Source organism: Sturnus vulgaris, chromosome 11, assembly GCF_052056855.1.
Source record: "Sturnus vulgaris isolate bStuVul1 chromosome 11, bStuVul1.hap1, whole genome shotgun sequence".
In the NCBI taxonomy this organism is placed as follows: domain Eukaryota; kingdom Metazoa; phylum Chordata; class Aves; order Passeriformes; family Sturnidae; genus Sturnus; species Sturnus vulgaris.
In genome coordinates, this window is record NC_142253.1 from 11,159,611 (window position 1) to 11,447,968 (window position 288,358).

At 40.6% G+C, this 288,358-nt stretch overlaps 4 protein-coding genes across 6 annotated transcripts; 3 read left to right on the forward strand and 1 right to left on the reverse strand.

Moving 5' to 3' along the window:
• Positions 1-4,491: 4,491 nt before the first annotated feature.
• Positions 4,492-33,672, forward strand: KBTBD12 (kelch repeat and BTB domain containing 12). The gene is made up of 5 exons (XM_014871835.2): positions 4,492-5,561; positions 6,500-6,770; positions 9,938-10,088; positions 20,356-20,553; positions 33,299-33,672. The coding sequence occupies exons 1-5, from the start codon at positions 4,492-4,494 to the stop codon at positions 33,466-33,468; spliced, it is 1,860 nt and encodes a 619-aa protein (XP_014727321.2). The 3' UTR covers positions 33,469-33,672.
• Positions 33,673-49,294: 15,622 nt separating this feature from the next.
• On the forward strand, positions 49,295-60,873 carry SEC61A1 (SEC61 translocon subunit alpha 1). Its single transcript, XM_014871859.2, has 12 exons — positions 49,295-49,381; positions 50,225-50,292; positions 50,954-51,019; positions 51,108-51,186; positions 51,972-52,103; positions 53,443-53,552; positions 53,754-53,907; positions 54,729-54,889; positions 55,533-55,730; positions 56,041-56,232; positions 57,690-57,766; positions 58,548-60,873. The coding sequence occupies exons 1-12, from the start codon at positions 49,375-49,377 to the stop codon at positions 58,732-58,734; spliced, it is 1,431 nt and encodes a 476-aa protein (XP_014727345.1). The 5' UTR covers positions 49,295-49,374; the 3' UTR covers positions 58,735-60,873.
• Positions 60,874-78,409: 17,536 nt separating this feature from the next.
• On the reverse strand, positions 78,410-95,085 carry RUVBL1 (RuvB like AAA ATPase 1). The gene is made up of 11 exons (XM_014871823.2): positions 94,832-95,085; positions 94,039-94,125; positions 93,285-93,417; positions 89,257-89,408; positions 87,894-87,983; positions 86,917-87,066; positions 85,544-85,607; positions 84,233-84,431; positions 82,397-82,499; positions 79,296-79,387; positions 78,410-78,998 (listed from the first exon to the last, which is right to left on the reverse strand). The coding sequence occupies exons 1-11, from the start codon at positions 94,970-94,972 to the stop codon at positions 78,839-78,841; spliced, it is 1,371 nt and encodes a 456-aa protein (XP_014727309.2). The 5' UTR covers positions 94,973-95,085; the 3' UTR covers positions 78,410-78,838.
• A 5,796-nt stretch (positions 95,086-100,881) lies between these two features.
• On the forward strand, positions 100,882-222,473 carry EEFSEC (eukaryotic elongation factor, selenocysteine-tRNA specific). 3 transcript variants are annotated; one of them, XM_088171451.1, is made up of 7 exons: positions 100,882-100,998; positions 134,115-134,322; positions 136,606-136,702; positions 138,285-138,449; positions 166,298-166,939; positions 181,635-181,791; positions 221,465-222,473. In XM_088171451.1, exons 2-7 carry the CDS (start codon positions 134,135-134,137, stop codon positions 221,647-221,649), a joined length of 1,434 nt encoding a protein of 477 aa, XP_088027577.1. In that variant the 5' UTR covers positions 100,882-100,998; positions 134,115-134,134; the 3' UTR covers positions 221,650-222,473. The 3 variants fall into 3 exon arrangements, with proteins under 3 accessions (XP_088027577.1, XP_088027575.1, XP_088027576.1); XM_088171449.1 differs by lacking the exon at positions 100,882-100,998 and adding an exon at positions 101,285-101,588; XM_088171450.1 differs by lacking the exon at positions 100,882-100,998 and adding an exon at positions 115,992-116,022.
• The last annotated feature ends 65,885 nt before the right edge of the window (positions 222,474-288,358 follow it).

The following is a 288,358-nucleotide window of genomic DNA, read 5'->3' on the forward strand; positions in this document are numbered from 1 at the left end:
GTACCCTGGCTGCTGGTAGCTACAGTGATACTTGAAACACGTCCAGGCACTAAATGTACAATTATTACAGAGAATCGCCTTTTAGTGACACTACCTGTATGCCCACATGAACATACAGTTCCTAAAAAGAATTGGTTGTTCTCCCACTTATTGTTCTCCCTCAAGTCTGTATATTTTATCTGGAGAGAGTGGATGAAATTAATTCAAGAAATCATGTCTGAGTCAAAGCAAGAATGTAAGTATTCCCTGAAACTGTGAGTGACCTTTCCAGCACAGATCTCCAGCCACATATTAAAGATGCTTCCCAGTCTGACCACCAATAACTATCATTTGAATCTGCTTTTTCAACCAGTTGGGCACCTAACTGATGTTGATTTAGGCTGTGGATTTTATCACAATTTGTCAAATATGACCATATCAGTAGTCTTAAGACAAAGTATCTAATTTATCCCCGATTATCCCTGAAATAAATGAAGAAAATTAGATTGGATTGACACAATTTGTTCCTGATAAATAGGTGCCATAACTGCTTTTATCACCTTGTTACCCTCTAAATCCTTACAATTCAATCACATAATAATTTCTTCTGGCATCTTTCCAGGTGTCAGAATTAAGAGAATGATTCCTATTATCCTATAGCTATAGGAACATCTATAATTCATTGGAAGCTTCTTTTATATATCATATTATACCTTTTCCTTGTATTAAGATTAGCATTATTAGTTGCCCTTTTTGAGCACTGTGGGATATTTTGCATGGCTTAAAATCTTGATCTTAAATGCCAGCACAGCCTTCATAATTGAACTCTGAGATTTTAACATTATTATCATCTGGGTGCTGATTTCTGCCTCACTGTGGCTGTCAGCCAAATGTCATAATGCATACAATTAACAGATTTGCTTCTCAGCTTACTGATAACAAAGGAAGCACAAATAATTCATAGGCAGAGGCACTGTTTCTTTGATGTGATTGAACTCTGATCCTTTCAGCACCTGAAGGGAGGCTGGCTGAAGGCAGGGCAGCCTCATTAAGGCAAAGAAAAAGAAAAAAAAAAGCAGAAGGGGAAGAGGAGGATGCAGGAGGTGCCCCCCACGCTGGGTGCTGTGACCTCTGCTGGGCCAGGTCCTGCAGCTCTCACCCTCCCACCATGACATGGAAACAGGAGATTCCTCGGGAAAAGACAAAAAAAAATCTATGTCCCAGACAAAAAATACAGACAAAATAATGTCTCTTATTACAGGGTAGCTTTTTTTTTTTTTCCCCAGAGGTTGGGGGAAATTCCTGATGAGCTATTTCCATCTGTTTTACAGTCCCTTTGCGTTAGGGTGGTTCAAAGAGCCTGCAGTGTAACTGAGAATTGAGGACAGCATTTATTTATAGTTTGATAGCTCATAAAAGCTGGAGAGCTGAGCTCACAGCAGTGTGCTTATTTATGTTTTAAACTGCTCATGCACACTACTGCCTTGCAAAGTGTGTGCTGGAGCTCCTGCATACCATTATATATGGCTCTTCATAAGGTTCATGGCACAAAGACAAAAAAGAAAAGGTGGAATTAGACTAAATGGTTGATATAAAAATTAAAGTAGCAGAGAGAACTGGAGAAAAATTAATAGCCCAGCATTCAAATAAAGTAACATCCAATGGAGGTTTGCCCCTGAATTCCTTTCTCACAGTAGAAGAAAAAAGTATCCCAAAATTCTGAGTGAGGCATTAAATGTGATTTCAGCTCCTGGTGACATTAGAAAGGATTTGAACCTCGTACTGGAAGTTTTATAATGACAACCCAGCCTCTGACACAATCTCAGAGCAGTGTCTTGCTGCAAATTATATTTGTATCACACTTATCCTCTCTTTTCCTATCAATGCACCATCCTTCTCCCTGTGTAACCCAGAGGGAAAGCAAAGCATCACTGTTTCATTATTTCCCTTTAATAGTCTTTCCAGTGATATAAAGGAGAATATTAATATCCTTCCAATGACCTCACCTAAACGCTGCTAAAAGCCAGGAGGGAAGCGACAAGTTTGCAGCTAAAGCACAGAGGATGAATTTCTGAAGTTAATGAAAGGATTTCACCCCTGGGTTTTAATCCTGTTTTCTTTTTAACCTTTCAGCTTCAGTTTCCTCAGCTGTAGAATGGAGAAAGTAGACTCACATGCAAATCAACAGCACAATTTTGTTGAGTACAGTTCAGTCAGGAGCTGGAAATGAAATCATAGCTCAGTTCTACAGAGAGCTTCCTCCTGATCTGTACAAAGTCTGAGGGAAATGATGGTGATTAATTATCTCACTTGTTCTTTACATTAAAAATACACATTTTGACCATTATGGAAAAGCTGGGGGATGCATGAAGTTCTGACATCATAAAAGAGAAAGGAGAGAAGTTGATAATTTTGGAGGAAAAGTCCTGATTAGTCAGATTGTGAAACAGGATTGGGGTTTGTTGGTGCTTACTAACACTTTCACAGAGCTGCAGATGAACAACCTGGTTCAAGACACTACAGCTCATCTTAAAGATTCTGTGCTTATGGTCTTTGAGATGGTAAGCACAATTTCTGGTATATAGGGATGTTCCTTTATCAAAACGCAGTGAAGATCAAATATTACAAAGTGATTAAACAGCACAAGGGAAAACAATAAACTAATTATCATATAGGATAAAAAAAATGAGCATTTCCTATCACATGAAAGCTTCTACTGTCTGTGAAGACTGCTCCAGAGGCAGTCGATACAGGATCAAGACCCACATTTTCTCAAATGCAGTATTAAATTTCAAAAGCAGGAGAAAAAAAAAATCTAGATTTTGAAATATCATCTCTGTCTTTTTTGTACTAAACTTACTGTTTTGATTGAATTTTAGAAGTATCATAAGAAGAGCTCAGAGCTTGGCCCATATCCAGATGTTAATGTTTAGTCTTCCATATCCATTTTTAAAATCTGGTAATACCCAGTTTCATTTCTTAGATTTGTTGTTTCTGGTTCTATATTTGGAATATGGAAAGAACTGATCAAATCAAGGAAATGCCAATCTTTAAGTATGCTTGGCTTTTAAATTTGCACTCAAAATGAGGAATCTACCTAACTGGTAGAATGATGACTAGCTCCAAAAGCAACTGAACAGCTAAAAGAGTAGGTTTGAGTTTGGTGATACAGCTGTAGTTTTCCTTTCCACCTGGGAAATACTGTAATATTTTTAAAGATCTATCTATCTAAATCTGTAGAAAAATCTGGACTGTTTGTAAAAATACCTTCAGAGGAATTTCAAAGAATTTAATATACTCATTTTTTTATGTTGATACATGTTTCTGTAATGAAACTAAGACTTCTCTTGGTACTGCCAGGATTTGAGAAAACCAATTCAATCTGTGATACAAGCCCTTGATCCTGCAAATATTTAAGCTGCTGAGGAATGTTACTCATTTCAACAGTCTCATTAAGCACTTTGTAGCATGTTTACAATGTGTTTCGAACATGGCTCTACCACAGACTTAGGACTTGTTCATGTACTGGTGATTCATGACATGAGTCCTTAATGCATTTCTAAAACAGAACTGTCTCATTACCATATTACAGCCAAAAACTGTGATAAGGACTGGTATCCCTCAAGTGATGGTAAATGTCATTCTCCCACTGAAATTCTACACCTGTACCTCACATTCTGCAGAAAGACAGAAATTCACTAAAGGATCTGCCTTCAAAAAAAAACCCCAACAACAAAACACCAAACCAAAAACCAAAGAGAAATGAGACCACAAATTTCCGGTTTTTCCCCATAAACAAAATTGGAGGGAGTATGTTAATAATTGCAATTTAATTTAAAATATCCCTTGAGCTTACAGTGAGTGGAACCTAAACTGTGACTCTGCAGCACATACACGTCCTGCTGAAAAGAAAGAGGACAGGCTGAAGGCTGGCCTCTATTTCCTGATCCTTTACTTATTCCAAAGGGAACTGGTAGCACCTCTGTAGAAACCAGTGACCTTTGCTTTGGTGTGAGAGAGAGAAGAATATGGCCAGTTGGACCAAGTTGCTTCCTGCCACTTCACTACCAGTCTTTGGGGGTAAAAGCTGCCTCTACCCACAACACTGTGTTGACTCTCTCAGCTCAGTTTTTGTAGGCTCAGTATCAGGATGAGGGAAAAGAGGGAGAAGGCAGTTGAGAAAGGCTGCTTTGAAGGGAAGCCTGTAACTAAATAATCACAGAACCTGGGGGTAGGTATTGAATACTGAAGGTCATTTGAAGTGTTGATTTTTCTTACATTTTGTCTTGGAGGCCTTGAACCTGAGACCACAGCATAATTTTGAACTATTTTTATACATTACTGATTCATATCACAGCATACAGATGATTAACTTTAGGTAATTACAGCAATAGTCATTTGCCCAATAGTTTGTTCTTACTGGACAATATTATGCTTCTATCTCTAGAAACATTCCCAATGAAGACCTTGAGTTCTGAGGATATTTGAAGAGAGGAAGTTTGGAGATCAACCATGGATCACAAGACCGAGGAGAGGAGAAAGCAGCGCCACAGCTTGACTTTACTGGAGCAAGTAAAGAGAATGAAAGAATCCGCAGAGATAATCGATGTGGTGCTGGTTGCAGAAGGAGAGGAATTCCCCTGCCATAAGGTGGTGCTGGCTGCCTTCAGTGCCTATTTCAGAGCCATGTTCACGTGTGGCTTGGCAGAGTGTGCTCAGAGGGAAGTGGTGCTGCACGACATCCCTGCCGAGAGCGTGGCCGTGCTCCTGCACTACATGTACAGCTCAGAGCTGCCCCTCAGCAGCCACAACGTGCAGAGCGTGGCCCTCACTGCCTACTTCATGCAGATGGAAGAGGTCTGCACCATGTGCCAGAAGTACATGATGGACCACATGGATGCTTCCAACTGCGTGGGCATCTACTACTTTGCAACCCACATTGGGGCAGAGGATTTATGTGACCAAGCGAGGAAATACCTGTATCAGCATTTTGCTGAGGTGAGCTTGCAGGAAGAAATACTAGAGATTGAATTCCAGCAGCTGATGACTCTCATCAAATCGGATGATCTGAATATCTCCAGGGAGGAGAGCATTCTGGACCTCGTCATTAGATGGGTCAAGCACAGCAGAGAGTCACGTTCAGGATACCTTGTCGAGCTCCTCAAGCAAGTGAGACTGGTGCTTATCAGCCCCTCTTTCCTTGTGGAAGCCCGGAAAAGGAACACGATGATCCTGTGCAATTCAGAATGCAGTGACATGTTCGAGGAAGCACTGAAAACCATCCGGCTGTCCAGCCAGCCTTCCCTCAGCCTGCGGTACGGCATGGAGACTACGGATCTCCTGCTCTGCCTCGGCAACAACTCCCTGGGCATCAGGTCCAGGCACGGCAGCTATGCAGATGCCAGCTTTTGTTATGCTCCTGCAACACGAAAGACTTACTTCATTTCCTCCCCGAAGTATGGAGAGGGCTTAGGATGTGTTTGCACTGGTGTTGTCACTGAGAAAAATGATATCATTGTGGCAGGCGAGGCAAGCGCTGTCAAAATGTCTAGACAAAGGACCAGGAACATTGAAATTTATAGGTGTGTACCCTCTGTCAGAAATCCCCTAATTATTTAAAAATTTTAAGTCTAAATAATGTCCCTGAGGACAAAAAAGAAAAAAAAATTACACAAAACATTTTTTCATTTTCTACTTGATATTTTTCCTTAGAGATTTTGACTACTTTAATCAATTTGTCACAACTTATTTTCATAGCTCTGAGTTATATACATGCAACCAAATCTTGATGCCTCTTCTCCTAAAAGAATGAGGAGTTACTCTTGTGGTATCTCTGAGTAAACGAACTCAATTAGATCAATGCATGTAGATGTTATATTCTCCTTACCCTAATCTCAGTATTTTCCTTGGATACATATTTTCTAGGTCATTAGCAGGGGGAAATGAGCCAAGTGAACGATCCAATGAGCCCAGTATCACAGAGAAAACATGCTTCTCTGTTGATATTGATGATAGTGCTTCACAGATTAATGATTGATAGCTCAAAAACCTCATTCTGTTTTTACTCTTATCTTTTAAAGATTCACACATTTTAAAGAAAACCAGACATTTCCTGGATTAAAGATAAAATTTTAAAATGGTGACAGCATTTTCAAAGGCAAATGTCTAAATTTGAGGAAATAAATTCATAGTGAGGCAGGTGAAGGTCTTTTGCAGCAGTGTTGAGTTCTCACTGCTCCTGCTAATTTCATCAGAAACTGTGATTAAGCAGCACATGCAGAAACAAGTGACTTCTTACCTTAATTAGGGTCAAATACCTTTGAAAGGATAGCTAGGATTCCTCATACTAAAAATGCTTGATCTTGCAAACACTGGGCTCGATTTCACAGCTTCTCTGTGAAGGAGAGAGCTCCTCTTATTGCACTGAGTAAACCCTGACAATTAAAGGGGCTAACATTCCCAAACAGGCTGATGGGACCTGGGTGAACCAGGGCATTTACAACTCTGGATTTCCCTACAGATACCACCAGCGAGGAAACCACTTTTGGCACAGCCTGTGCACCACTCAGCTCCGCGAGCTCTACGCGCTGGGCACTGCCCACAACGACCTCTACGTGATAGGAGGGCAAATGAAAGTGAAAAACCAGTACCTGGTCACAAACTGTGTGGAGAAGTATTCCATGGAGCAGGGCACCTGGAGAAGCACAGCACCTCTGCCAGTACCACTGGCGTGCCACGGGGTGGTGACAGTGAAGGACAAGCTGTACGTGCTGGGTGGATGGACACCACAGGTGGAGAATTGTGCCCATTTGCTTCCTTTGCTTTGTGCACTAACAGGAGCTGCTGTGTAAATTTACAGTGCTTCTTGCTTGGGAAAATACAGCAGTGATAATAGAGGAATAAGTTGCTTACATTCCTCTGATTAAAAATATTCTGTAGGAAAAGCAAACAGGGTAAAGAAGAATCATATCCATCTATGCCATCCTCACTGTAAATACCAGCTGCAGGAAGGGCTGTCTTTATTCACAAAGATATGGACAGTGGGCAAGAGTTTAAAATACATCTCCTTTGTCATTATAGGTTCCATCCTTTCTATTCCTTATTTACCATCCTCTTATTTTTTCTAGATATAATAAATAATGGCATTTGATCATACAAGGACCCTTAACTGTGCCCTGTCTTCAAAAAGCGTATACACAGGCACATTTCAGGGACAGATTTATATATGACATTTAAAGTTCACCTTGATTTCTCAGAAAGCTTTCTTGGTTAACTGAAGTTAATTTATTTGATTTTCATTACATTACATTTTAAATGAAAAGTCAAAGCATTCTCTGGGAAACAGAGTCCTTTAACCAATCAATTTATTTATTTCTGTTGTATTGTTTGGCCATGTAAAGTTTTTACAGGGATTTTCAGCATGGCCACAGATACACGTTCAGTAGTACAGAGATTATGCAGAGCTATGCTACAAGGAAGATGGATGTCAAGGGCAGTGCTCACACACTCCTGTTGCTCTCAGTGCAAAATATCTTTTAAGAGTCTAGCCTATTTTTATTTATTGCTTGGTGAATTTTAAATTGGAGTGCTCAGGAAAAAGCCCCACATTCACTTGACAATGAAGTGGAGCATCTGTAATCCTCACTGCAATATGTTCAGACTGTCATCACAACTCAATGGTTTCTGTCCCCTTGAAATAAATTACTGTTTAAAGTATTTAAAAGTGAGATGCATTCAGCTAACAAGACCTCCACCTCTTTGAATATTTGGAGTGTGTGAGTCCCCAAGGAGGCAACAGAAAGATCAGAGAGTATTTCAGATAGAGAAACAACTGTGCGAGGATATCTCGTATGTAAAGAACAAAAATACGAAAACACTTGATGTAGAAACCATCTGTCTGTAAAAAAACCTGAACTGAAAGATATGTCATATAACAAAGATAGGTGTTGAAGTCAGACAACCAGCTTTGTTAAGCTTTTTTTTCCAGAACAGATTGTGAGAGGGAAAAGTGGCTAAGAAGCACAAGTCAGGAATATTGAGCCAACAATAATTTTTTTAAAACCCACCTAAAGTGGATATCTGCCTACAAGTACTATCAGTAACAATGCATGGGTGTCTGAGTTTATATAGAAATAGGTTTGAGATGAGCAGATTAACAGCAATTGATCAAAACCCACAGCTTTGTAAGATTATGGTGTACCTGCACAGACTGGAATAAATTAGCTAAAGCACTCAAAAAAGTGCTTTAAGACCAGCACTACAGAGTGCTGAATTCTTCTGGTACCATCTATCTTCCCCCTGTCAGATGCAGTGATTGTATATGTGGGGTTACCACAGCTGCACTGGGAAAGCAAATGAGCTGGCCAAGGCAGGGGCTGTCCGTGTGCTGGAGCAGCACTGAATGTTCTGTCAATCCTGAACAAACACTAACAACAGAGTGCCCTAAATGCATGTGTCCATTACAGGACAGAGATAAATACCCTTCCCACCCAGGCTTTGTAATTGAAATAAGACAAGACAAAGTCAAGCCGGGACATAAAATGACAGCTTAGGAGGGCAAGGACTCGCCCACGGCAGCGCTGCTCTGCTCGGCATTGGTCTGGCCCCTGATGCCAGAGCAGTTAAAACCCAAAGTGACTCCAGCCTCGGTAACTGGGGGATGCTAAAATGGAAAAAAGTGTTTGGCGAGGCTGAGAGGAAGATTTCAGACCCCTGAGACACAGAGAAGGGCTGCTGGAAGTCATGTTTTCTGTACACAGAGAGAACAGGGTGCACTCCAAGGAGAACGTTACCACAAAAATGAGGTTGGATGTGAATTTACAGCATGTCAAGTGGTGTCTTCTCCTAAGTACATGTTTAGTCTGTGCTGAAAATACACAGCTTTCAAATACCCCTCTTTCAGTGAATAAATTAGTGCTTCACACTTACCACGGAGAAAGAACATGCCCCGGGCACTTACAGGGAATAACCAAGGGGCTTTATATTTACTCTTTAGTTTGCCTCCTACTATCTTGTCCATGACATTAGTGTTGGAAAGGTCTTTTGGGAAAGAAAAATATCAAGAAAACAAGGACACATGTAACACCATCACAAGCAAGCAAAGTATTTCTCTCCTTCTCACTCTCTCTATGTGAAAACTTTCATCCCAAAATATTTCAGAATCCTCCCTCCACATCCCACTGCTAACATTCAAGGGTGTTGTACCCAGAAAACAGCATCTGAATTCCCTGCATTGTATAAGACAGGCAGAGAAGGGGGAAGATTAGAGAGAACAAGAGGAGTAGGAGTGAGTATAAAAAGTGTTATGGCAGCAAAGATATAGTGAGGGGGTTAGGAGCTTATTATGAAAACTATTGAAGTTACAGCTGTTGAACAACAACATTACTGTGGTTAGGCTGACTAAATAAATGTGCAAATGTTTATTAGGATAAGGCATATAATTATATATATATACACATACAAATACACACATACATACATGTATGTAGGTATGTATGTGTGTATATATAGGACTGAGAAAGGTCAGCAAAAAACCTGACTAAGACTCATGGTACAGTCTGAGTAATAGTAGAAAGAGATTTCAACATTTAGCAGTAAAAAAAAGACAGACTGGTTTTCCCCCATTATTACTAGGACTGTACAGCAGCCCTGTGGAAGGGGGTATGTTCTTCCAGAGCTGGGAACCTTAACCCTAACCCTGACTGCATTGTTAGTACCCAAATCCTTGGCTCTACTGCTGCAGGATATAGACACCCACTTATTCCTCTGCCTTCTACAGCAGACTCCCAGCCACCAGCCATGGGTGCTGTTAAACCCTGGGGAGTACAATCCCCTGCAGCTGTAATCGATGTGTTTATGCTATTTATCTGCCGGGCTGTCTGCTGTGATTAATTGCCTGCAGGCACGTGTGGAGGGCTCCAAATGTTGTATTATTATCTGGCTGTCATATTTCATACAGATGGATCTGCCTGACGAGGAGCCGGATCGATTGAGTAACAGAACGTTTCGGTACGACCCGGGCCAAGACAAATGGACAGAGAGAGCTCCAATGAAGTTCTCCAAGTACCGCTTCAGCACTGCCGTAGTCAACGGAGAGATTTATGTCTTGGGTAAGGGGAAACTGATTTTTAACAGATTGCACCACGACTTTTTCTTCTTTTCCCGCAATTTGCCTTCGTGAAGTGAAATATCTCAGCCTTTGTTACGTACTGTAGGGCAAAGTACCTCGTACTAAATGGAGAGTATTTTTCTAAAGTTGTTTGTTCCCCACATTATTTCTGCCTTCTGTAATTTATGTAGATTAAATTATGTGAATGTGTAGTGTTCTGGATTCGAGTAACAAAGATACTTCACATTTTAAGATACTTTTCTTTGGTGTATCAGTGTGTGGCATAAATAATAATGACTTTTAAAAGGTGAGCAGAGAAGCCTTGAAGCACCATTTCACAGGTGAGCAGTGAAATGCTAAGGAATACATGCAGCATCATGAAGGAAAGGCATAAGGATAAAGAAAATTTGATTTCCTAAAACCAACATCATGAGTGCCTCCTGATAAAACTCCGTGAATTCTTCTCTTCCATGTACCTCAACACAGTACATTTAAAAAAAATTTTAAATATTTACTTTTGTCAATTTTGCATTGAATCCTGTCAGGTTTTTTGTTTCAAAACAGTACTTTGACCAAAAGTTTTACAATTTGTGCAAATGAGTTCAATGATCTCCTACCTTGCCCCAAAATCTTTTGCCCCAAAATCTTATTGTAGATAGATATATGACTGGAAAATTTTTTGAGAAGTGGGGAAAAAAGTTCATCCAGTCAATCTACAGGTGGGCTGTGAGTGATTCATGCCCTTCCATGCACCTGTGCTGTCATGGGCAGCTTTAGACATGAAGAAAGCAGCAATTCTATCAGGACCTCAGGACATTTCAAACACCTCTGCTTCAAACTACTCCTGCTTACAAGCTTATCAAAGTGAACACAAAAATACAGTCTTATCAGCTTATTACACCTCCTGTCTCAGGGTGTTCTGGCTTTGTCTGGGTGGTTACATACCAGGGATAAAGCAGAGTTTATTCCTGGCTCATAATACAGAAAGTGCTTTGCAGGAGGATATGCAGGGAAGGTGTCTTTGAAGCAGAAGAGGAAAGTGGCTTTAATGCTGTGTTTGTCTTGTTTTAGAGAAACCTCTTTCTCTTAAGTGGTTTGAAAGAGGCCCATAGGCACAAGCAGGAGGAAGGGTGAAAGAAGCCCATATGGAAAAGTGAGTTTTGCAAACAGAAAGTTGTGTCATTATTGTCAAAGCTTAGTGATAGAGAATGTCAGTGTGCTGTTAAATAATGAGAGTGTTGGCTGCCCAGGTTCAAAGGTGCTTTGAAAACATGGAGACTTCATGCTCTGTAAAAGGTTAAATATAAATAATTATTTATACTGACACTGATGCTCTAATGGGGCAGCAGAAGCAGCTGGAATAGCTGGGAAGAGAACAGCAGCATTCATGTGCTTCAGTAAGGAGTGCTCTGAGATCAAGACCTTGAAGGCTGTGATGACACAAGGAGTCAGGGAGCAAAAGAAAGCAGCCACCTTGGGATGCATGTGATAAAACAAATTGTCAGTCTTCTTCACAGCAAGCCTGACACTGGCACAAGGAAAAGGAGTGGCTAATGGGGAAAATTGCATCCATTTATTCCCTCAAAATCTCACAGAGCAAGAAGCATAAGTGAGTGACTGCAGTAATGAAATGTATAGATTGAACACAAAACACAGCCTTAAGTCCAAAAAATGCCTGTTTAAATGGCATTGAGGAAAGTTCATGGTCTCATGGACCTTCAGTAGCATTTTGCTAATCACAGTCTGAAAACTGTGGAGGGATTAAAGCATTTTCCAAGACCTCTCAAAGTGATGAAGCAATTTCCAAATGAACTCTGGCTGGAAACAGTCATAAAGATATTGGCATCTTACTCTGCAGACACCACACACAGCCTCATCTCCAGCTGTAAACTCACACTTGCAACCTGTAATTAAACCTCAAGCAGAAAAGCCACACTCCACAGTTTACCTGTGGTGACAGGTTCTTGTTACCTTGTGAGTTCTCAGGCTGCTGGGCTGAGAGCTGGGTCCAGTTCCCCTTTGGACACAGTTGTGATGGTAACCCTGGCCAGGGGAGCAGGCAACCCATGGCATTGAGAGGAAAGCAGTGAAAGTGTTCCTAATCTGGCTGATGTGGTGCTTGATCATGATGTTCAGGAGAGAATGGGAATGGAAAGAATAGAGGTTGATAGTGACAGAGCAAAGAATAGCAGCTGTCATGAGGGTAGGGAAACCACTGCAGGATCCCTTGGACATCACCCTGCTTCATAAGGCGTGTCAGGCACTCTGGGAGTCTAGAAAGACACTTCCAAGGGTGATTTGTGCAAAAAGACACATTCTGAAGAGGATCATAGCTCGTGGGTTGTTCTCATGTCATGGCCTCAGAGACAGCTCAGCCATAATGACTAAGCTTTTGTGCTGTAGAGCAGAGATTTTTGTTTGCTATTGCTATTGATACCCTCCCCAATCCTAATGGGAATTTCCCTTGGTGCAGTGTGTGTGCACAGAGCTTGGACATCTAACAGGCTCCTGGGCAGCACCAGTCAGGGGACACTCAGTGAAGGGGCCATTCAGAACCATGGGATGGCCCCACGGGTATCCCCCACCTCTCCCACCATTCTTGTTCCTTTTGGGCTGCATCATCTCCATGAGCATCCTGCAGTCTGCAGCCAGCTAAGGAGACCCACTGGGGGCTGCTGGAGGCAGAGGAAGGAAAGTATGAGAGGCAAGGTGGAAACAGGTAAATGCAAGGTGCCTTCTGTATGCCTGGAGGACCACACCCTGCTTCCCAGGAATAAAAATGTGAAATAAAGAGATAGTTCTAGCTGGGCACATTGGTGATGTAGAGAGATAAGATTTCTTTCAAGCAAGTCCTGAGAACAAAGTCCTTAAATAAAATAAGGTTGTCAGCTCTTTCCAGCAGCATCTCTTACACAGGTGTCAGCACATTGAGGGACTCTTGAGCATAGATGAAAAATCATTGCAGAGAAAGTTGATCCTCTCTAATGTCTGTGATGTATAAATTCAATTTCTATCATAAATATGAAGCAGAAAGAATTGATGCAATACTAGCTTTGAATTAGGTGAAGTAGCAGACTCTTTGATAGACAAGTCTAATTTTTGTTCTCATCCATGTAGGTGTAAGTCTGTAGTAAGTAGTCTGCTGATGGCAGTTGTGTTGTGTCAAGATCATTTTATTCTCACCAGATCAGAATCTGATGCTTAGCCTTTGAAGTGTTAATTTCTGAAAAGTCCTATTGGCACAGCACAGGATATGTAGTCACTGTCCAAAAACCCTTCCCAGACTAATTGCCAGCTCCAGCATGTAAAACCCTAATGACTTAAATGGAATTATTCTAGAGTCACACTGATGGAAGGAAAATGAGAAATAGATCAGAGTTTTTGGTCTGAGTAATAGCATTGTTCAAAAACCTGTACTGTGTGTCTTAATCAGCAGTCCTGCAACATAATTGTCTGTTTGTTGTGTAATGTTCCTAGAGACTCTTATGCTATTTATACACCATACATAATCCTCATAAGTAAATGAACAGCAATTCCTAAGGCTCAAAATCCTTTCTCCTATTCATCTCTTTTCACTGGTCTCAGCTCTTTCTCTCCATATTTTCCCAGGAACATAACTATATTCGTTGCAAAGCCCAAGAAAGAGCAGTATTGTGTTCTTAATGACAGAGGCAATTGAGACACATTTGGAAGAAAACCAGATGGGAGGGCTCTATTTAAGGTCATGCATTTTAATCTCTCACTTAAAAAAATATCCTTTCCAGCTACTTCTCTGAAAACTTATCACAGCCAACACAGAAATTAGGAAAATTCATCCAAATGAATCCATTTGAATGCCGTATTCATGACTTATGTTAAAACACACTCAGTAGACACACTCCAGTGTCTCTGAAATACAGGTCACTGGTAAAAAAAAGTTCTATCACTATGACAGCTTTAACCGTGTGTTGCTTTTATGCTGTATAATTCCTGGTTTATAAATAATAATATATTGAAGGACTTAAAGGAGAAATCCTATTAGGGAAAATTTAGGAATAAAAGAATTTTTGTTTATCCTCCTCAGACTGGCATTCTACCTCTTACAACTTGGCGGTTTTTTCCCCCCGCCAGGTTCTTGCTGAAAGCTTCTTTTTAAAGTTTTAAACAGTTAAATGAGGTTCAATTAAATACTGAATGTCTTGATCATAAATACTTATTTGAATATGTACTTTGGGGTCTCTCTGGAAAAGAAAGTGTGTGTAGGAGGAGCTGGAAGGAGACATTTTAGCTTTCATGCTTGAGTATTAACTGTGCATTTGAATAACACTTCCTTTTAAAATAAACATGTCTATTTATAAATATGCTTTGGAATTCTGACAAGTACCAGCTTATGGGTCTGATTCTGAGCTTTTATACCTGTGCAACAGCCTCCAAATTGTCCATGTGCTGGGAGGAACAAAAATAGGCACATAAATGGGTCTGATAGATGTGATTGAAACTGCTTTGTACACACTTAAGTATTTTCAAAGGAAGTGAGAAAAGACATATTGTGAGAAAAGAAGGAGCTGAATCTGAAATATTGGCCATGCTTAGGAAGAAAAGAATCTGTTTTTTCAGCCCTGCTTCTAATCAATCTTATGCCCTCATATCTTCTACAAGCTGCATTACCTCATCTGCTGTGCTCTAGGTTAGCAAAGGATGACAGTGCTCCTTGGTTTCATCTTTGGAAGTGCCTGCCAGGGCTGGTTTATGGCTCCCTCATTTCTCTGAGACACCAGCTATGCTTAGCAGAGAATGAGAGAAATGTAACTGCTGAGACTCAGCTTGAGTGCTGGTAATGAAGGGAAACGTTACGTAAGAGATTAGCACTATTAAATCCATTGTGCATTCCAGAGATCAATTTAATAATGAATTACTTTACAGGAGACAAACCTTGAATTTCATTTGCTTGTTGAAGAGTTACTCTTTTTTCTTTTTTTTTCCTCATTTCCCAAGTTCCTTTGATAAAAATTCAAAGAGGCACCACTAAGAGCACATGTTGCTTGGTGTTGTGATCTGAGGACTCAGTTGTAAGACAAAGAATAACACTGTCAGTACCCTGAGGGCACTAACAAGTCTTGATCATCCTGAGCAACATCACTTGGGACCTCCACCCACCTCTTTTGCCCATAGGTCCGGGAGCATCAGCTGAACACCAGCCTGAGGAGTCAATTCCTTCTGCACCTTTGCCTGACACCTGCTGGTAGGGCCTCCTGCAATTGCCCATCCCTGGTTCTGTGCAGCTCTACCCTCATGGGGCATCACCTGGCTCAACTTCCCTTTGGAAGCAGCTCTGCTCTTGCTGTTCCCTGAAACACTGCCCTGCCTGAGAGACAGTAGTGCATGTCTAATTTCAGAGGTCTGTTGGTTTGGAAGGAAATCATGTGGTGTGAATCTGGAAGTCAGTCTCAATGGATCACTGTCCCGTGTGGACCCCCAGCCACCTTGTAGGTGTTATTATGTTCAACCATCCTGTCTATGCAATGAGCAATCTAGACTTATGTCTGTGTGGTTTTCCTGGAGGAAAAGAAATTGTCAGTGCTGGACTTGGCTGCCTGGCCAATTTAATTCCATAAGATCTCGGTGTGGGTGAGATTTAGAAGTGCAATTCCTCTGTGCCAGTGCCCACTTTGTATTAGTGACATGGGTGAACTCAGTGGGTGCTGGAATGTTCCCTATTTCTTGTAACTCAGCTACATGTCAGGCTCACTCCTATAGAAATATTCAGAGGTATTTAAAACAGTTATTGCCCTTGCACCTGCTGAACTAATTATTGACAGTGACCCTTTACCACTTCACCACCATTTATAGACCTTCCCTCCCAAGTGCTGGAAGGCTGTGCTGTTATTGAGGCTGGTGTGGCTCTAAATTGCATTTGGTCTTCTCCAGTGAGCATGGGGTAAGGGAGAGGCAGCTGACCCCAGCCCAAGCACAGCACAGAACTGTGCCTCATTGAAATGCTGAGAATGTGCTAATCACATCAACTGCTCTGCCTTGCCTGCTTGCATCAAAGGCTTGTCTTCTTTATCCTGACTTCTTAATAAAGATCATGGATTTTATCCATATATTTATTTTACTAAGGGAGCTTCATATTAGATTTAAAGTCCATTAGTACCACTGCTTATAGAGTGCCCTTGAAAGTATGTTTAATTGCAGACTAATCCAAGTGTGATCTGGAAAGCTCTCAAGCATTAATGGGTTGGGGAACACAAAGGTGGCTTCACTGGCTTTTTTTTAGTCCTTCAGTGGCATCTGAAATATCTCTTAGGAAAAGTGTAATTGTAAAAAGCCTAAAGGGTTGAAAAGATGTATTGGTAAGCGATGGGAAGCCTGAATTCTGGGATTTAATCTTCTCATATGATCAATATGATTGTGACAGAAATGTCTAAAACTCCCAGTGAAAAATTCATCTTCCCTGCACAAAGGACAGGACACTGAGCTTTAGGCAGAGAACTGAACCAGGTGGGGCTGAATTCACCTGCTCTGCTCATGAGTGTGGCTTAACAAAGGACTCTCCCCAAATCATGGGCATGGAAATGGGCATTGCTGTCCTTGGCACACCTGCAGGAACTCCCAGGACCGCTGTGACCAGGTGTGTTTTACTGACCCAGCTATAGTTTGGGGTGGTTTAAGGCACAGTCTCAAGTACACCATGCACTTATGATGGATCACTTGGCACTAGAGTGTCTCTCAAAAGACCTAAACCCCTCAATTCTCTTCTGCACCCTGCCTTAGCTCCCTAAATGTCATCCCCATTTTATGTAGAGGCTTCTGTAGGAGCAGAGCATGAGCTCAGTTTATCAGCTGCTCTATCCAGAGAACCTGAGATAAAGACAATCTTTTGGTCTTAACTATAGTTCCCTATGTCTCCACTTGCATTCCTGATGGTTTCATAAAAATGAATGAAGAAGCCAGTGATAGAGATGATCTGGATTCTTGAGTGATGGAACAGAAAGTGGCCAGAGTTGTCTGACACAACAAGGGTTTTTTTTTTTCTGCAATTTGAAATCTTGCATTGTGTATACGTTGTAGATGATGAATAGCCTGGTTAATGTGAGATTCCTTCAATTGGTTGTAGATGTGAATTGATTTAAATTTGAGATTTTTTTTGTTGTTGATTTTTGTATTCAGTTCTTTGGACAGAGTCTTGAGACATCCATTTTCGTAGAGGAAAAAATATACTTTCTCACAGGAGTAACTCTCAACTACTGCTGGACACAACTCTGGGAACACAGAAAAAAAGTGCTCAGAGTCTGATATTCTCAGATCCTTTGTTAGCAACCTTTCAGTGTTAACACTGCTTTAAGAGAGGAGGATGAAGTTCATTTCTTGTTTTCCAGAATGCTCTTCTTCTAAGCTTGAAAATTAAATTTCAGTCCCCTCTGATATTTCCTTCTTCCTTTCTATTTGCTGAGAACTTAGTTTTGCTATTGTAAATTGAATATGAAATTAGATTTAGCTGAAATAGCTGTGCAGGGTTTAAATAAAATGGAAATATTTTGTACCATCAGGACTGTCTCTCATAAAGACAGAATTAAAAGAGGTTAAATATAACTTGCTTAAACCACTCCACGAAGGTTTCATAAATGCTTGAAAACATGTAGGAGCTCTGAAATTTTTGAAAAGGTGCACCAATAGATCCTGGAAAACTATTTTTCTAATAACTATACAGGAAATATATTTAGTAGTGGATCCCTTGGACTGGCAGCTGAATGTCTTCATTAACAGGTAATGGTTGTGAGGTTTTTTTTGCAAAAAGTCAGCAACTTCTTTGCCAGTTTTGTACCTGATTATTTTTGTTCTTTCTGAAGTCACCTTGCCCCACAGTTACTCTATTTAGAAAATGACAATAAAAACACAGTAAGAAATAAGCAGCTATTATGCTTCTAGAAAAGTTCAGGGCCATTTTGTTCACTTCTCCTCCCTGCCTGAAATAATAAGGCAATCAGCAAAGTTATTAGTTTTTGACATGCTGCATGCATTCCCTAACTGGTACCATTTATTCCTCTGATTGAACAAGAACCTCTTTCATTTTTCACATGAAGACTTTTCTTTTGGGTGAGTGCATATTCTTCAGTGGGGTACAGCAACAACTGGGCTAATTTAAAAATACTTAGCCTGACAACCAGCAGCCAAATATCATTGGCACCACAAAGCTGTATTTTGAAAGGGTCAATTTAGTTTGTGGGGAGTTTTAATATTATTGGCTCCCAGTTAAAACTGCCTGAGAATCTCTGTGTTACACTGCAGTCTGTGGACTGTACATAAACTGGTGGCAGATTGTCTTGCATGCTGTAGTCCATGAATCTGCCAATGGAAGCTGTACAATCTGAAACCCCATGAGCTAAGCAATCAATTAAATAGCCCTATCAGTTAAAAAACTTGATTAGCTCTTAAAATTTTTCTTGATAAATTTAGGACAATATTGTCCTTTCCTAAGACTGACTTTAACGAGGCATTAAGAAGTAGTGGAGAAGACTGCACAGGAGAGGATAATGCTTCTGGTGTAAAAAACAATACAATAAGGAAATGTGTGAATTCTGATACCCCAAGGAATAGCTCAGTGAGACTCCATCATAAGAAAGGCTCAGCAGGGTGATGTTTCCCTTTTTGACATGGAAATGATTAGCAAAATTCCATGACCACAGTTAATCTCTACCTCAGCTCTCTTAGGTGAATCCAGCCTCAGAGGAGGAGCCCATCAGAGCAAATGCTGCTTTAATTGAGGGTGTTAATACTGAACACATTTAGATGCCAGCCCCATGTAAGCACACACTAAGGGCTATCTTGTGCACACTGCAAGGACCTTGCTGGTGGGTACTGAGGCAAGTAAAGATTCACTGTGCTGGAAAAAGAGATGAAAACCAAATCCAGTGAATGTTTTCAGTTTCAAATATTATCAAATACTGTTAATTTCAGCCAGAGGAAAACTTCCTGCTGATATTAATGGACACTGAATTTTATTCTAATTTTGCTGCTCTGATGCAGGTTTAACTGATTTTATTTTTGCCTGACTCTAAAATACAGATCAGGAATACAGTGCTAGCAAATTTGGAGCATTGCAGTCCCCATTTATAGGGAGCTTCGTCTTGCAAACACTTTTGGAGAACAAACAAAAGAGTTATGAAATAACACGGTCCATTTTAAGAGGTAGATGGAAAATCATATGGAAGTAAAACTTGGAGCACTAGGGGCTCATTTCTCTGACAGACCAGCTTAACAGCACTAGGGGCAATATATTCCAAAAGTAGCTGAACCAGCACAGGTTGCACTTGCAGTCCTTTCCCTTTGCATATGCAAGAGCATAATTACATGCTTACAATGCATTTTGGATGTGCACAATTGAGCAGCCCTACACGTGTATCTGGAATGCCAGCCTTCATGTGGAAATGGCTTGCCTATTGCAGTCATTTTATGTTTAAAAGTAGTCACAAACACACACATGCACAAAAGAACGCCATCAATGCTCATTACAGAGTATTGTGTCCATTGGCACAGATGGAAAACCTGCACAACAATTCAGAGAATCAAAGGCTGCAAATTCAAAATGTGGATTTGATCACTGGAAGGGATTTGGAAAGGCAGAGTTTGCAAAGTACTATCAGGGTACAGTGTTTCCAGTGTGCATAGGGATCTCAGGTACATCTGCAGCCTGTCCAGCAAAAGGAAACTGGGATCTGTTTCAATCCTGCATACTGACTTCAAGCACCCTAATTACCTGCTCAACAGCAGGGCTTGTTGCTAATAACTCAGCTGGCACTCCTGTGTGTTGGATGAGTTTGTTCCTGGAATTTAATTTGCCTTAAGAAATAGGCTGTGAGAGATAGGTATTATATTTTTCTTTTATTGAAGAAAACTATCCAACAAATGCAAATAATTGTTGGTAATGTGTGAGGGTCAAATCCACCGATGGTATTTGAAAAAATCGGTTTTGATCCATTGAAATGTGTCCAGCAAATAGAACAAATAATTACGACAATTTCTACCATATGGGAAGAAAACAAAACAAAATACCTTTGTGTTTTGAAGACATTCTGCTTGTCCTTCCTTTGATATGAGACTTCAGAAAGGATCTTGCTTTGGTGTCTGTGGATGACGTGCTGTAGCTTCTGCTTTGTGTTCTCACAAACTTCTGAAGCTGCAAAGAGGAAAGAGTGGGAGATGAGAAGATGTAAACAGAAAATGGAGCCAGCGATGTATTTTACAGCAGAAGGTGGGACTGCTACATTTTACCTCTGTATCTTTTGCAGGAGGAATTGGGTGTCTTGGTTATGACAGAGGACAGACACGGAAATGCCTTGATGCAGTGGAGATTTATAACCCTGATGGAGACTTTTGGAGGGATGGACCCCCTATGCCTTCTCCCCTCCTCTCCTTACGGACAAACTCCACCAGCGCAGGCTCTGTGGAAGGGAAGCTGTACCTCTGTGGAGGATTTCATGGAGCAGGTACTAAAATGAGCCCAACATCCTCTGTGTAGTTAAAATCAGTTTCACTGGACACAGACTGACCTGATCAGTGCCCTCTCAGGTGGCACTGGCATGCCCTGGAGCTACAAACCCAATTCTGCCCTTTGGACTGCCAGCCCCTAATGTCAATATGAACTGGGTTCTGTTTGGCTTTCGCTTTTTTCCTTAACAAAACACAAAAATTTAAGGATGTTTCTGATCTGCACTAAACCTGTCCAAATCTAAAACCTCAGCAGAGTTATTCAGGATTTATATTAAGAGTCACAGATATGAGTAGCATAGTGTTTTATGGACATTAGAGAACTTGGGCATATTTGTTGAAGATTAAGGCTCTGTCCATCAGTCCTTAGCCATGTTATCTCACTCTGTCTACTTACTAATGTGCTTTTTGTAATCAATGTTGAAAAAGCTTGTGTACTTAATGAGTACCCTGGGTAGGGAACTGAGATACAAAGAGACTGAAGTTCCAGATCTGGTGATTTTAAATAATCCTAGCCCCATGTGCACCTTTCTTCTTTTAAGACTTCTTCCTTCCAGCTTTGCTTAGCTTTATCTAGATATCCAATGCAATAACCTGGTGGTTTTTTTCATTATAAATGCAAAGGATTGCAAAACAAGCACACAAACTATTCTGCTACATACAGCTGCCACCCCAAATTCCTTTCTAGGAGAAAGCAATAGCACAGATAGCAATAACAGTTTTCCACTGCTAATGTCATGTCAGCCTCATGTTGACCAGGAATGGCCACATGGTATCACAGGGAGATATGTCCTTCTCATTACACTTTTTTTTGTATAACAACCTCTAAACTTGAAGCTGCTGTTATTTTAGAATGCTGATTTTCATCACCTAGTTCACAACTTGCCTTCTGCTTTCATTTGGTACTGTTTGAGGAAACTGCTTCCTGAAAGCAATTGTTTGGCAGCTTCCTATCAGGCATGTTCTCATGTCATCTCTGATGGAAGTTCTGTGATGTCAGAGAAATAATGCTCATGACAAATCACTGTGTTTCCATAGCAAACCTTATGCCATTCTAGTTGTCTTTTTCTCAGCAACATTATGAAAGAGCCTAAAGTTAGTGGGTAAAAATTTCAAAAGGCTAATCATGGGAAGGGGTTGAGTCACGGTCCCTGGAGGGATATAAAAGATGTGTAGATGAGGAACTCGGGTACATGGTTTAGTGGTGGGCTTGACAGTGCTGGGTTAATGGTTGGACTAGATGATCTTAAAAGTATTTTCCACCCTTAACAATTTGATGACTCTGTGATCATTAGCACTGAAAAATGAAGCAATTTTGTTCCAGATGACTAACAGATTAATATGAGATTTTCTGACTAGACCAATAAAAACACTATCTGTACAATACCACCACATTCTGTCACTGAGTCATGTATAAAGAGAGGTTGTTCTGGGAGAGGTTGAAAGTCCTCCTGTGGATTTCAAGAAGGCCATCTTTTGTATATTTCTATAATGCCAGCTCAATGGAGTCCTGATTCCTCCCTCTAGTATTGCAATCTATATAATTATGTATAGAACTCCTCTGCACTAATACTGTTATTTAGATTGGAAAACAAGAAGTCATAGTTAGAAAATGCCAGTTTTGCAGTTAACTGTGCAACCTGAATTCTGACCACCTACATGTGCATTCTGAGGTATAGTTGTGCTGTTAGACATTGCTATGGTGTCTATTAACAAGGCAGCCAAAATAAGAGTCTCACTGTCGAATCAAGTGTAACCACATAGTTAAGGACTTGAGGGGAACCTGTGCCTTAAATGGTTTCTTAATGTGACTTTGAAGTTACTATAGGAAAAGGGCTTTCTAAATGGTCACAACAATACCAGCTTCTAGCTACCAGCATCAGGACAAGGATGGGCAGGGGCCATAAGCTGAACATGCAGATGTCACTGGGCTGGCCTCTCTCCCTGGCCACATGTTCCCTGCATGCTGCAAAGGGCTCTTGCCTGATGCAGACTTTGGATTGAGAGAGGGTTATTACTGTCACATGGGACATTAGAGAGGGGACTTGACTTGCACTTTCACAATTATAGCTGCTCAGCAGCTTCAAGGTACAGAACAACATGTGCTGCTGCTCCTTTAGTAGAAGGCAGTATTATTTTAGAATGTATTTGTTTGGTTTTGGTCTTTGGGCTTCTTGGCATGTCACTTTGGTTTTTGGGAGGGATGTGACCAAAAGAGGATATTCCAATTTTACAAAACATTGTAATTTATTTTTATCCAATTGGAGTTCTTGGAACAAGCTGGAAGCACAGCTGTAGTCTTTGGGTTTTCTGCCTGCTGAACGCCAAAGGGCTGCTGTGATCATTCAAGAATAAGCAAAGCAGAGAGAAAAAAAGGGAAAATAAGCCAAAATCACTGCTGCAATGAAAGTCTTAGCCTATGGGGCTGAAAGGAACCCCTTGTATCGTATAGATCTGTCCCCATCTCTTCAGCCTTTGCTTGTCTTTGCACTTGCTTAAACCTACTCTTGATCCAGCAGAAAGCTGACCTAGTTAAGACTTTGTTTCATGTTAATTTTTTATTGGCATATGTCGTGCTCTATATGCCTTCCTGCATGCCTATAGACCTAAGTGGATCGTTAGAGCCCAGAGAAGCTGTAGCCAAAGCTGAAAAGCAGCTGTTGGAAGAAAGGATGAGCACTGCTCAGCTACCATCTTTTCTGAGTCCCATGTGACAATTGAAGTTTTGTGATGGCAAGATTCCCATTCCATATGTATAGCCTGTCAAAAGTCCTTGTCTGCCTGAAGGAAGGGCAAATGGTGCAGCCCTAACATCATCCCTGGGAGAAAAGGAAGAAAAACTGCAGCTTCTCAAGAGGGAAGTCAGCTTGGACAGCTGACAACAGCAATAGGAGTCCTCCTAAAAGATGAGTGAACTCCAAAGTATGTTCAGGCTTCCTCTGAACTGCAAAGAATATTTTTCAATGTTGAGATACATTAGTAAAGCTTGCAAGGTTTCCCCCGCTGAGGCTTGCTCTAGTTGGAAGCTTGTTCAAAGCTGGCCATGGAAGAGGAAAGGGGATTAATTCAGCTGAAGTTTAGACACTTGTCTGCAGTGCCTACACTGAGACCTTGGTAATCCCAGGCTTCCTGCAGCAGATGGAGAACCACAGACACTTCAGAGGGAGAGTCAGATCCTTGGTGCTTTATATCTGCTCTGAAGGAGCAGAAGGAAATTCAGAACCCTGAGGAGCTCTCCTGCCCTTAAAGCTTCATGTTTAAATCAGGATGTGAGGGACTCTGAGTTGACTTACCTAAGGCAAACACATCAGGAACTTGGTGTCTGTGGTTTGATGGTGCAAACACCTGAGACACCTCTGTATTGTTATCACTAGCTGATGAACGTTGGGTGTTTTTACAGCCAAAAGTACCCAAAAAAACCCCACTTCTTGTTTTGAATGTTTCCTCATAGCAAGACTAGCAAAACTTCATCTGTTGGCCAGTTGTTTATACAAATTAGCTCATTTTCTACTAAAACTACTACAGTAAACAGGAGCCACTAACCTGCTTGTCTCAGCTCTAACTCAAGAAGCCTTGTGTCACAAATGTTGTGTTTTTCTAGCACTGTTGCAGCATTCATTGAGATAATCAGACATGTTTTAATTTTTTTTCCATTATAGTTCAGCACAGAGTGAAAACATTACCCCTAGTGTGAATGCTCAGTGAGGCTCAGTGTGCAAGAGCCAGCCAGATTCCTGCTAAAATACTGCCACATTTCCTGCTGTAACTGTGGATTTTACACCAGCCTTAGCAGCCTGACTGTACAGTATTCTTGTTGACATGTTTTATTTTCTTTTCTTTGAACAAAAACCTGTCAACCTGCACAGACTGACAGCTACTGACATCAGCCTGTGCCCAGCAGAAGCAGCCTCATTAGCGTGGCTCCCTGATGGAGGGGGGAGCAGCTCTTCAGGTATGCAGGATTAACCCTTATAAAATGCCTGCCAGATCAGGTTCTCTTTCTTTTTGACTGCTTCTGAGCATTATAAATGGTTTTCCCGTGAAAGCAATGAAAGGAAGGGTGTGTGTCTGCTTGCTGGGACCATGTCATCTGCTGTCACTGTCACTTTAGCCTGAATCGGGTGGCTGGGGATTGTAGCTTTAGTTTCAGGCTATAGGTGTTGATCCAGCTGGCTGTTTCATAGCTTTGAAAGAAAGAAACCGAAATCCAGAGTTGATTTTTTATTTTTTTTTTAAACTCAAAGCATCCTGGCTATATCAGCAATAGCGTGGCCAGCAGGACCAGGGCAGGGATTGTCCCCCTGTACTGGGCACTGTTGAGGCCACAGCTCCAATCCTGGGCTCAGTTTTGGGCCCCTCACTACACAAAAGACATTGAGGGGCTGCAGTGTGTCCAGAGAAGGGAAACAGAGCTGGGGAAGGGGCTGGGGCACAAGGCTCCTTGGGAGTGGCTGGGGGTGTTTAGCCTGGAGAAAAGGAGGCTCAGGGGGGACCTTATGGCTCTACAACACCTGAAAGGAGATTGTAGCCAGGTGAAGGTTGGGCTCTTCTCCCAGGTGTAACAAGTGACAAGATGAAGAAACAGCCTCAAGTTATGCCAGGGAGGTTTAGATTGGATATTAAGGAAAATTTCTTCACTAAAGGCACTGTCAAGCACTGGAATGGGCTGCCTAATGCAGTGATGGAATCACCATCCCTGGAGGTGTTTAAAAGCCATGCAGTTGTGGCACTGAGGGACAGGAGTTAGTGGTGGCTTGACAGTGCTGGATTAATGGGGATCTTAGAGGCCTTTTTCAACCTAAATGATTTTATGATATTAATTAAAATGCTACCTTTACTGTGATACTGTCACCCCTGTGACATCAGCTGATGTGCAAAGTACATGTACAACCACCCCAATGCAAATAATGAAATGTTTAATAGATCTGCTCTTAGCAGCACATATCCCCTAAAAGGTCTCATAATTTCATCAGGTAATGGGGTTTGTTGTGGAACTGTCTGGCTCTGAACTGGCAGTTTTGCCATCTCCCTCCTATGTAGCTTAGAGCAGAGGAGGTGAATGTCCTGCTTCCCTACCAAGTATGTTGAAAATTTCTGTAATGTGTTTAGTCTTGTGTGGGACCATAGCTACTTAATCCAGTTTTGTTATTTAATTACTGGTATCAAGTAGAAATTAATTTTTCACTTGAATAGTGTTTCAGCCAGAGGAAGGGAAAAGGGAAGAAATATCTATGAAATGGACATGCAAGGATCTAAATTATTCTGTACTTGCAACTGTTACTCAGGATAGGTGACAGTGACAGAGTCCTACTACCCGTGTTATTTTTGATTCTTAAAACAAAAACTGAAACAAAAACAAAAACTTACCATGGATTAATTTTCTAGTCTATTCTTCCTCATTTACATAATCTGCAATCCATGCATTGGAATAGAAGCATCTCTGCTTGCAGCAGTGCAGAACTGTGTAGTAATTACTATATTCCAGCTGAGCTAATGAGTTTTTATCTCCACACTGCCCGCTCCTGACAGTGGACTCGTTTAATAGTTATTTATTTTGACTAATCTCCCATAAAAGTTGTTCCCCTTAGTCTCCTCTATTATGTGATTTAGATGGAGAATCATTCTAGTGCTTTTTCTTATTATAGTTGTTATGGAACATTACTGGAATTAAATATAGACATATTAAGGAGTCTGGCACAGTAAAAACTGCACTTGTGAAGCTTGGGGGTTGAGAGATGGGAACAAAACCTGGTTCTCCAGCACCTTCCCATGTTCCCAGCTAAATAAAGCAAAGGTTCAAACCCTGGGCTGCTTATCTGCAGCACTGTTTGTTTCCCTCTGTTAAAATTTAGTGTGCACAGATGAATAATTAAAGTTCTCCTGCCCACAGTTGTCGCCATTAGAATAAATATTCCCACCAATGGAAGGGATTCAGGGCTGCAGGCACTGCCAGGCTCTGTACAAGCCACATCCACCCCAAAAAATACAGCTTGACCTTTCACCAAATTCTCCCCCAGCACCAGCATGAGCTGCTGGCACTGGGAGAGACCTCTGCAAATGCTGCCTGCCCAGGGAGGGCTGCTCATCTACCCTGCTCATTAGCTGGAGATGTGCTGCCATAAATGAGGCCAAATCAGGTCAGGGGAATTGCTGGGCAGCAGCACCTGCTCATTTCACATCTAAATTTGACCTTCTCACTCTCTGGAAGCCTGATATTAGCTATTCAGTCCTGCTTCTTACTGAGGCTCATTTATTGTTTATAAAGGGTTAATAAATGATTAATAGTTATTTTAATGCATTTTAATTAATTGTTGAAGAGGTCAATAGGTTGTTTAGAAACATGGCTTGTAGCCATGTATGGTATCTTCTATTGTGTTCAAAACTGCTAGCACACACAGTCTAAACATGTTTTATATCTTCTATAAATTATATATGAACCTATTGTAAGGCATTTAGAAACAGTATTTCAGGATGGGCTAAGCCAAATAGTTCTTATTCTGATTTGCTGTTTTTACCCATATGAGTTCATATTGCATTGACTACTGTCTCTGTAACCTGTGACCCTGCTATCACCTGCTTGTAAGATTGTGCCTGAAAGAGGTCTTGGCCATGAAGAGCAGGCAAAAATCTCGATCTGGAAAGATTTTAAAAGCTTAAGCAGCTGGGTCAATCCCAAGGATAACAGTTGAAGCAACTGAATTAGAAGTTCCCTTCTGTAGACCAGCCCATTCTTTTTGCATATATATATATATATATATATATATATATATATATATATATGTATGTATTTATTTTAGTATCCATTGATTTGAGAATGAATGGGTGGATCATGAAACTATGGTCCTGAAGAACTGCACAGCAGATCAGGAGGAGAGGGGACCTGTCTATGAGAATGAATATCTTACCTTACTCCATGCAGGTGCTGGGATAACAGTAAGCTGCCACCGTGGTAAACTGAAGCCCCAATCTTCCTCCCAGCTTTGGGTGTGTCTGGTGGGATTCACTGCCTTGGCACTTCACATCATGAAGGCTAGGCAGCATGTTAAACAGCCAAGCCAGGTTTCCTCTCCTGTGTATTCTCTGCCTGCTCCTGCCCACAGGCACAGATGATGGATGTCCCTGACTTCACGAGGGTGCTGGCTGTGTCTCACTGGCCAGGCTGGTGGAGTTAGGGAGCAGCTCACACACACAAATGGGATTGAAGGCCACAGACTTGATGAACTTATTATTTTTCTTACTGCAAATGAGGAGCCAGGACATCTGGTAGTAATGATCTAAATGCACTTCTATCCCATTGCAACACAAATATGAATTCCCAGGTTACCTAACTCTGCATCATGTAATTATGAAAGCAGCTATTAGTGGCGAGGAAGATAAGTAGCATATGTTTGAAATCATTCTCTGGTAGAGATAGTGGCATTAAAAAACAGGTACAAATCAGCAGTGGAGACTGAGTGCTTCAAGGCAGCTCTGGGTGGCTGTTTGGTGTCAAGAATTGGGAAGACAAGTGAAAGAAACACCTGAGTAAATATTTCAAGGACTGTTGAATTGGCAAGCACCTTGTGATATTCAGGTACTTTTTTCCATGACAAGAGCAGAGCAGACAACAGTTCAACTGCTACAGGTTTGGTATCTTATTTTCATTTGTATACATTGATTTATGGCAAAAGAATACAGAGCATATTAGGAACCTTCAAACTGGAAAGGAAAAGATGTTGTACCAACCTGAAAACCAACAGCAGGAGGAGCTCAGACCACTGACCTGTATGAAGATGTCCTGTATCAATTATGTCGAGACAGACTGGACCAGCACCACCACCAATCCTTTACTAAAACCTTTCCATGCCTTCTCTCTGTGGACTTCTTCCAGGCAATTCTGACTCCTTTCCTCACAGGCAGCTCCACACAGCACTGACTCTTACTTCCTTCTCATGACTGGCTAACCCAACCTGTCCCTTACCAGCCACCTACCCCTGTCTGTCCCTCACACAAAATCTTCCTACCTTATCTGTCCCTTGCATGACTGCATGTCCCTTACTGCCCCACATCCCCACCCCAAACTGTAACTAACTGTAATCATAACTGCCACTAGTGACCATCTAGCCCACTCTTTTATAACCCCCATCCTCATTGGGCATTGTTTCCACTCCTCATTAATCAGTACAGCTGTAATTGGGAAAGATTTCCTTCTGCACTATTCTTACAAGCTATTCTCCTACCATGTCCCAGGGCACAGAGCTCAAGGACAGATGTGACACTGAGGCTTTCCCCAGCACACAAGGTGGCCCAGCTCTGGAGAAAGTTGCTGAGGTGCTGCTGGCCATCAACAGTGTGTCAGTGTGGCTCTTCCACTGCTAGAAGGCAGGTGGACTTGTCCCAAAATACTTTGGATATCTCTGCCCTGCACTGATGAAGAGCCATCGTGACTGGTGACTTGGCACCTGCTCTCACTGCCTCCACAACTCTGCTTCCTCATTGCTATGCTGGAGCAAACCTCCCAGCTGATGTCAATGGGCTTCTGGGAGAAACAATGAAATATCAACCACATTTCAGTAACCTGCCACAGATTTAACTCCAGTGAATGGAAATTCAGAACGATTTTTTTTTTTTTTTAGCTCAATCCTCTGGACAATGAGCAGGCTATAGCAGAATGAATTTCTTTATCTTGGCTTACAAACATAATAGCTGCATGGTTAGTAGACTTGGGTGAAGTATGGATTTTCTACCTGCTAAGCATAATTCTTAATTCTTCTACATCTGCTTCCCTTTAGCCCTCCCAACTCGAAACCTAATAACTGCACCTGAATTTTCAGTTACAAATAAGAAAGAAAGGTCAAAAAAAAAAAAAAAAAAAGACCCAAAGTGATAATAAATACTAATGTCATATATAAAGCTGTTCCTTCCTTCCCAGTCTCCAAATCAGAATCGGAATGTGGTTAAAAAAGCAAAACAAAAAAACTGATAAAAAAAGCAGATCAAATATTTATGATGCCTGCAGTCACACTGTGCATCTTTCCAAGAATCGTTCATCCTGATTTATGTTCAATCCTGATTCAAATGGCATGAGAAAACTTATGGCAAAAAATGAAGCCTGGCCATATTTTGGGAGTGAATCACAAACCTTTCCAAGAAAATACATGATTGTGTATATGGAGTGCAGGGAATCACTTACTGAAAATTAATATTTTTGTTTTTTTTCTTTCTGCACATTCCAAGAAAAAGAAAATATAAGAAATTGTGGGAAAGTGTTTTGTTTGCAGACCAGAATATAAAAGTTAATTTAAAGATTAGACTCATTTTGCTTTGACTACTGTATTTGCATATATAAAATACTTTTTAAACATTTATAAATTAAACATTTTCAGGTGTAATTTAAGTCTTGTCACTGGGAAGAGATGGATTTGTAGGCTTATTGTTAACCTTCAGTCTGCACTTGTACATCAAGAAGGCAAAACTGTACCAAAAGAGTTCTGACTTTTTAACATACCACAGTTTCTGGTGGGGATTAAGTTACACTGGGATTAATGATCCCTTTGCTGGTTTATTCATCACTCTTTCCTGAGTATGAATAAATCACTGTTTTACTGCTAGAAAAAGATCTGCATCAGGGTTAGGTTTGTACAATGGGAATAATTCTAATATAAAGTGGTTTAAATCCTGTGCAGAAAAACACAGTGTAAGAAAGTTTCTTAAAACTTCTCATGGTTAAACAAGAATGTGCAGGAAAACACTGCCTCATTTTGTAGAAATAAAACGAGTGAAATCCTTTCACTAGGTAAGGTGGCTGTCTGGTGAGGCAGAATAATGCCATGAGGACAGAGAGTTGTGTGGGGTACTTTTTAAGAAGGTAATCTCTGTAATACAGCTAATTTCTTTTTGTAGGAGTCTCCTGTGAGCAAAATTGGCTGCTAAGATATTTCCTTTTAAAAATTGCAATTAAATAAGGTAAATCAATGAGGAAGAATCAGGAATTATTTGTACCTTCAAGCTGTTTATTGGGATTAAAGCCCAAATCCAGCAATACAGCCCAGAATCAAAGGTACTATTCTCTTTGAAAAGCACCACCTTTTCTGTTGTTCTTACCAAGAAAATATAAGAGAAAAAATAAATTTAAAAATAAGGCTTGAGAACTGAAATTTTTCAACTAATTTCTCTTCTAAATAGAAGAAGTTAATGCTGTTTTCTGAAGTATGACTATTTTGAGCAGTGCTTTGCCTCACATGAACTTTCTCATCTAAAAGGTGCTGTTTAATTTCCTTTAAACAAGATAAGACTAGACAAATTATTGCTTCCCTTGTTTCTAAAAAAACATTATTTTTATCTCCCAAGGGTTAAGAGTTAACTAATAATCCATGTGCTGGAAAGCAGAATTTCTAAAGTGGAACAAAACCAGTTAGAATATCCCATAGAAAAGGGAAACAAGGGACATAAAGGTTGAGAGTCACCCGGGTCAGGAAAAAACACAGCAAGGCTTGTAAGGAAGGGCTGCTGAATCTGCCTTTGATGTTTTAATGATGAATATTTTTTCTGAAGTGTTACAATCACTCACAGACTGTCTTGGTTCCAGCATTTGATTATTTTTCCTCTTTTTGTCTCATTTTTGTCATCATCCATGCCAAAGAAAATCCAGGCGTAAAAATTTATTGCACAAAAGAGACAATCTAATAAAAAAACCACAGACAGGAGCCTCCTATGTCACAGCTTTGGTCTGTTTGTGTTTCTGTATTTGCCTCAGGAAAAACTCTTCACCCTTGCAGGGTCATACAGGAGTTTGCTGGTACTGGCACATGTTATTTGTTTGCTCTTTTTCAGTCATGTCTTCTCTCTTCACATGTAAATGGCTTTTTTTAGAAGTTTGCTGTCTTCTGTCTTGAATGGGTGCAGTGTTCCAATGTATTATTATCCTCCTATAAAGTCCAGGTTCAATCAGCAAACCATCATGACTTGTTTCACAGAAAGGAAGGGAACAAAGACTATTCAGATGAGACTATACCCTGAAATCTTACTCAAAGCTCCTGGACAGTAAGCTTGTGGAGATCTATGAGAGTCCCAGAGGTCTGGCTATAGACCAACAAAAATTATACCACAATAAATTGTGACACAATGAGGGGGAAATGAAAACAGGTTGTGGAAGCTGCCCTCCTTTATCCAGATGAAAGAGGCCAATGGTGAATGGTTGGTGAGTGGTTTCCTTAGATAAACACGACAAAAATGTGCAGAAATGTCCACAAATCTTGTGCATGTTCAGGTCCTGCAGAAAGCAGATCTGTCCTGTATCCACTCAGCAAGGAAGCCAGCTCCTGAGAGGAGAAGTCTTGTTTCCATCTGGCCTCCCCACATCCCAAAGCTCCTCCTTTTAGGGGAGCCTTAGGGGTACTTTAAATCCCACCACACTACATCATTATAACATCAATTCCAATTTTGCATGGGACCTAAACCATGTCTTGGGGGTACTAAACCCCCAGAGCTGCTGTCCCCTGGAGAAATACATGCTCTGTTTCCAACACGAGAAACAATCTGTGTCTCTGGGTGCTCTTCTGCTTTCATTCTTTTTCCTTTCTTCAGTCCTTTAGTGTCAATTACACATAAGGGCAGTGCCCAAACCATGAGGTGCAACTGATAGACATGAGATAGAGCTGCTGCTGGGGGTTTTTTTGTTTGGAAAAAACTTCCCATAAGGGATAGCTGAATGGGAATTTCACTCCGGAGCCTGTAAATTTTATTCTGTCACCAGTCTCTGAAGACTCAATAAAACAGCTTCAATGTTTCTTGCTATGATGGTTCTTATCCCAGTACCTGTGAAATGTCTGTTCTTGGAAGTCTGAGACCTGGCTTTTAATAAATCTCTCCCAAGGCTCATCTGACAGCAAAGCACATGCATGTCCTCAGCTCAAAGTAAGGGAAGTTTAGGATAAGGTTACTTGCTGTGAGAAAGTAACTTTAAGATTAAAAGAAAAAGTGAGCAGAAATGAAAGATGGTTTTATTTTTAGGAAAGTTAGGCTTTGAGTAACAATTGTTGCAGAGGTCAGGACTGTTGTTAGCAAAGAAAGGGTTTGTGGTCTTGTAAGAATTTTAATATAGCACTGCTGGTTCTCTGCTTCATGGTGATTCTTTCATTTTTTGTTTGTCTTTGTAAAAACCTTCTTGTCTGGAGAGTGGCTGTGATTTAATGGCATTCTTCTAACCTGCCTGTCCATGACAAATTCTTCAGCATTTCAGAACATCTAAAGTGCATTTAGAACCTTGGGAGTTTCTTTCTGTCTTTATTTCTCCCTAAGGCACAGGATGTCCAGACTGTACACCCAAGAACAGACACAGTATTGGAGTGCTTCCTGCAGCCTAAGAATTGCATCTTGGTCGGGGCAAAGAAAAGAACACACTGCATGCAGGCATACTTATGAATAAGAGGCAATACTCTGTCTCTAAAAGATGAGCATCTGACAATTGACTGCAGGATAAAATGCCACCTGCATACTTGTACAAAGATGGAACACTTGATGCTTTTGTCTCTGCAGCTGCACCTGGCACCCAGAGTGTGAGGACTGAATGCTCTGTGGAGATTTCCATCTGCACTATTTAATTTGCTGTATGTTGACAACTCACGTGCTTTTTGCACAGTTAGTACCACAGAAATGACCTTTTTATTTCCCCTTTCAGAAGGTTCATAATGACAACTGCCCAAACCCCTTTGATCCTGTTTGACTTGCTCCCTGATTCCTGCTGCTGTTGCCTTTGTTTTCCAGCTCGCCATGAAGTCATCACCAAAGAGATCCTTGAGCTGGATACGTGGGAGAACCAGTGGAACGTGGTGGCCACCGATGTCCTCATGCACGACAGTTACGATGTTTGCCTTGTGGCTCGGCTCAACCCACGGGATCTTATCCCTCCTCCTCCAGATTTAGTGGACCAATAGAAGTTCAGTGACTCTCAGTGCTTCCAGATTCTGCAGAGACTGAAGAATTTGGGGAGGCAAATGCTGCATTGGCTCTGGATCACAGCAGAGTCCCACAGAGAGGAAAGGGCAACATGTGCTTAAGGACGTAATTGCCTTTGAGCTGTGCTCCTCTGATGAGGCTTAATTTGATAGTAGTGGTGTTCTGGACTTCTGTGCTTGAAAGCCAAGGTTGTCCAGCCTTTGAGTGTGGCTTTTCATCTTCAATCTGGCTGGGCAAGCTCCAGTGCTGGGTGAAGCCTGGGCTGCTGGGACTTTGCCTCACAGGCACAGAGGCAGCCCAGGGCTCAGCTCACCACAGACATGAGACAGAAAGCTCTAGCCAGGGAAATCCCTCCTTTGCTGTTCATCCCACTTGGATCTACTAAGCTACCCAGGAAGCTATGAAATAGATTAAGTCAGCTGATGAAAAACAAGTGCCAGACTGAAACTGAGTGATACAAAGGTAAAATGTAGAAAAGCCTTTGTTTGAAACAAAATCCCATTAGCCAAGGTCCATTGGCCAAGAACACCAGCTCCTGCAAACATGATCTAAAGTACAGACATAACAGTCAAGACATCCAGTCTTTGCTAATAGACCTGAACCTGTGCTAGTAGGAAACTAATCCTTTGGCAGCAAGTTACAAATGAGTCTTTCAGTAGGGTTGGTAGGCAGTCTCTGCCAAAGACAAGAAGAATCTTAATTATTTATTACAAAGTCTGGTATGACCAGGATCTTAGAGCTGACTTAGGAAACTCCCCTTGGGAGACAAATAAGGGGATGTAAACTAAAAATTAATAAATGAGACCAGTATTATCTGCATATCAGCACTGCAGCTACAGGGAAAGGAGAGGTGTGCTAAATAATAAATGTTTATATAAGAGGAATAGCTTTAATGGAGTAGCATAAGGCTAATTCTCTACCAACAGAATTGACCATAATAACAGGGAAGGGGAACAACTCAAACAGTCCTTCTGAATGCAGTGTAAGCCTTTGTAGGGCTTGAAGACAGTAAGTTGAAGTGAAAATTGTTATCCCATTTGAATTACCAATAGCTATTCATCAATTCTCTGGTGCCTACCTTGCATTGTATCTTGTCACTGCCTGGGCAGTACAGACAAGAGAACTGGAAATCTCACTGTGCTCTTGGCCACGGCTGTAAATGACAGCATGCTGCAATGTTGAATGTCAGAGGCAAACATAAGACTAAACTATGATATTGTATGAGAAAAATGATTGTCAGAAAGAAGTGGCTTTTGATAACTACAAAAGCAGCAACAAAAGTGGAACAGAAAAAGGCAAAGAAATTAGAGAATCCATCAGGCAGTTTATCCATAGTTACTTACAGGATTTGTATTTTAGAGCATCTCAATTTTCTCTTTCAATCATGTTTTAGGCTGCAAAAATGCCAGCTTTATTGTTGCTTTTTTGACTGCAGTGCTTATGGCAGAGAGAGATGGAGAGGATGATCCAAAAGCCCTTTCCCAATTCTGACTTTTGTTATTTATTAATTATTCTATAAATAGCCAGTGGGAATATTAAGTTGTCATGTAAGAACTGATAGAAGGAAAATCACTATGTTTTCCTGATAACTCCAGTAGGACACTGAGGAATGCTCAGACAAGAAGGGATTTGGAGGGAAGAAATTAAGGAAAACACATAGAAAAGGAGTTAATCCATGAGCCTTCCAGTTAATTGCTTGTCTCCATTTACATTTCCCAAGCAGAATGTGTCACAGCCTAATCAGGTACTCTCGTGTTTGCATAATTTCTGTATTATTCAGCCATTCTTTTTTCTTTCCATTGCTCATATGTAGGTTATCATCTGCCTAGAACAGAGCTGTGACAACCATGGACTTCAGCAGTACAAATCAGTGACCAGTTCCTAAAATCTCAACCCCTCTGGTCATCAAGTGCAGTTGTAGGTGTAAGATCAAGGAGGTGAATTATACTTTAATAAGTTTTTAAACAAAATCAGTAGAAAGTTCTTCCAATCAATAGACATCCAATACTGGAAACTCTGACTTTCGTTGTTACTGTGAAATAAATGCAATTTTGTTTTAATTTCTCAATAAGGCTCTTAAGGCAGCTGGAAGCAATGCTCTTGAGCATCCATTAAGGGTTTCCTTGTGAAACTCTAAATTTTGCAACTGTACCTACTATTTTTTCTTTAAGGAAGATTGTTTTAAAGGGATTTTTTGATCTTTGGTCTCTGCTCTGTGGTCTGTTCCTTACAGTTCTTGTGGTTTAAAGCCTGGGCTAGTTACTGGATCTCACTCTCCAAAAGACATTCTATTTGGAATATTTCAAGGGAAGAAGGAAGTTATTTGCAAGCTTTCATTAATAATATCTGGCCATGTATGTGAAACTCAGCTGGCACTCTTCAATTAAACTTTTATTTCAGTAGTGAGCTGGCTGTTTCTTTCTCACTTCATATGTTTTGCTTTTAAGACTGATGTTTAATGAGCTAGATGGAAGGAAAGTATATACTCTGAGGTCTGTCTTGATAACTGAGGAGAGTACTGATATATATTTTATATACTGGCCTTGCAATCAGCAAGCTTGAGCTGCACTGGGCAGTTTACAGGGTTTTTTCATGCAGCATGGCCAAGTGACCTTCCCTCACATGCACTGAGCATCACCTTTCCTGCTGCCCACAGGGTCTGACTGCCAGTGGGGACCCTCGTGTCTGTTTCTGTTTCTGCCCAAGTCAGAATGTCTAGCACTATTTATCAACCTGGGGATTTTTTTTTATTCTGGATTAAATATCTAGGATAGGGGCACCAACTTCTTAATTTTATGTGGGCCCCATGCAGTTCCTGGGTTGCCCTTGGGATGACTACAATTTCCAAACCGATTTTTGAAAGTGTAGCTTGTCTGAGGAAGGCAGAAGCAGAAAGCATACTTATTGAGAGGTATAGATCTCAACCAACATCCCTCTGAGAGTATAAGAATCTGCAAGTCTGCTCTGTCCACGGGTAAGCTCACATTGCTGTGAAAGTCCTTAAGAGTCTTAATTTCTTCTATGACAAAACCTGATGCAAAAAACTCCCACAAAACTTAAATAATTACAGAGTATGCATTCTCCAACCTCCACCGAGTGTGGGTTTCATTGAAATAATATTTGACTGCAGCCCCTTTCCATCTGAGCAGCAGTTAGCTTAGTGTTTCATCAAGGTTGAATTTATATCATCCATAACTCTAAAATGCAAGCAGTGCTGGAAGCTGCCAACTGTTTAAATGACTGGGGGGTTTATGAAGAAAAAGCATATACCACAGTTTCACTTGGAGTGCTGAAGTATTTCATTAGTTCCCATACACGAAGAAAAATGTTGGAATGGTAGCTGGTCATGTGGCACACAAGGAATAAAGCAAAAAAATTAAATGCTACAAAAAGCTAATTGAAGCTCTCAATTTTTAACCCCAGCTAATGTTCTATTTTGAAATTGTTCATAGATAACTGTCTTCATAAAGATCCCTGCATATTTCTCATGTCTATTTGCATTTCTATTTTCATACCTGTGGTCAAACAGGAAAGCATCAGGCATCTGACTACTCATCCTCACACAGCACTGCTGGGGTTGGTCCTGTGTCTCAGTCCCTGCCCACAACAGGCAAATACACACACACACATCCTGCATGTGTGCAATATTGAAATTTATGGGGCAGTGTCTGTATTGCATTCCAGCAGGCACACATTGCCACTCAGAAAGCCTTGATTTGCCAAAAGAAAATTGCTTTGGTGCACACAGAGCCGTCAGCTCTTCTACCAGCATCCCAAATATGCCCCAGGTAAGAGGCTGAGGGAGCATCAATACACGAGGCTGACAACAGAGATGGGAAGTGGTCCCAGAGTGTTACAACGTGGTGGAGCCAAGGTGGGATGAATGGTCCTCACCATCTCTTCCTAGGGACTATCCAGAAGTAAAAGGATTTGGCCCTGGATCCTGATCCTGGTTTTATTTTTCCTCTAATTGAGATGTATACTGGGATACATAATTATGTGTCAATCAGTGAAAACATTTTAAAAGCTAGAATATTTTTTTAAATGTTAAGATAGATTCATAAAGATCTATGGTACTTTTCTGCTGATTTGGAAGATAATGACATTCTTTTAATAAGATGTTTACCTAATGATTGCTGTCTTAGCTATGGGGGTGGCCCCTTTCACTGGCTGCTCTCTTAATGGATTACATAGCTCCTCTGAAAATAAGTTTCATGAATCACAATGCTTTGAATCACCTGGTCAGATATTCAGCTCTCATTTGCAAATGTCTGTAGCTTTCCCTACAGCTTTTCAAGTGGACTCTAGCTCCAGCTTCAAAGAAAAGCTATTTCACCCCCAGTTGTGCTCAGCTGGAACTAGTACATTTGCAATTTAATATCATTTGACATATAGAGGTTGAAAGCAAAGGAAATATTTAGAAATGGCAAAAATATACATGGAAAGTGGGCAGAAATACACTTTTCTTCTCTCTTGGTGAATGTCTCAGTGTGTACTGCCCTGCCTGGTGTTTGATGGAGTGATTCACTCATCACCCCTGGCTGCACCCACGGCACAGGCACACACATGGGGCTGCGTGTTTGTATTGCTGGAGCAGAGGGACCCAGCATGGTTTGGAGCTGTGGCTCCTGACAGGCTGTCTAAGGAATTACCTTCAAACCTTATCTTTAAGTGTTCCACAATGTCCTATGTATTTTATATACATATGTATAACATTTTTAGAAGTTCTTTACTGACAGCAGTAAGATTGTTTTTATAAAACATACCTGGTAACTCTGTCTTCTGCCTAGCTCATCAAAGTACTTAAAAAAAAGTGTTGGTCTTTAAATAATTGGAAGTATTCTGGGTTTCAAGTCAGAAAGATCCTTAAATTCCTTGCTGAGCTAAGGAACAAATGGGGACTAAATTCATTTTAGTAGTCTCCTATGTCTTCTTCCTTCTATTTCTTGCTGGCTGTAGGGCTCTCCTGAGTTTTCTCAATCTTCTTTCTCAAAGTTTTCTCCCTAGAGTTTTCTCAAAAGCTTTATGCAAGTCTCTTCTTCTCTTCCCCTAATCCCATTTCTTCCTCAGCCCATTTATCTGACCAGTCCTTAAATTCCTTTGTTTCTCCTTCAGTTCCCCAGAAGTTGGGAAGACCCACTCGGGGTGTTCCCCAGCTCCAGCCCTTACAGAAGCCTATTGCTCCAGCATCAAACCAGCTTTGAAGGACAAAATGAAAATCACAGCAGCTCCCTGGATTTGTGGACACTCATTTTTGAGCAGGTTGTAGCCCCAGCCTAGATTCTGCTGCTCATTCTCATACTGAAACCTGCCTGCTCTGCAATGCCACATATCCTGTGACCTGCATTCCAGCCAGCCCTGCTGCCACCTCGCTGCATGGGGCTGGTGAGTCTGACGTTAAATGCCTCCCATACTGTGCGTGCCATGGCTGCAATGACTGCAGGCACAAGCCATTATCGTTATCTCTGATTCCTGAACACTGCTTGCTACAAAAACTGCCTGAAGCACAGAGGGAGGCGCCTTCGTTATTGCATTATAGCTCATATCTTAAAGCCAGATTTCCTGCTGCATTTTCAGCCAGGCCAGGTTTCACTAAAGAACTGGGTCTCTAATTTATCAGTTATTAATATTTGTATTTTTTCGCCACTTTGTCCTCTTCTAGTCATACTTTATAATAATACAAGTGATTTCACCAGTTTTTCTATGGAATGCATTATCCAAACCAGCCTCCCAAGGCCGCTGGCTTTTCATTATCAGGGTCCAAGTACAGCCACTAAAGTGCCAGTCAGCTGCACTACTTTACTTTCCCATTCAGCAGCTTCATAGTAGAGGAAATGTATTTCATCCATACATGCAGTAATGTGAGAGGAAACTGCTTCCCACATACACAAATTCCTGACTCATTCCTTTCAAACGTGGCTGAAACAACTGCTGAATCCAAACATAAAAAGCTATAATACCCATTCAATAGGCTTTTGCAGGCTTCCCAGTATGAGGAGGAGGATCACAGGGACATGTCTTGTATCTAGAGCACTGATCGGAAGTTTGAACCTCTGGGGTGTGTTTTCAGTTCAATTACTCCATTTACTGCTCTTGGGCATCTGGTCTCCCCACCCAGGTTCACCCGTGAGAAACAGTTCTAATAAAACATAACAATAATAACTCGTTTTGTGGGTCTGCCTTGGTGTGTTTAGAGGGGAGGCTCACATCTCTGTAATGTTATACTGAGATCCACATATCAGAAAGTGTTATACAGTGGTAGAACAATAACACTGTTGCACTGCTCTCACCTCCTTGATTTTTGGTAGCATATTTGTCCACAGCATTCAGAAACTGAGCCCTTCTGGGAAAGGAGAGATTGGGTGTTTGCAGCCAACAAGGACATTTTGTTTATTCCTTCGTAGAAAAGCAACACCACGTATCTAATTGTAGATGTGTTTGGTAGAAGAAGGAATGTAGGGCTTATTACATGTACCTTCATAGCCAGTCTCACTTGTACACAGGCAGAACTAATCTCAGCAAATTGAGAGGTCACTAATTGAGGCTAAATTTGAACAGTAGTAATTAGAAGGATGAATGAACTGCATTTTTCTCAAAGCAGATCTGATTTAATAAAATATGCCACTTAGACAGAGTTGCAGTTAAGCAAAAAAAGGAGAAAGTGCTTTGCAGAACTGTAGTAGATTTACTGGATAACTGAGATCTGAATTTAGATCATCTACCACATGTTTTCTGGGAAAGCTTCAGCTCTCTGGGGAGCTCTGTAACAAATTAGTGACTGATTTAACTAGCCACTAAAAGGCCCTGCTGCACCAAGGAGTCACCTAGAGAATATGCATAAAAGGGTCTTACTATATTGCTGAAACAATGTGGTATCTACTTGCTTAGCTACTGCATTAAATAAAACTAAGTAAAACTTAAGAGGTTCTTAATTTACTTATTCCTTGAGCATCCTTCAGTAATGACATGTTTTACGGTTGTGTTACTCACTTAACTACTTCAATAGTCCACAGGTACACTGTAAAGTGTATAGGGAAATTAAGAAGATAAAAATGTAAGAAGAAAAGTTGGCTTTTAAAGGTGTCTGATTCCATCTCTCTTCCTCTGTCAGCAGGAACACCCCTCCATTTAGGCAAAGCTTTGGCCATCTTGCTGCTGCGAGATGTGATTTTAAGCTGAATAGATGTACCCAAGGCAGATGTAATGATCAGCAGTGAAGATTCAATAGTGCAGGTGCCAGCTGTTGGAGCAATTCAGTGTGATCTCTAGCTGGCTTGGACAGCCCATGCTGAAGCCCAAGCTGTTACATGCTCACTGCTCTCATTAATTATCAGGCTCAGCTGAAGCTAACTAAGGTATTCACTCATGCTGCAGTCAGAATTCCTAAATGAGTATAAAAAAGACTAAATCTGTAATTCATCTGCAGGATTTGAAAAAGCATTTTGCAGCCAGATCGTTTTGTAGTCCATGTTGCCATGAAGCTACAAATTGCTTATACCAGCACAGCACAGAGAGAGGCACCAAGAACAAGTGCTCACTAAGGGGTGTGTGCCACAGCAGCTGCTTGTGCCAGCACTGCCACTTGAAAATTCACTCATCAAAGCATGCCCTGATGCACCAGCATTCACCTCAGCTCTGCAGCCAGCCCGCTGTAAAGCCAGCTCTTTGGAGTGCACAGGGGGGAAAAACAGTCAAAGGCTATACAAAGACTGAAATTGCTCCAAAGCCTTGCCATAGCCGGTGCATTAATAGCTTATTGCTTGATGGCTTCTTGAGCTCTTACACAAAGATGCCAAATAGCAGATGAACAAAACCACAGGACAGGAAATTTACCCTCTTTCCAGTATTCACAGATGATAAAAACTTCCTGACAGTTATTGTTCTGTGTTTTTTAGGAGGGATGAGGAATTCACTGCGACCCAGCACTGCAGCATAAAGCAGCCATCTGATGCCCAAAATCACAGCTCTCTTGCCAGGAAATTTCCCATACTAATGCTGCTGCCCTAAGCAACTCAGTCTTTAATCTGATTTCTTTGTTTCTTATTTCAGGCAAGCTGCTGTAACAGCAATGTTCACTAAAGGCTGCTAAGCCTCTTGGCATGTCTGTAAAACTCAGGCGTGTTAGCAATTCTCTTGCTCTTCCTAGTTGGCCAGGGTCCTGCCCACTTGCATTTAAGGAGGACTTTAATGTGTTTGTACTACTCTGATATTGCACAGATCAGAGTGTAGTTACTGGTTTATTTCCCTAGCTGAGCTGAGTAAATATTGATAAAGATTTATACAGCCTACTTTCACAAGGAAAGTAAATCTTTGTAAGTAAAAATTCAAAGTGAAGCTATAACCTGCTTCTTTTGGAGCCATGTGTTCACTGTGTATTTAATCATATTTCTGTTGTTATTGGATTTACTGGATGCATTTTATAAAGTGCATTAGGAGATCCACAGGGATGTCTACCCAGAGGATGTGACCCAGCAGGATTTTTGGCCAATGATGGAAATAGAAGCAGGATCAAACCAAGCCTGTTAAATGTTAGCATTTAAAAAAGCCTTCTCTGAGATTGAGAGATAAATAGTAATCAGAAGTCCATAAAAAGAAGTGATACATTGTAATTTATATCTAGTTTGGATTTAAACTGCAATTTTTACAAAGAAAGAGATCTCAAGAAAACATTTTGTATGCCCAACCTGAATCCAAACCTGAAATTATCCATCTGCTGAAAGTCTCTGTCATTCCACTGAAAACTACGGGTGGATAAATTCTAAAGGAACCAACTATTAGGATCAACATAAAACCCACTGTTGAACCATCCATAAAGATCATCTGCTCAATTTAAACCATAATAGTTTTTTGACTGATCTCAAATCTACACCAAATTCCACATCAGTAAATCAGCTGAGACAAAACTAGAGTCAGAGAACACTGGAAATATAGCTGCCTGGGGACAGCCCACAGTCTGACTGCAGAAGTGCTGGTCACTGGGTTAATGACACATTGAAACCCTTTTGTAGTAGGGGAAAAAAAAATCCATTAGAAAAACCTACAGAGACATCTAGCTCTATGACCTAACTGCTGCAGCTGTCTGCCATACAGTGGATTATTATGGAGGTAAGCAAGCATGACAAAAATGTTACAATAACCTTTAAAAATGGGAGACTGGAAATACAATGCTGTTTTACTTGCAAAATGTTTCTCATGCAAGTGTCCCTGGGAGATGTTTTATAATAAAGTTTGAATGAAATACAATAAAAATCAAATCAAAGCCCATTCACTATGTACCAAACAGAACAGCTCAGGTTTCAGCTTTGGTTTTAAAGCCAGGAAGATAATTTATTTGATGAATTTCTGCTGCTGCTCAGAATTCCAGAAGGAAGAAAAAGACAGTTGCTCAAAAGGTAGTTTACAAAGAGTTTGGATTCAAAAGCTGATGTTGTCAAGAGATCAAAATTGAAAGAATCACAGAATTATTCAGCAAGAGCTTCAAATATCCATAAAATAAACAGAAATCAGTTCTATTCCAGGATCAAAAGCAGAATTTTACATGTACAGCATTTTCTTTTCAAGCATGCACATGATAATTACTGCATGTAAAAATGTCAGTGTATTACAGGTTTAATTTGCATGAAAAAGCTCAGCCTCACTCCGTGTGCACCCCACCAGTACAGCTCCGTGTGCAAGAGGGGAATGTAACTCCATAGCCCTGTGTGCATGAGGTTATTCAAATTCAATATCCAAGCATCGATTTGAAAAACAACTGCTGATCCAGAAGTCCAATGTTCACGTTGTTATTTGGCTACTGTCAGAACTTTCCAGCTGGACTAGAGAGGCCCAGTGTCAGCTAAGATTTGCTGACTGCAAAACCAAACAGCCTCCTCTGTTGGTACATTCCCATTCCCAAATACAGGTTCAAGGTGGTTGCAGCAAGAATGGTATTTTTCATAATGTTTCATAAAAATATGAAGCATTAAAAATAAAATTTTTAAATGAAATTAATACTCTGTGCCAAATGCTGTCTCTGCAAAGGTGTAAAGGCTCTCAGGTTAATAGCAGAGATTTCGAGCCCTGGCCAATTTCCAGATGGGGAATGTTACAATCAAGCTGGCAGTGATTTTTATGTAAATTAGTCCATTATCAGAGCTATATGTATCTGGTTGCTAGTCTATAAGCCCTTAAGGGAAATTGGCATCAGTATTTGCAAGACAAGCACTTTTTTCCTTAATGTTCCAAACACTGTTGTTTGTTGGTTTTTGGGTTTTTTTTTAAACAATGGTTCCAGGTCAATAGTTTGATGACTAAAAAATATATCATATAAGTAAAAGCTAGTTTTTAGTCCCTAGAAATATGAAAACATTTGGTTTAGTGAGCTCTATTATAATTTTTTTACAGAATCTAGTTAAGTAAGCCACAGAAAAACAAGTAGGGCATGGAAAACAACCAATCTATGGGGATGAGGAAGGGTTTAACATAAAAAAAAACATGCTGAAGACTTCTGAAACCTTAAAGAAGCTGGAAGAGAACATATGGGAAGCATTTAGATGCTACAGAGACGTTAACCTTGTATTAGATGTGGGCCTTTCAGTCTTGCTGAAATACTCACCCATTGGTTCACCATGAGCAGGTAGAATTTGCAGGCTGTCAGCTGAGAACCAGCCATTATCAATCTAGTCTGGAGTTCTGTGACCAGCAGTCACCAACACTGCATCCCTCAAGGAAGGGTGTAAAACCACTTCATTCTTCTTGCATATTTTTCAACTGCCCATATTGCATGAACTGGTGGTGGTAAGTATCTGTATGACCTTGTTGGCTGATGTGCATAATTTTATCATAATTTGTCATAATTTGTCCCCTTTGTGGCATGGTTTAGCAAAGAGAAGGTAGCTTTATTACAGAGCTTTTTCTGAATCAATAGAGCTGCTCTCATTGCAAAACTACACATACTACACATTACCTTTTGTTTTTACTTGAAATATTGAGGTTTCATGTGAAGATGCAGGATGAAACAGTACTCCTATTGCAGTTTTGTTGTCGTTCTTTGACAGGATCAGGATTTAGCCACTGACTCTTTGTGCTACACAAAGTGTGTGCTGTATAGAAGGTCTTTTTTATCAGAGCCAGAAATCAGGATCCTCATTATTGAGAAAGCACTGCTGTAATGCTGCCAGCTGGGAGCACAGCTCGTTAAAGGTACAGTGCTATACAGTATTTGAGATACCTTATTAAGCACTGCCACAAATACATGGAATAAAATTATGTTGTAGGAGCACTTGGGTGAACAAATTTGAGAAATAGGGGTGTGAGTCATAAGAGGAGTTCAGGACTCAAAACATTTCGTGCAAAGCAGTAGCAAGGTATTCAGTTAACCTCTCATGTCCTGATAATGATACTGGAAATGCTTTCGTGCACTGCAATTTTGGACTTATGCCTGGTGGAGAAGTTAAGCTTACTTCTTTTGATGCATTCTATTTTATCAGTGGTTTGGATATCTCATTTTTGATATTGAAATTGGATTTGTTTTTCCCAAATGGGCACAGGTATGAAACAATCAAGTGCAGGGGCCAGCACTTCACAATTGTTGAACCTCATGCAATTGGCCTTGGCCCATCAGTCCAGCCTGCCCAGATCCCTCTGTAGTGTCTTCTCTGGCAATCAACATTGTCACCAAACTTGGTGTCATCTGCAACTTCCTGAGAGTGTCCTCCACCCCCTTGACCAGATAATATCTTTGATGAAGGGATTTAACAGAACTGGCCCCAGTGTGGAGCCCTGGGGAGCACCACTTGTAACTGGCAGCTGCTTGGGGTTCCTCAGGGAAGCTGGGAGATCGTCTCCTGACTGCAGACTACAAGGGAAATTCTAGCTCTGTGGAAATCAATCGAGTCTGGCTATCGGCTTAAAGGAGCTACCAGCCAAGTCTCTTTTAGGTTAGTAGCAAACAATTTACTTTAGGAATGTTGTCTGCTCAGGATTTCCTGAAGGTCATTCCTATGTCTGTGCTCAATTATCATTCAGATCATGATCTTCCACTTAGTGACCTTGTTTCTCACGTGCTACCACCTCTAGAGCCTCTCTACCTGCATAAAAAAATCTTTAGGGACATCTAACAAGCACCTGTCAAACAGCCTGAGAGACAGCGTGGGGGTGGCAGGCACAGGGGACGTCAAGTATGTCACAGCTGTGGTTGGTCCCTGGAACACTCTGTCAGAGCACTGGAGATGCAGCTGCTCCATCTGAGTGGGATCTCATGGAGCTACCCACGTGATGATCTTTTAGGGGAACTCAGTATAGCTGTGCTCTGCAGAGAGGTCACAGAGATCTCCTGGAGCACCACATGGGGCCCAGGGATCTGTCTGCAGGAAGAGCCGTGCAGGACTGTGGACTGTATCTTATTACACTTAACACAAGGACTTCTGGTCCTGAAAGTGGCCCTTGGGCATTGATGTACTATAACAATTAAATAATGACAGTAATAAAACTTGCCTGCACAGTTGTGTGCATTTCATGCAAGCTGAGAAGGCACCATAAATAAAGCAGTTCTTCCACCTTGTGGTTACACAGACAATTACTGGCAGAGAACTGAATACAAACACTGCAGCTAAACAGAGCCAGCCCATGCAGGGCTCCTGCTGTCCAGGACCCCTCTTGATGATGCTACAAGTATGAGCTAACCTGGTTTTGCAAGGTGAACATCCGTGTGTGTGTGTGTGTGTGCACTTACACAAGTGTGTTCAAACAATGGCTTTATAATGCCCTCTGGCCATCCCAGCCTACAGGTGCTCTGAGATCAGGATCCCACCAGCTGGAAGGACTCCTCCATCCTCCCTGATAAGGAAAGACCTTTACTCAGTGCAACAGGCAATCCTTGACACACGGATCAAATGTACTGGTGTGGGAACAGGGCGTGAGCAAGTCACAGATGTGAGAAATGTGATTTCTTCAACGGGAGGTTGTAGCTGGTTTCTGCAAGCAATGACTAGAACAAAAAGGAACCATTTAAAGGCAGACACAAATTCATCTATGCTGGTCTCCCCATTTCTACTCTCTGCCCCCATTTTCTGCTTTTTACCTTTGGCTATTGAAGAAATCATGTAGTCTTTGCTGTTTGCATCAGGGTACAATTCAGCACAATTAAGTCCAGCATCTGTAGTCAGTTGCCACAGAGCAAAGCTTGATTTGAAAAGCAGTAATTAAATGTCAGCTTTGCACTAATGCAATAGAGGTATATTGAGATATATAATTTTGGAGTAAAGGCTGAAGATTTGCACTGTGTGAAACAGTGGAACACACTGGCTAACAAACTTCAGTGCCACTAAGTGTATACTAATGTTTATAATGGTCCTAAATGACATTATTTCTGAAGCAGGGTTAGCTTGGTTATATAAGAGAGACTGATTTGGTTTGGAGTAGAATAGAAAAACATGAAAAGAACAAGCTGTTTTAAATCTATGTCTGCTTCTCAGATATTGCTGTTCTCTAAAGAGCAGTTTATTAATTACATGCTATCCTCTTTCTCTTCATCATCATCATTCCAGTTGTATCAGCTGGCACCACTCCACATTGAGTCCTCCTGCAGTAGTAGGTGCATCCAAAACAGTGTAAAAATCAGCCCTGGTGTATAAAATTCCATTTTTACTGTCTGCAATTGGCTGCCAAAATAGATCCCCAGGGTAAACTGTCAAGGTCAGGGTGTCATACCAGGCCAAAATTTGACTCAGTGTCTCACATGGCTTTACTGTAATAATGACCTAAGCACTGCAACTTCAGTTTCTTTTGCTCTTCACTTCTGCAGAGTGACAGACACTTGATCATACAAAAGAGCTGAACTTGTCTCCTCTCTGTGTATTTTTTTGCTGCACTTGGCAAAACAGTTTCTTTTTTTCACTGTAAGATCCAAGGAAAGCTTGCTTTCAGCAACGATTTTTTCTACCTAGAACTGAACTTCAACGGCACATTTCACTTGTAGGACTGTACCCTCTTCACCCAAAATGTGAAGTTGTTCAGGCCCAGGATGGACAAGATAGAGAGGAAGGCAAAATCTAACGAGTTTTCATCCTCCCTAAGTAGACAATTCTGTGTAATTATACATTTTTTACAGTAGACAATCAAATTCTCTTATTGTCTAAAATTATTTTAAAAATAATATAAACAGGAACACAAGAAGGCTGACAGGTGAGCCATGCACATAGCAGCCTATTAAATATTTTTCTCTATTTTTATGGCACAGACAAAGTTTACTAGCACAAAAACCATGTGTGACTGTGCAAATTCTGGCATCTTGTTGCTTGTTTCTACCATTAATCCCCTGATCACTGCTGTGCTTCCCTATCCAGACTTCCACAGAACCACTGCTGGTTCTCCCAGACTTACCAGCTCTGATAAACCAACAGTGTCCACGTTACTAAGTCAAAACATTATTGAATCAACTCTGCAAGACAGCATGTCAGTTGGAAAGCAGTTGCTTTATCTCTAATTAGAAATGTGTGGATTAAAACCAGTTTCAATAAAGTGGATAATTTGAAATGAGGAACCCTGGACAAGAACTAAAACCTTCTCACACCCATTGGCAGATGTCTTCAATAACTCACAGATGAGATGCATGGTTTCAGAAGCCTGGAGAAGGGCAAATATACAGTCCAACAAAAAAAAAAAACAGTAAAAAAAAATTACACAGGAATTAGGGCAGGTCTTTTAAATTAATCTCAGAAAAGTGGGGATGAAATAATCAAACAAAGCATACCTAAGTGCTCAGAAATTACCAGGGAGATTTTGTGGAAACCGTCATGTGTTTTATAGAGTGTATACACTGACTTTAATTGCTTTGTATTAGCACCTCTGTTTGCTTTAATCTTTCCCTTGACTTCTGTTTACCTTCCCTTTCACACTGCTGATAAGTGTCCCTGCAGAGGCCTGGAAAGCTCACAGGACATTGAGAGGTGCTGAGAAAGGAACACCTCAAACAATCGGCCACTGTGAGCACGTTTCCCCGGCTGGGGCTGCTGGGTGACACAGCGACCTGTGGATGCCTCATGACTTCCTTGATGTGCAGCTCAAAGCTTTCATTTTTCACGTTTTTCAAACATTTTCACCAATGTTTCGTACTTTAAGGATCTGGGTGTGTTACACACGGCCTAGGGCAGGCAGGAACTGTGGGACACTGACACCTGGAGCTGTTTGACATCAGACACCTAAAATACCGGTATCTAGGCTGAAGTTGTCACCTTAGTTCTCTTTGTAATAAATGCCTCTGGAGGATGATTCATCTCATCTGAAAATTTAAGATAAGCAGAGTAATTTCTCCAGAGATGTAAGGTAAGCAGAGTATTTCTCCACTTGTGTCTACATCAGCTACAGAGTCCAGAGATCCAGCTACACACACAAGTCACTTCTGAATGGCCACAGGCAGCTGAGGCGTTTATCCAAAGCCACTCTTTCTACCGAGTGATGCACGTGTTGTGCAGCAGGTGCAAGGAGGTTCTCACTGAAGAGCAAGGCCTACAATGTCCCACTACAAAAACACATAAGCAGGAAACGAATTTTAAGTGCTTATTTATGTATTTATCTGTTGAAATCTCTTAAACCAGCGCTACGCTTTCTGGTAGCTAAAACACAACCTGGCACAGGAGCCAGTCCCATGCCACATCAAGATGGCGGGAGACGCAAGACTACAACTCCCAGCAAGCCGCGCTCCGCCATGGAGGTCATATTTCCTCTCTGGCCGCAGAGCACGATGGGAGTTGTAGGCGAAGGATGGCGTGGCTGAGGCCCGGCGCATGCGTAGCGGCGGCGGCGGACGCGGCGCGTGGCAGGAAGCGGAAGGGGGCGGCCGCGCTCGGAGCCTGACGTGTCCCTCCTCCGCGGCCGCCGCTTGCTGCTGCTCGGCCGGCGCCGCCATGGGCAGTGAGTACCGGGGACCCCCAGCTTTAGCGGCTCCCGTTGGGCTCTTGCTTCTCCCCTCTGGCCGGGAAAGCGCCGTTCCCGGGGGTGGCAGCTCATCCCGGCGAAGGAGCCAGCGTCGTGTGCCCCGTGCCCGGCGCTCCGCCCGGCCCCGGCAGGCTGAGGGTGCCGGGCGCGGTATCGGGGTGGGGGCGGCGGGACGTCAGCTCGGGCATGACCCTTGCAGGGACATTGTCAGAGGGAGTTACAAACTGTGTTTGCATCCCAGAGTGATCCGATCAATGTGAATCTGCAGGATCCCTCGAGAAAAAGCTGCGTGGAAAGCGTCTTAGTCGGTTGCTGTATTCCTGTAGATGTTGTAGATGTTGCTTGATTTGCATTAAATTGAATGTCGCGGTCCAGTGTAACTTTTCAGACATAATTGTTTGAAATTAGGAAAATATCTTTTGTGGGTTGGTCTTAAAGCGTTACTAAGTTGTCGCTGAAGTTGCAGCCTTCCATGAAAAACTGGAAAGGCACCAGTAATCTCAGTTCTGCACTGCTGTACTCTTCTTAGTTCAGATCAGTCCAAAAGCCGGATGCAACCTTAAATTTGTCCTGGCAGATTTAGAATTAACTCTTCTTCAAATTCAGACCTCCCTGCTTAAGACAGACTTCTGATCTGAGGATGTGTCTTTTTGGCTAGGAGAGGATCATGGCATGAGATGTTCTGTAGACTAACTTGAATTGATGCAACTGGGACTTTTGTTATATAGAGTACATATCCAAATTGAATTCAGCTTGGGCCTTTTCCAGTATTCATTGCATCTGTGTGTTCACTTTGTCTTTTAACTTATTTCTGTACAGTAAAATTCCTTGAAGTGATCAAGCCATTCTGTGTTATTTTGCCTGAAATTCAAAAGCCAGAACGGAAGGTAGGTTATTAAAATTTTTTTTCCTAGGTTTGTATTTGTGTGGTATAAAATATTTGGAGTGTGCATTTGTGGGATTTGGGGTTTCTTCCCTGATGGGGGAGTGGCACTTTTAGGTACAGTTGTTTTTAGTGGAGTGCACATATGGTGCATCCCATGTGGATGTGGTTGAACAAGAATAAATTCAGTTGGGCAGATTTGTTTATGTCACAGCAGTGCATGGTGAGATGTTGAAGGCAGTTCAGATTGAAGTGCAAACTAGAGTAAGTTAAAGCAGCAACTTGAAAATCTTTGCTTTGTAAGCTCTGATCTAAGATTATTTGCTGAAGATAAGCTGCTCCCTGTTACTGTTTTTTTTCTCATCATAAGCTCTTACTCATGAAAATGTAAGACTCATTTCTATGAAAATACTAGAATAACCTTGCATTGACATAAGCTTGTTTATTTGGATTAAATTTTGAATAAAGCTTTGTAGCTTTCCTTGGTCTTATGTGGGATGAAAGGGATGAACAGAACATTATTTTTTTAGGGTTTTCTGTACTTTGTCCCTCCACAAGAAGATCAAGTGTGCTACTATGAAAGTTTGCTTGATGGACTAGGTCTTGTTATCTTGACAGCTTTATCATCTGTTGTTGGTTTTTGGTTTGTGTTTTTTCTCCTTTAGATTCAATTTAAGGAAAAGGTACTATGGACAGCTATCACACTCTTCATCTTCTTAGTATGCTGCCAGGTATGTTTCCTTCCCTTTTTAAGGAAGAGCTGAAATGTTTAAAGGATGTTATGAAGTCTCTAATTTAATCTCTTGGTTGGAAATGCAGATTCCCTTATTTGGCATTATGTCATCAGACTCTGCAGATCCTTTCTACTGGATGAGAGTGATTTTGGCATCAAATAGAGGTATGGCCAGACTTTCAGATGGGCATTTTTTTTTTAGCTTGAATCAAAATAGTCTTGGGCTTGCATTCCGTCCCATTGTAATGAATATAAAAACTGAAGTGGAGAGTGAAAAGTAATTTTTCTATATTATTTAAAGTCGTAAACCAGTGTGGTATTGAGAAAGGCACAACTTTCTGGACAAAATGAGTTTATGGTTGACTGTGTGCAATCTATTATATGCGCAAAAATTGAGCTTTTTTTTTTTTTGTTTTGAGGGAAATGGTTAGGGAAGAGATATTTCCTTATTGCCTGCATTGCTGCCGTTGCAGTCTTCAAGACTATGTTTCAAAATCATTCCTTGAGTGCTGTGGTTTCCTGGGCGACTTCTTTGAGATTGAAATGCGTAGTGGTTTATGTAAATTTCAGTTTCTTGTAGAGGTTTTCTAATGCAGGTATGAAGGTTAAAATTAATGATAGTTTATATAAATTCCTGTTTCTAATGCAGCTATGAATTAAGAATGGTGACTGTTTCCTGAGTTCACTTTATCATTTGAGCTATCAGTTTATATCATACTTTGTTTTATGCAGAGTAAATATATTCTTGACAGCAAAAGTCTTTTTCAGTGGACACAGTATTTTTGAGGTACTGAGGAGTACTACATATCCAACTGACTTCTAACAAACTCGTCTTATCGTTGAGAATTTTTTACATTTATGGAGATCTGGAGTTTTAGATCTTCTTCATTGTGATGTAAACGTTGATAAAAACTAACTTTGAATTTCCCTGTTCTTCCTGTGTCTGGCAGGAACATTGATGGAGCTGGGCATTTCGCCCATTGTCACTTCAGGGCTCATCATGCAGCTCTTGGCAGGTGCCAAGATAATTGAGGTTGGTGACACCCCAAAGGACAGAGCTCTCTTCAATGGAGCCCAGAAATGTGAGTAACTGCTCATGTTGAGCACTGGTGGTTTAGAGTATCTCACCTAAACAGTGGAAAGTGTGAATTTACCATGGGATGAATGGTGCAGCTGGACTTGTGAGTTTCTGTCATGTGTGCTGCAGATACCTGTATTTCATCAGTCTTTACTGGCAGCTCTCTGCCTTATTGGCTGTTAAGCTTCAGAAAGGTGTGAAAAGGAAAAGTGTTGGTGCAATTGGCATTGCTGCTGTAAGCTCCCCAGATAAGTGAAGCAATGTAGAGTCTGTGGAGACTCAGCTTTTGAACTGTGATGATCAGTGTTAATCTGAGTATTTCATGGTGATTAAGATGTTGGTTGTAGCTGTTTATACCTTGCAGCTCCAGGCATGGGTCTTTCTCATCAATAAGGGGTCTCTGTGGTCAGTTGATAATGACTTCCAGAAGAAATTGGGTGTTTTGTAGCTATTTGATGCTGTGCACTATTTACTCATATGTGTACTGGAAAAAATCATAAATTGCTACAGTAATATCTTAACACCCTCAGAGTTTTCAGTATCTAAAGCAGCCTTTGGTAACCAAACCCACTTGCTCCTAAGTGCATTTGTTTCTGAGCTATCTCTGTATATTTCTATTTTCAGTGCCAGATTTCAAACAACAAAGTTAACTTGCTCTTGAATTTAAACATCCAATGACTTATGTATTCTTTCCCAAATGTTGTGGTTTAACTCCATGTGCCAACTAAGTATCACATGGGACACTTGCTTGATCTCTCCTGTGGGAAGGAGAATCAGAAAAAAAATACTAAAACTCGTGGGTTGAAATAAAAACAGTTCAGTAACTGATACAAAGTACAATATAATAATAGCAATAACAACTGTAACAAAAAGGAGAGAGAGGAATAAAACCTCACAAGTGATGCACAGTGCAATGCTCACCACCTGCTAAGGGATCCTGAGCAGTGATCAGCCCCTCCTGGCCAGTCCCCCCAGATGATGTGCTGAGCCTGACATTCTATGGTGTGGAATATCCCTGTGGCCACTTAGGGTCAGCTGTCCTGGTCATGCTCCCTCCCAGCTTCTTGTGCACCTGCTGGCTGGCAGAGCAGGGGACACTCAGAAGTCCTTGACTTGGGGTATGCACAGCTGAGCAACAACTAAAACAGCAGCACATCAGCCTGTTATCAGCATTATTCTCATGGAAAATCCAAAGCATAGCACTCTACCATCTACTACAAAGAAAATTAACTCTATCTCAGCTGAAACCAAGATTCTCTACAAAGAAGTGATTTCTATTTCTCTAATTGCCCACTGACATAAATATCTAGAACAAATACATACTTTTTCTTTTTATTCTGTAGTGTTTGGAATGATCATTACCATTGGACAGTCTATTGTGTACGTAATGACTGGAATGTATGGAGACCCATCTGAGATGGGTGCTGGTATCTGCTTGCTTATCACAATCCAGGTAAATTCTAGTCTTTTCTACTTACTCTTCCCCTGAAAGGGTCAAAAAATCAGCCTAATGGACAGGCTGTCCCACATGCAGAGCAAAAAGGCCCAAGTGTACCTACTTCTTCACATATAGTCTAATTTTTTAATACACATTATTTTTTCAACAAAATGAAAAAGACATGTAACTAATGCTTGAGTTCTTTTTTTACTGTAGCTTTTTGTTGCTGGTTTGATAGTTCTGCTCTTGGATGAGCTGCTCCAGAAAGGATATGGTCTTGGTTCTGGCATCTCTCTCTTCATTGCTACCAATATCTGTGAGACCATTGTGTGGAAAGCATTCAGCCCCACCACAGTGAACACTGGACGAGGTAATATGGCACAGTCTTTTCTTTACCAAAAGTTTGTACAAAAAGGCAACGTTTTTGTTTCTTTTTATTTTCCCACTGTTAACTTAATGCCAAATGCTGTTACTGTCATCTTGGCTCTGTAGTGAATCTTGCTAACGCAGTAGGTGCTGCTGTGCAAAGTGCAAGCACAAAGACTATTTTTCTCAATTTGTAGTATCTCACAAGATATTTACTGAACTTGAATTTCTTAGAGTGCCTTCATTAAAAGTGAGCAGCAGTAGACTGCCATTGTATTATGGTTACTGTCCAACTTACTGACCAAATATTAGCTATTTCTTTCTGCTTCTTGCCTTTTTTACACTTTGCCCTAAAGATCTTATTTTCCAAACTCCACTGGAAATGATCCTGTTTGCTGCTGTATATTAGAAGACAGAAGTGAGGTTATGCCATTTGCTGTAATCCAGACAATAACTTGTGTCTCACCATAACTGACACTAAAAAGCCTGATGCTTCCCTCTAAGTTTACGGGTTTTTTTCATCAGGAGAAGGAAGGAAAGAACTTGGTGCTTGTCAGTGTTTCTAGAGACCAATAAAGTTATCCCATGCTGGGTTATGATTTAGTTTCTAGGCCATTATAAAAGGAGTTTTTTAAAAAAAATCTTGGAAATAATATAGCTGATATGAAGGGTGACAGTATAAAAGCCTGAGAACATGCTTGAGATGCAAAAGACTCAGAGAAATCCCATTCTGGATCCTGTAGTTCAGAAGTATGCTTAATGGGCCAAAACACTGGAGCTTGGAGATAATCACAGCTCACCTAACTTTTTGTTTCCCTTTCCAAGGCATGGAATTTGAGGGAGCCATCATTGCTCTGTTCCATCTTCTGGCTACTCGCACAGACAAAGTCCGAGCTCTTCGCGAGGCCTTTTACCGTCAGAACCTTCCCAACCTCATGAATCTGATCGCCACCATCTTTGTCTTTGCAATTGTCATTTACTTCCAGGTCAGTTGGAATAATGGGGCTTTTAAAACTATATGGAAGTAGGTCTGAATTTACTTCCTTCTACAAGAAATTATATATTCACAAGGCTCACTTTTGTATCTGCAGCATCTGGATGTTCATTATACACTGCCTTCTCTCAATCTGTTTCCATTCTTACTGTAGTCACACAGAAGACTTGAGACTTAATTTGGTCTCTGAAAAAAGAAACAAAAAACAAATAAAAATACCCCAGGTACATGTGTGCATGTGATGTTGTGTAACCCAAAAGCTATTGCTTTTTACTGGGAAACACTTAAATTTTTAGGCCTGTGTGCCTCTTACTGTTTGTTGCTGAAGAATATAGGAAGTTTTAATGTTTATTTTCCTGGATGCTTTGTTCAGTCTTCTTGAAACTTCAGATTTCTTCTGATGTCTAAGTCTTTGATACTTTCTTGTGTGTGGGTGTGTGTTTAGACAATCATGCAGGCTTGCAGACCCTTTGCTCTCCTCATGGAGAGGAGAGCCCTCTGGGCAGAGTATTTGTACTTGCACAGAATTGCAGGTTTCTTCTGTTGCTGTCAAGGCCTTGCACTTGCAGTTTATGATCTCTGGTAAGGGTTCATGTCCACATGTAATGGGAGACTTTCTTTTGAAAACTTTTCAGGGCTTCAGAGTGGATCTTCCTATCAAATCTGCTCGCTACCGGGGCCAGTACAACACCTACCCTATCAAGCTGTTCTACACTTCCAACATTCCCATTATTCTCCAGTCTGCCCTGGTGTCAAACTTGTACGTCATCTCCCAGATGCTTTCTGCCCGCTTCAGTGGCAACTTGCTGGTCAGCCTGCTGGGCACCTGGTCTGTGAGTATCCCTTCTCATCTTGCATACATCTTCACAAAGGCACCATTGAAATGTGGGGTTGAAGAGATGGTCTCTGAATATTAAGACATGCTTTGATAGGTGGTCATGCACACTGAAACTCTTAAATTAGTAATTTGTTTGAATTCGTGGTAGCATATGAGGCTTGGTGTGATGAATGTAAATGTGTGTGCTGCTGCAGTAGTAATGATGCAAAGTGACACAAAGGTGATACAAACTTTTCTAAGGCTTGGCTTAATGGCTAAGAAATAGTGAAAAGATTGGTGACTGACTGCTTGCTTTCTTCTTCCAGGACACATCATCTGGAGGCCCTGCTCGTGCTTATCCAGTTGGTGGACTCTGTTATTACCTGTCACCTCCAGAGTCCTTTTCTTCAGTATTGGAAGACCCTGTACATGCAGTTGTTTATATTGTATTTATGTTGGGCTCCTGTGCTTTCTTCTCTAAGACATGGATTGAAGTCTCTGGCTCCTCTGCCAAAGATGTAAGTTTCAAATGACAAATTATGCAAGGTTACATGTTGAAAACAGATGGGCTGTTGTAAGAATAAGACTAACTTCCTTCTGAAAAAGCTGTTCTGCTGGTAATCTTGTTGGTAATATTCATTGTTTGTGTAATCAGGGACTTTTTAATTGGGAAAAATTAGGATAGAATGGAGGTAATTTTTTCCTGTTTACTTCTTTTTCAAAACATCAAAACATAAATTGCTTTCATTGGAATTAAGAAATGTAGAACATAGAAACGTCATCAGTGTGAGAGCAGGAAAGGTAACAGGAAAGGTAGAAACTCTTTCAGTGCCACATGACAGGTGCACTGTGTTCAAGGCAGTTGCCACTTAAAAGCTTGCAGGTAAAGTTCACACAGCCATTCCTGACACAGAGAGTTCTGAGCTTCCTTTGTGGGAGAATTAACTAGGAGTTCTTATTTTTAACTTGAGAGCACCAACAGTGGAGAATAAAGTGCAGTGCATTAATGTACCTGAGGCTAGCTTCTTAAAAATTCCATTTGCTACAGGATGTTTAACATTCAGGAACTATATTATCCTGAAATTGGAGCTGGAAAACAAAATGGAAAATAGCTGCCATTGTGGTATATTTGTAATGTGTGATTTTGGATAGGAGGTGAAGTGTGGCAGCCGTATGGAATGATTTAATCAATTCTTTTAACAAATAAGTAATTGCACAGTTACTGTAAGAGTGTGAGCACTCTCTTGTTTTGGACTTGCATCTTGCTGTTTCTCAGGCATGCAGGGAGGCACTCACAGCCATGCACAGTCAGGTTTTTAGAAATCATTACTTAAATCACTGTGTGGTGGAAAATTTGCAGCTTACTCACCTGAAAGCGTGTTTTCTCAGGGCATGGAGTCAGTGATGAGCACCTTCATGTTCCTCTGCTAGAGTTTGTTACTCACAGTTGTTAGTAGTGTTTGCAGGTCTCTGCTGTAACCCTGTGCCACCAGAAATCCAGTTTAAGAATAATGTTCCAAGAAGAGATTCTAAGCCTAGTTTCTAGTGTGGCTCCACAAATAAATAGTTGACTCAACTGAATGCAGGAAACTGAAACGGGATGAACACTTCAAGGAATGGTTTTGCAACATCTACAAAACCCTCATCAGGGGAAGGGTAGATTACAAAATATGGATTGAATTATGCATGAGCCTACCAGTATCCAAATTTTCCTTTTCTCAGTAGGACTAGAATTATCCAGAAAGCTTTGTATAATTGACAGGTAGAAAAGTGCCCGTGGCTGTAATTTATCTGAAGTTAAAATACTGGATATTTTAAACTCAGATGAATAATGTAAAACACAATCTAAAACAATACAAAACGCCCAACCCCTCCACCATTTACTGCTATGTCTTGCTTCTGTTTTCCCACAGTACTGCATTCCATGGCCTTGGTAAATGGCACTAAACTTTCTGCATTCCTTGATTCAATACAGGTTGCCAAGCAATTGAAAGAGCAGCAAATGGTAATGCGAGGTCACAGAGAAACTTCAATGGTACATGAACTCAACAGGTGAGCTACATATTCACTGGCTGGTCATGCAAAGTGTTATGGGCAAACACATGGCAAAGTTGCTTTGAATTCCATTTTCTAGATCCTAGAACACAGGTATTATTTCAGATTTGATATTACATTCATGAGACATAGAACATTATCTCATTTAATGGAAGACTTGACAGTACAGCTTATTTTTGCCTTGCATTTAAAGAATTTACCCTAAATTCTGGACCTTTTATTTTCCTATTTTATTTTTTCATTTATATACTCTTCTCAGAGTAGCTAATAATGAGCATTTCAGTGTACTTTACTACTTCAAGCTGACTCAGAAGTATTTTCTTACTGTAGTTTTTCATGTGTTATTAGTCTTGAGTACTGTTTTCATGCAGACCTTGCTTCTAAAACAAGTAGTTACTTAAATCTAGATGCAGAGGAGGGCAGGGGTTGATGTCTTGAGGTTTTCAGATTTCAGGATAGGACCTATGTACCCTTTGTGTTAATGTTACTGTAACTTTGGATTTCAGTCATCTACAGAGGATTTCAAGAGCCAGTAGCCATAGGTTTAATATGTGTGCATAATTGCATGGTGGGCTGTAATAACTTCTCCTCTTAATGTAGCATTTTTTCCTCTCCAGTCAGGTTGAGCATTTTATTTCCTTACCCAGTGTACTGGCATTATTGCATATTCCTAACCTTTGATTGCAGACCTGCAAGAGAAGAGGCTGTTCTGCCATTGACTTTTTTGTTACTGTGTGAGCAAACTCTAATGGCCCCTTTCTCATGTCGTGTTTTACAGGTACATCCCCACAGCTGCTGCCTTTGGTGGGCTCTGTATCGGTGCCCTCTCTGTGCTGGCAGACTTCCTTGGGGCAATTGGCTCTGGAACTGGAATTCTGCTCGCTGTCACCATCATTTATCAGTACTTTGAAATTTTTGTAAAGGAACAGAGTGAAGTTGGCAGTATGGGAGCTCTGCTTTTCTAAACCTAGCTTCTCATGGACCCAGGAAAGAGAGGAGGGACATTCTCAAAGTGTAGCCAGTCAGGTGAAAAGAAGTATCATAAACTTGATAGTGTCATTCTATAGAAACACATATTTTAATAATGTTTCCAAAGCACATTCCCTTACGTTCAAACTTTTCTAGCATACTGTTTGCATTTTATAAATTGACGAGGAAGATGTGCAAAAAATTTTTTTAAGAAAATTTTTTTTAATTATGTGTTAGGAGAGTCAGCTTTCTGACTTGGATTTAGTTCAATGACTCCTGAAAATTTTTTGAGCCCCTTTCACATTTCGTAACCTGCAGCCTTTAAAGGTTTTAATTAATGTTTGTTAAATGAATACTTGGAAAGGATTTTTTTTTCCATTTAACTTGTTTTTGCAGCTCCTTTGCAGTAATGGTAAAAAAAAACCCTCTCCATCTGATGCTCAATTTCCATAATTACGGTTGTAAGCACAAAAGGTGTTTCATGTGTTTGGGGTTTTATTTCAGTATGGCAGATTTGAAAGGCAGTTGTTTCTTTTTACTAAATGATATCTCTAATTCAAAATGTTTTGTCTTGTAATTACTACATTAGACCTTGTCAGCTGTTGAGTATTGGCTTGAGACTGTTTTCAAGTTTCTGTGTAAGAAAGGAATGTGTCCTTTCCCACCATGTCTCCTCCATAAGCAGAAAACTCAGGTAAATCTAGATTCTGCCAGAACCTGTGCCTAAGAGTTGCTACTTTGAAACTTGGTTAAACCGACTTTGTAAAGCCTTCTAATTAGTCTTTATTGCATTAGTGGCTGTACTTCTAGTTCTGATGCTGGCTGAAAGGAATGAGTGTTATGGCTGCTTAGATATAAACCTGCTTGTGCTCTTTGCTAGAGTGAAGTTTCTCTCCTTGATAATGAATTCTGGTCTCATAGCAATCAGGATGTTATCTGATTACTCATATCTAGTGAATTTTGAGTCTCATTACCACAAAAGAGTGGAAAGAATGGATGCTACTTGTCTGATTTTGTAGATCTAGATACGAGACCCTTGTCAGATAACTCCACTACGGGGCTTATGTAGAAGGCTTTCCCATCCTATAATCTCTTGGATTTGAGTGGTACATAGGAAAATATTCTTTCAGAAGGTATTGGATTCCTTTTTTGAAGATCACACTTTCACATTGGAGAGTTTACAGTTAAGGCTGTACTGGACAAGAATAAAACTTAATTTTCCATTGTAATTTAGGTTGTCAGTACTAATCAGGTGCCTAGGACCAAATGCAAATATTTGTGCATGAGTCTTGTAAATATACTTTTCCTTAATCAGTATTGGACAACATGGAAACCAGAAGGAGTTGTAATGCTGGAACTTTTCTTTACACTGCATCAACATGCTTCTGTGCATTTTTACATGTTGGGCAGACAGTATGTGAGTCACTGTTCCTGCTGGAGTTGAGGGACTCCGTTACACACCCAAGGAGTAAAGATGACATCCAGAAACCCTTGTTAATACCCTGAGCCCAGGTACCAAGCACGTGGGAAATCTGCAAATGTGGAATGAGATGCACCTACCAATGGAAGTCAAATGCCCGGGATGAGGATCACAATTGGAAAAGGAATAAAAGAATTGGGATGAAGCACCCATGAAATGATCACTGTCAGCCATTCACTATGATGTCACACTACATTCAATCATTTTTCTGTTTTTCATGAAGTGCTAGTGCACCACAGTATAACTGTGATGTGAAATGGGGACAGTCAAAAAGTGGCATTAAAAGGAGAGGGAAAGGGTTCTGATACAATTCTGCTTTGGGGATTTTTTGTTGTTGTCGTTTTTCCAGGAAGCCCAATACAAACTTTGTTTTGATATAAAAGACTCCACTTCTGTGCATGTTGCTCTGGCTGGGCTGGAGCTGTACTTCTATTTTTGGTCATATCTGTTTGAACTGGTTGCAGTTTAGAGCATTTGCTCTCCTGTGTCTAAGCAGCACTTGTTCTGTGCATCTGTATTTTTGTGGTCTAGTGGTAAATCTTTGTTATCAAACAGCTGTTTCCTCAAAGCAGGACCATACAGTGGATGTTCACAAAAAGAAATAATGCCTAAAAAATCTGCTTTATAATGAAATAAAGTACATCTTTGGAGCTTGGCTTTTGGTGCTTGGATACTGTCACAATTCTGACTTGTAGAATAATGTTGCCCACCTATGAGACTGAGCAAGTCGTGCCCTGAAAACACCTGATCAGAGTGTCAGTGTGAAATAAAGAAAATTTGCTCCAAGGTTTCTCAGTAATGGTTTGCCAAAATAACTGAACCTTGACCATTCCTTTGGGCTTTTCTTTTTTGAGTTGCAATTCTAAAGGCACTGACAAGTAAATAGAGGGTGAGTGGGGTCATGATGCATCACTTGAACAAAAACTTTCCATTAGAGATACAGCGCCAGTCTTTTTGTAGTCTGATAATTGAGACAGCAAAACTCAAAGCTGATGATATTCCCAATATTGTTTTGCCCTTTGAGTTTTAAAACTTAGAATAAGGGAAAATTTTGCCTTTCTCCTAAATCGAAATATCCCAGTACTTAAAAGCAAATTTACTTTAAGTACTGTTACTGGATGCAGGAAGTTCAGCCACGGTTTTGGTTGTGTTTGAAGTCACTCCAAACAGCAGCTTGATTTCTCCCTTGCTGTTTTATTTTTCACCAGGAAACTTGCATTGATGACTGTGGTTGCTGTGGGAATATTATGTCTTCACACATGAAATAATTGAGGTCACTGTAGGTGTGATGAGTTACGTGCAAGAGAGCTGGATGAGAAGCAGCACCAGGGCAACATCTGACATCTTTCTGCTGGAGTTGTTTTGTGCAAAATTCTTGACGTGTCCATTTCTTCTGTGCTGCAGGTTTCATGTGAAAGTTTCTTTAGCATTTAAGCGCTGGGCATTTGACTTCTGTCCTCTTTTGTCATTATTCATGAAGCGTTAACAATCATCTGGTTTATTCTAGTTCACTTGTTCCTAGGGCCTATTTCCATGTAATTTTGAGATGGCAAACAAATGGACTTTCTTTCCTAATTTCTCAAACATTTTGTTGTTGGGTTTTTATATTTAAAAATAAATTAGTTCCTTTTGGCTGCAATTATAAAGGTAGGTTGTTGCTTTACTCTAAATGTTTCATGACGGTGCTCCCTTGGCGATAACCCTGTCCCATACTGATTTGTGGAACAGGCTTCTCAGCCAGCTTTTGGTAAAGGAGGAGGCCGAGTGGCCCAGGACCTGCTTTTCCTAACTGCACTCTCTTGCAAGGAATAACGAGCTTTATGTGGCCCGCATTTTCCCCGGTGCTGTGGGGAGGCTCCGAGGTTTCTGTGAGCTGTTTGTTGATGGCTGTGCTGTGCCGCTGCCGTGTGCTCAGCCAGCCCCGCTGCCCGCATCCCAGACCTGCTCCCTGCGTGCTCCAGCCCTTCCCGCAGCGCGGCTGCCTCCCCCTGTGTCTGCCAGTGGACAAGGGGGTTCTGTGCAGGGAGGGACACAGGTGACATCTCTGCTGTGCCCGGTGTGTTCCCTGCCTGTCCTTCCCCTCCCTTTCCCCGCCGCTCCTCTCCAGGTTTCTTCCCTAAGCTCCTGCCCCAAAGATGAGGCTGAGCCCGGCCAGGGACGGGCGTGCAGGTGCTGGGACAGCGCCGGGCTCCGGAGCGGCTCCTGAGCCCCGCCGAGCCCGGCCCGGAGCCTCTGCCCGCCGGGTGGCAATGTTACCCTGCGAGTCACAAATCGCGATCGGGGAAAGGGGGATCAAAGCTGTTCCAAACCTGTATCCTTTCTTTACCTTCGCTGCTATGCTTTTTACAGTCGTACACTGCAAAAAGTTCGGAGCAGAGTTTGCCAATATTTATTTCTGCTTCCTGGACCCGCGGCCAGGATTGAGGTTGTTTTAAGATGAAACGCTGAAAATAATATTTTAGAGGATTTATAATGTTTATAATATTTTCTAATATACTTCAAGCATGCTGGGTGCCAAGGGGCAGTTGTCTTCTTGTGCCACTTAAGCCTAGACTGAGACAAGCTATAGGACTGGAAAGAAGACAAGAAAAGAAGCATTTAAAACCAAAATCAATATTCTAAGCTGGGGACCTAATTAGTCAGCTACACTTTAAGCTGCTGGTTTATAATATGCTCCTGGATGGATCTGCTAAAATTGAAACTGTTCTGTGGGCCAGGTTCTAGCAATCCTCTGGCCATTGCCAGCATGGTTCCAGCCAAGCTGGCAGTGTTTGGCAGAAAGGAAATACCCTGACAATTGGCACCTCCTTTGGCAGCTGTATCACAGGGGCTGGAGACTGAATGAGCACAGACATGATACACTTTGTCATCACAGAGGGGGCTGTCAAGGTCAGAGATGGGATGCTGCCTCTGAGATAATTCTTGCTGAAGAACAAGAAGACTGGGCCAATTTCTCAGAAATAGCTTAAAATAGCCGGGAGCTTAAAACAGAGGGGAAAATACAACAGCCAGGATACATATTTTTAAGAAGCAGTTTCACATATTTTTATATTGCTTTGAAGAAAATCAGGATACATGGCTTCTATATCAAATCCCTGATTCCCCTTCATAGGTATTAAAGCTAAAGTGGATGGTCCCAAAAATGGTGTGAGCACTGCTGGGGAATATTAGCTATCTGAAATCTCAGATGAGTATTATCCACTTTAATCTTCAGCATTTCTGAAGCTCTCTGATGTTCTTACAGCTCTAATGTGTCTCTTTTTATACCTGTGGTGTGAAGATTTATGAAAGAAAAATACAGCTCCAGACATAGGAACAGGGAACAGTGAGCAGAACATTTGGCCTGATTAACTTCACTATGTAAGTATGATTTTAATTTTTGTTTAAATAGTTTTATCTTTTGGCAGTGCGAGAACACGAAATTGTTGCTGCTGCTGGATTCCCTAGGGCTGCAGGGATTCCCTGTGCCTGATGCATGTAGGCTCCCTGTGACCACAAATGTGGTCACTTACACAAGGATTTGGGATTAAAGAGCTCAGCTGCAGAAAGTGACTGGTGGGTGTGTGGTGAGAGGCCATGAAGGAACTGTGGGAAGAAGCAGTGCAGGAGCCAAGGCAGGGAGGGGAGGTACCCTTGTGAAGCTGGGATGGGGTGGGATGATGTGCCTATACCTAAAATCAGTGTATCTGGAAATGTTCTTGAGTTCCAGGATTCTGAAGACTGCTGACAACAAACGATGAGTGCCTTGTGTGGCTGTGGATGGTGATTAAAATGCAGAGGGGCAGCTGGCTGCTGGATCTCCCCTGCCAGACAAGCCCAGAATACCTGTGTGCTATAGAAATCATTGATTTGTTTAACCTTGGTACCCCAGACTGACCTCATGTTTCCTTTGCACTGTCCAAAGTTTTCTTTGTGTTCTGCAGATGTAGAAACTTGTAAGATAGGAAAGTGTGTTTGTTAAAATAATTCCTTTTCTAAGCACTTTTATCTTAGATGTTTGAGGATAAAGCTTAAACTGTTGATTTCTAAGTTATTAGAAGAGCATTTTTTTAACCTATCCCCCTTGCTTTGAGTGACTCTTGAAAGGAGGAGAGATTTATTCGGGGGGACATATTAATTTCATCAAGTAAGTAGAAAAGAGCTGCCTCTTATCTCAGTGCTTCCCATTTCTTAAGCAGTGCAGACTGGCGGAAACAAGCCAACATTCGGGATAAGATTTATCTAATTTAGTGATGGAACACAGTACACTACTTTCTGCAACTGAGGTACATCAAAGTCACTTTTATTTTGGTTTAAACACAGGTATCCACCTTTTTGTAGAGGATAGTTGGAAGCTCGCAGGATCTGTTAACCTGGAATGGTGACAGGGATATCACATGTGAAAAGAGAAGGGTTCTAGTTGCAGAGGAAATAGACTAAAAGTGTTTCCATTTTTATGAAATGGGTTCTCATCTGTTATTTGTGCTGCAGGAGTTGTTTCTTTTGCATGCAAGTTCTCATTTTTGCAGGTACTGGCTGCAATTACAGTATAATGGAGATTTTTGGTTCCAAAAATTGTACACTCTGAAAAAAAAACCTCAGGACATGCCCTCAGTCCTACAGCTGATCCTGACAAGAGTCCTGGCTCAAACAATGTCTGCCACCTCTTTCCTTGCCTCTTCCACTGATGTTGCCTCTTAAAGCACCAGAAGAAGTGTTAACTTTGTAGTGAGTGAAACACAGACCCAAACTGCAAATACTTTATATACAAATATGTATATAAAGTAGCTGTCTTTAAAACGTAACTATCAACAGTTAATGAATGAAATAATACCCTTAATTCTGTCCTTAATCCCAAAATCAGTGTGTGAGCGGTGAGCTGATACCTGTAGGAGAATGGGGGTCAGAGAATTAAGTGGTCCATGTGCCCTCATGGTCATGCTTTCCTTTGTTCATGCAGAATTGCTGATACATCATGGTCTTGATATTATTTCACCCTTGCATGATATTTCTACTTCTCCTGAGAGTGTTTCCTTTATGCATAATCCATTAAATGATGATCAGAGCTTTGAGTGCCTACAATTCATCAAGTTTAACACTTTACTATGAGAGAAGACAAAAACATTTCTCTATGGTTTTGGTTGTTAAACATAATAGCTATAAAATCGACTCAATCTAGATCTTTTTACCTAAGCAGAGGTGGCAGATTGATGCTACTGAGGTTCTAGAAGGTGTTATTGGAGACATAATGAAGTTTCCTGCAGGCTGTTACGTTGCTTCAACTCAGGGAGCTCTGTGTGAGCATAACAAAGCTGCACCCTCTACTCATCCGGAAAAAACATCTTAATTTAGCCCAAGCTCCAGCCCACAACTTGAAAGACCTGAGCAAAATCCTCCATTGTATTTCCTTGTGTTCTACAGGTGGATCTGTGCTGGAGGTTCTTGCACAAAACAGGTATTTCTCATGTCAGAGCTTCAGTCCTTCTGTGGAAGTGACCCTTGGACAGTCCAAACCTCACATTTCCCATAATAATGTGCTGCTGCAAATGTAATCACATAGGGGACCACTCTGCTGCCCTGCCTGGAGCCCCCTCAGCAGGTACCTCTGTAATCTGAATAATGCTGCTTTGTTCCATTACCCTGCAGAGCCATTACTGCAGCAATAAAGTGCAGCTTTACCTTTCTCTTGTAAATCTTCTGGCAGCAGCATGATGTGGCTCTTGCCAAATACTTCTCTCGAGGTAGGAAAAGCCAAGGGGCTTGAGGAGCAGGATGGAAGCCCAGAGAGGTGGGCAGCAGAGGTCAGAGGTGGCCTTTCTTCCTTGTGCATCAGAGCTTTGTGAACACACATCTGTCTGCTGGAAGGCACAAGAGCCTCGTGCCGCTGGCTGCCAATCAGATGGGGCACAGGAGCTTTGTGACCTTGTCCAACATGACCTTTCAAAGGGTGTGAGATGAACTTCACACAATTTGTTTTCATCTTACAACAATAGCAAGAGCACTTGACCATGTACAGCTATTTTGCTGTATTTCTGCCTTAAAGGTTTAGCTATTCCTGGATGTAATTTTTATTATTTTCTCACTTGTTCCTATGTGTGCATTCCATTGGTCTTTAAATGCCATTTGATGAGTGCTTTTCTGCTGCCCTAGCACTGGTTGAGTGCTCTAATTCTCTGTGAGGGAAGGTGACTGGTTTTTCTGAAGACAAGTGATGATATGTGTGGATAGTCTTGGCAAGATGCTGCCTTCTGGATTGGACAAAGCAAATTCATCCTCTGAAAAAATCTATCCAGAGGGATAGGACCCTTTAGGATTATATAGTTATCAGTCTCTGTAATCTTAGGTGCCTATCACCTGTATCCAAGTTGTACAATACAGATGTCCAGAGGGGCTGGAGCCATTCAATAAAGCTGCTGCAATAGTTCTTTACATTAATACTGAGTTTGAACACATCACTCCTGTGGTCACTGCTCTGGAAAACCACGTGCAGCTCTCAGACCTGGGGAGCATTGGGGATAATAAAAGAATAGAGAGGCTGAAGCAGGGCTGAGGATCCTGACAGTCCCCGTCTGGGACCCAGCAAAGGTGGTGCTGGGGAATTGGTTTTGGTCTCTGTGGCAGCGTTTGGCTTGCTAGTTCCCAGTATTTAACCTAAATATATTTTGGATTATTGCAGCTTCTATTGTTTGTGATAAAGGCTTGGACAAAGGTCTATTGATCAGGCAGTCCTGGCCATCCATCTCTGTCTGCCTCTCAAGACAGCCAGGCTGTGGTGGCAGTGATGCTGCTGAGCCACTGCTCTGCACCAGGCTGGCACAGAGCTGTGCTTCCTGGAGGGAAAAGGTGTGATGGCACCACAGATCCTTTTGCCTTTCTCCCCACATGCACAGGAGCATCACTGTGTGAGTACAGAGTGATGTGATGGGCTCTGAGCCAGGTTCAAAGCTCATGATGATCTTGCTCCCATGGTCTGGTGTAGTAAGGAACAGTCTGCCAGGTCTGAATGTTCATGATATTCAAGCCTTGCAGAGGAGAGAGATTATCACAGAAAAATGTTCTGAATTTTGTGCTTTTTTTTTCTAAAAATGAAGTCAACTATTGAATGGAGAAAATCTTGTGATGGGAGGAAAACCCCTGGGTTTCTTAGGAAAAGTGAAATATTTCCTGCAGTTATTGTTTGAGCTAAACTTTGTCTGCTTGTCTAATGGTGAAAAATGGTGTGTGGTGCAATTAGATAACACACAGAATATAGTAATAGTTCTGGAATACTTGTTATTTCTTTTACTGCATCATGGTCAAAATACAGGCCATGTTAGAAATGAAATTATATCTCATGCAAAGATTCTTGCACTGACAGATAAATTAAATACTTTTATTCCTAAAATAGGAGAGAATAAGATATTGAAAATAAAAAGCATCAATATTGCTAATGCATATACAGAAAAGAAGGTTATACCTCATGGCTCCAAAGTGGAACTTACATCCAAACATAATAATGCAAATACATAAAAACTTCTGGTTTGAAGAACTAGCTGGGGGAAAAAATATGTGAGATTTCAATATAGATTCTTTTAAATGTAGTTAAGAAAGTACAGTATTAAGAACTGACAGTAAAGTTGGCCAACAATAAATGGGAGTTGTACTTACCTGTTTAAACATGTAATAACTCAAACTGAAGTATTTATTCATTTTATAGGAGGCTTTCTTTTCAAGCAGTGGAAGTAACATTATCACTTCAAAAATGAATATATTTTTATACATGTTACCATGTGTTCCTAATTCTTTTTGTTTTGCTCAGTTGAGCCTTCCCTGTTTTTGACACCTCCTGTTCTCCATCCTGCTGTTGTAGAAGGTGGAGGTAGGTGTCACACAAATTTGGAAAGCATATGTCTGAGAAGGTGTCTCTAATACAAATTGAATACATGATTTGTTCATAACTTGAAGTAAAACCTCTGCCTGGGGTTCTGGTGGATCTGCTTCACTACTCAACACTATTTTCCTCCCCCTCTGTTTACTGGCATTGGCTTCCTGGGCAAAAGGCTGCCAAAGAGCCTGCTGCATTTCCAGGGGATTCCTTTCTCTTGCTTTCTCCATTTCACCTTTCTAGTCTTCCTCTCTCTTTCCCTTCTCTTGTGATGCACAGCCTTCTTTCAAACATCCCATCTCACTTATGCTTCTCCTCTTGCTTTCTCTGGGATTGCATCTGCTATACAGTGGGTTTATTCCTCCTCTGGTTGTGTTTTCTCTTGCCTTTCTTAGCATATTTCTGCCTTTTTCTTTTTCTTTCCTCATTCTCTAGATTTTCTTTTTTCTTCCTCACACTTTCTTCTCCTGTTTCAGGGAATTTTATTTTCCATTCTCTTCTTCCTTCTATCTCTCCGGTTTGCCATCCTCCCTTGCAGTGTCTGTTTCTTGTTTATCAGCCCTTTCCTTCAGTCTGTTCTGTCTTCTGCTGGGTGTCTCAACAGGCAATAAACTGAAGTCCCATGGCCAGGCCAGAGGTTCTGTCCAGTGGGATGGGCAAATAGGATCCCACAAATGAACAGGGGAGTTTATCTGTGTAAGGTCAATGGAAATTACATCTACCCTGCCAGCTCCCCCAGCTCCCCCTCTCACTGGTAGAGAATAGGTGGTGGCTGCTGATCAGCCTGACCTTCCAGTTTGGAGAAAGTGATGTTGACCCCTGCCCATGCAGGGTGAAAGCAGGGATATGGGATTCTTTTGTTAAGCAATGTGCCCCTTGTCCCATGATCCAGTCAAACCTCATCACCCAAGAAATATTGGAATGAATCAACTCAGATGGGAAACTCACGTCAGATGCAGAGAGGTTGCAGTGAATGAATTATCTGGGGATGGTCTTGGTTTCTGTTGGATGTGGATGATAATCCCATATAGAGAGAGAGTCCTGTGCTGGGAGAGGTCCTGTGGCTCAGTTGAGATCCACCCTCACAGCACTCAACCCTCCACCCTACGTGTGCTGCTAGTCGTAAGATTGAGCCTGAAGAATCCCCACTCCTGACCATTCAAGCCAGTCTCAGTGGTTCAGGAATATTCCATACTTTCTTTTCCTGGCTGTATATTTTCCTAGACTTTTCCAGTGTGGCATTACCTCGCTCCATCAGTCATATCTCACCCTAGAGATGGTTGTCTCTTGATAGCAGATGAAGTGGAGTGATTGAAGCACTATGAGGCTGGGCCGCTGTAAAATATTCTTTATCAAAAATGAGCCTTGCAAAGAGGGCTATAATTCTTTTGACCCCCTCCCTTTTTTTATTTTTTCCTGTAAGAGTATTTCAGCTATGTAATTAATTTTTTTTTTAATATCTCTCTTTCCAGACTTTTTATTCTAGTCCCACTGCCTGCGATTCCTGCGGGGTGTGAGGAGGAGGGCTGAGTGACAGGCTAATAACCTGCTCTGGCTCTCGCTCCAAGCCCAGTGGCAGGTGTCCCAGAGCCCCTATTGAATGCCACCATCCAAAAAAAAATTATCAACAATCTTCCTTCAACAATGATTTATTATTGCCATAATTTGCCTTGGTACAATGAGCTGCAGAGTGTATTTCTGCACCCGACTGACAGGTATTTGATGGCTCCAGGTTCCTATTTTATTTAGTCTTGAGCCTAATATGATTTGGTTACCCTCGCCCCCTCCTTCCCATCCCTCTTCTCCCTCCCCACCCAACCTTTTCTCATTTTGTTTTGTTTTCTATGAGTGTGTTTCGCATAACCCTGGGCTGGCTGACAGCGCTTGTAAAAACCAGAAGTCGATCTTGCAGTGGCTTTTCACCATTAATCAAGCTGCCTGGAATTGGAAAGTAACACTGACAGGCTTTTATCTTGGAGAGAAGGAGGATGGCAGATGTATTTTATGGTGGATGAGCCTTCACGGCTTCTATTAGACTGGGACTTCAGTGGTACAAGGTGGTGGTTTGGGGAGGAGGGGAGCGAGGGGGAGGAGAAGCCGGGAGCAGCCTATAGATAAATAGATCCGTCAGTCAGGCGATGTGGAGGTCTCCAGGCGGCCAGCCATTGTAGGTGACAGAAAAGGCAATCAAAGACAAAACAAATCAAAAGGTACATCTTATCAGCAGCAGGCCAGCTGGACTTCCACCGCACTCGGAGGCCCTGCCGAGGGCAGGAGAAATTAATCCTGCTGTCGAGGCCAGAGAAATTGTCGCTGCTGAAGGTCCAAGTTCAGGCGAGCGGAGGTGGCCAACATTAAAAGAGAGAGAGGCGGGGGGAGAGGAGAGGAGCAGGGAAGCGAGAGCCTCTGTCCCACCACCTCCTTCCCTCCCTCCCTCCCTCCCTCCCTCCCTCTCTCTCCCCGGCCGCCGCGGGCTCCTGACAAGTGCATTCATCGTGCGATGATAGCTCGGCACCTGTGATTGGTACCTTTAATAATATAGCCCTCGCTCAGCTGTCACCCTGAAAGAACAATTTTTCCTCCCGCTTTCCTTGATGCAAAGATACATCTGTAATGAGAAGGGTGACAGAAAGTGGGAGCGCGGGGAGCCAGGGAAAGTTTGGAGGAACATTAATCTAAAAGTGAAGTTGGAGGTGATGCTGGCTGCTCGAGGTGTCCGTGTCTCCAGCGGGGAGCCAGCAGTGGATTTGAAGCTGTTGTTGTGTTTCCCGGCTTTCAGTGCTTTAAGGCTCCATCTGTGAAGGGAGAGGGATCCTTGGCCCAGCCTTGAACAGGAGCAACTTTGAAAGCCACCATCCTCCTGCATGGCAGGGCTGGTCATGGGGCGAGGCACTGGCAAGTAGCCCCATGTGCTGGGAGTCCTTGGCATAAACTGGAATGACTCTGTTGTGTGTGTATTTGTGCTGGGCAGGGATCTCTCTTCACATCTGCAGCATGGAGGAAGAAATGTGTGGCTATTGTGACTTTCCCTGCAGCTGGGCCCTACTCATGTCCCACTCTGGTCCATGCTTTGGTTTCAGCCAGACCCAATCCCGAGTGCCACCAGCAGCAGCACTGAGCAGAAACTGCCTTGTTTCCCCAGAGGAATTCTGCCTCCCAGGGCAGGATGCCCTCCTCTCCAGGCTGCAGTGTGCCTGCCCCTGGCTCATGTGCTCTTGGGGTTCCTTGTGCAATAGCCCAAAGCCTCCCTGAAGCCCTGATTATAGACCCCTGCAGTGTTGTGCTGCCTGGAGCCACTGCCCACATGTTCTGTGCCCAGGGATCCCAGCACTGCACACCCACCAGCCCTTCCAAGCAATCGAGTGGGGGGAGGCAGCTGGGGAACTTTGTGGGAGTATATCCCACCCCAGATATAAAACAGACACTGTCAGCCCTGTTCTGGGGGGCTGGGGAGAGCAGCAGGTGCCCAAATCTGCAAAAGGCACTAAGGGAGCTCATTTTGTTGTGTTTAGGGAATATCACCATTTTAATTCAAAGGATAAGCAGCAACTCCTCAAACGCAGTTATCTCCTGTGGTTTTTAGCAGCTTTTCAGGCTGCCCAGCTCTGCTCTGCAGTTGTCAGTCTCTCCCTGGTATGAAGCCCCTGGGCTTGAATTCTTTAGCATTAGCATTTGGCAGTCAGTTCTCTTATTCTGTGCTCTCTTGTCCCTACAAATGATTTGCTAATCTGCATCTGGTTTTGTTTTTATCCTAATAAAAGTGGGGATTATATGAAGATCTGTATCAAACAGGTTGTCTGTAAAATCAGGGGTGCTGGTCTCTCTAGTCCACAGTCTCAAATCCCACAGGATCAGTTGGGAAGCAGGGAGGGTTAGACAGCATCTCCAAAAGAAGTAGTTTGTTCTATATGGTCTCCAAAACTTTAGTGGTGATTACTTCCTGCCTTCCCCATGGAAGCAGATAACTCCTGCAGACAGTGGTTGGTGGGTGTGTGAACCATATGGCTGGGATAAACGTTGTAATGATGGGTGGTGAAAGCAGTCCTTGAGGAATGTTTCCCTCATGCACACGGAAATGTTGAACCCAGAATGGATAAGCACAGCTCGTGCAGGGAAGCAGAGCTCTGCTCTCCATGCGGATCTTATCAAGGACTTACAGGAGGAGAAACTGGTCCTGCACAGTTGGTTTGCCCTGTCCATGCAGGAGCTTTCAGAGGATACTTTAAAGCATGAATCCTTCATATATATTCTGCAGAGATGGTTCAGATATATTTTACTGGTGCTAAAATGAGTAAATAATGCTTTTGTCTGGTAACATTTTCTGCAGTCCATGGCCTGGAACTGTAAGAGCAGGGACCTCTTATTCAAGTGCCCAAGAAGATTGTGAAAACTGAACAACAGATGTCCCATTCAGGACGCATATAAGGCTATTAGACAGTTTTAAGAAACTTTTCTGCTCTGCTTCACCTTTATTGCAATGCTCTGTTCAGTTACCTGAACACACCTGAGGTGTGTGCCATGGGACCCCACAGCAGCTGAGGGGGTTGGCAGCCTCTGCAGGGGCACGGTGGGTGTACATGGGGGTGTACATGGGGACCCTGTGATTGAGTGCTGGGGTTTTGTGGGCAGTTGCTGCTGTCCTTGGGCAATGTCTCCACTTCCACAAGCGAATCCAGAGTGGTTTGTGGTCTGTGTGATCTGGCAGTGCTGATCTCACTGCTCTGCTCTGCAGCAGTGGCTTCAGATGGGTTCCCTGGAAGCCACAGATTGGTCTGAAAGCAAAATCTGTTTTGCCCCTTGCACAAGTGCTTGATCTCTGAAGGTTACCACCATTCCTTTGAGGGGGAATAATATCCCAGGGCAGAAAATAGCAACGCAGGCATCATGAGCATGAATTTTTGACCCGGAACACACAAAGGTGCTGAGCACCCTGTAAGGCAGAGCTTGTTGTGGCCAGGGAGTTCAGTGCACTGAGGGGGTGACAACTGCAGGGACAATGCTCCAGTTCTAGGGGATCAGGCATGTGCTGGGAATACTGCTTTTGTCCTTGCTGACACTTGCTTGACAAATGTCCTGAATGGGCAAATGACTTTTGCTGTGGGGAGCCCAGTGTCACCCCCTCTCCCTGCTTACATGGCAGCAGCCTCTGCCAGGAGCTCTGCCCAAGGCTGGATGAGGGCAGACCTGATGGTCTTGGCACCACTGTGTTCCCAAAGCCAGGAGCCCAAAGCTGGCCTCACTGACTGTCTCCTGTGCTGCTCGAACTCAGCCTGGATGTTGTTTTCATGGCAGCTGCCTTCAACAACCCCTCTGGATTCCACCTTCCCACAGGAGACAGGATCTGCACGAACTTGTGGGATCAGAGGCCATGTTGAGCTGGCAGTAAAACCTCAAGTTGTGCCATTTTCCCACTTTTCATTCCAGGCTCAGGAATTTGAATTTTATTTGGCAGAGAAAGCGAGTATCAGCTGCAGATGTGAGCGTGTTCTTTGCTTCTTTGCCGTCCCTGCACCCCTTCCTATTCCTGGTTTCCAATCTGAAACATGCTCAAATCTCTCCTCTTTACCCTTGTTTGCCTGTTTTCTGGTTTTACACCAGAAAACCATCACAAGCTGCCCTGGCTGCTGGCAGAGTCCCGGGGCAGTCAGCCAGTGGAGATGGGCAGTGGCAGAGCTGGGAGGCTCTGGGTGCCAGGTTTGGAGATCAGGGCTGGGAGCCCAGCAGTGCTGCTCAGTTACAAGGTCAAGTGAGTGTTATGTCCTCTTCTGTTTGGAAATCCTTAATTTGCTACCCAAAATAAAAACCCAAGTGAAGGTTGTTTACAACGTTTTGTAATAAAAATAAATTCATTCTTAATTTTGTTGTTTAAAGGGAAAAAAATCTGCTCTTTCCCTGGCTTGCTCGCTTTATCAAAATGTTGCCACTAAATAGATTTTGTGGCTCTAACTCCCAGGATACAAGTGCTGTTGCTTTGCTGGTGTCAATGACTCACTTGGACATGTACAATTAAAAATGTACGTGGATGCACAGACTCCAAAGCTATTAATTGGCAGAAGAGATACAAATTGTGAACTGAGAGCCCAAAGTGTGTTCCTATCCAGCTCCCAAAGCTGGTGCAGAGCATGGCACTGGTTCATTCCTTTTAAAGATACCAAAATGTTAGGCAGGAAAAGCTCCTGTTTGCTTCAGGGCATTGTGAGACTGGATGGGAACAGTGGAGTTGAAAATAAACTCCTGCTGGTAATGCATCTTGAATACCAGGGTATCTTCTGTCAAAAGAAATAAAAAGCATCATCATCTTCACCTCTGTGAAGTGTTGCCCACCCTGAGGAACACTGATGTATCTCGCACCCCAGCTGTGTGCACAGGCATTGGTAGAGGAAGGGTTTCTCAAATTAATGTTTTGCTGGCCCTGCAGGGTGTAGAACAGGTCACTGGTGTAACACCAGCACACCCTCTGGCCATCCTGCAGCCTGAGGTAAGGTTGTACCTGTGTCTTGTGCCTGCTGACCCACAGCAAAACTCTTACCATGCTTTGAGCTGCTGTATTCACCCTGGTGCTCTTTGTGGGTACCCAAATTTCAAATGGTAAAAGCCAATGCAAGAGGGGAATCAACGTTTTTTCCGCTGAGGGCATCTGGACCAATTTTTGGGATGGGAAGTTTTCAGGATGTGTATAGTCTTGAGTTTTCTTGACAGTGGTGGTTTCCTGGCTGGGTCAGCTTTCAGACTATCTCCTGTTTTTCTCATAAAGGTTAATTGTGTTTTAAATGCTTTTGGCCACATGCAAACTAAAGACACAGAAATTTCTGCCCTCAGTGTGTATAAACAGGAGGAATCAACTTCCAGGCACTACCAGACTATGGCATCTGCATAGGAGGGATGAACACTGGATTTATGTGTATCCACAGTCTCAGAGCAGGCTCCAAGTGTGGCATTGCTGCACGCTGAAAGGAAATCACAGCTTACAATATTCAACTGGTTACTATAACCCCCACCCACCCCAGGTTTAATATTAGAACTATTTTTCACGTTGAAAACGAAATAGTACAAAATATGGGCTTGCTGTAATTGTTGTTAGATTATGTGTCACCCTGATAAGATGTAACAAATATTTTCCTATACAGCAGCACCCGTTTCCCTGCAAGTAATGGATGGAGAAACTTCTCATAGTGTGTAGGCAATCGGTCGTAAAAACTTCGCTGAGAAGATTAATGCATCAAGTGCAACCTTTGTGGAAAATAGGAAGAGAAGAATTAAAATAATAGTTTGTTCTTTCACGTTTAATATTAATAACCAAACTTATTTGGAGGGAATGTTCCTTGCTGCCTGTGCCATCCTCCTTCGAGGGGCAGCTTTGTGTCAGAAGTATTTCTACTTTTTCTGAAGATCTTTCAGCAGCACCTATTGTATATGGTGCAGTGATTCTTTCAACAGAACTATTTTTATCAGTAATATGAAAGACTTTTTTTTCATGGGCAAAGCTTTGACACCAGTAAGTCAGCTGGACGTCACTTAATAGGCTAGATAAACATTGGCTCACCATTTAGAGTGGAAGGATTTTCCCTTTGTAGCACAGCTCTTCATCTTCCCAGGGCAGTTAATGGCCACCAGAGAGGTGGCACCTGGGGACAGGTCCTGCAGGGCTGGGGCAGGGGCTTGTTTGCTGTACAGACATGAAAGTGCAGAAAGGAAAAGTGGGGCCCTTCTAGGAGCAAAACCTGTAGGTAACAGCAGCCCCTCCTGAGCACACTCTGCACCAAGTTCTGCCCATCAGAAGGGTCCCTGCTCCTTTCTGGGGATTCTTTGGGAACAGCCCCTGCTCTGCCAGACTTGGCAGATGTAAGGATGGTCTTACATGACAATGTAATTTTTTTTTTTTTTTTAATTGGTCCAGGTTTGGAAAACCGATTTGGTTTGATTGCTGCTGCTTTCCCCCCGTGTGTATTTTGAGATCTTGTTTTCTTCCTAAAGTACACTTGTACCTGCAGTGAGTCTCAAGTGACAGGTACCATCAGTCATGAAGTCTGCTGTGAAACCAGGGTCGGATGGAACTGCTTATTTGCAGTGTATGGCACACAGTTCACTTCTTCCCAGGTCTTTGCTTGTATCTGAGGTCTGGCAGGCTACCCAGCTTGAGTTTTACAGAGAATCACTTGTTTTACTGTTGTGAGAACAGATATTTCTTCCCAGTTTTACAGAGCTAGAATTTTTATAAAGGACATTTTGTAAGCAAAGGAACAATTGGCTTGCTAAAGTAGAAACAAGAGTTTCTGCCCCTTCCTGCTCATGGTAAGTGGGAAGAGTGGTCTTAATATTTCAGTATTCCAGGAGCTACCAGCCTTCACTGCCCCAGTAGGTCTTTTACTGCCGAGTGAACAGAGACAAATTTATCACTAAAAAGCCAATGCCATCAAATGTTGATTGGGCCTTTGAACTGCTCTGGCATTCAGAATTATTTAGGGCTTATTCAAACTTCTTTCTAAATTGATCAGTTAGATATTTCAGAAAACTCAAAGAAAAATGGTACTTATATTCTTAAATAACTACATTAATCATTGCCAAGGACTTTCAAACTGCAACAGAAAAAAAAAAAGGTTCAGTTTTGATCATGCAGCAGCTTAATTCACTGTCTCTTCCTATGCTGCCATAGCACTAAAACAGAACGTGCCATCCAGCCACAGTAAAAACTTTGAAAATTATTCTTATGGTATAATTGCAATCTTTATTCATTTGGGGTTAGTAAGAGAGTGGATTTTTAGTTTTGAAAGCAGGAATGCTCCTTGGCCAAAAATATTCACAGAGAAACCAAAAATCATTCATTAAATCTATCTGTCACTATTGTTTATTTGCAGATGTAGAGAAAGGAGTAGATAGATTATTTAAAGTACAAAAGCTAATTAGGGCTGGCTGACAACAGTATTGAATTTTACTTTGAAGAATGGGACAGGTTTTTACATGCCTGAGATGGTAGAATATGATCAAAACATTATTTAATCCAAACCACCCAGCTTCCTTTCAGCTCTGTTTTTTTCTCCCCAGCAGTGTCTGCTGTCCACTCCACGTTACTGGAGCTGAAAAATCATTAGCAATTTCCACTAACAGCACTTCAGCACAAGGAAGAGCCAAGCCTCCAGAGCATAAAGGGGTGAGGACAGAGATTTTTAGCAGTTGGACTCCTTTCCCAAGGAGATGATGACTGAGTTCCTGCATGTTTTAGAAGGCAGAATTCCCTGATTTAACAAGGAAGCTTTGTTACATTTGATACATTATCAATTAACCCATGTAAATGATTTTATACAAATGTGCATGCAATGGCTTTGTGATAATTTTAGCTTATTTAACTACCACAAAGTCCAGAAGAAAACCTCTTAGGAAAGCAAAATGAGTAAGAGAGGTAGATTTCAGCTTTAATAACAAAACAACACAACAAACCCCCCACAAAAGGCAATTGCCTGTGTCTGCCTAATTTGCTATTACTGAGATTCTCACCACTGACTTCCTGTGAAAGAATGGAAGGCTGAGTGTATTTATTATTTTTGAGCCAGTGTCTCATTCAGATTAAAAGTATTAATTGAAAACTCAGCCTCTTCACTTTGCAGGTGCTAAAAAGGACATTGAAACCAGGCCTCTTGTGATAAGTTACTGTTTTTTCCCCATCCTACTCCAAGAAATGCTTATTTAAGTAGTGTACATAAAAGTTTTAAATCCCTAAAGTTTCTAATAAGGAATGTGATGTTAGTCACTTGATAAGGCTCCTACATTTTTTCTCCAACACATCCATTGATGTGCTTACAGAGATTTGCATTTTCAGTGTTACAAGGATCAAATTGTTAATCATTTAACCTCGAAGTGCTGTGAAGCACTCAGGTGTCCATGCTTCACAAAACAAGGAAGCACACTGTGAACATGAGACTAAGCTGAAGTTCATCCAAAGTCTGTGCAGAGCGGGATTTCAGCTTTAGTTTGAAACTTTTTCCTGATTCTGAGTGATCAAGAAAGTGGGGATAATGCAAAAAATAGCTAATCATGATGGAAACCAATTTTTATTTAATCTGCTTTAGGAAAACCCAAGAAAAACTTAAGTTACTATGGGGGGAAGGCTTTAAATAGGGCTAAGATAACTATTATGTATTTCTGCATTTTCCAGGAAGTCTTCAGAAAATAAAACCCAAACCCTACGAAGAAGTAAACGCTTTTAAAAGGTCCTAATCTATCTTTCCCTTTGCTGCAAACTATTTTTATGTTGCAGATCCATTTCAAGCATATTTAGCTTTGTTACTTTGAATTTATTTTGACTGTTTCTTAGACAGGTCAACACCCAGAGTGAACACACGCACACTTCCAGTATTCTTGACATATTTTATTATAAAGCACTTCAGACAAACTTCGATTCAAAAACAAAAAGTTCTCATCTGTAAAAGGAAACTATTTTAAAACAGGATTCATAAAGAAAATAGACTGTTCTTAAGCATCAACTTCAGTTGGAGCTCTTCTGTAACGAAACCTAAAGACAAAACCGATGGGTCAAGAGCTGCTAATTTCACATAGAGTGATAAAAGGGAGACTCAGATGTTACACACAAACCATGGAGCATCTTATTGTTGATAATGAAATAGGAACACTCGATAGTTAATTCTGGCCTGATAAAGCAGTCCAACATTTAAATATTCTTCAGTCCCAAAAGAGACAAACCATTAACGTTTCTCATTCAATAACTAAGCCAGCCCTGGCTAAGGGTTAAAGCTACTTCAAAGCATCTAACGTGATAAGCTTTTCATTTCATGTACTTCTCCTGTTGATCAGCCAAGATTTTTGCTGAGGATTTAGCATCATAGAAAAGTTCATTTATTTCTTCAATATGCTCTTTCTCAATGCTGTCTTTCCCATTAATCTTGGCAAGCAGGTTAGCAGGGGTCAGCAACTGCACAGCATACCTGTGATCAAACAGAGGCAGATGAGTAATTACAATTCAGTGCATCCCAGGGAACTGATGATACAGTGAAGTGGGATATTTGCTGGGAAAAAGCTCTACCAGCAGTATGAAAAAGTCAACAAGCACTCCAGCACATACATTCTTTAAAGAAAAGAGGAGCATTACCAATCTCTTTTTAATGATTGTTAACAGATAATGTCATTGTAAAAGAGGTTTTTCTCGCTTCCAACAGTGACTTATCCTACAGTGAGTGGCTTTAGACCCAGTCATACTGAATAGAAAACTGTGCCCAACTTACCTCAGGGTTGTCTTGGTACCAATTTCCCCTAAGTGGTTTAGAGCTTCTTCACTGATATTAATCCCTTCTGTCTGGGCACGAAGTTTTGTGATCTGTTGACAATAGTAAGTGAAGTAAGTGCCCAAATAATTAACTTGCTAAATTACTTAACTTAGTATCTGTAAACTGTCATCTTAGAGATGAGACATGCAACAAAACAAGACGGTCTGGAGAGTTACCCCTCTGTACCTTATCACTAAACAAGAATTTGTAAAATTCTAAGTCCTTGAACAGGCAAATATAATGTTAAAACACCTAAGGTAAAGTAACTTACCTGGACTGCTAACCCTTCATGGTAACTCTGCACAGTTAGCAAAGCCTACCTACTAATATGGAGCAGAATATGAGAACTTATACAAGAAAATGCAAAATGTATGTTAGAAGGTAGTGGCAGCTGGAGGCTTCTGGATAGCCACACCAGTTACTGAATTCTGCAGTGTATCACTGATGCTGTACAGCAGAGCCCTCCAAAAAGCCCTACAGAAAGCTACACCCTTTCCTTAGCAGCTCACAACACACTTTTTATTCAACTGACAAGAAGATGGTAAAATAAATCAAAAAGTTACTTTCTATGATTCACCTATTCCTTCAAGAAGAAGAAAAAAAAAAATCACTAAGAAGAATCTAATCTTTCCAGAACAGTCCCAGGCTTGTACCAGTTTGAAGATCTTTACAAAGTTGGAGAGGAAGATATCACCAATAAGCCTGAGCATATAAAGCTGTAACAAAAGTGGCACAAGTCTCTCGGTAGTCTGTATTACCAGCTGAGTGATAAGGGGCAGACTGGATAATGATGTTGTGTTGTAGTGCAGAGATAACTCTGGAACTGCAAGCCTCATATAATACAGGTATTTTTCACTTTGGCAGCTTTGTAAACAAGATATCAAGAAGCACTCGTTTAAATTAAAGCCATAAAAATGCGCTCGGGGAGCCAGGGTAGGGAGCAGAGTAAGAGAGGGGCTTGAAATGGCAGAAAGTTGGTGCTAAGATATGTGCACTGAATATTGGCAGTGCTGCTGCCAATTGCAATTTCAGGTTGAAGGATTTTTACCTGTGGATCACCTAGACACCCCCTTCCCTTCATTCAAACACTGCTACTTTGTTCTTCTTCTGCTACAAACAAGGTATTGAATGCCGTATCTTTAACAATGTTTTTTAAAGTAACTTTTTATCTAGCAAACTGGTAGAACATTGCTGAAGGACTAGGGCCCAAGCCATTAATCCACCACTTGTTTACATATGCATTTACTATGGAATAGGAAAACAAGTGTTTATCAGGTGAAATACATTAGGAACAAACATATCAGTTATAACCTCTAATATCCAACAGGAGGCACATATGCAAAGAAGTTTGATTACAACACCACCTCAGTAGAATAAGTATAAAAGTGATTTTTTTTTTCTCTATTCTGGTTGCACTATGGTTACTGTGTGTCTTGTCTCAGAGCATCACCTCACAATGGGATTTCCACTTTATCAACACGCACAAAAACCAATTTTGAACAGGTTATGAACAAACTTTCAGTAGACACATGACCAGATTCTGTGCTGATAAAGGAATCAACTGTGAAGGCAAAGAGTTTCACACAGAAACATCAATAGCAGAAACTTCCTCCTAACGTGAAAAACAAATGAGAGCAAAAAGAGAGAACTAACTTACATATGCCTTGTTTTTACTTAGTGAGAAGGCAAAGTATAATAGTTCCTCCTCCCACGAAAAGCTGCCATTCAAAAGCCTTAATTTAAGGGAAAATGAGATTATCTGACTATGGGAACATGATTTATGGGGCCGAATATCTGGACTCTATTTTTAGCTTTAGGAAATGCTACTGTGAACACTTTCCTTCAGCCCTGGGCAGGGTGGAAATCACAGCACTTACCCAGCTCTTCTGAACATCAGCATTCAGAAAGTGTCTTACCTGCATGGTAATACAGCACTACCTACACAGAACTCACTTAGTCTGGATTTCCCTGTAGTGTGTCTTTAATACCCCCAGGCTGAGTAAAAGTCACACATGAAAATTTCTTTTGTATAGAGACTAAACCTAATTGTATTGTTAAATTACTGGGCTGCTTCTACTGCAATCTACACCACAATGCTTCAAAGTGTCCTTTAGGTGCAAAAAAAAATCATCCTGAGAACAGCTCAGGACAGCATCAACAGAAAAGCTCCTCAAACCAAGTGAAATTAAGCCTTGCCTTTATGTTTACATTCGATAAATGCTCCACCTTGGCACTTATCCAGCAGCAGGAGACCATTATCTGGTGACAACGCTCTCCTCCACTGACACTATCTCTTAAATAATACAAAGAATTGACACGGTAAACCCTGATGCCTTCTGCATTGTGCCACTTCCCAGCATTGAGACGCTAATGAGGGGGGATCTTTGACACAATGCATCATAATGGCACCAAGCATTATAATCAATACACAATACACTGTGATGGCCCCACAGGAAAACTTCCAGGCATTTGGAAGGATATCTGCAACACTTTCTGTGCTTACATTTCCAAACTTAACTAGGAGCAGGAAAATTCTCCCCGTTTCAGGAGACAGCCCCTGTAGGTTAAAGCTACAGTACAGAGCATAAAGGCAAAAATGCAGCACATGAGGTTGTATTCCTCAATCCCTCTCATGTCTCATGGGAGGGAAAAGCCTGAGGTCTGGGACTAAAGATCCCACGATGTGACATCTTATACCAACTTATACCTTCATCTTATACCAACTGAAAAGCACCACCTGCTGAAATCTGCAAACTGTGGAAAGCATATTTGTGAAAGAGACAGCTTCAGCTAAAAATTCATGCCTTCCTGCAAGTGAGGTGCCACTTTCAGCTCCACATGCGCTTAGCAACTCCTCAGTGGCTGGGATTCAGAGAAGTTGTGTGCAGTTTTAACCATCTCACTGTATTGACTCCTAGAGAAGCAGGCTTTTAACAAGCAGGAAGCTTTCTGGCACAAGCCCTGGTGACCACAGAGTCAAACATCTCTACAGTAACAGAACAGGCAGCTGTGCACAACTTCGGGGACTTGTTACAAGTTCTTTAAAATCCTGTGCATACCTGCTTCATTTCTTGGGGTGTGTAGAGCATGGTTCGGATAATCATCACTCGATCCAGCAGGTCCAGTGGTATTCCATGAGGAGACACGATATCCTCTGTGCCTCTGGAGGAGAAACCAAAAAAGAAAGAAATCAGACACTGCTGTGGGTTCAGTACATTTGTTTGGTTAAAATCAGTAAAAAGTGACTACACTAGTTTACAACTAATACTACTAGTTTACTACATACCCCCTGGGTCAGAGACAGGAAACATTGCTCTAAGGCTCATTCTAGATAGCCCCAGGGAAACAAACACTATTGCTGGAGCTCTTAAATGCCTTTCAAAAATAGTGAGGTGCTTTCTTGAATTGTATCTCACAATATAGCCATATCTAATGTTCCAAGGTATCTTCCAGCAAGGAACAAATCATTCTTACTAAGCTGTTTAGCAGTATCAGCAGAATTATATATACTATCATCCATTTGGAGAATATCCCCTGATGCTGAGCAAGCCATTCTTCCTCCAGTCCCCCCAGTGAATACTTCAGCAGTTTACATTCCACGCTTGCCATCCAGCAAACTGAGAAGTTTAAGTCTCTGTATGAACGACAGGGCAGGATCTAGATCCCCAACCATTTTATTTGTTTGACATATAACACCCAACAGCAAAGCCTGCAGACACATGTACTCTTGGTTTCCCAAAACCACTGTAATTTGCTGTGAAGTCAAAAGATGCCCAGATTTAATTTATGAGAATTACACAGATTGCAGTAAAAACAGTGAAGTGTTGGTAAAGAACTACACTTTTAAGTTCAGTGCTAGTATTTAAGTACTGCAGTTCTGGCTGGCCATGGCTCTCCAATATTAGATGCCACTATTATATGGAAAATTTCCTTTCTGAAATCACAGCTTTTTTGTAACAAGGTCTGCAGTGAATCCATGCTGACAGATCTCTACTTCCTTTACTTTTACAAGACAGCTTTTTTATATCTTTGCAAAGAGAGTGTGGTAATGTCCATCTTAAACATTTCTGAAGGGCTTATCATTCTCACTTCTAAGCAATGCAGAGAAAGATTAATACCAGACGAGCCACTATGAGGGAAAAGCTCGTTATACAGCTGAATTAAATCAATTCAAAGAGTAGCAATCATTGCTAATGACAGCTTGTTTAGACATAATTAGACCTAGACCACAATCTAGCAGTAGAACTTTACAGAAGACTCTGAAAGAGGAGAGCACTTTTACTGAACATGCAAAGAATGCATTTTGTGGGTGCAAAATATAAAAGTGAATGCAGAAAGCGAAGCGGAGATGAAAAACAAGTTGGTTAGCAAGAGTGAAGAATCACAAAAAGCCAGACCAACATAGCAGGAAAAGGGAGAGGCTGAACTGTGACACATTTCACCAGTAAGAACAAGAAGCTGAGGTCTGATGGAATTAGGACAGCAAGCAGCAAAGTAATGCAGAAGCAGGAAACAAAGGTATTAGAGGTTTGTAGCTGTGGTGCTTTTGAAGTCCCTAACTTGCAGGCAACAGATGTATGGAGGTATACAGTGAGATTAAATACTAATTGTCACAGATCGCCCAGGAAGTGAAGCAATTCAGAAACTGTTAAGAGGAGGAAGGATCTGTTAGGGGAAAGGAGGCATTCCAGTCAGCCTGGTGTTAAATGCTTGTCCCATCATGAAGCTCATGAGCAGCTATTGAATACCAATGCAGCTTGCAACTCATGCAGAGAATTATCACAGGTGTCAGTGGCAGAGACAAAAGCCTTTGAAGGTTGTAACTCTACTGACACCGCTAATTCCAAGTTTTATGGACCAATGCAAACTGGAAAATTCAAGTTTAGACATCATACCTGATAATGCAGTTTCCTCGGTTGGAAGCAAAGATGACAATGGGGGAAATAGAAGATTCCAGTGCTCGGTGCAGGTATGTGAAACACTCAATATCCAGCATGTGAACCTCATCCACAAAGAGCACACCTGGAACCAGCTCAGCAATGCCTTGATCAATGTATTTGTTCACCACCTTATTTATCTCTCCTCGAAGTTTGTCTGAGAACAAAAAGAAACTGTTGGTTGTTCTGCTGGTGAACTATAGGTCAGAGGGTAAGGCTTGAAGCACGGAAAATTCTCCTTGAACTTTTCCATTATTTAGTATCTTACTGCCATAAGGAAAATTATCTGTGACGCTAAAATTTTGTGACATTTCATACTGTGTTGGGGAGATATCTGTGCAACAAAGTATTTCTAACTGAAATACTCACATGTGTGAAAAATTGATTGTTGTAGGTTTGTGGAGTTTGGTAGGGGGTGGAGAAGTCAAGTCAAATTTCATTCTAAAACCGAAACTTACTGAAGCATGGCTGAAAAGAACACCACTGAAAGAATGAAATCTTGCTACTCTATTTCAGCAAAGAAGTTGTGTTTAACAAAAAAAAAGAAAAAAAAAGAAAAAAAAAGGCTATATAAGTTTCTGTGAACTTACTGCTCTCAAAGCTATGCCAGGTGTTACATCAATATATATGGTATTAGAATAAGCAAAGCAACCTCTGGGGCAGACAAAATACTTCAAAAGACAATCATTCAGTTAGGTATTGAAACAGATTTTGATTTAAATTTAGATAGTAACTTAGTGAAGCACCATTTCTTTCAAAGCAGAAAGGAGAACAGATCTGCCTGTGGATACTGTTTTCTCCCAAGACCTGTAGGTAGGAAGAGCAGCAGTGCTTGTGGAGCATCAGGTCCTTAGACAGCTGTTACAGAGGTGCCATTCTTCTGCTCCACCACAATTCAGTGTGACTGCTACATAATTTTTTAGAATTTGTGTATTACTGCTGTTCAGTTTGACTCTTTGTTGAAAGCCTGAACCTCACACTGTTGCAGGAACGTTGTGGGATGGGTGCTGGCATTCTGACCTCTCCCCAGGAAAATGGGTGCAGAGCAGTGTATACATTTTACCACTACATGCATGAACCAGTAACTTGGACTGTCTCCAGCAATTGCAATTCTAGCAACTGTATGTATCACTGCTTTTTGGAATCCTAGTACTTATGAATATGTGTTATGTAGGCATTCATTTAAATATAATAACTCTATTTTTAATCTTTTTCTGTCTGGAAAACACATAGATCATATAATCTCAAAATACCATACAGGTTTCGTACCGGTAATTTCAGTTTTCTTAGGTTTCATCAACTGTCCCATCATAGAAAGGATGTCTTGTCCTCCCTAGGAAAAGAAAGTGACAGTTGAGGTCATGTAGTAAGCACATACCTTGGGAATTTTATAGATCAGGAATTGGCTAAAGAAGTTGTTTCTTACAGTTAACTTGATACTTTATATCAGCAGTCTTTGATAATCTGTCAAAGTTTAGATCACCTCATCACAGGAGCATTCGAAACAATCACCTAGTTACTCCCTCAATCTTGCTCATTTGGAGAGCATAAAAAATCAAAATGAGATATCCTCTCTTGAAATAACTGTCACAGAGCAACTCCTAAGGAATGAAATTGTCAGGGAACACAGAAACTTGGATTGCCTGCACACACGTAGGTGTTCGGCCTGTCAACATAGGAAGAATTATTCTAAATTTTATGACTTTTTAATACCATGATTTTTATCAAATAAATTACTTTTTGTAAATAAGGAGGCTTATTTTGAAATTCAGTAAGTTAAAAGAGTTGTATTGTTTTATTGTAGGGATTCCAGCCTTTAAACTTATTAGTGACTTCTGCTTTTGACACAGACAGAATTCCCTTAAGAGTGGATTTATATTAAGTCATGGCAAGGAGTAAGTCTTCTATTTCCTGGCTTTTTTTTTGCTGCAAAACATGAAGAACTCTACTGAAATTCCCAAAGAAGTTTAACGAGTGGCTATGAAACCTTTCTGAAATAAGCAAGAACATCAACAGAATCCACAGCAGTCAAAAATAGTTAATCACAATTCTTGCATTTTCCATTTCATGGTTACGAAACCACAGACACAGAGCAGATTAATCTGCATTCAGAACTTCCAGTAAATGAAATTAGGCAGGTCTGGCTGCTGCTACCTCACACCTGTAGGCAGCTTTCCTTCTGGAGAAAAAGCAATAATCTCTTTTTCTGGTTAGAGGCAACAGTCCACAATGCTCTTCTTCTGCAAGTGATGGGGCACAGTGGTGGAGGGTCTAGATTATGCATTAACTGTGAAGGTGGTGGATCCCAAATACCTGGGTGGAAGCTGCTCCATAACTCCCAGACCGTTCACTGTAGTGCTAGGAGTGTTATGCTGACCAGTATTCCATGACCAGGTGCGTGAATCCTAAGGAAGCAACTGCCTATTCAATCTCCATGGCAGGGCCCTGAGGCAGCCAGCTGCAGCAGGACCTCCCTGAGGAGATAGACTGGCCTTCAAGGTCTAACACCTACTGCTTTTCCTACAGTGGAATCTTTGAGGGTGAGTGAGTTAGCTGAACTTCCTATATCTCAATTTTTCTGGTAACATCACATCTATGTCAAATAATTTTTCTGTAAAGACTTCATCTGTGAAGTCAGATACCTGAGGTCGAGCATTGGCCACATCCAAGTCATGCAGGGTGACATCCTGAATAATTTCCTTTTTCTTGTGCACATCACCTTTTGGCAAGGGAACATACTCTTCAGCTTCAAGGTCAAATTCCGTAGCATAGATATCACACCTGCCTTGCCTCTGAGGAACAGCAAAGAGAAACCCAGGTATAGAATTAATTTCAGTGCCAAAACCCTGAGTGACATGAATTTGATAACAGGGTAAGTTCACAATTCCAATTCTGACAAGCTTCAGCTGACAATTCAGACATCCCACTCCCTGCTTAGCAACAGGCATATCCTATCTACTGATCAAAGCTCAAAAACTCTGTTGAAGAGCACCTGATATTTTCAGTGGCAAGAATATTCCATTCCTCTCTCCCCTTCTTTTATCCTATGCAATTCTTGCTAAAGGACAAATCCAGAAGATTAACCAGAGATTGGGAGAACCTCCTTTGTAGGTGGGTGATTTATTATATGATAGAAAATATTATGCTCATCCATTAAACAGCACGGATCACTATACACTACTTTCTAAATCAGATATGAAAAGAATGCTAACTAATGCAGTATTCCCTTCTACATGTATATATCTTGTGGAGAAAATATCAGAGCGATAAAAGAAAGATTAAATACGCTGCACATGTCAGCCTGAAAATGACTAAAGTTGTTTGGTTCTTCCCCTCTTCCCTTAGAGATGCCTTGATCTTACAGAAAAGAAAACTCATCCAGACAGCATCAGTGATAGCTTCCTTGCCAGATGACCTTAATTGTGAACCAGATCACCACATTCTTTGGGTGCAAAAGAGACTTTTCTCTCCAGATAAGGGAAGCACTGGGCTCTTTTTAAAACTTCCATGTAACCATGATGTCAGTTAAGGCTAATAAATCAGAGAGCCTTCTGACAAAGGCAGAGAAAGGTCTGCAAAAAACATACACCTGCATAAAAGTAGAGAAGTTTTCTCTTACCTTGACAGCTCCACTGTTTGCTTCAATATAAATAACGTCACCAGTTTCCACTCGCTCCTTCTGCAAGCTTTCAAAAATGCTCGGGTCCAGCTGGAGACAAGCAAACAGCACAGTCGATCAAAACAGCTCCATATTGTTATGGTAATCAAGGTAAAGAAATTCAGTTTGAAGCTCACTCCCATCAGACAAAATTAAACTGCAACTCACCCTGACAATGCCTCTAGGATTTTATAAAGCTGTAACATTTGGAGTACGGATAGCAAGTAAATCTGGAAGATGCACAGAACTTACTGTCTTACAAAAAATCTGCTTTCCAAAAGGAAGTGACAGTGCTAGAAACATAATGATACCAGCTACAAAACATACCTCTGAGCAATGTGACAATGTATTTATACCTAAGAAACAGTAGTTCTCTAGCTTTCTAGGAAAACTTTTATAAAAAATCTGGCTATAGCATTGAATTATGTTCCTTGGTTTCTTGAGTCCTTATCCTCTGTGGAGCTCTGTGAGGGAGAATGGGTATGGAATATATTAGATGCCTTTGTTTCTCTTGGTACATGTTTATTCACTTTTGCTCTTCATTTCCTTGTTTTCAGAGTGAACAAATGAAAGATGATACTTAACAACAGAGACAGCTTTTAGTTCTCTCCACGTCTGACAGGGAAATTGAATGGAGACAAGAAAACAAAAGGAAAGTGGGCCTGAGCTGGCAACATACCAGCTCAATTTCCAGTTCTCTATCAAACACTCACTAGAGCATGACACCCTATGTAGAAAGAAAAGATGTGACAGAAAGAATAATTTATATTTAAACAGGCAATATTTCCCAAGCCATCCCCAAAAATTTGGTCCCTGACAATCAGGAAAGCAAAACCAAACAAGGCCTTTCTCGTATGTTTATTACCATGAACATTAATTTATAGCCATGGTCAGAATGTATCACAGACTGAGACAGAACAAAATTCAGATTGCCAACTCAGCCAATTTTTTGTTGTACTTGTATCTACAGGTATTTGGATCTACAAAATTGCATCAGGATCCCTTCCTACTAAAACTCACTTTTAACTCCTTGGAGATATACAGGTGTGTGCTGCCAAACAGAGATATAACAGCTGCTAACCAAGTGATGATGGGTTTATCTCAATTATTTCAATTAGTAGGACACAAGACCAATATCTAAATATTCTACATAAAGCAGATAAACAGTCAGGATGAAGTTGTCTAGCCAAAGAAAGCAGCCTCCTGCCAGCCCCACTTGACAGAGATGGGGATCAAGAGCTTGAAACAGAAGTAAGAAGTGCTAAAAATAGAAGCTGCAAACCCAAAATGCTTAAGGAAATCTCTGAGACTCTATCACACATACCTTCAACTGTTTGGTTCCCTTTGCAGTTTTGAGTCCTATAATTACATGGCTGATGGTTTTGCCATATCCCCCCATAGGATTCTCAGTCTCACAGGGAGTTAGTTCTGTGACTTCTCCTTCATACACTTCCTTGGTCTCTTTAATCCTCAACCCTGCAAGGAATTGTTTAAAACAGTTTCAGTGTACACTTAGGAGTCTGCTGCTTTACTGGCAACAAAATGTAACATATTGTTAGGGTGCATTATATTTCATGGTAATGTTTTACTTTTAAAGGCAGAAAGATGAATTATTGTTCTCTTCTTCAATATTAAGTGAGAATATTTATCCTGTGCATCAGAATGAAAGTTCAGCCCAACTTCTGACCTGATAAGAAGTTTATTAAACTTTTAGAAATTACTTTCTTCTATTCATTATTATTATTAGTTCCTGAAGCAAATGTTAGGATGCCGTCTCTTTTCCCTCTCACAAAGACGGAATTTGCTTGATTTGTTTCCTATGCTAAAGCCAGAAACACAGACCACCTTCTGAAACTAGTGACATTAATGTAACAATGAATTTTACACAATTTTTGAATCATCAAAAAAGCCCTGCAAAATTAACAAAACTATAGGAAAAAACCTAACTTAAAAAACTTGACATTTTAACAACTTTATTTTTTAGAGTTAAAAATATAACAAATTGATTAACAAGTATTGTGCTAGAACACCATAAAATTACTAAAGGGTTAATGTATAATTTCAAATACTATTCAAGTTTATACTAAAAGGTGAGCTAGATAAAATTTAGCAGAAACTGCAACAATGCAAATTTAAAAATACTTCAAAATAGCTGAAAATTATATCCTCACTTTGTTATTTTTCAGATAGCCAAGCAATCATTAGAATATCTGGCTAGCTTCTGTTCTAGTCACAATTAATATAATTAACCAGGTTATTATAAATTGATAAATAATATAAAGCTGAAGAGATTTACAGGCAGACAGTTTCAAAGCAAAGCCACTATCATCACCACCACCACTACCATTATATATGGTCTAACTACACAGAAGTTCAAAGAATCCACATCTGAAGAAACTCCATAAAGTATTTTATGAGACACACATGCCATACCAAAAATAATGAATGGGCTGTAACAAGATACAAGGAAGTCATCCTGCCCAGTCTGAGGGTATTGTGACTTTATAAACCTTTCCTTGTTCTGTAACTTCTCATTTTGCTTTGAAATAGATCAGACACTTCAGCAGTAATTTTGAGCTGCTGATAGGGGCTATAAAGAACTGACAAATACGAGTCTGTCTCCCTCTACTGGGCCCAAACTCAGACCAGGATCTGAAATGCGAGAAACAGCGTAACTGTGGATAACATGACAAATTCTTGCTGAGAAACGTTTGCTTTCTCTTACTTAAGATGACATTAACAAAGTTCATTTCAGTAATTTTTAAAATGTTTTTCAGGTATGCCAAAACACCAGACAGAAATTAATGAACCTCTGAGTTATAAAACTGACCTAGACAAGGCTGCATCACACTGGCTCATGTGCAATGAGTGTGAATCAATATGGGAATGTGCACTTTGAAACTGTTATTGCCATAGACTGGGCCAGGTTTGCTTGCTCTCTTTGTTTTGCTTTTAACTTCCAGCACAAGCTCTACTTTGCTCTGAAACCATGGTAGCCTGTTTGTGTTTGGGATATGATTTGTATGCTGCTGAAGCATGCAATGAATCTTCCAGTTCTGTTTCATCTGGAAAGAATCCAGTTCATGTGCTCATTCTGTTCTACAACACAAGTTAAAGCCAAGTCAGTGAGGGCAAACCCAGGGATTTGCTTCAGAAGCCTTTTCTAATCCAGGCTAATGTGCTCTTAGAGACGTGTCTGTGGAAAATATTTACAGATGAACACGATCTCAACAAAGGTAACTGATGTTTTCAACTTGCTGCTGATTATCCTTTGACTTTAAATGAATATGTATGTGTCAACTATGAATTTCATTCTCAGAAGAGCTCTTATAGAGTTCTACTTCCAAATCAGACACAAATCCAAGGAAGCAATTGTGGGCTATTTCATATTTTGGTTCAACATAGAGCTAACTCCATGGAGCTAAGCAGTGCTTGCCTGACTCACTGGCAGGTCCAGTTTGGCAACACAAGGAACAGTTATGCCACTGAAGTGGCTAATGCAGCAGTTATTTTTTACTGCAACTAAGCTCTTAACATTAGCTGCTGTCATCATCCTCACCAGCTGCTAATGAGCTCTACACTGGATTAACCTCTCTCAGGTTAAATTTCTTTTAACCCATTAAACAATTTGATCTCATTTCTCACTCTGTCCTTTGATGTTTCTTACATATTATAACCTCTCTACTGCATCTCAAACAATACTTGGCCATGAGACTATGTCAAGTCTGTTATTAAAAGATTCAATAAAAATTCTGTAAACTCAGAGTAACTCCTACTTTCTTATAAAGTGATGGATCCAAACTAGTCAGACTCTGTCGTTACCAAGAAAAAAACCCCAACCATTAAGTAAAAACTGTAATGTTAATATCTCTGATAATTTTTAAAAATTCAAGTGGCTAAACCCCTTGAAAGCAAAATGCATGATATGAGCAATGATGTACACAGAATGTGCTACCAAGGAGACATACAAACAAAACTCAAAAAAACCTGAGTGAATACTTTAAGTACCAATGAACATGTGAGCTGAAGCTTTCCTTGCACCCAGACAAGTAAATTACATGGAATCCTTTTTTAAAAAAATGCACCCTTGTAAAATATTTCTTTACCAAGCAGGGAAGCTAAAACTCACCTGAGATTAAAACCCAACTGGAAAGTGTTATGTTACAAGAAATGGTGGTTTACTCGTCCTTTAAAATAACTCAGAAAATATTTTTTTACATCCATAAACATATTCAATAAGGGTTGTGTTACGAAAATGTGACAAGGAATTAATCAGAAAGGAATAAAGGAAGTTCCATCTTTCATTAACACTAATATTTGTTTAGAAGTGTCTCTCTATTGACACTGAGGGAATGCAGGGAACTAACAATGTAGCTGGCTGTTAAACCTCTGCTATCTCTAGAACTGACAACATGGATGGCACAAGTTTCACCTGTTGGTTCAGGTTTCCAAATCTCTGACAGGGAACTTCATCACATCAAGGAAATTTTGCAGACTACTGAGGCTTCCCTCCCCCAAGTCCTGCAAGTTTTGTGGTAACCAGAAGACCAGAGACTACTGAAAGTTGCTTTCTTACAAAAGTCAATGGAATACTTTTGTTTCAGTGAAGAACTGAGAGACTTCTTCACCCTGCTGCTGCCAGATGAAGTCCAAGAGGAAACACAGTACTGAGACAGGAAAATTACTGTTAATGTGTTCAGGACTAAAATCAACTGGGCTGTCTTTAGCCAATCCTCACACAAACAAGAGCACTTCTACCTGCATTTATCAGCTGTCAGCAGCTGCTGAGGAAGAGATTTTAGATAATCACTGAGGCTGTGTTGAAAATTAAGCCAATTTACATCAAACTTGTAAATGCACCGTAGAATTGAAGCAGACATTAAGTTAAAGTGTTTATTTAGTTGGCATGGATTTTTCCCTGTGCTCAGTGGAACAGTAAGTCAGGCTAATGCTGCCATTTGGGAACCCCCTGATTAAGGCTGTCTGTTTAGTAGGATGAAACCACTAAAACAAAAAACAGGAGGAGCATTTTTCTGTCTATAAGTATTTCTGCTAATATAAGAAACTGAAAATTATTTTTTCTTTCAAAAAACAGAGAGGTGAAGATGGAGGATGAGAGAAGAATTTGCTGAAGTACAAACAAAAATACAATAATTAAATTACAGTTTGTAAACAGAAAACCTGATTCCACTAAGTGTGAAATAGATTCACTAAATTAGGATCAGCACTGAAGAAAATAAGCATACAAAAATCTGAAAATGTCTTGACCAATAAAAAGTATTTCCTTTTTAGATGACTGGGAAAAAGCAAAGTATCATGCAAATACTTTATTCTTTTTTTTCTGAAACTTACCAATTGCACGTCGGAAGTTTTCCATTAGAACTTCTGTTTTCTTGATCTCAGTGGAATAGACCTCACTTCCAACCATAGGACAAAAGGGAACTTTGCTTCCCAGTTCCTGAGCAATAGCTAAAGCCAAAGCAGTCTTTAAAAGGAAAAAAAAACAAAACCAAATATAAAACCCAGACATTAATTTCGAAAATAATTCAGAAACTATTATTTTTGCACAAAGTTAACTTTTCTAATTATATCACCATCTATACAACAACTATCAATTTAATGGTAAGACTATTCTGTCTGACATTTCTCACACTTAACAACCCTCCTCCAACACAGGTGACCCGGGCCAAAGACTTTTAAAAAACCCCGAAGACACAATACTGGGAATTTGAATTTGACAGCTGATACAGAGGCAAAAAGCCTTAAATAGCTTGGGAGCGGGGGGGAAGTAATCCAAGCAAAAACTATTCTGGCTTTTAATATAAAAGTAACTTCTGAAAGTTTTTCACACCCCTTGTTACCTATCTGTTTAGTAACTTACAAGAGGTGGTTTCACATTAAAGATGCTGAACACACTAGTGGATATTGCCAGTGTTGATGACATAGCAAAACTAAAAATACAAAGCAGAAAACTACATCAATAAATTGATTGAAAAAAATCTAGTATATGAAAACATTCAGTAAGCACTACCCTAAAACGGTTTTGACAACAAATCAAAATAGATTTGGAAATACTTTATCTCATAAAAAACCAGAAAAATAATACCTTGCCAGTTCCAGGAGGTCCTGCCAACAGCACTGCTCTGCCAGCCATTTTTTTGCTTTTGATTAGCTCCACTATTACCCCACATGCCTACAAGTCAAATAAGTATTTATACCGTTAACACAAGTACTGCTATAGTATCTTTTGTTCCAACATTACTTGAAGTGTTTAGAAATAATAGGCTTTACAAAAAGTAAAAGTTTCGATTTTATGCATACAAAAACAAAGACAAGATCAGAAAAACATACTTTCTACAATCATTTTAGTTGACACAGACATTACAAAATAACAGAAAACAAAACCCAATATGTGAGCTCCGACTCCTTTTCCCTCCCGCAGTCCCACGCACAGAGAGAGCTCTGAAAGTAAAGCAAGAAATTAATTTTCGCTGCCTGGGCCGCAGATCCTCTACAAATCTCCTTTCACGGCTAGGCTGGATGGGACTAAACAACCTGGGAATGTGTCCTTGCCTACGGCAGGGGGGTGGAACGAGAGATGATCTTTAAGGTCCCTTCCAAACCAAACCAATCTGTGATTCCATGAAGGTTTTATCCGGCCACCGCATTGAGAGGGATGTTCCCATCCTTACTTGCATCAAATCTGTTGCCCGTAGCACCCCAATTTCCACGCCGGACACCCGGGATCACCATCCTTGCGCGAAGCAGGAGTAGAGCAGCTCCAGCCCCGCCCGTCCCCATCGCGTCTCACACGGCAGCAGCGACCCGGAGGAACCCAGGCACGACCCCCCCTCACTACCGGGGACTTGTCAGACGCCCCGGCCCGGCCCCGCGCTCACCTCCCGCGCATTCTCCTGCCCCACGAGCCCGGCCCCCGCCGGCTTGGCGGCGCCGCTCTCGTCCAGCCCCAGCCCCTTGACATGGCTGTGGGCGGCGATACGCTGGGTCTTCGAGGTGCTCTTCACCTCCTCGATCTTCATGGCGGGCCTGTCCCGGGCAGCTCCAGCCCGGCCGCCCCGCGCTCCTCGCACGCGGCCCGCGCGTTACCGGGGCTCCCAGCGCACTCCAGCGCGCCCCGCCCCCGCTCCGCTATTGGTCCCCGCCGCGGCGCCCTCGGCGCTCATTGGGCGTCGGGCCTGCCCGTCAGCCGTAGGGGCGCAGGTTTTTAGGGTCCGCCCGCCCGTTTCCGCGTGCGGCGTGTGTGGCTGGTCCGGGCGGGCGCGGGCGCTGCGGAGGAGTCGGGCCGGGAAGGAGGGAGGCGGCGGAGTCACCGTCCCTGGGGTTGCTCAGGGAAACACTGGACGTGGCACTCGGTGCCAGCGTCTGGTTCAGAAGGTGGTGACCCGTCATGGGCTGGACTCTGTGATGTCGGAGGTCTTTTCCAACTTAAGTGGTTCTGCGATTCTCTGAATCGGCAAGGGCGGTTTGGGGAGAGGCGAGCAGAGCCCTCCTGGAGGGGGAACCAGCTTGTTCTTGCTCGCAGGTTTCTTGGCCCTGCAGTACCATAAGCACTTTCTTTCCTTCTTTCTACAATCCGATTTGTCCCCCCTGCCGGGTCTGGGGATGTCTTGGTTGTCCCTGGCTTGGTGTCTTGTCGCTTGCCTGTCCACAGCCGCTGAGTGTGCCAGAAACCCTGAGCCTTAGCAAAACCTCGGCTGGCTTTAGCTCACAAAAATCAGCCGAGGTTTTCCAACGGTGTTTTGTAAAACTTTGTCAAAGATTCACAGAAACGTTGAGGTTGGAAGGGATCACTGGAGACCACCTAGTCCAATTCCCCTGCCAGGGAAAGTAGGGATGGTCTCTTACCTGCTCAGTGTTGCTCACCAGTTTTTAGTGTTCAGTGAATCTACACAATAATTCTGTTCTGCATCTTGGAATCCTTCCTGTAAGCATTCGAGGCTGTGACATGTGCTGCACATACGGCACGTATTCCTTACGAGCTTTGAGCAATTGAAATAGCTAAAAACACTCCAGCTTCTCAGCAGGTCGTTTCATGGCCTGGCAGAAACGTTTCATGAAGTCTGTGGTGATACAGATTCGATTCCATTCCAGCTCCTAACTGTGCTTTGGTGGTAATTCTGCTGCACCTTCTATGAGAATTTAAAAGCTTAATATGGAGACCATTTATAGTGAAATTTACACGGGATCTGGCAACCCGTGAGTTCTCTTTGCTTGTAGATATTGTGATCTCTCCCACAAAAAAGACAGGGGACTCCTCCCATAGATATATAGAGTTTTCTGTGATTATAAAACCGTGGTTGTGTCTGCAATGTTTAAAACCAGTGGATTAATGTAGTATGAGGCAGGACTGATGTCTGGTCCCACCTTGGCTTTCCTGTGCACTGCCAGGGGAATTGCAAAAGCAGTCCTGTGACAGCACAAACTCGGACAGCAGTTTTAGGGAGGATGGGAGTCTGGTTCAATTTGCAAAAGCCCAGTGAACCATATTCATGCTATTCATTCCCTCTTTGTTCAAGAGCTTCCATTAGTTTTGTTATAAATGTAATTTGGCAAAGAAAAGACTTTGCTTATTGTTGCTTTCTTTTTCTGTTAATTGTTCTGTCAGTTTATATTTACATACTCTAGTTTAAAATTATAATTACAGCATAATTGCACACATGTGTGATTCAACACCTTTGTAAGGGTATCCTGCTATACAGCTGTTCAGCTAAGAATTTTTGACTAACAAATATGAGCTATTCTTTAAATAATTAGAAAAGTGTGTATGCCATTAGACTCTACATCCTCTCAGGGTCATATTAGTCACAGAATACAAACACCTAATAAGTACTGAGCTGCAGACTTTTTCCTTTGTAAAAGAGCAAATATACAACTTTGATTTCTCCAGTGCATTAAACTGCCGCAAGTGCTGTGGGTAAGTCTGGTCAGAGTTCAAGTTTCCAAGTTTCTCCCAGTTCTGGAAGAATAATTAGCAAGTCTGGTTAGAGCTCTGAAGGCAGTGATGTTGCTATCAAGGGGTTCAGGCTGGGTATGACCCTCCTTTTCAAAAGGGTGAAATACATAATAATTTGTTAACTTAGACTGAAACATGTCCATATGGTCCATGTTATCTTGTTTGATGTTGCAACAAGACCTGTTTTTGAGATTATGGCATTTCAAAGTCTATTTAATAATATTTGCTTATTTATTTTTGGTGAAATTCAATATAAAGGAATGTAGATTCTTTTATATTGAAAGGAATATAAAGGAATGTAGATGGTAGGAATAGAGAATTGCTGTTAATCTTCACTCTGACTTGGAGGAAGTATAGAAATATTCCATATTTATAAAAAATAGATGGTATATAAGGTTCTTTAACTTTGGAAATACTAATTAGGGATTTTAGTTGCTTAAAGTGGATAAAAAAACCAGAGCGTTGTTTGTCAACAGCAAAAAGATGTCTCAAACTTAGAATTTAGAGCCTAAAACTTCTGTCTACTAATGGCAATTGCTGTGCAGTAAATAAAATCTGCTGCTATAAGGAAGGTACAATTTTAATATTGACCTGCAGAAAATGTGATTTAAATTATTTGTGTTTGTAGTAGAAGAGGACACCTCAATAGAAATAAAAGTAAAAAATAGTTTGCTGCATAAGTGTAAGGCTGGCTTCTCCCTCTTATTTGCTCACAGGTATTACTTAACTGTGCCAGGTTTGGCATTGCTCATTGTATTGATTGCTTTACTCATTCCATATGTTCTTTGAGCGTTGTCCTGAAGTTGCAGTTAAAAAGGGACAAAACAGGATATTCAGATGAGGGAAAATAAACAATAATTCTTTAGACCACACAGGATTAATTGTTTATTCCCCAGGAAGAGCAGAGTACAAGTGGAACTACTGGGAAGTTTAGAAGTAAACTTCCATATTGTGTATCATCTTTTATAGCTGGTGTCTTATGTTGTGATGCATCAGTATGAGGAAATATAAAACCTCAACTTTGACGTGATTTTATGTGATTTTTTTTTTTTAGCTACTTAATGTAGTAGAAAGGGAGGATAAAATAATTCAATAGCAAAGCATGAGTCTTCTTCCTCCTTTGTCCAGGCCACCAGATGGAATGTAAGTAGGTTGTGTGACCATTCTGCCGAGCTCATTCTATGGATGCTTTGAGTATAATTTAATATTTCACTAGCCAGCTAACCAGGAAAAAATAATACCTGTCACTAAGAGTCTGAACTCTTATTCCCCAGGTTTAATCAACTCATTTTACCAACGTTTCTTTTGCCCCCTGGTTTGAGGTCTTCTATTTGGCACAGACGTCATGCGATACCCGATGTGGGAGCTGGAGACTTGAGAGCTGTTTTCCTAGACTAAATGTTTGAGGTTACAGGACGTAGCCTAGTTTCACATAAGCTTTCAAATTTCAGTGGGACATGCTGAATCCTGAAACTGTCAAATAGTGTATTATTTTTGGAGTGAGAGAGAGTATGTGTGTGTGAGTGTGTGAATGACCTTTACATTTTTACCCTATCCCAAAAGTCTGACTTCCTGCCCTTTCTCCCATGAGTCCATAAACTTTAGCATTAAAGTGAACATGTTTTAAGGAAGAAATTCCATAAGTAGAGAACAACTGGGATGGAGAATAGTTTATTTAGGGGAAAACAAAGAAAACAGCTAAATGCTACAAACGTCATGAGGGATATAGAAAAATCTGGAGAAGTTGGGATTGTCTCATTTGGCCAGGTTCCCCTCTCCCTCTTAGTAATACCAAGACCTTCGTATAAGGGTAGGGAGTGGTGGGCATAGTGGTCATGTCTTGTTTTTTTCCCTGCAGAAAAAGCTGATTATTTTTCTACTCTTCAAAGCAATAGGAGTGATGTGTCCTACTGAATGCCACACGTTAATTTACAAATTTGTAATTAATTCTAAAACTTTGTAAGCTAACAGAATCGACCTTTCTAAAGGCTGAATGAAAGTGCTTATGGCTGTCTTTATCAGATTTCTTCTTTGATATTGGTGATTGCAGTTATTCATTTCACAGGTACAATGTGCACTCTAATATTTCCTCAAGTGATATGTTGCAAAATCAGATCCACAGGCTTTAAAACTCTGGAGACAGAGGTATGATCTCAGTCATAACAACAAAGCTGTAGGCATTGAGGTTTTTTCCTTCCCTCTACAGAAGAACAACTGCTTCCTTATCTAGAAAGTTGCAAATCTTCTCTGTGTCTAAACAGAGAAAACCAAACCTCCATTTCTACCTGATATTCCTCTCTCTTGCAGGTCACTCAGGAGTAAAAGTAGGGCCACTGCTGTTATGTGAGGAGTGGAATGAAATCCATTTTCCTGTGGATTTACTCTTCCTTCCTTAGCTATCCCTAACAGAAGGAATTCCATTTTATCTCATAAATTCTATCCATTATCCCTCTAAATTCTGGCTGAGCAAAATGCACCTCTTTGTTAAGCTGGCAGACCAAAATGGATCTCATGTGAGCCCTGCTGTGGCCTCTTACACTGTAAGTATTGAAATGGGACCTCCTTGACCTCATTGCCAGTTTTCTCAAGAGCTGTAGAAAGTTTTAGACCTTTCTAGATTGTCAAGGCTTGTTGAAAAATAACTGTTATTTTAGATATTTTGGGAGAACTCCTGGGTACTACCTTTTCTGGTTGAGAATCAGACCTTCCCCCCCTCATCCTTCTGAACTCGCCTAATAATGCTAAAAGAAAAGAAGTAAAGGGAAGGTTCTATGAGACAAGAATATCTATGTAGATTCTAACTTTTTAGGACCTTATGGGAATTGATGTAAACTTTCCCTCGCCTTTGCAAGTGCATATTGGTGTAACAGATTCAGCACAAGGAAGTATATATGAGCCTTATGATTTAACAGGAAACTATTCAAAGCCTGGGAACTTGGTCTGAAAAGTGACATTATGCTTAATTTGGCTCCCATGACAGAGATTCCATCAGGCTGAACTATTCTGCTCAAGAAGCTGATTAGCTAGGCTAGCTCAGTATTCCTTGTGAGTTCACATCTTTCCTTTAGGGAGACTATTGTCTCTCAAATAACACTGAGTGCTAGGAAGAAATGCAATTTTCCCCCCCTTTTTCATTTGAGTCATTGATTTGGTCATCTTGACTTCCATGTGTTTGGGAAGGAGGAGTAATTTGCATCCAGCTTTAAACCAAACTCCTTTATATTTAAAGTGTTGGTATATAAAGCAGATTTCATTGTAAGAAAAAGCGTGGGGTTTGGAGTCAAAGCCTAAAAACCAAATCCATGATGTTGACAGTAGCCTTAGGCAAGTCATTTTACACTTCTGGCTCATTCATTAGTTATTCAGATGTGAATGTTATTACTATGAGCAATATGTATTACTGCACAGAGTGAGCAGAAAAGCAACTGCACTGCTCTCAAAGAGGAAAAGCAGAATATAGAACAAATCTAGTCTACTTTGACACATGTGGGAAGCCCATGACACAGTCTTGGCTTCTTGGCTTGTAGAGAACTGAAATAATTTAAAGAGCTACTTTGGGCTCCTTGGTCATTATTGAAATGCTGAGGACATGTGCTAATCTTTATCCTGTAGAGCATTTAGCTCGCTGTGTTACCAGTGAAGCCAAGTGACCTAAAGCAGTGAAGGAATCATGCCCTTAGCCTCTGAAACACTCAGGCCTCTCCAATGTTCATCTACTTCTTGCTGTTTGTTTTGGTGGTGGTAGCAGTGGTTACCAGGATATCTGATTATCACTGTTAATCATCTTGGATTCTTCATTCATTAAGGATTATTTCTAAAGCAGCAACTTACCTAACTTAAATAACCCTTTACAGGAAAATGAATTATGCAAGCCTAGAATTTATTAAGTAGAAGGAGAGTAAATCATACAAATGTGACCTGCTTTTTCACGTGGGGTTGCAATGTCCATGTGACTTCGAAATCAACCGTGGTCAGCACAGTTCCAGCAGCACGGGGGTTTGCTCGGGGATAGAATAGAGGGAGTGATGTGACAGTGAGCGCGTTTAAGCAGCCCTGCAGTGTCTGATTAGCGTGGGCGAGCTGCGAGCGCAGGTGCGGATGCTCAGGGCAAATCCAGTGCCCGGTTCCCAGGGCTGCCGGCCCTGCCTCGGGCCGGGCACACACCGGGGAGGGGGCCCAGCTGATGGCCATTAAAGTGACCTGCTGAAATCGCCTCTCCTTGCAGGCAGTGCAGGGCATAAAGGAGAGTGATTCTCACAGGCAGAGGCGTTCTCAGCCCCAGCCGCGGAGCGGGCGAGCCGTGCGGGCTGTGCCCGGCCCGGCCCTCGCCCTGCCGGCCGGAACGGCGGCGGCGGGGCCCGCGTTGCCGCAGGGGCGCTGTGGGGACGGACCGGGCGGGTTCAGCGCAGCCATGGCCGCCCGCGTTCTCAACGTGAACGTGGGAGTGCTGGGCCACATCGACAGCGGGAAGACGGCGCTGGCGCGGGCGCTCAGCACCACCGGCTCTACCGCCGCCTTCGACCGGGCGCCGCAGAGCCGTGCGCGGGGCATCACGCTGGACCTGGGCTTCTCCTGCCTGCGCACCGCGCTGCCGCCGCAGCTGGGCCCGGGGCCCGGCGAGCTCCAGCTCACGCTGGTCGACTGCCCGGGGCACGCCTCCCTCATCCGCACCATCATCGGCGGTAAGGGGGGCGCAGGGAGGCCGCCCCGGCCCGCCCCGGTGGCTGTCGCGCCTCTCGGGGTGCTCCAGCCCTCGCCGGGTCCGCGCCCCCGTGGTGGGAGCGGAGCCGCTGGGAGTCGGGGTCTCCGGCTATGCCCAAACCTACGGGACGGGGAGTGTCAGGATACTCAGGGACCTGTGACTTTGCTACGCTTGCTCGTAGTTGCTCTTCAAATAATAAAAAAAAGTAGTGCTTATAGAAAAGCACTTTGTACATGCGAGTTCTTGGGGTGCTGTTTGGATGGTTAGGTGTGCTCAGGTTTCTTATTCTTACTTGGAAAAAGTTTTATTTATTGTGTATAGAGGCCTTATTAATGGCATTGAACGGCCCTATAGGTATCTATTTTCTTACCTGTTAAAGCTATCAGAGTTTGATACTGTAGTTGAGAGCTGTGATGTAGTTGCAGGACATGCCCATGTTGTCTTGGAGGACTAGGGATAATGATAATTTTAGGCTTAGAAATAATTAATGGGTTTTGATGACTGTTCATTTAAGTCTTCATAGGTGATATCAGAAGGACTCATTTTAAGTTAGTTCACCTTGTTCTATCTCCCGTCTCCATTTCTTTTAAAGAGTGTTAAGAGGTGGTCGGTGCTTGACGAAGGACATGATGGAGTCACAGCTGCAGGAGTTTAAATTAGTCACAGGTTGATGCAACTGCGGTGATCAGCCTGCAAGTTCTGTTCCTGTGCACTTCCTCTGCCAGTGTCTCTTTAATGACGACCTGGTGGTAGTTCTGTAGGACAATGTTTCTTGGCTAGACTGAGGTTCAGGCTGAGTTAGTTGTAATGATGTGGGAATTTAACCCCCTTTTGAACGATTGTGTTTTTTGTAAGTTTCATTAGCCATAAGTGTGTTGTATTGTTTGCAGTTCTTGTGGCTAGGATAATCAATATTTACTTATTTGTCAATTTCACCAGCAGTAAAAACCGCTCTGTATCATCAATGGGTGCTCCACAGCTGCAGGGGAGGCGTGGCCGTGTGCTTAATTCCGGGAACCTGTGGTCTGGTAGTCGTCTCTTGTACTCGACAATCCCTTATCATTCTTTAGTAATAGCAAGCACCTGAAGAGCAGGGTTGACCTTGGCAGATGTTTCTTGGATGTACTGAGGAGTCACTTGTAGTCAGACATTGCTCTCTGCCAGAAGCAGCTAATGTGAATGGTGTAAACTTTCTCATGAAGGGGCCGTGGGAAAACTTCGAATTCAGCTTTAACCAGTTTTGTTTTTCAATAACTTTAACACTTATTTGGGGTGATTGTTTGATACACAGACTTCTCATTGCTTTCTGTTATTTTTATGAAGATCCTCAAAGTATTTAGTCACAGCTGTCCACATCAGATTTGCTTATTGATAGGCCGTGCAGGGAGAAGGAAGGCAAGGATCGGATGAGGTGATTATAGTTTCCTTCCCGGCAAAAATAATTCTTTACAGATGGTAATTGAGACATATAAGCACATCAAACTCTTAGTTCCAGTTATACCAGGTTATGTGTCTTATGAAATAAAACAGTTGATTAGTGTGACTTACTGTAATTCTGTGTATTAGGAAAAGGTTGGAGAAAAAGTGCAGTATTGTGTTAATAGTTTAAATAATTAGGAACTTCAGTCTTCTGCTTGATAACATAGATGTATCTTGATAGTGGATGCTTTTTTTTGTTTTTTTACTACCAGATTTGAAAGGTGAAACCTTGATGATAAAACCTGATCTGTGCCTGTGGGACTGTTTAGGTGCTTACAGGTTTGGTGTGGTTTGGTGAAACTCAAACTGAAGTGTAGCATGTCTTGTGTAACAGGATACATTCTCTGCTGTTCCTATGTGTTTAAATAATTCCAACATTTTCACCACTTCAGGGATGGAAAGTGAGTCCTCCCAGATAACGATATTGAAAAATTTAGGCTATTTTCATCTACTTCCTTGTTACTAAGCATTAAGGGTTCATCATTCCAAACATTTTCTCTGCAATCAGGAATGCCACTACCCTTTTCTTTTTGATGGAATCTGTAATTTCCCTGTTACTACATGTTTCCTCTATATGTGGTTTTTCAGTAGGAGTTAAGTGCAAAGTACTTTATCTTCCTATGCTTATTCTGTACCTCAGATTTCCCATACTGCTTTAAAATATCACTGTTCTGAATTCAAATCCTAGGGTAGCTCTAGGTGGAAGTTGATCTGCAGAAAAGCTAGAAGTAGGATGCCTGTGGGCAAGGGAGCTGGATGTGAGGATTTGAAAGGTGGAATGACAACAGAGATGAGAGGGCTGCTTCAAAACTGCGTGTTAGTCATATGCATGGAGGCTTTGAAGGAGATGCTACTGCTGTGAAAGTGTTCTTACATCTTCCTGTTGTTTGCAGTTCTTTTTTCACTGAAGATGGGATAAACTAGTTGGTTTCCCCTTGAGTGATCCCAGCTCCTGGAAACACCATCTGCTGTGGCTGGGTAGCACCAGCATTGTTCACTCAGGCCTCCCATGAGTGGAGGAGCTCATGGGTTTCCTTCTGAGGAGTCACTTTCTGGCTCTTCTCTTCCAAAGTGCCATTTTCACCAGTGATGCCCCAGGTTATCTCTTGTAACTGTCATCTTTTCTGCACTCCCAGTGTTAATTTCCGTGCTCTAAGGGTTAATTCCTTTGCTGTACAAAGCTGATAAATCTGTTCAGAGGTTAAATGTTAGTATTTACTAGTCTTTAACATATTTCCGCATGTAGCTAATTCCTGAAGTGGATTTTTTCATGTCAAAATCTAGTATTGAATTTTTGTCATGCTGTGCCAGGTAGTGCTTGACCTTGTGAATACTTCTCACAGTCACTCACAAGATGCTTGTTCAGACACAATACCTTAGGATTAAATGAATGCAGAATATTTGAGCAGTAACCAAATGGAATGAAAAATAGAAGTCGTATTTCATTCTGTGTGGCTACATTTTTCTTGCAAAGCTTGTCCTTGAAAACAAAACATATCAAATGTTACATCAAAAGTGTTTTGTTTTGGATGGTTTTTTTACCTGCATGCTAGGAATTGGAAATGTTGCAGACAAGTTTCACCCAAGATGTTTTAAGTTTTAGATGGAAGGTGATAGTCAAGGTTGGAATGGAATAAGTAATAGTCACTTGGTGTACTTCATCATGCCTTTCACTTGTATTCAAACCATACTGGTTTATATTCTTCTAAGGCTCTTGTGTGCCTGTGGCAGGAAGGCATTAAGTTATTGTGGGTAGCTGTATGGTTTGGACTGTGCTATGTATTTCTGTCTTACTCTTTCAAACAATAAGAATGCAACTCTTTATTTTAAAATGCAATTTTTAGACTTTTTCTGTGCTTTAGCAGGATCTTGTCTCAAGCAAGTCAACACAATCAGTGTTTACAGCCTTTTGTGTCTGACTTGCTAAGGAGAACAAGCAAACATGAGTAACTGAACCTTAAGGGCTAATTCTTGGCTTGTCCCAAGCAGTAAGAAGCACTCACATCAGCCTTACACTTGGTTTGTGCACTGAAGGAATGACTGCAAGATGTAGGACTGATATTTTTGTCACTACTTCATTCTTCTGTTGCTGTAGAGATTTAGGATGGTATTTTGTAAAATTTTACACTGAGATGGGGTAATTTCTGTCACAGCACTGTGGGTTTTTTTAAGCTTTTGTTCTTTTGTTAATGTTCAGCCCCTCATCTTCCACAAAGCTGATGTTAATGTCGTTGAAATAAGAGTTGCTTTGACGTTTGTTTGTCACAGACCTGTGCACCAGTAGGGTCTGGAATAGTTTCTCAAATGAGTTCAGCAGGAAGGGATGCCTGCAGAGAGGTTAGACAAGTTAATCTGCCAGACGAAATTCAATCCCCATATTTCATTTTAAGACCACTTTGCGTAGCAAAGTAGTTTAAGCAGTAGCAGATTTTTTCCTCGCTGATGGTTAATTTCATGCCATACAAAGGGTCAGCACACTAATACAGGAGAACATGATTACCTCATCCCAACTTCCCCCACACAGGCAGCCAAGGGATACCGAGTGTTTGCTTTAAGTGAGCTGTTGTCAGATGCCCTTTATCTGTTTGATTTCGAGATGGGTCCTCAAAAGAACTTCTAAATCAGAAAATTATTATTTTTTTTTTTCCCTATGAAGTTCAAAGGACAGAGTATCCTTATAGGCTTTTAATTGGAAAGCTACTGCTTGACCTTGGTTGTTTAAGCCTGGGCTGGGGAGAACTCTGACAAACTTGTAGTTTTGTAATCCTTATGCCTGGCTGAACCTTTGACCTTTTTACTTTATAACTAGAACTTCATTGTCACCATTTGTCCCTGCAGTTCCTTTCAAAGAAGACTGCCTTCCAAGTGTCTGTTTCCACTTTGCTGCTGTGTTCAGCTAAGGAAGGGTATTAATTCATACCTGATACATTGGAGGGGCCAAGACTTTTGAACTTGCACTAGAGTTTGGAGAGGGGGAAATGAGCATAGCAAAAGCATGTCTTGCTGATGCAAATGAGTACAATGAAAACAGGCTTGGGAGATCAAGGGAAATGTGGTCTTGCTACCAGCATTCAAATTCAGTCAGATGCAGATTATTTGTAAGATTAACATATCACAGAAAAACCTCACCTTTTATCACGGATTAGTTGTTTTGCTGAGTTTGTTATAAGCTTTTAGGAGGATTTGTAAGCTTGGAGTTACCTTTGGGTTACTGTAGTGAAAATGCACTTCTGTCAATGTGCGCTTTTGTTTGTTGAGACCTTTGTGAAGATGTGACAGTTCTTGCTTCTTTTCTATTCTGGGTGAGTGAGCAAGTAGAGTTTTGTAGCTGTAGATGTGTATGTGGATGACTTGCTACTCAGTACAGATGTTGAATGAAGGGAAACCTGTGGGGGAAAAGAGTGCCTTGTATTTACTGGCTATCATTCTAGTCAGAGAGAAGTCACTAGGGAGTCTTGATCTTTGGCTGGCAGCTTGAAGTGAGAGTAACGTAATGAACCCTGTTCTGGTGGAAAAAGAAGAAAATTAACGTACAACTCTTGTGTAGTGTAATTCCTATCCACAAACCTTGATGTAGTGGTTGATGTTATGGAAGTACTCGTGGGTTAAGGGAGTTCAGCTACCACTAGTGGGAATGTTTTCTAAAACTTTTAAACACTTTGGGTTCATGGTGCTTGTAAATTGCTGACACTGCTTTGTATTAAAATTTTAAATAAACTTTATATCTGTAAATGAAATTGAGACAGTGTCTCTTTCTTTTACTCACTGTAGTTTGGTTGGTGCCAGATGCTTGTCTGACAACACGGAATATTTTATTGACATTTTAATATGAAAGCCACTTTTTTTATAATTAAGAAGCTATGCATGAAGAAAGGCAACCAGTACAAAAATTTTGTTGAATGGTCTCCACAACCCCCGAAATGGAACTTTGTCTCTTGGATGTTGCAGTGCACAAGAGGGCAGTGTTTGCTTACAATGTAGGATCTTAGGGATAAGTACTCGGGGTAACAGGTCAGCATGGGGGGAGTGACCTCACTGTGAATCGAAACAGAGTTAAGTAGACGATTTGGAACACAACTCTGGGTTAATTTTCTCGTTCTTAAAGAAAACATCCTCTGTGTTTTAAGGAAGGCTTGTCTTATTTCATCTATAATTTGTGTTGTGCTTTTTATACCAAGCAATAAAAACGTATGGGGTGTTGTCTTACACGTGACATGAGACACAGGTAGCAGGTGAGAAAAAACAACTGGTTTGATGTGGCAACCATGGAATTTAGTGTGCATAAGTCTTTTATTTCCTTCCCCATTTCCCCATGTCTTTTAATATCTGGGTAAAAGGAAGCTAGTTGCACTAAATCTGGTTTGAACCACTACTGTGTGAAATAGGATTAGTTGCGTGATATTGGGTAGAATATCACACTTGGGGGGTGTATCAGGGTAATTTAAAATGTGAGTCATGTGGAATTTTTATCTCTATCGTAAGTGTCATGGCTCTAACTTTCTGTGTATTGCATTTGTGAGTGACGTGGCAGTGGGACTGCTGCTGTTATTTCTGTTCTATGCCCTCTTCTGCAGTTTTGACTTGAAGCTGATTTCCCTGTAGAAGTTACACATTCAACAACTTCCTAAACTTATACAAGAACTCTTAGGCAATATTAGAGACCAAAGCAGGAGAAGTCTTCTGTTCATTTTCTGGGTCAAGTAGTTTACAAGGAGCAAGAGACCCATTGTCTCCTGATATCAAAAGTTCTAGTGAATAATCATGTTCTCTTCTGCTGCTTCTTAGAATCCTGTCAGAAATGTACTGGTTTCTGTGTGCAGTTTAAAAAAAATATTTTTTAAATAAAATAATAATAGTTTTGCATTTCTTGTTTGGAAGAAGTGATTTAGAATGGAATTATCAATCTTAACTGTAGATTTTTACCAGGAGTGGTTTTATTGAAACTTGTTTGAATGTGAAATTGTCCCTTGCTAATACATGACAATTTTTCTACAAAGCCTCTTGAGTGGTTGTGTTTGTTTGCTTGCATACAACAAAACTGTGCTATTTGACACAAAACCATGACAGCTTCTCAGGAAAACTTAATAACCATGAACTGTAATGGTGCTGTTCAAGTCTGCTTGATCATTTTTCCTATTGGTTTAAAAACAGGATTTCTTTGTTCCAGCATACCGTGTGCAAGCATTCATCAAAGATCCACTTTCCACTTTTGCTTCATGTTTATTCTTGCCTTAGATTATTTTGTAAGCTGTTTGGAAGAGGAAGGGAAGCTTTGTTAATCAATTTTTGGATGCTTTAAAATGTCAGCTAATGTAGTGAAGTATTATAAATAACTGCATAAAATCTAGAACAACTTACTGTAAAATATGAAGCATATTTCTAGTTAAAAATCACCCTTGTCAAAGTAAATTTAAAGCACATTTTTCAAAGTAACATTTTTACTGATGATGGATATGCTTGCTTGCTAAGTAGTCCAATTTAGCAACTGAGTGGTCTGCTAATTGACAAACCAGCCTTATAAGATTCTACTGTCTTGGTTCTGCATCTTGATTTAGAAGTTATCTTCAATTAGCAGATGCTAGATATAAGCATAAGAATGGTATGTTACTTATGTATAAATTCATTTTTAATAGCCAGTTAGCTTGATGGAGCCATGAACTGAATTTCCTTAATATATTTGTTTTAATATATTTTTTGTACCTAAAATAATAATGTTTTTGCATAGCTGTTGTAAAGTACTATTTATGAAAACCCCAAAAAAACGACAATGCAGATGGAAAATTTGAGGTTATAATTTTAAAGCAGACATGTAACAAATCTCACTAAGTGAGCAAACCAAACCTGCACACTGTCGTTGCTAAGATCCGTTAAGTGTAATAAAAAGTTGTTTTCCTTGTGGCAGTGAGTTGTTTTCTGTCTGGGAGCCCTAAGGTTGGCCTGGCAAGCTGAAGAGCAAGGACAGATGTTTTCTAGTGGTAATTTGCAGCTGGATTCTTGAGCTTGTTGTATTCTGTGGATCACAGCTCATAATGAGGTAAAACTAAGTGGGAGCTTCAGCAATGAGATTTGAACAGCTCATATGATAGCTGGCATTGCAGAGATGCTGTACATTCTGTGAGAAAATATTTCTTGTGCTATCTGTAAAATTTAGATTAGGTAGCTGTTCTGAAGTGCTTCCTTTAAACTATTTGCTTCCAGAAACTGTTGCAGGCTAAGTAAATATCAATAATTCTTATTTCCCATCTCCTTATCAATTATTTTACCAAAATGTTCTTGTGCAGTTTATCTAATCTCTTCAAGTGAACATGAAATGGTTAGTGTTGGCTTTCAAATTGAATTACAATCTCAGTTTCAAATTTAGGCTGGTTAATGCTACGTTAGATTGTAATTATCAGCATTACCAGTGCTAAGGGTAGTTGGGACACCAAACAAACAATAATAAATATATATTTATGTTTAATGTAACAGCAGAAGGAATTGGTGGATAGCAGAAGGAGAGGAAATGGAGTAGACAGAGTAGTTTAAATAAAAATGAAGAAATTGTATTCAGCAGCATTGTGGAGGTAAAGGATAAGGGGGAATGAAAATTGAGTTTTGAATTTTGAGATTTGTGTTGATCTGGGTAAGAATCCAGGCTCCCTCACCTCAGGCTCTAGAGAAGAGATTATTCATTTCAGCTTATGGATTTGTTGTGAAACTCCTTTTTTACTTTGTTATAGAAGGGATGATAACTCTTTTGTCCACTGCAGATCTGTGTTTTCTGCAGTACTGGAAAAATGAATTTAATACAGTTGCCTGTAGCACTTTCTTGTCTTTTGTGCTTACGTTTTCCTTTGTTTTCTGTCTTATTTGGGATGCAACATAGGATTGGCATATGAGAATAAGCTGATATTCTTGGATCTCAGGAACTCTTGTCAGTCGTTAAACTTTGCCTTAATTTTTTTGGGCAAAGTTTTACCTGTATTGTTTCCATTAAATGCATTGTAGAGCAGGTGAACATATCTGGATATGATTCTCTTGTATATGTAAAATTTGAAATGGTCTTGAAGAACCTGTTAGGCAAAAAAAAAAGCTATAGAAATGTTTGAGAGTTGCTGATAGAAGTATCCTACCATTAATAAGGATAGGCATAGGAAATGTTTCTTTTGTGATAGATGTTTATTCATGCTTAAATCTACTCTTATATTAAGAACTAGCCTTTCAGCAGTGTTACTTTGGGGAAGAAAGTTTTCCAAAGTATGCAAGAACTGCGTTTCAGGGAGAAAAACAAAATTGTAGCTTTCTTTTTTAGGATCAAGAAGAGGGGGAGGGAAAATGGTTTCCTTGTATTTGACTGTGCTGTTGGATGGAAGACAAAGCTCAGTCTCTCTTGCTGACTAATGTCATCATCAAGGCATTTTTTTCTCCCACAGAGCAATTTTGTCTCCGTTGAGACCCCCACAGCCATTGGCAAGACCATGGCCTGAGATTAAATCTCACGCTTGGGTGAAATTCTAATGACTGTAATTGTTTCCTCTTTTTAAGTCTGTGGTCCCCTCATCAAAGAGTGGTGCGGAAATTATGCATTTATGCTGTAAAAAGAGAGGTCATGATTACCTGAACCTGTGGTTGACTTGGGGGGATTCTGTGCCGTGTTCTGGCAGTGGTTACCCACGCTGAGGTTGCAGTGTGTGAAATGATTTAAAGAGAGGCTTAGAGTGCAGGTGCCAAGCGCTGCTGTGGCACAGCTCGGTCCCCCCTGCCTCTGTGCTGTCACTGTCAGGTGAGCGCTCGTGTGTGGTGGTCACCTGCTGGAACAGAGGGAAGACGTGCTAAATGTGGGATGAGGGAGGTTTTGTGGATGATCCTGTGTAAAGGGTTTGGGACTCGTCACCACGTGTTACTGTTAACCCTCACAGTGCTTGTTGGGGGTGTTCGGCATCGTGAAGGACAGCACCAGTGTGTGGTGTGCAGGAACCCAGTGTAAGTGCCAGTGTGGATCTGCAAAGAATTGCAGACAGCTTGGTGAGGTAGATTGCCCTGTCCTGTAAAAATTGAAATGTATGAGTGCAGCAGTGTTTGATGTGTGATGGCATACATAAGTATTTTGTGTTATTTGGCTTTAGTGTGCAGTTCTGTATGTACACAGTTTTGGGACTGTACTGTCCCCTAACTCTGAAGACTTAGGAAAAAAATGAGCTGTGTGTTAAGTAGAAAACATTTTGGGTTTGTACTCTAATTTAGGAAGTATCCTTTAAAGGTATCAAAAGAACTGACCAAGACACATTTCATCAGAGAATAAGGAAAATTATTTAAATAGTACCCAATTTTAGGTGTCTAGGTTGCATTTAAAGACTAAAGAAATCCCAAAACATCATTAATCTTAAAAGCATTCAGCATTAGAATCTTTCCCTGATCTCTGAAATGATGAGTATTCAGTTTAGAGTATTAAAAAGTTTATTAACAAAAGGCCACCAAGTGTCAGCAGTACTGTTAACCTAAGGGACTAGCTTTGGGCATTTGACACTGAAACTGGCCCCTGTCTGGCTGTATTACAGTGTCAAATCATATGATAATACACCTAATTTAAAATTCCTTAAAGCTTGAAAAGAAAGTTTTTACACTGAAATGACATCTGTTTGTTTATAGATGTATAAATGAAGGAAATAATAAAGCCATTGAAATAGTAGTTAATATTTATTCTTGTGTATGGCTAAAAACTCAAAAGTCACAATTCAGGCACCCTTGATAATTTTTTTTTTTAAAGGAAGTAATTTTGTTCATTGGATTTGCTTGCTGTTTGATAGGTTTTTACCCTGTGGGAGGGACCATCGTCAGTTTTTTTTTTTCTCCGAGTGCATTTTTCACCTGGCAAACAACTGAGATTCTCCCATTATTTCAAGTGCTGTGATAAAGTTGTGGTGCTGGTGGTGTTTTCCCATGTGTTTGTAGTTGAGCTCTGTTTACTCTCTCTGGTGTGTGTTGCCATATCCAGTAATGGGGGCTTTTTCTGTCTAAAACTGGTGTTAAACTGAAGTCTCTTGTGGGAAGAGATTCACCTGTCTGTGGTGCTGCATAGTGCTTTTAGGGGAAATAAAAAAGTCTATTCGGTTAAGTTGAACTGTACCAAACTTGTGCAGAGGAAATACTTTTCTGGTTAAGGGAACAAAAGAGTTTTGAACTGAAGCTAAATTCTATTAAAAAACCAAAACAAGTGACTGAAAATTCAGTCTTTATAAAAAGTTTGTCTCAGGGGTATTTTCATTACTGTGTTCACTAACACAGTTTTTTTTTTAACTTTATTTACAGTATAAAATAGTTTATTATACTACTAATAGCCAGCACCGCTTTTGTGCAGTTTAATGTTTTCTTTGTTGTAATTTAAAGCCAAACAAATCAAAGTGAAGATAAATTTAGCTCTCTGTTTCTTTACTTACCCTGCACCAAGAAACTAGTGAGTCCTAGACTTACTATGGAAAAGAATGCTGTTTTTTTTTTGTTGTTTTTTTTTTAAGACTTGCCATCAAATTGATGCAATGGATGAAAGTTATTTTGGTCACTGTACTTGTTTCTTTTTCCTTTGCATTGTAAAGATATTTATTTTTGTCTCATTAAGAAAATGGTGGAGTGTAGCTACAGAAAGTATCACACAGAAAGTGATGTCAGGTTTATGGAATTTCTTGTTATGTTCTTGCATATTATTGAGTCAATCCTGGGTAAAACCAGAAATTAACAATGTGAAATTTAAATTAGTCGACGGTATCCTTTCAAGGCTTGTGTACTGTTTCAAATTTTTTTGCAGTAACTTATGAGCTCTTGTAAGAACACTTGGGACAAAATAGTTAAAAGAATGTTTGAGGTGAAGCTGTCTAACATTTATTTTAGTAGCATATGATTCCTTTTCTGTAGACAGTTTCTCTTTCTGTTGGAGAGCTAACAATTTTGTAGCATCTCAAGTGCACCTGTGCTAACTGTTGTTATTGGATGCTGAAAATTTTCAGGATGACACGATGATATCATCAAAATACACTCATTTTGGGGATGTTATTCTAAATAGAAGCTTTATGTAAAAGAGTTGTACTTTTGTCCCAGTTCCTCTTTATGCACTGTTTGTTCAGAAGTAGAATAAATAAGTTCTGTGAATGAAAAATCTGTTTGTGCTAAGAGGATGCTGAAGTGGAGTCTGACGTTCTCTAACAATAACAAATTAATTTCTGGGTCAGAAGCATTGTACAGTATAGATGTAGTAAAAGCAGCCAAGGTGAGCTCAGCTGCAAGAAACCATTTGTGAGAACTTATCATAAGGGTAGAGTTGTGTGGTAAAGTTGTGATGGAAATATGAGATGTTTGGACATAGTCTATAGGTGGCAAGTGTGATTTTGTAATAGGTCAGCAAAATATTAAGCCAGTTTTTCAAAATTGAATACCTTTTGGAAAATGTTTTTCTGCTAAGTGGTAATGATCATTGTAAAATACTTTAAATGCATAAGTTGTAATCTCTTTTTCTATTTCTGTTAGCTCTGAGCATCCAAAAAAATTGAACTTTAATTGCCAAGGCTGTATTCTTTCTTGGTGATTTCAGCATTTCATTAAGGAGTGATTAGTACTCTTCAATTATGCATTTATTTACCTTCGTGATGCATTTACAGTTAGTGTTAGTTTATTGAATTTGGCTGATGGTGAGCAGTTTGAGCAGATTTTTTTTTTTTTCTTGCCGTATAGGAACATGAAAGAAAGCCTTCAAGAGGCATTTATAGCCTTGGCATAATTTGAAATTGTAATCTTATCTGATTTTTATGGGAGGTAAAAATGAGGCTTGGTTTGTTGTTATTTTCTTTTTCCCCACTGCTTTGGACTTTTCAGAATTCCTTTCTGAAGTCCATCTCCATAGGCTTTGTCTGCAGAACATCACTGGTTCATGATGTGCCTCCTTCAGCTACAAGAGAATAAACTCTGTAGCAGGCTGGTGTGAAAGGTAGTACTTAGCATAGATTTTTCTCCATGTTCATACACTGGCAGTTCCAGAAATGAATTAAAAGATCTTATTTACCTAAAGGGATGTCAAGGAAGAAGGAAAAGAGGAGGAACAATGTAGTGTGAAATGGGATTGAAAGCCAATTTCTTGATTTTTATATGTTGTCCTTGCCTGTATGAGTAAGAGGGAGAAGCAAAGAATCTTGATACTTTGAAAAACTGCTCTTGTTTGTTTTGTATCGTAACTGGGCTTAAATTTCAGTGGACACTGTTGGACTCAGAGTTAGTGGTTTGTGGCAGGAGGAGCTGGGTTGCTGATAACCCACGTTGCTTCACTTCTGTTTGTTTCATGTTTTCTGTTTACGTGTTTTAGAGTTATCTGATCAGGTTGCTTCCAGATTTCACAGTATCCAAGCCCGAGTTCCAGTTTATTAACACAGCTGCAGTGAAATAGGCTCCTCTGCCTGCCTGTTGATGCTGCTCTTTTGGCACTGAATGCTTCAAACATTTCATTTTGCTGGTAAAGCCCTTCCTAAAACTTGGGTACTTTGAAATGTTGTGATTCAATTTTTCATGGACCAACAGAATTTAGGTTCTGGAGAGATGCAAATCTTCTCATTGTGCGCTGGATTCTTGTTTGTCTGAGTAATAGAAAACATTAGGTTTTTTTAAAACATGATGATTACAGATGAGAACTGTTTTAAAAACTTTTTTCCCTCTTATGGTGTCTCAGGTCTCTCCAGCCGCAACGAGTACCTTGCTTTTAACAGGACACTAGAAGTAAAAAGCATATAAACAGATGCTATTATTACTTTATTAAGGGAGGAAAAAAATTAAATATCCATTTCTGTGATTATTTGATTTTTTTCTTCTATGTACACCAGTCATTAGACAATTTCATTTTATGTACCTACCTACCTTTTTCCCCTCTCTATATGCTTTATTTCAATGTTATATTTTTACAAAATGGCAAGATAATTTTTTCCTCAAAAGCAAATTAACTATGACATTTTAAACATAATTAATAAAAATAATTTATTGGCAGTACTTTAAGGAAATCTTCTAACAAAATTTAATTTAAGTCTACAGTAAATTGTCGGTAAGAATATACTTAATAAAGTCCCATTGTATTTCTCTTCCGTTATTATTATACGATTCTTCAACAGCAGTTGGCTCCATCGTTTGATGCGAAGGCCGAAGTAGTTAGATAACAAGTATATTTACCTAAGTTCATTTGAAATTAAATTCTCATTCTGAGTTTTCCATCCCTTGTTCTGTAATTCTAGTCCTTGCTGTCAGGAAGTTCAATTTAGAATCCATTGTGCTCTCTGAGTCTACAAGATATGAATGGGAAAGAAGACCTAACAAAATATGAAAAGCAATAATTAAAAATATAAAAAAGGCTTGTACAAGGCACGAGCATCCAAGATGGGGTTTTGTGAAAGAGTGAAGTGTGTAATCTTGAAATATTCTTTATATACTTGATATACTTTTGATCCTGTTTTGTATTCATGCCTACGAATTCCTTCTCTTAGTCACAAAGGTTAGATATGCAAGGGCAGATGCCTTTACTGGATTCTATTCCAGAACCTCATCCAAGCTAGAGAGTGGCTCAGTGCCTGCACTTGCTACTCTTTCAATTTTTGCTGGGACTGGTGTTCTCTTGCAATGTGCAGTTAAATGCAAATTTACTGTTACAGCTTTGGAGTAGCAGCATTAGTGCCTTGCACTCCCTGTTATTTTCTTGTTTATCCAGGATTCTTGTTTGTTGCTTGTTTCGAGTGAATAACTTGAGCAGTGCCAGCATTCCTGGGAGCTGGTCACATAAGCCTGGCAGAGCAATGTGTATGCTGAGCAGACTTGTTTTCTGTAGGCTTTCTTCCCACTTCCCTGGAGATGCTGTCAGCATTTGTTTTAACTTGAAAATTTAAATTTAGATGAATGAGAAGTGGATTTTACTGATTAAATGGAACAGGAGGGGGGTGAGTGTGGGATGCCAGTCTGGGAGACCTGCTGTACTTAGCTTATGATGATCCTCCTTTGTCACAGTTCTGTTCTTGTTGAAGGTTTTGAGCTTGAGTGATGTTTTGCTTAACCCACAGGTGCTACTGCTCACAAACTCAGCTTACAGAAACTGCCACTCCTGCTTGTAAAATGCTTGTTCCTTTGTGTCAAAACGGGTATTTTATTCAGCTGTTTGCTCATCTTACACACAGTTTTTGTGCAGGGTTGTGTTGAACAACTTCACTTTTGGAAATTCTTCAAAATACATAATTGAAAACTGTTTTCCTATATTTATGAGGGCTTTTAGAGATCAAGGGCCTGGGTTTGTATCTCACAAAGATCTGTGCTTTTCTAAGTATAAAACTTGAAACAATAAAATAATGTGGTTGTGTCAGATGAAAATACTTTCATTATTTTAGGGAGCAGTGGGTCTAAATTTAGTTTGTGAGCTTGGTAAACCTAGGGTCTTATTTTGTGTTTATCTGTGAGGTGCCATGCACATTTGCAGCTTTGTGGAAGTACCAATTCAGCGCCCAGCTGGGTGTTCTGAAATCATGAAACCTTGTAGGAATGAATTCAGTAAGGGAGACTGCAGCATTAAGGTCCAAACCAGTATGAAGTCAGCTCAGGTCTCTGTTTTGCTCCTTGGCTATACAGGTTCATTCATATGAATATCCAATTTTAAATAATAAACTATAGCATTAAAAGCATATGAAGTATTTATTTTTAAACTAGTATTCCACCAGTGAAATTTGGAATATCTATATGGCACTCACTCTGCTGTAAAATTTTTTTAAAGAAGTCATCTGACTATAAATCATGATGACTTAGATTTTGCACCTTGCCTCCTATTAGTACTATGGGAAACATTTACTCAAGCATTGCTTCTGTCTCTTATCTCTATGTGGTTATAGATCATTAAATTCCAGCCCCTCTTAACACAATATAAATTCTAATCTTGGCAAGTATTGTATTGTGCCTATTTTTATTTAGTAATTAAACTGTGCATGGCTTTCCTCCTTTACACTGAGCATCACCTTTTATATTTTAGTGGACTTTTATTAATTATATGGAGAATGTAATAATGTGAAACACAAATGTTACACACCCTGCAGTTTCTGGAGTGCTTTGTGGTGTTGGCAGTTTAGATAGCATATCCACATGATATAGTTTGTTTTGTCCTGAAGTACTGGGATGGGGAATTTACATGACTGTTGACCCCTTGGGACTGCTCTGAAATGAGGTGTGTATCTTTCCTAGTCAGCAAAAATTTAAATAAAAATAACTACACTGTCAGAAGGCCTTGTGCTGGCCTGGCAGGAGGTATGAAATAGTGCCCTGTGCTTGATAATGGCCTCCTCGGGGAAGGGTCTCTAGCACAATGTGATGTGACTTAGTGGAATGACAAACTATGCAAAATGCTTGCTATTGTCATGATTAGGTAGTGAATTGTTGGGCAGGGCTTGATGTCTGCCATGGATTGAAGGCCAGAGAACTAAATACAAAATAAATCTTGAATGAAATTTGAGTGGCAAATCCAGTTTATCTTTCAAGACAAACAGAAGTTACAGCTTTTGCGTACATGGAAAACTCTGTTAAAGTGAACTGAGAATAAACTAATAGATGACTGTGGTTTTCAAGTGATAAGTTTGTGGTGATTTTTGCATATAAAAACTTCTCTTTGTTGTTCAGTATAAAGTCTTAAAACCGTGGCCAGAATATTGACTCTTCAGCTACCCTTCCACTGAAATATGCAAGTTAGCAAAGCACCTAATATTTAGCATGGCAGCAAGTCAGGGTGACTGACTGCTGCCTAGAATGTGTCCAGGAAAATTTGTTTTCCAAAGTATTGCTTGTTTACTTTGGCTCTAATTATCTGTGCACACTGCAGAGAAGGAGAGTATTCTGTTTCTCAGAACTGGCATCCTTAATGTGTGTGGGACTGATTTGTTTGAGATTTCTTTCTGCATGCCGTACTGCTGTAGCTATGTTGTAATGTGGGTGCTTGGAATTAAGCTTGACATAAAACCTGAGATTGTTTGTAGGGTGTCTTTCTTGAGTTTTTGACATGAATCTATTTTTCATCCTTGATCTGACTACTGTTCTTGTAAAGATCATAATTCTTGTTGGTATTTGGAGATGGTGAAGGTTTGGAAGTTGGAGAGGTAGTGTTATAGAAGTCTCACAGAATTTTGTGTCATGACATTGAATTAATTTCCTGGTTTGCATGTGTGTGGAGTTGTATGTTGAAATGTAAGACACAAGAAGCAACCTAATTGTTCTTTCTTTGTACTTCCATTTGGTTATGTTCTGCAACTGGAATACCAACATGACAGTTTTCTGCATTGCTGTCATAGAAATCCAGAAACTTGCATCAAAGTTGGGGTTCACCATGCTCCAATGTACAGAAGACTCTAAGGCAAAATGTAACATAGTCCTGGTAACTTGGGGTGGTTGTCTTCCAACTTCCCACTAGGTATTAAGAGCTCTTACACTCATTTCACATTTACCTGCTTAAGAGAAGCAAAGCTGTAGTCGAGTGTATGAAAGGGATATATGTAAGAGATTTTAACTGATATAGGCATGTTTATTGCTGTTAGCTTTAGGGGTGTTCTTTGTTCCTTATCACCTCCATTTGATTCTCAGTTGTAGTGAGATCTACCCTTGCTCAATTGACAAATTTTCAGACTCTCCGTAGCATTCTGTCGATGCAGGTGATGGCTTGGTGTCACTTGGTGTCACTTTACAGCTGTGCACCACGTTTGGTTGTTTTGGGCGAGCTGTCCTGACTGCTGGTCGAAGCTGGGGCTGTTTGAGAGGAGCTTCTTGACCCTTTGTACTCTGTGCAGTGCCCGCCTCGCAGGCGCGCTCCGGAGCCGCTGGCTGGAATGCGTGTCTAATGCGTTCCACTCGGACCTCGGTTCCATTCCATAATGTTAGCTTTAATTGGCTGCTTTGAAACTTTCATGTACAATTTGGTTGTACACGGTAAATTACCACCCTCTTCGCCTTTTCCTAAGAGCACGAAAGTAGAATCCAGACTCTGCTTCCCATGCTGCCTTGTGGCATTGCCCTTGAGCTCGTGTAGGGACAGTGCTGGTGGGTAGTGTTTCTGTCAGAGGACAGGCTTTTAGACTGTACCTTTTAAACGTTCTGTTGTATTTATGAACTGAATTCTGCATTTGAAAGTTTAAAAAGAATTAATACCTCTTGCCCAAAGAAGTATCTCCAGTTTAATGACTGTTGCCTAGCTCTTAGTGTGGCTAGATAGCCAGTGTGTCCTCAAAGTGATTTTTAAATTTTCTTTTAAATATTCCTATATTTAAATTTTAGTTCTTTTGTTTGACTGCATGACAACTTCAGGACAACATCAATGATATAACCCAGGCTGGTCTTTACTATGTAAGAAAGCCTTTGTAGGTGCTTCTGAAGTGTCAGAATGTGTAGTGTGGGCAGAGTGAGAGCCTGTAACTGTACAGGTTTCATCTTGGCTTAAATGCTTGATAGGAGCATCACCAGAGCTATATTTGAGAAAGAGGGGTAGTTGAGTTACGTGAGGAAAAAAGTTGGCAGTGCAGCATACAAAGCAAATTTTGCAGTTCAAACTCAAAACAGTGATGAGTCTCTTGTTTGTACTTGGTATGAATGGGGTAAAACAAAGCCTGGCTTTATTCTCCACATCAGGCTCATGAGCTCATGTTTCGGCTTTTCCTTTCCCCTCCCTTTCTGACATGGGCTCTTGTCTTTTTTTTCCTTGCTAAGCAGACAGTAACTCTCCACAATATTTTTAATCTCAACAAGATGTCCAGTGGCTGATGATGCAAAAGTGTTGCATCAACAAAAGAGGGGATGATAGCTGGAGCATTCCAGGTCTGACATTTTTGGCTGAGGAGCCGTGTATTGTGGCCACTGATTCCTCCCGGCACAGCATGCTTGCTTTGGGCAGGAGACTACTTTTCATTGACTCCTGTTGTGTGGCTCCCTGCTCCTTATTTTAGGCTTCCCCAAGAAGTTATGACTGGGAGTTTGATGGTTTTAGATGAAAGAGCCTGTTGTCTTACTGAATTATCTCCTTTCTGTCTATATTTAAATCAAAGTTGTCAGGTAAAAAAAAAAAGATACAGTAAAACAAAAGCTCTCTTATGGTAATATCTGAATCTAGATTAGAATAAAAGTGAAAGAATGATTTAATATTTTTTTATTTACATATGTTTGTTGAGGCTGCTTGCTTACCTGTAGTCCATTGGCACCCAGCAGTGGAACTGACCTCATTGCATTGACTTTAAGATGAATTCCTGGGCCCAAGTGGGATCTAACCTGCAAAACTTTTTCCACTGAAATCGATCATGAGAAGTACTAGGTCATTTGGAAGAGAAAAATTAATATTATGGACTTGAAAAATAATACACATTTGTAATAATGGATATTGAGTAGCTATATAGTGTGCAAATTCTTGTACTCCTGAATTTTTGAGAGAAAAAATACTTTAAAGCCTATAAGAAACATTTTCAATTTTTTAGTACTCTAGTGCAGTATTTTAATGTAATGGCATTTTTTATTGACTGAAGTGAACCCAACTAATTAAACTTTTCATTCACTGAAAGTATAGCTGATGCTTTTAAAGAGTAAGGACTTAAGAACTTCCTGATGACAGCTAAACTTCTTGAAACTAAATAAAAATCTGCTTATACCATAATTCAGCCTTGTAGCATTGGTTTTACTGTGTGAAGAACGTATCAGAAATTGATTTACAAGCTTGTTCCCTAGACGTGCCTGTTCATGTACGAATGTTCTTGTTCATAGTCTGTTCCTCCACAGTATAAACCCTTCATCCTTCTCTGCTGCTGTGTCTTATTTCACTGTTTCCATCAGGTAATACTTCCAGTCATGAAATTATCCCCAATTTAATAAAGGTAAGGTGGGATAATTTGTTGACTGCTACCTAAAAGCATCATTAACCATTCCAAGAGGGGAAATTAGGGCGTGGGTTTGTCTTTTTTTTTCTTTTTTTTTTTTCTCAAATCTTATTTTTGATGCAAAGGCTGTCGCCAGCCAGTCCAGCACGCGGAGACTCTCCCCCCTGCCATAAAACAATGAGCACATTCAGGCACAACTAGTGTTTTCAGTTATTAAAAAACGGAGCCGTCTGTCTCTGCCTGTGACTTTAATCTTTAAGCCTTTATTCCCTGTACCCCACCCCCTCTTTCTTTCCCCAACCTTTTGTTGTGAAGTGCAGAGCTACAGGATATGTGGGCCTGGAGTTTCTGAATGTATTGTACATTCCCCTGGCAATTACAGATGTTTATAACCCTGACTGATGTTATTTCAGTATTGTGGAGGGAGAACAGAAAATTAAAGAATGCATTTTTCATTGCCCCCAGCAATCTTTAAATTTATTCTTTTTTGAGGACAGGGAAGAAGAAAAAAAGGAAAAAGAAAAATGTAAACTCTTAATTTTTTTGCAAAAAACTTGTTTTGCGTTCTCAGATGAAGCACATCTGAGAGCTGTGCAGGAATATCTTCCCATACTCTACTATTACCCTTTTGTTAGGACAGTGTGTTGCATGCAGTGTTGTAAAAACATAATAGGACTGGATTTTAATACAAAAGAAGCTCCTTAATGCAAGGTGCAAGACTTTTGCTGACTTTATTTCAAAGACAGAGACAAGGTAGCTTAGGACTTGTAGCGATTTAACAGCAGAATCACATATGGTTTTTTTCAGCTTTGTACGGAGCACTGTTTTTTTGTAGAAGAATGATTTAGAATCTGATGAGTTGGGGTTTTACTTTTGTGCTTGGTGACAGAATTGTTTAAGAAAATTTATTTTTGGTAGTCTTGTAGAAATATGCTCTTGATCTGTACAAGGTTTTAAATCATTTTCTTACTGATGGTGGTTGAGCTATCTAAAGCTGCAGGTACACTACAAGATTAGTGTCCTTGAATTGACAGAGAGGTGGAGAGAAGAGAATCCTCTAGCAAATCTCTGTGATCAAGGTGATAATGTGTGTGTTTTTTGGAGACTCCAGTGCATTCCATGATTTTCAGAGTAGTTGGCCTAAAACATTGAATTTAAGTAAAGAAAAGTTAATTGGAGTCAAGAATTTCAAGGTGGTTCAGCAGTATCTCTCAGGTACAACTTTCATATCTACACCTGTTTTTGACTGCATGCAAACTGCTGTTTATAGGTTTTGGAAGTTTGGAGTTGCATATCTAAATGTATATTCAGGTCTGTCTACCTGTGTGATGGTCCTTATCTCCAGTGACTGCTGCATGGAACTTTTCTTTAGACTGATCTTTTAAAGATATGGCAGAAGAGTGAATAAGAATTTACAGGGAGATATCCTTTGGCTAGGCGGAACCTGAAGTTACCACAAAAGATAGCAAAAAAGTCTCCTTGTCATCTAATATTAAACTGATAAAAATATGCTTAAAGAAATTCTAGCATGTTCCAAGATGTTTATAATTCAGTCATTCTCCAAAGCACCCCGAGGGAGGCAATAGATGCACTGTAGTAAGTTCTCCAGTCCTCTTGGAAGGAAAAAAACAACTAGTTGGTCATTAAGCATAGCACATTCTTTTTATCCTGAGATAATCAAGTACTGAAGTTGTGTATTGCTTGTGTAAGGATTTCTGAGGTGTGCTGGCTCTCTATGTTACAGCATTGGGCATGGGTGTGATCAAATCCTAGATATGCTAATGCCAAGATACCATCTTGTATAAATGTTAAAAGAACTTGACAAGTTGAAGAGCTGAGTGTGAAGTAGTACTGATAGAGAACAGAATTTATAGAAACTTCATAGTTACTGTTTCTGGGTCTGGTATTGCCCTTCTCTGAGTCCAGTGCTGGGCTTGTATGTAATAGTAGATTCAAATATGGACAGAAATATGAACACATTGGTTAGGAAAGATTTCAGTTGGTCTGTTCTTGGAAATCAGTGTTAAATTGTCTGAAAAGCTCATAAGGAGTTCGTTCACTTACTGAAACATCTCGTTGCTTTGAGGGAAAAGTGTGCACTGTTAGCTGTTTATGTGCTTCTCTTCCTCAAACAGTCTTGGAAAATACATCAAGTGATTCCAGTAATTTTTGTTCTGCCTTTTTTTCCAGTATAAACTTGGTTTTGCATGGCTTATCATTGGTAGTGGAAGTACTGGTATAGGTTGCTGTCAGCTCTGGCCTGAGATCCTGTAGTATCAGGGGAGGTAGCAGGAATTTCCATGGTTGTAGGTACCAGAGAGGCTTTCACTCAGTATTTGTCTCCACGCTCCAGTTTGTTGCACCTGAGATTTCTCCACTTACTTGAAGCTGGGAATAGTGTATTTCTGTGTGGTGTGAACTGAGCCATTAGAGATGGGACAGAAGACTCCAGATGTGTGGAAGTCAGTCAGAACTGGAGATGGGCTCATGTCCTCACTGGTGCAGGTTCAGTGCCTTTGCAGTTCTTCCAGATGTTTGAATCTTTTTATACTGCTTAGCTGCTATTTTCCCTTTCAGGTCTTGGGAATAGCTTCAAAGATGGTCTCTGTCTGTAATCTTTGAATGATGCAAAGGACAGAATGGTCCTACTTGTAGTTATATTTTTTGTAACATATTTAACATTATCACGTGCAAATATAACTGTTTTTTTCCCCTGAAACTTGGCAGGAGATCTTGTAGAGAGCAAAATTAAAGCGGATATGGGTCAAGACTATAAAAAGGGTATTTTTTTTCTTCTTGGTCCTCTGACCTGTTTTCTTTTCAGTGTTTACAGTAAAGACTTTATGGACCATCAGGGACCATTTATGGTCACTATGTAAGGCCCAAGTGTAATGTAACCTTACATTTAACTCTTCAGAGCAGTGCAAAAACACACGTGGCCTTGATACCAAAACAAAATACCTCTGAATAACAAGTCTGAAACTTGAACTAATCACTCATTAGGCACTAGGAAAGCTTACTAGAACCCTGAGCACACAATATCATCTGAGGAGATCAAAGCAGGGTTTTACAAGTATCCATTTTCCTTTTTTTTTTTTACTTTGCACCTTTTTTCCTGAAGCATGAATGTCAAGTATTGATTCTTACACAAGTTACTGTCACATTGTTTGAGAAATCTTATTTTATGAGCTAAAAAACTCCATGCAAAAGGAGCTGGGTACTTCATTGCCAGTCTCTGAGTTTGATTTTGATATGAATTGGTGGAATTACAGATGCCATTTTTGTATGGCATTTGGGAACTTAGAAATATTAAAATAGCCTGAAATGTTTTATAGCCTGAATTCCAAAAAATGGAACTGAACTTTTTTCTGCTAGGAGTAATATAGGCAGGTAGTGCAAAAAGCAGACAAACAAAATCCCACCAAACACCCCTGGATAAACCAGGTTGACTTCTTGGATAGTAATAACCCAATTGTTTTCTTCTATGCTTTCTTTTGCTTTCAAGTCTATGAAATAATAGTTTTTCTTACCATGTGCCACAGATAGTACTCCATGGCTAATGAGCTGTATAATGACATTCAGTCTAAAATGCTAAGGAACTTCACTGTAGTTTTGTGCAGTATCCTAAATATTCTCAGATAAATTCTCTTCCTAAATATTCTTTTACTGTGTCTGTATTTGCATATACATATATATGAATGACACTTTAAAAAGTTAATGTTTGCTAACTAATTCACAATTTATGCTCTTTTGACTTCAAGCCAAGAAAGAAATTAATGCAGCTGAAATACCACGATGTTGAGTAATTCAGCAAATGCTACCTTTTTTTGTAGCAGTCATCTGTGTCTACTCAGAGTGATTGTTGCTCTTCCAAGATATGTGGGCTTTTTTAAACTGTACCATAGTTTGTGTTTTCAGCATTAAAATAAGTAGAGGTCTGTTTTGGACTCTGTCCAGTTTGTGCCCTGTCAATACAGAAATTCAGATCTAGTAATAGGTAATATTACAGAGAAGGACTTGTGTACATATGGAGGATGACGTCTTCTCTCATATGGTGCTTTACCTTCATTTTTACACATGCTATATATTACATGGCATTTCATGTTACAAGGCAAGGATTGTTTGCTTTGCTCTCCCCTCATTATCTATAGGATTTTCATTTGGGGTGATTTTCTGTTTTTTTGACAGAAATATTTATTTAAAGAACAGGAATTTAAATGCCAGACCCTAATAGTCACTCATCTGGCTTGCTATATTTTCTTTGGAAATAATAGGAATTATTGTTTTTGAGGGACAAACAAAGTCAGTGATGGAATAAAGTATCCCTTTAAGTGTCATCTTAATACCTCTTACACAGTATAAAATCATAAATGTTTTATTAAAAAATGAAGCTTCATCTACCTGGATGTAGCTTTAAAATCTTAATGGTGTAAATATCAAAGCTGTATTTTTATTTGTCTAAAGACAAATGTTATTTAGCAGTACTGAATTTGAATAGTTATGCTGCTTAAAAATATATAATTGATTGTGCTCTTTTATTAGAGGTGTTTTATTTCCCTTTTACTCAACTCTGTTTGCTTTTGTCACTGTGTGCTGTTAACATGGATTTTTCTTTGTGAAGGATCTAACTGCATTTCTTTTCCTCCTTAAGATTCCTTTTCCAGAAAGTGACCAGATCAAAATGCAGTATTTTACTTCAATATTACATTGTATATAGGCAGTCTAATACTTTACCTTTCTTTGCTGCTTCTGAACTTAAAACAATTTTGCATTGAACAGCATATAATGACTGTTCCTTTTCAGAATTTTCTGAAGTAATTGCACTAGTTTTGTGTATGTACACATGTACTTAAGTTTCTTTCAATTCTTCCTAACAATATGTGGACTGTTTATTCAGCTTTAAGTTTCTGTGTAGTTCCTCAGACTGCTGTTCAGTGACCCCCTTGGCTTGCAGCAGTGTTTTGTCCCTAGGAACTGGAGGTTTGCTTTGCTCTTTCCCTTTTTCCCTTCGCAGCTCTTGGTCCTGCTGCCTCACTTGTGCCAGCTCTGGCCGTCCCTGCAGTGCTGCAGGAGCTGGGTCATTCTCAAGGAGATCTCTCTGCTGTGCCTGGGTTGAACTGTCTGAGCTTCATCTTTGCCTTTCATCAGACCCTCCACCAGCTGTGGGAGCCCTAAATCAGCACAGTGTTGGGGACGTGTAACTGAGAGCAGGAGCTTCCCAGCTCATGGAGCTGCAGCCCCTATGACCAGGTGCCAGAGCCTTTCCACTGCTGAATTTCACTGGCAGCTGCTTCAGATCACTGCCTGTGTGCAGGTAGTGATGTGGATCAGTGCAGTAACAAAGTAAAATCTGTGATTGCCCTGGCTTGAAACCGTGTGGGTAAAATTGCATTTTTCCCTCTCAATGCAAGTGAAGGATATCTGTCGTGGCCTGTCCTTGTCTGGAGAAGGATGTGTCCTTAGCAGTGGCCATTGCTTGTGCTCAGGCTGGGAAGAGGTGAGGTGTACTAAGGTTCCATTTATGTTGGGGAGAGGGCAGGACAAGTACAGAATATTAATTTGTTACCTAAATTAAAAATGCTCATAGCAATCTCTCTTTAGTAGTGAATTTCTATTTGGAAGTCTTCGGAGGAAGATTTCTCTATAATTTTGCAAAACTACATGTAATTTTAATGTGTAATTAATAATTTAACCAGTGAATTTAGTCAGGTTGCAATAAGAGCATCCTGTATTTGCCTTGTTTAAGAATAGTGTCTCTTCTATAAACTACCAAAGTTTCAGACATTTCTTAGTCTTGTACTTTTGGCCTTCCTCTGAAGAGGCTGAAGACAACATGGGGCTCCTTACATTCTGTAAATCCTTGCAAAGGATCTCTTAAAAACCTTCATTCTTCCTGTGTTATTCTGTGTTTTTTGAGAGTGTTTTCACTTTAAGGTGTTTAAGGTGTTTGTGATTTTTTTTTTTTTTCCTCAACAACTCATCCATTTCATATAAGTTTAATCCTGTGTACAATAGTGCAATAGCTAGACCAGCATGTAATAAATTGTTGGAAGATACTCCTCAGTCTTTCTTAGCCTGACCTTCATAGAGGCTTTATCAGCTTTGTTTGTGCTACTTCAGCATGCCTGATCAAGCTTATTGACATACTCTAATCATTACAGGCATGTCCTCCCTTTGAAGAGCACAGCCTTGTTTCTGACATGTAGTTAGAACTTACTCAAACAAGACAGATCTTTGGATGACTTGACAAAGGAGGTGGTAGAGGCATTTGTGCCTTTATCCTCTTCAGAACAATATGGCACACTGTTGCTTCTGGAGATGGAGTATATTCAAGGGGCTTCTTGTGTGACATCATTTGCAAAAGAACCCTTTTATTTCTTAAAAGGACTTAGCACCTACTACTTGTAGTTGAGTTGAACTCAGGTTGACAAATAAATAACTGTAATAGATGTGTTATTTGACATACCAGAAGTGGAATTCTTCCCATTATGCCCTTATGGCCACAGTGCTTTCCCTTTCTAGCTCTGAGTTACAGACCAACCATAGTGGCTGGGTTTCCTCTGAAGAGAATTCATGCAATGACATAATGCTTCTAATTTTAAGCTTTACTGTGCACTCAGAAATGTTGTGGGTTGCCCGTCTGATGGTTTCTATCTGATGTCCAAATGATCTGGAGTTTGAAGCTGCACAGCTCCCTGTTTGTGCTCTGAGCTGCTGATGGCCTCTTTCGGAAATGATGGTGGGGTGCTTGAACTCCGTGATTTCCTTTTCTTTTCAAAGTGTTTCCTAACAGCAGTTGTATCAGTTTTGATCCACGATTTGCATTGCTTTACAGAAGGTTTCATCATGTGTAATTCATGTTCCCCAGTTGAGTGCATGCCTCTCCCTGCCTCACACCTCTTATTTCTGTTTGAATTTTGGGGGATTCCATATCCTATAAAACATCTTCGTTATTCATCACAGTGCCTCCCCTAAGGTAAGTAGCAAAATCCTATGGGACTTGTAACATCTCCTAGGGTGCAACTGTATATGAAAACAGGGAATAATTTAGTTGTTTCTGAATAAAGTTTCTTAAAAAAAAAAAAAAAAAAGTAGGGGGAGGGAGGCTGTGAAAGGGGAAGTTGGATACTCACTGCATGATATAGACAATATTTCCTGAGACAGGAGATACTAACCTCAAAGAATTTAAAATAAAACATTGATTTAATTTTTTCTTTTTTTTTTTTTTTGAAAGTGGAATAGCGGAGGTAAAAATGGTAGAATAGTTGGTCTTTTTATCCTGTGTGCAGATGAAATTGATTAAACCTTAAAAACTCGCCTCAGTCCACCCGGTTTATTAATTGAAGAATTTCCTCTTCCCCAGAATGGGAAGTGCACATTAAAACAGGGCTTTGCCCTTGAGTAGCAATGATACTTGAGAACAGTACATTTTCTACAATCCTATTTTCTCTTCTACACTAGAGGAAATCCTAACATGGTAAAAAGCATATTTAAAAAAAAAAAAGTATGTTTAAGGAAGTCCTGTTTCATTTCCTTGTAGAGCATGAAATCAAATTATGGCCCATGACCCACAATTATTTTATTTTTACATTTCAAATTCCATTTTCTGCTTCCTTTTGCTGCCTATGAACAAGAGTTGTACTGTTTGTGCAAAGTCAGCTAAAAAGATTACCACAAACAGGACAGGACACAGTAGCTTAAAGAAGCCACCACTCAGAATCTGTGCCTATGTTCCATGTTTGTGTGGCATGCAGAACCTCCCCTTTGTTCACACAGGGACCTGATCCCCTTTTCTTCCCTCCACTCACCAGGTTTTACCTTTTGAAGCCAATCAACTTTATATTGAAGTATTATTTGGAATCTAATGCCATACTTTGGTTATGCTTTCCAAAATAATACAACTTAAAAATGCTCTCATATTCTTGATCTACATTTGGTAAAGACAAACCAATTGAGATTCTGCTTATTTGTTGAAAATGCTTTTTGGGTGAGCTTTTCGGTATGGAATTGGTTGCTAATTTAGTGTTTGGAGATTATAACTGGATGGTTCTGAAAGTGGGCTTAGTGCATGTATAATAAAATAGTAATACATTTTTGGAACTGATAAACTAATAGATGAGGCTGAAGTGCTGTTTTTTTTTGTCTTCCTAGATCCAATGTGATCTTTTTCGAAATTAGTGTTAATATTATATTTGGCTGTGGAGACACGATTCAGTGTGGGAGTTTGGGTATAAAATTTACAAACATGCAACATGCTGCACAAATGGAAGGTGTTTTGAGTTCATGTACGTGCAGAACTGCAACAGCTTCTGTGGTTGAGGTTGAAGGAGGTTTTTTATTTAAGATGTAATGTTCTGTTCCTGAATAAAACGTGGCAATTGTAGTTTTTGAAAATGTATCTGATGTCTTGGGTACTTCCATGGTGTTTCCCTGTGAACACTGGTATAAGAGCTGGTTTTTGCTAATTGTGTGTGGCACTAAGCACATTTATGAGGAGTGAATTTGATGAAGGGCATGAAGGTCTGCAGCCTTGTTACCTAGAACCCTGGGTAGACTTTTTTCATATTTCAGAGAAGTTTTGAAGATATAGTAAATAATGCAGATATAGAGAATGCAGTGAATTTTCTCCTAAAGATTAAAAGTTCATCAATACATACTTTTAAAATGCATACTATTCTTTTTCAATGTACTCAGGTAGCAGATGATGAGTTCTGTCAGCATCCAAGAGTGAGAGCTGGTTAAGAATGAAAAAACTGAGCTGATGGCCACTTAAGGGGAGCTTGAGCTGCTGCCTTCTGCTCTTTAGAAACTTGTCATAATCTCTGACATCTGTGATTCAGCTCATCCCCTGAGTAAAGAGTAATAAATTACTTCCTTGATGACTTTTTATAATCAGATACTCCTCAAAATTCAGGAGTTGGTGTTCAAAGCAGTAGCTGGACCTTTTCTTTATCTTGCCTGTGAAGTATTTTTCTTACTTTCTGAGTTTTGTGTTCCCTGTCACTTTTGTGATACAAATGAGTGCTGCTGCCTCCAGGTTTAGCTGGCACTTGCAGTCTTTGTGATGCTGTGCTGCTGGTCTTGTGTTTTTCCTGTATCTGGCTGTCATCCAGAATCTCTCAGTTCATGTTTTATCTTTCTTGTTTGTTTTTCTTTACTCAGACTATCTACTTTATTTTTGCTGTGGTTTAGCTGCTTATCTTTGAAGTATAATTCCCATCTTTCTCCACCCCCTTGTGTTTTCTGATGACAACTTGTTTATTTCATTTGCTTTTTACAGGGCTTCATCTGAGCTGTGTGTCATCACACAAAGGGTACTCCAATAATTGATCTTTCATTTTCAAGCAAAGTGAGAAATCACATGTCAGGATTTATCTTTCTCAGTGTTCTTGAACATGTCTTTCATAGGTGAAGTGGCAAATAAAAGGTTACACCCCTGTTTTCTCTGTAGAAGAAATAATTTGAGTATCTTAGTTTAACTTTTTCATTGATTCTGTGACCTGCTTCAGTGCAGATAAAATACTTTTGATTGCTGTACTAGCTTGTATGCAGACCTTTGTCTGTATATGCACCTGTCCTTTGTGTGTGTCTCTGCTTTGTTCAAAGTAATTTCAGTAATTTCAAGGCATTTTCTTGCTCTGAAGGCTTGAGGAATATTCGAATCATCCATAATTCTTCCCTATTACTATTCTTAACTGTGTAGGCCCATATTCTATCTCTGTTTTTGAGGAGTTAAATTCTCTGTTCTTTCGGTTCTTCTGTTCAATGTTGCACAAAACCCCATGGCTGACATTTTGTTGTCTCATAGTGCAGGTGTGAGTAAAATTTTCACCTTTATTATTTTTACTGGTTTTTGAGTCTCCACATAGTATATCTGCAATATTTTTATGTCCCAATTGAAAAATCTTTGAGAGTGTGTTCATGAGACTACTGATATAATCCATCCTTGATTCACTGTTCCTTGTTAAATCTTACTGTGCTGCAGAAAATAATTCAGAAATATTGTTCCTTTTGTTGACTGAACTCTGATATGATAATAAGCTGATTGTTTACTAGAGATTTTTAAGCAGTGAATTTGAAGTTAAACATATTCTGAATCTGCCATTACCATTTATATGATAGGAGAAGATGTATTGAATAAGGTGTTCTGTGTAGGTGGGAGAGGGTTACAGTTTTGTCATCTTGCCAGCGTTCCTGATTTGAAATGTGACATTGGTGAGTCCTTGTACACTCTCTAGATGATTTTGTTTTAGTATTTAATGAACTTTATGCATGGCTGATGGGCAATGACAGAAACGAGTTCTAGAATAAACCAAAATGTAAAACTGTGTAGGAGATGATGTGGGATGGGGAAGAAGGTGAATTGACAAAGATAGTCTATTAACAGCTCAGAAAGGAAAGTTGAGGAATTAAGTTTTAGCATTACTTTTTTGCCTTGTTACTTAAGGGTCCTGTAAACCTGAGCACTCCTGCCTTGATTTGCACAAGTAGACACCTCCAAAACATCACAAAACATCCTCATGCCTTGCTGAGAAGGCAGTTCAGGTATTTCTGTCAATGCTGTCATGGTTTTTGCCTTGTCTCCACGACTCCAGTGAAGGGCAGCAGCCTCCACCCTCCCACCCTGCCCGTGTGCCAGCTCTGCCTGCCTTGCCTTCTGTCCCATCTTGGGCCATCTCTTAGGAGCTGTGGCCAGTCAGTAGTTGGGGTTTGGAGGAGGCACAATAATTGTGCTGACAGTGTTTGTGAATTTGAGTGTGCTGCTGCTTTGCTTGGCTTGAAGTATTTTTTGTCTCGAGTGTCATGGTATGTCTTCTGGTGTTTCTGGAATTTTCCCATGGAATTATTCAGTTGTTTTTAATTATTAGTTATTTTAAATTATTAATATCAGTAATTGTTACAGTTATTTTTCCTTGTTCATCTTCTTGTTGCTATGCAATGCTCCATGGCAGACATTCTTGACCTTTTAGCAACTGGGTTGATGATTTTTATGGCTCTTTTAAAGTATTGCTAATAGATTCATAAATACAGCAATTGCAAGCATTTGCTTTATAACAAATGAATTTGAATCAGTTGATTTAGAGTTTCAAGGTCAAGTGACACCTTTTACCAAAACTACATGTTAGAGTTCAGTGTAGATTTTGTGTTATTTTGGAGGGAAAAATACCACACTATACATAATACATCTTATCAGCTGCCCTTTTCGAGGCCAGGTTTGGGTCTGGTTGCTTTGGATTAGTTTTGGAGCATGAGGGTTGCTGTGCTTTACTGACCACTGTAATGTTTGGTAAGGCTTAAGCTGCAGCATTGTTGTGTTACCAGAATGTCCTTTTTATAGTATTAATAAAGAATTGGACCTGATGATTTGGTTTTCATTATCTCGTCCCATTCCTTTTAAGGATGTCAGCTCTGTAGAATATTGTAATACAAAATGTGTGTTAAGTTTAAAGCAGCTCTGTTGTATGTATTCACAAAAATGGATCCATTCTGATTGTTAAGTGCTTTGTCCCACTCAGACTATTTTCATGCCATTTGTTTCCCTTGGTTTCTGACCTTTAGGTCTGCACTTGACTGGTGTATAAAGTCTGAGCCTTTTGTACAGTCTTGATGATGTTTGTGTTGAAATTTAAGCAAGCTCTAAAGCAATACAATTCCCAAAACAATAAAAATGCAAACTACTTTTGAAGATATAAAGCTCATCCTTGATTTGTCAGGGATAGATATTTGAAATGACTGGTGAAAATTCTTCAGGGGCACTGGAAATACAATTATCCAACTAGTGTTCTGAAGGACTTTCATTATTACAAGATGAAAGCTCTGGTAGGTTGAAATAGTCATTTGTAACCATAATTTTTTTCTTGTAGTTCCCACCCGCTCATTCACCCGTGCACTTCAACCTCGGAATGATTTCCTATCCTGAGTTCATGGGAATTAGGAACAAGGGTAGCTGTTGTCATAGCCATTGTAAAAGCCTTGAAAGCAGAAAAAAAGGCAAGGGGAAGGCTGGAAAGGGTGGAGGAACAAGGAACAGTTATATTGATTTCTTGTTCTTCTGATCTTAAGGCCAATATAAAAAGTACTTAAGTTAGAGAGCTGGAATTTTACATGATTTCTAGCTTTTATCATCTTTAAAAATGTGCTTATTTTGGCATGTGACTTCCTAGTACTTCAGCTTTAAATTTTTCATTTTACTTAATATTTAAATTTTCTCAACACTTGAGACTTGCATTTTTTTATTTTGGTATTCAGAGTATTTCAGTTACATCAAATGAAACAAGAAAAATCTGAATGTAATTAGTGAAGGCCCAATGTTCATCAAAAGCTTCCTTGAAAACTTATTTAAATCCATGAAATTCAGGTTGCTTCAATCAAAAGATTTAGGGTTCATGACAGCAATACTTAAAAAAAAAAATCCATAAGCATGATAGGCAACACCAGCCTAAAATTTAGGACCCTTCCCATGAAGAGATCTAGGAATCAGATCTCTATTCCTGTGTTTGAAATGACTTATTCACGTTATATGGAACTGAATTGAGAGTGAATGGTGTGATATACTGCAGGTTTTAAATTGCCTCTTTCTAATATTGGGGGATTCAAGAATTTCTTTAGACTTGAGGTAAACCTGTCTCTGGTGGTGATCACGTTTTTTAAATGACATTGTGGACTTAGAAAAATAGTGGGAGCCAAGTAGGGACTGAGGCTTATGGGTGTTTTTTTTGGGGGTACCTGGTTGGCCCGTGTTGGGATTGCTCTGACTGTGCAGCTCGCTGCAGTGTTGCTGTGTGTTTCTTTGGCTGTGTTAGATTCTTGCTTGGCTGCTTAGATTACAATTTTTAATTGAGGCAAGTGTCATGCCTGTGTTGTTACAAGCTTAATTTTCTTAGTATTTTTTTTAATGCAGTGGTAACAGCCTTAGACTTGAATTATCACATTCTTCCCTGGTTCTTATGACTCGGTGATAGCCTATAATAGCTTAAATTCCCAAGGTCTTAATTTCAAAAGAGCTGTGGAATTCAGTGCTTACTTTGACTTCTGTTTTGTTTGTCTTTCTGGGCATTTGTACATATGCTGACAATTTTAAATGGAAGCTATTTGAGAAAATGATCCTTAATCTTTTTATGCTGTGGTAATACTGACTGTGACTTCTCCTCCAGGTGCCCAGATTATCGATTTAATGATGCTTGTGATAGATGTGACAAAAGGGATGCAGACACAGTCAGCAGAGTGCTTGGTAATTGGGCAAATTGCCTGCCAGAAGATGGTGGTAGTCCTGAACAAAATAGATCTCCTTCCAGAGGGGAAGAGACAGAGTGCCATTGAGAAGATGACTAAGAAAATGCAGAAGACCTTGGAAAATACCAAGTAAGTGAACAGTAATATTAACAGGTAACTTGTCACAAAATTTGGGTTGGCAAAAATACCAATATTTCTCTTCCAATGTGCTTCTAAACATACTAGCACACCTAGCAAAAGTTATGAGAAAAGAGTGAAAAGATTTACAGAAACTCAGGTGCAATTCCAAAATCACATCTGCAAGTATCGTGTGTAGAGAAATATTTTCTTGTAATTAAGCTTTTTGATTTAAAGAGCTGCTTGGAGTTTGGATAGGATAATATAAAGCCAGAATATCCAGGTGAAGAACTGTTGGATGTGGCTACAGAAACTGTAGCACATCTTTGCTTTGCTCAGGGATATAAAGGGACATAATTATCAGGTCACATTTTGAGTTGAAGAATCCAAGGAACAGGATTCAGAGTACAGGGGAGAGAGAACCAAAATTCAGTTTTCACATGTGCAGTCTGTGCTTGATGGTGCTTGGAAAGCACTGCTGCTCTGGGTGGTTGCAAAGTGCTTGTCCTGTTGTATCTCGGGCATGTGGAATTTCTCAACAGCCCTTTCCCACTTGACTTTGAATCTCCAAATGTGTGGTTTTAAAATGCTTCTCTATTCCTAAACTATTCTTATTAGCAGGATACATGATGATACCATTTGACAATTGCCTGTAAAGGCAATTGTGGTTTTTAGTTTTTTTCTTTCAAATAGTTTACTTGCTGAAATGTTTTTACTGCACACATAGGTGTGCATATGGAATTCCACAGCGGTAAGCAAAGCTGAAGGCTGTTGCAGTTGTAGAGTAGATGTTGCCACCAATGCTGAGGAAATTATTGTAGTGTTGTCAGGAGATCGTATGGAAGGCAAAAAAAAAAAAAAAAAAGAAGAAAGTAACTGTTGTTTATTTGAATAGTTTGATACTTGTGAATTTACCTAATCAAAACTGTTTTCTGTGACTTGATACTAAAACTAAAAGCAAACTGTCTCTATGAATGGAATTTATATTTTTTAAAAAAAATCTTTGCATATCAGCTTCTCTACTTGTCCAGCAGGATCTAAATTCTGCTGAGAGAATTTGGTGTGATAGAGTAAGAGTTGCAGTAGGGCTGGATCGTGTTTAGAAGTGCCTCCAAATGCACTATACAATTACTCCAGTTTGTTCTGGTGTATGGGAAGAGGAGTAAAGCATCTGCTTCAGCACAGATTTCTGTTTATGGAAATACAATGCTCTGAAATACTTGCATGAAAATGAATTTCCAAAGGTTTTATGGTTAATTACAGGAATTTTCAGTGCACATTTTTATTACCCTTTGTCCTTAGATGCCTCAGGCTTATGGCATATAAACCAAGAAAATACCTCATGTGCCTGGTTACAGCTGGGTCACTGAGGGAGCTCCCTTTATAGAACATAACATTTCTTCTTTAGCAAAGCACCATCTCTTCCCTCCAGTTTGCTCCCTTTTGTGAGAAAATCAGTGGAGGGTGGTGTCAAGAGGATGGCCAAAATAATTAATTTTGGTCTGAATCTGTTGCATAAGAATTAAGTACCTATGAGAACCAATCAATTTTAGTGTAATTACTGATCATTATTCCATTCCTTTAATATATGTTTTATGTGGTTAATTCTGTTTTTTGAAAAAATGCAATAGAAAACACTAGGTTATCTTTTAGGGAGCAAAAGTTAAGTCTGCTGACTGAATTTGTAGAAAAAAAATAAAAAGAAAAGCTGCTGTAAGTTAAGGACTTGAATATTAAAACTAATTATAGGATAAAAGGTAAACTGAGGTCAGCTGGCTGTACTTCTCTCTGAACCTTTGCAAGTTTTGCAGACTTTGATTTCAGTAGATTTAGATCTTTCTGTTGTCTACAGATCTTGCAGACTCAGGTAGGTATCATGAGGCATCTTGCATTTGGCTCCTGTTTTGAAGGTTATGACTTTACAGTTAGAATTTTAATTGTTTAATGAAAGTTAAAAATGTGCTAGTCTCCAGGTAAAATGACTTTGGATGCAAACCACTGCATTAAGACTGAGTAACAACAGACCTTAGCTTCTGAAATAAACTGAATTTTGCATTTGACTGTCACAGCATTGAATCAGTAGCTAATGTGGGACAGGACTGAAGCTTTCATAGTGAAGTCCAGTAGTGCTGGTCTGCTGGTAATTCAGGAAGAAACTGTCGGTCACAATGGGGGAAGAGCAGATAAATTGGAATTTTAGGGAGTTTCCTAGCCTTCAGGTGAGCCTGGAAGTTCTTTATATTGATATGTGTAGGACATGTGTGGTCTGATGGTGAATGTCTTTCTCTCTTTCAGATTCGCTGGGTGTCCTATTGTTGCTGTTGCAGCAAAACCTGGTGGACCAGAAGCCCCAGAGTCTGAGAATCCCCTGGGTATTTCTGAATTAATTGAGGTACTCACTGAAGAACATAATATCAACATGAAAGCATCCATTCTCAGATGTTCAAAACCCTTAGTTACATGGCATGATGTTTATACTGTGAAGGGCAGGAAACCTAAAATAACTGAGAGCAGTTTGCAGCTTTGCAATAGACCTGTTACCTTTTCTGTGATTAGCTTAAGGAAAGGAACATCTTTGCCCTGGAGGGATGCCACTGTTAGTTCAGATAGCAGAAAAGAGTCCCAAAATAAAGACATTATTCTTTGAAGACTTGTCAAATTGTGATTTGAATGCTGCCAGGTTCAAAGTACTTGTAAATTGCTGAAGTTAGGGTGCAGCATCAGTCATCAAAAAATTTATGGATGCCTGGCCCTGGGCAGCCTGTACTGTATAAAGGCAAGATATTTCACAGGGCTGCTGAGCACTGGATGCTGTATCACTTCCCAGGCTCCTGTGAGTCAGGATGGGCATGGGGATAGGATGTAGCATGGCCTTAGACTAGATTTAGCCAGGACCAATCTGCCCCCAGCAGTTTCTAGAGATGAGGAGATATGCAAGTGCTTACTTCTGCCTTTATCTGGTTCCTGTTCGATTTACTGAGATGTTCTCCAGGGTTAAAACCTTTGAAGGAAACACTAACTGCAGCTGTTGTGTCAACTGAAACCTAATATTAGACGAGCTGGCAAATGCTGTGTGAGCCCTGCCATTGAACTTGAAGCTTTTATCCCTTCTGTCCTTCCTAAGAGACACTCCATTGTTCTGCCACTACAAACTGGGCTTGGACTGCAGTTTTTGACCTTAAAAACAGATGTTAAAGGCAATACCAAGTGTATATGCAGGTGATAGAAGAGAGATCAAAAGTGATTTGAGACAGGAGTGAACCAGTTCCTTTGAAGCACTGCTGAGTACATGACTTCCTTTATATAATTAAAATCTTTTGTCTGATGATATATTTGAAAAAATGTAATATTTGTCAACAAAAGAAAAATGCTAAATACAGAGAATTTCTCTAGAAAATGGTACTTATGTGACTTTTCTTAATGGATTGATCCTTCAAGAAGCACTAAAAAAAAATCTGAAGGGGAAGTTGAATTTGAAAACTTAACCCAGTATTAGTTTTTCTGGGAGGGATTCAGTGATGGGCTTTATGGCACACTAATATCTGTACATAAGTTCATTTTCCAAAAAAGCTGAAGTAGCAAAATGCACTGTAAAATTGTACTTTTAAGAGAGGGATGAAAAAGGGGGAGATGACACATGTACAGGTTTTTTTTTTCTCTTTGCTTTGCTGCAGTGTTTATATTGAGTTTGGCAGCAACTTTATCGCCAGTGAGGTTTTGCTAACCAAGCTAAATGTGCAGCACCAAATCTTTCTAAGGCAGAAAATCGAACTGTTCCTGCTGCTAAGTGTGCAGCCCCTCTATGGCATGCACAGTTAATTTGACATTGGTGAGTTCTAAGCTCATTGGGAGATGCCTGAAATCAGTAAAATTGCAAGCTTGTTCAATCAATCATCCACTTGCCTGATTCTGCTGTGTTGCTGTCATGACTTTTCACCCAGGCATGGTGCTGCTTTTATCTTTTTTTTTTTCAGGTCTTGAAGTCTCAGGCTTACCTGCCATCAAGAGACCCCTCAGGACACTTCCTTATGGCAGTCGACCACTGTTTCTCTATCAAGGGTCAAGGCACAGTGATGACAGGGACTATTCTTTCTGGCTCTGTTAGCCTTGGTGACAATGTGGAGATTCCTGCCCTGAAGGTGAGTCTCTCATTTTCATTCCTCCTGGTTTTCCTGACAGAAAGAGACACTCAACAAAGAAGAGAGTGTTCTCGTCCAATCTGAAATGATTCCATTATTTTCAATTTTTATTTTTGTACCTATATAACCCAGCTTATAATAGTAGCAGACATAGTAATTTTTTAAATAAGGCAGTCAGTAAAGTTACCTGCTCAGTAGTTTATTTGGATGAAGAGAGGACTGATCTAGATTAGCTTGTTAGGCTTTCAATTCAGAGAAGCAAAGTGGGCACATTTCCAAGATATGATGTACCCAAGGACTGAACAAGGTTTGAAGGAGGTTACTTTTGAGATACACTGCAGTGAGAAGGTTTGCAAAAGAATCCATGTAGGTAGGCTTCCAGAAATATCTGAAAGCAAAAGGAATGACAAGAAGAGGGCGTTGAAATGCTTGATGCACATTCTCTTTGTTTGCTGAGGCTTTAATTTGTGTCAGCATGTTCTGAGAGTACTGCTGGGATGCAGTAGGTGGCTTGCTGCTATTGGGCTCTTCAGAGAGCCTGTGGAAAGTCAAAGAGACCTTCCAGTGGCCTTTGAACTGCTCAACTGTTGTTACTATTTAATTTCCTTAAAATATATTCATCCTTTAAAAGAAAACAAAGTGACTTTATGCTTGGAACATGTGACATCTATTTCACAGGTGCTGATTATCACTGCTTTGATTTTCCCTTAGTATTAATTGCCCAAAATGAATTAAGACTTGGAGTATTTTGCAGCTACCACTTAAAAGTGGATCCAACTGATTACATTCTATGGGCAGGCAGGTTTTGGCCTAACAAGCCTGGATGGGACTCTTTTGATTGTCAGTATTATCTTCAAGTCATTTTACTCTAAGGACCCTACTATTTCATTGAGTCAACGTGCTGTTTTCTCATTTTTGACTGTAGTGTTTGGACAAGTGAAGGACTACGTGAGGCATTCTGATTTCATCTGAAGTATTTGGCTGATAGCAGACAATTCATTTCTGGCCAGCCTCTTCAGTGATATCTGTGGCCATCTAGTTTATATCTTACTGTCCTTTATGTAGAAGAGATTTGTACCATATGTACTCTGACACTTCTGCTTTCCCAGCTGAGTTCCTCACTGCCTATATTCTTATTTACAGCATGCAGCCTATTTAGGAACCATGCTTTCAATTCCTGCACAGAATATGCTTGCTGGGATTATAGCTATAGTTGCAACCTCTCCTGGTTTCCACTTGGCAGTGTTCTTTCCTTTGCTCTTGTGTCCTGTTCTCAGTCCTGGGCCTGCCTGTGCTTGGGGTTCAAAGAGGGACAAGTAATAAGGAGTGGGAGATGGCTCCTGCCCAACCAGGGCCTTGCAGAGCAAGTTCACTGCTTTCTTTTTGGCATAGCATTGGCCAAACTTCCTGTCATTTTGTGCTCCAGGAGATGGGGGAGACAGGGCAGAATAATTATTTCTTGCAAAGAAAGAATGCATCACTAGATTATATCTGGAAATGACTATTCTGCTTTTCATCTGTAGTCCAAGAATGTTTTGAAGAAATATGTTTAGGAATAAATCTGCTTTTTGAGAATCCATATGAAGGAAGAAATTACAGAAATATAGTAAATAACTTAAATTCGTGTTTAAAAGGATAGAAAAAGACTTTGTGTGACTTTTTTTAGTGGGCTTTCTTCCCAGGTGACTGGGAGAGTAGTCACTGAAGTGACAGGCAACTTAGCATATAAACACATTATTTGCAATGAAAAGCCAGATCATTTGGTTCTTATGGCATTAACAACTTCCCTCAAAGTTTTAGTTATTTTTCCCATTGCTGTTAATGAATTAAACCTTCCACTGCTGTGTGTGAAATAGATATGTCCATGCCTCTGAATGATAATAGCAGTAGGCAGAGTTTTGTATTTGGCAGCTCGCAACTGGACATTCACCTTCACATTGCACAGGTACAGAAACCAAGGCACAGTGAAGGGAAGCAATGTTTGTGGATTTGAGCTGTGTGTTGTACTTACCCCTGCCAGCATCATGCTGAGCTGGGTTAGGATACCTATAAAAGGTCAAACCTTTCTCAGGCATACAAGGTAACGGAGGAAGCACATTTCACAACACATTGTGGTTTATGACTCTCTCTGACCTTTTTTTGCCCTGACCCAATGGTAACTGAGATTGACAGCTGGTACATTTAGGGACGTTACAAACTAGCTGCTTTTTTTAAATTTGAAGAACCCTCTGACCAAATGAAGTGGCATCACCTTCCAGTTCTACTAATGGACTTCGACATCTTTGACCGCTTGAACCTGCACAAAGGAGGGACATAGCAATTAAAAATAAACAGTGACATTCTCAAATGCCCATGCTTGCTCTGATTGAGGCTGAGAGCACCAGCAGTGCATGGATTCCTTTATGCTTTGCCTATGTAAATTGCCATCTGGGGTTGATTATCCATATAGCAAGAAGAAAAATTATATATATGTGTTTGGCAAAAAGCTTTGACACAGCAAACAGTTCACTATCCGATTGAGTTAGTACTATTTGCTCCTTAGCACTTGAAATCCACCTTGAAGAGCATGAACCTAGGATTTCTGCAGCAAAAACATAGTGTTGGCAGAATTCTGAATGTCATTTCAGCTTATTTCAGTGGTCTTTCAATCTCTATAGTCTTTGAGTTTATAAACTGCATCAACTTGTGACACTTGTATTTCTGCTATATAAAAGTTACAGGAGTTTGAATAATAAGGATTTTATACGATTTAGTTTCACTTTGTTTTACTGATTGGTTTTTATTTTACTGATATCTAAAATATATGTTGTTTTGAGATTTTAGTTTAAATGAAGATGAATGCCAAACTCCAGTGCTGCTGGATCTTGTTATAACACACTTTTACTGAAAAAGCAAAGTGTTTTCTTTCCAGTGGGGGAAAGGTATTTTTTGCCTTCTTTATCCAGGTAAGAAAGATTATAGAAAAGGTCAAATCTGAATTGAGTGAAGAGGCAGAGAGAGATGAACACAGCTCATGGATCTGGTTATCCCAAAAGTGTCCACTCAGCATTGCCTTACCTATGACTGGGGCTGTGGGTATACAAGACCCAGAGCATGGATGTGGCAGCCAAGTATGAAGACCACTGCTGAGGCTCTATTTCAGGAATTGTAAGAAGTAGGAACTTTTCTCTTTGTCTAATAGTCAGGTTCCTGTCTGTCCTGTTTAATGAATTGCTGACAAATGCTGGAGCAGGTTGATGCAAGCTGAGTGACTGGTAGAGGTTAATAACTGAGTTGGAGCCTCTGTGAAGTCCCATTTGTGCTGTGTATGTGTCAGAAGTTGTGACTGTCTTGAATGCTGAGTACCTGTGTTCCTGCTGAGTGGTTGCATTCATGTTTTTCTCTAGGGGATCATGTAAGGATTCTCATTCTGTGCTGAATTGGAATAACGTATCTGGTGCTGTATGATAAAAAGTGGCTTCTTGTGTCATAAAAAGGAAAGAGAAATATTCTTACCAGTTCCAACCTTGACCATCCTGGAGGTTGGTGGTAGCCAATTGTCATTATTAGTGTGAGTATCTCAGTCTTAAAAGTTGTGAGAACATTTATGAAATGCTCCCCTCATATTGGAGGGGAGTCATATGGATTGTTTCAGTACTCAGGTGAACTTTAAAAAGGTCATGTGAGACTTAGATATGAAAAAATGGGAGGGAATTGCTTCTGTTTATCTAGTCAAGTCTTAGTAAATGAGAGTGTTGGTTTAAACCAGTAGTGACTCTGTCTTGGCAAGAGCCTGTTGACTTTATGAACTTCAAAGAGGCATCGTTTTGTATGATACTGAGAGGCTTCATATACTTTCACCATATTAAAAGAGATGTTTTCTTCTAAGCTTTTTTTGGTTGGCTAGATAACCTTGGTCTGTGTTTTGGCAAAAGTTCTGTAGCTTTTATGGCTAGTACAACAAAAAAATTCTCCACTGTCTGATAGAGTAACTCAAATAGTATTTGCAAGACTATTTCCTTCAAACCATTGTAGCTGTTAAAATTGTAACAGAGAGATCTACTTTTGTCCATGTAAGTACTTCAATCTTTCTGGTATCCCAGGATCTGTGATTAGTGAGTTTTAGTATGTGTATACATGTAGTAAGAACTAATTGTAGTTTATTTAAGGACTTCTGCACAATCGGAGTTGCATGGTTAAGCCTTGTCAGAGGATGTTTAAATCTCAAAAAACAAACTTAGATCAAACCCCACTGAATTGGATCACAAAGACATTTGCATGTGGACTTTGATTCAATCTTGAAGATTTTGCTTTTTCCATTTTGAGCACTTTGGGCCTCCTAATGTGCCCCTTTCAAATTGCAGTCCATGTTGGCTGCTTCTAGCACTGTGAGTAGAGAGAGCCCTTGCTGTATGTTCTGAGAATGTCCCAGTAATGTTTCTATGTCTGTTTCTTCCTGTGCTGCTTGGGTTCTTCTTCCCACTACTGATATAAACAGCCTTTCAAATGCAACAGAACCTCTGCTGGGAAGCGAGTTTTGCTTGCTTTGAACATTTTCTTTTCATTGGAATGCTGTGAAGGACAGTTTGGAGAATTGGGCTGGGGGAGAATCACCTAAATGTAGCTGGTAAAATTGTGAAAAGGCAGTTTATGGTGCATATTAGAAGGTGTGGGTGCAAAATTGCAGGTCTTAAATCCTAAAGCAACAAATTACATGTTGCAATGTATAAACATAATGTTAGACATGTGGTTTAATTCAGTACAAGAATTAAACTTTTTTTATTTGTCTCTTGCTTCTAAAGCACAGGTTTTAGTTTTTCTGGAGATTTTCTTCTTTCCTAGAAATCATCAGTGTGAATCCTACTGGTTTTGCATCTGCTGTGACATTACTTAAAAGCAAAATATGCAGGATTTGGCTTATACTGGAAAGTACTCTGCTTTGAGCATTTAGGATAATATCAGTTGTTTTGGAAGAACAAAACTGCTCTGCACAGTTCTTTGTGGTTAAGTAAAGGATGAAAGATCTGATCCTGTGCCTGTGGAATGAAATTTAGATCTGGCAATAAAATCTTCTCAAATCTTTTTGGCCAGATCTCTTAAGAGAATAAGAGTAGCAGATGCTGAGTTGTTTCTGAAGATCGGTTCCCTCATTTTCAAGTACGGTTTTGTAACTTTTTACTGTGTGGTTTTTTGGTTTTGTATTTTTATTTCTGTTTTAATTCATGTTTTAAAAAAACCTAAACCAACACCAAGCCCTCCAAAAAAAAAAAAAAAAGGAAAGAAAAAAGCACCAACAAAACCTGAAGACTGCAAAGCACAAAATCCATTTTAAGTTTGTATTTAAAAACCATACAAAACTGTGGTTAACTTTAGACCTTTAAACTTAAAAAAAACCCCTCAGGAATGAAAATGTTCAGCCAGAGATTTGTATGTTGCTATTCATTCACTACCTGTTACTGAAGTACAATGTTTAGTTCAAATCACTTGTAATTTTTATTGACTATCATGTAGGTACAGTCAAGTGAGGGAGCAAGATAAAGGACTTTGTGCATTAAGATTTGTTTTATTCAGGACCAGGGATAATGTATAATAGAAAGGGATCTTGATATACATTGTGGAGCTTTTAATTTTTTTCTATTTGGTCCGAGCAGAAGGGAAGGAAGCCAGGGGAGAGCAGCCAACCTGAACAGTGCTAATCCAAACCATACACTCTATTTTTGGAGCTTGTGTGTCTAATGTGATCTCTGTAGGCAGAAAAGTGACCTAGTCAGTGCTTGCCAATTAACTCTTCAAATACTGAAATTCCTCTGCAGCTTTTCTTGGAGGTCTGGATGTACCCTGTGCTCTCTGCCAGATAGAAGCAGTTGGGGTACAAGACTGGGTAATTTTTCTCACCCGTTAGAAGGCAAAGCATATTAGTTTGTTCCTACAGTGAATCTGAAAAGGAAGAGATTTGTAACTTCTGTGTTGTTTCTGTCTATTTAAATCATCTTGAGATGACTGTTGGGATCAAGGTTCCACCTGGACATGCAGCATTGCTGGAAACAATATTGCTCTCCAAGGTAGATTTAACTTCTGCAGCATTTCCATGGCACTACCTGCTTGTGCAGGGTTATCTGCAATGCTGACTGGTAGTGGTTAATGCATGAGATTAATTTGGAGTGTGTATTTTGTGCCATTGCCATGCAGATAATTTTGCCTTAATAGTTAGCTAGTACAGAGAGCTGTTATTGTCAAAGAACTGGTACACTCTTCAGTGGGGTTTAGAGTAAAAAAAAAAAAGCAAGATGATCTCGACTCTTAAGTAGAAGAAAATACTGTGTGATATGAATGTCATACTTTTATTTGATATGATGATGAGTTTTCTTAGATATATATTTTTCTTTTTTCTGTCAAGATGTCAGTAAACATTTTGTCCCATGAGAACTGTTGGGAAAGCTAAAGAAAGTTGTGACAGAATTAAAAGGTGGGAAAGAAATGGAGCTGAAGAAGGAACCATTGTAGTGACAGGGAAATGATACAGGCAGAGTTGTTCTGAGGTTGGTCTTGGCACTGAAGTGTGATAGCTCCACTGGTGCTGCATGTGCTGCCCCATGTATGTGGGTGTTCTCCCCACTAATTTGCCATATTAGTGTCCTCTTTGGACTCCTGGAGACTGCTGGCTGATGTGATGTCCATGTGTAGTCTCTTGTGCTCAGTATTCTGTAGCTCTTTTGGAATTACCAACACACTGGGTTGTAGGATCTCATGGTGAAGCCTCCAAATCCCAGTGCACAAGTGTGCCACAAATGGAGAAATGGATTAAGTTCTTGTATGCTTCATGAGTGAGCAGTTTGGCTCTAGTACAGCAACATGAGGATAAACAAATATGCAGGTTTGTTACTCCAAAATGAAGTTGAAAAGAAAACTAAGCATCTAATGAGCTATTAAGATTACTCCTGACTTCTAGATTTTTTTTTTAATATTGTCTCAACTTCCTTTATCTGCTCACTCTACTTTTTCTCCTGCCTGTCCTTTTTTGTCCATTTCTAGCTTCCTTTCCAGCCTCAAAGTTTGCTCTTCAAAGTGATTGGTCTTTTCTAGTTATAATACCATATATTGAAGAAACTTTTTTTTCTTGCATTTTCTCATCCACTGTTGCAATTTTGTGCTGTGACTGGGATGCAGCTGAACAAAAAGGCACATGTTATCCTGGGACTTAGTAGGTAACATCTTTCCTGTTGAACCATTGCAGCTCCAGGGACCAAGTGTTGTGTTCTTGGCTTTGTGTACCCTGGGGTTCAAGATCAGTTTGAAACTAAGTTAATGGACATTGCTGTAGTAATCACAAGTTTCATCCAAATACCTTTTTGTTTAACTTTATGGTAACTCCTTAAAGCAAAGGATGGCTAGATTGCGTTTGCATAACTTGTTTGCTTAAGCCTTGCTGCTGCCAGGTCATTAACTTTATTTTCATTTCTTTTAATTTCAGGTAGAATTGTTCTGAATGCAGTTTAATTGAAAGCAGACCCACATGCACATACACAAACTGTTTGAGCAGGAATCGTAGTGGGATGCTTGAATAGTAATTGGGAAGGTGACCTCTTGTATGGTACACACAGCCTTCACATGACACTGCTGCTGGGAATGTAGCATTATTTGAAGGCTTAGTTAGGGCAGAGAGGAACTCTCATGTTTTAAATATTCAAATTCAAGTGCTGGAGGCTTTGGCAAAATTTCAGTAACCAGAATGAAGGGAGGGAATGTCACTCTTCTTTGGTCATCCGTAGACAGTACACTTCCTTGTTTGATGAGGCTTTTAGAAGCAGGGCAGCTCAGCAAGTGTCAGATTAACTATGCTGTGGTCTCTGTGTTATAAAGTTCTGCTCAGTTCTGGCTGCTGGCAAAGAAAGGATCTGAATATTGAAAACATTGCTTAACCAATGCTGCTGAAAATCAATATTCAGACCCAGAGACAGAAGAAAATGGATTAGTGCCTAAGTGCCCAAAAAGCTGTATTTACTCTATTACCAGAGGACTTTCTTGAAGTATTGCTGTAGCACCATTGAAAGTCCTCTGGATTTCATGCCTTGTACTGTGTGTTTCTGAGAGGACTTCACTTAGAGAATTCTCTACATTTTATTCTTGATACTGCCCTGAAAATTATGTGAGAATTCACTTTGATCTTTAAATGTTTATTCGGCTCATCACCTCAAGCTGTCATCATATGCCTGTGACAATAGCATGTGTTGTTGAAACTAAATGTGAAATGCATCTTTTCACTAAAATATTCCCATCACTTCAAGCTGCACCAGCTATTATAACATGAATTGGAAAAGTTAATACTAGAGAGAGCCAATATTTACAGTATCAGCTGGAGTGATATAATTAGTTTGGCTGCCCAGATAGTGATGGACATGATACCAATGCCTAGATACAGATTTCCATTTGCAACTGTGAGAAATGAAAGCGACAAACTCCCAGGCTCTTCATGGGTGTAAAGATTAGCTTCAAAACGTACAACATAAAATTTGCTTCTCTTTCTTTCTCCTCTAATGAATAAATAACATTTCACACTTTAGAAATAACAAGGAAAGCTCAAGTAGCCTTTTAAAGAGTCTCTGTAGCTAATACATTTTTAAATACTAAAATTGTAGACTTAAAAACTGTCAGGTCTGTGTGAAAGGTTTACTAGTCAAGCTGTTCTTTTCTAGGCAACTTGTATTTAAGATATATTCTCTCAATATATGTGTATAGGGTATGTAATAGTTTCTGCAGAAGAATGGCAGAGGTGGCCTTAATCCTTCTGCAGTTTAGGTGGCAGAAATCAGCCATGAGAACAGATTAACTCATGGAAATAAATAACCCTGGTGTATATATACAGCTGTCAAGGCTTTTTCCTCAACCAAAAGGGGATAGAAGTATGGAGAACAAGTCAGAAATTTGTTTGTCATGTAAGTTTTGTGTGGGACTTTAGAACGTCTTCAAAAATTTTTCTGCTCTTTCTTGATATTCCTTTAAATTATTTGATTTTGTTTTCTTAATTTCAATTACTATGTTGTATATTAATTATATGATGAATTTCAATAGACTGTTATGCTAAGCATGCCTAGAGGAGGTTTTGTCTGATGTGCAATACCTAGTACATAGGACTGCAGAAAGTTAAATAACAGGTTAAGGAAAAATATGTACTGTTATGAATCAATTCATTTTTGAAATACAGGTATTATTCATGAGGTATTTTCTTGCCTAATTGAAGATATTGATCCTGCTTATGGAGATTAGCTGACAACAATTGAAAATCTTGAGGGAGTGAGGAGTATGCAGGTATACCACAAACACTCAAAACCACAGAAAAAAGGGAAGCTTGAAAGTATGTATTTTTACTAAAGGATTGGAATAAATGCTCAATACAGCTAAAATAAATGCCCAGTTTGGCCTTGAGTCAGCATAGAGCAACACCAGTTGGTTTTGTCTAAATGCAAATCTTTGTTAAATAAAGTAAAATACAACAGTAAATCCCACTGTGAAGTATTTTGCATTTGGTTTTAGGAGAGAGTTGGAGTCAAGTAGTGATTGAACAGGAATAATGTTTTGTACAATGTGTTTGTTTCAAATGTTCCTTTTCTGTTGTTGAGATGATATTCTTGTTTGGGGAAAAGTAGTAGTGTGTACAAAGTGTATTAAGGTGGCAAGGACCCTCACATTAATGGTTCTTTCCAGTCTTATCAAGGCTGCTCTGTTGTTTGGGCTCTGGAGGAGGTTATTAGAGATCTTCACCCCAGGGTAGTTTTTGTTTTAATCTCTTATGGGTGGAGGTGGAGAATGTATCCCTGTGTTCGAGAACTGAGCGAGGCCCCAACTTGTTCTGAGCCCTCAGAATTTTTATAGTTACTTGAGTCTGAGATGTTACATAAGATTGAAGTTCAATATAACTTATTCTGGTGTGTTAATATCTTTTGGTTGTGTATTTCCCTAAACAGTAGGAAAATGATGGGAAATCTCAGTGTCTGCTTTTCTTTCTTGCAGAAAGCGTTAACAGATTAGTCAAAAGTTCTAAAATAAATTGTGGTCAAACACTTTTTGTAGTACAAAATTTTTTTCAGGTCTTTCCTTTTACTTGTCTTTGCTTTGTTTTAGTCTTCTTTCTTCCTACCTACTCATCCTTTCTGTGGAGTTTTTTGCAGTTCCATTTTCCAATCTGCTTTCTAGAGGTGTGATCTGTGTAGGTAGCACATCTCTCTGGTTGTCAGAGCTGAGGCTCTGGCTGCACTTCTGCAGAGTCCTTGGAGATTTTAAAATCTTTGTGGTGGGGGGAATTTTTTTGCAACTTGAGGTTTACTGTTGGGAATAGAGAGAATGGGGTTAATAAGAGTAAGAAGAATGTGTTCAGGAAAGGCAATTGTGGCTTCAGTAGCCTCTACTTGTGTAAAACATGTATGCTGAACTGATTTGGGGGATTACTGGAAACATTGAGGTGCTTTTTATTTTTAATGGGATGTTTTTGGCAGGAAGCAGTATTTTTGGAAAATGACAGTAATTCTCTATTAAAAACACACAAATAAGAATGCAAAGGTAAGGGTTCTATTCACTTGATTTGTGGGGTTTTGTGTGTTTGATTTTCTGTTTGTGAATTTTTGTCTTTTTAATTTTCAGGAGGATGGGGCATGTGGGGTTTTTTGTTTATTTTGTTTATTTAAATAAGAGTGGTTCTAATTCTTGTCTGAGGGTTTCATGTGTTGAGTATTGGCGTGATGCTTTGAAGGTGCATGTACAGGGAGAGAGGCAAAGTTTTTACGTCAGATTTAAATGGAGCAGGGGAGAAAGAAAAGTTAATGCTCAGGCATAGTTTTCTGGTTATAGTGTGACTCACAAGAAAGACTTAGTCCATCTGACACGTACATTATAAACAGTTGTAAAAACATGCCATTAGATATCCAGAATGGGGAGTGGGCTGAGTTAATGTTATTCTGAATCCGTAATGTTCACATTTTCTGGCACAGTGAGTGTAATGCTACAAATCAAATGTTGTATTACTGCTTTTTCTTTTACGTTACTTTGTTGTCCCTGATGGACAACGTCCCTTCTGATCAGCTCAGAAATGAAGTTTTAATCCTGCCTTTCATTTTTTCTGTGTCATCTACTGATGCTGACACCAGGGCTTTTTATTTGAGTCAGGATTTAGATACACTTCGACAGAGAACTCATTGATGTGATTTAAATTTTTATACTTACGTGAAGTGCTTTAAAGCACACGCTGAATTTCTTGCTGTTTTCCTACATATGAAGAATCAAGTTTTCAGGTTAGATTTATGTTTAAATATAATTATATTTTAATTTTTTGTTAATGTCTCCCTCAATCTCAGTTGTGTGGTGTTAATTTTCCCCAGTGTATTTGCATAAATGGTTTTAAACCTATTGGAGCCATACCTATATCTGAGCATGGCCACATAGAAATGAGTCTTGTATCTTCCTAATGTTTTGTAGGCCACTAACATTCATTGGTAATCTTTTCAGAATTTGGATTCCTGTGTTTTAAGTTTTTAAAAGTAGTAGATTTCTTAGGTTCTGTCTTGGATCTGAAGAAGACATTATAAACATTTAATAGTTTTAAAATAAACTTTTTAGAAACTACACTATCTGTGGCATGTGCTATATCTAAGAGGCGTTTTTGTATTTTCATTTCAGAAGAGTTTTTTTTTCTAAAAAACTATGAAAATGACCCTTTTTTGTGATAAAGATTGAGCTTTAGGATCTGTTTCATATTCTGTTTAATCTTAGCTTTAACAAAGTTAAGATTTCATGCCGTGTTTAAGTCCCCTTGCCAACGTAATTTATTCCATCTATTATTTTTTACCTGCGTTTGTAAGTCAGCTACTAAGACTCCAATAGGTTGATATAGAAACTAGAGAACAGCATGTGAAAAGGAAAAAAAAATCTTCTCCACTGCATATGTAGCAATTGCAACAAGTGGGATTAGATTTGAGTGGCTGAATGTATCTCTTATGCCAATAGTGTAAGAGATGGTAACAAGATAGTAACAGAAAAGTTTCAGAGTGCACAGGGATGTCACAGCAAGTCTTGAAAGTTGAGTGTGTTGGTTTCTTGTTTTTTGTGGGGGGACGATCGTCAGAGTGTGGTTGTTAGTTTTTTCTGATACAGATACTGAAAGTTCAAGTGACAAAGGAAAACAAATTTCCAGAGATGCCAATTATCCCGGTTACCACTCAAATAATTTGCAGCCACAAGAGCTCAGTGTTAATATAAAGCAGACTGCTGTGATTTGATGATGGATTTAGCTGTTTAATTGTGAAATAGGCCAATGAAGTGTATCATAAATGTGTTTTATTTTGGGACTAAGACTTTCTGCCTGTTACATTTAAAGAGCATATTAGATGCATTTCTCATATGCAATTTTTCATGTGGCAGTTCTGCCTAGATTGAGTTCGTAGTGCTCTGATAATGATCAGTCTTCTGCAATAATGAAAAATAAATCAGAGTTGGAACAGGCAAATATGTGTGCTTTTGAACCTGCAGGGTTATTTTTTCTCTTTTTCTATTTGTTCATAAATAAAACAAGCTTTAGTTTCTTTGAAGCAGACATCTCTCTGCAAAGGGGAGAAGCTGAAACCAGCACAGGCAGGTGTTGAGCAAATGTCTCCAATGAGCTCTCACAAGGGTTGTGTTATAGATTTTTGAGTCTTTTTATTAGTCTGCTCAGAATCTCACTTCTCAAGTTTGTACTTCATTGCTGGGTGATTGTGTGGCATAAGCATCCAGATGTCTACCTGTTGTTTAAATCTGATTGCAGCCAGTCTCCCAAGCAAGACTTGTTTACCCCTTTTAAGACTCACTCAGGTACCCTCTCCTCAGAGCTGGAATGTCGTTGCTTCAAGATAATTTTAACTGACAAATTTAGAAGACCACACACTTGGGATATTTAGCTGTACATTTTGAACCACACTTAGAAAAATGTGATTTACATGTTCCAAAAACATGAACGTTTCCAACCTCGTCAATTATTTTTAATATTAAAAGTCAGCAGATGGAGCCAAAGGCTTGTAGGAAAATGACTTGTGCTGAATGTATATTAAACCACAAAGCCCACTAAGTTTAACTAATAATGTTTCTGCTAAAATTTCTAACAGCAAAGCTATTTATTTGCTGCTAAACCTCACATTAGCATCCCTTTTTCATTCCCTTGTGTCTGTGCAGAGTGAGAGCTCATCTCTTCATGTACCAGGGGTCTAAGAAGACTAAAAACAGTGAAGTTTGAGTGGGAACCCGATTTTCTTTGTAGATTTACTTCTGTGCATGTTTTTTGTCTGAAAAATGGTGTTATATTTTGTCAATGTTTTTCCTTTTCCTGTGAGCATGGTAACTGGAATCCTCTATTGAGGGTTAGACTGGAATTCATTGCAATCTTGTTTCTATTGTTGCATGGTTGGTAAGGTGCTGGGGTTTCATGTTTTTCTTCTGAAACAACTGAAATAAGTCTTTGCCTTAGATAACTTGCCAGACTTGGTATCCTAATAGCTAACCTTGTGCTTTTTGTTCAATATTAGCATCCTTTTGAGATTTAAATTACTATTTTCATAAAAATAAGGGGATGGGATGTTTTCTAAACAATGTGTGCAATTTCTCATTTTTATGAAATAAGAAAACCCCAAGGGCAATGCGGTACCTACCTTTTGTAGGAAAAGGGAGAAAAAACTATCATAGTTTTAAAATATGATATCCAAAGGGGATGCAAAAAACTGTGATGCTGAACAGAGAATATTTCAGTGGTACAATGATGTTCTGCCTTTTAAGAAAGACAGAAAAATGAAATTGTTAAGTGACTAATGGCAGCTGTTTTGTCAAACTCTATGTTAAAACTTTTCTCCTCTAAATCTAATTTTTCTGAAGAAATATGAAATGTATATATGTTACATGTATAATCTAGAGCCTCTGGGATATAAATGTATGCTTAAATATTGCATGTATATTTTTTTCTCATTTTTGTTTTACTGATTCTTGAAGCTCAGTCCCTTCAGTTTGAAGCAAGAATATTCATAGAGAAACTTGGCTTACTGGCCAAGTTAAAAGCTTGTCGTATTTTTCTGTTTATCTTTGGCCTCATCTCTGTTTGAATTATCTTTCCTTCACTCCTGCTGTTGAAAGGCAGTGATACAACTTCTACCAGTTGTACCAGCTTGCTGACTTAATTTCCTCTAATGAACATTGGCTGTAGTAGCAAGAGTTTCTAACACTGACGTTTTTCTTTCGAATGATGTGGTCGGTTTTTAGTTTCAGATTCACTCTGGACTTAGTCATAGGCTTTTCTAGTAGACATTTTACTTCCAGAATGTGCTCAGTCACTTCCAATGAAATTATATTTTCTTTTCAAGCCCCTTGCATAGTGTTAGAAAAGTCAAACAGGACTGGGATGATGCATCCCAAATTATATCTTTATTCAGTCTCCAGGTAGCTGAATGTTACAGTCTCACTGTGATGTGAGTATCTTCTATATTTCTATTTACTGTAGATGAACATTAATGCAGCTTTTAAAACAGAAAATAAACTGATAATATAGGAAGGCACAGTGCTTTTTTCTGTATTGGAGCTGTGAGAGCTAGTGACTATGATGAAAAAAATCTGATGAAACTTTTAAAAATACATTGCCTCCCCCCAGCAAAGAGAAAATCCAAACACCCATCTAACTATCTAGTTTCTAATAATGAAAAATTTTTGCATTGCTGGATATTCTAGTTAATGTTCTCTGGACTGGATTCAGTCATTTCAGAGAATTTTTTTGTGGCCCGCACACTTTATATTACATCTGATTTCAACTTTAATTTAAAAAGAAAAGGTTATAGCCTTCAGGACTTGGGAGGGAGTGACAGTTGCAGTTTTCCAGTCTTGAGTGCAGGCAGAGCAGTCATATGGGAAATCTTCTCCCAGTCCTGGAATGTTAATTTTGAAGCCCAATTGTGGTACTTTGAGATGTCATTTGCCATTTTAGTGAAGGTTGTCTTAGCAGATGTGATTGGGCAGCTACAGTCCTGAGACCCAAAGGACAGGAAGTGACAGATTCTGTGACAAAAGAAATTGAGCAGAAGAGGGATACATAGAAAGGAAACAAAAACCTGGTTTTTGGTGTACTGCAATACTACTTAAAGAATTGTTCTTTACTTTGTGAAATACTTTCATGTGCCGACAGACTACTTTTCTTCATAGGTTTCAAGTTGCCCCCGTTACTTTTACCAAGTTTCTGTCCTGGATGAGTTGCTGTCAGGTGTTCTTGGTCAGGTGTGCTGACGCCTCTGAAGCTGTCTCCTCTGTTAAACATGCATATTGCAACTCCAGTGAGCCTGTTTTTAAGATTACCTCATGGGCCACATCTAGATTCCTTTTAAAAGACCCATAATGAATTCAAATTATTTATAAATTGACAGCTGTTTGCCATCTCTTCTCCTGACTGATGACTGTTTCCTTATCATTAATATATAAATGCCCAGAGCCGATGTTTCTCAGGAAATATTCTGATAGTGTGTTCTAAAACAAATTAATCAATAAAAACACCCACAAAAACAAAATAGCATTTTGTTCATAGTATATTGTGAATATTTTGGTAAACATTGTCTTAGCCAAGAGAATCCTGTTGACATTCACTGACCTCAGCAGTACTTGCACATCTCTGCCTTATGGGCTTGTTCCCTTCCCCGAGTTGCAGTGGATTTCCCATGTTTGTTACAGGTGTCTGTGATACTTGATACTGGAAAATAAGGCTGCTTGTTTTAAATAGGAAATGGATTTGCATAGGTGCTCAGAAATACTAAAATATGCTGATGATAGTTGTAATTTCCTTGGATCTTGATGCAGGTTTTAAAAATCACGTCAATAGGACTGCCAGTAAGAAATGCCTGTGTGCAAAATGTAGAAATATTTAGTCACCTGATGACAGCTGAAAGGTTTAGGCAAATAGATAATAGATCAGAAGTGTTTAGAAGATAATAGTTTGTACTTCTATCATTTGAATACAGCTCCTGTCTGTCATTGTCAGAATATAGTAGGTGTGCTTGCAGCATGTATTGGGGATTGCTTCTTTTATAGTCAAACGTAAGGTTTTTCACATTGGACAGCTCTTCCATAGCAGTTAACAAATCCTTGAGAGGCAGAGAAATCACAACTCTTTGTCCTATTATAAATACTTGTTGTATCAGAGGTGAGGGCCCTTTTCATGAGTTAATCAAAAAGACCTATGCAAACAAGCAAGAGGATTTTTTTCTTTGGTCAGTCACTACAGTTACAGAGCCTGACATTGTTAGTGAACCTTCGTGATCTCATAGGCTACTGCAAACTCTTGTGCACCAGAACCCTCTTAATAAAAACGTGAGGCACTGGATACACAAATTCATAGCAGCTGTCACAGCTGGGCTGTGGTGAAGTTTGGTCAAGACCCTTTGAACTTTTTATTTCACACTAATCCCATTTAGTGTGATCAATATACGGACCTCCAGCTCCTAGGTCTGTTAATTGGGTGTCAAGTGTTGGGTTGGCCTGTGTCAGGCTGTAAAATACAAACACAGAAGAGACTATCAGTAGGGAAGTAAAGTGTTTATTGTCTGAATGTATAAGAGTGAAAAGTTGCCTTCCTAGCCTGAGATGTCCTTAGGGATCTTAAGGATCTTTTGTTTCTCTCAGTAAGGCAACTGTATAGTTAAATATGCATTTTACCAAAAATAGTGCAGTTGGTGGCTGCAGAATAATGTAAAAGATCTAGCTAATAATTTGATGCTGGAATACCTCTTTGTCTACCTACCCTCCTGCCTTTTTCCCTGATGATAAATACACTTAATTGCTCTTGTAACTATTGGTGTTGAGTTGCTTTAAGATGGGAGTCCTTTCTTGTTTTGCACATGTATGTCTAAAATGAAGTTTCTTCTAAGACTTAGCAATATTTATTTTAACTTGTGCTTTGTAGAATTCAGGGAATAGACAGGATAGCTTAGATCTTCATTTCCCCATTTCAGAGAATCTCGGGAGGATTTTTAACTCCCCCATCTTTAGTTCTCTATCATTCAGGGAAGGGTAAATATGTAGAATGCTATTTCAACTTTCATACGTTTTTGGGTTCTTTTATTTCAGTCTTTCAGTGACAGAAAGGACTGGGGAGTTGTGAGTAGTTTGTTTCATCTCCTTTGAAGAAAACCTAAAATTTATAATCCCAGATCAGACCTTTCCTATAACTCACGCAACTCATCCTGTTAACTGTTTTAATATATGGCACCACTATTTCATTAAACAACATCCAGGAATAATTAGTTCAGCAATGATGCCTCGGAACAAAAGCCCTTGATTTCGTTTAACTTTATAAGTTGGTCTCTTTTGATCTGCAAGAACACATCTGGGGCCTTTAAGAAAGCAGAAAGAAAAATATTAAATGTTTAGTAAGGCTGTTGGTGAAGGTTTCAAAGCACAGTAACCCTTTGGTACCATGACGTAGCTCAGAAGCAAAAAAGTGTGAATTTCTTGTTTCATAAGCTGTCACATGGCACCTCTGTAGTAAATGCAGTTTTTGTTACCTGATGATGACTACATTTTGCCTTTATTTCCAGGTTCAGAAGAGGGAGTATCTTCATTCTTTCCCCAATTTTTTTCATTCATTTTTCTGACTTTTATCTGCATTTTTCCTTGGCTGCATTTGAGTGAAGTAATCAGAATCATTACTGTAAACCTGACATTTTTTTACCAGGTATCTTTGCAATAGAATTTATTTTTGCTGCATGAAACTTTTCACTGTACTGCTTTGTTCCTTTAATAGCTTACTATAATTTGCCAAGGTGCTAGGGATAAATTCATTTGTTCTTTACTCTAGACTTAGCTGCTTAGATTTTGCAAATATCCTAAGGACTTGCAAAAGTGTAGAGGATATAAATTTACTCGTCTAATCTTAATCACTGTTACTGACTTGTAATAGAAAATTGCTTACCAGTTGAACTCTTTAAAATTTGCCACTAAGAAACTCCTGCCTCGAGGGAAAGCTATAAAGATTTTGTATGCCAATTGTTTTTTATTTCGTAAACTAAAAACTATTCCGAAAAATACTTGTCTGATCGTAATTAATTCCTTTTTCTTTTCTTCTCCTAGCAGAGGTAGCCTTTGTTTTGATTCTAATTAGTAGAAGGAATTCACCAGGAGTAGCACCGTATCATTTGATTTGTACTGTTGTGCATGTTGTGTTTGCTTGTTTGCTGTACTGCACCCGAGTGCTGCTGTATTTATATTCCAAGTGTTTCCTAGAAAATGTACAAATCACCACGATTAATGTTAACGTTTGCCATAGCTAATGAAGCCTACCAGATCTCTCAGTAATTATTCATCACCTTTGTTTCATTTTGTATAAATCATGGCTTCTATTAACAAGCTTATTTTAGAGAAAGGACAGGAGAACTTTGTTCATGAGAAAGAAATGAGAAAACAACTTCTTTCTTTTTTCTCCCCTTGGCCATTCAAAATAGAAGTGAAAAGAGTTGAAAATATTATTTTTCATTACAAGTTTTATTTTAAATGCAACTTTATGTTCACTCTGTTTGTTTTCCTTAGTGAGCCTTTAACTCTAAGGTTGTGACCCAAAAATGACCTCCTTTTCCACTCTCAATTGCTTTTGAACTACTCCAATAAGTAAAAAGAAATAACCCAACAGAAGGGTAACCAGATCACTGCTACCACACCAAGGAAACAGGCAGGCTTTAGGATGCTCTTCTTTAATCTCTCTATCCACAGAGCCTTCATTTTAATTTGCAAAATTGAACCCAGATCGAGAGCAGTAAAGCCTGAATACAGTAAATATTCATGCCTCAGTGATCTAGAGTGGCTCCATTACATTTCAGAGATTGGGAGAATTACCTTTTGGATTATGTATATTCATGGGCTGATTTTTATTTGAGATATAATATTACTCACATTGGGCTACATGTCGCATATTCTGTCAAAAACAGCCTTCTCACAAAGCTCCAAATGTTCTTTACACGTAAAAGTTTTACTTATTTTCCCTATAGTTTCCTCCCTTTTATGCTTTTCAAAGACTGGTAGTAAACAAATTTCTTTTAAAGAAGAAGGAAAAAAAAGCCAGTAGAAATTCTATAAAACCTTCAACCCTGTGTTTACTGTGATATATTTTTTTTTGCATGTGACTTTGAAGTCTTCAGATAAAAGTATTATTATTGTTCTAAACCTAAATCTATTTGGAAAAAATAATTCAGCTTCTTCTGTTGGAAGAAGAAAATTCCAGACAGCCTTTCTTCAACCTATAATTTTGCATTGGTTTTGACTTCTTTTTTTTCTTTGAAAAATGTTTTATTGAAATATTTTTGATAAGTTGCAGAAATTTTAATTGGAGTGTAAATGTTAAGCTGCTTCTGTCTCATAGTTTTACTACAGGTCTGACATTCTCTGCATAGATACTTCCTGCCTCAACTCACAGACATTATACTATGCTTTTAAAATGCACACTTTATCATCTGTAGTGATAGGTGGCACAAGCAGTACCACTTAATTTAGGATACTTGGCATCTTAATATTCCTTTTGTGTTTCAAAAAAACCCCAAAACACTGAGATTTTAGTAATTTTGAGATGAAAGTATTATGGTAGGTGTCTGCCTTCTGCATCCTTCCACACATCCAAGGATCTATTCCCTACCTACCAGACATTTGATGTGCATGACTGTTAGGAACTTTTGGCCAGAGGACTAAAATGGAAAGTGCTTCTCTCCTGTGTGAAAAAAAAATCACCCAAATCTGGAAGAGGCAAAGCAGAGAGAAAATAAAATTGCAGTGGGGCTTGGCAGAGGTGAGGAGTGGGAGCCAAGGAGTGTGTTAAGACCTTGTGTTACTGGGAAATGCTGCAAGGTGCTTGAGCAGCCTGATTGTCTTCTGGGGCAGGACAGAGACACCAGGAGTTATGACATGATTGAGGTTTGGGCAGCATCTCTCACAACATTCTCATGTGGCAGCTGGGGAGGGATTCAGGGAGATTGGTGTGAATTAAAGTTGCCTGAAATGGTTAAGTTTATTGGAAGCTTTGCTGTGGATGAGGAAGATTGCTATAAAATTATAATAATTCTAAAAAATTACCCATTTCCTCTTAAAAAGTGGGACATTGTTTTGGTTTTTTTCTTGAGAATTTGGATTGTGACAAATGATGCAGTTGAGTTTATCTGCAGTGAGGTGTAATGCCATGTTATATCACAAGGGTGACAAGATTACTGGAGTTTACCAAATAAATACTCCAGTAAGATAGCCTGCATGTAATACAGTGGGAACTTGATGGTTTACAGTAAATAATGAATTATGGGCAGTTCAATCATGAGAAGAAAACAGAGGACTGGTTTTTTTGTTTTTTTTTTTTTATTCAGTGAGATTTGTCCAGCCTGTACATGAGATTTGGGTTTATATATTTAAAGGCTAGAGGAGACTGCTTAAGCACAGAAGGTCACTTAAGTTTACCTGCAAAATCTTAATCTTTTGATTTGGGACTGTCTGCATGAATATAGCATACATGTAATACAGATGAAAATTACAGTATTGAAGTGGAGTAGTATGAATAAGATCATTGACCTGCTTCTTTATTTACTGGGTGCATAGTCATATTTTAGATGCTGGGAAAGGAAATAACCCAAATTGATTTTAATATCCCCTTTTGTATTGCTTTATTCCAGTGTTGCAGCACAGGCTCTTCAGGCTCTGGTGTTATTTTATCCAGAAGGAGGAATATATTAAATATAATCTGATAGCATGTGTGTGCTGTTACATAAGCACCACAGTGGTCATATGGTGAATGCCCTTATAAAACTCACTTAATTTTTTTAAAGTTAAAAGAATCATTCAATATGAAATAACTTTTTTTTTTCCAGATGCTGTATTCCTTTCTCACATGGAGGTGAGGCTGTGCAGAAATAATAGATTCTAGAAATAATCAAGGTCTTTCAGCAAATTGCTGCTAAGCCACATAATCTTGCTGGAACCCCCAAACTTGGAATTATTTCTGACTCTTTGAGGTCTCTACTCTTTGTAGCTCATCCTAGCTGCTCTTGTGATGTTGACTCAGAAGAGAAGGCTCTCCACAACCTGAGCAGTGGGCAGAGTTTGCATAGTGTGACTTGCTGTTCAGTGATGTGTTATTGACAGTTCTTGTATTATTGATGCCTCCTGTTTTATCTCCATTTTATGCTGTTTTGAAATCCTGGGTAAAATTTTGGAACTAACTAGTTACTACATGAACCACAAAGGCATCTCAGAGCATCTAGAAAATACTTGGTACATTATTTCTTAAAATAAAAGATTTTTTTTTTTATTTCAATGGAGGCTGTGATACTTTATTTCTGGTGGCTCATTGTTGCACTCTTGTGCTTTCACAGCCTGTATGTCCTTTCAATGCTTTTGAGCAGGAGTGGTTTGCCAGCTTCACTGAATACATGGCTGCTTGCTCATCTATGGAATTTGGCTTTGCTATCCCTCATAAAGAAAAGAATTCTACGTTCTTTGTTTTGAAGAGAATTTATAAAAAGATCTGCTTACATGTAGGGGGTAATTTTGTCTGTATTGGAGCTTTGGATCATTTCAGTTGATGTGCTTAAACACAGGCTGACTAAAAACTAAAAATTTTCAGCCTTTGTGGTAGCCTTTCAGACAAGAGGCCAGTGTCTCCTGACCACCAGGAGAGGATACTGGAAGAGAGAAGATGAGATGCCCTATTCTTTATTTCAATTTGTAGTAGATCAATAGGGAGGAGGGAAGTTCTTGCTTTCAAAAGCAGCAGGTGTGGGATGCATATTGGTCATGCAGTTGGGAGTTTGCTGCTCCCCTTCTGCTTATAAAGATGCACTTGTGGATGATACTGAGGTGGTGTTTCATGTATTTGGCATTTTGCTACAATGTATGGCCACCTTATACTTCTCCAGAGTTTTTTTTCTCGCTAGGGTACTGAATTCAGGCAGGCTTGCACTTGGCGTATTTTTAAACCTCAGGGCTGAAATGGTGCTTTCTTAATTTCAGTTCCTTTATTGATATAAGTTTAAAGATGAAGTTCTTAGTGGCTAGGCTCGAAAGTGTGATTTTTATTTTTAAACTTGTTAGGGTGCTCACTTTGAAGTGGAGTCATTTTTTATAATGCATATGCATATTCCTTTCATAAATACTGCACTCATAATCAGTATTTTCTCTAACATTATTGAGACTAATTATTTTAACTTTGCAGTTTCTCATCAGCATTACAGGAAAGCGTGGTCGCTGTATCTCATATCAGAAAGATGCACTCACAGCACTGAGAGGCAGCAGGATGGCTAAGGCTTTATCTAACGAAGTGATGAGCAATGGCATATGGCTGATAACTTAATGGAAGTTGGATAAATAAAGGGGAAAAAAAAGATCTGACATGTCAGTGCAAAAAGTCATTAGTGGACTTTTTCTGTATCCTGTTTTCTATTAGTCTGTAGTAAACTGCTTTGAAAATCGTAGTGGATTTTTCCTTTGGTCTTAAAATAACAGGTTCTCCTATATTGGATACATTTGTTTATCTCAAGGGCCTGAACTGTTGGGATGCTTTTGATTTCTGTTTTGTGTTTTTAAGTCTGCATTTGAATACAAACTTCTTTCTCACTCTTTTTATGGCTTTTTACATAATGCTTTAAGAACATTAATGTGATTATATGAACTAAAATTTAAAGCAGGAAGCAAATCTCTGCAAATGATGTAAAATTTCAACATGTGGCTCTTGATTTATATGTTGACATATAATCAATTCCCCTGTGCCAAAAGAAAACAAAATGTGAGTGAATTTCTTAGCAAAGTTTGGGGAAGTTTTGTAATGGTATCCAAGTTCTCCATGTTTACCTATGTGGTTCACATGCAGTAAAACCCTCACTGTCAAGTTACACTCAATATTGTTCACTTTGTGTCTGAAGACCTAATTTTCCCACTTTGAAGTGATTGCTAAAATAGGCCTTATTTAATTTTCATGGACTATAGAAGTTGTTTTCCAGATCCCATTTTAGTTTTCAAAATACTGTGCTTGAAATAAATGCAAAGAAATGCCAAAGATATTTGTCATAGCTGGTCTCACTTACAAATTCCTGTTGCTCAGGACAGTGCTCTGAAGTATTTTACCTCATTCTGGTGCTAGAGAGGTGGACTGAGTGATCCAGCCCCAACTGCCTGCTTGAAAAATCCATTGCTGTTAAGCTAAAGAAAATATGTGAAAGCTTAGAACTCTGTTATAGCTTGTAGGGATCCTTTACATAGGGAAACTAGATATGCATAAGAGAAACAAATCTAGTACTGGGGGTCAGTTGCACCCTTTTCAGTGCTTCTGGGTTTGTATTTTAAAGGCCAGACAAAATAAAGATGAATTTTACTTATGTACTTGAGCCTCTTGAAGAAAAACCCTACATTTGGAGTATTTTTAAACCATGGGCAAATGTCTCAGTCAGGATCAGAGTGAAATGGAATGAAATACTGTACTGATGTTCATGGTCTGCTCAGAAAACAGGAAATCAGTGATTTAAAGCTACTCTGGCTCTTGTTATTTGATACAGTGGGTGCAGACCAACTCCCTGATTCACTTCTCTTCTGGTTTCATGTCTGACCTTTTGTAGGAGATGCAACTCCTGCTCACTTTGGATGATCTCATCTACCCCCCAATCACACTCTGTGTTCTGGTCAGATTCTAATTCCTACAAACATTCTGCTCTTGGAACAGAGGTTATGGTCAGTTAAGGTATTGTGCTGTGTGCTCTTCTGACAGTTCTGGCACTGAGAACAGGAGAAGAAACAAGGAATGGGCTTGAATGTGTACTTTGTCTGATAGGTTTATGGAAACTTCAGATACAATAATAGATACTAATTAGAGCCAATATCGATGGGCTGATTAAATCATCTGCAGAGTACTGGATAGGTCAGCATGAAGTGGTGATTCTCAGTAGACTGAGTGATGCAGTGGTATTTCCTACTCGTATGTGAGGACCAGCAGACCTGTCTGATAGCCAGACCCAGCTGAAAGGAAATCAGGGGATTCTTAGAGCTCTGAGTGAGCAAAGCCAAGATGTGCAGGGCTTCCCTTTTGAGGGAGAGCTGGGAGCAGCACAGATAACCTGCTTTGGCTGGGGAGTGGATCTTTATGTGATTCTGCAAATTTACAATGTGTTCTCGATTAGGATAATGTTTTCTGAAAGAGAAGAAGTCAGGATCCAAACTGTTCTTGAACTGGCATTTGAAACTGTGAAGACCATGAGCAAATGTATTAACAGGAACCTCATTCAACACTGTAAAATACTTTCGTGTCCATACTCCACTGCAATGTTTATCTTACACATAGGAATTGCAGCAGATTTTTTGTCATAGGAAGTGATGCTTTATGACTGTGTATTGTTTAATGTAGTTGAGCACTGAGGAATGTGGCAGAACACAGCTTATATTCTGATACAAGCCAGCTCTGTATGCAATGGTTGAGAACTGTAAATCCTAATGAAAAAAGGTTAATCATGTGAAGTGAATATTTCTGAAGTACTTGTTCATTCTCCTGATCACTGTTCATGGGCTGCATGTCAGATGTGCCCAATCACTTGAGTTAACTTAAGAGGAGAGAGGAGGCATAACACTGAAGCAAGTTCTGTGGATGCCTAATTAAAAGCTAATATGTGTTCTGAGTATATGCACAAAATTGTGTTTTCTAATCACACTTTTTATTCTTAAATGTTTTCTAAATTCTGTTAAAGATATTTCAGATTAATATACCTAGACTGTTTCTGTAATGCTTTCATTCATCCATTTAGGTGGGTAATTTCTAAAAAATGGAATACTAATAATGAAGTCTTTGTGGCTTCATTTAAAAGAGAAAACTTGACAGATCTCTTGTGCATCTTCTGGTTCAAATTTTGTTTTGAAGAGGGCCAGTGCTGGAAGATTGCTTAGTTCTTGCCAATTTATTGACCCACCCATGGTTGTAGAAGAGGAAAGATTTACTGCCAGTATTATCACATAGGACGTCACAGAAGTCTTTCAAAATGGTTTGGCCTGGTACTTTTCATATGGCAGTTTCATTCTTGTAGTGCTTGTAATGTCTTTGAAACACTTATGGTTTAGAAAGCCTTTATGTGTCTTTTGTTTTATTTTTCTTGAAGTCCTTAAAGATTTCTTGTATCACCATTGTTGCAACTATAAGAATGATTGAAACTGGAGAAGGAAGGGTAGTGGATGAAAGAAGGAAAGGTTTGATTCGAGCCCTTCTACTTCCAGCCTTTAAAAATACCATCTTGGAAGTCAATAGAAAGCTGGAGGTAAATGCTAAATTGTTTCTCTCCAATTTATGTATAGGGTTAGTGTTGTTGAGGAGGATTAGCTAAGGGGGTAATGAATGTATATTTGAGTACAAAAAAGCTTGAAACTTAAACTACCAAGTATTTACAATGGCTTTTTAAGTCTGTTTTGACATTAGTTAATATCTTGACAAACTACTTTGGTTCAGGCGTTTTTAGTGAGGGTTTTTTCTCTTACATGAACATACCTCTTGATCTCCTTTCTCATAATATTTTGTGGATTCTTCAAGAATTCACAGGCATTGATGTGGCATTTGATTTGAAAAATGCTGTAATAATAATATTATAATCTGTAACAGGGTGTTTCTTTTGGTTTTGGTTAGCAGCCAGAGGCTCAGGGAACCCAAACAATATTCGTAGTGGTGAAGCTCATGGGTATTGTTATTTGTATAATTATGATTTCCAAAAGGGATACAAGATTTTTATTGTTGTTTTAAAACAGCTTTCTGTATATTGCCTGTGGCCATTTTTTGCTGACTTATTTGGAAACCTCTTTATATTTTAGTTACTGAAAGTTTTAATTCAGCTAATAGACTTTTCATCTGCTCTTCTGTTTTGATCTAAGTTTCTGCAATTTGTTCCCCTCTGAGTTAGGTGATGTTGGGAATAGGCATAGACAGATAAACTGGAGCCAAGTGAGATCCTCCATACAGGGCAGCAAGCTTTGTAGAAAAGGAGAACGTGAAAAACATAATTTTGTTTCTATTTATGCATTGCAGCTAAGATGCAAGAAAAAAGCTGATATTTTCAGTGTTAAGAATTACTGAGTAAAAAGTTTTGTGATTAAAATAATTAAGTTCCCTAGACTGTTCTTCATTGTCCAGCCTAATTGGTGTGCTTTGAAGCTGTGAGACATCTGAGGATGAAGCCCAGCTCTGCTGAGTCCAGTCCTTTGGCTTGGAATTCTCTTCTTTGGTGCTTGCATATTTTGATTTTTTTTTTAAATTTTATTTTCAGGAGTTAGAAGATAAATGAGTGGGCTGGGATTAGAAGATGGGCTATAAGGGACATGGTTGGGGATTTGGTTTGAGAATAGTTCCAGCTGAGTAAGCAAGTAAAGGCTTGAATGCTGAGAGTTGCACAGTAGCATTTGGCATGAACCTTTATGATGGCTGTAGAACTGATGATAAGTAAAGGGAGATGGAAGAAGAAATTATGCTGAGAGTTGAGATCAGTCCTAGCAATGTTGTTGTTCTGTGTACATTCACAGGATAATCTATTGCATATCAATAAAAGCATACTCTGGCATTGAGCATTCTCATGGAGAGTACAGTTCTTGGATCTCAATGTTGAGGTTTCAGCCCTTCAAAAATGCTGTGTATAACTTTTCTGTCCTAAGGACTCTTGTCCAAGTACATAATATTTATTTAGGAGATTTTTTTTTTAATTGCCAAAGATATAATTTCAGTTTTAAAAGCTGTCTAATGTAGGGACTTGAAGCAGAATGGTTACCTATCCAAGCATCCAGCAACAAATACAAATAGTACAAATTGTACAATTGCAACAGGTGGCACCATAAACGTATTACCAGAAAAAACTTTTGGTTACATGCAACTTGAGGAGATGGGGGTACTTAGTAAGGGTGATGGTTTGCTGAACTAAAAACCAAAAAAGCCAAAAATGTATCCTTGTTAAACTAAACTGGTTTAGTCTGAACAAGCTGAGCCAAGACTGATCTTTAAAAGCTTATTTCATTCTTCTTCTCTCCTTGAAATAAGTAATACAATAGCAAGCTCATTAAGGCCAAAATTTGGTAGCATCTGGGAAATTTTAGTGTAAGGTGTGATTGGTGTTTCACTTTTCCTTCAATATTCCTGAGATACAAGAGCCCCACATTTTAGTGACAGCAATGCTGGCTATGTGTTTATGAACATTCAAATCTTACCAAGAAAGCTTTGAGGATTGTCTTTTATAGTATATATAGACTAGGAAGGGGTGGGCTATTGTATTGCTGATTATTTTGTAGTCATGGGTCATGAGAGTTCATTGTGCTTGGTGCTGTGCAAATACATTACAAGTTTTTGGTGGTTTTTTTCTCTGCACATTTTACAGTTTATTCAACCATGCCAAAGAAGTGTGAAAGGATTTTCATGGAAGGGGTGGGAAAGGAGGCACATAGGTGCATGAATGGGTATTGCAGTGTTACACTTTTGATGCTGCAGATGCTTGAGGGAGTATATTTAAGCTATTCCATGGTGTGGGTATATCTGATTATTTGTAGATAGTATTGTGGGTACTGCAGCACAGATGATGTAAATATTAACATGATAATCTTCAGTCTCATGAACAGAAGAAGAATAAGCTAGGGGGTTCAAATATGTGAGAATTTTAAGTGGTGGAGTTCTGAGCCTATTGGCTTTCTACTTTTTGAGTCGTGGACTCTTCTAGAAGGTCTTACAAGACAGGAGGGTGTCATGTGTGGCTGATACATCACAGTATAAGCAGATACCATGTGACATAAGCATATATGAGTGCCTATGATGTACTCATGTGCAATTAACTGCTTCATTGTTTTTGTTCCCCTTTCATCCATAGGTGACAAAGAAGGTCAAGTCCATGCAGATGTTCCATACTCCTGTGACTTATGCAATGCAGGGTGACAGAGTAGGTGTCTGTGTGACCCAGTTTGATCCCAAACTGCTGGAACGAGGCCTGATTTGCACCCCAGATTCACTTCACACCATCCACGCTGCCATAATTTCCTTGAAGAAAATTCAGTATTTTCGAGGAGCTCTTCAGACTAAGGCCAAGTTCCACATCACAGTTGGTCATGAAACAGTTATGGGAAGAGTGATGTTTTTCAGTCCAGCCCCTGCTAACTTCAATGAAGAAATGCAAGAAAATGTTTTTGATTTTGAAAAAGATTATCTTTATCAAGAGGAATATTTGTCCAAGGACTCAGTTTCTTCAGAGGAGAACAAAGAAAATGACCAGGCAGGAGAAGTCCAGCTCCCAAAACAACAGTGGGCTTTGCTGGAGTTTGAAAAACCAGTCACTTGTCCTAAACTGTGCCTTGTGATTGGCTCTAAGCTGGATACAGATATTCATGCCAATACCTGCAGGCTGGCATTCCATGGGGTACTGCTCCAAGGCATGGAAGACAAGAACTACACAGAGACTTTCCTTCCAAAGCTGAAAGTGTACAAACAGAAGCACAAAGAAGGACAAGTGGAAAGGGTAAGCTGTCTCTCTGTGCTATATATGGGAACTGGAGATATTTGTCCTGTACATATGTTGGTGGACTACAGAATTGTCACTGCTATGTTCCAGAGCCTTACACAGGTTTTTCTAATGTTTGTGTTACCCAGTATATTACATCTGGTCTGCTTGCAAACAGCAATCACTGTTTAAAGTGACTGGTTTATTCAGTGCAATCCAGTGTTGAGTAATTTGGTGCTGTCTTTTCGCTGATCCTTTTGGAGTCTGATCAGTGTGTTCCTCCCAGGGAGTGGCTTTGTGCACCTTCCTAAGTGACAAAACTTCCAGGTTTCCATCGACTTATTTTACACAGTCTGCAGTACATTGAAAATGTAAAGACAGTGGAAAACAAAATTAGATTTGGTTAAATAACACAAAGAAAACAAGTAATTATTTTTTTGTATCTTTACATTTTAATAAATAAGAGCATTTATTTTAGTAGGCAAAAATAAATTTCCTGCAGGATGCCTTACAAGTGATATCATGTTGAAGTTGGAACTAGGTTCATGCCATGGAGAACTTAAGCTGTGCCTAATTCATGTTGTTTCTGTGTCACACAGGTAATAATCATCATCATCATCTGCTAAGGTACTTGTATTGACCTATCTTAGTGTAGAAAACAGAGATGCTTTCCGGAGGAGTTAACAGCTACAGTGAAAATTAAAGGGGATTTGTTTGCACTCTGCCATCAGAATTGGAGAGATGCACTGTCTGTAGTGGTTGGTGTTCCATCTCTGGCCTAGGTTTGGCCTTGGTGATGGTTACCCTTCAGTCAACAGTGGAGAATCACTTGTTTATACATTGCATAGTGGAAATTTTCATGATGAATGGTTTATGTGGAGAAGTACAATGTATAAAAACTCAACTGTTTACCCCTTAATGAACAGAGTTGATGCAAACTTCAGCATTTGTTTACTTGATGAATTGGTATGATAGGTTATCTATTAAATATTCCGTAAAGTACTCATTTTAATACTGATTTTCCTAATTCAAAACTTCGTTGTTTGAACAAAATGTTTCGCCTTTTTCTTTTCAAAATTCTGTAAAGCTGAGTTGAGGATTGCATAATCTCTCCTTAATTTGCTATAGGAGACTAAACACTTGGCATATGATACCATGTTTGCTATGTATAATGCAGACTCCTTGAATATTGTTTGTTTGCTTTACTAATTTAATAGTAGGAAGATCCCTGCTAGGGCGTGATTAGTGAGGTTCTTCAAAATGCCTCACTAAATTAATTGATCAAATAGCTAATTCATATTGCTTCCTTTTTTTCCTGAGGTTTTTGTTGAATTTTTAGCTCTTTAAAAAAAAAGAAAGAATTTCTCTTTTGAATTTTCACTACTGACTTTGCAGGTCTTTTGTTTCAAAGGAATGACAGACCTAGGGCATTGTGTTGGTTTTTTGAATGCCAGTTTTGTCACTAGAAAAGGAGGTAGTTAGGAGTGGGATGTCTGTAGCTTTCTGAATTTTTATCTTTGTTTATATGAGTTATCTAAAACAGCCAAAATCTGCAGTCACTCTTGACAATTTTGGTAGCAGATGTATTGTCTCCTTTGTTAGCTGTGTCCAGCTGCCTTTCTCTCTGCCTGATGGAGATACTGAATTAGAACCAGGAGTCCAAAGTGTTCTGGGCTCTGAGCTGCAGAGAAGCTCTAGACCAAATTTATGTCTGTTATTCTTCTGGCCCCCAGGAACTTTCTGAACTCATGAAACATTTGCCTTTATCTTGGCTAAAAATGGGCACACTTGTGCATGGCCCATGCTGCCAGGACCCAGTGAGACCTGCCTTACAGTAACAGTGGGAACAGAAGTTTGTGTGAGCCATGGAGACAGATGCTTTTCTGTAACTGAGGTGAACTGATCTCACATTCTTTATTTTTGTTCTCAAAACATGGCACTAATCTATGGCACTTAAAAACTTGCAGAGTACCAACTGTGTGACTTGTCTGATGGGGTTAACAGTTTGCTGTTAGCCCTGGTCATACAATTTTAATTGTTTTTATTTAGTGTTATTTTCAAGCTGTTTGCCAATTTATATATTCTGCTCTTGATTTTGCTGTGTAAATAATGGAATAGCATTAATTACACATACTTTATTTTCTGGCCCAAACAATAACCAATGAACATGCTTTATTTAATATTTGACCAATAGAGTAATTTATTAGGCTATGTCAGTGAACTGTTTTATCTTCCTGTGCCTTTTAAAAAGTAGATCAGGGAAGTTTATTATTTTATCCTGCCTTTGTACCATAGTGTGCCCTATATATGTGCCTTGATCACTGTGTGTATGGATACTGATTGGTCCTGTAAAGGGACAATTGCCATTGAAAGCTTTCTGCAGCTTTGTTTGTACCCAGATTCTGCCTGCTGTGGTACTTGGAGCTGGCATTTCCCCTGATGCATGCTGAAGGGATGATGGAGCAAAACTGTAGGAAAGGCTCATGGTGTAAAGTCCCAGGAGCACTCGGGGACTTGGAAGAGTTGGTGGGAAGAGGCCTGTGCCAGGTATAAAGGGCTGCTGGGGAAGTATTTACAGCGAGGTAGCTGCTGGTTAAGTCTGTGCTTTGCAGAGCACAGCAGCAGGAACAATTGGGTGGTACAGAGACTTATTTTAGTACACAAAGTCACCAGCTAATAGAAAATTTGAATCAGCTGGTCCCACCCTGCTGCTGATGGATGGCTGGAGATTAGGATTGCTGAATTTAGGGTGTCTGTTCTTGGCACTGATACAGGAAAATTTCTTTCTCTGTTGAGCAAGGAAGCTCCCCCCTCCTCACCTTCCCTGGGGAGGCATAAAATAATAATAATAATTAAAAAATACATGTTACCTTCACAAGAAGTGAACTTTTCCTTCAGAGAATACTGCTGGGGAAAATTAGCTTCATAGCTTCCTGAAAGGCTGGGAGAGAGGGAGGCAGGGGTGTGTAATGCCTGCCTTTCCCATAGAAACATGCTGCCATAGCTGGGGTGCACTGCAATTCAATAGTGCCCGTTTGTAAAACACTGCTGCTAATCTGATGTGGGGTCTCCCAAGCCCCCCTGCTTGCAGCTGGAATTAAAATAAATTCCCTGCAGTTTAACCACCAGTTTACCCAGGAGAAATCAGGCATTTATGGTTTGGCTTTTTGTTCCTATTCTGATTACTTTGAGAGCGCTGATGGAATAGTAAGAACTGTAAATTCATTAAGTTTCAGCATCACAGTATTTTTCTTGTGTGCCCCTTGTGCATGGCACCCTTCTGGACTGTAAGGTTAATTTTTTTTAATAAAACAAGAACATTTCTTCTCCAACATTTTTTGTCTCTCTACGAGAAAGTTTGACATTTTTCCTGTTTCACATAGAAATCAAATCCATGGAAAAGATGGCATTTACTACACAATATTTAAAAAAAAAATCATACTTAAGCCAGCAAACAGTCTTCAAGTACTACATTTTACTGAAATTTCATGCCTAAGCTTCCGGGTTTTTCTCATCTGCTGAAGTGATGGAAAATGTTCTACAAAAAGTCAACTACCCTGTCATTGCATTTTTTACTGCTCACTTTTCCCTTTTGGTATCTTATTTCTGTAATGCCAAGATTGAGTGGAGAACTGGGAGACAGAGGATCAAACCTGACTGCTGTTGCTCATCAAAATCTTTGCATTTACCTATCTATGGTGCATCCTTGTTTATTCATCTGCTCATTTTTTAGGGGGAAGGAGAGTGAAGGGGAATATGTATTACTGTGTTCTATGACAAATCAGTGTATGAGAAGTTAGTGTTGTCTGAGGTGCAGCTTAGTCCATGAAATTGAGGTGCTGGGATTGCATCTTGGTTATGAAAAAGTTGCATGATTCTACTGCAGTAATGTTTTTTATCTGGTATTATACCATTTGATATTTTTGAGCTGTTATGAAAATGTGTGAATGCTCTGTTTTGCTTTAGACCACGAGGGTTATTTTAGGTTTAAGTATGGTAAGTTTGAAGGGAAATTAAAATAGGTTATTTCATCAGAACTAAGAGGACAGTGGCAGAGGTTTTTATTTGCTTAACTTGGTTTCAAAAACAGTGTAAAATACTTGTAGAGAGGACTTGAGAGAGGGGAGAACTTCAGTGGAAGGAAGTTCCTGTCAAGAGCATCTTTCTGCTGAGGTTATGTGGAGGCAGAGACTGTTGCCCTCTGGACGTTTTATTTTTGCAAACCCTTGGCTGCCTGACAAATGTGCTTTCAATAGGGAAAAGCTAGACTGGCAACAAGTGGTTTATACTGATAAAAAGGTAAAAGAGAGTGCTATTGTGAACACCAGTGCAGTTCTAAGGAGCATGATGTGGGAATCTTGGTGAAAAAAAGGCAAATGAGTGTGAAGGAGGTCTTGTCCCTCTGATTTGGCATTCGGTGCTGGCAGTGGGCGTGGGCTTGCTGAACTGCAGCAGGTCAGCAGCTCCTGGAGTTGGAGACAAATTGCAAAGATAAGCAGTAACTGTTGTCCTTGGGCTTGTGCATCTGGAGACAGGCTGCTTGGTGTTCAGCTCTTCACAGTTCTGGGCAAAGAAACTTGTATTAATCCTAGCATCATCTCTGAAATACCATCTTTGAATTTAACCTCTAAGCAGCCTTGCAGGTTAATTCCAGTCTGACTCATGAAGCAGTTACTCAGTTCCTGGAATAAATCCTTTATATTTGTCACATTATTTGCTCTTTGGCTTCTATGAATGTACAGGTTGAGTGCAGACAGTTTCAACTGAAAGGTGAACCATAGGAGTGCATCATGCTTTCCTGCATGACTCAGATATTCTGCCTGTTTTGAAAATGTTTGCATGAGCAGGATTTATCTTAGGATGGTTGCCACGGGGTCCTATTGTCACAGGCACTCGTAAATCCATAGCTCTGTGGCAGAAACAAAAGGAGAAGGAAAACTCTGCCTGCACCTTCTGCACTTTCAGACTTGTGTAGTGAAAAATATACATGTGTTGGCTGGAATGGTTTCCTATTTTAAGTGTAGTGGAATGGTTTCCTATCGTAATGGGCTTGTCCTTTATAAAGATACTTCATCTGTGTTCCTCTGTCAATTAGAAGAATTAATTCTCTATTTCATAGTTTTTTAATGTATCTTTCACATTATTTGCCTTGTTGTTGAGGCTTTACTTGATGGTAATCATGGTGCATGATGTCCTGGTTTTGTTCATAGCCACTTTGTTCACAGGTTTTGTGGATTGCTGGATAGTGAGTTTTCATGTTGTACTCATTCTCCTGGGGGCTGAGGCCATCATGTAGCCAGCATGCTTAGTTTCTAGGGATGCCTATGGCTTGATAACAGCACGTTACTAATTGTTTGAATATTGGTGTGATCTAAGTGTCCCCAAGGAGAAATGCATTGTTGCAAGAACAAGAAGTGAAAGCAGGGTAAGTTATCAAGATCTTTATCAGTGCATCTCTTCTGAAGCCTGAATGGAAGAGAGAAGGTTTATCTCTCAGCATCTTTGATAAGTGTTGGGTTCTTTCCTCTTCTTCCAGCAGGACAGGAGGAGCTTTGTCAGAGCAAGTACATTACCTGAGTGGTCAAAGGGAAGGTCTTTGTCACCATCATTTTACAGATCTTTCTGGCCTTTCAGAAGGATAGGATATTGTGGACATGATGCCAGTAAGCAACTACAGGAACTGTGAGAAAATGGTATTAAATTTGTTGATGACCAGCAATGACCCAGATCGTTCCTTGGGGAACTAGACGTTTTCAAAAGCAGCGGTTTTGAAAATGATGGGTTTTTAAAAACTGAGCAGTATTTGAGTAGAAACAGTACATTTAGTTACTGAGCACACGCCAAGTTTGTAGTAGCTCAGCACACACTTAACCAGACTGCTAAAGGAGTGTGCAAAGGAGGAAAAATGGACTTGCCCATGAGTGAATAGGAACATCTGATGTGATTCATTTAAGGGATGAGATGAGTTCTGTGGGAGGCAGTAGGTTGGTATAGGAGTAGCAGAGTATTCCTGTCTGGAAGGATTCCTGGGTAGTGGATAATTTCTAAACAACACTAGTACTTTTTTCACTTAATCCTTTCAAGATGGCCATAATACCAGAATTTGTTTCAGAATTGTGCCTATAGACTCTTTTCAAAGTATGTGTGAGAGAAATACTGTTCCTTAAATTTTCTGTTGAGTGGTTGCATGGTGCTGCTATGAATGAAGATAATTAAATTTTGCCACCTTGGATAGTTAACTCTTCCATCTAACTGATTTCTAGGTACAGGATGTTTCAGTGTCTTATGAGCTAAAGTTGCATCTACTATTTTCTTACAGTGACAGTGCAATGCCAAGGGCACAGCAAGTAAAACCCTGCACCAGGCAGGTAATGGGGCTTTCTTTGTGGCTGAGGTGGGGTGTGCAGACTGATGGGGCACCATGTGAGCAACAAGGCCAAACTGGAATCTGATGGAGTGCTGCCTGCACACACAAGAGTGACCTGGGCTGTCTGCAGAACCCTCTGTGACTCTAGCTAGGAGAAGTGGTGGATGTCACTCCATCATCTACTGTAAACATGCAGACGCCACAATTATTATTTTTCCTGCTTTGGAGTCTGAACATGAGTTTGTTTGGTTCTGCTTGGCTGCTGATGGTATGCTAAATACAGTAATAATACAGAGATGAAGGCAATCAGGTGAATAAAAGTGCACAGCACATTCACTAGTTAAAATGCACTGTTAAAACGAATATAAAAGATGCATTTATTTATTGGCTCTTGTTTAGTTTTTGAGTAAAAGAGTTTGAGAAGCTTAGTGGGGGAAGGGAGAAGGTAAGGCTTACTGCCCATTAAACAGAAATACCATTTCTGCTAAACAGTGCTGAGAGAAGGATGGTGATGTTTCCCAGCATTTCCTAACTCAGCATATGGATTAACACAGTACAATAAATTTGTCATAAAAGTGTACCAGGTAAGTTGCAGAATCTGCCTTCTTACCTGTAGGAAAAAAAAAAAAGGTGTTTTTCACTCACCAGCAAAAGAATGGCTTACTCCACATGACTGGGTAGTAGAATTTTGCAAGGTTTGAGTAACACCTATGGTTATTATTTATATTATTAAATTTAAAATGCAGACATGCTTTTGAGTCTTGCAAGTGTGTGGACAGCTGGTCTTGATTTTTCTGAGGTTGTGTAACAGTCACCTGTGGGGGAATCAGTTTGTCAGCAAGGCAACCAATACACCATTTTATTTATTGGATACAAAAATAAATTAAGAATGTTGCTTAGGTTGCAAAATCAAGAACTTGAAAGTTAGGAAATACCAGATTTACAGTTTCTTATGCAACATTAATTCTGTTCCCCTGTGCCTCTACCCCTGTGCACTTAATAAGGCAAGGTTCCTCTGAAATTTTTCTGGATGTGGTCATGTTAAGAGTATATCATGGGGCATATCAAAGAGGAACAGGGATAAGGCTGCATGGACATCTGGCATTTCTTAACTTCTTAAGTGCCCAATTCTGCAACTTACATTTATATAAAACTTAAGTTATTTAATTTCCTAGCTATTTTTAAAGTTGAAAGATGAAGTAAAACTAAACCTTCATATTGCTGAAGCATAGCCATCCCTTTACTGTACACCTTCACTGGGGCTGCAGTTACAAACACGCTTGTGTTGCTTGATAGCACAAACCTTGTTAGCCAAATGGCAGAAGGAGGCTGTTACCCCAGAGAGGAGGTGGCTTTGGGCAGCAGATCCACACACTGGAGTTAGAGATCCTCGGGGAGGGGACAGACTCAGCTATTTGTATGTCTTGAGAGGGGAATGCAAGTCTGGCAGAGGCAGCTCTCTTTTCTTCCACAGCATCAGTTGCTTCAGGCAGCTCTTTCCAGGCCTGTCTGTCATTGTTGCCTCCTCTTCTCTTTGTTCCCCCTGGCCTCCTCAAGCTATTTGTGGGCAGTTTCCTTTAGAAAGAAATTCAACTTACTGTTGCTGTAGCTGGCCTCCTGCTATGTGCCAGGTCTATGTGATGTTCCAAATGAAACTTGCTATGTCCCACTGATGTCTCCTTTTGGATGTTTAGGATTTAAGAACCTGAGATCACCACAGTTAAAAACACTTTAAAGTAATTAAGAAATGGCCTGTGTGTTTTTATATCACAGAGGTACCACCACCATCCTCCTGGCTGCTCAGAACCTTTCCCAGGAAGAGGAGCAGACTTCAGCTTGGCAGTCCTCTCTGTGTCATGCTTACAAAGCTAGGTCAAGACCTGTACATAGCACTTTGTCTATAGAACAGCCAGTGTCTTGGTTTTTTTTCTTGTATAGTAAGGATCACAGGGTTTTTAATCTTGTGTAGCAAGCCAGAGCTGGCTGGTCTGGAGATGGATGGTGTAGGATGTAGTAACAGTCTTGAGCCTCCTCTTTCCCATATCTGTTGATGTTGCTTTTCCCACATGATGGGAATGCAGCGTAGATTAATAAAAAATGAAATCATGACATGAACCAAACTAATGTTTTCATTCAGACCATGTCAGGAATTCAGTGCCTGTGTTTGTTTTGGGATTCAACCCTTCTAAGCTTTAAACAGAGATGAAGGAAACTTGCACTGTAAAGGTGCACAATGAATGAACAGTGCTGTGTTGAAACCCTGTATGTGCCTAGAGAACGCTGTTGGGGACTGTAGAGCTTTTAGAACCTAAAGCAGTCTGGTTGTGCACCTCTCACTCATTGTCCTGATTCACTACTCAGCATCCTTTTTTTGCTGCCATGAAAGGTTTTGCCAGGCTCTAGTCTTGGCACATTGCTCAGCAAAAAGAAGGGCATTTTATGGCTGCTTGTTAAATATTCCTAAACTCAATAGTGCCTTTACTCAGAAAGGCAGAGAAAGGAAAATGTTTTTTGGATATAAGAAACATAGGCTGGTGAGAGATGGGATGAACATCTGAAAACCAAGTTAATGGCTATGTGGAGATGTTAAGGTGATGACTTCCATTAAAACAGGAGTAATGAGACATGAAGCTGAAGGCTTCTAGTGCTGGAATGAGTTGCAGAAAGAAAAGTCTTTATGCTGTTCCAAGTAAGCTCTTGAGGAAAAGCTGTGACTGACCAAATCATTCTTTTTTTTTTTTTTTACCAAGTTATTCAGCTAGTTCTCAGTAGCCAGCTATAAGCTAGATGTCTTTGTAGAGTCAAAAAAGCTGGAAACTTGATCATTGGTGCGATCCTCTCAGTTCCTTTCTCCTTCATCCTTTTTGTGGCCTCATGTACCATCATTTTCTCAATGCGTGAAACTTTGTTTTAAAAAAGAACAGGAATTTGCAGCCTCAAAAATACTCCCATTTCTGACACAGAAATGGAAAGTGCTTGAAACTGTTTTCTAGAAATAAATGAGCTGTCACTGATCATGATGAAGATGTCTCAAGTGTACTTTTTCTAAAGCACAAAAACGTAATAAAAATACTTTGTATTTTCAGTGTTAGTCACAGGTTCTTTTTGTTCTTTTTCTCTCCTGTTGTTTTTCTGCTTTAGTTTCAATGAGCCTTTTATCAGTTTGCTGAGAATAATCCTTAGACCTTTAAAAATTTTTATTTTAAACTCATGTAATTTTTTATTAAATCAGAAAAGGTTACTCCTTGTCTTTCTCTGTATCTTTTCTAGTAGTTAATAGTCAGTGCTTTTACTTTCTCTGTCTTAAATCTTTCTTTATTTCCCTCTCACACTGGCACCACTTTGTTGCCTCTTGCGTGTTTCTGTTCTGATCCACTTTTTTTTTCCTACTGATCCATTAAGAGATGAGTTATTTGGTCTCAAAATGTGTGTGATGGATTGTTAGAGAGTCTTCAGATGACAGTCATTTCTAAATTACTCTAAAAAGGAGGGTTATTTAACAGGCTGGACAGTATAACTTGCTATCCTGCTCAAAGGGGCATCCTGGAGTTGTTTTTCCTTGGAATTAATACTATGGTTTGCACTGAATTCCAACACAGAACGTGAACTGTGGTTTTGCAAACAGTCTAAGGCAGGGTAAGTACTGAAGAGATGAGGAGTGTGAGTTGGTTATTTTTTTATGTGAATTTCTTGGTTTTAGCACAAGGGTTATGTGCCAGAGATGCACATACTTCACCTACAGTTATAAAGCACTGTTTACATTTTTTGTGCAAACACAAAAGCCAAGTGGGAAGGGATATTTCATAAACTCAGTGCTATTGTGTCCTCTGGTCTAAGCCATAAAACAAGAGTAACAGAGACGTTCCCTTTGAACTTGAAATCCTTTTCTAAGCTGCTGATCTAACCTAAGTGAGAGAGGGAGACTACACCAGCCAGAACATTTCTCTTCTGGGTATTTTTCCCATCCTGCCCCTTTTCTTTCTAAAATGTCCTTAAGTGAGTTTGATGCTGCACCTCTGCCCATAAATTTAAAAAAATATTATCGTTATGTAGGTCAGTGAACTGAAACGCCACTGTACACCATGGGGGATTAAAGTCAGAGAGGCAGCCCTCTCCCACTCCTACTAGGTCATATGACAATATAAACAAGAAATGCAAGGAGCCTTCAGCTTTTTCTTGCCCTAATCCTTTGTTTATGCAGCACTTAAACTGACTTTTGGGGTCGTCTCTGTCTGGCATTAAAGCCCTAAAGCTTTTTGAAGTTTCCCTGAAGTTAATAAAATTAGTCTGCCCTCATTGCTAGGCCCCTTGCTGCTGCTTCAGAGCAGACTGCATATCCCTTACTGTCTTTGTGGCATTTGGCTTTGTAAGTTCATAATATTTTATACTGGAAAAGAGTGTTTGAGAGAAAAGCACAAAGCTCTCCCGAAAGGCTGTTCAGCTAATAGGCAAAGTGATTGCCATTGTAGATGTTCTCAGAACTCAAAGGGGATTAACTTAAAATCCTGCGATTGGAGGTAAATTGCTGGTAAAGTAATTGGAAGTGTTGAGTTTCAGTTAGACAGAACAACATGCATTTCTTTGCCTTTTTACGAAGCAAAGCTAAACCAAAAATATATTTTTTTTTACTTTTTTTAATGCAGTCTTAAAGTTGAGAAAATGAGCTTTCCTTTATAGCAATTCTCGCTACACTCATTTATTTTAATGCAAAGACTGATCCAGTTATCTTAGTTCCTGTTAGGACAGGCATTCTCTAGTTACTTTGTCTTTGTCAGGGATAAATTGATGATAGGCTCACCATAGGGCACGGATGGCACAGGATGGGGTGTGTAGTATTTAGTGTGTGAGACAGAGACTTTGGGTCATAGAGGTTTTATTCCAAACAGCCAGTCAGGCAAGTCACTGATCACTTATTATCTTAGCACCACTCAAGTGGTTTTGTTTCTAATGGCCTGTAGAGATGCCCAAGGAATTACAGTGATACTGACAGAACATATTGATTAGTTAAAGGAGGGATTTTTTTATTTTTATTTTAACAAGTTGGGTTAAGAATGAGCTGGATGGCTGGGCCCAGAGAGTGGTGGTGAGCATGCTGCATCCAGCTGGCAGCCAGGCACTACTGGTGTCCCTCAGGGGTCTGTGCTAGGGCCAGTCCTGTTCAATATTTTTATTGATGACCTGGATGAGAGTATTGAGTCTTTCATTAATAAATTTGCAGGCAACACTAAGCTGGGAGGGTGTGTCGATCTGTTGGAAGGGAGGAGGGCTCTACAAAGAGATCTGGTAGGGTTGGATGCATGGCCAGAATCCAATGGGATGAAGTTTAATAAGTCCAAGTGCAGAGTCCTGCATTTTGGCCACAATAACCCCCTGCAACGTTACAGGCTGGGGACAGCGTGGCTGGACAGTGCCCAGGCAGAAAGGGACCTGGGGGCACTGACTGACAGCTGGCTGAACATGAGCCAGCTGTGTGCCCTGGTGGCCAAGAAGGCCAGTGGCCCCTGGCCTGTGTCAGGAATGGTGTGGCCAGCAGGAGCAGGGAGGTCATTCTTCCCCTGTGCTCAGCACTGGTGAGGCCACACCTTGAGTGCTGTGTGCAGTTCTGGGCCCCTCAGTGAAGGAAGGATGAGACACTTGAGCATGTCCAGAGGAGGCAACAAGGCTGGTGAGGGGCTGAGGGAGCTGGGGTTATTTATCCTGGAGAAAAGGAGACTCAGAGGTGACCTTATCACTCTCTACAGCTCCCTGAAAGGTGGCTGCAGTCAGGTGGGGTTGGTCTCTTTCTCCAGGCAGCACTGACAGAACCAGAGGACACAGTCTTAAGCTGCACCAAGGGAAATTTAGGTTGGGTACTAGGAAAAAGTTTTTTACTGAAAGAGTGAAAGTACAGGAATGGTCTGCCTGGGAGGTGTTGGAGTCACCATCCCTGGATGTGTTTAATAAAAGACTGGATGTGGCACTCAGTGCCATGGTTCAGTTGAGGAGTTAGGGCATGGGTTGGACTCGATCTTAGAGGCCTCTTCCAACCCAGTGATTCTGTGACCTTTAGAGTGAAAAGAACAGTGCAGCTGGAGTCCTTGGTTACTCTCCTGTACTGAATATACAAGAGCAAGACCTTAAAAAACACCTTTCTTTATAAAAGATAAGGGTTTTTAAATTCAAAGGTTTTAAGTGAGTGTAGCATAACTAAACGCTGATAGATTTTGTTTCCATTCTAATACTCAATTAAAGGTTATCATTGCTGGTTTACTCTAAGGTACTTGATGCCTGTAATACTTGTTCACAGAAATCACTGGAGTTTTTTCTGACAGCCTTGCTGGGGAGGCTCTAAACTGAACCATGCTAGCCTAGTATGATTGCTCATCCTGTAATTCCATTTTTAATTAAGTTAAAGATAACTTTGAAGTGCTCTTGGAAAAAGATGTTTCCAAAGATGTTGGCCTTTAAAGTTGGCTTCCTGTGCCATCTGAGGAATAACTGCAAAAATAATAGATATATTAGAGATCCTCCCTGGAGCATATTGTACCATCTGTATTTCAAACACAAGGGATAGAAACACTAGCCAGCAGTGGACAAGAGGGATGAATATTTTGAAGTTCTTGTTTTAGAAATAAAAGATTTATAGGATGAAGTAACATTTTAATTTCTCCAGCCACTGCAACTGGAAAAAAAATTAGGTTTTGAGAATGTAAGTGCTTCTTCAGGTTGGAATTAGCTTTTTTTTCTTCTAGTCTTCTGTTTCAGACCCAAAAAAAGGCAAGTGTGCCTGAAAGCTTATCTCCCCCTCTGCCTCCACCTATTAGCAGGCGCTCTAACATCAGGACATTATTCAATTTTACACTTAAGCCAGAATATTGCTGAGCAGTGATACTGCCATCAATGGTTCACAAGCTATTTTGAAGCAGTGGGAGAGGACAGACACAACAACAACAAAAAAATAGTGTCCTTTTGGGGAGAGATGAGGAATTTTGGCAGTGAATGTTGTTGAGGCATCTCAGTGTTTCTGCCTACAGCCTTGGTTGCACCCAGCCCAGGGCAGAGCTGCCTGTCCTGTTGTCATCCCCATGTGACAGGAGCAAGAAGGGCTGTAGATATTTCTCATCCTGCATCTGCTCTGGGACAGGGAGAGGTCCTGCCAGTGCTCTCTAGTACTGCACAGCCCTTTCAAGACTGTTTATAGCTGAGCAAGTAAACTCTGTTTAAAATAAAAATGAAATTTCTGATGCTGGATTTACCACCATACTGAGATTGGCATTAAAATGGAGGCATATATATGTAACAAAATAATAACAGTCCTAGAGATTTGAGTCTGTATATGCGTTACAGTTTATGGAGGAGACTTTAGGCAAGGACAGTTGCTTAATAAACTGGCAATATTTTGAGGCCTCAATATTTTGAGTTTGTTTAAACTGAGTAAAAGGGAGCGTTCAGAACTGATTGGAGTTCTTTACTGTTCTAAATCACTTTGGTCTTTGCAACCCTTAGGTGTAGCTAAAAATGGCTCCTGCGATATGAAGAGGAACTGCAACTTTTTTTACCACAAAAAACAATCTTGGAAAGACTTAAGTAATATCCCCATATTTATCCTGATAAATAAATGTTCTTTCTACATCTACAAGGTAGAGTAACTGCAGGCATTGGGTGTACAAGGATATTCACACCTACAGGATTAGGCTCACTTGACTGCACCTTATACTTTGTAATGCCTCAGGGAGGGTTGTTTATCTTGCCTTACCCACCAACCTCACTGCCTCTTGTTCCTGATATCTTAATTAAGAATTCAACTTGGAATGGTTCTTCCCACTGGGTTACAAACCTTGAAATTAAAATTGGATACAGTGGTCATAAGGCTCTTGGTTTAACAAATCAATGTGTATGTAAAGGTGAGTATTTAAAAGGCTCTGTGTAGAAACTCTGTCATTTCTTTGGAAGTGTAGCTGTTGGAGTACAGGTCTGCAGCTGAGAGAAAGAATGTTTATGTAGGTGATAATATACTTAGCTGTAAAATAAATAATGGAATAAACTTTTTGGCAGCATAGGTACTTCAGTGACTTTGATGGAAAGGTTTCAAAACAGAAAAAAGATTTTAATTAACTTATATTTACAGCATATTTTGATAAAGGAGAGAGAAGCAGAAATGTGTTAGGTCATAAAGTCTTCTATGGTTTTAGACACAAATTGCCTTGAACTCAGCAGTTTTGATGACTCACCCAGAATTTTGCTCGTTTGGGGGTAAATGGATTGTCAAAGGTGGAGTGATATAAGTTGCCAAACTTAGCACATAACATGGATAATTTCTTGGCACTTTAGCTTGTAGAGTTATGAATCTCTATTTTTTTTTTGCAGGTGATGGATGATTACAGTGTGATTGGTCGTTCATTGTTTAAAAAGGAAACAAACATCCAGATTTTTGTGGGTCTGAAGGTGAAACTGTCTACAGGAGAAGATGGAGTAATAGATGGTGGTTTTGGACAAAGTGGTAAATTTAAAATCCGAATTCCAGGTAGGTGCTTAGCAGTTAACAAATACTAATCTTTGCCAAGTGTAGAGGATCTTTCCATATTGCAAGGTGAAGTGCTACCAGGAATCTCCTGAAGTTTTGAAATCAGCTCATAGCCAGTTGGAGCAGTGATCTGGTGGGGACTGTACCTCTTCTAATTACATGATGGTGGCTGTGACTTAGTGTGAGACTGGATGGTCTGAAGTCACATCCCCTCTGTCAACAAACTCCAGTCTCAAAATGATTTCTTGCTAAGTGTCAGTAACACGGATCATGTAGGTGCCCAGAGAGGTTTGTGGTAATCTTTCCTATTTTAATGTATGTATGATTTGCACCAGAGCCCTTCTGAACAAATAAAAGAAAGCAAACCTGCAATCATTTTTACCTGTAGCTGCTTATTAAATATAGTATACTGGATGCAAGCTCCTTAAATTGGCTCTGTTCTGCATGTTATTACCTGACTTGCCTTCAAGCAAAAACTGCTTGATAAATGGGGTTTTGGACATCTTGAGAGTGTTTTTATTGCTTGTGTCTCCTGGCTTTATAATATTATATGTGACTGTTTTTTTCATCCTTGGTGAATTACAGAAAGGATTTATGCCTCCTTAGGTTAGAGCATGGGAAATGATGGGTGCTAGAGTTTATAAGTGTCATTTACTGGGTTTTTTTTTCTTCCTTTTAAAGCAGGAGAGTAGTTCTGAGCCTTTTCAAAAGGTAGTAATAGGTGTTGCATTTAACTCAGATTACAGGATAAGATTTTAAGGATACCAGGCAGTACTTTTGTATTTCTGTTTTGTCTTCAGCCCATTTGTCACTAGTTAATCCCCCATCCTCTTAGGGAGATGAGCAAGATTACTTCTGTTGAACAAGTGGAGAAAAGAAATTACAATGTTTTATGGCAGCAAACAGTCAACATAGCAATTGATCTTCAGAGAAAGGTGAAGTTTCCTGATTCCTTGCAGAAGATGGACTATCTCTCCATTTAGAGTGTGATGCAACTGCTCTAATTTTCCCCTCTGCACATTTCCTTTTTTCCTTCTATTACAGGATAAGCATTTCTTACTATAGAAAGTATCTCATGTGTTCTGTCCTAGCTGTGCTTCTAGTTTTGTCACCAAATACTACATTTTGCAAATAGGTCTGAGAGCCTAATTAACAAGCACACTTCACATTTAAAGAATAAGTTTGCACCGGATATGTGTTGGCTTTTAGTTTTCTGGTATAAAAAAGATTGTAGGGATTCACTGAGGCACCTTTAGGTAGGTGATGAAATGATGCATAGATGACCTTAGAGCTGAAAAGCTGAAAATCAAGATGGTGTCTTGCTTAAAAATGTAATTATGTAATGTTCTTAGTAACGTTTCCCTCCTGGAGGCAAAAATCTGATGAACCAAAAAGAACAGGAGAATGGCATTTACACTGCCCTTTCTACATTTTTGGATGGAGGAAATGGTTCTTCTTGGGGCAGAGAGAAGCCTTATAAGGAGTCTCTGGCACCCTTGTGGATTTAAGCAGGATCTGTAATTGTGAACCAGCAGTTACATGAAGAAAATTTTGTACAGGTTTAGATAATGGCATTTTGCTGTCTATTGAGTTAGTGGGAAGAAATGATACCTTTCACCATTATCTAATCTTGGTTACACTCATCAGATGTTTAACAGCAGACCTTGAAACAGAGGACCCTTTATGGTTTGTTCTTTCAATGAGAAGAATATGTAGCAGAATGCAGAATTTAATACCTCTCTAAGGTAGGCAGAATAATACAACTTAGTTTGCTTTGCTTTAGTCTGGGTCAAACTTGGGTGCTCTTGTTGTCTGGAAAGAAAAGGCAGTAAGGTAAATTAAGTCAGGTTGAGGGTATCAAGGAATGGAAAAGAAGCCCATAATTTGAAAGAGCCTGGAAACCTGTCTCTTTAAGAGTTCCAGAGATTTGTATGTAGGGGGAGGGCCATTGCTGTGATACCGCTTGAGTCAACTGCAGTTCACATTCCTTTGTTAGATCAGTGTTGCTTTTTTAATGTCTGCATCCTGTTTGTGGGTTGGAGTTTTTTTTAATTTAGCTGGACAGACTTCTCTCTCCCTTACCCCCACCCCATTCTTCATTCTTGCCTCCTTTCGTATAGTCTCTTATATATCTTTTTGGGTAGACCTTTTTTTTAATTTTTTCTGAAGTTCTTTTTCTGTGATTCCTTCAGAAATGTATCAGGGAGTGGGAGGGAAGGGAAGGAAATGTCCAGGTTGAAAACTGCCTTGTACTGCCTCAGCCTGGCAGTCTATCAGCCTTCTCATATTTTAAACCAGTCAGCCTCTAGAACTAGGTTAGCTTGTTCAGCTAGTTGACATGATGATAGCTGGTGGCTGGCTTTAGAAACAAACCTCTCCATGGCAGTAAAATTCAAGGAGATGAGTCAGAGATTTGTGTCCTGACTACTAAAGGTAATAATAGACCATGGCACATCTTAGGGTTCTGCATGGTCCCACTGGACCCACAGCACCCACTCACATCAGCAGATGTTGGGCTCCCCAAGTGTTCTCACTTGGAAATGTCTTGTGCCTGCTATAGACCAGCCTGGGAACATTGTCTTATGTCATCTGTGAGCTGAAACTTGGCAGACCATGACTGGGAAAGGCAGAAGGTGGATCTCTTTCTTACTCTGGCACTGCTTGTGTGCAGCAGTAAGTCAGATGCTTCTCTCTGCTCTTCTGCCTTGTGAAATGGGGATAATTGCTATCCATTCTGGAAAAAAACCCAAATAATCAAATTCCCAATTTAGATTTATTCCAGGCTTAGAGCATTAATGTTTCTTGAAAAGACATAATTATCTTTCTTTGGAGTACAAAAAGCACATCTAGAGTACAGCATACAATTGGAAGTTCCTCAGTTGCTGAAAGATGTCAGTATTTTGGAAGAAATTCAGGGAAGAGCAGCAAAAATGCTGGAGAGGCTGAAAGGATTGATTTATGAGGGAAGGAAGATGAAAAGAAATGCATGAAACTTGGCTAAATTATGTCTAAGTGGGAGATATTATTATCCACAAGTATTTGAAGAGTATAACAGAGAAGAATCCCTTAGGGTGGTCCAAGGAGGTGCAAGCAAAGCTTAATGACATGAAATAAAGCATTGAGAGATGTTATTTAGCAGAGATGTCTTGCACTACCAGATTGTCTTTGCAGAGGAAGGTGATGTATTCCAGTTTGACAATATTCATGTGTAGTTTGCCTGGATGTTTGCTAGTGAATGCAGGCAGTAGGATGGTGGGTGGAAGTACAATTTATTTTTCATTTTACTTCTGGTTTTGTGTCCAGGCATGTTTTTATTGCTTGGATGACAAGGTATAACCGACTTTCTAGACTGTTTGCAGCAGCATCTAGAAGAAAAAAAGAAGTATTTGCTGCCCGATGTGCTGTTCTGTAGGGCTCAGTTGTGGAACTGTTTGTGCTTTAACTGAAGGCAAAGTTTCAAGGCCTGTTAATTGACAGGATGATGCTTCCTGTCCAGACTGGTTATATGATCAAATGCATAAAAAGGGGGACATAATCTCTGAACTCACAAGAGAGTTTGCAGAGTTTAACAAGCTGCTTAAGGCAATTTAAACTGCACTACTTCTAAAGTTATGCTTTGTGTGGATGAGGGAGCGAGCTGCTGATGGGGCACTGCTTGCCGAGGTGGTTGATATGTGGCAGCTGTTCTAGTTGTAAATGGAACACTGTATAGGATAAATGAGTGAAAAGGATTGTTCAAGAACAAGTTTGAGGAGGCAGGAACTGTATGTTTGTGTCTTATTCCAAAGAAGATAAAAGCTAACAATGACAGTCTTTGGAAAATGCTCATTTCAACATACCTTGCACCAAGGAATGTTGTGCCAGTTGATAAGACATTTAGAGGAAAGTTCAGCATATCGTTTGAATGGTGCTAATTGTGGATTTTATTTAACTGCCTCTCATCCAAGAACTGACCCTGTAAAGCTGCTTGGTTTGCAAAATCGTGATCTGTTGCTGTGTATCTTGACATCTTTTAAAATATTAACTTTAGATATGCCCATTTCTTTGGTTTTGGCTCATTGCATTTGTTTTGTGCTTGATTATTGTAAAACGTAGCAACTTTTTAAATCTAATTGGAGCATGTGTGATATCTGAGGCATGGTTCACTTTCCTTTCTGTCTAATTTGTAGTGAAGTGTTCATCCTTGCTGAGGCACTGCAATGTCTTTGACTGCCATTCTCTTCTTTTTGACTAAAAATTGCTGTACATGACTGAAAGAGTTACCTTATTTCTTAATGTGAAAGAAGCAGTGCCTATCTAACACTGCTAAGAGCTGAACACATTGCTGGATTGAGCAAATTTCAATGTAATAAAAGACACTTTTCATAAAAAGAGATAAAAATGAGAATATTGGAGTACAAGCTTTGTGGCTTCTCTGTTCTTTTTAGCCATACAGGATAACAGGAGTTTAAAGTTTCTTAAAACAGGTGAAAACAAACTGGTTTATGACTTTGTCTTTTGTTGCCAGTAACTTTCTGCCTTGTGCTTGAGAGAACAAGTTCATTTCACTGTTTCCACTGCTTGTCATGGTAAGAGGGATTGAAGGTGCCATAAAAGGTGCCAGCACAGATCTTCTCCCTAACCCAGGACACAGAACCTCTGGGATCCTGCAGTGTTGGTAGAACGTGACACAAAGTGGTCAGAATTCAGCTAAGTGTCTTAGTCTTGAGAATTCCTTGTATTCTTACATGTGGAATTAAGGGTAGAAATGCAGAATATGTTTCCCCTTTAGCATATTGTGGATTTGGTGCATCTTTAGTGTTTTTATATTTTGCCACTTTTTTCATTGGATGAGATCCCACACCGGCTTGCAAAGTACTTAATGACATAGTGGGAGAGCTATGGTGTATGAACAGCACTACTCTGCATGATTTCAATTCCAGTTAAAAACTGAGGCTTTAAAAGTGGAGTTCAATTTTTTTCAGTATTTTTTAGCATTCCGCTTAAGGAAGTTGACTAGAGTTAAACAGCATGAGGGAAATGAAAGTTATGTGAAGATTGAAAAATACAATAGCACAATAATTTGTGTATCACATTGTCTTCTGTACCTCCTCCTTAAGAGCTATCTTAATGGTATTCTTTGTTGATATTTGGTTTTTTTTTCATTACTAATCAAGGCATATGTCGCTTTGTTCAGGTAGGTCTCAGCAGGCCAGCACAGCTGGCATTTGTGGAATATTACTTTCAGGGGTTTGGGTTTTTCTTAACAACTGTAGAAGACAAACTTGAAATGGTTGACTGTATTTAAGGCCATATTCCCAGTTCTGTGGTTTGGAGGGCACTCCTTACTGACATCAATAGGAATGGGGCAGCCTGAACCTTTTCATTGCAATGAGAATAATTAAACATCCTGTCACTAAGCAGCATACCTTTTTTGTGGGAGATCTTGACATTTGGAATTCTTTGCTTGTGTTGCATTAGAATAGGATAATCTTTTCTTAGGCCAAATGGAATTTAGGCACATTTAATGTCCTTGTTTTCCCAGCCTGGCTTCTGTTTTAATAAAGGAAAATAAAAAATTGTTGGCTGCAAGGGTCTGGTGGGTTGCCATCCCTGTCAGTATCAGGTGAAGCTGAGCAGGATTTCAGTCAAGAGGAAAAACAAAAGCCCAAGGGCAAAGAAATCTGTGTAGCTGTGTTTTATTTAAAAGCTGGAGATTAGCTCTGCTTGTTCTTTCAGAGTCTCTTTTCCCCTACCCTCTAAACCAAACAAAACCTAAAATCCTTAAGGGGTACTTCAGGCATAAATCTCCTTCTCTCCTTTTTGTGAAAGTTGGCTGGTGTAGTATGGACAGAGGCTGGGAGAGGATTGTTGCCAGGGAGGCATCACTTCCTTGTATGATCCCCTCTTGAGCAGATTAAACTTTAGTGATGTGGAAGTCCTGGTGACCACATAGGAACTAGGAATTTGTACTGCATTTACACAAAAAGGTTGGCCTGAAGGAATTGAGCCTACCGTTTGAGAGGTGACATCATGTGATCCCGTACTGACCTTTGAAGCTGAATAACCAGATTTATCGACCTTAGAGTGTTCTTGTGGAATCAAAGTCAAAAATTTGTGTATGTTCCTTCTGAATGAAAACAGAAGTCAAGGAAATGTGAACTTACTGACTGTGCCTGTCTGCATCATTCATGATAGGATTGGGAGAGCCTGGTCTTGTCTGCAATGACAGAATTGCAGGATGGAATATCTGAACTGAGAGCTCTGAAGGGGGAATGTGTTGATAGTAAGACTGGTTTCACAGGCAGCAGATCGTTGCACACTGGATCAATGGGAAGTTTTGATTCTTCTTTGGATTTGAAGTTTCCATTGGAGTGTCTGTCCAGCAGGTTGTTTTTCTGGGATCAAGCAGACATGGACTAGAGAATTATCAGGCATCAGGTGATGTAGCAGCATATGAGTGTGTCTGAAAGAAAAGAGTCCAGCTTCTGTGTAAGCCCTTGTGTTGGGTACAGTATGGGCTACAAAGTCATCCTCTGAGTCATTGAAAATAGTGAGAGGGAACCTTTTATTTTACTGCCACCCACCCTTTCTGTTCTTGTGCGAGAGGAGTTTGATGGAAGTGTCATTAATGCAATAGGAGCACTGGTGGTCGTGCACCACATGATGTAACTGCAGTGGTTTTTTGCTACAGACCACATCACCCTCCCCTCGAGGGCAGGGCTTTAGGAAGTTTTCCTGTTGCTCTCTGGCCAGTCCTGCTGTGGCAGTAAAGAGCAGAGTGTACTGAGCCCTTTTTGCTCCCTGAGTAGCAAAGCAGCTCACACTTGCACAAATGTGAGCTCAGCCCCAAAGCACACTGAGCTTTCACTCTGGGCTTTGCTGCCCGTTGGGTTTGTGTGTAGTTTATTTCTATGTGACTCAGTAGAGCATATTTGTCTGAGCTTGCTGTTTGTCTGTGGAAAGCAGTAAGGATACAGGTGCTGCCTCAATCTATAAAGACAATTACCTTGAAAAGACAAGGTGGTGAAGTTAAGCATTTAGAACTTCAGATATAAAAAAAGAATATCTTAATTAGCTCTCCATTTTGAGATGTATTATGATACCAGGTCTAATTAAGTTATTGCATTCCTCACGCTGACACATGCAGGGAAAACTTTGCTGGTTTTGGTGATGCTTTATAATTGACCTGTTGTCCTGTACTGAGGGACTTTTTTCCTCCTCAGTGAGTAATCAACTCCTTCACTTTTTGCATTTCACTGGAGTCCTGCTGTAAATATGAAATTAATTATTTGTGCTATTTATGGAAAGAAAGCCTATTAAGAAAATAAAAATAATTCCAGCAGATGGGATTTGTTTGACCATAGGGTATCCTGACTTCTACAGATTCTACCACTTGGGAAAGAAAAAAAAAAAAACCTGTAACCCACAACCAAAAGAAACTCCACTTAGTAATCACTTACACATATTTTCTTTTCTTAATATTTGCTTCCAATATCCCTTGAGCCTCGTTTCACTTGGACTAAGTTTTTGCTGATGCTCTCACCTTTCTCCTCCATGCTTCTGTTCTTTATTCGTCTGCTACTGCATCCCCTGCCCATCTTTCTTGGTCCCTGAAGTTGGGTGCCAGTAACAGCTTGGTTTACCCTCAAATATTTCTTCCAGCATTTTCAGGCTTCTGTAGGGATGTGCAAGGTAGAGGTGATTTTTTTTCTGACCTGTGGATGTTCTAGTGCTGCAATATTGTAAGCTCCTGAAAGGAAGGGGTGAAGGGAAAATCCAGTCTAGCTCTGTGCCTGCGATTGCCCTCTGCAGATGGAGGCCATTGGGAATTGAGCTGCCAAAATAGTCTGCTCCAAGTGCGTTCTAATTAAGTTTCCTTTTTTGCCTCCAAGAATAGCAATTGCTTTACTAGTTATCCTGAATTTAAATTTCAAATCCCTGTTGCAAAATAGAAAGATGCTATAATAGAATTTATTTATCTTAATTTGAGGATAAAATCGGGATCTGATAGTGTGGGAAGAGCTTGGGAGACGACTGTGGGTTTTTACAAGTGTTTTCAAAACTGAACAGTTGTTGTTTCAGTTGGCAGTGACATTGGTAGTCAGCTGTCCAAAGTACTCAAGATAGTAAGCCCCCAAAGAATGATTTTCCTTTTATTAAAAGAAAAAAAAAATCCATAAAGATTGTTTCTTTTCTTAGATAAACTCGGGTCATATATAAGATTCTCCTAAGCCACAAGAGCGAGATACATAAATTAAACAAACTGCGATTTGCACTCAGTTGCATGTTTTTAGGATCTGGGATTTCAAAAGAGGTGCACTTATCTTGAGATTTGTGGTAAAACTGAGAGCTGGAAATTCTGCAGTGTATAATAACCTTACTTCTGTGTAGAGTCTCTTGTGGTCGTAAGTCTTTCCAGTTAATCCAGGCTTTGTTATTTTGGGGGAATGTAGCTATTGTGGAAAGTTGCATTCCCTGGGAGAAAATAAGCATCTTGAACATTTAGGGCTGTTACTTTGCTGAATTTTGAATAATTATAAGAGCAGCTGTAAGCTCTTGGAGCCTCTTGCCCAGTCCAGCTCTGTGTCAGGGCATGTCTGCAGCAGATGTGGCCAAACAGGCTGCTCCATTTGCCTCTATTTGTTCTGTGCTTGTACTTGCCATCACATCACCATTAACTTACTTGGGCACCATTTCCAAATTATCTAAAACCTTTTGGCTGCATGCTGCTGTTATGTAAACTGCCCATTGGGCTGTCGTGAGCCTTGCTTCACATGCTTAGGAAATCCTTTGTTCAATGGGGCTCCTTTACTGAAGGTTACCTTTTTGGAGGAAAATAAACCAACATGTGGGTGGGAGGGCAAAATTAAACATTCAAAATGAGGAACTGAATGAGTTTATTTCCCTTATAAAAGCAATCCTACCCTGTTTCACACATGTGATGGTTCCATAAACACACAACTGCAGAATAGAACCGCATTCAGGTTTTAAAATTTCTACGCATTTTTATTTTGGATATTTTTCATTATAAGTGGAGATGCCTTGCACAGTCACTATAGCCCTGTTATCCTGTTCCTTACAGACCAAATTCTTCATTTAATTTTGGCTTCATTGGGTTTATGCTGCTGAAGTTGCAAACAATTGGATTAGAACACAGTGTGGAACAACACAATTGCTCTTACTTTCATGAAATAGTACACGAGTTTAGTGTACCACACGTCCTGCAAACAAGAGCAGGATGCATGTGCTACCTTCTGTCTGGTTTTTGTTGTTATCCGTTTTAGGTGTTTCATTTTGCAAATTCAGTACACACTTGCTGTAATTTCAAATGTGAAAACATTTTTTTTTCTTGAAAAAGAATATAACTAACTGTTATTTTATAAATAACTGTTAAATAAAACAGGGTTTTATTATGTGTCTATACATTTTGGCTGACCAACCTTAGAGCATCAGAAAATTAATAATTTGGTAATATCTTGTATCTCCTAGAACAAATGGGAATTTGTTTTGGTTTTGTTGTTGTTGTTTTTTAGTTCTCATATACTTACCCTTTGCAAGCTTGGGATACTTCCATGAGTGCCTTGGCAAAATGTACAGAAGGAACAAAATACAGTTTCTTCTGAAGAGCTACAAAACATCATAAACATTTGTTGGTTTACTGCTGCTCAGTTAAGCATTGTCCTTGTGGGAAGGAAGAGCCCTTTTTTTTTGCTGAGGGCTTAGCTGATGTCAGTACAGCTAAATGTGAGGGATCCAGGTACATGACCAAACTGCCCAAATATGGTACTTTCTAAAGTGATCCTTAAATTCTCCAGAAAATATTCAGGGGATATGCACAATTTATAATTGCTTCTCTCAATGTTTAAGGTGGAATTTTTCTTTGAAGGGTTACATTTTTGGTAAGAGATGACTGAAATACTCTCTAGACAGGTGGACCAAGGGTTTCAGGACGAACTTGCTCTGTCCTATTTGTAGTGGGCAGCTTTCTCCATGACCCCTCTTATTTGCATAGAGAAAGGAAGTGGAAGCCATGAATCCAACTTTTGTGTTCCCAGGTCTGTAGTTTATTTATGCAATACAGAGAAGGAATTATTTCCTTCATCTTTATTTCTGCTTTCTTGTGTGCAAAATGGGATGCTGGTTTTTGGATGTTACAGTTCTCACACACAGCTTTGCAGTATTTGGGTGGAAAATACTTAGGTTACAAGCCTTTACATAACTTTGATCTTCTTAAGTCTCCACAAGGGTCACTCATGCATTCAGGTTGCCCCCTTGCCATGAAATTTCTCTCCCTTTCTGTAAACTGTTTGTGCTCGTTTACTTGATTTTGATCGTTCATCCCGTGGGCCTTTCACCTTCCCTTTCCACCAGTGTTTGTTCTGATGGCTTTTTGAAGTCTGAGTAAAAACATACACCACGGGGGCTTCCTGGAGGCATAGAGCTTTGTGGTTTGCAAATTGTAGAGTATTTGAAGTATTGACTCGCAAGAGCAGCCAGTGCACAGTGTATGAGAACTGTTGTGTGACAAGGACATTAACCTTGAGAGCCTGATCCATGTTTTGAGTTTGGGGACAAAAAAAATAGTTGTTCTTAATAGTGTGCATTGATTTCAAGGAAGTCTCTGTAAAGCAGTCTTTGGTTTGTGTTTTCACAAAGGGATTTGAGTGTTTAATAAAGAATAGGAAATAACTGGAGCTTCAATAGACCTGTTTTCACAGGGAGGGCTCTGCTGTAACATGATTTTGTATAATGTTATACATAAGCAACAAAAGCATTTCCTGCCAGTAGCTACAGTATTACGACATTTTTAAAAATGTGCAAAAAATACTTAGTACATGGAATAAAAGTTATAGGAAAAGCAGAGAAGACCATCATCCTGCTTAGAAGAGTCTTCTGTGTAATATTTGAAGTTGTAACTTCAATCCCAAGAGCTCTGTATTGCATACTTTTGTGCTATGTATTTTATGAAAATATTTTTTAAAACCTCTGAGCCCTCAATTCCCCTTACTGCTTTCACCTCATCCTCCTCAACTATTCCAAATTAGTAAATTAAGACAATTAGGTGATTCAGAAAACCTGTTCTTTCCTGTGTTACAATTGATGAGTCAGCTTGATTTCTTTGATGTTTTACCCTAATCCATTTCTGTTCTCCTCTCCCTATTCAGTTCCCTCTCTGTTTGGCCTTTTTCTTATTTCTGCAGCCCCTTCCCCTGATTTTTCCCACACAACGCAGAGCAGCCTCTGCTGCATTTTAGTTTGGTTTTTTTTAAGGGAGATATATATATATACATATATATATATATATAAAGACACACATATATATATATATATATATATATATATATATATATATATATATATATATATGTGTGTGTTTATATATATATATGCAGAACCATGAACCAAGAAGATGCCATCCCTTTGATTACTGTACCATGCCTTTGATTACTTTGTTGTTCCATCCTAAACTGTGTCATTGTATGTAAATGAAGAACATTGTGTGTGTGGTGCAGGCTTTTGCTGTGCACCTGAGGATTTATAATTCAGTACAAGTTTGCTGCCAGGTGTGTATTTACTGCTCAGTGCATTTGTTCACCTTCTCAGTTTTCTGTCTGTGAAAGAACAGTATTCTCTCTCCCTATCATAGCCAATTAATGTATGGATGTGTTAGGCAAGGGACTGTTTGCCTGCTGAAGTATCAGCTCATCAGGTATGTAATATGTTGGTATGACAACATGAATGCAGCCTGAAGAAGATGCATTTGTTTTCTTTATGATTGCAATGAAATATCTTTTCAAGCTCCCACAATGGTAACACAGGCTGTGCCAAGCATAAGAGAAAGAAGATGTTTTTTGAGGACTGAAAATGTGCTAAAGAATGCAAGTTCCTGCTGACAGGAGAGCAGGCTGTATATCATGAACTGGGGATTTTCTTTTCATGGCTCATTACAATCGATTGTTCTCACAAGTACCTCCTCAGAAGATGTTCAAAGATTATAGTCCCTTTGGAGTTCATGTGGAAATTGATGCCTGCTTCCCCAATCCTGGACATTTTCCCCTAGTTTTTCTTCATATTTTCCTTGTTATGCTCTGAAGTGAGTAATTTGAGGACATAATGTAATTGGATTTAGTTGTGGGTTTTATTTTCCTCTCTTGAAATTGTGCACATTCAGAGCAAGATTGACTTCTTCAATAAATTATCAGTGTTTTTATTTTTTACTTGAAGCGAAATTTAAGCTTGGGTTTATTGACCCAGGCTCTCTGTTGAGCTGCTCTTCCTTTTAAGAGAAGTTGAATATTTTAAAGAATGTTTTTCCATTGACCAAGGCCAAATAGGTTTTTTGGGAAAATACTAAAATATGTATATAATTTAATATTTGACAATTTATTCCTGTGAAAAATCAAATTAATTTCTCACATCTGTGAAAGTACTACAAGTTGACTATTTCTGTTCAGATGATCATTGTGCAATTCACTAGTGTTTAATCTTAAATATGTGATTACATTTCAGTGTAAGTGTAAAAAAGCAGGAGTGAGTCTCTTTTAGAACTTATTTCTCATAAGCACAGGAAAAAGAAGTTTTATTTGGCATTTGGAAAAAATTATAGGTAGATTAACAACAGATTTTAAATGTCTTTGTAAGGTTTTGAGCTTTAATAAATAGTGATTCTTATAAGAAGACTATGCTGTAGAGTTTTGCAAATGAGTTTGGTTGAATAACCTTATTTTCTCTAATCATCATAAAGAAAGGATGGATTTGTAGTAGTTGTAGTTGTAGTATACACAAATGATTGCTTTTTGGGTGGCTAAGAAATGGGAGAAATCTTGTAAACATGGGAAATCATCTGTGTTGCTCAGATTCAGAAGTTTCCTGGGTTTGCTTGATGATGGTTGGGAATCTTCTGTTAAAGACCTGTTGACTACCTCTATATTTCAAGCTTTTAGTCTTATATTAGATACTAGGTTTTGATTTCAGGACACATACATATGCATTACACATAGAATAAGTGAAAGTATGTTGTGGATTCCCTGCTACTTTCATTGAACCAGGTAGAATTGGCTTGGGGAGGAAAAGACCATCTGTAAGCAAATTGATGGAGGGTATTTCAGTCCACCCCTGCCGATTATTTCTAATTGAAGCTGTCTGAGCCAGTCTTAATACAATTTAGATATCGCCAGCCAGAAGGATTTTATTTATGGAACAGGGCCTGTTGAAACTTCCTCCGACCCTGGAGAAGCTGTGAATGGGAGAGAGCTGATCAAGCAGGCATGCCTGGCTAGCGTATGCATTTCTTTAATAAGGCAGGGATTGATGTCTTTTGCAGTTCAGGGGTTAGATAAACAGCAGTCCCTCGGTTCAAGGCTCTCCATGTTCAGCTGTTTGTTTATACGGATCTCAGAAGGTTGGCTTAGCCTTGTGACATCCCCAGGGAGCTTTCCTGACCATGCTGTAACCTCGTCTGCTCCAAGGCTGCTCAGGAGGTGTCGCATCGCCTTCTAGGAAACGAACTGGCTGAGTGGAGTGTGCAGCTCAGACCTGGTCTCAAAGAAAGGTAGATGTAATCAGAGTGGTTGGAACACTGGGTCTGTCCTCAGGAACTCATAAATAATTTGCATATATAACTATGGTGCATTCATTCTGAGACTTGATGTTTGCACACAGATGCCTACAGTGCACAGCTGAGGCTCTTACTGATTGCAGTTCTGAGAAATCAGTGGCTTACATGACTAATTTCACCAGAACTTTGAGGTTGTCTTATTAATTTCTGCTTCTATTGACTTGACAGTAGGAGCCCATTAAATTGAATTGAATAAACCCCAAATAAATAAGTAGCTATGTTAATAATTTTATATTAAAAAAATTAGTGGTGGTTACATGTTGAACAATACAGAGAGTTAAAGCATGCATCTTATTAGTCTCATTTCCATAGCTGTTCTGTCCCAGTTTTCCTCTCCACAGAGGGTGATGATGGTCACATGAGAAAGGAACAGTGCAAATTCATCTGGGTCTTATTGCAGTGCTGTTCTGATGAGTTGAGTTGTTCTGGAATTTGAGGATGACCTTGCTCAGGGTTAGAAGTGTGCTTTTTCACATATGAGACTGGCTGATTTTTAAAATGTGACATGTTATGAAGTTGGCTTAAATACCAGAATTTGTTGAATTAGTTTTTGCTAATTTGATATCTGGTTATTCACACTTAATTTTTCTGCAGCACCTTCAGTCTGTAGCTGTGCCAACCCAAACAGACATAAATGAACTGGCTGCACACCTATAGCACAGCTTGTGAAATACCCTGTCATACAGATGGGGAAACTGAGGCACAAACATGGGTTGTTAATTGCCATTGGACTTTTGGAGAGAGCAGAGACCTGTACGGACCCTTCCCGTCTTGTAGCCCCCAGTGTTGTGCTGCTTGTCCTGCAATGTCTTCATTTCCTTGAGATCAGTTTGTGCACTCCTCGAGCTTCTCGGGAAACCTGAACTTTGGTGTTCTCAAGTAGGACAATGCTCAAAGCATCCTGTCCTGTACAAATCCGTATGGATGGCATCCCAGCTGAAAGGTGTTCAGAGTGGGGGGAGAGGTCACTTCCATGCTGGCTGAGGTTTCAAAATGCCAAAATATGAACGTCTTGTCGCTTTTAAATAACGTGTGGGGTCTGACTTCAATGTTGGGTTTCGTATTTAATCAGTATTAATATGATAACAGGAATGTGGCAACTGAAGCGAACACAAAGAGATTATCTTCTTAGCCAAATGCATCCATTAGCTAGGAAATATAGGTTTCTATTAAATGAAGCGGACAGATGGAGTACTGGAGGTGACTGAGAACAGGAGGGGGAGGGGGATAAGAGGTGAAAGTTGAGGTTTAGAAAATCTCTATAAAAATAAAAACAAACCATCCATCTTGATGGCTGGCGTTTTACCCTCCCGTTGCACTTTGAGGATGGTGCTCCGATTCCTATCAAGAACATTATGCTGAAATTTAATCTAACAGAGCACTTACTTCTGCCAAACTCTGGCTCAGCAACTGCTCCACGCCCCCAGAAAAAAGTGGCCAACAAAGCTTCAAATGCAGGACAGTGTTGTGCCATCTTCAGGAAAGCTGCTACTTTGAGATCCCAGGGGAAGATAGGTTGGATCTTGTCCCTCTAGTTTGTTGGGGCTTTTTAATTTTTGCTAGAGAAGTGTGTTGGGGAAACAAAATCATGTTCCAGCATTTCAGAGCAGTTGTAAAGTAAATTATTCATCTCTCTGTGTGTATGTATAGGAACCCTGATCTCGTAACTGTTGTAACAATGTTTATAACCAGTATTTGAAACCTCGGTTATAATAGTATAAATAATTTTAGATAATGCAGATAACAAGAAGAAAATAATATAATTAGAATTTTACAAGGTGAACAATTCACTAAGATAGATGGAGTAACACAATACATGAAAAAAAATAAATCTGTAACAGCACAAACATGACACTGACGACAGGAAACATCTGCATTGCCAACCATCCCTGGGCTGGCCACAGCCTCACATCTGCACCACCAGCCTGGGAGCTGTGTGTGCTCCATTGTATCAGTGCACATCAGACCCTCTGTTCTGCCACAGAGGTTTGGGTTATTTTCTTTGAGCAGTTTTAAGTCTATAAGCATTTTACTTGAAATTGAAGAAACCATGTGGGATGGTGCTGCTTAGGAAGAGTGGACTAAGTGTGAACTAACTGTAGTTCAGTTTTTTGAAAGCTGTTTTGAATTGGACCTAACTACTGTCAAATTCTGTGTGACCAGTGAGAGTCTGGTTGGATGCAAACAATTTTTCATTGTTCTTTCTTATTTTTCATCTCATTTTGATTTTGCTGCCAGTGATTATTTCTCTCCTGGATTTTGAGGAGTGTGCCAAGCTTCCTCTGGCTAAGTTTTGTATGGAGTTTTAGATTTGGTGATGATTGGGAACAGGAGAGGAAAAAAATATGTGACAGGAGAGAGAAGCAGCATCACTCTTCTGCCTGGTGTTTCTAGGCTTCACACGGTTTTGTAAATGAATTTTATGTTCTTTTACTTAAATTCACTCTTTTTGTCTGCATTGCATCTGCTTGATTTTTCCCTAAAGCCTTTAGGTGTTAACAAAAATGGGACACATGGGAAGTCCAGAGTGGACTTTTCTTGATCTTCTACATTTGGCCCACTGCCCATCTTTAAGCCATTGCCCAATTAACAGTGACTGGTTCATTTGGGCAGCACAAACCAAATATTACCACCATCTCTGGATCCAAGGAGATTTTAGACATTAAATTTTAAAACCAGGTTGAGTTTATATTTTCCCATTGCCCATGGTGTTCCTTGTTCACATATACTGATTTCTTTTTCCCCTTTTTCATCATGCAGTGAGTGACAGGAAGGACAAGAGCTCTCAGGGAAGGTGTGTAGGGTGGGTGATGGTGTTCCCAGCAGGGAGGTGTGTGCTTTGCTGGCTGAATGAGAGGGTGCAGGAGGTGCAGAGCTATTTTTCAGTCCTGTCATTCCTGCTTGGGAACCTGACACATGGGCCTAACTTTCTTGCTTGTGTTGTTTTTTTTAGGAGGGAGGGAGGTGACTGAGCAGCTAGCCCCTTGACAGGGCAGTTTTAAAACATTCATAAAACTTTTATTGGGCTGCCACCCTTACAGATAAATATTTTCTGAGTTTATGGGCTTATTTTAAGGATGGAAGCTTAATAGCAGCTTTGTAGCCCTATATGTCCCCAAAATAGCCTTTTGGCAAGCCCCATCTCTGGAGGCTGCCATGCTTTTGTAGGTCTTTGGAGTTTCTTCATCCCTAAATTATTACCCTTTTGCCTCCTTCCAGCTTTGTCTGACTAAATGTGACCAACTGCTAAACAAGTCTTTTCCCTTCCCCCAGCCATGCTGAAAGCTGATGCTGTGTAGCCATATTTGGTCATCATGAAAGGAGAAAGATTGCAGTAGTTATAAATTAATTTATTTTATTAAATTGGGTTTGTTAGATCTGTTTTATGAGTCTCAGTTATCAGTCTTTTCTTAATGCTCCATGTGATTTTAAGATGGTACAGGCTCTTGGCATTTTAGACATGTACTGGCACTTTTCAGGCACTTTCTCAATGTGCTTCCACAAATATAAAAGCTTCACAGCTCGTCTCAGCATTAAGTGGGGAAACCAGTGGGCTTGCAGCCAAGGCTGTACAAAGGAATTCTGTATGTAGTGCTTGGAGGAAGATGGAGCTGCACTTTGAGCATCCCTGCCATTTGATTTCACTCTGTGGTGTCCAAAGAGGTTTCATGGATTTCAGAATGGGCTTTTGCTCAGCACTAACTCAGGACAGTGTGTGCATTTTGGCTGCCCTGGGAGAGCCGCCTATGATTCCCATATATTCCAGCTCCTGAAAAGGGAATTTTTTTAGCACCTGGAGCACTACTACATGGTATGGTTTCTTTCTGTTCCAGTACAGTTGCTGATCTCCCTTCTTTTCTTACCAGAGACAATTGTAATACCTAGAAGGAAAGTGTGTGACCTCTTTTTTCGTTTGCTCAACTGTGTTTTATGACAATATTTCCAATGACAGATATCCTGAACAGCAAACTGCTGGCACATGGTATTATGGTATTGTATCATGGTATTTTTTTGTCTCATCCCAAGTTTTTTTGGGATGTGAGTCTTTTTCTGTGCAGGAAGCCGTTTTCCAGCATATGTGATTGTTAGTCCCTCAGAAAAGTGTCACAAGTAGGAAACAGCTTAAAGGTTGGGTTCAGGGGTACTTGTGAAGACTAGGCTGTAGAACTGACAAAAATAAAATAGCTTCAGGACAACTGGAGAGATTAAAATAGGCTTTACCTCCCTGAAGAGGGTCATTTGGTCATAACAGACGTAAAAAAAAAAAATCCAAACCAAAACAACTCACTTGCTTTATTTTGGGTGAGGTTGACAATTTATACAGTCAGGGAACTCCCTTTTCCAGACCAGTCACAGTTCAGCAATACATTTGCTGGTTTGGGTTTTTTTCTTCTAAAAATAGGAATATCTATTTTTGTACGAAACAATGCCCTGAGACTTTTGTTTCTGTATTTCCATGACTTCTGTTTTTTTAATGTCAGCATATCTTGGGGCTTATCCTAAGAATGGAGCTGATGTAATAATAATGGTTTTCATTGTAGCCATCTGATTTGTTGCTTAGAATATTAAACTGTTTACTTTTGCAGGACTATTTTTCTGCAAGTTTTACACTGATGAAAAAAAACCAATAGGTGTCAAGAAAGTTATATTCCATGTAAAATTGAGCTTATGTGCTCAAATAACTCAGCACAGTGTGCCTACCTCAGTACAAGCAAAGAGGTTAAGACTTTTTTTTTTCCAGAAAACTGCTGAGTTCTGGCAATGTGCACATTATATGCAGAGTTCTTGTCCGGCTAAATTCTGGGCGAAGCTGGGCAGTTTGAATTTTTGTGTATTCACATGTGAATTCTTTTGCTATATCCATAACGTAAATATGAGTATAATGGACTGTAACTATTTCCAGTCCTTTGCCTGACATTTGCTAGTCCCCATGTAGTACCTGTCTCATTTCAGATGGAGTTTATTCTTTTTTTACTCTAGAAAGCCACAGAGCAGAGATATAGAGATATTAGATCAGCTGCCAGCAAATTTATGACAGTACAGTGAGGAAGACTCTGGAGTTTTTGTTTAGCACCAGTCCAAGTCCATCTCCTGGAGCTTTTGCAGTGTGTTGTCTTTCAGGTTAGTTATTGGGTCAGCCAAAAGCCTGTTGGCTTTGTCTGTTGGTAAATTTTTTTTAATTGCTTGTTATAATAGTATATTTTGATCCACTGCATTCATTCACTATTGAGGATTAATCTTGTGAAGAAAACTGGATATTGTCTAATTCATAAGAGTTGTAAATGCATCTGGAAAGGTACAAAGGTGTACTTTCAGGAAATAGTCTACCTTAAATTGAGATGTTCTCTGGATGATCTAATGATTTTCCATAACTATATATGCATTTTATAGTTGTAAGGACACAGATCAAGTTTTTAGCAAATACAATGTAATAGTTTTGGGGGTTTTTCACTATTTCTTCCTGGTACCTTTTGATTGTATTACGAGAGGACAGCAGGTTTTTGATTTGTTGATTTGGGGTTTTTGCCAGCAGCATTGAAAGACCCACAGCTAGGCTACCTGAGATACTACTGGTTCTTATTTGACTTTTGAACTGTGTCTGTGTTTTCTTTTGTTGTGGTTTAAATTTCACATTACTCAGAAGTTAATGCTTCTTAAGGATGTAATTTACCTTCAGCATGATTCTTCTTGTTGGTGTATGATGGTTCAAGCACTGTGGTTCTGATAGGAAAATATGAACTGCAGACAAGAGTTCCTGCTGTGGAAACAGAAATAGTGAAACAAGGAGCAAACATGGCTTCAGGGTAAAAAATACACTTCTCAAGTTTTGTTGTAAAATAATTAGCCTTCTGTGGAGGCGCAGAGACCATAGAAAAAGCACAGGAGCTGCTCAGTTGCTTGTGATTTTACTTAAAGTTTATGACCTTGAGTAATGTGCCTGCTCAACCACACTTAACAAAAGCATATTTGATGAAATGTTAAACTCATGAATTACATCTCGATGGAAAGCCTTTTTTAAAATTTGTAAAATCAGAAATAAATCAACATCTTTAGACCTCAGCAGAGTTGTTTAAATATGGAATTAAAAGGAACAGGCTGTTTCATCAACAATGACACTTTGTAAACTTACATAGAATGTGTAGCTTTTCTTCAGGTTGAAAGTCGACTCTGTATTCCAAGGTATTGTACAAAGAACTGTAGCATTAGGAACTGTGTTTACTAAGTGAGGAAACTGAGACAGGGGAGAAATAATGTTGTGAAGTGATGGAAGCCAAAGAAGCAGAACTGCCTAGGCCTGGGTTTCTTAACTTCCAATCTAAATGTCTGCCCATTAGGGCTGTAAAAATTTGAGAGCAAGTTGTGTGACAATTTGGAGACTTCTGTAAGGCAGTATCTGTCCCTCTGTTTTCCTTGTTGTGGGCAGCAGTTACTGGTTCAATCATCCTCTCATTTCCACCATCAAATGTGTAGTTACTCCCAGTTTATACTTATAAAACAGATTTTACTAATGAGAGAATAAATGTGCTGTCCCTGCTCACACAGCAGCCAGGGCTGGTTATTCTTTCCATAGACATGTCAGCCCAAAGCCTTGCATGGCATTGGGAGCCTGTTCTCCTGTCTTTTATTGCTTCGTGAGTTTTATTTATCTGCTTTAATGTAATATATTGGAGTAATTATTTATTTGATTTGTTTGGGAATTTTTCAAAGTAGTTTGGTACTACTGTGTTGAAACAAAAATAGGAGGTGTTTTCTTAGATGTTAGACTAGATGTTAGGACTACTGTATAAAACAATGAAAACACAGTTTTTGTTTTCTTGGAGAGTTTTTAACCTTTACTTTTCATGTGTTAGGCATCACATCTGATGCTAAAGCACTGTGTAAAACATCTTTGTTGAAAACTGGAAATTTCCCTGTAAAGCTGGATAAGTTTTTTTTTGTTTGTTTGTTTGTTTTGTTGCTTTGGGGATATTTTTGGTTCATAAGAAAGTTTGAAATGCACAATAGCTCTTAACATTAACTTTTCACTTTGTCCCTGGAACTTTGAAGAGAGACTTGCATTTTTTGGCATTGGTCAAGTAGTCTGGTCTTGATAGACTTGCCGTCTGTAGTGTCTTTGTATTAAGTGTTCCCCCTGGGGCTCCATCTTGTGTTTTAATTCCCAGTTTGTTGCTGATGTATGGGCTCTTCTGTTAAATAACTTTTATTTTCTATGCCATTATTCCTGCATACTTTACTTGATTTGTGTTGCATACAGAATGTTTTCCCCTTGTTGTGTTTGGAACTGGTTTTGTAATAGGGCTATTGTTATGTAATTCTGACTGAAAGTTACAACTTCATCAACAAACACAAAGTGCTTGTTCTGTTTGAAAATTGGGCTTACACTCATCATGAACTATTTATCCATTATGAGCTGATTTTTACGGTTTAAATAAAAGAAACCGCTATTTCATACATGCTGCAATTTAGGAAGTATTAAAGATTCACTGGTATGTAGAGCACTTACTGCTGTGAACACAAGTGAAGAGCTTCTGTAAACAATTGATTCAAGATTTCAAAATAACCCAAGTGCTGAGAAAACTGCTGCACTCAACTATACTGTCACATTTCCATGGATTAATGAGTTACTGTTTGTTATCTCAGTGATAGTGACTGTCTGAGTGCTCAAACCCCATCACAAATGTGCCATAAATTCATAATCAGATGTCTCTTTAGATCCCAGTGAAGATGTTTTGTAGTGAATACGATGTGCTGAGGAGCATTTTGCAGTCACTGAAGCTCAGCTGACAGGCGCTGATTTGCTTCTGTGTCTGAGCTGTAAAATGACAAATGGTTGAAAAATATATCCTTCGTGCCAAGATCAGAGATTTCTGCCTGCAATTGTAGAGTGCTTTAGAGCAATTCAAGAAGATATTCAGATGTTGGCTGGAGAATACATTCATCCTTCCAAGTTGCGAATATTCCACCAGTCTGTGACTCTGCTTTTGTCACTGCTTAGCAGTCCCTGGTCTCCTCACGCTTTCTAGTCTTCCTGCCTGTCTTTTCTAATCCCCAGCTTCATTTACTCTTTTATCCTGCAGCGTCTGTGATGGAAAGCACTGTAAATATGAAAAGAATTCCTGGTTTGTTGAATCCATTACTTGGGTGTACCTGTGGTGGGCATGTTAGTGTGTAGATCTAGTCAGGCTTGCAGAACTGGTCAGTGTACTTTATCTGGAGCATGTTCAATCTGTTTATCTAAGGAGTAGTATTGCAATTAAATTTTTTTTTACAGAAGTTTGTCCTTTTGAAATTACACTTAAAAATTCCAGAAGCTTTTTGAAATGCAGACTGGCTATGTTTGGCTCGGGATGACTGAATGCTGCATGCAGTGTACATCACTCCAGTGTATACTGGATGATGTTTTGGTATTTAGGAAGATGCAGCATGTTCTGTGTGCAAACCCTGACACATAAACGCTCACACACCGTGTCTGTTGTGGCTGCACATCTTCAGCTTGTGTGGTATGATGTACACACTCGTGCACGCCCACACACTAAACCTTTGCAGGTCAAAAAGGGAGGATAAACTTTTGAACCCAGCTGCTGCCAAATTAACTACATGTGCAGGGACCACCAAAGCTGGGGTTACCAGATTCCAGAAAAGTGCTGGACACTGACACCCACATCTTGTACTGCAGGAGACTTCTTGTTCTTCCCTTAGAGCCTGAAGGATGATGCCTTGGAAACACGCCATCCTCTCTGCCCTTTCCTTGTCACCAGAAAGGACAGGCAGCAGTTTGGTGACTTCTCCCTTCGTTATGGAAATGGGACTGATACAGTAATCAGGATGCTACATATGGAGCTTTTTAAATTACTGCTCTTCAGTCTTTTGTTAGCCTTCATTATTCCTGAAGATTTTTTCCAAGTCATAAAAATGACATTTTTAATATGCAGAATTAAAAAAAAAAGGCAATATGAAGAATACATTTTAGTCAATAAGCTTTTACCTTTTAAACCAGTTATCTTAGTTTCTGCTCTAGGTATTTTAATTGAAGATTAACTACTGTTAAAGAGTATACAAATTTAGGTAGTATATATTTGAAGTAGTAAAATAGGACTGAATAAAAGCTGGGAATAGAGTGGCCTGTCCATTATAATTTTAGATTGCAGAGCACAAACTAACCTTCATTTGAAGTCAGCATTGCTGACTGAGACTCTTCTAATGTTAAGGCTATTTTATTTAATTTTTTTTGGTTTTTGTTCTGATGAAGTTCACTAGAAGTATACTTTGGAGTTGCAAGTTGAGCAGGTCTTACCTGGAGTGTTAGTTTTATTCCTGTTGCATTTTTAAAATAAAAAGTTAAGTCAAAGCTGATGCATGCAAATATGAAACAAAATGCTAAAAATATTTTATGCTTCTTTTGATTTGTGCCAAAGTGACCTTGGTGAGCTCCTTTTTGCCTGCTACAGGAGATATAACCAGTTCATTTCTGTTTGCAGACTGATTATTTCTCTTACATCTTGAGCAGCCTTGGGTACCACACAGGTTGTCTAAAATATGGGCATTCAAGACATGGAGGCTGCTTTTGTTTCAGAGGGAGGGAGTTGAAGAGGCTGCTGCACTCCAACCACCTGCTCTGTCTATTGGGCAAAGTACCTGCTTACCTTCCAGGGAGAGGCTCCTGTCTTCCTCACAGCATCCCGTGTTTTTTCCAAGGATTCCAGGATAGCTGTCCTCAGGAAAACCTTGTTAAGACTTACTGTTTAAACCTATTTGGAAGGGAGTGCATCTGGTAGGTTTTTGTAAACACTCAAATTTTTCTTTCTCCTTAGAGTTTTTACTAGAGCTTGAATTTTAGCAGTGTAAGTATTAATGTAAACTTCCTGTAGATCCATAGCCTTGATGAACTGAATGTAAAACCTGCACTTTTATGAACATTTTGACAAATTCCCTCATTAGTGTGCAGGATGAGGGAATTCTGCTGCTTCCATTTTGGTCCCTGAAAGCTGCAGTAGCCTCATAAAGCCAGAGCTGGTGCTGGCACATTAACCTGCATGGAGATGTGATTCCTGGCTGGACCATTCCCTTGTGCAGCCCCTGGGGTAGCCCTGCACTGTGCCTCAGTCTGCAGGGCATGGAGAGCTTTAGAAGGAGAATAAGGTTCAGTATTGTGGTGTGCTACAGCCTTCCCCATCTGCTGTGTAAGGAAGGAACCTGGATAAGATAGGACCTTGGGCTTGACTTAACATGGTGTCATAGTCTCTATGTTCCCAGCTTTGCACAGGCAAGGCTGTTGTTGGCCAGAGCTGTGCCCTTTTTCCATGACACTTCCCCAGTCCTTCCCTTTTCTTGACTTTTTTATTTTTTTTTGCTTGTCCTTGTTGTTTTCCTCCTCCTCATAAGGAGGAAGGGTTTGTACTACAGATTTTCTGTAATTCTTCTGCAAAATCAGTAACAGCTGTTGGAATTGTAAATGGCTTCTTGGTTGCCATCACAGAACCTGCAGTTGATCAACTCTGCCCTGAGCAATAACTGGAGACACCAGAGCTCTAAGTAGAGAACACAGATGGGTATGGGAAGGGACAGAGTTTCCTTTTACTGGATGACTTTTGAGGTGCTGTGAAGTGCAGAGTTGACTGGAGCAGTGTCATAATGGGAGCTACAAGGAAGATGTAGAGGAGCTACCAGAGAAAATGTAATTTGAGTGTGAATATTTCTTAAATAACTCCCTTTCAAAAATCCAGTATTCTAGGAAAATTTAGTGGGCAAAAGATACTCCATGATTTTGTTGGGTCACTCTACAAGTTATTTATAATGATAGGCTAAATAAGTTCCTGTGTTGTCTTTGAGTAATTTAAGATATCATAAACATTGATATGTTAATACATGGCAAACGTTTAACAATTATTTGTCAAGACAAATAAGTCTTCAGATCTGACAGCCTCTGCTCCTGCAATGGACGGTATTAGAACCTAAACTTAATGAAATCAATAGTCATCACACAAGATGCTGCCTTTGTGGTTTTGGTAATGGGGCTGATTTATTCTTGTTTGTGTGCTTTGGCTGGTCATATTACATCTTCTGTAATTTAATTTTCCTCTCCTTCAATGCTGCCTTTTACTGCACTCCCTAGAAACACTGTATTTATTTGTGGGAGTTGGATTTTTTTGCAGTGCAAGTCAGAGTGAGTTGGTGTGTTGAAAATGTGCAGTGGCTCTTCAATCCAGGCTGTTACTCCACAGAGCTGGGCTGGCTATTCTAACACCCTGCAATGTAAATTGGGAACCTTTTCCCTTTCACAGCTGAATTTGGACCCAGACACTCAAACAGATTTGCATTGGGAATCTTGTCCATTAGGTTGCTGTAATTTGTTCTGTTCCAGCCAGCCACCTGTATCAGGAAACTTCTTCATAATTTCTGCATAGAGCCCTGTGAATTGCCTACATCTTACTTCTAAACAGTGTGATCAGCACCTGGAAATTGCAGAAAGATGAGGAGAGTCTTTTGGGGTGGTGGTTCAGGAAAGCTGATCTCCTTCAGCCTAAATATGATCTGCTTCCCTGGACTTGGACAGAGGCTGTACCTGTTTTCTGATATTTTACTTGACTGGGTTTTAGAACAGTCTGTGCCCCAGGAAGAGTGTAATGAGGAAGGAAACCCAGCCCTTGGGTGCTTGCCTAGAAAAATGGAAGTATTGCTGTGGCATGGATAGAGGTATTAAGTTATTAATATGTGCTAGGTCTGTGTCACTGTATCTTTGCAGCTTGTGCTATCTCATTTAAAGTCTGATTTACTGTGCCTGTTCCTTTATAAACATCACTGCTTATGTTCAGCTTGGCTGGCATTGCTGTTTATTCGGAGCCTGAGTACTATAAAGTAATTATTAGAAAACATTGACTTTTATATTCAAAGTTTTATTTCTGGTCTTTGTATTTACTGAGAAAAAGTATGAAAAGACTCAACTAAGTCTTGATATTTAGGAGGGAAATATAAATAAATAATTACTTTTAGAATAATGCTTATATCAGTTTTAAGCATTTTTATTTGTAGAGTGGACTGATGACTTTGCATTTTTGAAATGAACGATATTGAAGCAGCTTACATAGTCCTATTCTACAAATTTCCCCCCTCCTTTCTGATAATGATTGGCTAATTTATTTCTATAAGAGCATATGAAAATATTGAAGTTAAATAACATAAAGAGAATCAAGTTAAGGCTCAGTAGTGTTCTACCAGCATGTGAAAAGCATAGTGTCTTAATTAAAAGAAATGCAGGAAACGTAGTTATTGGAAAGTATTTTTTTACTGCTAGAGGATTTGTGGGTGACTAAGAAATTTATAACTTGAGTTTTTTATTTTTTAAATAAAAGCCAGATACATGTCTTCATCGTTTGGCTTGTTGACTCAATTTACTTGGATGGAATTTTTCAACATTTAAAACAAATTAAAATTCATGAATCATTTGTGCTTAAAGGCACAAGCTTTTTTAGATACAGCAGTTAAGACTTAACTGGTTACATACATAAATACTGTTTTGGATATGTAAATTTTGTACTTGCTCCCTTAAAAAATGATGAAGGTTTAAATAGTTGAGATACAGCTGTGATTACCTGTTATACAATAATTATTGTGCTTGAATAACTGCTTATATTATTATTGTATCTTTCTCTCTTGATTCCTGCAAAAGCAGTGACTACTTTGCAGTACAGCTGTGAAGAAAATGTTCCACCCTAGCAGAAGGCAACAACGTGATTTGTAAAGCTGCTTTTTGCTGCCTTAGTCGCAGTCTGCAGTTTCTTGGTACTCAGATTTTTCAGTTTAGATCTGTTGATCCACATTCACTCTTGAACTCAGGTTTTGCTGCTCTGTGCTGGTGTGGTGTGACTTGTTCAAGAGGGGCGAGTGTCACTTGAACCAGGGTGCCATCGATGTTTGTTAGATTAGCATCAGCATTGTTTTATTCTGTGGTAAATGCAGCATGTGAATTTTTAATTGTGTTAATTATTATGGCCAGTTCATTGCTGGTACAGCTAAGTGAGTTTTTCCACAAATATTTTGTAAATGTGGCAGGCTTTACTGTGAGGTTTTAAACTGCTTTCCTGGAATTTGCTTAAAAACATGACTCTGAGAATGTAGGTGAGCAGTCAGTTGATGACGACAGAAAATGACAATTGTTCCAGATCAAAATATCTGTTTTCTTTCAAATCTATGATTTCAAGAATATTTAGAGAGTTTTATGTTGTTCAGTATTCACTTAGGAAGCTCATGTCTCTGCTGCTGTGGTACCCAGACACCCAGTCACTGTAGCACAGCTCTAGGCACTGTGTTGGTGTTCAGAGAAATACCAGCCACAGCTTATTGTTTTTCCTCTGGACCTCTTTTGCAGAGGACAAGGGGGAGCAAAGTGAGGGGTTTGTGACTACACATGTGCAGATGCAGATGTATCACTGAAAACTTAAAGCAGTTGAATTAGAATGTACAATTTTTACGTAAAAAGAAAGGTAAAGTAGTAGACAAATTGGGAAGCAAAGACAGAGTGCACCCTTTTGGATATTCCTTACTAAGGCTGCTTTGTATGTGAAGTCCATAATTTGTATGCAGAAGTCCCTAATGGGCTTTCACTGAAAGCTGCCGAAGGGATTTTTTTTTAAAAGAACATTGGAATTGTCGAGAATTAGTTTTGATACATGAGCCAGGTAATTTTGGACCATCCACTATAACTGGAAAACACAGTGCCTGTGAGAGCAAGCCTGTCCAGTCTTGTCCCTCAAGTGGCCTCAACTTATTGAGTGACCCTTGCTTTTCTCACACAGCCTTCCCTGCTGTTTGACTGGGATCCACCTGTGGATGGGGTTGGACTGGGGACCTCACCCAGGAGCACCTGTGTGCCCCGTGGAGCTGCTGCACCTGGGGGTGTTTGAGTACCCCTTCATCATCATCACCAGCTTCAGTCCTGGCTCTTGGTCTTGGTACACTGTCAAAGACACTGGGAGGGGAACACGCTGTGGAACTGTGAAGAATCATTTTAGGGATGAAGTGTATGAATAATAAAGGAGAAAGAACTGGCAAACACTTGATTTTTGTCTTGGTAAAACAAAATTACAAAAATTGTTAGTGTTTGTTCTGTTTTTTTGTTGTTGTTGGTTTTTGTTTCTTTGGTAGAAAGCCATAGATGAGAAATTTATAGTTTATTAAAAGACTGAAAACTTCACAGTAACCCAAACTCTCATGCTGTTTACTCTTCTCCACCTCCTACAACATTTTATTTCCCTGGTAATAATTAGTTTGAACTTTCCTCTGTTTCTCTGGATCAAGTAATTTTCATACAACTTTGGGGTTTTTTTTCATATGCTTTAAATCTTTCTTCTAAATAATGTTTTTTATAACAAAAAAAGCGCCATGAATACATTATAATTTCAATTTTCATGGTGTGTGAAAGATTTCTGTGCTAGGTCTTTATTGTTTTTGAAGAATTCATCACCCTAGTTAAGAAGCTTAATATAAATTAAAGAAGGTATTAAGGAACATTAAGACATCAAAATGTGGAGCGTTCTTTTCCTTTCGATTGCTCCAAATGCAAACAAGTTGAATAAAATGCAATCAAAGGGCCTGTTTGGAGAACATTGAGTGGCTTTACAGCTGTGCTGTAGAGAACCTCTGGTAAGAGCATAATTCAAATAAAAAGGCCTTTCTTTCCTTCTCCTAATTCTCTTTGTTGTGGTGACAACAGAGTACAAGCCCGATAAAAATTTAATCACCTTATCTTTTTAAAGCAAATTGCATATTTGTTTACACACAATATACATAACATGAAAAAGCAAAAGCTGCCATCCAATCCCCCTCCCCTTCTAATCGCCTTAAAGGCCCTTGCCTGGAAGTTTAAAAAAAAAAATATTTAAATGTTTTAGTCTTTATTCTGAAGTCCCATTGTTCAGGATTGCTTTAAAAAGGCAGCCTGGGGGAAGATGAATATCACCAAACTTAAACTGTGGACCAGTGCTGAGCAGCAGATGCCTGGGATGTGTCAGCAGAGTTGGTCCAGCTTAGCTGGCTGCTGTGTGCCAGCCGAGGTGGGAGGATTACAGAGGGCCTGTGGATTGAGCACTTTGATTTGGAGCTGCTTTGTAATGAATTGCCTTTGATTCTGTGTCAGGTCTGCTAACCTGAACTTCTTCCTCATTGTATACATTTCTGAGAGGCTGCTCTAGGAGATATTGGGCACTGGTGCAGGTTTTGTTGTTGTTCCATTTTCACTGATGATGAAGTTTTAGTCCCTTGTGCAAAACCTGGTTTTAGTTGTTTCTGCTCACCTTGGTTCACATAACATGAGCATTGTTGGTTTTGTTTATTTATTGTTTAATAGGTACTGGAGTGCTGACAAAAACACAATCAAAAGTGCCTTCTGGCCCACTGCTGAGTGCCTCTGGGCTGAGAAACTCTCACTGGATAGAAATTTAGTGCCAAAGGGATACTCTGTGGTTTTTAAAATTATGAAAGCTCCTGTGCTTAGTGGTTCCTTGATCTATTTTTACATACCTAACTGTACTCTCTGGGGACATATTTGCGATACTGTTCCTTTTGATCTGAGAATTTAATCAGCAAGGACTACCTCAACAATAAAACTTGTGAAAATCTGTCCTGTGTAACAGTTGTCACAGACTCTCCCACAATCTACTCTGTTTATATCTGCATGTTTCTTAGTACTCTGCAGGAGAGAGAACTTAGGAGACCCAGTGACAGTAATTGTGATTTCAAGACATCATTCTGACTTTGAGTGTTTTGAATGGTCTTGGATATTTCATGCTGACCTTCCTATAATTTTTCTACTGTTCAATTGTAAGAAGAGCTTGCTTATAATCCCAAGCTTCCAACATTACGTTTATGTGTTAATAATTTGATTCCTTATTAGTGCCATTATTTTTTCATAGTTGCTCCCGTTATGCACTGGGCATTTTCCATGCATTCAGTTTTTATTTCAGGGAGCTTGAAGAATGTGTGGACTGAAATCCCAACACCAGTGTGAGTGGTGCCTTTCCCTTCAGGTATGATGGGAGAGTGAGCACAGCCCTTAGGCATGATCTCAGTGGCTCTGGGGACCTTGAGTGGCCATCGAATAGAGTTTTAATAATTGCTGATATGATACATCAGCTGGCATAATTGCAACCATGTTATTGTACTGAAAGCCCATGTGGAAATTAATTTGAAGATTTCCTATATAGACTAGTGGAACAGTGTTGAATTTGAGGCCAGGAATATTATCATAGTGGTTGTCTTTTAGCTCTAACGGTTGATCTGTTGTATTGTGTGTACACTTAATTTGTGTAGTCTAGACCTCGTGTATGGTGCACTGGAGTCTTGCTGTAACCTCTATTAAGGTTGGTCCCTGCTGCACAGAAACACAAAGTTTTATAGAGCATACTACTCATAGTTGTGTTCCAGGAGTGCAAGGTAGAAAATCCTCTGCTCTTAGGGAAGTTGTTCTAGGAAGACTTGGCCAACAAATGGCTGTGGTGCTCTGTGCAACAACAGCTGTGTTGGCCTATAGAATGGGGTCAGGTTTGGTACTCTCAATTGATTTCTGCTGAAGGATGGCCATCTGGCCAGGAAATGACCTTAAGTCTGTCACTTCATCTCCATGCTGTCATTTAGGGCTGAAGGGTGTGTTGGATTAGGGTGTATTTTGGAAAGCGCACGGTGGCGACTGCAAATATCCTTCTAAAGTGTGTGTGGGCTTGTGTAGATTTAGTGAAGTAATGAGATGAATGCAGAGCATGGTGTGAAACATGATGAGAATTTGTCAAGTTCAGAAATGTGACTTCAGATGACAGTGGTCCATTTGTAGCTGGTGTTTAATAGTTGCATTTTATTTTTGAAAAGCAAAGTTTAAAATGTGGTCATATTTATGTAAATTTGGGAAAACGGATAATGTATCCTGGTCATCTTGCTGGAAATGGAGAAATAGATAGCTAAATGAATGGCATACTCAATGCCCTCAATGTTATGCTGGGTCTCCTCAGTGTGGATGACAGGTTTAGGAAGAAGAGAGGAGAGGGAAGGGGCAGGCAAGGCAAGCACAGAGAAGTGCACCACTGATACCCACTCAGCAGCCAACAGCTACAGTGTGATGCTGGAGTCTGTGCTCCATTTAGCAATATGAAAAATATCAGACTGAAAATCAAGACACTGACTTCATGTAGAAGGTATGGCAGACTAATTAAAGAAAAAAATGTGTACCAATTGAGCCTATAAAACTCTTCCTGACCTTGAGAAAACTCCCAGAGAGCTGTGGGAAACTCCAATCTGTCCCCTCTGAACTTTTTTGTGTTGTTGTTTAAATATAGTAACTGCTTTTTTAATTAAAAAGAAAAATTAGATGGCATTTCAAATTGTGTCCATGGTGCCTTGGGGACCTATTACAGTACAAATTACCCTCTACTATTTAGTGAGGTCTTGTTTACTATTGTGTAAAGCGAGGGTTACCAGTGTGAGGATGTAGGACAAGAAGGGCCCTTCTTTGAAAGTCTGGCTCTGCACATGAAAGTGACGCCAGCAATTGGAAGCAATTTGTGGAATTGTTTGATTATATTAATTATGGCACCAGCAAACAGTGCTTGGGAAACAGTTTTGTTTTCTTGCATTCTTTCTTGATTGCTTGCAGCAAAAGCCAAGATACAAAATGTGCCTTTAAGGACTGCCGGAGAGCGCAGTTCAAGCCATTGTGTGGAATTGGCACTGAGCTTGAAAGGGTTGTGTCCTGCTTGATGGGAGAGTTTTCCAAATACAGCTTCGGCCTGAACTTCACCCAGGTCAACTTCTTAAATTAAAACAGCTTCTGTCTTCCTCATCAGGGAAGATTGGCTCTTTCCCTGCAAAGTAGGAGCCCATAATGAAACGCATGTTATTTCCAGTAGTACCACTTCTTACAAAAATGTCTCTCAGTCCAAAAGCCTGTATAAACTTAAATTGGTACACAAGATTCAATCCTGCTCACCACTGAGCTGCAGCCTTCTCTGATGTGGTACAGGGCAGCTGTTCCCCAATTTATGGGAAGATGTTTTATTTGTTAAAGATTTCCAAGCAGTCTGCCATACTGAGACTGCAGGAATAGTGCTGCTCTTCTACTTCTGCTCCAAGTGGCTGTAAGTTTGGTTTTTTTCCTTGTCTCTGTCATCAAATAAAGAATTATGGATGCTTTGCTTAGATCCCAAATGTCATGCTGAGAATTTTAGCACATTTGGAAGGAAGGAGTCTCCTTGCTTGTCTTCTTGGAGGCTGGTTGCTCCCTGGCCAACTTCTTGCTGTAGCCCTATTAATATTCACACGCCAGGCAGGGTGACAATAACTGATCTTGTACTGACCAGAAGAGAAAAATTGCTCTTGTCTGGAGTTTGAAACTCTAGCAGAATACTTGAGGGAGCTGACAAGAGATGTGGGAAAGGTGTTGTGAATTCAAAATAGAATTACTGGAGAATTGTGAAGGGATTTACATAAGTAAAATTCATTGCCTATCTGTGAAAGTAATTGAAGCTCAAATCCTGAGCTCCTGAGGGTAGCAAGGAAAGGAGTATCCCTTGTTTCTTGAGTGAATCTCTGGTCAACTATTGCACTGAAATAGTCCTGGTAATCATATTATATTTTGTCATCGTGGTGATGAACACCTAGGAGCAGAGTAGATTTGCTCCTGTAAGAGAACTTTAATCTTCTGCCTAGAAAAGGTTTATAGGTATTGACCCTGATGTCAGGTAGAGAATTCCTGCCTGATCCTGGGCTCCAGTTAGCTCAGGACACAGTTTCACCCCTGCTCTTTCTGAAGCACAATATATTAATGACAGGCAGATGGGATGCCAAGCTAGATAGGATCAGCAGTCTCTAGATGACCCATCATCCAGTCCACTAGATGAGACGTGGTGCATTTGAGGTCCCTATTATACCTATTATAGTCTTTATGGGTACTTTTGTCCTTGGAAGGCTCCTAAAGATACTGTTTTTCCTGATCAGTTTGGGGTTTTTTTGTGGCCTTTTTTTTTTTTTTTTTTTTTTTGTATTTGTCTTTGAGGTTTTTGTGTGTGTTTCTGTTTTGTTGGTGTTTTGGGTTTGGTTTTTGTTTGGGGTTTTTCTGGTGTGGTGTTTTTGTTTTTTTTTTTTTGCTTGTTTGGGTGTTTTTTATTTTTTGCTGGGATATTGAAGGTGCAAAATTGCATTAATAAAGTCAAAAGGTAGGATTTGGGGTATCTTTAGCAGAGGAGAAGAGAAGCAGAGTTGCTAACTGATGTAAAGAATTGAAGCAGCAGGTTTATATTTTGTTGTTCTTGTCCTTTCTGCCTGACTGCAGAGATAACTGTAACAGGAGAGGCCGGGCAAACAGATCTTCTCATTTTGGAATGCTTCTGCCTGTTGTTTAAATCAAAACCCCAGAGTGTTACTTTAGGGATATTACATGAGCTTTTCAAGTTCTTAGGGTGCATAGAAACAGTTTTGTAGAGCTGCTGACATGTTTTGGGACTAGTTAGAAAACAAGTTTGTGCTTTCTAGTGTATTGCAGGACTCTGAGAATCAGTTCTTATAACACTGGTATTTCTATTAACTTTGCTGGAAACCAATGTTAAATTTATTATTATTTTAAAGTTGATCAGAATGTGAAACAAATGGGAGTACTGCTCTATTTGAACCTTGTACCCTTCTTTGGACATAGGTGGCTATGTTTTTTTAAGAAGGGATGTTTTTTAAGGATGGATAAATATATAGCTGCTGCAAGAAAAGAAAAATTATTTCGTTTTAAAATTTGTTGTGCTGAAATACAGGTTTCTTGAGTCCTGCAGTACTTGCAAAAAGTTTCTATTTCCTTTCAGTGGTCCATCATTGCAGTAAGCTGAGGGAGAGGCTCCCTTTGTATACTCTCTGGTGAAGCCCCTCTGCATCACACTGTGGCATGGATGTCTTCATCTGGGCCTCTAATTATTTCTGATTTTCAGGTCAACCAGCTTTTCTACTCTCTGTTAGCAAGAGTTGATGCAGGCGCACACTCTCTAACTGGGTAATTAGGGTTCAGGTTCTGAGAGTTCAATTTAAGGAAATCCTGAAATTGTGCAAACCAGCTGTTCCGAATAATCCATTGTGAGTGAGGATTATCCCCAACACTTTGCCTCTTTCAAGTTTTGCTCTTTTTTTCCTTCCCTCGGGAGGAATGAAAAATGTCTGCCTGTCATATTAAAAGGTTACGTTTGCCTCGGATAAAAATTATTTCCGACATCAAATATTCTATGTTAACTTGTTCTCTGCTGTTCAGTCGATTTTTAACATTTGAATTTTGACAGTAAACAAGAAGTTGCATGTAGCTGAGTCTTCTACCTGCAGCATTTGAAGGGAGTGAATAGAATATTTTGTTTGCCGAGGGGAGAAGCAAGTTCAGTTTCCCACTGAAGTTCTGCTCACAAATTCCTGAATGGAATGAGAGGTTTGGCAATAGCATCAGCAAGTCAGGAGTAGTCTAGCAATTTTTTAGTATGTAATGCAGAAAGGAATATTTTCTATTCCCAGGGTAGCTGCTGGTGTAGCCTTACTGTGCTTTTTCCTAGCAGCGTGGTGAGGATCCTGAGCCAGTGCTTATCCAGCAAACCGTGGCAAGTACCAGTGCAGGGTAGGATGAACTTTTAATTTTGGCCTGAAAGCAAAGTTCTCATTAATTGGGAACATTGAAATCTTATAACGTGATTTTTTTTCCCCATTACAGTTCTTATGCTGTAAGAAAACTGTGTAATCATCCATGCAAATATTTCCACGTTCACCAGCATAGTTAGCAATAGGCTTTTTTTACAAGTGTGCACAAGAGAAGGGAGTTGCTGAAGTTCAGCAAAATAAATTATTCTCCCTGGCTGTGTTGGAAAGCATGCCCTGCACCTATATTATTACACCTGTTTTCAATGATGGGTTTATCAGTTGCTTAAAAATTGCTCCTGTCTCTGGCTGGGCTACAAGGAGATACTGTATTATCTTGCTTCTCATCTAAAGTGTGTCTGGCATTCAGTCTTTAAAATCTTACATTGAAACACAATGTTTCATTAGCTTTGAAGGAGACAGGACTATTTCTAAATATTGAAAAGAACTGTGAAAATAGGATACAGAAATACAGAGATGGGAAATCTGAAAAATTAAGTTGGGAAAGGGGGAGAGAGATAAAACTCCTGAAGGGCTGAACAGCAAATGCAATTGTGAGTCAAGGAAGAAGGAGTTGGACTTCAGAAAGAAGGAACAGAGACCACCCTTGGAGACCTTTTGAAGGAGCAGGGAAGCAGAAGGCTAATAAGAAAAAAAGTCAACAAATCTGACAAGGGATGTTGATAAGGAATGACAGTATTAAGTGAAGGAGGATGTGTAGTGGAGAAGTTAAAAGTGTAAAAGGCAAAGTAGAGTCCAAGGTTACAGGTAATAGATGAAATAAATATTTATATGGGGCAAAAGCACAGAGGTGCTCCTTCACCCTGCTGTTGGGTGAGCAGAAGGAATTAGAGGAGCAGAGACTGTGTCAGCTTTCATCCTCCTTGCAGCTGAAGCAGTAGTAAAAACAAAGCCAAAGCAAACGTGATGATGTTGCTGTGTGTGGGTGTTGAGGTTTGTGTCCGGGCTGCCATTCCAGGCTGGCTGATGTGGAGCCTGTCCGGGAGGGTGCTCATCACCAGCGCTGCCTGCTCAACCCCGGGACACAACTTGTGTCTCTAGGAGAAACTTCACTGGAGGGAGGCAGGGGGCTGAATTGATTGTGTATAGATAAAGTAAGTTTTAATCTATACACAAGAAGGGCTCCAGAGTTGTACAGTGTGGAATTTCTTTATGAAATGGTTAAAATCTGTGTTTCTATGCTGATTTCTTGTATGAGCAATTGTAAAACTCGACGCTGCCATTCATTTAACTGTGTAAGATACTGCAAATCATGAAGCTGCTAGCTTTTAATTTGTATTTTTTTATTGTATAAAATATTGTGGTTTTACTTTATTTTGTGCACATGAAATTGTTTTTAGACTTGGAAAGTGTTTTTTTCTGGTATGGTACAGCTTTTCATTTTAATTTGAAAATGCCTTTTTTTTACTAATATCATTTATAAATGCATCAGTTTGGACTAAATCCTTCAGGCCATTCTGGGACAAAGGATATTAAAGAGTCTGTATTTTTATTTGTTAATTATTAAAAGTAGTTGAAAAGACTGAAGTAGATTACACTGTTTTACAACTAGATTTTCATATCTGACCTGAGTTAGTGGATGCTAAAAGTACATTTTGCATAAGACCTTGTCTGGGCACTTCTTCTTACAGACGTGGTTTTGATGGGTAGAAATGAATTTGCTAAGCTTTCACATATCTTATGTGCCTTTGAGGATGGCCCATTAATAATATTAATACATAGGTATTTTCCATTGTTGTATGCAAGGCATTTTTTAGAACTTTGAAGCTAAAGTCTTTTTTTAACACACGGACCTTTTCAATTTAATCCATTAGCAACTTGGCAAAATAAAGTAATTGTCCAGCAGAGGAAGAAAAAAATCTATTAACATTTGCTACAAATCCGAGTAGTACAGGCAGCACTTAATTAATGGAACAGATTTCTCACTATGTGTTCAAGCTAACATAGCTATTGTTCAACAGAGATTAGACCCTTAATGTAAGTTAAACTAGACCTTCATCTAAAAATATCCGTCATTTCAGCTATTAAAGCTCTGATGTCTTCTTCGGTGACAGATATATTTCCCTTCATTTCCTTGGTTTTGTAAAATGTAAAGTATGCATTGTGTGTAATGTGAGAAATCCAGGGAGGTAGATGAAACCCCGATTGTGCCTGTCTCCCTGTGCCTGCTCCTTTGTGCTGCTCCCTGTCTCAGAGCCTCCTCAGCCCTGAGACCTGCTGGCACCAGAGCAGAAAAACAGAAAATGCCATTTGTCAGGGTATGATGCCAGCCACCTAATCTGTTTGCAGAATGAGGGCCATGGGATCTGATTAGGTAATTTAGATACCGTGTGAGTTCAGTAATACCTGAGCTGCTCTTGGCTGTCAGCCTGTCACTTCACTGGTAGCAGCTACCACGTTCTGCCATTTTCTCTGTAAACTTCTTACCTGGAATACCTTATTTAGTCCAAATAGGTGTTAAGTGCTGCAGGTGAGGTATACCTTTACTTCTTCTATGTGGAAGTTGGTGATATGGCTCAGTTTTAAATGCATTTTCCCCAGCAGAGTTCCACATGCAGCTTGTCTTTTTTTCTGGAAAACAAAATTTTTCAGACACGAGATGCATTGTTTGAATGCTGCAGATGCTGTGCCAGGTTTCAGTTGTGTTGGACCATCCGAGCTGATGTCACTGATGGGTTTGAAACTCAGTTTATCCACAGTGGTTATTTCACCCTCGTGGCTGAGACTTCCCCAACTTGCTGCTGCAGCCGAGGGTCTCTGTGGGGTGAGAGACCAACCACTGCCATGTCCCTGTGGGCAAGGGCTTGCAGAGGCAGCCTGAGCTCTTCAGATACCCATAAGGGAAAATTTTGGCTGCAATTTTAATGCCACATCTCCTCCCTTCCTCTCTCCTTTCCGCCAATTAGCATTTTTGGAAATTAGAGTCTCGCAAAGGCTGCTAACATAAATAAAAGTGTTTTAGGATTTGTTTGCTTTAATTAAAATGTGTCTTTCTGAAAGGATTTAGTTAAACATCTTTCTTAAACAGTGCTGTGCCAGTAACAGCAACATTTGTAATAGTGATAAGACCCAGAAAGGGAAACCAACTAGAAAGCAAAATGAAATGTTTCTTTGTCCAAAAAAATAAATGGTCGTCTCAGGAAAGTGGAGGAAACCCAGTGCAGGGACAATTACAATTAGGTTGATCAAAACAGAAGAAAACATGAAGTATTAAATAAATTCTGCAAAGGTAGCGAGTGGGGCTGTGTGAGGTCATTCTTTCTGCTGTTTTTCTTTTGTTTTCCCCTTTTTTGACTGTTGCTATTTTTTTTCTAGCAGCACCCATGATGCTCTCAGAGCTTTCCAAATAGGAAATAAGTTGCTTTTCATGTAGTGATAAATTATTTTTCGTAGTGAAGATGGAGTGATTGTAAGGGTAATGCTATTAATGGGATTTATATGAAAGCATCCAATTAAAAAATCGAAACAGCTGCATCAAACATGACTCTACAATGTAATAAAATCATATAATAAATATGTGGTCCCGCCACACCGTATTACCTAGTTTGATTAATTGAACCTTACATGTGCAAAGATAGTCATTATCAGGCTTCTCAGCCATCAAGGAAGAACAGTCTCAATTATTGTCACAATGAAATAATCATTGCTTTTTTTGTGTCCTGCCATCTGGAAAGAGAAAACAGTAGCTGCCATGACTGTGAAATGCATGATCTTGCAGAACTGCACAAAGTTGATTCTGCTTGATGCTGGACTCCTGCAGCCTTAGTGTGGGCTGTAATTTATTTAGTTATATACAAGATGTGTTGCTTTTCTCCTCTTTTGAACCCTTGCACTTCCCCCCCCTTTTTGTTTGTTTGTTTGTTTTTTGTTTTTGTTTTTTGGGGTTTTTTTGTTTGGTTGGTTTTTTTTGTTTTTAGTTTGTGTCTTTGTTTTTTGTTTTATTTATTTGGGTTTTTGTTTGGTTTTTTTGGGGGGGCTGTGCATAGTTTGGGGTTTTTTTGTTTTGTTGTGTTTTGTTGTTGTTATTTTTTTGTTTGTTTCAAAAAAAAAGATCCCTCTCTGTGTGGAAGTCTCCCCACTGCAGGGCCCTAGGGATGGTTGGCAAGTGGGCAGTTTGCTGGTTTTGCTTCAACACTTTCCCATTTCCTCCCTTCCCTTGGCCCTGCAGTGGGAATGCTGCTGCAGCAGTTTGCTCCCTGGCACAGCAAGATGGGAAGGTGGGCTCTGGGGCTGTGTCCCCTTGCCATCAGCTGGGAGTGCCCTGCATGTGTCTGAGCTGGAGCAGGTCACCTGTGCCTGTAGACCTCCTGTCTCCAGTAAATCATAAGCATCTCAATCTTTTTGTCAGGCCGTGATATGAGAATCCGCATCTGAATTTCAGTATGAAGAGAGAGAGGCTGATTAAGTGTTTGAGATAAGGTTATGTGACACCACAGGTTAAAAATACCTGAACTGATTTTGGCCCAGTGCCTGAAAACCACATTGCAGCGTATTCAGGTGGCACTGAAAAGGCTTCTGAGGAGTTTGTTGCCTTCTGCTTTATGCAAGCACTTCTTCAGGAGTGGTCTTTTAGGAGCTGCATCTCTCTTGTTTTACAGTTCTTTGGACTTTGCTGTCTTCCATTTCTTATATAAAATGTTAACAGTGTTGACTTTTAAGAAAAAAATAAAGATGTCATAAACCTTGGCCATTTAGGAAGAAAAGGACAAATTTTTCCAGATGTCCATTTCCACAAATGTCTGGAGAAGCAGATCCCCAAAACTCTATGCAGCTTAATTCTAGTGCCCCTAAGCAATAAGCAGTGCAAGTTGAAACCCCTAGCAAATATTTTGTCTTAACAAAATAAAAACAAAACAAAAACCCAACAAACAAAAACAAAACCTGTATAATTTACAATGTGCAAGTTTTAAAAAAGCTTCTGATAAATCCAGAAAATAGGCTTAACGAAATTCAAGAATCTTCTGAATCTTGTGACTCTCTATAATTTTAGTGTTTTACCAGTTATTTTTTATTCATGACTTATATTTTTATAAATATTCTTAGTGATGACAAGAAACTTTGGGTATACGTCTAAATAATAGGAAAGACCTGCCAAGTAAAGACTTAGGTCTGGCTTGTTTAAATTCTTTTCTGTTTTTAATACTTTAAAAAGCTGTAGATGGACACTGAAGGATTCAGGATACTGCACTGGACTTGTGGTATCACTGTTGTGAACTTTATGTTTAAAGACTTCTCTTATTTAATGTGTAAATTACCATATTGCAGGAGTCTTATGCAGAAATGTTACTTCCCTAATGCATTTGATTTACTTTATTTTCTTTGGTTGATTTCAGATGAAAATATGCCTGCTTATTTTTTCTAGTTCTCTGAAAGGTGATGTTGAGTGTGTTAGTCACGTGTGTTCTTGTTCTTTTGCAGATGGGCTCAAGCCAGATACCAAGATGCTGCTAACTGCTGCCTCCAAGAAGAAATCGAAGGGAGGGAAGGGGGATATGACCAAGGAGGATGAAAGCAGCAAGAATGATTCAGCCCAACCTGTTACTGTCTCTCTTATCTTTAAAAGATATGTTTTTGACACACAGAAGAAAATGATTCAATCCTGAGGAGGCGTCTGATTACACCCCAAAGTCCAGACCCTGAAATGCATTGAGGTGGAACGTGTTTCTTGTCCAAACACATTAAACCTGTTTCTTCCTCACAAACAGAGCCTGGAAGCTCATGGTGACTGTGCCCCCTTCTGCAATGTCTGCAATCTCATATTGCTCTGTTCAAATTTGCTTATTTTGTTATCTCTCTGATGTGCATCTTTATGGCATCTCAGAGAATCTCACCTGCTGGATGAACACATTTGAGTGTATGTTCTAATTGCACTGTTTTCCTGGATAATTGTCTTGAAGTTTCTCTTGATTTAGAAGTTTGCCATCAATATTAATCTAAATCAAGTCAAGATGTGAATTTCATGTGACCCACAAAGTGAAGCTGATTATTCTAGGCTTACTTCCTTGAGCAAAGTGGGAGACAGAAGGCACACTATTTAATAGGTGAAACCTAAAATGGATGTTTCACATTCCTTCAGTTGCAACTATGTAAGATGTTATCTGAGTGATGGTATGGATGTTTTTTATAAATATGATTTATATCTAGAAATGTTTTTCATATTAAACATAATGATCTGTGTAGCTGAGAGTCTTAATTTTTCAATTTGCTGTTCCAAAGGTTCAGAATTTATCATCAGTGACATTTTATGTAACTTCTCTGATTTTCCTGCCTGTTCTGCAATGAATCCTATTCCAAAACTGTTTTCTTTTTCTTTTTGCTTTTTTTTAAATTTTGTAACCAAAATGCCTTTTGTGTGTGAAAGAAAATGTTGCCTCTGGAAATAGTCAAGGGCTTTATTTCATTAAAATAATGATAGAAGATTGCTGCATAAGCCTTGTAAAATGAGTGTCTCCAAGATGCTTTAGAAACCATTAGTTTTTAATAGGGATTTCATGGCTGCTTTAGCTCTTTCTCTCAATTTCATGTCCTAGGCTCATAAAAAGGAGAGCATTGGTAATATCCCTTCCTTGTTTCATACAAAGTATAGGACACCTTAACATGAAAACTAACAGCAATTCCACAGGTATGAAAGCTGCAGTCTGGAACAGAAATTGAACTTGGACTTGGCAGCATGGCAAATGTTAGTTCCTGCCTTTGGAACAAAAAGAGTTCCTGCTTGTTGATGCTGAATAGCAACCTGTCAGCTATCGATGGTGACCATATGTATAATGTAAGTGCCTTAGTTGCACATGGAGGTAAATAATTGCTACACTCATTCTTATTAATCATATCATTATATCCCTTGAGGGGCATGAGTCCATCACGTTAACATGATCCTGATTTTTTTCCACTCTTTTCCTTTTAATTTCTAGGTCGCCAAAGTGGCTACAGATGGCAAAGCTGCCAGCTACTGAGAGGATATTTACAGCTGGACAGTTGTGAGACAGAGCAAGCCTGGTATCTAAACTAGGCTGATGGTCCCCCTTTAAATCAGAGCAGAATTAGTGCTTTGTGTAATAATCCCAAACAGTTTCTGCTGAGTGAGTCCCAGCAAAGCTTTAGCACATCCCTTAAGATTATGGGGTATGCTTTCAGTGTGATCCCAGAGGAATTAGGCAGGCAACTTCAGCTATTGGCTTAACGTAACTTGTGCTGCCAGCCTTGCTGGAAAATGTATCCTTCTGTAATGGAAAAAATGCATTTCACACCCCTGTCACCTCTCCTTCCCCATTTCTCTCTTCTTCCCAAACACCCCCAAAAGCAGTCTTTGGAAAGAATATTTTAATGTTATCTTTGTTTTAAGCCTTTATCAAATCCTGTTTTGTACTCTGCACTGTTACCTCTGCCTAAGATACTGCAGTGATGGAACATAGAGAAACAGATGACACTGAAGGAACAGTGTTACTATCATTTCAGGTTAGTCTAAGAATTATGGGTATTAAACCTAATTAAATACTCTTCATTATTAAGGAACTTATACTTTAATCTGTATAGTTCTAGTGTCCTTGCCAAATTTTAAATGGGTTGCTAATTTGGAGTATTGGAAAGAAAAGGGGAGTGATCAGGAAAGGTGCTTCCAGAGTTGTTACCCTTTCACTTACATGGTTTTGTCTTTCTCATTTCTAAGGCACTTTTGAGTAGTTCTGGAGAGGAGGTTGTCAGTGTAAATGGGGGTATGTATTTTTACAAAAGCCTGTCTGATGAATGTTTTCTCCCCCACACCGTGGATTGCCCTTAACAGGATCAGTGAGTCTGTTGTTACGGAACTTGATCCCTTTGAAAACTCATTAACCCTGAACACTTAGATTTGCAGCCCTCTGCTTGGCTGAAAGGACTCCTAGTGCAGAGAGTCCCATGGTTTATTTGCTTGGGGTACTCCAGGAGAGTAAGCAGCAATAATTCCAGAGTTGGACCTACATCCCTTTCTCATGCAGTTACTTGTAAACATATTTTTGAAATCTTTCTCCAATTTTCCATTTCATTTCCAAACTAGCATACTAACTTAGCATTTTTCTTCCATCTTCTCAGTCTAAGACCTGATCTTCTCCTCAGTGCTCCCATTTCCTTCTTTGCTCGTTGCTTCTCCGTGCTCTGGCTCTGCTCTTGTCCTGGAGATCCATGGCAGGGCTCCCACAACATTGCTGGGAGCCCAGTGAGGTGGGGAAGGCCCTTGGCATGGAGCTCATTCCAGCTGCTGTGTGTGCTGAGGAGCTGCCTCTGTTCAGGCTCTGACTCTGGGCAGCTCTGATGGACCCCCAGGATCAGGCTGTGCCTTCACCTGCCACCCTACCCTGTCCTTGTGCCTTAGAATCCGTTGCAGAAAGCCCCTGTGACAAAGCCTCATCCTTTTATTTTGCTCCTGTTGCAGAGCTCCCAATGTAGAATTCCAAAGGGAGAACCTAAGTGTGCCCAAGAACTTTGATTATAATGTGCTTTTACTGCAGATCTCTGGCTGCTGTCCTGAGGCTGTTGGATACACATTCGAAAAAGGGTGAAATGGTGGAACAAAATGATTATGGGAAAATCAAAGCTTTTAAAGACATTTGTAGGATGAACAGATGTTCAAACATTCTTTTATTTGGTTTCCAGACAGACGTAGAGACTTTCCTTTCATCCTCATAATCAGTGCATTATGCTGTAATTTGTAAAAATGGCATTAAAAAAATATTAACAGGGTCATATTGTGATCTACTGACTCTGTGTCATTAAGCCGTGAAGTTAAGAACGGCAACTGGGAACACGGGTTAAATGTTGCAGAATGTACTGTACTAGCATATATTGTCAGACTGTGTTATAATGAATCCAAAATAGAATAAAGATGTGAGGAGCTTTTTAATACTGCTAAGGTTGTCAGTGTTGCAAAACTAGAAATTATTACGGCTGTGCAGATGTTTGGTGAGTAATACATCTTCGGGTTGTGGGGAGAGTAGCAGGGAGAAAAGGATTGTTTTTACAAGCCTGTTTTCTACTTTTCCTTGGAATTTATTTTGGGACTGCAGTCTGGCTTGTGATCATGCCAGAGGTCTGGAGCCAGGAGGGTCAGAGCTGCGCTTATGGTAGCAAGGATTCAGTAGGTGGCATCCTTTGCTTGGAATCAAAGCTGAGTCTCCCCACCTAAAAAGGGGGTTTTCACTGGAACTGAGACTGAAGGGTTTGCATCAGGCTTGCAACCCAGCTCTTAAAGAACGGCTTCTGTTAAAAACTACAATGCATTTAATGTCTGGGACAGAGCCATGAACTCCAATCTGTTGACCAAAGCCTGAGGCAGCAGTGTCCTTTCTGTGTATGTTTCTGGCTCAGCTGAAAATAGCTTTGTCTCTTAAATCCTCTGATAGTTGGTAGCAAGTAATTGACTATGGAAAAGTGAGCCATCTGCACCCGGGGAGTTCTTGATGTGTGCAAGGCATCTCTTTCTGGGCACTAGCACTTTCCTTGCCAGTTGGACTCTGCAGTTGAACAACCACGGGGTGGTAAAGCAAAATGAGAGCCCACCACAGCTCATGGGGAGTTGCAGTGGTGAAGCCACAGTCCAGCCCAGCACTGTTTGCCTCTCACTGCTGGGAGAGCAGCTCTGTGTTTACATCTGCAAAGTGCTCTGGCATCTTATGAAATGAAGGATGAAAGGCAGCAGAGGAATGCTACCTTATTAGCAGTTTCAAAACCCCTTCATGTTTCCCTTATAGTTTAATATCCACACTGAGCTGGAAAGCTCTTCATTTACAAACACATGAGTTTTACACAAACTTGTTGAGGATATAAATAGAATTATTTTAAGATAGAGCCTAGCACTGGGAGCTAACCTGCCAAGCCTGGCAGAAAGGGAAGGACTGTATGACGGCAATCTGTTGTAAGGCCAGTTTTTCTAAATGATGGGCACCCAGGAGGGGCTTGGAGAAGCTGAGTTTAAGTGAGATATTGGCAGTGTTCTGGAATTCCCCACAAATTCTCCTGCTGTTCTGTGCAAACAGGGTTAAAAACATCAGTTTACCCTGTAGACCATGTATGAGGAAAAATAGTACAGTAGATCTGCTTATTTCCCATTGTCAACACCAGAATATGGAGTCTTTCTCACGTTTCCTGCTGTGCTAGTTGAAGTTCCAGTTGTTGGGTTTCCATTCCTCACTAAGTGCTACAGTTCTTTATTTTCATTTGTGAGTCTGATACAAGTGCCTTTCCAAGATGGTGCAATCAGTCTGCAAGACTTGGATCATCCACTTCCCCTCCAAGGTAACTTACTTGGCAAAGGTGAGTCCTCTAAGGAGCACCTAAGCCATAAGTTTCTGATATGCATTTGTATACTTTTTCTAGGAAAAGAAAAGGAGAGAGAATTGATGAAATTCTTATCTTTTTGTATTTCACAGTCAACTGTGAAAGGAACTCATTGAACAGAATCAGAAAATACTGCAAGATCTTTGGTAATTCTCAACTCTGTACTGCTTTACAAGGCACATTCTTAAAAATGAGACTGTCTTTTTTGCTATTGAGTCCTTGCCACTCCTGCCTGTTCTAGTTCATATTTCTTAACCAAAAGGTAATTTGAGGTCTGGACCAAGTGCTGCTAAACTGACAACCCCAGCAGTGAGTGAGGTGCCTGCTAACACCCTTGCACTGGCATTTCGGCTAAACTGATCTGATTACTTTTGATTCTTTAAAAAAGCTAGGCTCTTCATTAGCTCTAGCATGTTCTGTTTAGATCAATTTCTCCTCCTTTGAGTGGAAGTCATGCAATTTTCTTGTGTTTTGGTTGATCATTTTGAGATTTCCCAAGGGCCTCATTGATGTCAATCAGAGAGACTCCATCCTTTTTGGACCACAGAACTGGTTTTATTAGGCTGTATGTGGTCCCCATTCAGATGTGTAGGAGCCAGTTCTTTTATACTATTTTCTGTGAAAACTGATATTTTAGTGCCTATAACTTCAGTCTGACAGTTAGGAGTGATCCATGCCCTCCTGGTGAATTCATTCCCAAAACAGCATTCCATAAGGACAAGCTGAAACTTAGACCCCACACAGAGGTTTTGCCTAAATTTCTTAGTTATTGCTAAAGTAAGCGATCCATCATCTAGTTTTCTTTCTTAAGCCTCACTTCAACCAAAGCTGACTTGAACTCTGCACTTTCTGAGAACATAGTTTTGTTACCTGGAAAGGTCATGGTCTTTCAGAAGCTCTTCTAGACACTGTTAAGTTACTGAAATATTATCTGCATTAGTGCCCACCTCTGTTAACTGGATATGGGAATTTTTTTTCTGCAGAGTGCTGGTCATGCTGTCTGAGGACAGTAGAAATGCAGATGGGGTGCTTAGTTACTTATTGTGCAGGAATAACTAAAATTATTCTCCCCAAAACATCAGGCATCTGAGAAGTGTGTTTTCTTGAGTGCATCTTACTTGTTTCATCTTTAGATGAACTAAGGTAAGTTTCAATTGCTGATGAATGTGGAAGGGAAAAGGAAGGGATGATTTGTGTCATCTTGCTTTTTAAACATATTATTGGGGAGCTCTAGCAAGAGAAGCATTCTGTTCAGAGAGAAATGCAAATCACTTTATACCTCAGTGTTGGGGGAATTTTGTGTTGTTTTTAACTGTGAACATTGATCTGTGCTTAGAATCCCACTGGGTGAGTGGACAGTTTGGTCTCCATCCAGTTCTAAATTGAGCTGTAAATCTCATTTGCCATCTGGCGAAGCATGGCATGACTGGACAGTTTCAGGCAGAGGTCTGGATTTAGAATAGTGGAAGAACAGAGGTTTGCCAGATTAGAATGAAAATAGAACTGTCAGGAACATGAAACTCAATGAGAGGCATGAGTTTAGGCTGAAATGTATTTGTAGAGACCTTACACTGCTGTAATGATGGTATGTGAGCACATTTTTTTAATAATTCTGTTGTTACAACAGATACATAAATGTTTAAGCATCACAGCTTAATGTATACAATTTCTTTTAAAGCTGTAGTTGCTGTGAGATCAGTATGGAGAAAAACACAGAGTATTTTGATTTCTCAGTACTAAATGCTGATGGTATTTGACAATTTTTGCCTTTGATATATGATACATTTCAAAACCACATCATTATGTACAGCTTGCCTTCACTTAGGTGTTTGTGCAATGAATTGATGCCCAACTGATGGGAACAAAAGTGGGAGAATGAACTTGGTCAGTTCTCCACTGCCACATGTGGGATGTCACGGGGATGGACCTGAGTCTTCAGACTGTGGCTCCTGCTGCTTCTCTTCCCTTGCTGCCATGTGAAGGGCACTGATGAGTCTGCTGTTGCCAGCCTTGAGGGTAGTTAGTCCAGACTCCTCAGAACATTTCTTTCCTATGGCAAAAGTAAGAGGAAATCTGTCATAACTTTGTCTTTCACTGAGGAAATGCAGACAGAGTTTGTCCACATGGTCCATACTTGGTTTGGTCCATCTTCCAAAGGAAGCTGCTTAAATGAGTTGCCTGTGGATTGCTATCCACCCTAACATAGAAGGCTCGTGTAGGAATTGGTATTTGTGTCCCACTACTAAAACAGGCAGAAGTGAATTTGTGGTAACTTTGTCCACAATTATTTGTTTAAAATACTAACATTAAAGTCATTCACGAAAGAGCAGCAAAGACAACCTTCAATTTGTACATAAGGCTTGTTAATTTGCAACATTAGTTTTGCTGGTTAGTGTGGGGTGGGTTTTTTTCCCCTTAATTAGAAATTTTAATTAGAGCATGCTGTGTATTAAGATGTTAAAGCTTTGACTGGCAGTTTGGAATTGCAGAAGGATCAGCTCTCTCTGTAGGTTGCAGCACAACAGGGATTAGCTCGCACCCTCCTGCCTGCAGGTGTGTTTTGCTTCTTGAGTCAAATCATCAGGAAATGTTCCTGCAGGTAGGAAACATTCATCTTCCTGATCAGACCTCGTCTGTTCCAAAGGAGCCTGAGCTTAAGGAAGAGCTGCAGATTCACAGATCCTACACAAGGTGTAAGGACAAAGTCTCAAACCTGCATAACAAATAGGTCAATTGTTGGAGTGTTTCACCACCTTTGTCCACTTAACTCCAGTTGTGCTGCTGCCAGTGCAGGAAGGTTCCTTGTCTTTGGAGATCAGTTGCTGTGCTGGCCCTTCTGCAGCTCCAATTTTCAGTCCTGTAAAGAAGAAGAGCTGCCTGAAGAGATTTCCCCATCCCTGATGTGCTGATCTGGGCTGTCTGAACACGCCATGCACAGTGAGTTGCTGGGTGTGAGGCAGCCTTGTGGGCTGATGTATTTGGAGTTGCTCAAGCTCCCTTACCTCATTTTTCTTCTCTCTTATTTTAAAGCAGATTCAAGGGGAGATAGGATAGATTTTTAAACATTAGCATTTAATGTTTCCAGCATCACACTCCTGGAAAGTACAAAAACTTCTGCCATGGATAATTACAGAATAACCTATATAAGGGAACTGTTTCCCCAGTCTCTTCACAACTAGTAGATATCTTGTGTCCTTTGAGCCTGAAAATTTGTATTTTTGTTCTGTCTAGAGTAAGTGTGGGTTTTTCTGTTAGCCAGACAAATACACAATCATTTAAAAAAACTGCTGAAATGCATTTTCCAAGGTATCTTGTGGCATTCTAACCCACAAGCTAATTACGGTCCTGCAATTATAATTTGCTATTTTGAGTTGGTTTCATGTTCTGCTGGAACAGAAGTCGTGATTTCCCTTATTTCGTGCTGTTTATCAGATGTCATCTGTCTTCAGAAGTGCAAATCTTTGCAACCTCTGTTGGTATAGAAAACTATCCATGCTCCTAATGGTTTTAGTTAATCAATATGCTCTTCCAAATGAAGATTGATAAGTAGCATTTTAATAATTACAATATTATCTGTCCGTTTTAAGCATCATCCCACAGAGTCCTGCTGTGCAGGGTCCCTGTTCTATTGAGTGTTCATTTCTATTGAGTGTTCACATTGATGCCCAAATCTTTCATCATGGATTCTTCTGTTAATGAATCCACATAGTTCAATTTATATGTTATTGATGGTTAACTTTCACTTGAGTCAATATTCGATTTCAGCCTAGCTTTGGTGGTACTTAAGTTCTTCCTCCTCTTCCTGCCAGCTATATTAACCTTCTGCTATTTGAAAATCTTGTCCAGTTATAGTTCTTCCCTTTCTGGAGGGTCCCTAGTTAAGCAACACTGAGTTAGTATGGACTTTTTAGCACTTGTCTGATCTTACGTTTGATTAAAGCCATTCTTATTTCTGTCCTTTTCTTTCTTTGCTTTTCTTGCAGAAATTCTTTGGTAACCAAATGGTTTATGAATGTGTGTGTATAATTCCAGTATAGTAGAGGTTTTCCTTGGCTTTTTTTGGTGCTTAGTGAATGACACTGATCAGGATGATTGGCCAGCCTGGCTTTGATTGATGCCTCATGGTTTTATCTGGCACTGAAGTAAGCTGACACTGGTCTGTAATTCCTTGTAAGTTCTGTTTTACAGAAAGTGATAACTCTGGTAATTGACTGTAGTTAAGGCATATATGTCTGTTAGTGTGTAAATAATTTCAAAATGCTGTCAATAATCAGTGAAGCATTTTATTGTGCACTTAGTGAACTTGTCATTTTTATACCAATCAATAGAAGTGACCAAGTTGATAATTTATGAATGTTATTGAGCATCTCCACTTTTTGCTGAGCAATTCTAGATCAAAGTTGATCACAAAGACAAATTCTAGACTTTGTCACCTGATAGTGAAAGCAGATTCTGTTTTAAGTTTGTAAAGAGGAAATTTGTGTTTTCACCTGAGCTTTAAACTATCACTGTCAGCACTATGTAATGAGTTTTTTACTGGAAGGACTTTGGCAGGTATTGTGGATGTTGAGGTGGACAATGCTTGAGGAGTGGCTGAGCAAATCCAGTGTCACTGTTCTGCACTTGGCTGCTCCTGGCTCCTGCCTGTTGCAGTAACTTTGAGTCCAGAATTTCAGTGTCTTGAAAAGGGAACATCAGGAGAGGCTTTGCAACGAGTTGAAAATGAGCAGTGATGTAGAAAATATGCCACGATTGAAAAAAGTGATTTAATTAAGTGTTTATGGCTGAGGCATTCTGGTGTAAACATCCTGTGGCTCCTGGCTTGCAAATTAGGTGTCTTTCTGTTTGTGGCCAATCTCACTGTTTTGTGCTTGTGGTACTGGAGTTTCTGTCACTCTGAGCTCAAAATATCAAATCCAGGTGTGTGACTTGCACATTATGGAATAGAAGAATCCCTTCACTTAAGCACAGATGTGCAGGCTTTCCTGGAGGAGTGGTCAGCAGCAGCACAGTGAGTTACAGAGCAGCAGTGCCACATCCATTCCAGCTTGTGGCATTTGTGGGTGAAGAGGAGGAGCTCTGTTCCACGTCTGAGATAGATGTCAATACAACAGTGTCTAAGACAGCACCAAATCCCATTGAAAGTACTGTGTATTGAGCTTCCACTCTGTTTCTGACATCTCCAATTTTTGTGTTGGAATCCTGTAGCTTGCTTTGTTATCAATATAAAAATATTAAGACAGGAAACATCTTTTCCATTCCATTAGCAAGATCTCTTCAGAATCTGTGATTGACAAGCATCTCTCTGCACCTTTTCAGTAAGGAGCTGTCATCTGTTAGATATATATAGAATGGCAGGAACTATTAAGTTTTGAAGGAAATCCTAAAGTCACCTTGTCCCTCTCCATATCCAGAGGAAGAATCAGTTGTATAGATGTTCTTTTCTGGTGTCCAGCTAACTGGGTTTTAGAGATTTTTGTTACGAACTGTCACAGGACTTCCGTATCATTAAGGTTGTTTGGGAGAGCAAGGGAACAGATTTTTTTCTCCCAAGGTATCTTCCTTGTTGTGGTGTAAGCCTATTTATATATATATATAAATTTTTTTTTTTTTATTTTTATCCCTATCCACTGTGATACAGAGAACACCCTATTATTTTTCACTTTGCAGCATTCTTTATATACTTAAAAACTGAGCATGGATGTGATCAATCTTCTTTCCTCTGGACTAAATGTTCTTTGTTAGTACAGTCTCTCCCCTTGGGGGCTGTGTTTCCTGGACCTGGGCTTGTTTGTGTCTTCCTGAGTTTCTCCAAATGCTCAGTGTCTTTTCTTAGGTACATTTCTCTCAGCCAGGCAGTTCTCTAGCTAAGGCCTCACGAGTGCTGACTAATTCAAGTCGGATTTTTAACTTTGGGGGTGTCTCAAGACATCTTCTTGTTTATGCTTCCCTGTCTGCAGATTTTGCACAATTAGGAGTTCATTGTCTTTGAGTTTAATGTGTGAGCTCAGACCACAATGTCTCTCTGTAGGTTTCTTAATATAGGCTTCCATTTCTCATTCTGTACTTACACATTTCAACATCCCATCTGAAATAGCTTCTTATTTTTTCAGACTACTGTCCCAGTTTTCTGGGTTCAAATTCTAGTCCTTTCCTCCAGCATATTCATTCCAAACTGATCTATCCAGTTGTTGAGATCATTAATGAAAATACTAATTAGAATTAGCTCAAGGACAGACTTCTGTGAACCATGCTTAATACACCCTCCTAAACAGCATACCATTGATAACTATTCTCTTAATGTTCTCCAAACAGCATCATGCTCAGCCTGTAATGAGTTTGTCTAGGTGACTTTTCCCTAGCTTGCTTGTGCAAATATCTTGTAGAAAACTGTCAAAAGTTCTTCTAAATCAAGCAACCTATGCCTATATTCTAGGTGATCTTTTCAGAGTTATTCTGTCTGCCTTTATTTGGCTTCAGCTGCAAAACTGGATCTGTGTGGATCCTGCTGCCCCAAGGCATGTGTTTATTTTTGGGTTTTACTGGAATCCATTTTTCTTAGAAAAAATAAATATTTAATGTGTAAGAGGATGTTTAGGAATGTGGACTGCTTTGGTGCAAAATACTCTGTACACAGGTGATATACAAGTTATCTTTTTTCTGTAGGTGCATTTTAATCTTGACCTGCAAGATGGTGTTCACAGCCTGGTTTAAGTATTCTGCACTTGCAGCCCTAAATCAGAGCTCTCATCACACACTCCAAGCATCCAAACACAGCCTATACCCAGTTTCAGCCCTGCAGCTTTTCTCTCTCATGGCTCCTGTCTAAATCACAGCCTGTAAGGCTTTCAGGGCCAAGAAGCAGCAAATTTTGCAGTTAAATTAAACAACACTTTGGTGACAAGGGTGAATCCTAACAGGAGTCTGAGGAGACATTCAGGGTCATTTTCATGGAATAAGTGGGGATTTGAATTGCAGGTTAGTATTGTGGTCCATTTCAGTATCATGATGCTTTCAGGTGGGATTAAAATGTTTTCATTAACATTTAAAAATCAAGTAAGACGTTTTCTGATAATTCCTTCTCCCTTCTTGGCCTTGTAATAAGCATATAATAAATTCAACAGCTGATGTCATGAGGAGCTGTTGGATTTCAGCCCATCTGAACATGGGGATATTAGGATGCCTCCTGCACCTTTGTGTGTAATGAATATAGTTTTTATAAAGTGCTGCACAACTTCACCTCTGCACAGGGTGCTCACCAAACAATCCCCAGCAGAAAATTCCTGCTGTTTCCTAAGCCATGGGAAATGTTCTCTCACTCCATTAGCTCTGCTGCACTTGCTTGGCTTTTCCCCTGCTTGCTCCAAAGAGGAGGAAGCATATCTTTCCAACCACACTAGCAAGAATTAGCCCAACTGTATTTTACAGGTAAACTAACAAATAAGAGGAGAATCTGAGCAGCCCCCAGGGACTGCATTTGTTTGCTGCTGGGTTGTTCTATCTGCAGCTGGCATCAATGGAAACCTGAGTGCTCCATTAAAAGTCGACAATCTCTGTTGGCTGGGGCATGGGGCAAACAGAGCCAGCCTGTTCTGCAGACAGACTGATGGCCTTTATCTCCCCCCACCCAGCTCGGGATGGGAAATGATGAGACTGAAACAAAAAGCTTGTAACTGGGACTTGGAGCTCTTACCCTGCAGCTGTCATTCCAAGGAGGAGCAGACACAAGGTTGCCTTCAGGGGCCATGTGGGAAATTCACCGAGTGCAACGCTTGAAGGGATTGGGGCTCATCTGTAGGAATGGGAAATAATGCATGGTGCTGGTGTGGGCCCCAGGTAGTGACATGGGGGTGTGCATCTGGAAATCTTCATTCCAAACCTTGGGGATGGCATGGGGAAGCTACCACTCTAAGCTGATGAGGACAATAATGTGTTATAGGGTGTACCCTGTTCACCATGCCCATGGATAATGCCTTAAGCAGCAGCATACTGTCCTCTCACCCACCCCAAGGAGCCTATGCTTTCCTGTCGCATTTTCTTCCAGTAAATGTGACTGCTCAAATGATGCCTTGATGTTCTGATTGCTCACAAAACAGAAAGTAGGGGTTATATGTGCTTTTGTCCTCATGGTGCAGCAGAATTAGATTGCATCTCAAACACCTGGGGTTAGGGATGATTCATGGGAAATACCCAGAATTTGATGTTTTCATCTTTTCAAAAGACAGCACTTCAGCCAGGGGACAGTGTGCCACACAGGAAGTACACTGGGCTTTGATGGTATCATAGTCTGAAGAGAAATGCATGATAGTACTCTGAATGCAAGGGAAGTGGTCTTTCCACTCTGAGTTTGCAGATATTTGAGTGGTGAATTCATTAGTTCTCTCATGAAGTAGAAGTTATCTTTACCCCATCCTTGCTGCTTCTCTGTCCCTTTGTTCCACCATCAATTTTTATCAGTAGACATTTTGGTACAGCCAGCAACTTGTTGTTTGTCATAGGCTTAAGGCCTTGTTTTGTCACTAAATGCTGCTATTTTGTTACTTGCTCTTTTATTTTGCAGTCTGTGTCTATGAGATATCCAACAGTAACACTGGAGTGTTGGGGCTGTTGGGGGATTGCACATGGCCTTGCTATCCTTTTACTTGTTAATTCAATCAGGCAGTGTTATAAAATGTGTAAAGGGAGAGCTCCCCATATCATCTGCCTTTTGTTGATCTTAATCTCTAGTCTAGTAAGTGACCTTTAGATAACAGCCAATATAGTATTTATGTTCTAAAAGCTTGAATGTAGATATGAATGCTGCAAATATCCCTTTTGCTCTTAGCTGTCCGCCCTGTGTTGGGTACATAGGTTGAATCATTATTCTAATTACCTTTTGAAGGTAAAGGTGGTATCTCATGAGTGGGATTTTCAGAAGCAGTGACCCTAAACCCACTCCTACAACAGTCAGAGTGCATTTCATGGCTAACTTCGGGTGTGGGAGTGTGCCCATAGCATGCAGCTGACAGCCCAAACCAAGCTGCTATACCTGGTTTGGTATGGCTGCAGGAGTGACCTTGGTTGATCTCCAGGAGTTAGGGCATTTTTCCCCTGAACTATGAGGATTTAACCTCTTATTTGTAGGGCATGCTCTGATGTCTGTTCAGTAGTATTGAAACCTCTCCTTATGTGCACAGTAAACTCTGGTGTTCCTGCAGAGGAGGGGAAAAATGAAGGGAAAACATCTGGGGAAGGTAGAACATGAGCACAGACAACTGAATACATTTGGGTATTGTCTTTTGGTTATAACAGTGTGTGAAACCTCAGGATAATCACTGCAAAAAGAGGGCAAGGGTGGCTCTACCAAAAATACTTCTAGCTTAGAGCTTATGCTTGGTTTTTGTCAATTTGACCACGATGTTGCACTGTATCAAAGAATAGTACAGTTTGTGATTAGCCTTTAAGCCCTTCTCCCTGCACCCTGCATAGGTCCGAGCCTACTTGCTTGACTTTGTGGGTTCTGAGACTTCACAAATGTTGGAGTGAGGAAGAAGCCCAGTGATCAAGTGTCAGCAAGGATTTGGCCATCCTGCAGTCCTTTTAGCAAGTCTCTCTGGTGTGTATGTGGAATATTTTCTGCCAGGTAAGTGGATCATGTGTCTTTTTGGTCTTTGTTTCAGCCACTCTGTGTGTCATCTTCAGACTCTTGAAAAATTGCCCTGAGTGTCTCATGGTCTCAAGAATACCCATCTCCAAACATTTTGATTTGCACTATTCTCTTCCTCCTGGTTTGTGACCAGTGATTTTTCTCTCTTCCCTGTTTTTTCTGAGATGCTTCTGGTCAAGAGGTTTTGTTTCTTAGAGCACCAGGAGCAGAGTTAGAGGCGGAAGCAAAGCAAAACTCGGATATGTCCACATCTCTCTTCAATCTGTTTATCTTCCGCAGAGGCCTGGTAGTGAATGACATTCATATAAACAGTGGGTGAAAGACCTGATGTGCACAATTCAAACATCCTGTCATGCTCTGGGCACATGTACCTGATTGAAAAATAAACACCTAACATGCATAAATATCTGATGTGTTTTCCTGGTTAGAATCTTGTGTCCCTATGCAGTGTTTTGGAAGACCTACAGTTCATTCTTCTATTTTCTCAGAATCTGTAAGATACAACCTGATTTTAATTCTGCCTTGAGCTGCCAGTTGTGACTTGATTGATGCTGTAGACAAGTTTATCTGAATGCAAGTTTATGTAGTATAACAAACAGTACTTCAGGGAAACACTTAAGTGCTTTTCTGTTTCCAGCAGTGACCTGTTAAACTATTTCACACAATTTAACTTTGTCTCTCCCACCTCAGTACACTTGATGGAAAGGACAGTGCTTCAGTCTAGAAAGCCATGTAAGTTGGACCAGGCTGTCATTTCAAATTCTGGAATCGCTATTCTTGCAAATTTTTCAGGACCAGCCTGGATAAAGTCACCAGGTCTGAAATAACTTTGCTTTCAGTAGAGGTTGGTGCTATTGGTTTCCCAATATCTGAGTGAATCTGTGTTAGACTGTGTGCAGCCAGAGTTAAAATCAGGTTTGTTCACCCTGAAATTCCTGTAGCTTGAAAGAACATCATCCTTAGATAATGTTTTCATTGCTGCTTCTTAGTGTCAGCTCCCTATAGTGGGATTTTTTGAACTGAAGATCAGATGTTTCCAGGAACTGAGGGCATACAAAAAATAAATTGCTGGAAAAGGTGTGAACAGAAGGTGTAGTAAAACTCTTCTAGAGGTATCATTTGTAGCAATTGTAGTCTGGTTCCAGCTTTCAGCTGTGCATGAGGTGAGACAATCCTGAACACCTGTGGTGCTGCTCTGGCTGTGGTGGATTCTCTGTGCTGGGCCTGAAGATAAAACTGATCTGACAAAAATGGCTGGGAAGCTGCATTGCCCACGTGCAGTGGTTTCACTGCACTCATCTGGCTGGAGGGACATCATAGAGAGTCCCAGAGCTGTGTTTCCAGAAGAGTATTCCTTTTCATGGCAGGAGGACATGCACTTTCCCATATTGCTCAGGGGACAGACCTCAGGCAATGCCCTTCAAAGTTTGAGCTCTCTCCTACATCTTCCATGGCAAGCCCAGTCCAGGGGCTGCTCAGGCTTTGAGTCTGAAAGTCCTCAATGATGACTGTTGTGGTCTGTAACAAGGCTTGGTATGATCTCTGGTAGAAACTCATGCAGTTCAATTTTGCCCAAGAGAAGTTTGTTTTTACTAGGAGCTGCACTGTGCGTGCTGTTCATCCCTATCTGCCTCTTTGCCCTCCTGCTATCCTCAGCTCTTTTCAGAAACCTTAGATTTATCACTCTTGGATTGTCTGTCTTGTTCTGGCTTTTAAAAATAAAAGCTTTTCAAAGGGCTTTTGGAACAGGCTGTGTTATTTTTGGCTCAGTCTCTTAGTGACACTCATTGCAGAATTAAAACTTCTAATTAGAAAGCAAAAAAAAATTGCAAGGAAAGGAAAACACATTGCTGCAAAATTAAGGTGGATATTTTAATTGCCCCAGAGGCATGGAATTGCAGTCCACTGCAGAGTTTTCTCTGCCCCAGAAGATCACTGTAGAAAATGATTACTGTTTTCCATAAATAATCTACAACCTTTTAATTTTAAAAGCTCTAACAAACATCTCTGCCAAGATAGTTGGATGCTGCCTGAGTTTGATGTGAATATTCTAATAAGAATCATTTAAGTTTTACACATGATGTTGGGAAGGTGCTGTAGAGGAAAAAGTAGTGAATTAAGGATGGTAAGAGAAAAAATTGTTCTAATAAAACAAGAGATACAATGGAGTTAGAAGTGCAGATGACCTCTATGGCCTTGGATTTTTCAGGGGATTCATTTCTCCTGTGCAACCTTCTTGAAAATTACTTTGAGATTATCTGCTGTGAGGCTCTGCATGAAAGGAGGTATCTGCAGAAATTCGTGTGGGCTCCTTCCCAGTCTGGGTGGGTGCTGCCTGCTGCTGCTCTCTTTCCTTGTCCATTTGTGCATGCTTGGCCCTGGTCAAACCATCAGTTTTTTCCGTGGTACTTTCCACTGGAGCAGGGGTGGGTTGTGCTTGTTGGTGTCCGTGTGTGTTTGTGTGTGCCAGAACCCCCTCGAGGTCCCAGCTGTGCTCTGCAAAGCTGTTTTGAGGGGAGAGAAAAAAGAAACAGAGAAAACGAGATGATTGACAGTAGCCCTTTAGATTTCTGTTGTTAATGCACCAGTAATAAGATAAGTCTTATCTTTAAATGTTCATGGAATCAAGACTTTGATGGAAACAGACTTTTGGGTTAATATATTTTTGATAGATAAAGCAGAACGAAATGAATAGACCAGGGGAACATGCAGTATTTAGAGAAAGACATATTTTTTGTTTAAATCTCTCTCCTGGCATGCTATCTGGTAGCATGTGACACTCGCATATAAATGGTGTGTTTGTGTTTTAGAGGGGTATGGGGGCCTAAATGGGGTGTCACTGGGCTAAGAGGCTGCTGAGTGAGATGAAATCTGCTAGTTGAGATGAAAAATCTCACCTTCTGTCCCTTCACTTCCATTCAAGTCCAGCTCTTGCTGGGTGGGTAAATGTGAACAGATAAGAGTTTGCAGTGCAGAGATTTTGCCTCCCCCGTGCTCTGACGTGAAAAAGGAGTTGTGTGCCAGCCTCTTTGAGGAGTTTGGGCAGCAATGGTCTGTTGTTTGAGCTGTGCAGGGGGAGTTTGGGATGCCATAGTCATTAATGCGTTTCAGCTCAAGCCTTTTGGACAGTCTGTTTTGCATATTTGCCCATTTGGATGAAATTATCTCACAACCATGTGTACCATACAGTGTCTAGGAAAGCCATGCCAAGGGGACAGAGCCTCCTCCAGCAAAGAGCTGCAGCAGCTGAGAATTGGGTCTCAGACTGCTCAGTTGCTGCTTTTTCATTGTGTGTTTACATCACAACTGTTGAATTTCATCTGTCTGGTTTCATCCCTTCCTTTTATACCTCTGCAGTGAGGAGTCGTGTCCTTCCTTGTCTCTCCCTGCCCATGAACGTCTGCACTGCAGCCCCAGACATCTGAGCCACATCAGTTCATTTTCTCTGTAACCTCCCTGGACTCAAAATGATCTCTCCCTCTTAGGATATGCTGACATAACCCCAGCATCTTACTGTATCTTCCAAAGTATGACTATAAATGGCTGCTAGGGCATCACATGGAATTGCTGGTAAATATTGCCTGGCAAGTAAGTGACAAAGCTGGGAGAAGAAGGTCCCAGAGTCTCTGAAGACAGACAAAGGGGTCTATAAAATCTGTAATTCAGATCAACCTAGGGAGCAAGAGACACAAATTTTCATTTGATTACACGAAATCCTTGGTGTGGTAATGCCAAACTGGGGCTTTGATTTCTCTTCTTTTAATATGACCTCTTTAGCTTGGTCCAGAGTTTTGCTTGTTTTAAGGGGTTATAAAGTGAGGTCTGGAAACACAGAGTAAAAGCTTTGGTTCTTTTCAAAACTGGTGACAGAAGTCTGAATTAATGCCATTAGGATTGGCATCAAATCCAGGCAAACAATTTTTCCAGGAGTAATTTTGCATAGAACAGACTACAAGTGTAGTAGAGTCCAAATTCCTCATTCATTTATCATTTCTTGCTTTTTCAGCCTTTCACTGAGTGGTGGACTCTGGGCTCTGAGTTCCTGAGCTTGCTTGTTCCTGTTTTCAGCAGGATGAGTGTGTCTTGTGCCAGCCTTTGCACCACCCTGAAGTTTGCTTCCTTTGAACAATTCCCGTGGGTTTGGTTCATTAGGAACCAAATGCATTTTAGAAACCTGCATGTATGTTGGTTAGAATGTATTTGTGTAGCTCACAGACCTCTATATTTAATTAACGTAAAACAACTGTCCTGAATCTAAGAAGCTATCTAGTTGCAATTAGTTCTTGTTTGCTAATTAATTACCAATGGATGATTAAAGACTTGTTTACTGAGGTTTAGCAGTTATCAAGACACATATCTAGTACTCTGGGGATTTACTGTGCAGTAACTGGATTGTTGAATTAAATTCTTATTGGAGACCTTTAAACTGTGACTGAAGAAAGCTGCTCTGGTGACAGAGTTTCCTTTTGCTGCTCACCCAGATGCTCCAGGTGCTGCTGCCATGGGTAGTGCTGCTCTTAATGGGAGGGGTGGTTTGGCTGATACACCTGACTCACTGGGGTGAGCAACTTCTGTCCTTCTGCAAATTAAAGGCAAGGAAATCTAGGATCTCGGGTGTTGGCTGTGTTGGTTAAGCAGTGCTGCTCACACACACTCCCAAATACAGTGTGTCCTGTCTGGCAGTCATGCTTTACCTCTCTCTCTTCGTGGGTGCTCATTATATCTTAGTCCAAACAGACAGCCATGAATTTTGTCTCGTTCTGTTGGGATTTGGTTGCAGACTGGCTTTTGATCCTGAATGTAGGCTTTTGGTTTTGCTTCTTTTGACAATTTGCTGGGTAGTTTTGTTGGTTTTTTTTAAGTCTGTGGGTTTGTTTTAGATTCAGTCCCTGTGTTTATGGACTATTTGGTCACCAAACCCTCAAGTTTCTGCTCACCACTTGATGAATAGGATCAAGATTTATGGTGGCAATTAGTGGCTTTTTTGGGTAACCAGCTGGAAAAGGCTTGAGAAGATGGTGTGTTTGCTGCCTTCTCAAAGCCAAACTCTTGAGGTGCCTGGAGATGTGCAACCATCATTTCTCACTGCTTTTCAGAGCCCTGCCCTATGCACTGTGGATGAAACAACAGAAAGGAAAGTTCAACACTGATGCTCATACACAGAAGCTCTTGGGTTTGCCACAGAGAGTTGCTTCCTGCAGATTGGAATGAACAAAAGCTGTCCATGCAGGTGTTGGTGAATAATAATGGACAGCAATGTGCTTTATGAGAGCAGCAGTTCCGAGTTTGAAGGGTTGGCTTTAAAAGCTGTCTGCAGGATCTTTAGCCTCTGTCAAGGACTGCTCTTGCATTTTGGGTTTTAGCCAGTCAGTCAGAAAGGAGGTAGGAGACCAGCAAGGGTGCTGGGAGTTTCTACATGGAGACAAGCTTGGTAGGATTTCATGGAACAATTTCATCCATTCTTTCATTTTCTCTTGTGCTTTCCTTATTTATAAGCCAGAGGTTTGAATTGCTTTTCTCCAGACTCTCTCACTAAGCGGAGCTGGCAGGGAAAAAAAATCAGAGAGAATGAGCAACTGTGGCAGAAAACTGATTAAAAAGAATAATTAGCATTTGCCCCTGATAAATGAGCAAAGCCATTAATTAGACTGATTTACTCCTGGCTTTTTTTTCCTTCTCCCTTTCCTCTCTCTCTTTTTTTTTTTTTCCCCCCCCTCTTTATCAAATGGCAGCGCCGTGACTGCCCCTTTGGTACGTTTTCATCAGCTTTTCACCAGTTGTCAGAGCTAACACCCTCCTTTCCTGGAGCCCAAGCAGCCTCTTGTAGCTAATGGATATGGAATGCAGCCAGAGCTGATAGCTGCTAGATCTGCCTGGCTTACAGGTGTTTCCATCATTACTGGCATATTATCTGCCAAAGGGTCTCCTTCTTCTTCCTCCTCCTCCTCCTCTTTTTTTTTTTTTTTTTCTCTCTGTTTTCCCCCTTCTTTGCAGTGTCCTAGAAGTAATTACAATTTAAAAAAAAAAAAGCTGGCAAATTTTTAAGAATTTTATTTTATGCAACACGATGTCCCGGTGATCAAATCAATTTCTTTTTTTGGCACGGTGACAAACAGCGATGCTGCTGCTGTCGCCTGTTTGAATGTAATTACCAGGATGAAAGGGAGAATTTTAATTAAGACAATTTCCCCCCACACCTTCTTCCCTCCTCCTTATTCAAATGATGAGCTGGGGGCTGTTTTTTTTGGTGCCAGGGTTTTTTTAATATGTGTTTTTTTATTAAGAAATACTACTAATCATCACACTATTGCATATTATATCATGACTATGCCCCCCCACCCTGATGAGAGCTGGCTGAAGGCTTGGGTCTGTGCAGAATGGGAAAATGATACATTCACAGTCTCAAATGGGAGCTTGGCATTGTACGAGCCAATATGAACATAAAAGTCCTTGTTTCAGATCTTAAATGGTGCAAATGGGATCGCTGGCATGTACATGGTGCTTGGAGACTTTTGTGATTAATTATTATACACATTCCTGTAATGCCCAGAGGTCAAATTCTTCATGCAGTTTAGGGCCCTGGAAGCAGAAATGGGCCCAAGTGGCTGCCTGGGAGCCAAATGCCACAGAAACATCACAACATCTGGATTTGACCTTCATTCTTTAGAGCCAGCTCTAATTTAGGGAAGCATTTGAATTGTGTGCTGGGCAATGAGTAAGAGTAGCATGCTTCTGGGGTAGGAGGAGGAAAAAAGTTGCTGGCAAAGGACAGATGTGGAGTGAAATGGGAGAAGAATATGCTGGGATTTGTTGGAAGGAGCTGGTAGAAAGCTGCAGAGAAGTAACTGGCAACTGGAGTTGGGAAATAAGGGAATGAGAGTTTATCTGGAATGAGATTTATTTTTAAAGTTCAAGCAAGTACAAATGGATAATTCTTATGAGCCTCTGGCTTGGGATGTGCATTGGCAATGGGTTTGCAAGTCAAGACCATCAGTTAGAGCTTTGTGAGGTGCTGGACTTAGATTTTGGGGGGTAGTCTTAGATTTTGGGGGGTAGTCAACCAAATTCCCTAATCATTCAATGAGTCTTAACTCTTATCTCAGGGGGTTACATGCTGGGGATGATTTGAACTGGCTGTTGCCTTGGAGGGACATGTTACCCTGCAGTACTGTCACCTCTGTGCCCCTGAGTCTCAGCACCATTTGCAGAACTTATACAGAGGTCAGGTTCTCTGGGACTCGTACCCTGATGCACAGGCAGGAGTATGGAGAGGAATTTTTCTTCTTTCTTTTGCTGTTTTTCTTGTTGTTGTTGTGGGTTTGGTTTTTGGTGGGTTTTTTGTTGTCGTTTTTGTTATTTGGGGGGGGGGGTTGTTTGGGTTTTGGGTAGGTTTTTTTTGTTGGTGGTGTTTTTTTGGGGAGGGTGAGGGGGGTTGTTGGGTTTTTTTTTGTTGTTGTTTTTTGTGGGGCTTTTTTTAGGGAGGGCAAGGACACCTTCTTTGTCCTCTGGGATTTACCCCTATCTGGATTCACCCCACACCATACATCACAATCCTGCTGTGCTCTCTCAGACACGGGCAGGGCATCCTCTGCAGCCCGGACACACAGGTCTGTTAGCAATCCAGAGTGGCTGGTTCAGGGTAACTCAAAACTGCCTCCTTCCCCCAGGCAGGACACACACTGCCTCCAAAATATGCTTTTTAACCTGCAGCCTTGGGACCAGGGCAGTGCCATTACTTGGGACTGAAATTAGGTCTTCAAAGGGTTGGTGTTGGAAGGGGCTACAAAGAGGAAATTCATTTCCCAGATGTGTTTTTGAAGCATGTCTCATGTCAGTGGAAGGTAATTTAGACCAGTCTGGGTGCTTGGTTTCCCAGAACAACTGAAAGTTTATGTGCAAGTTCCTTGGCTCTGCAGTCTGGGGCAGGTACCCTGAGCAGGGCTGGTCCCTTCCCAGGGATCACTTCAGTCATGACGTGAAGATTTCTGGACAAATAAGAAAACCTGCAGAGCAAGGTAGGTGCCTGACAAAAAATGAAAGCAGCAAGCTCTGTTTGGATCTCTTCACTTGTTCAGTGATAGTCAGAGAGGTCACAGCTCTGCCTCCCACCTCGCCTGTCCCACCAGCTGCCACGGAGCAGTGGAGCTCAGGCATTTGGGCAGAGCTGGTTGGAAAAGCTGAAAAAAAAAGGAACTGGTAGAACTTGAACCTTGGCTGAATGGCTGCCCTTGTCCTCTGCAAAGAAACCATTCCTGCTTATAAAATCCATGTGCTTACACCTGGGTTTTCAAGTCCAAAGGGGGAGCTTTTCTCCTTTATTCATTGCCAGGTGAGTTGGGGCATAGGTAAGCTGTGGTGTTGGGTGTGAGGACCAAAGTTACTGGATGGAGGGGGTCAGGGGCTTCAGGTGAGGAGCAACACCAGGATGGTGAGTAGAGTGGATATATCATTGTGCTTTCCAAGGCCTTGGGCTCTGCTGGATTTGTCCCAAAGCAGACAGCCATTCACGGCCTGCTGTCCTGGAAGAGATGCCTCCTTTAGGATGGCAGCCTCAAGGGTTTGGCAGAGCTTGGATGCTCTAGGTTAATGAGCAAGGATTGGTATGCATGCTCCTACCACACACAAACAGATGCAGTAATCTGAATTATTTGTGTGCAACCCAGGTCCCTGGCTTGCTCAATCCCAGAGTGGAAATTGTGCCTGAGGTTAATGCACTGCAAAGAATGTAGGGGAAATGTTTTGCGTTTTAAACAAATAAAAATCAGTGCGTATTTTTTTAACGCTTGCTGACCAGCTCTTCACATCCTGTTAAGCTAAATATTTGCATGGTGGTGGTGCAGAGAGGGCTGAGCAAGGAGCCCCTGTGTTTCGTTTGGGTGGCTCTATATTGCGATCAGCTGCTCTTTCCTCTTCTGTCTGTTTTTCTTAGCAGGGTCAGGACGAGTTTCACAGTCCAAATGGTTCACTGCAATTCTCTACAGGATATCCTCATTTTACTTTAATGGGGAGGAAATTAATGAAACATACAGGCCCTGGGGCTTCAAATACTATACATTAATATTATCCCAACGTATTGTGGTATGTGCACTCTCTCAGACTAAACTTTACACTGGACAGAGGAAGTTGTGATCAGATTCAGGTGCCTGTGAAATTTAAGTGGTGGGGGGAGAAGGGAGAAAAAAAAAATAAAGGAAAAGAGAAGCTTGAAGCTGTTTCCTTCCATTTCAGCCCCTCATCAGTGTGAGAACAAGGATGTTCAAATGGGATCAGGTCAATACAAACCAAATAAACTATCCAAACTCATAGGACAGGAGTGTTTAGCTGTATTTATGTATCTGAGAGACTCATTCTTTTGATTTGTTGGTTACCTACTTTGGATACCAAATTCTTCCCATCTGTCCCTAGGCCAGTAGTGATCTAAGACAGTGGTGGTCTTTGCAGAAGATGTGCTCCCTTTTCTCCAAGTGAAAAACACCACAAAATGAGCGAGTGTCATAGGAATTAAAGAAAATAAAGTTCAGCTTCAGTTTTCTTTGGTGGTTACAGGGAAAATGAGAAGACAGGTCTGAGCCCTCAGCTGTTACCCCTTGTGCCAGGCACGTCAGAAGCCAACAATTTCCAAGCAGTGATGCATTCTGGCTTCAGCACAGCCCAGGACCTTCAGCTGGGGGGGCCTTGCCCAGACAGTGATCTGTATGTTATTAAGCCTCTCAAAACAACCAAGAAGCTTTGGCCATGTATTGAAAACAGCTTAGACCCAGGGTGCTCAGCTGCCATCCCACTGTTGCTGTGAGCTGCTTAAATACAGCCCCTCTTGTGTAGCTGCTCCTGCAGCTGGAAGGGAGTCACTAACACTGGGCTGTGTTGGGCCTGCTCCTCAAAGCTGCTGACAGTGAATTCTGTTTTTCCTTCTGGGATTTTGTTTTGTTTTCTTTCTCCTTGTGCTGCAATTTCCTCATGTTACAGCAACTGGCACTGCCTTTGCATCAAAAGGAACAGTCCTTTACAATTTTGGTGGAAGAATGTGGAGGCGGGGATCTTGTTTGGAGAAACTGGCTGCATTAAGGAAAAAAAAAGAATTTAAATGGTCATCATGGTCTTGGGGGATAACAATGCTTTTTTTTTTCTTTTTCTTAGAAATGCACTAAAATACCTTAAATTTCATATGGGCTGAAGTAGAAAGCAAACCCCCTCCCATTCCCAAATTCCACATTCCCAACTCTGTCCATTTGATTTTAAATGTTGCTGAACCACTTGCTTGGTGGAGAAAACCACAACTTGAATATTACCACATTTTGCAAACTGAAGGCTCTGCCTTGGGATATGGGGACAATTTATTAGTGGAAATATCTTTAATTAATTTGTGCACAAGTTCGTGTTTTTCTTTAATTCTTCTCCCCAGGCACTTGACCCACAGTAATGAAATCCGAGAGTCCTTTTCAGAAAATTACTTTCTCAGCATTTTTGTTCCTTTTAAAGTTAAGTGTATCGCATAATGACCATGAAATGTTATCCTCTATTAGGAACACACTTTTCACTGAGAGTCTTCAAATAGAGTTTATTACCAGGAACTCTGTGGTAAGCTGCCATCACTGTCACACAGGCCTGGCTTTGAACTCTGCATGGCAGTGTCTTCAGGACAAGTGCTCTGCTGGGGCAGCTCAGTTGTCACTGGTTGTCACTGGAGGAAGGTAGGTCCAAGGTTTGGTCTCAGCCTCAAAGGCCAGGCTCAGGAGAGAGCAGAGCTCTGGCCAAAAGCTGGACAATGGGCTCCTGCAGCCCATGTATGACCTGGTCCCTGGGCAGCTCTAGGTGCCCCCAATGTTGCAGTTGGGAACACAAACATTTTTGTTAGGTCTGAGCAGGGACAATGGCCAGAATGACTCTTGCCCTGTCCCTATCAGTGTCATGTTGTGGTAGCATTGTCTCAATGGTTTCTTCTTGTCCAGGCTGCCCCTAGGGAATGGTTCCAAGCTCAGGAAAGCAGGACCTGCCTTGAGAGGTTCCTTGGTGTCTTAGATACGCTTTGCCTCTCACTGCAAAGAGTCCATAAGGACAGAATGGTTTCCTTTTGCACAGAGATGGGCCAACAGTCTCCTGTGGTTTGGCATGTGGGGATGTTGGCACTGACACAACACACACTGGTGATTGAGGGGTTGTTTGGGAGTCGTGCTGCCAAGGCACAATGGGATTTTTCCGTTTTTTGCAACGGAGAAAGATGGGAGGGGGGATGCTAAACAGCAACAGGCGATGAACAGTTCTGATTTATAACCCATCTGAAATTTGTTATCTCCCCACCCCACCTTCTGCCCCTCAACTGCCGCTGTCTAAGTCTGGCACCTTCTGATGCAACATTTAGGTGCTGATTCAGACCAGACTTGGAGGACATGGTGGTGTTGTGGAGGAGTTCAGATGAGTGTTTCTTAAAAAGTCTCATTCAGGTACTGACTGGGCTTTTAACCCCCCTGGACATATGCCAGGGAATTCACCGTGCTGTAACATTACTGTGCTGTCCTGGAATGGACAGTCTTGGCCAGAGCTACGAGAGCTCCTTTGCACCCCTCTGACTCCAGTTCTGAATCCTTTTTGGGGGCAGTGACACAGGGCACTCACTGCTCTCTTTGATGCTCAGTCCAAGTAGAATCAAACCCCAGGGGTCAGAGTTGGTTCCCTGGAACCAATTCACATCATGCCCAAGTGAGTCATCTTATCTTAAAGATATTATTGGTGTTTAGAAACCCCCTACCAGCAGCAGAAAGGGCTATTTCACAAAGGGCCTGTCCCCATTGTTTTGGGGTCATCCATCTCCCTGTCCTGGTCCCGTTTTCACTCTAATTTGTTTAGACCACAGAATGGGCGCGTGAACAACTTGTTTTGTTTTTGACAGGCGACCACAAGAACATTGGCTGCATGTGCTTTTTGTTTGGTTGCAGTTTAACAGCTGTTCCCTTTCTAATAACCCCATTTCTGCTGGCTTTATTTCTTAGCTGCCTTTACCCAACTTTTCTGTCCAGTGAGGCTTCTCTCTCCTCCCCACACACCTGGCCCTGTTCCCTGATCTCCCCATCACTACCCCAGGAACCTTTTTGGTTATTTCAACCTCCGTGATTAAACTGGCCCCCAATTGTTATCAAGAACATTCAGGAAGGAGGATGAAAAAAGGAAACATAATCTTATCTGAGAATAGAAAATATGATAAGGGCCCCCTATCTGGAGGCTGCAGTGTCCCTCGTGGTGGGGCTGAAGCAGTTCCTTTGAAAATAATCACTGACACCATCTCTGCTAAATCACCTTTCACACAGCTCAGGCCTTTGATACAAAGGCCCCTGGCAAAATTAGAGCAGGATTTTGTAGACCCCAGAGCAAACGCATTAAATGCTCAAGAGATCAGAATTAGGGGGCACACAGATATAATTGCTTAGGAGGAACTTGTGTTCCTGGGGGCTGGCAGTGTGTGGGTGGATGTGTGTGCACGTTTGTAGCTCTGTCTGGTAGCTACCAGATGATGAGTGCAAGTTATAAGGCATGACATGAGGTACAAATTAAATGGCCTTTGTACATTTTAATCATCCACCTAGGAGAGGAATTAATGCTAGACTATATGCAATATATGATGACTGAGTGCTCAGCTCTCTCAGAAAGTCTTGGGTAAAGTGTGAGCAGTCCTGTGCTGGTTACATGTAAACAGCAAGAGCAAGAAAGTAGTTTTTGCTTTTAGTTTTTGTTGTTTGGTTTTGGGGGTGTTTTTTTAGTGTGTTTTCGTTTCCCTCCCCGCCCCCCACCCCTCTGTTTTGGTGTTGAAGCCTCAGGGTTAAGCTCTTCTTATTTTATTTCAGCTGAAGGGAATTTCATTGTTTTTATGTAATAGATCCTACTAAGCACATTGCAAGAACCCCTCCATGTGTTGTCCCCAAGAACTTGACAGACTTTTTCATGAATATGGCCTGAAACAGCCCTGGGGAAGCTGCTGGAGCTGGGAAAGCAAAGTACCCTGCAGGGACAGGATGGAGGTGCACTGAGGAGAATCACAAGAAATACAAATATATGGACCATAAGTACTACTTACTTCAAAAAAAGAAAATAAAATCTCCTCCGTATTTGTTCTAAGATTCTAAAAAATGCTTAGGGATTTTGGGTACTCGCTCATTTTTTGGGTTCTTGGCATGGGATGCCTTTCAGAGAGTGGCATAAAATAGCTCTTTTTAAGAAACTAGATTATTTTAGTGTTTGAAATTAGTAACTTAAAAACTGAGGTTTCCCTAATCCAAGTTCTCTTGAGAAAATTGTATGTTGCTAATTGACTCCATACATATCTGATCATCATGGCTTATATCCTTTAGAAAATGATTTGGCTTGAACTGGAAAATTCTGAGCCACCACCCTGACTCGCAGGTGTTAGCCATCAGCCAGTCAACCCATTTCCAAGGTACTTTAAGGCAAAGCTTAAAAATATGCTTAAAAAAACCAAACCAAAACAAAAACCTGTGAAAACCTTCAACAGCCAAGCAAACTCCTCTCCTCTGTGAATATCAGGTTAGGAGGTCTTGCTTGGGGCATAGGAAGTGCTGAAATTGTCACATCTTGTGAAATTACTTAACTAAAGAGTCCAGGCTGAATCTGGCAAAGCTCAAACTGTAACGAAGTTCCTCTGTAACATAATAATCTGGAATTAAAACCTTTGTTCTCATTAGAGGGGAAAATACTTTTCTCTCATACATTCGTGGTGGGACCCTGCAGCACAGGGAAAGGGCATTCTAGTGTTGCCACCTGGTATCTCAAAGTGTTAACTTCAGCCCTGCATCGTTATTCTAAGGTAGAAAGTTTGTAAAGTAACCCAATTTTAAGTACTGGCCAGGAAGCGAATTGCAGTGGTGGGAAATTGGCACAAGAGGTAAGAGATAAGCTCAGAAATCCTCGCCTTTCTGCTGATCTGGCTTTCAGGGACTGGCATTTGTCAATGCAGCCCATTGAATATGAGTGCTGTAGTTTGCTGGTCTGTAACAGAGACGTGGTCCATGTGGAATAAGGTTGTGAATGACTGGCAGAACCTTCTGTCCATTTTTTTCCACATACACAAAATATGCCCTTTAGGTCTTTTCCTCCTATTCTTCCCCTTGACAGCACAAATTATGGATGGAGGTGCCAGCCTGAACACTAAATTTCCTGTTGCATGTTGATTTGTGGGTCATTTGTGCAAGTGAAAAACATGCTGATTTGTGGAGCAGTCACAGAGGACTAAACAGTGAATTTGGACATAAATCCATTTTATCTTTCATAGGTGGGTGGAATCCTTTGTCACTTCTGTAGCTGGCTATGAAATGCATCTCAACCAAGCCCTCAAATTTCCTTGATCCTTGTGGGAAGCTTCAATCTGAGATGTCCCAGGAGAGACACCTAAAAGAAAAACCTAGATTCACTAAAATGGCAGTGTTTTATTATTGGATATAATTGCTGATCCAGAGACACAACACTGATTCTCCTGCAGAAGTATGAAGGAATGAGCCAGCCAAGGCAAGCCCTGCTTTCACTGCAGAACTCAGTGCATCACGGTCTGATCACAGCCATCCCTGTGGTGGTGACCATGAGGTTTTATAAGGCAGTCCAGTGAAACATCTCAGGGAACTGATCCAACTGCAGAAGAAAAAGAAAAATCCTGTTTTTGTGTGTCCTGTGTGTTTCTTGTTACAGTGGATCAGTTCCCCAGCCAGGCTGATGTCATGGACCACTGCAGCAGCACACAGAGGGGATCACACAGTGCAAGGCAGAGGCACTCAGAAAGGAATCCCCAAAACTGGAATTACTACCAAATTTCTGGCATGAAACTGTAGCCCCAGCAAAGCAAGAGAGAAAAATTATGTGAGCAGTTAAAAAAAAAAAAAAAACAAAAAAACAACAAAGCAAAACAATCAACCCAATCAACAGGGAAAACTGTTTTGCTGAAGAAAGTATTTGGGGGGGGAACTAAAAAACCCTCCAAACGATTCCCAACCCATCCCAAGTCCTTTTTCATAAGAGTCGAACATCAGTCTTCTTCAGCCCCACTCAGCAGTGTGGAGTGGGTGGTTTTGGGAAAGGGGGAGAGTGAGGAAAACGAGCAACACGAGAGAGTGAGTCCAAAGCCCTCCCTGGTTTGGGTTCCAGCAGCAGAACACCAGTGTGCTGTTGGAGAGCTCTCCCAGAGTGCCTGACCCTGGCACCCCTGTGTGCAGCCCCAGTTCTCAGGTCCTTTTTCTGTTTTTGCACCTTTTAAAGAGGGGCTCCCAGGCATTGCTCAATCTGTAACCTTCGTGTGCTTCCTGTGGAGCGCACTCTTAAATTATTTTTTATCAAAAAGGCCCAGAAATTTGATAGGGGAGATGAGAAGATGGGTACAATCAGGGAGGATAATAATGAAGAACTGTCACTTCCCTGGCTGTAGCTTTGTTGGCCCTCCTGCTTTCTGAGATAAAGACACAGCAGCTGGTCTGGGTTCTGTATTAAAAGGCTGATTTGGCTGCTTGATTATATATGAAATATTGATTTAAAGCTTAACTTATGTTACCAAAAGCGAATCAATTGCAGGGTAAAGCCTGACATATTTGTTATGATCACTAAAAAGCTTTTCTTGGCTTGTTGGTGCTCATAGTGGCTGGAGGGGTTTTAAAAAGCTGTTTGGATCCAGTTTAGTGAAATCTTACCTGTTCAGAATCTATTTATATATTTAGTAATAACAGCTCAGGATGGAAATATTTTCATCTCGTCTATCCTTCTCCACCTGAGTTCCAGGAACCTCTACAAAGCAGGAGTTAAAACATCTTTTTAGCAGGTAGAAAGGGAAAGAGAGGTAGAAAACATTCCAGAGCCAGTGTCCAAAAGGACTGTGATCCAGCCAAAGTATTTTGTTTCTTCTGGAGATGATCTTGCTCAGCTTCTTGGTTAAATGCTTTGTTGGATCTGTTACTTTAGGCTTTGTTCCTGGAAAGCTGAGTTTACCAGAGCTAGAGAAATGCTGCCCTAGCATCACTAAATTGTTCTGGTACTCATGCAAGCTCTCACAGAACAACCTGGAGCATCTCTGTGGGTGCTGGAGGAAGAAAACGCCTTTCAGAGGCTGTGACTCTTTGCCATGGTCACCTCCCTGGCAGCCTGACAAGTGCACAGCCAGGTCAGTGCAGCAGCAGGAGTTTGCCAGGAAGGGATGGCTGGAGCCTTGGCTGACAGGCCTCTGGGGCTTGTCTGCTCACAAATGACACACACATGCAGGCACAAATAAAACCCTGGCAATCGCTGTCTGCGAGAGCCTCGCTGCTTCCAGGGGGAAGGAGTGCACAGTAATTTGATGCCTTCATTATCTTCATAACATGAACCAATTTGTCAGCAAACTACTGTGCAGCCTGATTCCTGATTGCAGGGAAAACCAGGCTGGGAGAGAGGACTATTATTTGCAACCAGTTTAAGCATTGTTCTTTTTCAGAGGAATATAAATACACTGTGTAAAGCTGAGTCATTAGACACTTATGCATTTGTATTTATGGTTTAATTAAATAACTGCATGGGAGGACTTTGGTTTCTAATTGCAGTCACAATACAGTTTTGCCCTCTTTATGGCAGTCTCTTTCTGAGAAAGGTATCATAGGCATGAACACATTCAATCTTCCAACTCCTATTCCTTGATGGAAAGAAGAAAGTAAAATACTTTAAGCCTCAGTGTATGGATGTGGGAACTGATGGATAGTTTCAGTGACCAGCCTCAGGTTATGCTGCTCACTGACTCTGCTTGTGAGAAACCATTGAGCTTTCTGCTAAAAAGCAGGGCTAGGAAGTGAGTTGCTGATTGTTCTTTGCTTCTAAAGAGATGATCCCCCACAGAATTTTGCAAGCTCCACTTTTGCCTGCCTTCTTCTTTAGTTATAAAGGCCAAGCTTAGCCCATCTTTCCAATCGCCCAGAATTGGTTTTTGTCTTGTAGATTTGCTTGTTGTGGCTCTGATTTAACCTGAAGCAACAAGAATGCAACTGGGCACGATTCTTCTGAATGAGCCCCTGCACAAAGTCCTGTGCTACCTTGCCATCCCAGGAGCTGGATTCCATGCAGGATGTGGCAGGAACTACCTGCTAGGGTGGGTGTACAGAGATGAGAGGTGAGTTACAAACCAGCAGAGAAACTGCAGGCAAGTTCTGCCTGTCTCTGAAATGGCCTGAATGTCTCTGGCACTGCTTCTGTTCTGGTATTGTCTTCTGGTTCCAAATCCAGTCAGTTTCTTGCTGCACCATATTTCCTATACAAACCATTCTACAGAAGACTGGCCTTGAGATTTTGCTGAGGGAGAGTCTGTGTCATGACTCTAGGGTGGAAGCCAGGTAAATATAAAGGTAAGCTTTCTGTGTTTGCCTACCCCCTCATTTCCTGCATCAACTCACCTCTCTGGTCTCAGTCTGGGAGAGAAGACAGCAGGAATGAGATCTCCTGAGCAGGCATACAACTTTCAGCAGTGCTTTGACTTTGAGTGTAAATTTTCTCTCTGAAAAGTCAGGGGAAATCTAAAGGAGCTGCCTGTTGCTTAGAGAATAGAGAGGGAGAATGCTTTGACATTATATTTTCTTATTCCTAATCCCTGAGGTAGCTGATGTTTTTATTTAATATTTTTTACTCTCTTCTATGTTTAATGTGCTCCTTTAAATTGCTTAAGCTTCTTTTTCTTCTCTTGAACTCAGTTAAATCAGATTCCCCTGTACCCTGAAATATAAAATACATGGAGGTTTTCTCTAAAGCATAGTTTATGCTAATAATTCCCTCTCTGCATTCCTGTGCTAGAGTCAAGCACTGCATATCTGATTGGGCTCTTAATGACTTTTGGGAATCATTTAAATATCTAGCTGACTAGCCCAGTTAATAATCAAAGCTGCAGCTCCTTGAAGCAGGAGTGACTCATGGAAGAAGAAGAAAGCTTCTGGTTATTTCTAAGCCTCTCTCCTGCCCCTTCTCTGCTGTGCAGGCTCTGAAGGGCACAGCCTTATCAGATGTTCCCAGGCAATGTGCATCCTTTCTGTCTTGCTCCCAGTCACACATTCAGGTGTGCAAAGTGCCAGCTTGGTTTCTGAACATCTGGTGCCTGTGCACCCATTGCAGGGAGATTGCTGGAGCTTGCAGATTAAACAGTTCAGGGGCAAATTTACTTTTTGAATTGCAGATTTTTCGGGGGAGGGGGGGACCCCTTAGATATTGCAGTGGGGATAGTTCTTGGGAGACAACTGGCTTTACTCCTGTGTGCTTAAGTGTGCCCTGGTGCTATCTGTGGACATTGGGATTTGCCTTTGGGATTGCTTGTCTTATTCGGTGTCCTTTCTCAAATGACTGCTACCCTATTCTGATGTTTGTTTTCATTCTTAAGGTATTTTCTGACCATCTCACGTAATAGCTCCCGATGTTTCATTTAATTTCTAGAACGAGCTCTTTTTAAACTTTTTTTTTTTGTTCTAGAGTGCCATGGATCATTGTCATGTGCTGTTACTGCTGTCTGTGCTGCAGAGAGACAAAAAATATGCTCTGCTAATGGGAAAAAATAATAATTGCCGTGTTTCCCCTCCTCTTGCACCCCAGATTACTGTCCTGAGCACTAGCATGATGTCAGGACTACCTTTGGCATCTCTGTGTTTCCTTTTGTGTCCTGAAAGGCAGTGCTCACTGAGATGGCTGCTTCTCTGATTTATGAATTGAGATATGTTCCACCAGAGAGAATGAGTGCCTGGGGGAGGAGAGGAGGGCTTTGATCTCACTGTGCTTTTGAAATATGACTGTAAAATCAGAATTAGATGGCAATCTCTTTGGGGCAGGGACATCTCTGTGTGCCCTGCACAGAGTCTGGCATGTTTTGGGTGCCATGTTATCAACAACAGAGGTTGAGTAATGGCTGATGCTCTCAAATTGTGTCTATTGACCCTGAAGAGTTGAGGAGCTGTTCTCTCCTCGTGCTGTTATTAAAAGTGCTTTTGTTTTCTTCCATCTGCTCTGTGGTAACTGGACCTTGCAGCCATTGATGTGGTGGGATGGAGCTGCTGCTGAGCAGTGTCCTGCTGTACAAACTGTGGTTTTCTGTGGTATTCACTCTCCACAGTTGGCCTTAAGCATCTACTATGGCTTCAGGAAGCCTTGAAATAGTCAAAATAGAAAGGAAAAACACAGGGACATTTGCAGCTGCTGAGACCAGTCACATATTTTTCCCTTTGCCAATGTGAGTGTAGACATGCCATCTCACTCTTTCTCTTGATTTGAGAAGATGTTTTGGAGAAGATGTACAAAGGCTGTGAGGGATTTAATCACTAGGCTGAGTTGTTCTAAATCCACAAAATGATCTTTTGAAATTTCTTTTCCTTAACTATCTCTTTCTTTTTTTCTTCAAACCTACTTTTCTCTCACCTCCAGATGTGAAATGTCAATTTTTGATCAACCTAAATCAAAGCTTTTCTGTGGAGGAGGTGCAGCTGAAGATGTCCTCTGCTTCCAGAACTGCTGTTTCTTAAGCTCTAAAAGCAGCACGACACTTAATGATTTCACCAAGTTTTTGCTGTCAATGCTATTAAAGAGCCTGACTTAATTCACAGTCATTGCATTTGAGTGGAAAACTTGTCTTATCATTATAAGTCAAGAGGAAGGAAAGGATACTCAAGGTGTGATTGCCATGATTCCTAAATGAGTCACGGGTTTTGATGTGGAAAGAGCTGACCTTGTCCTCCTTGACTGCATACGTGGCTTTGCTTTTTAAGGTGAAAGATGGGATTGTTGTCTGTTCTGCACCTGGTGGTTCATATTTGAGGATAGTAGTTTCCAAAACCTTTACAGTTGGAGCTGGAGATTTGGGATAGGGGGCTGTCCCTCTCCAGGGTGCCCTGCTGCAGTGGGGAGTCTGTTCACCCAACAGCAAACATTTCTGAAGAGGGGGATCAGGATGGGTGCTCAGATTATTTCAACTGAGTTGGCTCTGAAATACAGTCCATGTGGAAACTCTTTCAAAGAGGATTTTTCTTATGTTTTGTCATGATGATCATGTTTTCCTAAAAGAAAGGAAAAATGATTTTGGACTTTGGAGAGAGCCAGAAAAGAAAAAAAAAAAAAAAAGCCTTTTTTAAGACCCAAGGAGCTATGGGCTAAAGGTGAGGTGCACTCAGGTGATGTCTTCAGCTCGGTTGCCTGTGGTGCTCTGCTCTAAAATGGGACATGTGACATTTCATGTGGGCTACTGATTTGTGTCCTAAAACTCTCCTGTAATTGTCTTGGTTCTCCAGCTGCAAAGATTCATTAGAGGAGATGGAAATTTCTTGCCTCCCCAGCCAGGAATATAAAGGCAAAGGGATGGATGACAGGGAGTGGGGACAGCTCACAGGGAGACTTTGCTGGCAGATGCCTGCAGTGGATCTTACAGCCCTGCTCAGCACATCTGTCTCTCCAGAGATGCTGATGGCACATGTGAAATGCAGTGAGCCCTTGGGCTATTGTGTAACTTGGGGGATGCCTGCAGCTGCTGCTCATAATTAATCACTTAAGCAACAGTAAAATCAAGTGACTTTACTGACAGTATCCAAACTGCTGACCTCAATGCATTTTAAAAGTTCGTTGGATACTGAACCTCGAATGACCCATGGATGGATCTGGAATAATAATTTTCATAATCCTCAAGTCATTATCTTAAGAGGGAATGTATTGTTCTCCTAATTAAGTCTGTCCACACGCTGTGCAGCTTCCCATGCAAATGCACTGTGCATAAACTAATTAAAAGAAATATACAGCCACAAGGACTTAAATGGTCTTTTATGCAATCTCTTTAAATTATAGTCTCCCTCCTCCCCCCTCACACACAGAAACTAACAAGGGATTCAGCATCATATTCAGCAGGGAAAACCACTGAGCAGTTTTGGATCCCAGTCTGGAATCCCCCAGAATTTATTAGAAAGCTTTTGTTTTATGACATTTTTGTGAGGGCCCTGGATGTGTAGAAGACCCTAATTGAGAGTTACGATTGTTTAATAGGAGACAGTCCCTGCCCTGAAGAGCTTACAGTCTAAACAGACAAGACAGCCAAAAGCTGCAAAAGCCTTGTATTGCAGCTGAACAGCTCAGGCATTGAAAAGTTGAATGACTTTTTCAAGGTCATATATACAGAGCTGGGAACTGGAGGCAGATCTGCTCCAGCACTGTAAGTACCTGAGTCTTCTACCTTTAGTAGTAGACCCAAAAGACACAATATATGGAAGCCTATTTTGTGCAACTGCACCAAAGGGCAATTTCACACTGATCCTCACTGGTATTTTGTTGGCTGGGAAAGGGCTGTGAGACTGCTTGGCTGTTTTCAGTGGCTCTTTCATGTTCTTTAGTGTGGTAGATGTTGTGCCCCTGGAAAGCAGCATGTTGGAGGCATGTGACCATCATAACACATTTTCTGCCAGGTCTCCCCACTTAAACCTCAGCAACACTGTGCAAATGCAGCAGAAGCCCCCTGGCCAGCAGGGTTCATGCTGTCTGTGTGCCTTGCATTGGATCATGAGTTTGATGAACCCTGGACTGGCCTCTGTTTGTGTTTGGTTGTGAACATGAACGAAGCAAGATGAAGGAGATCATCAGGGTTATTTTTTCTGTCATTTCCCTTGGGACTGTTGCTGACATTGCCTTTGGCTTCTACTTTGCAGAAGAGGACTGGAAGCTCTGGATGTAGAACATCCCACTTGCTGCTTTCACTCTTCTAGTATGTGGATCTGGTGTTTGTGTGTTTGCCAGACAGCCAGCAAAGGAATACTTTGAGTGGTCTGACCTGAGCAGAATACCCAAACAAAGAAGCTATATTTGCACTGAGGTGAACTGGGACGATGCAGCCATGGCCATCCAAGGGAGAGGATGCAAGTAATTGTTGTGCAACTCAGTTGCTCTGAACCAGATGGAATGCTATCAGCTGCTAGACAAAGATGGGCTGTGTAGCTCTCAGCATCACAGAAGCCTTAAGTTTCTGCCAAATAAACATTAGTTGGTGCCTGTAGCTTCTGAACAATTATTGAGGCAGTGGAGCTGCAAGCTTCAGAAACAGCCCATCAGTGTGTGAATGCCATCCAGAGTGGGACTGGTTCAGGGGGAAGTGGCAGCCAAGCCCTCAACAGCCCAGGCATGGCTGGATAGGAATTTGCACATAAATTTTGAGAGAGAACAGGGATTTTCTTGCTCTCTTTTGTAGATGGGTGTTTATGAGTGTGAAGTGGAAGATGAAATTTCCTTAGGCTGGTCTCAATTACTGTCTCATTCTTTGCATGTGGCAGGTTTCCTGACAGCATCCCTCCCGATGCAGCAGCCATGGAAAACAGCAGCTGGAAAAGGAGGGTGAGGAAGAGCCTGGCCTTGCAGCTGGGAGGCCCCTCAGCACAGGATCAGAACCACAGTGAACAAGCAGTTCTCCTCTTATCTGATGTAGTCTGGAGAGCAGACAGATAGGACTGCAGCAATCAGTATGATGGGAATGTGGTGGGTGGACTCTATCAAGAGAAAAGAAACCCTCCCCTCTATGGATGAACCTTCATCTCTGTCTCCCCCCTCTCCAGTCCTCATTCTGGTAAGAGGGAGGATCTTTTCCCCATCCAGCAATGAGATGAAAGAGTGCCCCACATTTGACACTTCATGAGTTGGCTGAACCCTACAAAGTGATCTTCATAAAATCCTGATTCCAAAGCATCAAAGCTTTTTCCTGACTGGTAAAAACCCTAAAAATTCCTGGAAGAACTGCCAAAGGGCAATGGGGCTGATTCTGTCAACTGCCTTTGGTTAGAGCCGGGTTTGGTTATTTATGGGGGCTGGGGGAGGCAAGAACTCTCCAGATGGGCGGCTAAACCAAATAAAACAATGATAAAAATCAATGAAATTATGCGCAGGGAAAAGAATGCTTGTGCATGAGGCACACGCTTCTCTGTGCAGAAACACCCCTCAGCACAGTGCTGCTCTGGGCACTCACCCCGTGCTGTCTCATCCCCCTGTGTCTGCCCAAATGCCCCCTTTGCTGGGGGAATTCTAGCTTGATTTCATGGTACCTTCCTAACAAGACTTCACACTGATTGAGGTGCAAATCCTGCTAGAAACACATCCAGGCAAGCAATCACCCAAATGCAACAAGAAGTCATCCCAGTGCAGTGGGATTAGAGCAGGGCTGGTCCGTCAGTCCTTGCAAGAAGCCAGCGATGGATTAGGAACTTTCATCTCTCTGGGAAGGTGGCAGTGTTCTGATGTACAGGTCATGCTGGGACTCCAAGGAAGCAGGTGTGTGTCTCATCAAACCGTGCCTCAGAGCTGATGTGTGAGGGATGGAGGGTGGGACACAGGGTTGCACAGAAGCCCTTGCATGAGAAACAAAGTGTAAAGATGAAGATTTCCTGTCAGAAAAGGCTGAAGAAATTTGCTATTGCAATGTGATGGTGTAAAGGAACTGAGTGAGCAGGACAATCTTCAAAATCATCTGGGTACTTAAGGCATCCTGAAGCATCAAGTCTGAGTCCTGTTGGGATGTGAATCACTGCAAAGCTGTGAGTTGGAGAAAAACTGTCCCTTCTCCAAAGAACTGAAGTCTAAGCATCAAGGAAAGAGAAAGCATAAGAAAACAGGACATACAGGGTTGGGACTGGCTGTTAGAGCTTTCATGCATCTAAGATTCTCCTCTTAGAGGAGGAGGATTCAGTAATTCCTTCAAGAAGGAAGATTGCTTGCAATCTACTTTGCAAGGAAGCATGCTGAGCATGTCAGCAAGTGGGAAGATGACTAGGAGTCAGGACTGAGTGGAGTGTTGAAATACCTGATGAGAGAGGAAATTTGGTGAGGAGGGTTGGACTTGGTGACTGCAAACTGTTTTTTGGTATGAATGCACCTCTGGTTTTCCTGTGTTAGTGAAATTTTAGATGTTTGCATGGGTTGTTACACAGCCATACCATTAGCCAGTCCAATATTCTCATCTTCTTAGTGCTGGCTTTTATTTTCAGAGGTATGCTTTGGTGGAAAACCTCCAGTACTGTCATAGAAAAATTGTCCCTTGAGTAATTCCTTTTTTCCATTGAGTCCTTTTGTACCTCATGGAATCATAGAATGGTTCAGGTTGAATGGGACCTTAAAGGCCATGTAGTCCCAAGCCCCTGCCATGGGCAGGGACACCTTGCACTAGACTGAGTTTCTCAGAGCCTCACCCAACCTGGCCTTGAATGTTTTCAGTCTGGTAATTGCACTCCTTGGCCTCCCCTGTTCACCAGTATTTGTTTATGCTCTTAAAAAGGTGGTGAGGATCAGCCTGCTGAGGTTGCTGCTCATCACTGTGCTGTGAACTGCAGCTTTGTAGGTAAGTGTAATTAATTTTTTCTGTCTTATCCACCAGACAGAGCCCACTGAGTTCTTTATTTAGGTCGGGTTCTTCACCTGTGTGATGATCCCACCACTGGGTTGCCTTTGCCCAGTCTGCTGTCTCAGGGGAGCCCAGCCCTTGCCAGTCATGGCCCAACTGAGGCACTTGTTCCTCTGTGCTCCTTCCCCACAGATGGAGCCTGCCTGCAGCCCTTCAGCACGACAGGGACAGGATGAGGTGAATGATTTGTTTGCTGGTCAGATGGCAGGACCCTTGTTTCTTGTTAAAGGCCTGTGAGATAAGAGATGCCATTGATGTTTCAAGGTGTTCTTATCATAGCCCTTAGTCTGAAACAACACTACTCATCCACACTTTCTCTCCAGCTTGTTGATGAAAATGGAGAATTTTCTTCTGCTGTTTCCAGACTCTGAAATGCCCCTAGACAAAAGAATTTTTCAGACACGTCTTTTCCTTTTGTGAATCAAACTCCAACCCCTTAATGTTCAGCAAATAATGTGTTCCAAAGAGACTGTGTTGTATGTGATCGTAATTACATTTGGGTTTTAATAATCATAAACACTCCTGTTTTCTAAGAACCAGCTAAACTGATTTCCAAATAATTTAGTTTGAATGGCATGTTTTGTGTTTGTGTAGCATCTTCTCCCCCACTTCTAAAGAAAAACAAACAATGTATTAAAAAAAGCAAGTGTGGGGTAAAAAAAAAAACCTTGGAGAACTTTAAAAGACTCTAAACCTGAAAAGGGAGGGTGGGATCAGCTAATTTGTCCCTCTTTTGTATGGTTTATTAAGCCTTTTGTTCTGGAACGCATGGGTTCAGTGGGAAAGCGGTTTTTGATATATAATGTATTTACTTTTGCTAATTAATTAAAGCAGTATTCATATGAAAATGCCGACTGATAATGGCTTTCACAGCAACAACTGTGTTTTTTAAAGTAGCAACTTTTAATTACAAATTGACTGGCAGAAATATATAAACCCAAATATTGTTCCACTGATTTCCTTTTAACTGTGTTACTCTTGCTTGATTTATCGGATTAGGGCTTTTCACACATAGTGGGTACAAGATATTGTTTTTAATGAGAAATTAGAAGATTACCAACAATACCCATAAACCATTAAAAACACAAACTCTAGATGAATGGTAATTAGACAGAATGATTTGAGGCTGATAAATTGAAAGCAATTAATGTATTTGTTAGGGATTCTGAAGATAGCTCTGGGTGTTCCAGAAAGCACTGAAGGGTTCAGATTTGGGGTGGAATTGCACATGGAGATACCTTTCACTGCCTCAAGTGTCCGGGGTACCAGAGGAGAAGATGCTGGCAGGGCTCCACTGGGTTTTGGGAGTGGGGAGAGGTGAGGAGTTACATCAAGGGGGTTTGTGGGGAGAGCTGAAAGGATGCATCAGGGCAGGTTTGCCCTGGATCGAGCCTCTTCTGTGTTTCACTGTTACCTGTGACACAATATGAAGGAAAACTTGAGGAGCTAAGGCAGGGGGAAGTGATGAGGAGAAGTCAAGTTTTCTCATCCCTGCCGTGGTTTATCAGGAATGCATCTTCTGCTCAACTCAAGCAACCCTGAGTCAGAAAAGCTGCACCAGATGCTCTCTTTTGGGATATGAGGAGGTTGCATTTGTTAGTGGTGGCTTGTAACCTCAGCAAGAGCATCCTGTTTCTATTCTTTCTCTTATTCTTGGCAAAGCAAATGTTTTGGGATTCTGTTTCAGCAAAAGGAAGTACTCTTGGGTGGTGATGCCTTTTGATATTGTTCCTTGTACTTGGGTCTAGAACAGAGCTCACCATGATTTCCCATCTTAGGAGAATTTTTCAGCTCAAGAAAAATAGCCAAAACCAAGTAATCTCCTAAATCAGGATAGTGATGTCTCTACTCAAAAATCTTACAACAAAATAGCCCTCCCCACCATAAAACCTAAATGCTCAGGTGACACATCACCTGAACAACAGAAACATCTAATTTTAGTTTTTGATATTTTTATTTCAAGTCTTCTCCAAGTGTAAATTAGGACATTCAAATTAAGAGTCATGGCAAGCAAAAACCAGAAACCTTTCCCCCATATTCCCCCAAGTCAGGAATATAATCAGTCCTTTCTTACACACATTTTCTTTGTGATAATTTGAGATTTCTGATGAGGGGTGGGGTGTTTTTCCAGAAAATAACAAATCTTGACATGGAATTCTGCAAGTAGAACTCCTTCTCCACCATTGGCTTATCTCTGTTCTAATTCCTCCTTCACATGTATTCCTTCTCGAGGCTTTTCAGTTCTTATCCACTGTAGAAAGAAATGCATTCTTTAAAAAGGCAAGAGCACAGTGAACTCTGATGGTAGAACCCTTTGTGTTCTACCATCAACTGTTGGTATCTTGTTCAGGAAACTAGGTTTTCAGAGGAGCTGGAGTTCTTGAATTCACTTAGCACTTGTTGCTGATGGATGCTGAGTTCCTTTGTGAACCTGGTCATTTGCATTCTGAATGAAAGTCGTTGGACCCAGGATTTTTTTTTCTGAATCTTTGCCCAAAAAATGGTGTTCTCTATGGAAATGCTGTGGCTTTTTGCATTTTCTTACTTGTTGTCTGCCTCCAAGGTACACTTAAGTCTTGCAGGTGTTCTGAAGCTTGTATTTGCAGGAGCCCTGGCATCTCTCCACGTGGCTCCATCCCTGTGCAGCACATTGTGGCTCTTGTAGGGTGAATTGTTACAGCTTTTTTCTGTCCTACTCGAGTCACAGCCAGTTGCAGAAAAAAGTAAGTGTTTTATCAAGGAGTGTCTTGCTTCCAAGGATGAACTGGACAAGGAACCCTTCACCCAGCAGCTTTACTCTGGGGACCATTTCCTGGGTTGTTGTCACTGCTGTGAAGTAGCATCTTGGGCATTGCATTTCAGTATTTTTCATTCCTCATGCACTGGTTCAGCCATCAAATTAACAAATAAGGCTCTTGGAGGAGCCACCTGGGGCCAATTGCACAAGCTGGACGCCAGTAAAATCCAGTTGTGTGTAGCAAAAGGGAAAAGACCAATAAGGAAACAATAACAGAAAAGCTCTGTTAAAAAGGCATATGGGTACAATGCTGCTGGCCCAGTTAAGGAACCTGCTATATTCAGTAGTGCAATAAAATCCCCAGTAATTGCAAATGAAACTTAATGCCTTGTAAAAGAGCTCAGCCCCTTTCTGCTGTAGCTGCAGCTTTTTGAACGGGTCCAGCAGGAGGTGTATTTGTGCTGCACAGCCTCGGGAGGCTTTGGGGAAACAGCTGATCAGCCGTGGGCAGCACGAAGCTTCTTTGAAATGCTCCAGCTTTTCTGGCCTTCTGCAGGAGGATATGGAACAGGGCAGCACCCAGGGAATTTGACTCTGACCCTCTGCATGTGGGATCCAGAGTGTTCTGGTCTTCCCAGCAGGTGAGGGAATCACCTTGGACTTGTCCAGCTCGGACACTGCTGAGGTGATGGTTACTTTCTCCCTTGTTTTCAAATCCCTGTGTTCCATCATCATCATCATCATCCTGACTAGAGCAGTGGGCTCAACAGCCTTGCAAAAGCAAGGCAGAGAAGCCCTTCTAACATTACTTGTGTGTGTATCCTTTCTGGGCTTTTATCCACACTTCTACCTGAATTTTTACAGCAAAAGATTCTTGCCTGCGTCAAGCATAACCCTGCTTATTTGGAGAAAAGAGACTTGTGGTTCTGCTCTCTATTATAGATTTTGGATCTTAACAGTTTCTTTAAGTCATAGGGCTAAATCCTGATTGTCTTTCCTCAGGTCTCAAGTTAAACTCCCTTTATGTGAAGAAATATGTAGGAGGAGGGGATTTGCAGCACCAGGCATTCCAGTGAGGATAGGGATATTTTTTATTGTTTAGTGTCTGGTCTTTGGGAATAAAACAACTGCTTGAGAATTTTAACTTCACTTCAAAGGCATGTTTCTAGTCCTTATGTTTGTGTGAACTCCACCCCCCCACGCACCTCCCCATGTAATTTGAAAGTGTGATTTGGTTATGCTTGAAAGACTCAGGATCCAGAAGGCAGAGAAAAACAACCCAAAGCTGATTGTTATTAAAAACAACACCACCATCCCCTCCCCAAACTGATGGTATTTGAATTCCTGGGTTTGCACTGCTGGTTTTGGGCCAAAGGAACTGAGGGCAGGTAGAAGCCTGACTTGCATTAGAACAGAGAAGCAAGAACCTGGTGGTTTGCTTACAAATGGCCTGAGCCTGTTAAGCCTGGTGTGCAAATGCCTGCAAAATGATGTGAGCAAGGACCAAGTGAGTGCCATGGAAGGAAATACCAGTCCTTAGAGAAAATCCTTCCTGCTCCTGCACACTTCCCTCATTTTTCAGTCCTGCTAAGTATATCCCCTCCTTCTCCTTTATTAATCAGGTTTTCATTTAAACCGCAATGCTTTGTTACCCTGCACGATTAAATGTGTTTGGTAAATAAAGTATTGAATGGCCCTTTTAAGTTCAAATGATGGTTCTAGCTGCCCACACTTCAGTTGAAAATGTGCAGTGTCCTCCTTTCCTGGCATGAGCTAGCAGAAGTCATAGGGTGCACTCTGAGAAATAGCCCCTGCTCTCTTTATTGTTGTTTGTTCCTTCCTCTGATGGCATGAGTCAGGGGCACTGTCAGTCTCTGAACCAAAGGTGTCTCCTTTTCAGCAATTAATCTGCCTGTTTCATTGTTTGACTGAGCTGTTGCATGCTCTAAGGCTTGTCTTAATTCTCTGTAGTTGACAATAAAGAGGCAAATTTCTGAAATTCTAGGAGGATTTCTAGAGACACTTCCTTCCCTCTTTCCCTTGCCTTGAAATCAAGCAACCTCCTGCAAACTCATCAGCCCATTTCTTTCCTTATAGGGTTAGGGCTGGCATCCTTTGTTAACTTCCTGCATAACTATGGGTTTTACTTGGCTTCTCTAAACATTCTTGCTGAAAGTGGTCCAACACTTCATCCTCACTTCCACTCATGCATGGAAATTTCTCAGTGTCATGAGTTGGTGAGGATCCATGTAAGCCATGGCACCCCTTCATCCACCCCTGTAAAAATGTGTGGCGTTTAAAATGAAGCCAAATGCAAATAGATACGAGGTGGGGATATGGAACTAAGAAAGGAGGGCAGTGAGGACAGTCTGTGGAGTTTATTAGGCTGTTTCAATAATGATGCGCAAGACTGTCCCTTAAAGCTGGATGTGAAAACTGCTGAGCCAATAGAGAGGTTTGCATTGATTTCAGTGAACTCTGGATCAGTCCCTTCAAAGGCAGCAAGGAATGGACCTGACCAAATGATGCCCCCGTGGCAAAAGATATGGCTTAGCATCTATGCAGGACCCTAAATAAGACCTCAGGTCTTTCAGAAGTGCTCCTTAGGAAAAGGCAGATCCTATACTCAGGGAGGATTGTAGTGGTCTGAGACCAGTGCTTTGGCAACTCTTCTCTTGGCTAAATGAGAATACCTTGGATTTTCATATCTGGTTCCTGTTGTATGTGTTGAATGAGTGAAAGTCTATTTCTGAACAAATTTTTAAAGACTGCCTCCCCTTTGACATCAAAACTGAATTTTGCAAGGTGTTATGTTCTTTCAGCTTTTCACAGTACACATACAGTCAAGGACTTAGGAGGATCACTGATGGGAAATTAAAAAGAAAAATTCAAATAAAAATGGTGTGATGATTTAGATCAAGGATATGGACATTTAAGACCATTTTAGAAATGGCAGATCAGCCAGCAGTTTCACCACCAGGTCTTGGTTTGAACTCTGAAACCCCAGCAAAGTTGGGGTATGTGATCTCAAGACTGGGGTTGTCTAAACATGGGAATCACTCAGAACTCAAGTCAGCAGAAATGTATGTAAAGGCACTGAATAAACCCAGCAGTCCTGGGGAGCTAATCTCCTCACCCAGAGCTCTGGAGTTCTCAGTATGTAACCATTATCATCTAAAATATTACCTGTCCTGTTGCAGCCTGGATTTGGTCTCCTTGCCTGTGGATTAGACAGAAGGAATATAAAACAAAATGCATGCACAAAACCCATGCGTTTCCTTTGCAAAATCAGGCTGTGCACATAGCTAATTCTTTTCATGTTAATCTACACTTACAACCTGATAACAAGCTAGAGCTTTCTTCTAACCAGGCTTGATTAAATTTGGAAGATTTCTTCCCAACAGGAGAACTCTTTCTGCTTTCATGCAGTAAACATGATTTTGTGCTTTCTGTATTTCCCTTTTTTATTTTTATTTCAGGAATTCTTTTTCTTTCCCCTTATTATTATTATTATGAATAAGCTAGTTTTAAATCAATTTCAACAGCTGGAATTAATTTTCCTGTTACTGACTCTTCACTTGGGCCTGTCACAGAGGGGGAGGCTTTCTATTAGCATAAACATAACTGAAAGCTCTGGAATTTGCATTAATGTACTTTTAACAAGTTGACAGTCTTTTGGCACGTGCTCCTGAGATCTGAGAAGCAAGGGGAAAAAAGACTGTATTATACCTTACACTGGCCGGATTGTAAGAAGCTGTCAGGTAAAACCTCTGGTTTCTTTTTCTACTACAAAAATATGGGACAAAATATCCACTTATAAGCAGGTGCACATATCTGACAATTTTGCAAAGTCCTTGCTACTTCCCTCCTAGTCCCTGGAAGAGCCTGCTCCCAGCTTGGGAACAAGCTGTTTCATTGTTATTTAAGGGATGTGGGACTTGTGCAAGGCGTGGAGGTGCTGAGCCTCCTAAAAAAATGATATTTTACAAAGCTTTTAAAGGGTCTCAGGAAATGTTTATTTTGGTGACAGGAGTATGGACCCTTTGTAAAGTGATCCAAACTCTGCTAAACAAATTGGTAGGTGTGCCAAACAAAAAGCTAGTCCTGTAAGCTCCTTATTACCATGGGGTAGGAATTTAAGAGGATTCAGCATGGCAGTTTGGCCAGCAGATGACAAAATCTTAAGGGATGACTGAAGACTGAGATGGTGGTTTTCTACATCTCTGTTTAAACCACATGATTAAAGTGAGGGTCTTTCCATTTGATTCCAGCCCCTGCATGGCAAGTGAATTCTATTTGAACTTGATCTTCATTAGCTAGAGGAACCAGAAACTGCTGTTCCTGCCAAATCACTGAATCATTTAAGTTGGAAATGACCTCTAATATCTTTGAGTCCAACCTTTGGCCAATCACCACCTTGTCAACCAGACCATGGCACCAAGTGCCAGATGACATGGCAGTAGCAGCAGGGCCTGAAAGGAGGATGATTATTAGGAAACCCGGGGTTGATGACATTTGGCTGAACTCTGCTGGCTCTGCAGTCAGTGTGCAGAAGTAACAGGACTACAGCTGGGTTGATGTGGGCAACCAAGGGGCTGGTCTGTGCACCCCTGCCTGCCCAAATGGGCTCTGTGGTGGCCTGAAGGTAAGAGTTAACTGAGTCCCTGCACTGCAGCCTTCAGATGTATGGATAGGAAGCCTTTGAGTAGCTCTGGGTCTCTCAATTACATACATGTTCTGCTTGTACATCAGTGCAGATGATGTGTATTTTTAAAGAATGCAATGTGCTTCCACCAATTACTTAGAACAAATGTGTTACAGTATTTGCAAAAACTGTACAAGCCAACATTAAATATGTGTATGTTTCCAGTTATGCTAGAAAACGATGCAGGAGAAAATATTTGGGCTGCAGATCACACTCATATCAGTTGCCATGGGAATAAAAGAAATACTGGGAATTGAGGGAATCCTTTAAACTACAGGAGTTTTTAAACTGAGGTCTTATTTGACTGTTTATTTAGGCCCTACATTAAGACAAAACTGTGTGTTTAGCCAGCTCCTCCTGCTGGACCCAGAGCAACTATTAGGGCTTATTTCCATAGAAATATTGCTGATCCTGGCCCCAGAACAGAGCACAAGGAGGTCTGGGAGAGCTGCTGTGCTTAGTGGCCCTGGGCTCACTCTGCAGCCAGGGGCTCGAGCAGCCCCCTTGCAGTTCAGCACAGAGAGGCCAGCTTTATGTCTGCATGGTAAAGCTGCTGCCAGTGGCTTGGCAAGGCTGCAGTATTTTTCTGCTCCAGGCTTTGTTCCTGGGTTTGTCTCTTGAGTTTGGAGAGACCAAAATGGTACCCCTTTGGTCTGGAAACTCTGATTTGATCTGGCCAGCACGGGAGCGATGTGACGCAGCTTACAGTATGGGAACTGTCTCACTGCTGGGAAAAGTCACTGAAAGGCCTGCTGGTTAATTAGCAGGGGGATTGTAAATAGCTAAAACCTGACTGAATTCCTCTGTCAGCTCAGGACAGGATCCTTCTGCCACTCCTCTTCCTGTTTCTTCTCTCTTTAACCTCAATTGGTCATTCTAGAGATCGTTTTTCCTCTCACGGCTTCTGCTCCAGTCACTACTATGGCTCACTGTGGCTGTTATTTGTTTGTTCCCTCTAGGAAAAGAAGAAACTCATTTCTGTGGAAGAACAGTATTGTCTGTCTCCTTCACACCCTTTGTAATTTTTTCCTTTCCCAGGGAAAGGCTGAGAGCAGGCACAGCCTGTCCAGTGCTGCTTGACTTGGATGCTGCTGTCCTCTCTTGCTCCAGCTGATGGAAAGCACTTGAGGCAGATCTGCCTTGGCTGTGGCTCAATAACATAACTTTTCTGAGCTAATCTGCCTGTGTACTTATGGCTTCACAGAGCCTGGTGCAGGTTCCTCATCCAGCCAACAACCACAGCCCATTTCAGACTGGATTAGAGATACCTTGGTGATGTCTTCATCTGCCATCATTGACCAGTGCACAGGGCCACATCACTGGAGTAGGGAATAGGACACTTCTTCACCCAAGCCTCCAGACACTAAGGTCATAAGGTCAACAAACCTTCTAGAAGGCTTATTTCCTTCTTAAGACATTTCCAAAAGACCCTGGAGGAAACCTGTGTTGGTATAGGTGGTGCACCCTGGGTGAAAATGTGTCAGAACATCACCTAACAACTGTGTCGTCCTTTGATAAAAAGAAGGGATTTCTCATCTTTCACATAAAGAGATTTTCCCTATGTGCCAACCCAATCCCTTCCAATTGCATGAGCTCAGAAATTGTCCCAAATGCAGTCTAAAAGTAAGGTGGAAGCAGGCATCAGCAACTGTGTGGAGAGGGAAGCTATCCCAAGCCAAGGGCCCAGTGCCCATACCAGACTCCACTGGCCTCAACAGAGGGGCTTGTGTGAGCAGCACTGGCAGCACCAGACCCCTGGCAGGGTGTGAGTGTGGGCTGGGAGGACTTTGCAATGATGAGAAGAAGAGTGTGGGAAGAGAAAAGGGAAGAGCAGTTTGTTTCAGAGATACTGTCCACAGTGCTGATTCACTGGGCTAATCGGATCTTGGTGGCATTTTTCCTCTGGTATCTGCTCCGTGCGTCTGTCACTGTTTTTGAGAATTTATCTTTCTCATCAGAGCTTGGGGTTTTTGTTGGGTTTTTTCCTCTCTTCATCCAATGCCTGTTAGAGGAAAATATTTGAAAACAAGATATATTTTTCTTCATAGCTCTGTTTGATAGGTCTGAGCTGTGATGAAGTTTTTCTCTCATTGTTTTCCAAGGAACATGGGTGCCCTATGGGCCTGGGCTCAACCCTTAAGTGACTCTGTTTCTGGAAATGTGAGAAGTGGCAGACTGTGATTGAAATGGGCAGCCCTAATAGGTTTGGAGATGGAGAGGAGCACTGTCTTGCCTGGTGCATATCCTCCTAGAGAAAAAGCCTAATGACAAATAGCTGAGAAGTTTTTATTATAGTTCAGGAGAGGTTTGAGCAACTCCTGCAGAGCTCCACTGTGTCCTGTATGGATTGATGTGGTACCATGAGCTAAGCTGAGCTCGTGATGACCAGTGTGCCAAACCTCTGAAATCTGAAGATTTGGCAAAAAAGGGTTCAAGTGTTGGTTATTATCTGCCAGCTGAAAATTCCCCTCCAACCCCTGTTGTATCTGTTCGGCTGAGCACAGCGTGAGAGGGGGGCTGCTTGGGGAGTGCCTGATAAAAGAACTTTAGCTGTGCAAAGCTCCTTCCATGAGACTTCTCCATAAACATCATCTGTTATGAATTCAGCCTTGCATGATTACAGGCAGACATCTGTGTTGATCATGTGGGTTTTCTGGAGGAAAGGTTTTTAAATATGGAAATGAGTGAAGGTATTTGCACAACCGGTTAGCATCCATTTCATGTTATTATTGAATATATGTCTCAGAGAAGTGCTTACAGACCTTAGGTCAGAGTAGGGCTTCACTGAACAAGGTACAGAATATGCCTGAGGAGATACACCTTGCTCCAAATAGCCAGGGCAGAGAGCTGGGCAGAGGGAGCCCAAGCATGAGGGGTAAGGTGACCTGCTCAGGGCTGCGTGCAAGAACGTAGGAACACAACTGGGCCAGGCTGCAGCTCTCCTGGCTCTGCCCAGTCCTCAAACACTGCTGTGCCCCCAGGCCTATGTGGGCAAATGACTAATAAGAATAGCCCTGTAAATTAGTGATAATATTTCTATATGTCTCTCTGTGGTGTTTTCACCATCCTTCTCATGATGTCTGCCTTACACCCTGAGCTTTTGAGAGAGATGCTGGTGGTCTTAAGGATAAAGCATGATGATAGTTTTATACCTTTATTGTATTCAGGAACAAGAAGAAAAATGATCATGTTTAAGAAATATCAAAACTCAGAGTGGTCTCAATAGTGTATATCAGATAAATAAATCAACACATTTGCTTGTAGAAATTTGAGAACTTGGGATGAGGCAGTGAAAGGAGATCAAATAAAATTTTAGGTGTAGATGTAGACAGTTCTGACCTGGTTTTGCACAATTTGGTTGAGATTTGGATGTGAGTGAAAATCAGAATCCTCCTTCTCTACAGCTGATATTGTCTGCATTTCAATTTCTACCATCTTGAGCCCTGTGAATGTAGATCAGTTGAGGATTATGACCATCATAACAGTATTACCCAAGGGACTGGTGTGGGACCAACCCCAATCTGTTTCCTGCAGGCAGGTATTGAGACAAGGAGTTGAGCCATTAGATCCAGGCACCAAAAATATAGAAATGCCAGTTGGCAGACGTGTCCCACTATCATGGAGTGACCCTTGTGATGGTTCTGGTTCTGTGAGTAACACCATAGCCCAAAAGGCTCATATGGAGCTGGGAGTAAGCCACAACCAAGAGTCCTCTCCCATCTCAGGGTGAGCATTTCTCCTTCAGATAGCAGGCACGATGGCAGCAGGACCCCAAATTGAGCTCTAGGAGCATGGGTAGGATGTCATGTGGCTTCAAGAAAACCTGTCCTCAGCTTCTGTTTCTTTGTCATCATGCAAACCTTCAGAACCTTTCTGTGCTACCAGGATGGCCGTTGGGTATGGTACCACAATGGTAAAATTGTCAAACATCCCACCATCCAGAAAGACAAGAAAACAGCATGGGCAAAGGGGCCCATCCTCCACACCCCACTTCCCCTCACGACTCCTCCACACTCAGGATGTGGCAAGGCTGTCCTGTGTGACCAAAAACAGGGCAAAGAACCCTAGTGAAAAAGGGAGTTAGGGCTGATTGGTAAGCCAGGCATGGGCACTGAACATCTCTCGAGAGATAAGCCTCTGATGCTTGATTCTTTTCAGTCCTTTTGGAGACCGTGATAAGGAGGTGGCAGTTGCTTTGTCAGGGTTACTCACGCTCTTTGTGCAGCATGTTCAGTCGCTGAATTTGTTCAGATAAGACAAACATCTAAACTCCATTTCCGGAGACACACACCAGTCTTTGCACTCAGGCAATGGTTATACCAGGGTGGGCTGCTGGAGACAGGGCTGATGATGAATGCTCATGAGCAAGATGCTCCATTGTAGCTGGTGGTTCTGCGTCTCCTTTGCTTCCCCGGAGCTCCAAAACTGGAGTCTCAAATGGTCCAATATCTGGGGTACTTGGCAAAGGTGGCCACAAGCATCCCTGCAGTGGAGGGGGAAGTACTTCTGAAAAACTTACCAAAATTCTGTGTGCTTTGGGCTGAATAAAGCTGGACACTCCCAAAGTCTGGTCACATCCAGACTCGTGTGTGTCCCCTTTGCAGGATTTGTGAGTCATCAGCCATCAGAAGAAAACTTGTAGTTAGTGAGTGCTTCAGTTACTGCTGAAAGGCAGCCACGAGGGAATAGAAACATGATTGATTCAAGAGAACAATGTCTAGACACAATTGTTTAGGACAGACGGTGCAAGAAAATAATGTAGGCAGCTGGAAATCTGCAGGGAATTCTGTAAAGTGTCAGGATTTGATAGATGCCCAAGGTAGAAATCAGTCCAGGTGCTACTCAGCACCCTTGCTACAAGAAGTACTGGGACAGCTCCAGTCACTAGAGCTGACTGGAATTCTTTTCCAAACTCTCACACAAAGCAAGAGGTTTGTTTGGGAAGCAGTCCTGACTAGAAGGAAGAAGCACCCCTCATTCAGTTAACCTTAATTTTTTCAGCTTCTATGCTTTCTCTAGAGTGCTTCCAAATAACTGCTCATCCTGATTTTTCCAGAGAGCTCAGAGGAGTCTTTCCCTGGACTGATGAGCAGAAGTACATCAAATGGCTGAGCTGTCCCTGCAGGAGCAGCAGACTCAGAGCAGTCCTGCAGCCTGGGCAGTGAGGGTGATGGGAAGCCGTGTCTGTGGGTGTTATATCTTCTATTCTGAGACTTAACATAAAAGGGTAGAGATATAGTTTGTGTAGGGACTTCTGGGTGAATGACAGCACCATTTGATTTTTTTGTCCTTTCTCTTGAGGAGATGCCTCATGAAGCTGCCATTTTACACAGGATCAGTTTATAAGCTGAGATGTGAGTAGCAGACAGGTGTTGACTTGTCCTAATCTGGGCTCCTAGCTCTGCTGTTCTTCTGTGCTGAAAATGAATCTACTTTACATGCCTCCTGGAAGTCCTGGAGGGAGAGGGACTGCCAAAACTTTGAGAACTTGTTTCATTATTCTATCCATATCTCCCCTAAGATCTCTATGTGAACAGATTTCACATAGGGAAAAGATTTTCACAAAAAGTCTTCTCTTCCCTCCTTAAGCAGACTTCATCTGAAGGCCACCAAGGGAGCTGGGGTTCTTTGGCACTCAGAGGATCTGGTCCACACTGCAAGCACTGTCACCACTGTGTCCCTGGGGGATGTTCCTCCTGGTGACCCTGCACAGTGCTCAACAGTTGCATCACTTAGGCATCTTATAGCCCTTAGGCATTTATAACCCAAAATGCCAGGTATAAGATGCCAATAAATTTTTAAAATTCTATAATGAAAAGGTTATACTATATATTACCAGGCCATTGAGGATGCTGTTCTGTGAGCACAGGATTATTCAATTTACTGGGATCCAAGCAATTGGTATAGCAGGGTTTTATTGTTTAGTTTGGGTGGGGTTTTTGGTTTTGTTTGTTTGTGGTTTTTTTGGTTTTGTTTTTGTTTTTTGTTAATTTCTACTACCAGAGCAAGGATTTAAAGTGTTCCTGAATTTCAGTGATGTTTTTGTTCCTTGCCAGTTGCCCAAATTAAAATATTAGGTCTATGGTATATGCTGGCATCAGGCTGTGTGAGCAGCAACAGTAAATCCTGCCCTGTTCTTGGAGGAATGGATGCACACAGGCCCCCTCTCTTTCCTTGTGTTGCACTGGATTCTCCTTTACAGGTCACCCAGCAGCACTGTGTGATTTTGTGGATTTCCCAGCTTTTCCCAGGCTGTTTTCTCCGGGGGCTGGGAGCAGTTTTGGAAAGCAGTGACCTAGTCATGGTCCATGACCAAGTGAATTCATGCTCTCATGGTTCCCAGTTTTCCCCTGTGTTCTGCTGATGTGCTGTGCAGGACTGGAATAACCCAGCCTATGTGCAGGCAAACCCACAGAGTTCTGCTGTCCTACAGCAGCATTTCCAGGCTGGAAATACTTCTCTTGCTTTATCTGAATGTACCTGTCCATGTCTGAGCTGGGATGCACCTGCTGTGTACCTAGTCCATTGAGGCTTCAGTGTCCTCCTCTTTCCTCACCTTTAATTCCACCTTTGCTCTCCCCATCCCCAGAGCAGCTGCCTGCCTCGATGGAAGGGGCTGTGCCCTTCCTGTGGAAGGTACCTGCCTGCATCAGGGAACTCCAAAAGCTGCCCATGTCCTGAGCAGTGAAACTTTGTTGTTTCAAAGTCACTTTGACCTGAGTGCTGCAGCAAACGTGTACAGCATCTGCTGCCGCTGTTTCGCATGAGGGAGCTGCAGTCAAATATTAAAAAGGCAGCAAGAGCATTAAATTATTCGGCAATGGAACATTGTCATTCCTCCATAAAACTACTTTGACCTGTAGTTTTCTATGGAGTCCATTGCTCTTAAATGTGCAGTGAGAAAGGAAATTAAAAATTAATCTTTATTTCCATCTCAGAAGAAAACCTTAATTCTCTGCATTGAAATTATACTCATAATCCAGGGTAATAAATTATAGTTTTTAATTGCAGCTAGTCACAGCCAATCAAATGGGAACCTCTCTCTCTCTCTCTCTCTCTCTCTTGCTTGCTTTAACTTCCCTATACAGAAGAACTCATGGAGTGCTGGAAAAAATTCACATACATTGACCCAGGCTCTAATATTGTGTGGAATAAGCCCAGGATGTATTTGAACAGCCAGGTTCTACTCTTGCCTGGCCCCTGAGCCAGTGACCTGAAAGTACCTCATGGGCACCGGCTGCACCAGGCACACAAGCACAGGAAAATGGATAAATTTTACCATTTCCACGTGGGGAAGGTGTCGTGTAGGATCTTGTTCAAGGTTATGGAGTGAGTCAGTGTTGAATGAGGAACGAAATCTTGATCTTGGTTCACCTGCTTTTGACTATGAGACAAAGCAGCCTTCCAAGCAGAGAGCAGGAGCCAGGATGCCCTGCTCTGGCCCACTGACCCATGCTGCTGACCCTCAGGCATCTCGGCTCTGACATCAGAGCTCTTTGACAAAAAGGACAGCTGGTTAAAGCAGATACTTCTTCGTGCTTGGTGTCTGTTGCAAGTAACCTCTGTGTTCTTTCATAGTACAGTGTGTTGCAGACAAAGTGGAGTGTTCCTTGGGATTTGACATTGCTGTATTGCATATGATGAAAGCTACCTTGCAAATGGGCTTACTGAGGTATGGCAGCCTTTAGCAAAGCCAGGGAGCTGTCTCTGTTCCCAAAAAACTGATGCTCTGCATGAGCCAGCTCTTTCCATTGCTACCCCACAGTGTCTAGCTGAGTGCTTGCACACTTACCACGCTGCTAGATCATCCTGTCACCCCAACCCTTGTCTAGTGGCACTTAGCCTGGAGTTGTTGCCTCTAGGGGCAGCCCTTAAGGTGTATAAATACCTTTGTAGTGCAGGCACTGAAATGTTTGCATAGCATGATTCTCCTGGCAACCAGCCTTGTTGGTTTGTGGGGTTTTTTTTCCACTCTGTTATATCCCAGACAATGTGATGGACCTGTTCTAACAAGGAGGATTTTAAGGGTGACTTAGCACTCAGCTAGGGAAAGGGAGAGCCAACAGGAATCCTGGGCTGGAGGGAGAAGTAGTGGTAGTGAGAGTCTTCTATTCTGACAATCACTCCTAGCTCTTTCCATTTTTCTTTTCCTCAATTATAGAAGTATGTGGAAGAATAAACAAGTGAGAAAAAGGATGGAGAAGTGGCTAAAATACCAGGCACAGCTGTGAGAATGAAATGAGGTCCGCCTGACATAAGAAGCTTGAAGTGGTTATTACCAATATAATCACAGCAAAGGTGTTTGTTACTGATCAGGATTAACCTGGTATGTCTGCAGTCATTGATTTGGAAAAGACTGTAAAATCTCTGCTGTGAGTATCTTCACTCTGTGACCATACCTTCTCAGGAGTTCAGTACTGTTAGCTGCTGTGAGAACAGTGGGAGGAAATCCTTATCCAAGGATGCATGAAAAAGTACAGACAACAAAATCTAATAACATTTTTGTGCAAAAACACTGATGTTCTTGATCAATAGTTCCCAGATTCCAGACAGGAGGCTTTATGGGGACCTTATTCTGCACTTTTTAACACTGGCAGTTCCTAGAGATTTTCAGGTGGACAAAAAGAAGCATTAGCATGGGCAAAACATGCTTTTGCCATTATAAGAGATTACCACACTCAGAAATTCTGCTGCCCACCTTCCCTCACTGGCAGTGAGCTGCTGTCTATGGAGGATCTCTGTGTGCTCTGCAAAGGGCCCCAGTGCAAACCAAATGGTGCAAGCCCTTCTCCAGGTGTCTGCCTTTCCTGGCTGGATGATCAGCAGCTCCACATTAGCAGGACAGGCGTGTACTGCAGCAGTTGTACAAAAGGTTGATTTACCCACATGAAATTTCGGGAGGGGAAACAAGTGGTGTGAGTGGGAATGACTGCCCTGAGCACCTTGGGCAGAGCTCCTTCTTGTGCTCAGCTGCCTCAGCCCCAGGACAAGAAAGAAAATTTTAAAAAGGAAGAGAATTAGATAAGGAAATAAATTTTGTCATCCTGGAGTTCTTTTGCCATCTTGACTCTTCCATGCATTTGTTAGAGCTCTCATAGAAATGTGTGTATTGGGAAGGGCTGCTTCTGTCTGAAGCTGTGGAGATGTTGATGATCAGTTTGCACTGAGCTACCCTGTCCTGCTTTTGCTGTTATCAATGTGCAAGTTTTAGCTAAAGGTAGCTGATGTGTGTTCATGTATGGTAAGCACACTTCTGGTTTCTCTTATCTGAGCTGCTTTTAAATGTGAAATCTCTCCCTAAGCAGGATTAATCATGGCATGATGAATCAAACTGCTTGGAGGCTTTTTCTGGTGATCTAGTTGAATTTGGCAGTTAACTTCTTTCCTTTTCTTCTAGTTCTACCAACTGGATTTACCTCTAAGTTATTCTCCTTTCTTGGGGCATTTAAACAGGAGTCAAAGCTCAATAGATTTTCTGTTCTTTCCTCCTAAATCAGGAGGAAATTCCCTCACAATTCTTGGTCATTTTTTATTCTATCTTTATTTCCTACTTTCCCTCCTAGTTTCACACAAATGAAGAAAAAAAATTGTCAAGCCTCTTCTCCTAGGCTGTGGAACTGTAGAACAGCATACTTCCATTGCTGCTGAGGTAAATAACACAGTGCCTTATGGTTCATTAAGGTGATTCTTAAATTTTGAATGAGACAGCTTTGTGATGCAGAAAGCTGAGACTGCCAGTTACTCAACCAAAGCCTCTGCTTCCCAACAGGGAGCAGTCAGGGAGAAAGGAGAACACCCAGTAGACTATGTGTATACAGACAAGGCTCCTTCTGGAAATTAAATGGTTTATCTAAAGTTATCAGACTGCTAACTGCTTTTTTAAAGAGATACTTCAGGGCTGAGGAAAGAATTGCAGTTCTATTTGTCGAATGCAAAGGAAAAATTATCCTGGAATTTATTATCCTATGCTTAATTTCTGTATTTAGCAAAATACTGAAACCAGGATTTATGAAATAAACAAACCTATTTCCGGAAGATGATGGCAGCTCTATGCCTTTAGCAGTAGTGGAGGCACAGTAAATGTATCTCACCAGAAAATCTTTTCTTTTATAGGACAATAAAATTAGTGAATGAAAGCAAAAAGAGGTATAATGGATCTGGGTTTTAACAAGCATATGAATCAGCAACTCATGAGATCTTACCTGAAAAAAAATCATTGTATTTTGCTGGGAAAAGACATGTAGAGAATGAAAGGAAAAGAACAGGAGAGAGAATCTTGTGACCATGGTTGGAGATTTGACTAAGATGGGGTGACCTGGTGCTCAGGGCCTCAGCCCGTGGGTTTAAGTCCTTGCTGTGCCATGGATTTTATGAGGGCACATCACTTCCCTTCTGTGTTCTTTTTCACATCACTTCTTTTCTTGGTTTGCCATCATTAAATGAAAAATGGTACTGTTGTCCTTCCTGCTTGTGAGAATGATGGCATTTAACATTGAGAGGTTCCATGAACCATGGGCATGCAGACCATGTAACAGTATTGGATTTTTCCACTGCCATATGAGCAATTATAACAAGTTATCCATTTTTCATCATTTCATGCACAGGGTGGGCAGATTCTTGATTTGCCTAGGATTGTGTGGGAAGACAAAGATTTATCTGATGTTTGGAAATTTTCTGTAATGACAGCAAGAGAGAAAGAAAGGTCTTTTGCTTTTCCTTCATCCTGGAAATGGGTAAGAGGAGCTCTTTAGTGAGGCTATGCAGTGACAGATCAGACTCATGGCCGTGTCATTTAGTGTTTGCTTGGTTTCCTGGTGATTTGGAATGAAAGGGGGTTGGCTTCTCTGTCCCCCTGCAGCCTGGGGACACTGCTGTTGCTGGGCCCAGGAGCATTTGCTATGCCCACTCCTCTGAACACGTGTGCTACCAGAGAGATTGTCTCTAACGGAGGCTGGGCTGCTCTTTCTCACACACTCTTCTGTATCAAACACTTCCCACCTTGAAAACTTCCTTGGTTAACTGCTAATTTCAAAATCATTATTAATGTATTTGCACAGGGATTTTGGAATTTAATTAGCCTCTTTTGAACTGTTCTCAGAGTGTTTGTCTAGAGAAACAGAAAATCCCTCCATGGCTTGTTTGCTTTCTCCATTCGTTGGTTTTACTGGAAGGGAAAGATACTGGCTGGCTTTGCAGGCTGCATCCTCCTGCTGCCACTGATGCTGCAGCTGAGGATAAGCCACAGGCTCTGCAGAGGGAGCTGCTGGTTTTGGGGTGCATCATCCTGGCCACGGGTGGGTTGATGTTGGCAGGCTGGGCTGCTGAGCACGGTAGGACTCAGTGCTGGTGACAAGGGGCTGTGCAGTGTCCCAGCACACAGCTTGCTCTTAGTCCTGACCCAGGCATCTTTGCACCCAGACAGCCCTGCCGGCTGAACTGGGCATCCATATCCCTCTTCATTCGTTTCCCTTGGGAAACTCCAAATCCCTGACTGAGATTTGAATGGATCTCCCTTCCAGAGGCCAATTGGCACAGTGTGATTTTCATCTCGGTTTTTGAAAGCACCATGCTCAGGGCAGCGCTTCTGCCACAGCCTATCCAGAACATGTTGCAGGCTGTGCGTGTTCATGTGTGCAAATCTGCAGGTTCTCAGTTTTCATCTGAAGGCTGGTTTAAGTTGGATTTTCCTCCTTTTGTCTGATGCTGCTTTGAGAAGGCAGGCTGGGCAGAGCAGGACGGGGTTTCTGGTGTTCCCTGCTGCCGCAGAGCACGTGCACTCTCCTTCTCTCTGGCAAACCACAGTGGTTATGACCACTGCCTCTGGTAGTGTTGTATTGGTCCCAAATTGAGGAAGGATGACTAACTTAATCACTCCATAGTTTTGATTTCTAAAATTAAACAGCCTGCCATATGTGCAACCCTGTTACTATATTTATGCCAGCAGTTAGCAGCGAGCACCAGCCAAGCTGGAGGGGCTTTGCAGCTGCAGCTTGTGCCTGTACTGCTGCTGCTGTGAGCACACAGATGTTTCTTTGCCCTTTCCCTAAATGCAGCCCTAAATGTAGGCATTTCTTCAGTGGAAACAAAAGCACTTGTACTCATAGAGCTTTCTGGACGCTCTTCAGCCATTGCTTTTTAAAGGAGTCCTGGTGGTCCTTGGTGAACCTCAGCTCTCAAGAATGGGTGGAAGGATTCAGGGACTGGATCAAACCCAGGAGACAGAGCAAGCCAAAACTGAAGGCTCCAGCCCCAGTGCTCAGGCAGGGATAGTGAGAGAGATGCAGTGGCTTCCTCAGGAAATGGTGGGTGCTCCCCCAAAGAAGGCACCTCAAGGTCCATGCATGGCTCCAGGGGACACATGGCAGCTCGTTCTCCTGGGCTGCCTGAGCTGTTCAGTGAATTAAGGGGTTGAGATGCCTTTCTTCCACCATTTGTTTTGTAGGAGCTCAGTTAGCACCATGCAGATTTATTTGGATTCTAGGAGAGAGGAAATAAGATGAATAAGCAGTGGATAAAAGCCAAGGTGAAATGAACTGAAGTGGAAGGAGTGGACCCTTGTTTTTTGGAGAAGGGCAGACTGAAGGATAAGATGTTTGTTATTATTTTGGTCCAGGCAACATTCCTCTGTGATCTTAGACATGCTGCTTGATTTTGTTTGCTAGCAGGAAATCTGGCTTGCCTAGCAGAAGGATTAAGAGATGGAATGAATATTTAGCACTAACTAACCAAGAGTGTTTGGGTGAAACTGAAATATTTTGACATATTAGGTCTGATTTTACCAACTGACTTGGTGACTTATAGGTGCTTTTGTTTGGTGTTGAGCAAGTGTTACTGCAAAGCATTAGCAGCAGTGTTGGGTAGGGTTGCATGTGCTTGTTGAGTAGGTGGTAGGAGAGGGTTTGTTTTTCATTTGCTTGGGTTTTTTATTTAAAACAATTGGAATCTTTGGAGATTTCTTTCTTGGGGAACAGAGCTATATGGATCTGGCATCTGTATGTAATAAAACTAGAGAGTATCTCTGACCCTTAGGGCAATGTCAGATTGAGAAACCTATATCAATTAGATCAGAAAAAAACAAACTTTAGTTAAGTTTCTGTGCCTGTTGCACACTCTCCTCTAAGGATGCATGAATGATTTTGGATTACAGAGACACCTCAGAGCAGCCAGGGTGACCTATGTACATCAAAACCCTGTGTACTAACCTGTCTCTTTTGCAGAGGGGCACTAGTTTTGTACTAACCCTGCAACTTTTGGAGATCATCATTTCAGTGTCCATAAACTGTCTAAAGCTATTGCATATTTAAATGTTACAGCTGAAAGAGACTTACACACATGGATCAATTTTCATTCCAGAATTACCCCACAACATGTAAATTCTTAGAAATTTCATTGATGTACAGAGAAAATGAAATATTGATAGCCTACATTTTCAACATCTTCCCTCCACTGGTTTTTTTTGGGAAGGGTGTTGTTTTTTTTTTTCAATCTACTTCCTTCTGCTCCTTGTTTATTGGGAGTCAAGGAGGAGGCTTGTTGGACAGATTGCTGTTGTTTATTAAGCTTGCTTCCTTTAGGAAGATTTTCAAGCCCACTCTGGCCAACACAGGGAAATGCCTTCTTATGCTCCACCTCTGCTGAGAGGGAAAGAGTCTGGCATACAAAAACAAACAAGAAAACCTTGGGAATAATCTTTTCTTGAAAAGAGGCAGACCAGACGCACAGCATTTGAAGTTTTCTGGAACCAGGGATCATAATTTCTGTAGATTCACAGAACTTTACTGTTCTTACCTTAAAACAGCTTTTACCTTTGCAGGCAAGAGGAGCCTTTATGTTTACTGTTTCACTTATGGATAGTTCCAGATAAATTACTTTAAATTCTCAGGTATCTGAAGACTATGGAATATTGGGAAAGGAGAAGAGATTCTTCTGTGCCAGAAGCAGCATGGGCAGCAGGCAGGTGAGCTGACTTCTCTTTGGGCTTGTTGCCTTGGGTGGGTCAGACTTCCTGCTCAGTTTCTGCATCCCAACAGTACTGTTTGCCAATATAATTAGTAGTGATAAATTATAAATCATTAACATTTGGAAAAGCTTAGATTTATTTGCAGAGAGCTGTTCTGAGCAAAAGAAGGTTGAATAGTTTTCTTTGTTTGTATTGGGTTTTTTTACTGATTTTGGTTTTGGTTTGGTTTTTTCAATTCCCTTTTTTTTTCCCATTTATTTAGCTAAGTTGGAGTTCATACTTTGGTTCATGTTTTAAACAGCAGCATCAAGTAACTCACTATTTCTACCAGCAGAGAATTTGGCCCTCTCTTCTTTGCTGTACTCTCTGCCTCCCTTCTGAAAAATAATGTGGGATGTATTGATCCCAGCTTTTAGGACTTGTTCTATTTCTGAACCTAGATTGCAGTCTAAAGCACAATCACCATTTAAAAAGGGAAGATCTATATTAGAATGACAAAGAGAATAAATTAAAGCAGTGTCCTGTCTCTAATGGTCTGCAGGCAGTCGTTAAGGAGGGAATGCCCAGTGCTGTCTACCTGAATGATGCTTTAGAGTCTTCAGTACCAGGGGACTTCAGTGAGCCCAGTATTGATTTTTGTTCCTACATTAAGCTTTTAGCTTTGCAAATGGTTTTCTTTGAAATCATTAACATTGCAATGGCAGCATGAGGGTGAAATAGCTCTGCTGCTGTGCAGGTACCACCTCTGATCACTTCCTTCTTCCCTTCCTCTGCTGAGCCATCATTCAGCTGATGCACCTGCAGGAGAGTGAGGAGAAAATGAAGTGAAGTTGCAAGCCAGGACAGCCTTGGAACTGGGTGAGGAAGATCAATTTTTCAAGAAATTGGCAATGTTTTAAGCATTCTTGGTGGTTGTGGACATAGGGTGGGTGAATTGGAGCACAGCCAAGGGCTGTGTCTGAATCCTCTGGGTGGTACCTGACTGTGAGTGTGGGGAGGCTGTAATAGCTCAGTGGGGGTGAGAGCTGCCAGCAGCACGTTTATTCCTGCTTGAACAAAGAATCTTAGGTAAATTCAGCTATCAGGTAAGCTCAGATTTTCCCACCTCAGGACCAAAGACAACTACTTAAGTGGTGACAGGGAAACATTAGAGTTACTAACATCAGACTAAGGTTTGCACTGGGCCCCAGGTTTGCTTGTTAGGGGATTAACACAGCTGAATCCATAGATCAGGATGGTTTTGGTTGTTTCAGATTTATCCAGATACTTGTTTGGTGGGATCTGCTTGCAGACAGGAGCATGGCACTGCAGCTATGCTGCTTGAAGCAGCTCAGTCCCTCTCTCCCTTCCCTCAGTTACTCTTCTCTCTCCATGCCCAGATTCCTGATTTAAGGGCTGACCCTGACCCTGGGGGGTGGGAAGGATGCTGCAATACAGGTGGAAGCTGTGAACCTTTCATCCTCTGGGAAAGATTGCAGAGAACCCACTGGTATCGCAGGCAGGGCAGGGATTACCCACAGGGGGAATGGTCTCCCAGTTGTGTTGAGGGGGAAGGACGTTTTGTCTTTTGCTTTTGTGTGCATGAGCCCAACGACCTGAGTCCTTAAAATCTAATGATGCTCTTTAATTTCAGGCCAGGACAAGGAGCTTTTTACCCTTCATACTCCTGACTTTGCTGCTGTGGTGAGTTCCTGGGAGATAGGAATGTCTGTCCCTCCTGTTACAGAAAGGAGGGGGATGTGATGAGGTCACAGAAATGACAAGTGCCCAAGTCCTAGTGGCTTCTGTGTCACCCAGCCATCATGGATTAATGTCAGTTCTTCGTGGGAAGGAGGGCTGGAAGGGACATGGAGATATTGTCTACTTCTTTCTGCTGCCCTAAGATGGAGTCAACTTGCTCAAAGATTTGTTTTGGTGCAGCATAGCACAGGTGGGCTCTGCTGCTCTGGCCAGCACTGCCTGTCCTACTCCCAGCAGACCCTGTTGGACCCCTCCTCTGCAGTGTAGGTCATTGCTGCTCAGGTAGGAAACCGCAGCTCCCTCCTCTCTGCACTGCACAGCCCTTTTGGGGGATGCTGCAATGCCAGTGCCCAGATTATTTGCAGTAGCAGGTAAAGGCAACCCCTCCCAGTGCTCTGGAGTCATATTCTTTGGTCTTCTGTGTTGTGATCCTCCATCTGAACCAGTAACTCACACACACGAATACTGCATGGAGCATTTGTAACAACTTGATTTGTGCTTTAATTTCATTTTTAATATTTTGTTCTGCATCATGTATCCATCAAGACAGCTCAAATAAGAGGCAATTGTTTCCATGGCTAGAAACTTTCCTAGGCTTGCTGTTAATGAGTGCTTCAGGAACAGACCAGCCTCCCACCTCAGCAAGCAGCAGAGAAAAATTTTCTCTTCTGTGCTCTCCTCCCTCCCCTGGTCCACTAGTGTGTCAAAACCTTGAGTTTTGTGTAAAGTTGTTAAATAAGCTTCTAGGCAAAATAAAAGATCAAAGGGGGTCTAATTAACTGCAGTCTGCTTAGGAATTGTGGTTGTTTACCTAGTTTTATAAATTGACACTTTTAACATTAGAACTCAAAGCAAAAGCGATGTAATTATTCCCTTTATTTGAAGCTCAGGTTTAATATCTTTATTGAGAATTGGGTACTTCTGTGGCATCTCAAGATGCTTTATCAAATCTGGAGCAAGTAATTTTTCATTTTGGATTGTAATGTGGTATAAATGATAAGGGCCTGATTCAGAAAGCTTTTTTTTTTGTCCCCCCCACTGGCAGCCTGATGAGAAAGCTTCGCAGTCACCTCACAATAACCCTGAAGATAATCTGGAGTTTGAGTCTTTGTGAAGCTGCTCGCTCTAATGCAAGGGAAAGAGGGAGATTTCTGAGCTCTTAGTTAGGGTGCCCGAAGCTAGCTTGTCATCACAGGATTTTTAGTTCTTCTCATATCTCTTACCAGTTCTGGGATGCCAAGGCAAAAAATGTATTTCTCCTATAACCTTTGTGTGCTGTGCTCATGTCTCTGGGAGTACTATGTGCCTAATTTAAATCTCAGAGAGGGTAGCAGGTAGCTGAATGGAGAACATGTGGTGATTAAAGCAAAGGAGGAATGAGAGAGAGATGAGTTCTGTTATAAATTTTTCCATTTTGCTCTGTCATGACCTGATCATGTGTCTTGTTTCCCAGTCTCTGATCATCTGGACATACCATGCATGAGTCAGTTTATATGTCCAACCTCACTAAATTTGACCTCAATAACTTAGAGCAGCATGGATAGAGGAGGGGAGGGTCCTCATGAAGTCGTGTTAGGGCTTGGATAGGTTACAAATTTTATTTATACTGTAGCAGGACTCACAGGCTCTATTTAGAACCAGAGGCTGATGGTGTTGGGATTTTACTAATGCAGAGGAAGTCATGGTGCCTGCCCTAAGACCTTACCACCCATCAAGACAAATGGCAAATATAGGATTTGTGTGAGGGTGATTGCAGGAAGGAGTCAGTCCCTCGGTGAACTTTTAACTTTTTTGTGTGTGTTTATCTAAAAGTTCATGCAAATTGAGGTGGGTTTCTTTGATCTGAGAACTGTCTTTTGTAATTTCAACTGCTCCCTGGCTTGTGTCAGAGATACTGTGAGTGGGGTCGCCCTGGGGTTTTTTGCACAGCCCAGGTTTTAGCAGGGCTGGGAGGGACGTGAGGCAAGATTTATACATCAGAAGAGGACTTGCAGTAAAGAAATTTTTATTGGCATATTTTATATTGTCCTAATTCAAAAGTTTCAGTTCTTGATGATCATTCTGGGCATAGGTTCAAGGTTTCATTTGCACTTGGCTCAGCTCAAATGCTGGAGGAAATTTTCATGATAGGATACAGGTCCTTTTCCTTCAAAACCAGAATTTCTCAGTAGACAGTAGGTTTGGATAAGAGCTTTCTTTGAGAATCCAGAAGGGATTTTCTTGAATTTTTCCAACTCTGCTTCTCTGATGCAGTGTGATGATTAGAGGAGAGCTTTTCAGGTGTCCCTGTGACAGTCTGAGCATGGTCTGGCTACTCGCATCAGTAACTAGAGCTCACCAAATGAAAAGCTTGGTGCATCCATATATTCTATAAAGGTTTCCCTGAGAGAATGGGTGTTCATTCTTTAGTAACCCTAATTCCTTTTATTGGCTAACTAGTAAAGAGACATTGGTTTCTAAGCCTGAGACAGCTGCTTTGTGGAAAAGGTTCAATTATTCTGTATGCATGCTCTATATGGACTGGGTTGCCATACAACATAAGCATAGTCCAAGGCTTTTCCCATTTGCTCCTTTCAAGATGCCCAGTGGCTTCAGTAGGAAGAGACAGAGCCCAAGAGCAGCTCTGTGAGCCACTGCAGAGAGTGATGCATGCAGTTTAGTGGATAATGTAACATAAGGCTGCTAGGATGGGGAGCTTGGCCCCTCTATCCCACCCAGAGCAAGAGGAGATGGATGTTCTCCCTGGCTGGGTGTTGGGTCAAGGACTCCAACATTGTGGAGCTACTCTGTGCTGTCAGACTCGTTGCTAGGAGGGTTGTGTCATGCAGAGCATCACCTCTGGACAGCTGAGTTTGGACAGCACAGAGCAGTTTGCATCTGGCTGTCACACTGCCACAGTGGTCATTAAATAACACTTCAGTGTTTTAGAGCTCAGTGGTTTTGTTTAAGTATTGAATAAAGATTTTCTTTTAACTGAATTTAGCTTAATCATCTGGTTGTGTGGCTGATTTGAGTAGGAGCACTGAAAGTCTGCAGAATTCCCAAAATACACCAGAGTGAAAATCTTTGACTTCATAAACAATACAAATCAAGTAACTGGACTGATAGGTTCGTGATCTGCAGCTGAGGGACATGAATGTGTGCACATCTTAGAGGCAGGACACCAACACTTCCACCAGAATACACAGCTGCTTCTTGGGTGAGGTGAATGCAATCTATGCTTTTTATTTCATCTTCCCCAGGTAGCTTATACCAACGTGCCTACTACAAAAGTTTCATTTAGACATATGTGATTTTTTTCCTTTTTTTCTTACTCCTCAGGAATATGCAAATCTTGTAAATTCCCATTTTTGTTTAACCCCTTAGAAAGTCATCCAAATTGGCCAATACACTGTACAGCTATCTCTTGAATCCACTGTACTGCCTCTAGATAATGCCTGGTGCTTCAGTGTCAGTTCAGGAATTTCCAGGTTGTACATCACCAGGTAGGTCATAGAAAAAAATTGTTATCTGAACATGGGGTTACAACTTCACATTATGGAGCTGGATTAAAAATGTTGTTCTATGTATTATTGCCATGTTTTGACTACCTACAAACTAGAGCATTAATCATGTAATTACATAACTTATGATTACCGAAAATGCTCCCTCTTCAAATGGCTGTTGCAAATTTGTCATCTGCCTATTGTGATTCATTAAATATATAGCAACTGGGTTATAGTCTTCATTAGTTTCACAGAATAAATCCAAAACCAAGGATAAGCTTTTTTGTTTTCACTGAAACAAGTCATGGGTGTTGGTGTATATCTCCTTCACCAAGAGAAATCTTGGTCTTAAACTCACTTCCACTGTTTCTGATTCTTGAGGGTTTCCTAGGTTTCAGGGATAAATCTATCAAGAGGAACATTTTCAGCATACAGAAAACAAGGATTTGTAAAATAATATTAGCTTCCATAATTCATAAACTTGATTTCAGATTCCTTTCCTTTGACTATTTTGTTTTCAGAAGCATTCATCAGAGCACTGGGTTTTAATTTCCTTTTAACTGACAAATTTTGGAATCGGACAAGATACATTTCTCTGATTACTGCTGGACAAGGCTTGTAGGTAGAGATAATGTCTTTTATTAGATGGAGCAGCATGGCTGGTAAGCTCAGGCAAACTTTGAGGCACACGAACCTCCAAATCTGAATCAGAAGGTGTCAGTGCTAAGCACATGCTGAATAGGCAGCTGCTTGGGGTTAGACATGTGTGAATTAGACCATCTCAGAGAGGGGAAGGTGGTGAGAGTTGCTATCTCTAGGTCATAACAGCAACTGGGAAGTGTTGCCAGATTATTTGTAAGCATGGTCTGGTACACAGGTGAAGGGTGGCAGAGCTGTACAAGGAAGAGCCTTGTCGTGCCCTGAGCATGGGAAGGATGCGTTTCTCTTGAGTGATCTAGTAACAACACAAACACCAAAGTTCCTATTTCATGCTTAGGAGTGTGTGTCCTTCTGAGATTGCTCAAATCCACTTCAAATTTTCTTCTCTATTAATCTCTGTGGGTTTTGCAGGAAGCTGGAAAAAAGGCTTCTACATTTACAGCTCTTTTTGCTCTGACACAGGCAGAGTACTCTTCAACATGGAAGGTCAGACCCTGTTCCTGGGGTTTCAAGTCCATGGAGAAGGTCATATATGACTGACAATGGGGAGCTAGTGAGATCTGCTGTTCTGGATTTGTCAATTATTAGCCTGGTCTGACAAAGGTTCCACCATGAGCATTGTGGTAACTTCTTAAAGTTGATTGGGAGCTATTAAAGAGTGATAAAAATCAGATATTTCT

Coding starts and splice junctions, on each gene's coding strand:
- KBTBD12 (XM_014871835.2), top strand. CDS start 4,492: ATGGATCACAAGACCGAGGAGAGGAGAAAGCAGCGCCACAGCTTGACT. Junction 5,562..6,499: donor AGGAACATTGAAATTTATAG/GTGTGTACCCTC, acceptor ATTTCCCTACAG/ATACCACCAGCGAGGAAACC. Junction 6,771..9,937: donor TGGGTGGATGGACACCACAG/GTGGAGAATTGT, acceptor TATTTCATACAG/ATGGATCTGCCTGACGAGGA.
- SEC61A1 (XM_014871859.2), top strand. Junction 54,890..55,532: donor CAATTGTCATTTACTTCCAG/GTCAGTTGGAAT, acceptor AAAACTTTTCAG/GGCTTCAGAGTGGATCTTCC. Junction 55,731..56,040: donor GCCTGCTGGGCACCTGGTCT/GTGAGTATCCCT, acceptor TTCTTCTTCCAG/GACACATCATCTGGAGGCCC.
- RUVBL1 (XM_014871823.2), bottom strand. CDS start 94,972: ATGAAGATCGAGGAGGTGAAGAGCACCTCGAAGACCCAGCGTATCGCC. Junction 84,432..85,543: donor TAAGAAAACTGAAATTACCG/GTACGAAACCTG, acceptor TTTTGTTCTCAG/ACAAACTTCGAGGAGAGATA. Junction 78,999..79,295: donor GGTACCAAGACAACCCTGAG/GTAAGTTGGGCA, acceptor GTTTGATCACAG/GTATGCTGTGCAGTTGCTGA.
- EEFSEC (XM_088171449.1), top strand. CDS start 101,318: ATGGCCGCCCGCGTTCTCAACGTGAACGTGGGAGTGCTGGGCCACATC. Junction 101,589..134,114: donor CATCCGCACCATCATCGGCG/GTAAGGGGGGCG, acceptor CTTCTCCTCCAG/GTGCCCAGATTATCGATTTA. Junction 138,450..166,297: donor TGGAGATTCCTGCCCTGAAG/GTGAGTCTCTCA, acceptor TTTCATCCATAG/GTGACAAAGAAGGTCAAGTC.